The 250,279-nt window shown below is 25.7% G+C and overlaps 11 protein-coding genes across 18 annotated transcripts; 5 read left to right on the top strand and 6 right to left on the bottom strand.

Moving 5' to 3' along the window:
• Positions 1-58,223: 58,223 nt before the first annotated feature.
• On the top strand, positions 58,224-126,011 carry LOC127279662 (solute carrier organic anion transporter family member 74D). Of its 2 annotated transcripts, none has more exons than XM_051302171.1 (12): positions 58,224-59,126; positions 104,368-104,777; positions 105,246-105,580; positions 107,464-107,660; positions 108,212-108,352; positions 109,001-109,123; positions 116,278-116,442; positions 117,192-117,387; positions 118,854-119,004; positions 121,126-121,366; positions 121,579-121,707; positions 124,716-126,011. In XM_051302171.1, the coding sequence occupies exons 2-12, from the start codon at positions 104,448-104,450 to the stop codon at positions 124,877-124,879; spliced, it is 2,172 nt and encodes a 723-aa protein (XP_051158128.1). In that variant the 5' UTR covers positions 58,224-59,126; positions 104,368-104,447; the 3' UTR covers positions 124,880-126,011. The 2 variants fall into 2 exon arrangements, with proteins under 2 accessions (XP_051158128.1, XP_051158129.1); XM_051302172.1 differs by lacking the exon at positions 58,224-59,126 and adding an exon at positions 97,089-97,214.
• Positions 126,012-132,093: 6,082 nt separating this feature from the next.
• On the bottom strand, positions 132,094-135,264 carry LOC127279632 (uncharacterized). Of its 4 annotated transcripts, none has more exons than XM_051302096.1 (7): positions 135,099-135,264; positions 134,835-134,969; positions 134,267-134,756; positions 134,057-134,196; positions 133,700-133,985; positions 132,981-133,623; positions 132,094-132,776 (listed from the first exon to the last, which is right to left on the bottom strand). In XM_051302096.1, exons 4-7 carry the CDS (start codon positions 134,105-134,107, stop codon positions 132,530-132,532), a joined length of 1,227 nt encoding a protein of 408 aa, XP_051158053.1. In that variant the 5' UTR covers positions 134,108-134,196; positions 134,267-134,756; positions 134,835-134,969; positions 135,099-135,264; the 3' UTR covers positions 132,094-132,529. The 4 variants fall into 4 exon arrangements, with proteins under 4 accessions (XP_051158053.1, XP_051158054.1, XP_051158055.1 ...); XM_051302097.1 differs by having other exon boundaries at positions 134,057-134,186; XM_051302098.1 differs by having other exon boundaries at positions 134,835-135,033; positions 135,132-135,242.
• Positions 135,265-143,757: 8,493 nt separating this feature from the next.
• On the bottom strand, positions 143,758-167,237 carry LOC127279630 (calaxin). Its single transcript, XM_051302094.1, has 5 exons — positions 166,907-167,237; positions 165,028-165,130; positions 164,638-164,891; positions 146,073-146,333; positions 143,758-144,241 (listed from the first exon to the last, which is right to left on the bottom strand). The coding sequence occupies exons 1-4, from the start codon at positions 167,221-167,223 to the stop codon at positions 146,111-146,113; spliced, it is 897 nt and encodes a 298-aa protein (XP_051158051.1). The 5' UTR covers positions 167,224-167,237; the 3' UTR covers positions 143,758-144,241; positions 146,073-146,110.
• Positions 147,359-148,441, top strand: LOC127279631 (uncharacterized). The gene is made up of 2 exons (XM_051302095.1): positions 147,359-147,961; positions 148,033-148,441. The coding sequence occupies exons 1-2, from the start codon at positions 147,520-147,522 to the stop codon at positions 148,197-148,199; spliced, it is 609 nt and encodes a 202-aa protein (XP_051158052.1). The 5' UTR covers positions 147,359-147,519; the 3' UTR covers positions 148,200-148,441.
• Positions 167,238-176,540: 9,303 nt separating the features above from the next.
• On the bottom strand, positions 176,541-181,903 carry LOC127279629 (uncharacterized). 2 transcript variants are annotated; one of them, XM_051302092.1, is made up of 3 exons: positions 181,713-181,903; positions 177,563-177,947; positions 176,541-176,760 (listed from the first exon to the last, which is right to left on the bottom strand). In XM_051302092.1, exons 1-3 carry the CDS (start codon positions 181,789-181,791, stop codon positions 176,742-176,744), a joined length of 483 nt encoding a protein of 160 aa, XP_051158049.1. In that variant the 5' UTR covers positions 181,792-181,903; the 3' UTR covers positions 176,541-176,741. The 2 variants fall into 2 exon arrangements, with proteins under 2 accessions (XP_051158049.1, XP_051158050.1); XM_051302093.1 differs by having other exon boundaries at positions 177,563-177,944.
• A 5,000-nt stretch (positions 181,904-186,903) lies between these two features.
• On the bottom strand, positions 186,904-190,281 carry LOC127279628 (N66 matrix protein-like). Its single transcript, XM_051302091.1, has 3 exons — positions 190,114-190,281; positions 188,326-188,979; positions 186,904-187,085 (listed from the first exon to the last, which is right to left on the bottom strand). Exons 1-3 carry the CDS (start codon positions 190,181-190,183, stop codon positions 187,036-187,038), a joined length of 774 nt encoding a protein of 257 aa, XP_051158048.1. The 5' UTR covers positions 190,184-190,281; the 3' UTR covers positions 186,904-187,035.
• Positions 190,282-197,168: 6,887 nt separating this feature from the next.
• On the top strand, positions 197,169-200,341 carry LOC127279626 (N66 matrix protein-like). The gene is made up of 3 exons (XM_051302086.1): positions 197,169-197,336; positions 198,472-199,197; positions 200,165-200,341. Exons 1-3 carry the CDS (start codon positions 197,267-197,269, stop codon positions 200,200-200,202), a joined length of 834 nt encoding a protein of 277 aa, XP_051158043.1. The 5' UTR covers positions 197,169-197,266; the 3' UTR covers positions 200,203-200,341.
• A 4,806-nt stretch (positions 200,342-205,147) lies between these two features.
• LOC127279627 (N66 matrix protein-like) lies at positions 205,148-218,648 on the bottom strand. Of its 3 annotated transcripts, none has more exons than XM_051302089.1 (3): positions 218,481-218,648; positions 216,645-217,352; positions 205,148-205,323 (listed from the first exon to the last, which is right to left on the bottom strand). In XM_051302089.1, exons 1-3 carry the CDS (start codon positions 218,548-218,550, stop codon positions 205,274-205,276), a joined length of 828 nt encoding a protein of 275 aa, XP_051158046.1. In that variant the 5' UTR covers positions 218,551-218,648; the 3' UTR covers positions 205,148-205,273. The 3 variants fall into 3 exon arrangements, with proteins under 3 accessions (XP_051158046.1, XP_051158047.1, XP_051158044.1); XM_051302090.1 differs by lacking the exons at positions 216,645-217,352; positions 218,481-218,648 and adding exons at positions 206,562-207,101; positions 208,227-208,394; XM_051302087.1 differs by lacking the exon at positions 205,148-205,323 and adding an exon at positions 216,009-216,184.
• On the top strand, positions 208,875-212,233 carry LOC127279625 (N66 matrix protein-like). The gene is made up of 3 exons (XM_051302085.1): positions 208,875-209,042; positions 210,085-210,810; positions 212,052-212,233. Exons 1-3 carry the CDS (start codon positions 208,973-208,975, stop codon positions 212,099-212,101), a joined length of 846 nt encoding a protein of 281 aa, XP_051158042.1. The 5' UTR covers positions 208,875-208,972; the 3' UTR covers positions 212,102-212,233.
• Positions 218,649-225,777: 7,129 nt separating the features above from the next.
• LOC127279678 (WD repeat-containing protein 75) lies at positions 225,778-243,412 on the top strand. The gene is made up of 15 exons (XM_051302192.1): positions 225,778-225,958; positions 226,747-226,948; positions 228,386-228,570; positions 228,657-228,776; positions 230,688-230,863; positions 232,415-232,573; positions 232,660-232,853; positions 233,453-233,637; positions 233,712-233,875; positions 234,270-234,456; positions 234,601-234,779; positions 235,044-235,216; positions 235,503-235,688; positions 242,830-242,942; positions 243,063-243,412. The coding sequence occupies exons 1-15, from the start codon at positions 225,840-225,842 to the stop codon at positions 243,265-243,267; spliced, it is 2,547 nt and encodes an 848-aa protein (XP_051158149.1). The 5' UTR covers positions 225,778-225,839; the 3' UTR covers positions 243,268-243,412.
• LOC127279679 (uncharacterized) lies at positions 235,696-241,656 on the bottom strand. The gene is made up of 3 exons (XM_051302193.1): positions 240,601-241,656; positions 239,969-240,019; positions 235,696-236,361 (listed from the first exon to the last, which is right to left on the bottom strand). The coding sequence occupies exons 1-3, from the start codon at positions 240,694-240,696 to the stop codon at positions 236,257-236,259; spliced, it is 252 nt and encodes an 83-aa protein (XP_051158150.1). The 5' UTR covers positions 240,697-241,656; the 3' UTR covers positions 235,696-236,256.
• Positions 243,413-250,279: the final 6,867 nt, after the last annotated feature.

Genomic DNA, 250,279 nt, shown 5'->3' with positions numbered 1-250,279 from the left:
CAATGATTTCTTTGCAAAAATTAATTGTTTTGTAGAAATTTATCTCGGCTTTTTTTTATAAAAATAGAGAAAAAAAATTAAGTTTCTTAAACGCAAGGGAACTGAAAAGCTGAATGACGGCCCTGTAGTTGAGTGTCGTTTCTGCTCGCGCGAAACTTGCGCATGCTCAATAAAATTTCGGGGGCCGGAGTTGAGAGAGCTGGAGTTGAGAAACAAATGAAAAACATTAATTACTTTGTTAATTAAGGACTAAATAAAAAATCCTTTAGGGATTTTATACAATTTTATTACTTTTATCGATACTATAGGTTGAAATTCAAAATTATTTTGAAAAACGATTGTTTTAAACAGGTTCGGAGTTGAGACATAATAAAAATACGCAAATTGTATTGTTTAATAATATAAATTTAAAAGTTAATTAGTTAATTAGTACCGTTGATTTTTATTCAATTGGGATTTTTACACATATTTATCAAAAAATTGCTTTAGTTACAATGAAAATAACAAGCAAAACCTCGAAAAACTAGTCAAATTCTCAACTCCGGATCCAGAAAAAAATTTACGAAGAAACATTATAAATAAACATTTTTTTATTTAAATGGACGAAAAATTAAAAACCCTTTTAGGGAATAACAGTTTTTCAGCCATACTTTAAAATGACTATAATGACAAATTTTATTTTTTTAATTTTAATGTCAAAAATCTTATTCAAAAATAGCAAAATCCATGTGTGGAACGAGCAAAAGTATATTTTTAGCATATTTCAGATGACAAAATAAATTTTGGGAAGTAAAATATCATTATATTGATAATGAGTTTATTAAAGATCATTAAAATGAAGAAATTAAAAAAAAAATAAACCAATTCTAGATAATATTTATTAACTAATTAATCAAAGAATCAAAAGTGACCTGTTTCTGGAGAATCACCCATATAAGTCCGATTTTATTTATATTTTTGAAGAAATATTTTACAGCCTCATAGCTTTCAGAAAATATTGATTTATTACTGGTTTTTTAGTTGTTGTCCTTCTAGGATTTTTAGAAAAAGTAATAAACTAATGAAATATGCATTGACGATTTCATTAATTATTATAAATATTGAGAAAGAAACAAAAAGTCTTTCAGTGTAATGTTCTGGGAGAATCGCAGCCTTCCATTATTTTTCCAATTGTATATGGATTGTGAAAATTTTTAATTTGGAAAAAAATTAATGATATTTTATTATTTTTCATCAACAATTTTTTCGCCCCATATAAAATATCTTCTACACTTAAATATTTATTCTTAAAAAATTTTTAAGCCTTACTATTTTTTATTTAGAAAATAATTTCCAGAGCCACAGTTCTTATACTTTAAACCTTGAACTAAATCCTATATTTAATTATCAAAGCACAAAATGGTTTTTGGAATTACAAAAAGGGTTAAAGCCAAATGGCCATTAAAATGACCATCATTATATTCATCTTTACAAGTTTAACGTCCCAAAGATAAACAAAGGAATATATGCATAATGTTCCAATTCACTTGATGAGATTAAAATTTGCATTCTTCAATTGGGATGTGTATTAAATAAACAAGATAAAAGTAAAGCGTCATAAAGTTCACTTATATAGGACAATTTCAAGGTTGAGTACTGAACAGAGTGTTGGGAAAAGGAATGCATCTGTGTTTATTGTTTACATGCGAATGTTCGTATATATATACATATAGTTGTACGTTCAAATTGAACGTGCTGCTGCACATGCAAATTATAGCACAACGTGATAGAGTATTATATGTTTACTTTTTAGCTGGATCTCTTTATAACTAAAAGTGATTCATCGACCTTATTTCTCTGCGTTAAATTTATATGCACTTTAGGAAATTTTAAAAACTAGGTCGTTCAACTTCCCAGAGATAAGGTATATATATTGTGCCAAATTTATTTTATTTACATTATCCAGAAATTTATAAATGAAAGAAATTAATGACTTCAGTTGCAATAAATTTATTCTTAAATGTAGATGAAATAGAAATTGTAATAGATATAAATTAACCATTATAAGAAATTAAAAAAATTATGTAATGACAACTGTCGTATAAATAGCTAAATAGTATATTAACTGGCCCAAATAGCACGGAAAATTGCAGCAAGTTTGCAGTGCAAGGTTTGAAAGTTTGTAAGGTAAGTTTGCAGCAAACTTGTGGCAAATATTGAATTGTCCTCCCTTGGCAAGTTTGCAGCAAAAACTTTCTGCAAACATGCTAAGCAAAATTGTCGAAAAGTTTCAAGAACAATTTGTAGCAAAATTGAGCGGAAAATTTTTAGAAATTTTAAAATGCAATTATTAGTAAAATAAATATTTAATATTTTTATTGAAAATTATTTTTTCAATTTCTTTTGAATTTAAATAATTAAATCACATAATGGCGAAACAATTTTTTAAAAGAAAATTTTTTAAATTTACTTTCAGTGACGTTATATATATTTGGAAACATTTGTTATGGAACATTTTTAAAATGGAATAAAATTTATTAGCCACGATGTTAGTAACTTGTTTTGGTATTTCTCCTTTTCTATTCTGTGATTTAATTATTTAAGAGAGACAGATTTCAATTACCTAGTAAAAAAAAGTTACTGTCAATCAATGAAATTCTACTGAATAAACAATAAATTTTTACTGGCCATTAGTCATATTTCACTGATCAAAATAAAGAAAACTCTTCCACCAGAATGATTGAGAATTGCCTGTCAATCCTTATTATTATATACACTGTAAACTTGATGGTATCATTTTGGAATGCAACGTTTTGATTCGATGTAAGGTATCAAATTGATCCAAATATGTGAATTATTTTCAAGAAATGATCCAGAATATGGGATCATATTAAATTTTGATACCTGAATTGGTATCAAAGTATAACTGTCATGGCTGGCATGCTCTTATTGACAAGTTTATTAATTAATTTATTCACTGCACTGAATATTCAGATATTAAAAATACTTTTATTATGAATTTTAAGAAAGAGAGAAGCGAAAACTTATAAATTGCGAGCAATTAAATACACTGTAAACTTGATGGTATCATTTTAGAATGCAACGTTTTGATTCGATATAAGGTATCAAATTGATCCAAATATTTTAATCATTTTCAAGAAATGATCCAGAATATGGGATCATTTTTTGATACCTGAATTGGTATCAAAGTATAACTGTCATGGCTGGCATGCTCTTATTGACAAGTTTATTAATTAATTTATTCACTGCACTGAATATTAAGATATTAAAAATACTTTTATTATGAATTTTAAGAAAGAGAGAAGCGAAAACTTATAAATTGCGAGCAATTAAATAAGAAAAAATTTATTTCGAAATAAAATGAAATACACTAACCTTTATTTATGTTTATCACATAAGATTTAAGTTAAGTTCACAATCATAACACTTGAAAATTTTTAATTATTTTTGTGGTTCAAATAATTATCAATAATTTATTTATTATAAATGAACAAAATTTAAGCAATGCACGCTTGATAAATATTTCTAATGCGTTGTCAATTAATGCAAATAATAATTTCCTATTACACAATATCATAATCGACATATATGACATTTGTAAACAAACAGGGTTGGGAAACAAGAGCCCAAAATATATTCGTCCAAAGCGAATTTCAATCCTACCCAACTCTGCTTTGGACGAACATATTTTGGGCTCTTGTTTCCCAACCCTGTTTGTTTACAAATGTCATATATGTCGATTATGATATTGTGTAATAGGAAATTATTAATTGCATTAATTGACAACGCATTGGAAATATTTATCAAGCGTGCATTACTTAAATTTTGTTCATTTATAATAAATAAATTATTGATAATTATTTGAACCATAAAAATAATTAAAAATTTTCAAGTGTTGTGATTGTGAACTTAACTTAAATCTTATGTGATAAACATAAATAAAGGTTAGTGTATTTCATTTTATTTCGAAATAAATTTTTTCTTATTTAATTGCTCGCAATTTATAAGTTTTCGCTTCTCTCTTTCTTAAAATTCATAATAAAAGTATTTTTAATATCTGAATATTCAGTGCAGTGAATAAATTAATTAATAAACTTGTCAATAAGAGCATGCCAGCCATGACAGTTATACTTTGATACCAATTGAGTCGCCGGAAAGTAAAACAACATATAAACTTCTGACTCCCATTGAATTAACATGGCCGTCAGAATTTTATGTGTGGTTTTACTTTCCGGCGACTCAATTCAGGTATCAAAAATTGATTCCATATTCTGGATCATTTCTTGAAAATGATCCAAATATTTGGATCAATTTGATACCTTATATCGAATCAAAACGTTGCATGAGTTGATCTTAATTCTTGTATCAATTTGATACACACAAAAAACTGTGATACTATTTTTGAGTTCTCCACATAATTTTAGCTCAATATATGTCAAGTACACTCGTGGCCAGATATGCCTACACTTTTTTGTCCTTTTCTAACTCATGTGTTACCATGACAACACGTGCGTAAAGGACAGAAAATAGTATAGGCATATACGGCCAAAATTGTACTTATTTTGCGAGAAAACCTATATGTAAAACATTTGCATGTAAAATCGCAGAATCACATAACCTTAAAATGATTATAAGATTGCTTCCATTCTATATTGAGGTCGGATGGATAAAAACATATATATGTCATTATCGCGGGATGTGGACTTTTTACTGTGTTGCGCACAAAACGCCCACAGTCTGCAAGGGGCAAAGACGTCGAAATTGGCCTTGGCTGCTGCGTTGTTTACTTAGTTCTCAGACTCTTCTATCGATTGTTCATTATTCTTCTTTGACAAATGCTATTTTCTCTCAAAAGGTATCAATTTTTTTTGTTCCAAAATAAATGGAAAATTTTTCAAATTTATAAAATAAAAGGAAACTTTTTATCTAAAAATTTGATTAATTTCTGTAAAAAAATATAACTAATAATCAAATGATAAGTTATAAGAGATTTTTTTTTTTTTTAAATTCAAGATTGGAAAATCTTGACATTCCAGAAAAACAATCGGTCGCAGTTTACTTTCATTTGCACGCGACGTAGTTTATAATGTGAACTTTATAAATATTTAAGCAGAATTCAGTCAACCATAACAAATACGGTATATATTTATATATAGTTAAAATTGAATTAGATATATTAGATGAACATCATAAAAAAAGTATATAAAAGTTGTTTCTGGTCCTAAATTTGATGATAGATATAATAATAATTAATTAAATTCAGAATTAGATATTCTTCGAATAGTCTAAGTCAATATATCAAGTAAGGATAAGTTATTTTTATATATATCGTCTGTTAAAGTTGGCCTAATCAGATATTCATGATTAGTAAATTTAAATCGACAATAATAAAGACTTGGAAATTAGAATAAATCTATTGCGTTGCTGTCGCAAGATCTAATCCAAACCACTGATAGGATTTCGCGGTCTGAACCGGTCCAAACTATCAAAGAATGTTGATATAATGCATATATTGTGTAGGGTAAAGTATGTAATTTCAACAGACTTTATTTTTAAAAATTCAACGTTCCAATACAAAAAAAAAAATCTAATCTTAAAATGATTTCCATAACGATACTCATTTTGAGCTACAGAAAATATAAATATTTCTGGAAGATGATTTTCAATAGTTTTGAAAATTAAACATCAAAATTTTTTAGATTATGAATTTCGTGAAAAAACAAGGTAGGAAATACGTAGACGTCACGTGAGTGTGTCAGATGCTGCAGAAAGTAGCGCCAATGCGAGTTAGTAGCCGTTGAGTGAACTAGGAAAAACCATGTTTACTATTTGCTGCTTATAATTTTTGATTTTTTTTATGTTTTATACTATAAATGAATAGGAGAGCGATGTTCCTTAAAAATTATGAAATTTAACGTTGTCAACGTATTATTTTCAAATAAAAAGAAAAGAATGTCAAAATGTAAAAACAGCAATATGTAAAAGTATGTAAAACGAAAAGAGAGAAAGGTATTACAATAACAACAGCATATTACGAGCTATGTTCCAAACACACACGATAATGTATCCAAACAGGAAATCATCAAACGACGTGTAAAGTTTGCTGGTCATTCCCTCTCGTCTGTGCAAATCATTTTTATCTCTATTCTTCATGTACGTGCAAGGTTCAGGGTCTCCTGTTGATCTCTAAAAGTCATATATTTTTCAAGGAACTTCTTTTTCTCTTCTACAATTAGTTATTTCTTTAATATTCATTTATTATACTATTCTTTATAGGACGCATGATTATGTTCTAAAAATTATTAGTTAGAATTTTCATTTTTTGAAATTTTATTTGTCATAATTATTTTTGAGCCGAATTTTTATTTTCTCGAATTTTCATTTAACATAATAGGCATTTTAAAGAATTTTTATTGGGTAAAATTTCATTGCATAGAATTTTCATTTTATTCTTTCAGATGAATTTTCATTTGTTCGAATTTTTATTTGATATAATTTTCATATAATATCGTTTTTTCATACTACATAATTTTTACTTAACCGAAAAATCATTTAAGAGAATTTCTAATTGATAGAATTTTTATTTGTCCGAAATTGCAAATGGCAGAACAAACAATCGATTTTGGCGCGATTTTTAAAATCAACCAATCACAATTTTATGGATAATTTTTCGTTGGTTAATTTTAAAAATCGTGCCGAAATCTTTCTGTCGATTGTTTGTTCGGCCATTTTCAATTTGGGACAAATGAAAATTCTATCAATTAGAAATTCTGTTAAATGATTTTTCGGTTAAGTATAAAAATTCTGTAGTATGAAAAAACGATATTATATAGAAATTATATCAAATAAAAATTCGAACAAATAAAAATTCTGTGAAGTTAATTTTCGGTTATATAAAAATTGTATAATATAGAAAATCGTTTTGATGAAAATTCTGTAAAATACTAATTCGAACAAATAAAAATTCGGCACAAAAATAATTATGACAAATGAAATTCCATAAAATGAAAATTCTAACTAATGATTTTTAGAACATAATTATGCGTCCCTTTTTTATTAGGTATACTAAATAAAATTTAGTTTTTAACTTAAGTACTAAATAGTTAAAAATAATCTAATATTTTATTAAATGAGTTCAAATCAATTGTTTCAAAAATTTTCGCCATATTGGATCCGTTATTTTCAATTAAAAAAAAAAACTGACATCAAATTCGTAAACAGACACAAAAAACCCTCGTGTAATGAATTTTAAGTAAATCCGATGCTGATAATAAAAAAAAACTTTTTCCAATTTCATTATGATCTTGATATCAGAATTTTAGTGTGACACAGAACTTTTATAAACATTCTTGCTTATAGTTTTGATATTAATTGTAAAGTTTAAATAATGCATTTTAATGAAATTGTTGATATCCTTGAAGAACATTCTTCTTTCCATTGACGTTACGTATATATACGCGTGAGTAAATACTATAATAAATAAACGGAATATTTTTGTTTTACGATGAACGACCGCCCTCGTTTCATAATAATAAGTCCTATAGCAAAAGAAATGAGGGTAATGCACATGATAAACAATTTCTGTAGTATATTAGTTTACTAGTTTTACAATTGACTACGTGACTTTTTGCACTTCGTATAGCTTTATTTATTAAATAATATAATTTCTCACAATAAATGTGAAAGAAAGGGACACTTCCTATGAATATATTGCTCATGAAATGCTATTAAAATTGTGATACACATATTCTGTATTTTCTGAAATGTGTTTGTTAATACAAACTAATGACTATACCATATTTTGCCAACAGTCAACAAAAAATTTATTTTACGAGTATACTAAAAATTGAAAACATTTTACCTGTACTGAAAAAATTTTGGTGCCCTAAACGAAAAACGAGTTAAAATATTTTCATTAATATTATCTATTTGGATGAGATATTGATATGACTTTTCTTTTATAATTATTATTTAAATAAATATTGTAAATTTGAAATTTCTATTTTAAAAAAGTGTAAATGTTGCTACTGAATAGATTATAATTAATTAAAATATTTTTATCCATTTTTGCTTGCAGTATTTTTATCCCACTTTTGCAGCAAGCTTTTTGCAAGTTTGCTGCAAGCTTGCTTAACTACCTTGCCGAAAGAAGACATTTTGTTACTTGCACCAAACTTGCTACATGTTTGCACTACATCCCAGGCAGAAATCGACGACCGGCATGGTATCGGGCCGGTACCGGCGTGATACCGGCATTTTCGCCGGCCCGGAGCCGGTCTAGTCAACGATGATGACCCGGGAAATATACGCCCCGGTGCCGGTAAATCACCGGCCCGGTTCTTGTTTTTAGTGTTTTCATGCCGGTTTACTGCCGGCACACCACCGGCGAGATACCTGGCCAGTAGAAATTTAGTCACCGGCATTTCCACCGGCCCGGAGCCGGTCCAGTCAACAATGATAACCCGGGAAATATACGCCCCGGTACCGGCCCGGTTCTTGTTTTCAGTGTTTTCATGCTTATGAGAAGTAAATGCAAAGAGCGCTTATAAAGTTTGAAACCAGGACCATTTGCAAAAAGTTCTAAATTAATAGAAAACAACTTATCTAAAAGTCAATTTCAATTATATGTAATGGCAAAGTTAATAATTATTTAGTACTATACATACATTTATAACAATATACGTTGGGACAGAGGCAAAAGATAAACCGCTGGCACGGTACCGGCCCGGTACCGTCCCGGTACTGGTTTTAAAGAAAAAACTTTCAGAAACGCAGTAGCATGAAATGAATTTAATATGTTATTAAATTATCAAAATTCTATAAGATTAAATCGGAAAAGACTTGATGTGATGCCGGCAAAACACCATTGCCGGTGAAAAAACGGTATTGAAAAGTGGTACCGGGCCGGTTCTGGGCCGGTACAAATTGTGATGTCGGCAAAACACCATTGACGGTGAAAAAACGGCATTGAAAAGTGGTACCGGTCCGGTACTAATTGTGATGCCGGCAAAACTCCATTGCCTGTGAAAAACAGTATTAAAAAGTGGTACCGGGACGGTGCTGGGCCGGTACTAATTTTTAAGCCGACAGAACTTCATTGCCGGTATAAAAACGGTATTACATAGTAGTACCGGGCCGGTACTTACTTTGATGTTGTCATAACTCCGTTTCCGGTATAAAAACGGTATTGACATGTGGTACCGGGCCTGTGCTGGGCCGGTTACTTTTTATCAACTGGACCGGTACCACGGTGCCTGTACCGGTTATAGTCCGATTTTACAACCGGGCCGGTGTAATGCCGGTTGTCATTGAACATCCGGCCCGGTACCACGGTGCCAGTACCGGTTTTTATCCGACTATACCACCGGGCCGGTGTCATACCGGTCGTAAGCATCGGCACACCACCGACTTTTCTGCCTGTGATGTTAGCTCCAAAAGGTTTATAACTTTGTTTATAAAAGTAGTTTAGTTTCATTAATTCTGATCTTATTTTAAGAATATTATATTCTAACTTTAAGAATAAAATGCATGGGAAATATACTTAAATAGGCGCCAAGAAAATATTCTTAAATTTAGAATATAATTTTTTCAGTGGTGTGTGTGGTTTATATATATACGTAAACGTTTATTGCAAAGGTATCGCGTATTAATGGAACGAGAATGTGCGCCAAATTTGTTCCTTGAAGCTGACTAATCTTCAGTTTGAACTCTGTTCTCGAAACGTAAGCGAGACGATTATATTTAGTTCTCTTTTTCGAGTTCATAGCATAACATATATTTATTTTTAACACAATTTTCTATATTTATTTCCATATAAAAATCAAATAAACAATTTTAGAGTAAAAAATTGTAAAATTTTTATTTTGTTCCTCTGTCTGATCACATATATAAAAAGTCAAAACCTGAGTTTTTACTTTACAAAGAAAAGCCTCATTAGATGACTAAAATCTAGCTGTATTTTTTTCAATTTTATTATAAAATCCAAAAATCTATCGGCTATGTTTCTATTTTCTTATCTTTCTCATGGGAGAAAAAATTTATTCTTATAATAATTAAAAAAATTACCGACAATTTTAGTCATCGTGATGCACAAACAGAATATCCGCTTTTTCATGGAAATGATCAATAATAATAAAAAAAAATTCATATAATTATAAAAATAGATGACCTCAGTAAATATGTGTAAAAATAGGAAAAATACAGTTGTCCTGGATAAAGGTCAGTGGCCGACCTAGCCCCTAGCAGGCCGACCAGGCTTGACACCCACCAGTATTGATTTTGTTAACCTTCTACGATTTTACCCTCTTTTACCCCTTCGGCTCCAAGTAATTCCGCTTTTTCTTTCTCGCTATATCGAAAAACAAAAAATATTTCATAAACGCATTTTTCCATTATTCCATTCCTGAATTTTTTGCATTCTCATTTTATTGTATTCATCACAATAATAATTATAAATAGAGACTAAAGATTTAAGCTTGAGCAATTTTTGCAAAATCATTACAAAGCATAATTTTGGTTTCGATTTTTTAAAAAATTCGGTTGCTATCGCGTTTATTAATTAAAAAAAATTATAATACATTTTTTTTTAAATAAATCAATTATATCTGAAGAAAGGGACCTTAAAAGCAAATTAATTATAAGTTATGTTTACGACAATTTTACTTAAACTAAAAGTTTATTTTTGTAAAAGTGAAATCAATTTTTATTGAATATTTTGGATGTAATGAAGGTCTAAATATTATTAGTTTGCATTACGAGTTGAATGTTTTTGTGTATTTTCACTTTAAAATTTCAAAACATAACTTATAATTTTTTGCTTCTAACGTCCCATTCTTCAAATCACGTGACAAATATTTAATATAATATTAGTTTAAATGATCTAAAATTAAAAATTTTAAACATCGTTTACACAAAATTTTAGAATTTCTCAAAAAAATCTCAAGCTTCTTTGATTCTTTTATTATTTGATAAAATTACAATATAAGTCAAATAAGAATAATTTTTTTTTATCGAAACAAAAGTTTTCTTTCTAAATTTAAAAACCATTTAAATTCATGTCAAAACTTTAAAAAATCGCTAAGTAACATTTAAAATTCAGATTGTCTATTTTTAGATATTATAAGGAAAAAAAATCGAGAATGAATATGTTTAAAAAAAAAACACCAAATAAACGTATAGGTATATATTAGTTTGATGTTTTTTAAAACTATCATCAATCAAAAATGAAAATAAATTTCCAACTGACACACTAAATGGCACTTTTAATACATTAATTTTCTTTTTACTGAAACAAAATAAAAATTCGCCTACAGTAATTTTTCAAGAATTCAATCTATATTGAAGAGTTTAAAAATATAAACTTGCATTTCATGGAAAATTTATACATTCATTGTGGTGCATTTTCTAGGATAGGTCTACTACTACCGTATAAGTAATCAGATTTCCGTGATAAAAATTGAAGTGTTTCCAATAACCTCGATCTATCTCTCTTTCACACATATCTCATTACATTTATGCATCTTCTTTTATAGGTTGTGAAAAGAATGCTAATTTGGTATCTGTGCCACTATCTAAAGTGAATTCCAATTATTTTCTCGACTCATTTGTCATTCAGATAGGATGTTTTTATTTTATTTTGGCGACAATCCATCGTTTGGCAAATGAACTTTTAATACAAACTTCACTTTCCTCATTGGGGCAGAATTTCTCAAACGCATTACCTATAAAATTAACAAAGTTTAATTATTTATTAATTTAAGTTATTAATTAAATTAAATGGTTTTTTTTATTTCTACTGTGATCAAAATAAGTTTCTAAAAATATTTAAATAAAAAAAATTGGTTTTTAAAGTTATAAACAATTGAAATTCTTAGCTGTCTTAAATGAAATTAAAAAAAAAATAAATTTTCTAGATCCAGATGACAAATTTAAAAACAAAAAATAGGTTTTTATCATCTTCGAACGTAGTATTTAAAAATACATTTTTGTTTTAAAAAAATTTTTATTTTAAACAGTTTTTTTAAGTGATTAGTTTATAAAATGTAAATACAAAACAGTATTTTGTTCATGTCCTACGTAAAATGTAGGAATTGTTTTATATTCCTTATATTTTTCTAAGTATAAAACCGCGTTGAGAAAATAAATAATAATCTTTAAAAAAAACTATATAAAATAACAATTTAAAAAAAAAATGATTGTTAAATGACACAGTCCAAGACGAGAGAAAGCTACTTTTTTGTTTTTAAACTTCTCGTGAAATTTTTTTTTTGTTTTAAAAATTTTAATTGTTTATAACTTTAACAAACAATTTTTTTTAATTTAATAATTACAAAAACTTATTTTAACTACAATAGAAGTAAAAAAAAATGATTTGTTAAATTTGTTACTCGGGGGTTTTTGGGGTCGCTGCTTCCGAATTTGCTGTCAGATTTACAAAATTCAAAATGGTGGATCCAATATGGCGACCAAAAATTTTGAAAATTGACCATATTCGCTTGAAACTCGTTACTCGGGGGTTTTTGGGGTCGCTGATTCCGAATTTGATGTCAGAACTACAAAATTTCAAAATTCAAAATGGATACAATAATAATCACACCCATACTATGCTATTTTGAATTTTCAAAATCTGACTTGAATATCGTAAACAGCGACGTTCAAAACCCCTGAGTAACAGATTTTAAGTAATTTTAATTAATTTTTAAATTTTTAGAAAATTATCTGCCACATTGGTAACGCCATTTTGAATTTTTGAAATCTGACTATAGATTCGTAATCAGCGACCCCAAAAACCCCCAAGTAACAATTTTTAAGTATTTTTAAATCATTTTTGCCATTTTTTTTAAAAATTGTCCGCCATATTGGCTCCGACATTTTGAATTTTTGAAATCTGATTTTAGATTCGTAATCAGCGACCCCAAAAACCCCCGAGTAACAATTTTTAAGTATTTTTAAATCATTTTTGCCATTTTTTGAAAAATCGTCCGCCATATTGGCTCCGCCATTTTGAATTTTTAAAATCTAACTTTGGAATCGTAATCAGCGACTTTAAATACCATAGTATACACGTTTGCACAAATTTTGGTCATTCAAACATTTACTGGCATTTTGGGCCCACTAATGAGGTTTTGGCCTCGACTACGAAGAGGTTAATTTTGAAAATTAGTTAGTTTTTGAAAATTTTAGATCATTCATTAGAGAAATTCTATAATTATTATTTTTTTGTACATTTAAAAAAATCGATAGGATCAAACATAAATTATAGAAAAATTAGTTTCTTGAAAATTTATAAATATTGTTTTTTCTTTACTCTTTTATATATAGTTTAAATTTCAGTTTGTGAATATAAATGAATGTGTTAAAATGTAAAACGAAATTATAAAAAAATTATCAAGAAGATGAATATTCACGAGATTTTCAGACAAGGGTTAACAAGATCGAGGCGGAGCATCCTTTTAAAATTTATATTTTGACTGCCTATTATATCATCCTGATTGCTTTTTTTTTGCTTTCGTATAAATATATCTGATTATTTTTAATTTATAATATAAAAAATCCACACTAGTTTTTTTTGGGCGCATGAATATCTCATAAAAATCATTAGCTAGAATTTTCATTTGTATGAATTTCATTTGATAGAATTTCTATTTTCTATTTAGACGAATTTTTATTTTTCGAATTATCATTTAAGTTACTTTCTGTGTAAAGGAAATTTTATTTAACATAGTTCTTAGGTACCGAATTTTTATTTAATATAATTTTTATTTTAACAAATTTTTTTTTATCTAACTTCTTATTTTATAGAATTATAATTTAAACCAATTTTAATTTATCAAAATTCTCATTCAACATAACTTTAGTGATTCGAATTGTATAATGTAATAATTTTTAAACTATCGAATCTCCATGTATCAGAATTTTTATTTAAACGAATTGTTATTTGATAAAATTCTTAAAACAGCGAATTTCCATTTGATAGAAATTACAAATGGCCGAAAAAGCTAGCGTCAGAAAGATTTCGGCGCTAATTTTAAAATAGACCAATCAGAAATTATTAAGAAAATTGTGATTGGTTTATTTTAAAAACTGCGCTGAAATCTTTCTGACTTTTGTTTGTTCGGACATTTGTAACTTCTATCAATTTGAAATTTGCTGTTTTAGGAATTCTATCAAATAACAATTTGTGTAAATAAAAATTCTGACACGTGGAGATTCGATAGTTTAAAAATTCTTACATTACACAATTCGAATCACTAAAATTCTGCTGAATGAGAATTTTGATAAATTAAAATTGGTTTAAATTGTAATTCTATAAAATAAAAAGTTGGATAACAAAAAATTTGTTAAAATAAAAATTATATTAAATAAATATTCGGTACCTAAAAACTATATTAAATAAAATTTCGTTTACAAAGAAAGTAACTCAAATGCTAATTCGAAAAATGAAAATTCGTTTAAATAGAAATTCTATTCAAATGAAATTCATACAAATGAAAATTCTAGCTAATTATGTTTATGAGATATTTCTTGCGCCCCGTTTTGTTTTTTAAATAAAGAAATAATTTTCATTATAAACATTTTGTACTTTCTTAAAAATTATATCTTTATAATTAAAAAATGTAACATTATATTTTTGAAAAAAAGAAATTGCATTTCTGCAATGTGCATTGATATAACGCGCATGAATCGATTAAAATCATCCATTTTCAATTTGACAGGAACTCGTTAACCTCGAACTCAATGAAAGATAACTAAGTATAAACATTTATAAGGCATAAATACATAAAATATCAAAGTATCGACCAACAGATCGATGACTCGGTGTTAAAACGTGTTTGTTTAATGTTTTCTATATTCAATGTAATAATATCTTGTATTCTTTATATAAATAGGTGTTGAAAAAAAATTGTGATTTGCATAATCAGAACATTTATTATCTATTAAAATTATTCACTTGGAGTATTATCCTCTAATAAATTGCAGAAAAGTGTAATTAAAAATATTATTTTATTATCATGTTCAACAAAAATTTTTATAAGTCTATTATTAGTATTAGTTTCATTAGAATTTTTACAGTTTTCCCTGACACCGCTTATTATTTGAATTTTTGCTGTCTATAAATGCAATAAAAAAAAATTTTTGATAGATGTTTTTTGAAGATTTTTTCATGTTCTTTCCAATGGTGAATTTTGTTTTTTAAACCTTTTTCGAATTTTGACTTTGATTTTCTATAATTAAACATAAATTTGTTATTTTCACTACAATCGGTCCGTTTTTTTTAAATAAATAAACGAAATCTGAGGTTTCCGATACCGAACCCTGCTCTAGTGAAAATTCAGTAACTTTATAGTAACTTTGAATTTTAACAATAAAGTTACTTAATTTTTACTAGAGCAAGGTGCAGTAGTTGACCAAGAACTATGTCACAGGATATAAAATATACAGAAGTTTACAATCTATACAATTTTTTTCATGGCTATTTAACCCTCGGGGACAAGAGGCCAATAAACATAACCAATCAACCTAACCATATTTATTGTCAATAGGCATGAAGAATAGATTCTTAATCGGGAACCAGAAAAAAAGGTAGGTAAAAAGTTGTAAAGATAGAGGATAAAAGTCGTTAGGATACAGGGTAAAGGATAAATTTGTGATGGATAAAAATGTTACTAAAATATTACTAGAAAAATGGATGTCATATTTGAGTAAACTGTCTAATTTTAATAAAAATATTAGTAATTTTACACTTAACTTATTAAATCCACAAATTTTATATAAATAAGTAATTGCACGTGGAAATATTTTTCCTATAATTATTGTCTATTAATAAAAATATCTTTGACTAATACAACTGACAGCTGACGACAGTGCGTAAATAATCAGAACTGGGAAATTACAACTCAACGTCTGTATTGTTGCGCGAAAGCAGAGTTGGGTAGTAACTGAATTTTTTGTGCATATTAGGCTGTGTCAGTTCATCGAGATATTGTATGACGTCAGAGGCCTGGAGGGACAACAAACAGACGACACAATGTTATTCTTACGGGGAAGATTTGTTTCCACTTTCATCAATTTTATTCATACTTTAAACACGGAAAACGCTTGTTGACATATAATAAAATTAAAATGTGTGTTGATAATTAATTTTGTTATATATTTGATTCAATTGCATTGATAGATTCTCTGAATTCGTGATAAAATATAAATTTTGAGGTTATAAGTGTTTGTTTACTAATCACATTTTACATTTTAGCAACATTATTAAACAATATATAGTGTGCATGTTATTAAAAAGATATAAAACATATATTTTAAGTGGGAATTACCGCAGCAGTAAAAGATTTCAAGTTAGTAAACAAACACCACTAACCTAAAAATTTATATTTTATCACGAATTCAGAGAATCTATCAATGCAATTGAAGCAAATATATAACAAAATTAATTATCAACACACATTTTAATTTTATTAGATGTCAACAAGCGTTTTCCATGTTCAAAGTATGAATAAAATTGATGAAAGTGGAAACTAATTTTCTTCCCCATAAGAATAACATTGTGTCGTCTGTTTGTTGTCCCTCCAGGCTTCTAACGTCACACCTAGAATCGACTCTGACGTCACAAGTGATAGAGCCTAATATGGACAAAAAATTCAGTTACTACCCAACTCTGCTTTCGTACAACAATACAGACGTTGAGTTGTAATTTCCCAGTTCTGATTATTTACGTACTGTCGTCAGCTGTTAGTTGTATTAGTCAAAGACATTTTTATTAATAGACAATAATTATAGGCAAAATATTTCCATATGCAATTACTTATTTATATAAAATTTGTGGATTTAATAAGTTAAGTGTAAAATTACTAATATTTTTATTAAAATTAAACAGTTTACTCAAATATGACATCCATTTTTCTAGTAATATTTTAGTAACATTTTTATCCATCACAAATTTATCCTTTACCCTGTATCCTAACGACTTTTATCCTCTATCTTTACAACTTTTTACCCACCTTTTTTTCTGTGAAACTGAATCGCAATCGTAAGAATGAGTTGGGAAAGGACAGAATATGTACGTCCTTCTCTTTCTCGTTCTTCCGATTGCGTTTCCGTTTACGTTCCGAATTAAAAATTTATTCTGCTTAGACCTAATAAGGGTACAATCACTTCCCAGCTACCTAAGTTGGGTCGTCATGGTAACGTATAAGAGTGAGAGATATAAGAACATTCTTTATTTCTCTCACTCTTATACGTTACCATGACGACCCTACTTAAATAGTTGAGCTATGGCAGTACAATGACTGTTTAGTAAAAATATACTACGTTTGATTTAAACATAATATGGTTTATCTAAAAATATCATTTTCTCAATGTAGGTATAATTACTATTATTATAAAATAATGGTTTACATATATGATAATGGTATATATGTATGTATATCATGAAAAGGAGAATGGATCTTAGCTTTGACGTTTCAAATGATTTTAAAAGGTCAGGGACGCGCGAACAAAGCCCTCCTGATCCAGTGAACATTCAATTATACGTTTTGCACGTCATTAATAATATATTGCTTAACAAATATAATTATATTTATCTAGTTTATATTTATGTAGTATAAATAATTGTTTCTAAAATAATATAAACTTATACCAATTTTGATATGAGCATAGAAAAAATTTCTAATTTAGTATTTTTAATTAAAAAGCAATTTTTTAAAAATCGGAAAAATTTTTATTTTCAATTATAAGAAAAATAAAGAGAAAATAAATTTGTCTCTGATTTCATAAATAAGTTTACCGAAATACTCAATTTTATAAGCTCAATATAGGATATGACTATATGGGAAACCCACGTATTTATAACTAAGAGAAATTTTCAACAGTGTTCCACATTACATTAATATTATTGCCGCGATTCGGTCAATGCACTTTTATGGTCGTCTTTCGTAATTTTTGCATCTTTTTTTTTTCCTTTTCTAATTGTAAGTGAGAACAGTTTTTGCTCATCTGCATTTCATTTAGTTTGGAGAAAGTTGAGAAATTAATTTTTTTTTAATATAAGATTTATTTCTTTTTAACGAAATATTTTATCATGCAGAGGATAAAAATTCATGATTTCAGATATTTAAATTTTCATATATAAATAGAAAAAAACATGATTTAAACAATATTTTGTATGTTTATTTCTCTTTATTTTTTTAAAAAAAGTTCCTGTCTATATTTTTATATAAAAAAGGCTTTTTTTAGAAAGATATAAACTTTGTTTTAAAAAATTTTTAGTTTGAAAAAACATTTTTTCTAATTAAAAAGATTTTGTAAGTTATATAAAGTTTTGTACTCATAAAAATTGGTTCCGCTTTTGATTCCCTATGTCTGACCAAATTACAATTATTCTACTTGCAGGGAATATTACAAATTCTATATACTTCTACTTAAGGCCAATTGAACCTTTATCTCGTCACAAGTCACATGGTTTTACATTGAAACATTGTCCGTCGTCTAGTTTTAATAATACTGAATATTTTTTACTGTAATTTTGTGGAGATATTTAGAATAATATATACCACAAGAAGTAGGGTGCAGGATTTTTTTAATTACCGATTGCAAAATGGGAAATAGGCAAATAGGAAAGTAATATAATAACAGTCTGTAGGAGGTTCATTACTTCCAGTCGCCGTCAGATGGCAGCAGCATACAGGGAACAAAAAGTCATTATATTACTTACAAATACTGATTATTAATATACGTAGAATAGAAAATTAATTAATCTTCATCTTTATTTACATTAGTTTCTTTATATCTGCTTAAATTTAATCCAATAATTGAAAAAAGTAATTTTTTGGTTCTGTAAAGTTTATAAAAGTTGAATGAACGATCAATATACAATCTATATTACATATATGATTGCATAATTGCAAATGTTATTAACTAAACAACAAAATCGGTAATTACTAATTTTACTTTTAAATTTATACAAAGGTAGGCAAAAAATTATATTTGTACGGAAGAAAACGATAATGTGAAATTAGTTAAAAATAAAAAAATTATTTTACTAATATTACTATTTATAACTTTAAAGAAAATTGTTTAATTTTAAAAGATGATTTTTGCACTCATAATAAACGTCAATTTTTAAAAATTATTAATTTCCATTTACTATTATTTAAAAATATTTATAATGCATAAAAAAAAGTTAAGAAATAATGCATCTCACTAAATCAGTGTTACAATAAAAAGCGATAATATGACATACATATAAGAAGATTAATACGATGTTCGTTCCGTTAAAAGTTATCAGTACATTAACGTAATTGCAGTTATTCAAAAATAAAAAAAAAGCATTGAATGAGAAGAGGAAACGATTTGTCATCGTGATTAATTTTATTTTGTTATCTGGGCGATCATTTCGTTTACATCGACCACCATGGGAGCACTTGAGTACAAAATTGCATCGACATTTAAGCAGAATTTTTTTTTTTTGCTTTTTTAATTTCTTCATTTTTTATATATATTAAATAAACTTATATTATTTAATGGAGTTTAATTTTTTCTTCCTCTCCTCACGAGGAAGCTTTGTATTCGTAACGATTTTCGTTTTTTTAAAAATGGGTTATATAGGCTTATTTTTATCTAGAATGCATATATTTGAAGTTTTAAACAAATGGCCGGATGTATGTGTGTGTGTGTGTGTGTGTATGTCATAAAATCTTGTGAGCAAATTATCTCTAATACATTTCGATGGATTATCCTGAAATTTTATAGGCTTATTACAGTCATTAATACCTAAAATCAGACACAAGGATTTCTAAAAATATCCAAATAATTTTTCTTTTAATCTTGAATATAAGTGTATCATGATGAGGAAGCTAAATGGTCATGAATTGAACACCTTGTTTATTAATATTTTTCGTTTATTTTAAAGCATTCTGAAAATTAAAATTCAGTGCTAATTTATAGATAAATATATAGAAAATTATATTTTACACACAGAAAGAAAATTATATCTAAATTTGACATTTGAGGGTATCGAATGGTCATTGAAATTCTTTGGCAAGGAGAGACCGTTAATAATCACCCTATAAAAACGGCACTGGACGTAAAAATGTTAAACATTGATATTAAAATACTTTTTTCTCGAAACACGGACACTTTTTACAAAATCGGCCAAATTACCAAGGACTTTAATCTTATAAATTTCCTAAATCCGAAAGATTGTGCAAATTCATACAAAAACGCGATAGTAAGACGAAAAGTAGAAAAAAATATAATGACAGGTTCATTACGTCCTGCCGCCGTCAGATGGCAGAAGCATGGAGGGAGCACAAAGTCGCAGCTATTACTTTCCTACTTTTTGTTTTGCAATCGCGTTTTGTATGGATTTCAACAATCTTTCGGATTTAGGAAATTTATAAGATAAAGATCCATTTTGTAAAAAGTTTTATAGGGTAGGTTCTCAAGTGACACTTAGAAGAAGGTTTATCTGTAAGTCAAGGGATAAAATAAATAAAAATGAAGGTGTAAAATATGGAAATAATAAATGAAGATCAACAGGACGGAATACTTTTATGCAATACTTATAAGTTTGCCTCTGTGGAATGAGGAAGTCTTGTTCAATAAGGCGTCACAGAAAGAATACTAAAGTCTGGGTCACTAGATGTCTCCTACGTTTGTACTTTATATTTCTGGCCTGATGTTATGCTTCGTGCAATGTAATTTCTACGTGCAATAATCTTCATCATTACTTAATAATAAGAAGTAATTTTTATATTTTTTAAAAATTTTATTCGTATTAATATTTTTATTCTCTAAAATTTTAAATTATAATGTTCAATTTTTGGTATAGAAGATTTATTCATTGCGAGAACTATATTTTTGGATCAAACATATTATGCTTAATTCAAACTTATTTTATCATTGCTAAGTCAAACATATTTAAATTTTCAAACATATTGAAATGCTATTTTTGTTAAATATTATTTTTCACTAAATTTAGGTAAAAAATTATTTTTTTAAAAGCCATTAATAGTGATATTATAATAATTGAATGATAATATGATGTTTAGATGATATAACACAAAGACAAAATAAAGGCCCTCTATTTGGATATATTATGGATCTATTTGAGTATATTATATATTATGATTGAAATGAATTTTTGACCTAGACATTGAATCGTGTTAATCAGGTGATTTTCAATGTTAAAAGATCCGCCCTTGACCTTCGCAGTGAGTCTGATTTGTCTCGTTAAATTGATTCTCTTTCAATCTGTTTGCTAACGTCCTCTCCCAGACTTAAAGCCTGCCGACTTGGTTTGACCTATAAATGTCCCTCCAAATAACTCGACGTTTCACTTGACATTGACCGCCAATAGCCTGTGTAGATATTAAATTATTTAAGTATGAACATACAAGTTGACGTGCTCTTTTTGTTTGCACGTCTGTTCACTCGCACAATCTCCATTACATCAAAGTGTTATGCGAAGGCGCTGTTTTTGCTAAATGAAATATTATATATACATACTATATACATAAACTCGATAAATGTAAAGATTTAGAGAAAGTTTATTTATTAAATGTATGATTTCAAATTTTAATAATTTTCAATAATTAAGAGATTATTAATAATTTTAATAATTAATTTCAATAATTAATAATACTTTTAACACCAGTGTTGAGGGCGCCAATGTCTGTATAATTTAGCATTGGTTAAAATAATATGTAACAGAAACAACACTTCTTTTTTTCTGTTTAATTTTATTGTTAATTTTTGTTTATGTAATATGCAAAAAATCGACATACAATTTTTTAAATTTGTTTTTATTCTATACATTTGCCATTTGTCATAATTCTCGTCAACTACCGCACCCTTCTCTAGTGAAAATTTAGTAACTTTTAATTTTAACAATAAAGTTACTAAATTTTTACTAGAGCAGGGTGCGGTAGTTGACAAGAATTATGATAAATGGCGAGTGGAAACAATGGAAACCAATTAATGTTTGATGTAAATTTAAGGGTTAGTTTAGAATGGGCGTATGTAAATTCCCACTGAAATTACAGTAGAACGTCCGAAATATGGCATATCTTTTGATTTTTGACAACTGTTTCACTCTGCTTTTTTCTATTCTAATGGTACATTTACACTTGCTTTCAAATTTTTCTCTTTTTCTCTTTTTCTAAAATGCGCAAATTTTATTGGTTGTCCACAATCTGACTAATTGTGGACAACCAATTAGATTTCTGCATTTTGGAAAATACAAAGAAAAGAATATTTTTGACAGAAGGTGTAAATGTACCATAATTGTTCGCTATGTATCGAAAAAAGCTACCATTCCCTGCAAACTGTCACAATTCAGATATTCCACTTTATAGTAAATTTTAATTTTAACAATAAAATCACTAAATTTTCAGTAGAGCAGGGTACGATAGTTGACGAGAATAATGACAAATGTCGAGTAGGGATTTTGTCGAGTGAGAACAATGGGAACCAATCGGTAACGTATTAAGGTGGTTTCACAACAACTTGCTTAATATTTTTTTTGCATTTGTTTTGCTTTATTAACTCAAAACGGTGCGAGCGCAACATTTTTCAGTTGTCAAACATAAATAAATTACTAATTACACTAAAACGTCAATCGAGAACAGACGAATGTGCAGTGCTGTTCTCGATTGACGCGATTTTTATCGCTCGAAAATAAAAACACTCAGGGCCGTATGAAGTGCCTTATGCAACAATGTGAATTTTATCTAGGGGATTTTCACTAGTGGGGCACTGAATCCACCTTAAATTTAAAAATCACAAGTACGACTTTGGCGTCAGTCATAACCTAAATTCTACCCGCTTCCCCACTTCCCCTTAAGTGTTCCCTTGCTCTGTTTTCGACTGACGTGTTCTCGATTGACGTTTTAGTGTAATTCAAGACTACTTAATTGCTAATTCCACAGTTTTCTTGTGTGTATCAAATTGATACAAGAATTAAGATCAACTCATGCAACGTTTTGATTCGATATAAGGTATCAAATTGATCAAAATATTTGGATCATTTTCAAGAAATGATCCAGAATATGGGATCATTTTTTGATACTTGAATTGGTATCAAAGTATAACTGTCATGGCTGGCATGCTCTTATTGACAAGTTTATTAATTAATTTATTCACTGCACTGAATATTCAGATATTAAAAATACTTTTATTATGAATTTTAAGAAAGAGAGAAGCGAAAACTTATAAATTGCGAGCAATTAAATAAGAAAAAATTTATTTCGAAATAAAATGAAATACACTAACCTTTATTTATGTTTATCACATAAGATTTGAGTTAAGTTCACAATCACAACACTTGAAAATTTTTAATTATTTTTGTGGTTCAAATAATTATCAATAATTTATTTATTATAAATGAACAAAATTTAAGTAATGCACGCTTGATAAATATTTCTAATACGTTGTCAATTAATGCAATTAATAATTTCCTATTACACAATATCATAATCGACATATATGACATTTGTAAACAAACAGGGTTGGGAAACAAGAGCCCAAAATATGTTCGTCCAAAGCAGAGTTCGGTAGGATTGAAATTCGCTTTGGACGAATATATTTTGGGCTCTTGTTTCCCAACCCTGTTTGTTTACAAATGTCATATATGTCGATTATGATATTGTGTAATAGGAAATTATTAATTGCATTAATTGACAAAGTATTAGAAATATTTATCAAGCGTGCATTTCTTAAATTTTGTTCATTTATAATAAATAAATTATTGATAATTATTTGAACCATAAAAATAATTAAAAATTTTCAAGTGTTGTGATTGTGAACTTAACTTAAATCTTATGTGATAAATATAAATAAAGGTTAGTGTATTTCATTTTATTTCGAAATAAATTTTTTCTTATTTAATTGCTCGCAATTTATAAGTTTTCGCTTCTCTCTTTCTTAAAATTCATAATAAAAGTATTTTTAATATCTGAATATTCAGTGCAGTGAATAAATTAATTAATAAACTTGTCAATAAGAGCATGCCAGCCATGACAGTTATACTTTGATACCAATTCAAGTATCAAAAAATGATCCCATATTCTGGATCATTTCTTGAAAATGATCCAAATATTTGGATCAATTTTGATATCTTATATCTAATCAAAACGTTGCATCCAAAAATGATACCATCAAGTTTACAGTGTCATTAAATTTAATTAATAATAAAAACGAATTAATTAGCAATTAATTAATTAGTAATTTATTTACTTTTGGGAACTGGAAACTATTCCGTGCGCACCGTTTTGACTTATAACAAAGCAAGTCAAATGCAAAGTAAAAGCTTAAGCAAGTTGTTGTGGAACCACCTTAAGAGTGAGAGAAATAAAATATGTTCTTATTTCTCTCACTCTTATACGTTACCATGACGACTCTATTTAGATTTCTGAGCTTTGACCATACCCTTATTGTCAATAAGATTTTGACATGATTCTTAACGTAAAAAATTAAATTTAATATATATTTAACTGCATATCAAGAATGTACTAACTTTGAATCAAACAAAACTGATGTTTAAATTAAAAATATTTTATCAGCAAAAATTTATTATTGAATTAAACTTAAATATGTTTGACTGTATAGCAAAGACAATGATTTTGTATTAAACATATAATGAACTAAAAATATATTTTTCTCTCAGTCCAGTGAAAAGACATAAGTTATACATTATATTATTGTATAAATGTCGACGATGTAAATTCTGTATCAAAAGTATGTATAGGCACACATTTTGCATATATATCGATTCCCCCAAAGTTCGCAGCTGACAAACCCAATGAGAGAGCGAGAGGCATCGACGGAGAATGCGTGCAACGTTTAATATCGATCGTTATATAGTTGCCCGCCTCGCAAATTTCATCCTCGAGCAAGAATTTTCGAATATTCTTTACCCACTGCATCCGCACACTCTTCATTCCACAAAATTATTCCACCTACTACAATCAGATCCCAACTTCGATAAAAAAATCCAAGCGAAAAGAATCTGGGTATTGAGTAACATGTATATTATAAGCTTTCACATTTAGTTAACATTCTAGCTCCCCTTAAGTTAGAGGAGGTCAGGGATCAAAAAAAGATTTTAGTGTAGAAGATTTACGTATATTAATACGTACTTTCATTAGTGATATACATAACATTTTTAAATTATAACAATAACCGTTTTTCGATGCATAATTATTTTTTTTTATTTGATTAAACAGACTAAAAAGGAATTACAAAAAAGGAAATACAAAATTAAAACTTATAAATAAGACTGCGCAATTTAGATTTAAAAACCGTTTCAGAGGGTTCAAAAAAGTCTATGCTGCTAGATATAGTATTGCCCTCACGAGTAATAATAATTGAATTTTCATCATAATTACCCACTTGGAAAGATTCCCCGGAAAGTGCCCCCTGGAGGTTCTATCAGAATTCCGCCGGAACTTCTAACGTAATTCCGCCGGAATTCCATCGAGTTCCAAAGAATTTCCGATGGGATTCCGACGGAATTAGGACTCTAAAAATTTTGAAAAAATTAATCGGAATTCCGTCGGAATCCCATCGGAAATTCTTTGGAACTCCGATGGAATTCCGACGGAATTCTGATAGAACCTTCAGGGGGCACTTTCCGGGGAATCTTTCCAAGTGGGTAGTTCTACTAACTGGTACATAAAATCAAAATCCCGTGTAGAAGTTTTACCATGGCTCGGATCGGGGCCTGATCGGATTTTAATGCAACACCGGGCCTGATGTGGCTCTGATTAGGAAATCCACATTTTCTCGTGACCCTGATCTGTCCCTGATCGGGGCCAGATTATTATTCCCTCCTAGGGCCCTGGTAGGGATATTTCTACACGGGATATTTTGATATAGTTTGTTATTATATATACAAATAATTTTGATACGTAGTAAAATATAGCTGTTTCAAAATTTATACTATTTTCTTATGTCTATATTTTAAGAAATATAATCACACATCTACATATATATATATATAACAGTAAAAAAAAAGTATCACGCACTATTTAGGAAACAAACAATTTTTTTTAGTGATATAATAATCAGTTGAACTTGAAATGTTACTCAATATAGAAAATGTTGTAATCAAGCATGTGCCATCAAAGTCACAAGTTTATGAAATTCGACATAATTCATTTAATTAATATTTTTCTAAATCTGTTGACTAAACGTTTACGATATTTAGGTAAGTAATTCTCTCGTGTTCAAATTTATTCAAAGCCTAAATTCTTTATAGTCAATAATAAACCGTGGCTTTAAACCTATTTTTAATCCAATATTATTCACACTTTTAGAATAATAAACACTTTTCACTGAAATCACGTATTTTTTTTTTAATAAATTATTTTTTCCCATATTTAGGTAAATCCAATAGTATGTGGAATTAGAGGAACAAGATGCAAATTAACGTTAACCAGTTTTTTTCCCATAGAAGAATAATATATTTTCTCTAAATTTGAATTAGTGAGAATTTTTTCATTAATTTAAATTAGTGGAAATTTTTTAGTAAAGTTATGACTATTTGATTTAGTAATTTAGTTTCTGGATAAAAATAAATTGAACGTAAAAAATTGGGTTATTATTATTTTTTATTCTATATATTTTTTGATATTTTAATATAACGATTATTGTAATTAACTATTTAATACCATAAAGTATACATAAATAAAGCCTAAGGATCTTTTGCTGATGTAAACCAGGTTACCGGTTTTTTTTCCTATTTTTGTTTAGCTCTTGAATTTAATCCGTTGAAAAGGGTGATTACATTGGGTTCAGTCTAGACGGATGACGTCACAAGGCAAGGTCGACTTATAGTTCTATCTCACTTTTCTTCTCTCTAATATGTTTAGTTTCTCCTGCTTGCACAAATGGATCCCCCATATATTCTTTCTAAACAACCAGACACCCTCTTTCTCGCATCCCAAACTCACTCTATTTCTCGCACCCTTTCAGTTTTGTAACAAACTGCGAATTGTATAGATTGAATATGGCTGAAGTTGCATATTTCATTTCTTCAATATTATTCAGTTAAATTAAAAATATACACAAAAATGTTTCTTTGAATTAAAAAAGTATTTCTTTTGATATATATATGGTCAATGAAAAGTTTTCTTTAATTTTAAGAAAATTATTATTTGATTTAAAAAAATTTGTTTAATTTAAAGAAACGGGACGTTTCACATCATATGTTAAAGTATTACTAAAGTAATGCTAAATTATTACAAAATGAAAATATATGGAGAGTTTATAAAAATTCAAAATGGCGGATCGAATATGGCAGAAAAATTGATTGCATTCGCTGGAAAACTTGTTACTCGGGGGTTTTTGGGATCGCTAAATAGGAATCCGACGTAATTTTTACAAAATTCAAAGAAAAACAGAGCCAATAAAGCCGACAATTTTTAAAATACAATGATTTTTTAAAAAATTGTCAGCTATATTGGATCTGCCATTTTGAATTTTGAAAAACTGAAGTCGGATTCGTATTCAGCGGTCCCAAAAACCCTTTAGTAACAAGTTTCAAACGAATTCAATCAATTTTTTAATTTTTTTCCGCCATATTTGATTCGCTATTTTGAATTTTTGAAAACTGTCGATATATTTTCATTTTGTAATACTTTAGCACTACTATTTAGAGATAATTTGAACATTTTTTACTACTTTTATAATGTTTTAATTATAAATTTTTAATTTTTCACCATATAATGTGTCATATTTTGGCCGCCATTTTGAATTTTTTTAAAATGTCATGTTTTGAATAAAAAAAAGTAAGTACTTCAAAAGACGAATATTTTGAGACCTGAAACTTTAAAATCGACCACATACAATTATGTACAGAGCATTGATCCGCTTTACGTGGAGCATCCCAAATCCATTTTCAATTTCAAACAAAGTTTTATTTAGAATAAAAAAATTTTCTTTAAATCAAATAAATTTTTTTTTTAAATTGAAAAAAACATTTCTTTGACTCTATATCAAAGAAATACTTCGTTGATTCAAAGAAACATTTTTTTCTGGATGTACCCTCACAGCACCAGATATCCTAGGATATTCCAAAATCATCCCTTGGATATCCTAGGGATACCCCAGGGATATCCTAAGGATACTTTAAGGATATCCAAAGTAGCGGCGGTTAGGATATCCTAGGGATATCTAAGGATGTCCCTAGGACGTCCTAGGGATATCCTAATCATTTCTTCGGATATTATTAGGATATCCTGTGGATATCCTTAGAACGTCCCAAGGATATCCTATGGATATCATTAGAACGTCCCAAGGATATCTTCAAGATGTCCTAAGGATATCCCAAGGATATCCCTGGAATAATTAGGGATGTCCTTAGGACGTCCTAAGGATATCCACAGTATGTCTATATTATCTTAAGGGTTAGAATATCCTTGAGTCGTTCTAAAAATATCCCTAAGGTATCAATAAAACGATCCTAACATACAAATTAATTAAATAAAAATGGAAAACATATTTTTTGTATGTATTTATAATGTATTTCCAAGATATCTAAAATGATTTACCTTGTCTACAAGAATTCTTTTTTCTACTTTTTCTTTAAAAAATCTCCTGAAACCAACTCAAGCGCTAACTATGAAACACTTGCTCAACTGTACTCCCTCCTGCTCAGTGACGTCACCGGGAGGGAATGTAACTTTCCCTCCCGCTCGTCGGAAAAGACATACTTTTCTCCCGCTACACAGGTAAGAAATGGTGTACTTTTGGTGCGTGTGTTAGAACGAAAATTTTTCATTCGGTCAGTCCCATAAAAAACGAATTTAAAGTGTCGAAAATCGCATTTTTGGCTTAAATATATGCTCTAATTATCAACTTTAAGGCCCAGATTTGAAAGATGATTGACAATCACGAGAAACCTATTTGTATCAAAAAATCGCTATCACAAATAGTCAAAATTTGAATCATAATGATATCCTAGGGAGATCTTAGCGATATTTCTAGAATATTTTAACGATATACCAAGTTTATCCCAAGAATATCCCCACGATATCACTAGGATATCCCTGGAATATCCCAGGGATATCCCTAGAATATCCTCAGGATATCCCCAGGATATACCAGAATATCTTCAGTATATCCCCAGGATATCCCAAAAATATCCTACGTAACGGCGGTTTGGATGTTCTGAGGATATCCTCAGGATATCCTAGGATATCCTACATTAGTTTAGGATATCCTGATGATATCCTCAGGATATCCTTTTATTGTGAGGGTAACCTGTATGTTTTTTATGACTTATTAAAAGTTTGAATAACCAATTAGGAAAAGATAGAATTTTTAGAAATTCGAATAATTAATAGTTCGAATTATTAGACAATTGAATTATCAAAAGACCGAAATGCATTTAATGAAAAATAATAATATATAAACTAAAGAAAGAGGTTTTTGTTACTCACTAAATAGTTTTTTAATCTCTCTTGAGAACTTTTTTTTTTCATTGAAAGGAGAAAGTTTATGTCACACGTTTCTGGGACTCCCTGCAGTTTAGTGAACTTTTTTTAAGAATAAAGTTTTGGAGAAAGCTATATATATTTCGATGTGTGTTAATGAATATATAGGTATATTTATAGGGAAAAACAATCTCATAAATTCATTAAATGAAAAAGCAATAAAAATAATGTAATTTATTTGCAATGAGTTTTTTTTCGTCACGCAATTGTTTCAATATATAAATTTATATATCCTGTATTTTGAAGAATTTAGATCAAAATCTTTATGTCAATTTCAAATTCTGAATAAAATTTGAAACGAGATGTAAATAAAATAGCTTTGACGATTATTCAATGCATCATCTGAATTTCAGGTTCTACGACACTGTGTGTGATGATCAGTTCATCATCAATAATTCAATAAATCGCCCAAGGAACTTAAAATTATTGAAAAAAGTTACTTTACAAATCGCAGACAAAGTTACCTAAGAACTTATTGACATGCAACTGAAATTTCATTTCAGCTCGTTTCATCTCTTAATGCCTCTTTATATTTCATCTATATATATAATTTCTATTTTTTTTTATTATTATTTTTTACAATCAATTATTGCATGGAATAAAAATTGTGAATATAAAATTTTTTTTCTTGTTACTAGGGAAATAAATATATAATATATATTTTTTTTTATCAGATTCAAATATTTGTGGTTTGATAACGATATAAAAAAAAAACTTTGTTAATAATAAAAAAAAAAAATTATTCCTGAAAATAATAAAATTATGATAAATTAAATAAATTATTGAAACCACTTATACAGTTGTTAATTTAAATTATTTTCATCTTTGGGCGGTTAAACTTTATTTGTACAATTGGTGCAAATGTACACATATAACGTTAGTAAGCGCTCTATAAAAAATTAAATTCAACAAAAAATAAGATAACTTCTTAATTAGAAAAACTGATAGCTTCTTTTTATTGTACTACATAAAAAAATTGATTGATTATAGTTAATTAAATTTTTTAATACATAATTAAAAAAAAAATTTTAATTGTATATTTATTTTTAAGTGTAAATTAATCCATCATTCTTCAAATTATATATAATAAATGATGTAATAATCGTAATACTAAAAATATTCGTAAAATAATAAGATTTTATGAACTTCAAATATGACATATAAAATTTACATCCGGGGTTTTGACAATGGAATAAAATTTATTTCTAAAAAGCTGATAGATTAAATCTTTATCTTTCACATATAAAATTAATAATTATATATAGTTACTAAATATTGAAAAAGAAAATTATAAGACAAGAAGAAATTAAAAATTTAAATCTCTTAAATTAATACAATTTTAATTAACATTAAAATATTTTTTTTTTAGTAAATTTTTTTGTAGTTACTTTTTTCCTCATACAATTTTTCAACCAAAAGTTAGTATACGCGTTAGTCGTATTCAAGACGATGTGATTTATCTATTGTGAATGCAGCCTAAGAAAATATAAATTTTATATCATTTTTTATCATTTTTCTCATGATTATTTAAAAAAAACTATTTATTGTTTACTATTTGTTTACTCAACGGAATTTTCAAAGTATCGAATTTTTATTTGACAGAATTTTCATTTTACAAAATTTCTCTTTAGCCAACTGTTTCTTGAAAAGAATTTAAATTTAAGGGTATGTGGGAAAGTCCCACGTGACATAGTATGGGAAAATGTGTTTTGGTAGTATACGTCTTACTCTAAAATAAAAAAAGATTTTTGTCTACAATTTTGAGGGATGCAAAAATTAACAACTGCCTAAAAAAGACTTTATAGAACAGTTTTCTGCCTAAAAAAGTCTTTATAGGTCAGTTTTCAGCCTAAAAAAATCTTTTTTAGGCAGTTGGCTCAAACTGCCTTAAAAAGTGCTACTTTATCTGCCCAAAAAAAGGCACAAAAAAGACACTTTTTCATGTCAATGGCGAAAAAAATAATAATTGCCGCAATTAAAGAGGTTTTAGTTTCAATTAAAACAATTACTTATGACAAATAATTGAATATTTGATTCAAGAAAATTTTTAGTTGTTTCAAGAAAAATATTTTTTTAATGCAAATAAATATATTTATTTGAATCAAAAAACATGCAGTATTGAATGAAATAATTTTCATAATTGATTCAAATAATTATTTATTAGCTTTGAATATTCCATTTATTTGATTTGAATATTTTGTATTTGATTCAAATAACTATTTATTTGATACGATAAAATAAAACACTTAGGTGTGTATTTGGTTCAAATACATATTTATTGGATAATAGACAAGTAAACGATGTATTTGGATCAAATACTTTTTATTTGATCCAAATAAATTTTTTTTTTCAGTGTAATAAATTATCAACTTGGCGAGCATTTAGAAATCAAAAAATTCGCTAAAATTTAAAATTCTTGAATTCTGTCATTTTTTAAATTATTTTTTGAAAAAAGTAGCATTTAGTGGCTTTTCGACAAAATTAGTGGTAAAAAAAGTATCCTATGTCTATAATTTAGTTATATTTTTATTTTTCTGCACTTAAGAATAAATTTATTTCAAATTTAGTGATTAATTTTTTTTTCCTTCCGTGTTGAATGTGAAAATTTCGAAGAAAACCAAAATGGAGTGTAGAGTTTTTTTTTCGCTCATCTAGCATTTTCGACAATAAGAGAAGATGAATCGGAGCTAATTTACGAATTTAAAAATAAGCATATATAGCTTAGAGGCTTTATGCTTCACGCTAGAATCACATAATATGAAAAAAGTCTTGTGTTGAAAAGACGTGGCGTATCTCTTATCGTTTTGCAATCTTGCGTGCGGTTTCGAGTAAACTACCTATATAGATATACAAAATAAATGTGCCCGGAGTTCTGTAATCAGTGGAGGAGTTTAATCTTTCGTGTTAGTAAATTAAAAAGGAGTCTAAAAATTTCCAGTAAATTGAGCCACTTCATGTCTTCTTTTTTTTTTCTTTCTTTCTTTTCAAGTTCATGTTTCTCCGAAAATTATCTGATGCACCGAAATTATGAAGTAGAAGAAGATGTGAGTAAAAGGAAAAAGAAAATTTCAGGTGATTTACAAAGATTCAAAAGATAAATTCATATTATAAAAATGTTCAAAAGTTATTTCATCAAAAAAAGTATAGTATAATTTTTTTTTATTAAAAATGAAAAAAGTAAATATGTATAATAAATAAAAATTAGAAAAGTGGAAATTTTAAAATTATAATTTTATATCCTAATGGCGAGAAAATTTACTCTTGATTATTTAATTTAAAGTCCGTAAACGATAGTTATTTTATAAATTTTAAATGGAGAACTAATCGATTTTTACGTGCGGTCAATAACATTTTCGTTCAGTAAATGCAAAATACGGAAATTGAAATCGTTGAATTCGAGTTGTACGATCATTTAAATAATCGGTGATTGACTATTCACTTCGTTTCATTTAAAATACACAATATCAATCAAACCTTTGACCTGAGACTAGTTTATTGCACTCTTCAAACTATGATTTCATCAGACAGATTAATTTACTTTCAAGAAGGAAACATCTTTAAAAAAGACCAAAAGAGACAAACATGTATATTAAATTTTTTTTTCTCAAAAATTTCTTTTACTTCTTTTTTTTTTTTTTTTGCTACTTTGACGTTTGTCTATATATAGTATAACAATTCATTAATTTGAATTAGAATTGATTTCTTTAAAATTTATCTGAATAAAGGCAAATCATTCTTAATTGGTTATAATGAAACTTTATTGTTTACTCGTAAAGAGATAATATAACTTTTTCTTCAAAAACTATATATAGCTACAAGTATTTTTTTTCTATCGGTAGCTTTTAAGATTTTTAATTAAATTTTTTTTACATTTATAGTACACTGTAAAAACATTTTATTATATACTCCTACTCAGTATGATGAACACTAAAAAAAAACTTAAAAAAGAACTGTTGTTAAATAATCCATTTTAAAACATTAATTTTGTTAAAAATTGATGACAAAAGCTATTTTTAAACGGTTTTTTTGAAATTAACTCGTCTATTAAGCACATCACACTAAAAATCTTCAAAATGTGAATTCAAGTACATAAAATTTTCTGTAAAAAAAAAATAAACTGTTCTACGATTTATCGTTTCATAAATATGACACTGCAAAATTTATATTATTTACTCTAGAATTCAAATTTAGGAGTCCGTAATTATTATCCCACGTAAAAAAGTTCCCGGGAATCCACACCCTGGAAATTCCAATCGGAAATTCCTTTGGAAATTCCTGTTGGAATTTCTCGTTGGAAATTCTCGTTGGAAGTTCTTGTTTGGAAGTTCTAGCTGTCAAATTTCTATTTGGATCAATTATTTAATTATTTATCATCTATTTAATCTAATTTAGTTAAATAAATATGAACGAAAAAAATTATGTTTAATATATACAAATATAATTATGTGAAAATTAGTTTTCAAACAAATTTCGTGAAATAATTTTTAGGTTAAGTTTGTTGTGGTTTTGAGTTTATTTGGTTAAATTAAAATGTACTAAAAGAGAAATATGCTTTAATAAAAAATTCAATTAAACAACAATTCTGTTATAAATGAAAATTCTGTCTAATGAAAATTTCGTTAAATGTAAATTTCATGAAAAAGAAAATTTTGTTTTGATGCAAGTTTTGTTAAATAGCAATTCGAGTAAAAAAAATTTTTATTTTACTAATTAAGCGTAAATTTTGTTAAAAGGGAATTTTGTCAAATGGAAAATTGATTAAATAAATGTTTAATATTAATTAGAATTCTTCGCAAAATTAATTATTTCAACAATTTTTATTCAATTTTTCAAAAATTCAATTACTTGTGATATTTAATTAAAAATTGTCGAAAAATAATTTACTGCTTAGAAATTTGTCATTAATTTTCAGCAGTTCAAATTACAACAGTTTTTATTAAAAATTTCCAAAAATTCAATTATTTCTAAAAAATTTAACTGCAAGTATTGAAAATTTTGAATGATTTATAAAATTCTTACGTACTTAATTAATTTTTTTAAAATAATATTTTAATTAAATTCCTTGAAAATTTATTGAGAGAAAATAAAAAAAACCACCTTTTATTATCAACAACTAATATAATTATGTACAAGGAAATAATATTAAATAAAATAATTATTATAAAAATATATTCGTCTTTATTATTTTTAAAATTTGCAATATTATTAATAATTAATATTATTATTTTAATTAATTCAACTTTTAAAACTGTAAATTTTAAACTAAAATTATAAAATTGTCTTACTTTTCCAGGTTTTATTTCACTGGAAAAATATTCTCTGACAATTCCAAGTTTTCCTTGACCTTAGCAACTCTGGATTTTATTTTGCTTCATGTAACTATTAAAATTTACTGGAATTTTTATTTGAATCATGAAAATTCATTTTTGTTCAATTTCTTCACATTATTTCAATTTTGTATAATTGAATTTACTTTTGACGAAAATTTTACTTATGCAAAATATTATTGTATATTAATAATATTAAACATTTATTTAATCAATTTTCCATTTGACAAAATTCCATTTTAACAAAATTTACGCTTAATTAGTAAAATAAAAATTTTTTTTACTCGAATTGCTATTTAACAAAACTTGCATCAAACCAAATTTTCTTCTTCATGAAATTTCCATTTAACGAAATTTTCATTAGACAGAATTTTCATTTATAACAGAATTGTTGTTTAACTGAATTTTTATTAAAGCATATTTCTCTTTTAGTACATTTTAATTTAACCAAATAAACTCAAAACCACAACAAACTTAACCTAAAAATTATTTCACGAAATTTTCTTGAAAACTAACTTTCACATAGTTATATTTGTATATTAAACATAATTTTTTTTGTTCATATTTTTATTTAACTAAATTAGATTAAATAGATGATAAATGATTAAATAATTGATCCAAATAGAAATTTGACAGCTAGAACTTCCAACAAGAATTTCTAACAAGAATTTCCAACGAGAAATTTCAACAGGAATTTCCAAAGGAATTTCCGATTGGAATTTCCAGGGAGTGTATTCCCGGGAACTTTTTCACGTGGGATATATTTGAGTTAATTAAATAGTATTTGTTTCAAATACAGAAATTATTGTTTCAAATATAATTTATTTACTAAAAATAAAAATTATTTGGTGTAAGTAAATATTTACTTGATAATTGTCAAGTAATCGAGTATTTTGAATCAAATAAATTTTTTTTTCAGTGTAGTTTATTAAAAATTTATAGAAAAAAAACCGTTTTTTTTATTAATAACTTTACTTCCTTTAAAATAAGCGTCTGAGAATGTTAATAGTTTGTTTTGTAAATGTAAACGTTTCGTATCAAATAAAAGACATATTACAATTCTGTAATCTGATCCAAACATATTGTCTCGAAACAGTTCCAATATTATAAAGCAGACCCTGGGTCATAAGCGTGAAATGCATTTGCATTAATATATTATCTAGGTCACAGTGTCTCGTTCTTCAATATGAATTTACCAGAACAGAAAGATGCGTTTTTGATTACAAGAATTATCATCAATTTTCATTAGTTCAATGCACTTGAAAATTTTTTGTTATTATAAATATTCATATAATTTTCATTTTTCGTTTATTATTCTGCATAATTTTTATATTATAGCAGGACTTTAATGAAGTTATTAATTTTTATTTATTTTTCCATCTTTTTTCTAAAAAAAAAAAAAAAAAAAAAAACTCTACTGTCTCCGCGGGCATTGACATTTATTGATTTGAGTCTCAATAATTTTTAGTTAGAAATAAATTCGATTTTTAAATCCACCAGGACATTGGAGTATTATAAGTAACAGATGAATTTGAATTGACAAAATTTCTCTTTGCTTCTTCTTAACCCAAATCTTTGTGGGGTCTTTTTCAGATTTTTTTTTTTTTAGAATTTAGTCCTGCAACTGTACTTCATTGCAGTATATATATATACACACAGAAGATGGATATGTAAATATAAAACGTTTCTTGAATTTCTGAGTCCTTATCTAAAAACGAAACAAGGCGATTTCATCCCAAAAAAAAGAGAGAGAAAAAACCAAAACTTAGAAATGTTTGAGATGCAGAAAAGGCTTGAGGCAATACAGTAAAAAACGTAAATTTAGATATATAGTGGTTTTTGCATAAATTTAGAAATCGTATAAATTTACAATTTTGTAGTCCTTAAAATCAAGGACTTTTTTCGCATATAAGGAATCTAATGTTTGCTCTTCTCACGGCTCAAAAATGTATTCATTTCACATTTAATTTACATAAAAAATGCAGAATACAGTTTTTGCAATAAAAGAAATGACCAATTTCTTTTAATTACTAAACTAGTTGATGATTGTTAGTTTATATATAAATAACGGCAAAAATATTTATTGTCTCTGCAAAAGGAAGTTCTAGAACGAATTTCAAGTCATTTGTTTATAAATTATGTATTTAACTTTAAAAAGTCAAACTTCAAAAAGACTCAAACTTTAAAAATATATTTCTCTACTATATTTAATCTTAAATAAATTATAATCTATCAAAAATATTAAAAATCATTCTAAACAAAAGCGAATAATTTTTTTTATGATGATGATGTTATGATTTTATGTTTTTTTAAGTTTTTTAATTGCTAAAAATGTGAGTTTTTCGCACTTACTATACTTTAAACCCATATATTTAAAGAGAAATATTAGAAATTTTAACATAATTCTTTTTATTTTGTACTCCAAATGTAGCTTACATATTCATTTTTGAAGGTATCGAATTTTTTAAAATTGGTGCGTAACGAACTAAGTCAAAACATAGTGGTTTGACCCTTATAGTATAAAAATAATTAAATTTAAAAAAAAGGACACATGATTATGTTCTAAAAATCATTGGTTAGAATTTTCATTTTATGGAATTTCATTTGTCATAATTATTTTTGAGCTGAATTTTTATTTGTTTGAATTAGTATTTTGCATAATTTTCATCAAACCGATTTTCTATATTACAGAATTTTTATTTGCTCAAATTTTCATTTAACATAATAGGCACACGGAAAAAAAAGAATTGTTCTGTGGACTTTTATTTTCACAGAAAAAAAGGTGGGTAAAAAGTTGTAAAGATAGAGGATAAAAGTCGTTAGGATACAGGATAAAGGATAAATTTGTGATGGATAAAAATGTAACTAAAATATTACTAGAAAAATGGATGTCATATTTGAGTAAATTGTCTAATTTTAATAAAAATATTAGTAATTTTACACTTAACTTATTAAATCCACAAATTTTATATAAATAAATAATTGCACGTGGAAATATTTTGCCTATAATTATTGTCTATTAATAAAAATATCTTTGACTAATACAACTGACAGCTTACGACAAAACATAAATAATCAGAACTGGGAAATTACAACTCAACGTCTGTATTGTTGCACAAAAGCAGAGTTGGGTAGTAAACTGAATTTTTTGTGCATATTAGGCTGTGTCAGTTCATCGAGATATTTCGAGTTCAAGATATGACGTCAGAGTTCTGGAGGGACAACAAACAGACGACACAATGTTATTCTTACGGGGAAGAAAATTTGTTTCCACTTTCATCAATTTTATTCATACTTTGAACATGGAAAACGCTTGTTGACATCTTATAAAATTAAAATGTGTGTTGATAATTAATTTTGTTATATATTTGATTCAATTGCATTGATAGATTCTCTGAATTCGTGATAAAATATAAATTTTGAGGTTAGGGGTGTTTGTTTACTAACTAAAAATCTTTTACATGCATACTGGATATTGTTTAATAATGTTAAAATGTAAAATGTGATTAGAAAACAAACTTTTCTAACCTTAATAATTATATTTTATCACGAATTCAGAGAATCTATCAATGCAATTGAATCAAATTTATAACTATATCAACAAACATTTTAATTTTATAAGATGTCAACAAGCGTTTTCCATGTTCAAAGTATGAATAAAATTGATGAAAGTGGAAACAAATTTTCTTCCCCGTAAGAATAACATTGTGTCGTCTGTTTGTTGTCCCTCCAGAACTCTGACGTCATATCTTGAACTCGAAATATCTCGATGAACTGACACAGCCTAATATGCACAAAAAATTCAGTTGCTACCCAACTCTGCTTTTGTGCAACAATACAGACGTTGAGTTGTAATTTCCCAGTTCTGATTATTTACGTTTTGTCGTAAGCTGTCAGTTGTATTAGTCAAAGATATTTTTATTAATAGACAATAATTATAGGCAAAATATTTCCACATGCAATTACTTATTTATATATAATTTGTGGATTTAATAAGTTAAGTGTAAAATTACTAATATTTTTATTAAAATTAGACAGTTTACTCAAATATGACATCCATTTTTCTAGTAATATTTTAGTAACATTTTTATCCATCACAAATTTATCCTTTACCCTGTATCCTAACGACTTTTATCCTCTATCTTTACAACTTTTTACCCACCTTTTTTTCTGTGAAAATAAAAGTCCACACAACAATTCCGGATTGTAAATATATTGAACCATCAGTTCTACTTGTTTTTGGGTTAAAAAAATGTTAAAATGGGATGGATATTAAAACTATTCGGATTGTTCGGTGAACAAACAGAATTGTTTGATGAACAAAAAAAATTGTTATGGAGCAGTTGAAATAACAAAACTAAATTGTTAAATCAGCAATACAATTTGTTGTTTTAACAAAGCTTTGATCCGTCTAATACAATTTGTTCAGTTTCTTCGCCTTCTAAAATAATCGATATCAGATTTTCGTAGGTCATATCACCAGTTTCATTTGCATTAAAATCTGTGGAAGCTTTTGAATCAAATTCTTTGACCTGAAACCAAAAAATTATTTTGAGTTGAAATTTATTGTTAAATAATATTTAATATACATTTTGTATTTTTTAAGGTGAGGTTATGTTCAATAGTAACTGAGTATAACTTACCGATAAACATTTAAATTGTATCTTCATCCATTCACTATACTTGCAATAGATTTCTCACTTTAACCGGATTCATTACTATTTAACAACACTTTATTATTTTAAAAAAAAACTAATAATAAAAGCAAAAGTGGCAGATGTGCCAGAAGCAAACGACGCGACGATCTGAACGCCAGTTTGCGAGAATTCAAGATGACCACGTGACATGGAACAATAAACCTGTCAGCTGAACAAATCCGGATTGTTCCATCAGCAATCGAGAGAGAGTTTGCTTCTACAACTGTACGGAATTGCAAACTGAACAAAACTGACAACAAAAAATTTCCTATTGTTGTTAAAACAACATACATTTACATTGACAACAATCCGAATTGTAATATTAACATTTCGAATTGTAATATCAACAATTCTACTGACAACAATCCAATCTATCAATTAAACATTTTGTTGAACGATTTTTCGGTTAAGTAAAAATTCTGTAGTATAAAAAATCGGTGATATGGAAATTATATAAAATAATTCGAGCAAATAAAAGTTCTGACAAATAAAAATTCGAAGAAATAAAAATTCTGTGAAGTGAATTTTCGATTATATGAAAATTCTGTAATATATAGAAAATCATTTTGATAAAAATTCTGCAAAATACTAATTTGAACAAATAGAAATTTGGCTCAAAAATAATTATGACAAATTAAATTCCATAAAATGAAAATTCTAACTAATGATTTTTATAACATAATCATGCGTCCCAAAAATATAGTATAAATAAAAATGTATTTTTAAAAAGTTTTTGTCATCTAATTTTCAAAGCTACGTAATTATTATTTTTTTTTTTTGCAATAGAATTGAAGTAGAAATTCATTTTTGGTTTAACTTATTCTTATTCGGTTGAGAAGATGAAATGTGCAATTTAATGTTGATGCAAGTGTTTATTGAGAGAACAATATTAATTATTAATTAAAGCGAAAAAATAGCTCGGGTCAAGTCAAGAGTCAAAGCAACAGATCAAATTATGAATGATAACATGCATCTGTTATGCAAGCGAATTTTATTAAAAGTAATTGAATGTAAACACGCAGAAAAGTATACGGCGACGAATGCAATAAATCCAAATGAGCAGAAGCAAACAGCGCACAGAGGATAAACTGCCCAATGTGGGCCAGACGGCAATAATAATTGTTCAGCACTTCCTGGTATTCAGCGTGCATTTCATTTCAGTTATTTCTATATTTAGTGCAGTCAATGAATATAGGTATATTTTCACTTTTTATTTTAATTAATAATTCTATAATTTAATAACAATTAATTTTTCAAATTAATTTTTAAAATTAAATGAACCACTTTTTAATAGATTGGAAAATGAAAATTTAATTTATTAATTGTCCTACAATAGAAGAAACTTATTTATCAATTTATATGTTATTTACCTAATATATCTTTTCAAGAAAATCTAATTTACGTTTTTATTATGTTCATGAGAAATGGAGGAATAATTTAAATCCAATTAACCTTATTTTACAATTTGTTTCCAATGTTATATAGAAAAAAAAAATGATAAAACTCAAATTTAAGAAATAATTTAAAAATTAATCTTAAATTTTCTTTTATCGCGGCAGAAAATGTTTGTTGATTAATCTTTGTTTGTTTAGTATGTATTTCAGTAAAATGATGATCACATATTTTAAAAGATATTAACATATATTGTAATTAATTGTCACTTTTCAAACTATTAAAACGAAAATAAAAAATATATTAAATATATTTAGAATTTCTATTTAATTTGTAATCTTCAATTATTTGGAACAAAATTTAAAAAGCAAATTAATTTTAATTAAAACATTTTCCTTCTTTTGTAAATGTTCCGTTCATCTAAATAAATATCACATATTGAAATATATAACGGTATGATTTTCTTTAATTAGTTCTATAATATATGTATATAAAAGGAAAATTTTAAATAAATCTTTTTTTTTTATTTGATAAGTAATATATTTTATAGTATATAGAATTTTTCATGTAAAAAAAAGAAAATATTAAAGTTCATTATACATTATAAATTTATTATTATTTTATTAACCTTTCAAATTTCTAATAAAATATACTCCCAACAAGTCTGTAAATTTAGTTCTTTTTTTTAAATATAAATATCAATTAAAGACGTATATAAATATAAATAATCTGATAAAATTACCTTTTTATTTCATCAAATGTCATTCTCTAAATTTTATCTTTTGCGTCATTAAAATTACATCATTTTTTATTAATTGACGAGCAAAAACAAACTTATTGTTTCTGATAAATTTAATTAGATGGATATGATGCATATGTCGTTGGCAAAAGAAAACTAACAATTTAAGATTTGTTTTTGGTAAATATAATAATACGTTTCTCGATGTAACTATCTTTTTTCAGTATAACTATTTCACGGTATTACAATTCGCATATTTTTAAATATTTAAAATTATTTTTTTGAATTAGATAACTATGGTATAACATACAGTCACCAGAGTGCGGAATGTAAATTATGTGCAATTTACCGTAGAACGTCCAAAATGTGACACGTGTTTTCCAGTGAACTTTTTAAAGGTGTTTAACCTCACTAGTTTTTGATATATCTATACAGAAAAAAATAGATGCGATATTTTAATGGAGAAGTTAAATTAGATTTTAAATATTTCTGAAAAATACAATATTTATAAAGAATAAATTATAATTAGGGACCATACTTAAATTATGTAACGCTTTATTGTGGAGGAGGTGGTCAAGCTATTTGTTACACACAGCAAAAAAATAGCGCTAGTGTGGCCCCTTATAATATATAATACTTAAAATTAATTATAATTAATTCTTTATACCATTGTATTTTTCAAAAATATTTAAAATCTAATTTTCAATTTGTCCGTTAAAAAAATCGCATCCATTTTTTTCTGTATATCGAAAGCACTAGTGAGGTGTGTAAACGCCTTTAAAAAGTTCACTGGAAAAAACGTGTCACATTTTGGACGTTCTACAGTAAATTGCACATAATTTACATTCCGCACTCTGGTGACTGTATGTTAAGGCCAACGCAGAATAGGTTCGCGAATGAGATGCATGAGATAGAAAAGGATGTAAATATATCTCTGTCCTTTTTCAACTCATATTTTACGTTCGCGAACATCTTTGATGAAGCTATTCTGCTTTGGCCTTAACCATAGTTATCTGTCGTCTGCAGTTGAATATCTATTATTTCAATTGCATAATTATTTTGTGATTAATTGTGGTTTCAATAATTATTTGGATTTAAAAAAATAATGTTACCCATTCAAAAATATGCGAATTGTAAACTCACCTTTAATATTCTATTAGGCTCTGTCATTTGTGACGTCAGAGTCGATATTCTAGGTGTGACGTCAGAGGCCTGGAGAGACAACAAACAGACGAAACAATGTTATTCTTACGGGGAAGAAAATTAGTTTCCACTTTCATCAATTTTATTCATACTTTAAACATGGAAAACGCTTGTTAACATATAATAAAATTAAAATGTGTGCTGATAATTAATTTTGTTATATATTTGATTCAATTGCATTCTCTCTACATTTGAATTAGTAAAATTTTTTACTAATTTTTAGTAAAAGTTACTAATAATTAGTAAAATTTTACTAATTCAGAAGCAAAAAGTGAGTCACTAATTCAAATTAGTAAACTTTTTTACTAATTCAGATTTAGAGAGTTGATAGATTCTCTGAATTCGTGATAAAATATAAATTTTGAGGTTAGGAGTGTTTGTTTACTAACTTGAAATCTTTTACGCGCACTTAAAATATATATTTTATATCTTTTATAATAACATGCATACTGGATATTGTTTAATAATTTTGTTAAAATGTAAAATGTGATTAGTAAACAAACACCCATAACCTCAAAATTTATATTTTATCACGAATTCAGAGAATCTATCAATGCAATTGAATCAAATATATAACAAAATTAATTATCAACACAAATTTTATTATATGTCAACAAGTGTTTTCCATGTTTAAAGTATGAATAAAATTGATGAAATTGGAAACTAATTTTCTTACCCATAAGAATAACATTGTGTCGTCTGTTTGTTGTCCCTCCAGGCCTCTGACGTCATATCTTGAACTCGAAATATCTCGATGAACCCTAATAACACAAGATATCTTGGGATATATTAATAATATCCCGCAGATATCCTAGGGATGTCCTATGAATATCAAAAGGATCTCTTAAGGATATCCAAAAAATCGGCGGTTTGGATATCCTTTGGATATCTGAGGATATCTCATGGATCTCCGAGGATATCCACAGGATATCTTCTGGATATCTCTATAGACTTTCATAAATGTCCTCCAGATATCCCATAGATATCGTCAGGATATCCCACAGATATTTTCAGGATATTCTCAGGATACTGTTTTTAAAGTCATTATGAGACTACGAGTGAGAATATTCTGTGAATTAAATTTTATATAAATAAAATAAAATGCTACTTGTTTTTCGAGAAAGTTGTTTAATTTGAAAAATTATTAACTAATTTTTTTCTCATTCGTGATTCATTCCTTTATTCATATGCGTTTCAAATCTTCATTTAAAATAAATTAGAAGCTCATAAGATTTTTGTTTTTATTATATTATTATTCATTATATTAGCTTAACAATTTTAACCTTTAAAAATATATGATGAGATTGAAATATCCCGTGAATATCCTAAGAATATCCCATGGACATCCTGAATATATCCCATGGATATCCTGCGATATAATATCCAATAGATATTTTGTGGATGTCTTAGGGATATCCTGTGGATGTCCTGTTGATGTCCCACAGACCGGCGGTTTGGATATCCTATGGATATCCCAAGATATCCTGGGGACCATTCTAGGATATCGACCATTGATATGGATATCCTTTGGATATCCTAAGGATAAGTATTCAAAAATATAGTAAAATCAAAAAAAAAATTCATAAAAAATGTAATTTTTCTATTTAACTATAAACCGCCAACTAAGAGTTGATTGATAAATTTTTTTTCAATATTTAAAAAATAAAGTTGCAATCAAAAAAAGAATATCAATTTTTTAATACAAGTAATTTTAAAAATATAATAAATATTTTAAATTAATTTTTGATATGGTTAAAATTAGACCCCCTATCTCTATATTCAAAAAACGAAAGATGAAAAAAATTGCAAAGGTGGGCCCTCAATCTCATATAATGAAACTTCTTATTTAATACTTTCAAACGCGTTAATATAACTGATGGTGGAGATCTATCTCTATTATCGGCATTCTTACTCGATGGAAAGTTATTGTGTTCAACTCGTTGGGCTCATACCTTTCATAAAAGGCGTACTCATAGTATAACAGTACACTTAGCGACAATACCTTATATCGACACGTTTATTTCTGCACATAAAACGTGCGAATATTATCCTTAGATCTTCCAACAGGAATTACATACACTTTGAATGTTAAACGAGTAGTTAATAGATTCTAAGAAATAATAGATTGACTCTCGTTTATTGACAATTTTTTTTTCTTTTTTTTACAATACCAAAAGTTGAAAATTACTAAAATAAGTAAACCGTTATTTGAAAAAAAAAGAAAATTATTAATATATATATAAAAGTTATAATTTCTTTTCACGTGTTCAAAATTATTTTACGTCTTTGAATATAAGAGAATTTGAATAAATTTATAAAATTAGGCCAGTGATCTATTTCATTATTATATCAAATATTTGGAAAATTTATATAAGTTAATAGTAAACACACATGTTTATATCTTATTTAAAAGTATATGTATTATTTGAGACGTGTGAATATCCCTTGTAGGAAATAAAAACTGGTCCTAGCATGGTCCTATCTATTCTGCCCTATTATTAACTAGGTCCAAGTTTGGCATTCTAGCTTGGTCCTACAATGGTTTGTGATGCGATTTTAGCCTGGTCCTAACTTGGGTGCCTAGTTACAACCAGTTTTAATAATAAATAATAAATAATTTAAAAAATTAATTTTAACCACTAACTCTTTAATTTACTGTATTATTTACATTGACATAATAATTTTTAATCATTTATAGATTGAAAAAAATATTTCGTTCATTTGAACGTTCAAAACTTTTGGCTCATGAAAATTCTTCATTTTTTACACGCATAAAGGTATATGTAACCACTTGAAGATTTTGTAAATAAATATTCTGTCAATTAAAATGAGTGTTTAATTTAGCGTGAAATACATCATAGATATCAAAAAAGAAAAAAAAATGTCCTTTACGATTTTTTCATTATTATGTATGTTATATATATCGGACTGTTCGGTTCCAAAAAATTGCCGTTCCAAATGCCTGCTATTATGTTTTCTTTTCATTTTATGTATGTATATATATGCCTTGTGTGTCATCTGCTCCCCATCGCCAAGTTTATCTCTCTTGTGAACGGCACCGCCCTCAGGTAGTCCCTGCAACTGAGAGTCCAAAGGATGAACGTGATTCATTTTTTCCATCCACATTCTACTGACCCATACATATATGAAGAAATTCCAGTTTTAGTCTTGACTTTAGCTGTAAAGCTGTCTTCAGTAAAAATAATTTACACGAGAGTGCTTCTAAATATCACGAATAATAAAATTCTGTCATGTGCGCTATATATATATATATAATCTAAAAATTGAAACTTACTACTCGATATAAATTCCTCTTAAAATACGAAGCAATATAAAAGTATGATTAAAAAAAATGATTTTTGATAAAATTCATTTTTTTTAACAATAAAAAATTAATAATAATATGCATCAAGCTTGGAATCTTAATAAAAAAGCTAAAATTTTAATGTACCGTCAATACAGGGGAAATTATGGAACGAAAAACGCTATTTTTAGTTTTTTCTTTACCAAGAATCCAAATTGTTGAAAAAAAATTAATTTTTTGCAACACTAACCTCTAAAGTTAAATTTTACACACCGAAAATTGTGTGTAAAGAAGCTCTTTTTCAAACGGTGTGTAAAGTGATTCACTTTACGCACTGAAATTTACTTTTTCGCACCGAAATTTCTCTCACATAATATAAGGATTGTTTTAGATCATACAAAACCACAAAATTAAAAAACGAACTTTACTATTAAATTTATACACTCCTGCTTAATGATATTTTTCCTGATCTTCAATTGATTTTTTTAATTCTATACAATCGAAATTATTCTAATAGAGAGTTGGAATTCTTCATAATAGGTCCTCCAAGTTTCATTCAGATAAAAAATTTTTTTGTCGGATCTATTTAAACTTAAATATTGTTCCATAATTGCCTCGCATTTGAGGTAATTATAGAACACTGAAAAAAATGTTGCCGAGAAATTCAACTACCATTGGGTAGTTGACTAGAAAGTAGTTAAAATAACTACTTTTTTAGTTAATCTAATCATATTCATGTAGTTAATGTAACTATTTTTAAGAAGTTAATAAGTAATAGTTGATTTTACGTAAATATGTAGTTAAAGTACAACTACAGGTAGGTAGTAAAATTAACTTTCTTAAGGTAGTAAAAACAAGTGGAATTGTAGTCAACTCAAAATTTGAAGAGTAGTAAATCCAACTACTATTCACCAGTTATACGAAATGTAGTAAAAGGAATTATTTTCTTTAATTAATATAACTGCTTTTTGAGTAGTCAATTTTTTATTATAATTTCTATGATTTTATAGGCTTCAATAAAATTCTTGTTGTAGAATTAACAAGTCGTCTGTAATTAAAACTACAACTTTAAGTAGTAGATTTTTACTATTTTAATTAATTCGATAAACTTAAAGAAGATTTTTGATGTAGAATTTACAAATCGTTTCCAGTTAAAACTACTATTTTAAGTAGTAGATTTTACTACTCAAAGTGGTACAATAGGCTTTAAGAACATTTTTGTTGTAGAATTAACAAATCCTTTGTGATTAAAACTAGTACTTTAAGTAGTAATTTTTTTACTATTTTAATTAATTCAATAAGCTTGAAAAACGTTTTTGATGTAAAACTTACAAATCGTTTCCAATTAAAACTACTAATTTCAGTAGTAGCTTTTACTACTTAAAGTGGTTCAATAGGCTTTAAGAACATTTATGTCGTAGAATTAAAAAATCCTTTGCAATTAAAACTATCACTTTAAGTAGTGATTGGTAAATCTTAGGTCGTGTATTTTTTAGCGTTTATCAATTTTCCAAATGGAAATTGCATTTTTGATTGTAATTTCTGAGAAAGTACTGTTACAGTTTTTGTGAAAAAAGTGCTCATATTTAATTTATTGACATGAAATTTTTTTTATTATTTTAACTCAAAAAAAGTTTTAGCTGGTGTATTTCTTGCCAATAATCAATTATCCATAAAGGAAAAAGCATTTTATTTTATTTTCAAGAAAAGGCTGTTGGAAATTTTCAAAAATTTTAGTTTCAATGTAGATGGCCCTGCCTCACTTGGACCTGGCCTTAATATAGTTGGAAAGAAAATTTGATATAATATTTACGAAATCTGAAATCTTTTTATTGAAACACAAAAATGTCAAATTTTAATAAGCTCTTTATCAATTTTTCTAAACAAATATTTCAAATTTCGTAATTAGAATTGTATAAAATGATATAATTATTTCAGATTTTGATATATTTGATATGAAAATTGAAAAAGAAATATCAAAGTTAACGAGATTCGACGAAATTTGCCGAAGTTGAACGTTCGGAATTGTCCGATCCTCACCGAGTGGTAACGAAGACTGACTAAGCTCTTTAGACAAGCCCCTTTTTACCATTATCTTGATACAGACCTGAATTTCTTTTATATAATTAATTTGGAAGATTTTACAATAAATCAGTAAAAAAAATTGTTCTTCAAAAAATAATAAAATATTTAATTATTTCCCAATAAATAATGATTTTTATTTATATTTTTAAACATGTTTTGATATAATTTCACCTTTCTCATAAGCGGTGAAAAATATGTCTGGTTAGTATATAAGAATGGTCACATCAGTTTTTCACATGAGCGTAAATTTGTATATGAAGCGTTATTCTGCGAATGTTATACGTATTATCTTTAGTATAGGTTAGGAATAAAAATAAGCCAATCGATGTAAAACATTGCGGTGTATGTGTGTGTGTGCATTTAAAAGTTCATATCCTCGTCTATCCTCGAGATGAGAAAGAGATAAAACTTTGGCGTAGAATCTATTGGTGTTTCTGTCGTCATCTGTCACGACTGAACCACTTCGAATTTTTAGTATAGTTTTAACAAATTTTGAAATAATCTTTCCAAATTTTCATATAAATTTAGTAAATAACGAAGTGCGCGTCGGTTTAACTTACTTCTGGTTTTTCGTATAAATTTATCAATTTACGAAATAATAATTCCAATTTCTGGAATATATTTACTAAAAAGACTATTGGTAAAAATATACCGATTTTCGTTATCAAACCCAAATGTGCCGCGTTTGAAAATGAGAATACTAAAATTTCCTATCAGATTTATCAAATATTGCTACTAAATTTCTTTCCGTGTAGTTTGCAGAATGTCGTAGCGAGCGTGCGTGGTTAGTCGGTTAAGGTATCGGATTGCGAGCGTTAGGGTCGAGGGTTCAATTCCCGTCGGTTAGAAATTTTCTCTGTTAGTTACATAATCGTTAGGGCATAAAATAAGCGACAGTATAGGAGAGAGGATGAAAAAGTCAATTCTACTGATAATAAACAATTATAAATAAAAAATAATTTTATTTTCCTATTTTAAGTAGTAAAATCTACAACTTAAAGTAGTAGTTTTAATTAAAAAAGATTTATTAATTCTACAAAAAATGTTCTTAAAGCCTATTGAACCACTTTAAGTAGTAAAATCTACTACTTACATCTTGAGTTGTTTTAACATTTTTAAATTGAGTTAATACAATCACCAAATGTAATTTTACCAATTACATTTTTAATTGATTTAACTATTTTTATGTAGTTAATAGAACCGTTTAAATTCAGTTAAGGACCTACTGTACTACTCAGAGTAGTTAAAAAGTAGTAAAACCTACTAGTTATTTTTTCAATGAACAAATAGTTATTTTAATTGTTAAAGAAAGTATAAAAAAAAAATTCTTTGTCTGTATATATTAAGAAAACTTATTACTTCACAGTAAAATAATAAAAGAAAAATAAGAAAAAATATTATTTAATAACTTTTATTGCGAATTTGAAGAAATACATAGATCTTCTCACTTTCTTAAAGTTTGACAATTTTTATCTCGTTGGCTTTTGCAATAAAAATAATAACATATGAGTTCTTTTGTAGGCAAAATATTAAACTATTATTTAAAACAAGAACCAAATTAAAAAAATTTATCTACAAAAATTTTACATAAAAAAAAAATTGCTTATTTCATATCTACCTCTGATGTTCCATTATTACCCTTGTCGACGCGGTAGCGTTAAATTTTTAACAATTAGTGCTAATATATTTTTTATATATAAAATAACTTAGAAAAAAATAAATTGTACTACACAATATGCTGAATTGGATATATCTGTATCAAGTCACAGCTGTTCATTTAAAATTCTAATTACATACCTATTAATATTTTGCTTTTAAAAAATATCATTATATATTTCTTGTGACTCATTCAGACTTGATGAGAAATATTTTCCCGTGATTTGGATTAAGACTTTATTATTGTATATAGATATACAATTGCAATAAAAATATGTTATATTAAATCTTATAAAATTTAAGGTGGGTTTTAATTTTGGACATTTATGACTTGATATACTATATATTTTATGAATCAACGATTTTGATAAAAGAATTTTAATTCTATTATTTTTGTATCTAAAAGTTTAAAAAGAAAAAAAAATGTTAAAAAAATTAATTAAAAATGTTTTAAAAAAACATAAATTTTAGGAATTTTAGGATTTGATTTTAATACCATAAAAATCAAATTTTTGGGTATTGTCACTATATGATTTTCGTAATCAGCGCATCAAAATACATAAAACTACGTAGTTTAATAAAAAGAAACCAAAAATATTTATTATAAAAAAAATTCAAAAATTTTAAAAAATTCCGAAAATATTGAAAAAATTGTTTGCCTACGATCGGACTAGGCTTAAAATTTTCGTAAAAAGAAGTAGTTCTTTTTTAATTTAGAAAAAATAGATCAGTACTTTAATTAAAAAAATGACTTTTTATCTTTAAAACTTAAAAATTTGATAGTAATATCATTTGAAAAAAATTTTCGATTATTTTTTGAAAAGTACGTTTAAAAACACACATTTTGAAACAAAAAACTTTAAAAATTGATGCATTTTTAAGGAAGTTATGAGCATTGAGAAATTAAAATTCATTAAAATTTTTAAATTTTGAAAAATTCATATCTCGAGAAAACGGCTTATGCTAAAAAAATTTGAAAATATCATAAAAGCTAGTCTCAATTACTACTAAAAGAAAAGAAAGTTTCAAAAAAATCGGAGATGCAATTGCAGATAGACTTCGAATTTGGCGTGGAATACAACTTAGACTAAAAAAATCGGACCAGAATTATTTAAAAATTTCTTTTTCTCTAAATTTAAATTATTAATGAGAATTCATCCACTAATTTACATTAGTAGAAATTTTCACTAATTTTTTTAGTTAAATATATTACTATTTGTTTACTAAAATGTTTAGTACACTGCAAAAAGAAGTATCTTATTTTAAGAAGTTTTGGTTGCCTTTTTAAGATGTTTTTTATAACTTGCTTCTAAGTTATCTAAAACAACTTAAAATGCATTAGTTTCTTAAGATATAAGATGGATAGGAAGATACTTTTGGTAACTTGCTTCCAATGTATCTTATAATAAGATACTTCTTTTTGCAGTGTAAAAATGATAAAAAATTAGTAAAAATTTTCAATCATTTAAATGAATGAATGAATGCTCACTAATTTATTCAAATTTTTGAGAATTAAGTTAAGGCTTATTGTTTGTCTTCAGAATTGAACGTTAAACCTTTTTCAATATTTAAGAATAAAAAAATGTTCTTAGTCGAAATAAAATAATAAAAAAAAATAATAGAGAAAATTTTAATAGAAATTAATTTTTGTTATATACAAATGTATATGGTTTCTTATTTCCGCCAATGGTTAGGCAGTCTATTAAAACGTATTATGCTTATCAAATCAATTATTGATTTACTTATTTATAGAAAAAAGGGAATAACTAAATTCCCTTGTGAAACATATATATTTTTGTTTTAATTTTATTTTTTCCATAGAATGTTTTAAAAATCTCCAAACTTATTACATAGCAAGACGTCGAAAAAATAATTTTTTAAATAATTAAAAATTTTTGTTTTTAATTGCTATCTCAGAAAATATAAAATTCATACTATTACAATATAATAAATAATAATAATAATAATAATAATAATAATAACAATAATAATAATAATAATAATAATAATAATAAATTTAAAAAAGGCGTCATAAATGTGAAATAAATGTTTTCAAACAGACGATTTTTTTTTCATATAAATATTTTAATTTAGTATATTTCAATAACATCGTCTCAGAATGTGTTGTCCTAGGTCTACCGTTCTCAGGTAACGGTGGTGCTTTAAACGCGTTTTTCTAGAAATGAGTTTTTTTTTTGTGCGCAGCTGTGCCTTACACAATCAATTTTTGATTGATTTTAAAATATATCCTGCTAGAAATTTTTCTTTTGCATACGTCGTGAATTATAATTTCTGTCTAATTTTTCAAAGTTATAATAATAAATTTCTCAAGTTTTTAAAGAATAATATGTTTATTGATTTATTTCTTTTTTTTTTTTTTTACAAAAAAAGTTATGTTAAACAATTATTTCTTAGAGAAATATATTGAACCAAACATACACATTTTTTTTTGTATAAACCCTACTTTTTGTTTATTTTATTTATTTATATTATTATATTATTTTTATTTTATAATTATAATAATAATCATTATTATTATTAGGTATAACAAAATTTATTTAAAAAAAAACGAAAATTTCTTAATATTGGTTAATAAATGATAAAAGTAGTTTTATGAATGTAAATGGTAAGTGATACAGGTATATTTTTGTTAATTTAATGTTTTTAGTTATCACTGACAGTTGATTAGATTATGATACAATATATATATATATGTGTATACTAAAAAAGCTATTAGTATAAAATTTCTAAATTTGGTATTAAAACAAACATTTCTTTCATATGTCATTAGTTTACCATTATAATAGCAACTATGTATAATTTACCTAACATAGTACTGTTGTATTTTATATATGAATAGCTCTTACAATGTAAAATTCACACTGAGTTTTCTTGTTAATAGGTTCCTTTTTTAAACCCCGAACGAAATTTTCCACCTGGACAATATACAGCTGGAACCCACCTGGATTTTGTAGGAAAATCAAGTTGTGCTCAATTTACATTCACTAAACTTTTTTAGATAGTATTTATTCCCAAGTAGCAAGTAATTTTAACCTAATAGCACAGTAATATTAAAATGTCCACCTCAAGCTAATATAATTACTAGTAATATTAAGAAAATATTACATAAAAATCTTAAAGTAATAATTCATTGTTTGTAATATTGTCGTAATATTACAATGTATTATTGGTGAAATATTACGATGTAATATTGGGAAAAATTTGTTTTAAGAAAAAATAACGCTATATATACTTGGAATCGAACTTCCAATCTAATGCACACGAATCAAAAGTCTTGACCAACAAATTAATATATGACTTGTAGTACAGTCAGGTCTCACAAAGTGATATATTCTATATATCTTTTTCTAAATCCTGTAGCACATACTTACCTACTTTGTGAATTTTTCGTTTCACTAAAAAAATTTTGTATAACAGTTTTTATTTCAATGGGTAAAATTATCTTAATTTTTGATTTTGAATAGGTTCATATATTAATAACATGTCTAGTGATTCAGACAATTCAGCTTAAAGTTGGATTTATTTTTAAATTGTTTTAATTAATTATTAATAAAGTAACTAATTTCTGGGAGTCGATTATGTAATTTGATTAGACTTTGACGTCGCATTCAAATTTATTTTTTGATTGCAATACGTCAAATTGCTATCAAAAAATAAATTTGAATGCGACGTTAAATTGAAATAAAAAATTAAATTTTATTTTAACGTCAAAGTTAAATAAAACAATGAATTTGTTGAATTAAATTTGACATTGACGTTAAAATGAATTTGATTTTGACGTCAAATCAAATTACATAATCGACACCCTGATTAAATAAATTAGATTGAATAAATTAATTTAATCTAATTATATTCGTTAAAAATTTTTTTAAATATTTAATTTTTAATGATAGAATGTCCAACAGCCTTCCGGCAGGATGAAAAAGACTCACGTGAGTCCCTCCGAAATCGCTTTATAAAATTAACATGGATTCAGATAATCCAAATGTAAAATATATCGTTGGAAAGATAAAAACACAAGCTTTTAGCGCATGTAAACATAAAGTTTGTAAATTAAAATCCCTAGGCTAGGGAATTCAAAGAAAAAGGACGTTTTTATAGGGTTTTTTTGACGAATCCAAAAAAATATTTAAACTGAATTTTTTTAAAAATAAACTATCACATTTTATTCTTTGAAGGCTTCAGAAGAAAATGAGAGTAGTTAGACCGAAAAATATTGGTTTTTGTAGATTTTACAGTGAATTTACGAAAAACTGTTTTTTTGGCTTGTTGCAAACATGCAAAGTTTGAAGGCTTCGAAACATGGTTTAATATTATTTTTTTTAAAAGTCTAACGCATGAATTTTTTCGTTTTTACGTCTACTTTAATAAGAAAGGGTGACAGAAAAAAATTTTGAGTTCCCTTTTTACCACCCTCATATATATAGGGCCATCCAAAAAAGCCTTCCGGTAGGACGGGCGCTTGGACGTTCTATCATTAACATTTAAAAAATGTTACAATTTTCAAAAATTATAATAAAAAAAAAAACCAAAAAATTGTTTTAAAAATCATTATATGATGTTTAACTTTTATTTCACCCGCTTTTCAATGTATTGCAATTTAAAATTTCCCAATCAAAAATTTCAGTATTATACCAAAGTTGACTACTGGCGCAGTACTGGTATTTTCATTGTATCAGTACTGGTGCAGTACCACCCTCCCAGTACTGGCAAATCAGTACTGAGCCGATATTGAGCCAGTACTGGCTCAAATAGATTTTCTTTTTGATTTATACTAGTTTACAAAAAGTACTAGAGTGAACCCGATGAATCTTTTTGATTAAATATTTTGTTCATAAAAATTTTTCAACTTGATTTTATTTTTCAAAATTAAAATGTACATTATTTTGCTTTTCTGTGGGTAAAATTATTTAAACAAAAAGTTTCCTGAGACCAAGTCTAAAACATTTTGCAAACTAAAAATAAATAAATTTGTTTATAAAAAATTAAAATTTTTTAAAAAAATTTATACCCAAAAAGCACGTAATATATCCTCAATATCAAGGTAATATTACACGTGAGATTCGTAATATAACGCTGTAATATTGCAGTAATCTTACAGTGATCTTGAAATGTCCGCCTCAAGGTAATATTACCGGGAATATTACTGTAATATTAACGGTAATATTGTAGTAATATTACAGACTGATTTGAGTTATTCATAAAGCATAAAAACGTAAATATATTATAAGTCAATTTGGCTTGTTGGTAAAACTCTGGACTCGTGTGCTTTGAGTTCGGGGTTCGATTCCCTGGATGGGTAGATTTTTTTCGTAAAGGAATGTTCCCATAATATTACTGTAATATTCTCTTGTAATATTACCTTAATATTACGGTATAATATTACTGCAATATTACTGTAATATTACCTTAATATTAGCGCGTAATATTACAGTAACATTACCGGTAATATTACCTTGAGGCGGACATTTTAAGATCACTGTAAGATTACTGTAATATTACAACGTTATATTACGAATCTTACATGTAATATTACCTTGATATTGAGGTTATATTACGTGCTTCTTGGGTAATATAAATTTAATTTAAAAAATTAAATACAATCGCAAGTAAAATTGCACAAATGTTATATTATCAATAATATAAAATATAATATAATTAACCTTTCTTAATAGAAATTATAAAAAATAGTTAAACCTACAAACTTATATATTTCAATGGTCAATATAAAATTATTGTAATTTTTCTCTGGATGTTATTTTTCAGTTTTTTTCCAAAAGTGAATTATAAACAAAATTTTAATGTTAATTTAAAAATAATTTAGATAATTTTTTTAATAATTACCTAATTTCAGGAATTTAGTATTCATTATTTATTAAATCATTATATTTGTGATGAGTTAATTTGTAAACTAATTTTGTTTTATGTAAATTGAATTGAATTCAATGTTAATTTATTTATATTTGATATAATAATTAATAAATTAAAGTGAATAATAAAATAATTAAATAGTTAATTGCATGACTATATACATTATAATTATTTTATAAACATTTTTTTATTTTTACTGAACTGTTTTTATATATTATAAAAAACTTTGGTTTTATAATAAACATATTTTTATATTTATTTTTTGATTTTTTAAAATAATAATTTACAATATATATTATAAGAAGGAATGAAAATTCTTTGTGTTTTCGATTTTATATAATAAAATATTAATTAGTTAGTTGACTAATTTAATTAATATTTAATTTGTGTTGGGTTACTAAAAATTTTAGACACTTTTTCCTAAGTATACCAAAAAAGTATTACCTGGAGTGAAATTTATCTCTGTTACAGTTGAAGCTTTCTTTTCGTATACAAGAAATTACAAAACTGCCAGTACTCGGCCAGTACTGAACCAGCAGTGGTTACCAGTACTGGTGCCAACTCTGGCAGCCAATACTGGTAAAATGTTATTATCCCAAAGTTACGCCAACTGTGGCGCCAATACTGGGTGCCAGTACTGCGCCAGTACTGCGCCATTAGTAAATTTTTGATTGGGTTGTTTCTTTATGGTCAAAAGATATTTTATTTATAGTACACTCATACGGTATGCACCATTTTTAAATATTCTAAAACGTTTGGGTTCTAGAACATAAAATCAAATTTTCGACTAATGTGTGGAAGTTTAACAGTTCGATTCCTACTGGCGATATTTTTTTTTTTTTTTTTAAATAACAAGAAGTCTCTTAGTATGACAAAGTAATATTGTACGTGTCATAATACTTCAATACTACAGTAATATTACTTCAATATTACATGTAATATTATGAGGCATAAATTTTAATATTACTGTCATATTACAACGTCCTTAAATATAAAATACCAAGTAATAATTTACTTCTGGAGTTGATTTTTAACATTGGCAATTCAATTTCCAACTTCTGTAAACTTAAACTTGGAAAATATTTTTCAGTGTACAATATTTGAAGTTAATTAAGTGAGCAGAGTTATGTAATACCAAAAAAGAGGTAACAATTAACTTCAAAAGTGAGATTTTTGGTGTTAACTGACAACTCCGAATTGGTATGACAATTTGACACCTTATAATTAACTTCTCAAGAAAATGACTTCAACCCCAAAAGGGTGTGACAATTTAACTCCTCATAATTAACTCCCCAAGGGAGTGACAATAAAAGGGTAACAATTTGACTCCTCATAATTAACTCCTGAAGGGTGTGATAATAAAAGAGTGACAATTTGACTCCTTATATTTAATTCCTCAAGGGTGTGACAATAAAAGAGTGACTATATGATTCCTTATAACTATAACTTCTTAAGGGAGTGATTTTAACTCCGAAAGGGTGTAAAAATTTGACTCTATATAATTAATTCCTCAAAAGAGTGACTTCAACTCAAAATGGGTTTGACTCATTATTAACTCCTCAAGAGAGTGACTTTAACTCCAAATAGATGTGACAATTTGACTCCTTTCAATTAACTCCTCAAGGGAGTAATAATAAAAGAGTGACAATTTGACTCCGTATAATAAATTTCTCAAGGGAGTGACTTTAACTTCGAAAGAGTTTAATAAAAGAGAACAATTTGACTCCTTATGATTAACTCTTGAAGGGTGTAATTTTAACTCTAAAAGGGTGTAACAATAAAAGAGTGACAATTTGACCCCTTATGATTAACTCCTTATGAGAGTAACTTTCACTTTGAAAGGGTATAACAATAAAAGAGTGACAATTTGACTCCTTATATTTAACTCCTTAAGGGTGTGACAATAAAAGAGTGACTATTTGATTCCTTATAACTATAACTTCTTAAGGGAGTGATTTTAACTCCGAAAAGGTGTGACAATTTGACTCCTTTCAATTAACTCCTCAAAGGAGTAATAATAAAAGAGTGACAATTTGACTCCTTATGAGAGTAACTTTAACTCCGAAAGGGTGTAACATTTAGAAAAAATTTTTTTTGTAAAAATTTAATAAAAAAATTTATATGTTTTATATATAAAAAAATGTATTTTTGAGGATTTATTTTTTAGGTATCTCCTGAAGTTACATGATATTGCATCAGACAAGCATCCAATGGATTCTGGAGCAGTCAGTCAGTGAAACAGGAACAAAGAACCAAATAATAATAATAATTAATATTTCCAGGATTTCCCCCGGTTTTTGAGCCGTAATATTTAGATTAAAAGAATAATAATAATAATATTAATATTAATAAATAAATAAAAAGAAGAAAAAAAACAGAAAGTGGAAGAAGAAAAGGTAGAAATAAAAAAAGGAAAAGGAAACAGGAATATAAGAATAAGAAAAAGGGCACACAGAGAGAAATGAAAATAAGTCTGTGGTAGCATTATAACAGAGACGGAGTTTGAGTTTCGGTTTCGTTTGACTTGCGCTCCAAGCTCGATGTGAGTTGTTTCTCTGTCCTTTCTCAGTTGCGCGCGAACCGCGGAGCCGCGTGCATTTCCATTGTTGGTGCATTATTGGTGCGTCAAGTCACTTATTGCCTTACGCTTGTTTGTTATCACACTCAATCACACTTTAAATTTTTTTTTTTATTTTTCCCACTAACATCAAACAATTTTTTCTTGTTTCTTCACGCAAAACAAAAAAAAAAAATTTGTCCAATTTTCCACAAAAAATAGGTATCAATTAAAAAAACTCGTTTTTAATAAATATTACCAAAAAAAAGAAAAGGAATTTCTAAATAATATTTTAGGGGCAAAAAAGGCGGGAAATTTGAGAAAATTAAATTATTTGAAGCATTAAAAGTTATTAAAAAAAAAGAAAAAAAAGAGTACAAATGTGGCATCGAGGGTTATCATTGAAAATACGTGCGCTATCAGTGGTGCCGGAGCTGATATCATAATCATTGATGCGGTGGTCCGCGCGGTGCATTCAGTGATACATGCTGTTGGTGAACAAGAGTTTAGGAAAGGCTGCGACGGAGATTGCGGGCAGTGAAGATAGAGAGAGAAGGAGAAGGAGGAGGACTAGAAGTAGAAGGAGGAGGAGAAGGAGGAAGCTCGCGTAGCATCAAAGTGCGGTGGCACACACACACACATACATACGTACATATATACACGCCGGTTACTATTTTTGAGAGCGCGAAATATTTTGGCTTTAAGCTATTCACAAGTGAGCCTACATCAACTATACATGACGCACGGAATCTCCGGAAGAACTTGAGTGACAGGTAGGAGTCATTTTGTGCTACCCACCCTCTGGTCCAGTGATCTAGTTTCTTGTTTATACTATTTTTAGCAAATAATTTCACTTTCATATTTATATGAATTTCAAAAATTTACATTAAAAACAAAATTTACTCAAGTGCATCTGAAGAAAAGTATTTCATATATTCAAAATTTTCATTTCATTCGAACAATTTATTTTAAAAAAAATTTTTTTTTTTATTACTGGAAGTTCAAACAGCTGTTTATTTAGTTTGCGTGAATTTTTTTTTAACAGAATGTGTTTTTAATTTAAATAAATTAGTGAAAATTATATTTGTAAGTTTACACACGTTTGCACCCAGAGAAATGTTTTATTTGAACCAAATATAATATATTTGAGTTAAATAAACGTATATTTGTCTCACAGCCTAGTAGTCTATTTATTTGGAGTAAATAAATTTTTTTATTTAAGTCAAATAAAAAATTAATTTAAATCAAATAAATATTTATTTAAATCAAATAAACATTTACTTGAATCAAATAAAATATTAGGCTGTGTGACAAATATATCATTTTTCTGGGTGTGTCAAAAATTAAAATAGGTACGAAAGAAAACAAATGACTAAGAATATCCTAAACCTAGAAAAAAATTTTGTTGATTTAAAGAAATCTGTTTCTTTGATTCAAATAAATTTTTTTTGTATCAAAAAAATTTGTGCTTTGAAACATTGAAATTTTTGACATATACACTCAGAGAAATGGTATATTTGTCTGCGAGCCTACTAACTCATTTATTTGTTGCAAATATATTTCATTTCATTGAAATAAAAAATTTATTTAAGCCAAAGAAAAATTTATTTCTGACAAATAAAATTTTTATTTACGCCAAATAAATAAGTTAGTAGGCTCTGAGACAAATATACGTTTATTTAACTCAAATATATTTTATTTGGTTCAAATAAATTATTTCTCTGGGTGTAAGGATCAAAGAAATAATTCATTAGATTTAAATAAATTTTTTTTTGTATCAAAAAAATTTGTGCTTTGAAACATTGAAATTTTTCACATTATAAGGATCAAAGAAATAATTCATTAATTTAAAACTGAAAATTTCTTCGAGACAAGGATAATAATTCTTTTTTTGATTGAAAGAAATTTGTGCTTTAAAACAAAGAAAATGATTTCTTTAAATCAACAAAAACTTTTTTTTTTTTTGGTGCATACACACGCAAAAAAAAATGTTCTCAGTAAAAGAGGATTCCTCTTTTTATGTAGGCAACTTTTCCTCTTATATATATGGGAACTAAAACCTAATTGAGAGGATTTTCCTCTCTTACCATCTGAGAGGAGTAATTTTAAATAAGGAGACAATAAATATAAAATATAATCAGTGAAACACCCGAATTGTGACGCTTTGCAGAGAATGGTAGCTTTTTTTTGAATACATGGTGGGGAACTAGAATAGAGAAAAGCAGAGTAAAGGAGGTGTCAAAAATATAATGATATGTCATATTTCGGACGTTCTACTGAAATTCCAATGGAAATTTACATGCACCTATTCTAAACTAACCTTAAATTTTAAATCAAAAAGTAATTTTCATTCCAAATAATAATAATAATAAAAAAAAATAAATAATAAAAATTAAAAATAATAAAAAAAATTTACACGGAAAAAATAAAATGAATAATTTTTTAATTGATGTTTTGCATTTAATTTAGGTATAGATATTGAATATGTATAAATAAATGAATAATTATCGAGGGGGAATTTACTCAGGTAGTCAAGTGTACACTCTTCCTGTAATACTTGTGTAATAACGTGTAGTACCGTGTAATAATGCGTTATTACGGTGCTGTAATAACGCAAAAAAATCTGTAATATCTCTGTAATAATGTGTAATACTCTGTAATAACGTGTAATAACTTAGTAATAAGGGTAATATGAGGTGTAATACCGGTAGTCAAGTGTACACGTTTTTAACTAGTAAATTCCCCCTCGATTATTATAAAAATATTTATTTGGATAATATTTATGTTTTAATTGTTTAATAAATAGTAGTTTAGGCAAAAACGATTGGAGAATTTTTTTATTCTACTCTTTATAACAATTTTTTGTTCAAAAATTTGAAAAGTCTCACAGTGAAGGCTAAAAGCTCATACAAATGCTTTATGTTTTTTCTTTCGTATATAAATTCGTATCATATATATATGAATAAAATCAATAATAAAATATTGATGGAAATAAATATTTATTGATTTTTGTTCAAATAAATCCGAAAGAAAAGACTCCTTAGGGTTTACAAAGTATAAGGCTGCTTGATTATGAATCGATTCTTTTTAAGAATCGTTCTTCTTTCTTTAGGGGTGAATTTTTTTTTCTTTTCTTGCAGAGAATATTTTTTTTGTTTTGTTTTCAACTTTAATTCATGAATTTATTTATTGGAATTATTTATATATATATATATATATATATATATATATATATATATATATATATATATATATATTATAATAATGATGGTTTTTGGCAAACAGAAAATTAATTCTATAGTCTATTTATTGTGTCAATATATATCAATGATGTTCCACACTAAAAAGTGAAATAATTCACTTGAAATTGAAATATAATTTCACTTGTGTGGAGTGAAAGTTCACTTTACTTGAAGTACAATTCCCGTTTGAAAAGTAAAATTTTAATCATCCAAATTAAATTTTAACATTACTTTAAAAAATTAGTGTTTAAAAGTTGTTATAGAAAAAACAAAATGCTAAAATTGAAATTATTATTGTGATGAACAATTATTGATAATAATAATTATTAAACTTATATTAATTAATATAATTTATTGTTATTAATTTAAAAAAATTAAACTTTTTGTAATGTTAAATATATATTTAATATTTTATTATTATTTTTTTATTTTTAATATACAAAAAAATATATATAATTGTTATTAAAAAATGTATAATAGTTAATATAATATAATAGTATATATTAGTTTGATTAAAGAAAATATTGCCCATTAATATATATATATACTCATTTTTCTGATGTGGACAAGTCAAGAAACATTGACATTGAAAGATAAGTGATATGACAAATTGATAACATTTATTTTGTCATTTAAAATATGAGCAAATGATAAGTGAAAAATTATTATTATTAAAAAAAGTCGTGCCAAAACGAAGTATAAGCGCAGGAAAATTGGAAAATGATGAATCACGGTTTTCATAAGCATTTTAATTGATGGTAACATAATGTAAATGAAAAGCATATATACACTGTAAAAAGAAGTGCGTCTTTAAACACATTTTTTTTTTGAATCAAAAATGTCTAAAAATAATAGAATTTCTTTTTTTTTATTTATTCTAGTTGTTTTATAATTTTTATAATATGTACCAATAATCACAGTTTTCTTGTGTGTATCAAATTGATACAAGAATTAAGATCAACTCATGCAACGTTTTGAATCAAAATAAGGTATCAAAATTGATTTTTTGATACCTGAATTGGTATCAAAGTATAACTGTCATGGCTGGCATGCTCTTATTGACAAGTTTATTAATTTATTTATTCACTGCACTGAATATTCAGATATTAAAAATACTTTTATTATGAATTTTAAGAAAGAGAGAAGCGAAAACTTATAAATTGCGAGCAATTAAATAAGAAAAAATTTATTTCGAAATAAAATCAAATACACTAACCTTTATTTATGTTTATCACATAAAATTTAATTTAAGTTCACAATCACAACACTTGAAAATTTTTAATTATTTTTATGGTTCAAATAATTATCAATAATTTATTTATTATAAATGAACAAAATTTAAGCAATACACTCTTGATAAATATTTCTAATGCGTTGTCAATTAATGCAATTAATAATTTCCTATTACACAATATCATAATCGACATATATATGACATTTGTAAACAAACAGGGTTGGGAAACAAGAGCCCAAAATATGTTCGTCCAAAGCAGAGTTCGGTAGGATTCTGTTTCACGTTTAAGGTTAACGCACATGTAATTTTGAAATAGGGAAAAACTGAATAATTATTTTTTAATAGTTTTGTTAAAAATAATTTGAACTGTAAAAATAATGAAAAAAATTCAAATGTTGCGATCTTTTTTCAGACAAATGAAAATTCTATTAATTAGAAATTCTGATAAGAGTGTCGAACGTTGTCTTGATCAAAAACATGAAAAACTATAGTCTGTTTCACATTCACCTCTTAATTGCAATGTTTTAACTAATGAAATTTAATGTTTAATGTTAATTTAAATTTAATGTTTCAATCAATGAAACTAAACTATACTTTTATAAACAGGTTGAGAACCTTTTCGTGATAACTGAGCGCTCATAGCGAAATATTTGGATCAATTTGATACCTTATATCGAATCAAAACGTTGCATTCCAAAATGATACCATCAAATTTACAGTGAAATTATTTGCGCGATTTTTAAAATCAACTAATCATAATTTTATTGATAATTTTTGATTGGTTGATTTTAAAAATCGCGCCGAAATCTTTCTGCCGATTGTTGGTTCGGCCATTTACAAATTTCGGACAAATGAAAATTCTATTAATTAGAAATTCTGTTAAATGATTTTTCGGTTAAGTAAAAATTCTATAGTATGAAAAATCAGTTATATGAAAATTATATCAAATAATAATTCGAACAAATGAAAATTCATCTGAAAGAATAAAATGAAAATTCTATGCGATGAAATTCTACCCAATGAAAATACTTTAAAATGAAAATTCGAGCAAATAAAAATTCTGACAAATAAAAATTCAGCTCATAAATAATTATGACAAATAAAATTCCATAAAATAAAAATTCTAACTAATGATTTTTTGGAACATATTCTTACGTCCCATTTTTTCAATATGTCAAAAGATGCATTAAAATAGAATTCTTTTGAAGCTGCGGTCAATGACTTCTAGAATACAGTAACTGAATTTGAATCAATTTTTGCGAATTTATTTTTTTTCGTCTATTTTTTTTTTTTTTTTTTTTTTTTGCAAAACCTGTCAGTGATAGCTGAATGTGGAATATGAAAAGAATATGCAAATCATATATAATTTGTTCTAACGTTTCAAAGAAATATATTAGCATATAATATATAAAGAGTATATAAAAATGTTATGCCGATTGATCTGATGCTTTTTTTGCAAATTGTATATATCTATAACGTATACGTTATACATTTAAAAATCTTTAATCATTTTTTATATTCCCTATCTTTCTTTTTTTGCATTTAGTGTTTTTGAGGTTGTATTTTTTTAAAGGAACGTGACTGGCATTTCCGGAGGACCTCAGAACCATACGTCATTCGTCAAACGTCGCGATTTATCTTGCACAGTCGAATCATTTTGGCGAATGGTAAATGGACCGTCATCTCTTATAGATTATACTTTCCTGTTACCTTTTTTTTTACTCCTTTCACCGAGTTCAATAAACTGGATACAGCACACACACTCACACACACACACACATACTCTAATCTGATTAACCCATTAGTGATATTTTACGAAAATTCAGTGCAAAATTTGACAAGACGAGACAAACATTAAAATGAAAACTGTAGCAATTTTTTTCAACACATATATGAATAATGTCTAAAATTAATTTGTTAGAATTTTTATTTCATAGAATTTCATTAGATATAATTTTCTTTTAGTCGAATTTTGGGTATAGAAGTACCAGTTGTGGACACCTTAAGCGGTTTGTCGTCTTTTATTGAATAATAAATAGAGTAAGTGTCCCAAGAATTGTGATGTACAACCCAAAAGTCAATTCTCGTCAACTACCGCACCTTGCTTTAGTAAATATTTAGTAACTTTATAGTAACTTTTAATTTTAACAAGAAAATTACAAAATTTTTACTACTCTTTAAATCTGAATTAGTAAAAATGTTTACTAATTTGAATTAGTGACTCATTTTTTGCTTCTGAATTAGTAAAATTTTACTAATTATTAGTAACTTTTGCTAACAATTAGTAAAATTTTACTAATTCAGAAGCAAAAAGTGAGTCACTAATTTAAATTAGTAAACATTTTTGCTTCCTCTGGAGGAAGCTATGTAGTCCTTCAAATTATGAAATTATTAGAAATGCACCAAACAAATTTTTTTCTATTTATAAATGTCATATATAAGTCCCTGATCAATTGTCCGGATGTATGTGTGTGTGTGTGTGTGCGTGTGTGTGTGTGGATCCATTTTCTTGTGAACACGATAACTTTAATACGTTTTAACGGATTTGGCTAAAATTTGGTACGTATATTTGTTACATCAATATCTCAAAATGGACACAATGATTTTAGAAAATACCCACAAAAAAAAATTTTTTGGCATTTTTTCAAAAAAATCGATTTTAATCGAAAAAATTTATTGAAAGCAAAATTAAAGGCAATACATAGTAAAATCGTATTCCTCATATCAAGACGAATCGATTGGTATATATAAAGTTTATATTTCATTGAAATTTAAAGAATAAATTAAAAAATTCAAAATTCAAAAATTCATATTTTAGTTAAAAAAGTTTTTTTGAACACGATATCGTTAATACGTTTTAACGGATTTGGCTAAAATTCGGTATGTACATTTGTCACATTAATATCTCAAAATGAACACAACAATTTTAGAAAGTACCCCCTAAAAAAAATTTTTTTTTACTTTTTTTCAAAAAATCGATTTTAATAAAAAAAAAAGAAAAGATATATTTTTTGAAATCATTTATCATATTTTAAAAATAATATGTATATAAATTATTAATTTATTGCTTCCTCCAAGAGGAAGCAAATCTTTTGCTTTGCGCAATGAGGAAGCAAAATGTTCATGAAATGAACATAAACTTCTTTTATAAAAAGGGACCCCCATCTTGTTTTACTAATTCAGATTTAAAGAGTTGATAGATTCTCTGAATTCGTGGTAAAATATAAATTTTGAGGTTATAGGTGTTTGTTTACTAATCACTTTTTACATTTTAACAACATTATTAAACAATATCCAGTATGCATGTTATTAAAAAAGATATAAACTATATATTTTAAGTGGGAATTACCGTAGCAGTAAAAGATTTCAAGTTAGTAAACAAACACCCCTAACCTCAAAATTTATATTTTATCACGAATTCAGAGAATCTATAAATGCAATTGAATCAAATATATAACAAAATTAATTATCAACACAAATTTTAATTTTATTATATGTCAACAAGCGTTTTCCATGTTTAAAGTATGAATAAAATTGATGAAAGTGGAAACTAATTTTCTTCCCCATAAGAATAACATTGTGTCGTCTGTTTGTTGTCCCTCTGACGTCACACCTAGAATCGACTTTGACGTCACAAGTGACAGAGCCTAATATAATTATAGTAAATTTAGGAAATTTAATAATACCAACATTAATCTGAAAGTGACCACAAACGGTACTTCTACCCTATATTTATTCGAATTATATTTTGATAGAATTATTCGGAATTTTCACTAAACAAAATTTTTTGTCTTACAGAATTTTTATAATACCGAAAATTTGTTTCACAGAATTTCCATTTTTTGAATTTTTATTTAATATAATAGCAATTTTAATGTATTTTTATATGAGGTAGAATTTGAATGCATAGAATTTTCCTTTATTATTTGAATAATTAAAATTTTTATTTTATATTTGGCTAGTTTTAAATAAATAAATCAATGAAAATTTGAAATTCGGACTCCTGGGGTGAAATAATGGGAAAAAATCGTAATCCGAAATTTTGTTGTAAAATGATCACTTCCTCTACGCAGGAAGTAATAAATAAAATACTTTAAAAAAAAACATTAAAAATTGATGAAAATTAAAAGGCTCTTTGGCATAAATTGAAAAAAAAAATTTCTTATGACATCGACTTGGTTAATGAATATCAAAGTGAAAGGTGTCTATATATAGTATATACTGTGAAGTATATTAAATTTCCAAATTTTGCGCTTGCTCTTTTGCACACACATACACATATACTAAACAATAAATATTCATTTTTATTGCTTTTGCAAAAAGACAAAACTCATATAATGAGACTCAAGAATATCTTTAACGTAAAATATATTCAAAATTTCAGTGTGTATGTGCTTTCTATACGACCTACTTAAGTGACGAAAAAAGATCTCAAAAAAAAGAAAAAAAAAAGAGAGAGAGAGAGAGAGAGAGAGAGAGAGAGAGAGAGAGAGAGAGAGAGAGAGAGAGAGAGAATCACGTAAAAAGAGCAATGAGGAAGAAAGCTGTAAAAATTCTTGAGGTTTGTAACTCCTGCAACTCGCAAAAATATTCCGTTAAATGCTAATGAAAACATTCCCTCTATATATGATTATTAAAAGTTACTTAATATATGTTACTTATTCACATTTTTTATTATCTTTACACAAAAATTCTAAGAATGAAAGTAGAATGCATAGTGAAAATAATTTTTCGCAAACAATAGTCTTTTTTTGAGACACATATATGAAAAGTTTTTCAAAATTAATTTGTTCGAATTTTTATTTGGCGGAATTTTTATTTACACGAATTTTAATTTAACATAATAGGCATTTTACAGGATTTTTATTGGGTAGAATTTCATTGCATAGAATTTTCTTTCAGATGAATTTTCATTTCTTCGAATTACACAGGCCTACAAATTTTAGACCCAGAAACCGGAATAGTCATTTCCGATGTAATTTATCACGCTAAATCCAAAAATGACAAGCAAATTGCTCTATCACGTCTGCATTTTGAGATATTCTAACCTAAAAGTGTAAAAAATGCCGTTTTTGGCAATATTTGATACTCTATAAAATCGACAAAATTTTTGTTTAATCATTCGTCCAAATTTCAAAAGAAAGTATTATATTTCCCCTTTCAAAATTTTCTTGGCTCGATCTGATCCAATTTTTTTTCTCTGAGATACAACCATTTGCGTTTTACATTGCATGAACTAAAATCCCTTTAAAAAAGAAAAATAAATTGCGAAGTACTCATGGCACTGAAAATTGTTACTTAGGGGGTTTTAAAATCGCTAATTACGAATGTGATATCAGATTCAAAAATCTGACATTTAATTCGTAATCAGCGACCCTAAAAACCCCCAAGTAATGAATGACAAGCGAATTCGGTAAATTTTTTAAAAAGTGTCCGTCATATGGGATTCGACATTTTGAAATTCAAAAATCTGACGTCAGATTCGTAATTAGCGACCTCAAAAATACCCGAGAAATAAGTTTCAGTGATATGAGTACTTTGCAATTTATTTTTCTTTTTGAAAGGGATTTTAGTTCATGTATAATGTAAAACTTAAATGGTTGTATCTCAGAGAAAAAAAATTTTTTATGGGTTTGAGGAATTCTGTTAAATGATTTTTCGGTTAAGTTAAAAATTCAGTAGTATGAAAAATCGGTTATACGGAAATTATATCAAATAATAATTCGAACAAATGAAAATTAATCTGAAAGAAAATTCTATGCAACGAAATTCTACCCAATAAAAATCCTGTAAAATGCCTATTATGTTAAATTAAAATTCGAGCAAATAAAAATTCGAGCCCATTATTTTTTAACATAAAACCAAAAAAATTTATTTTTAAATATATATTTTGTTTTATATGGATAAATTTTAACGATAAAATCGGCAAACCAAACGCACTAATATCACTGCTTTGGAAGCAAATAAAGTAAGCATTATGATTGAGGTTCTGAATATCTATAGCATGTAATTTTACATCCCTATATATGTTCATAAGGCGAATATAGGTTTTTCAAGAAAAAAAAAAAAAAAAAAAAAAAAAATGCAATGCTCTTTCGTGAGGGCCGGAAGAGGAAAGTATAATATATATATAATACAGTATGCACACGTAACAATAATTACAAGGAATAAAGAACAAACTCTAATTACAAATCTACAGTAAGAAATGTAATAATATAGAATTTTAAATATATTGGTACATTCATGAAAATGAGACATTGTAGATACTGCATAAAATCGGTTAGCGCGAAATTTATTACCATTTATATCACTGCGTGCGGTTTACACTTACTTCCGAACATTGCGGTTTCATTTTTTTTTTCCTTTCTTTTTCTTTTTACTTACAGTGATTTTACACAGCCTCATCTTGAATTAACTCATGCGAGACATTAAATGCAATTTCTGTACTCACTTTTCCTTTTGCGGCCTTCCTCAAGGCCAAAAAAATTGTGGCGCCTCTAATTCCATTCGCAGACATGAAAACATATCAGAGCCATTTCTGCGATTTAGATGATCGTATAATTTTTAATTAAGAACATTAATAATAATAATAATAATAATAACAATAATAATAATAATAATATTAATAATAACAATAATATTAATAGTAATAATAATAATAATAATAATAATAATAATAATAATAATAAGACGTTAAATATAGAGAAAAGTTTCAATAGCCGGAAAAATTATTGCCAATTTTTTTTGTTTATTTAATATTTTTATTCAAATATTTATTAATTTATAACTATATATATATTTTTCACGAGAAAGTATATTTAGATATAACAGTGAATCAAATATGGAGAATTTAATTAAATATGACGTTAGTTTTTTCTAATGGTCTTTTTGGAAAGTCATTTACTAATTATTATTATAGTCATTAAAGTATATAGTGATCAACGATAGAAAGTATAGTAAAGTGATTAAGTGCAATCAAAATTATTTGCTGAAAGGATAAAACATCGTTAAGTTTTTTTTAATGATTTTTTCAGAATGAATTTTTTAAGAACCTTAAATATATATATATAAGAAAATGAAATTAATTCGTTATAAAAGAAAAAAAAATTGGGTTAAAATGATGTTGTCAGAAGTAAGGTGTAGTAAATTTACAACCTCTAGTGAGAGTGAGTAAAGTTTTTTTTTGGTTAATGAGAATCCATAAAACGATTCTGATTTTATGCATACAGTATATATGTATATAATAAAGAGTTGTTTTTTGCAATTTTTTTTTTAATCATAATTTGAAATTTCTTTATAATTCAATTTCTTGTGCGGATTGAAATTACTTAAAATTATATTGAAGTTTGTAAATACACGAAGAGAAATTTCTAGGAATATTTACCGTGCTACCACCTAAAAGTGAGTGCAAAGTACATTCTGGCAGTTTTTACTGTGCTGCCTCCTACAATCTGTAATGCAAAATTGTAGGGTCAGCACAGTAAAAATTGCCAGAATGTACTTTGCACTTACTTTCAGGTGGCAGCACGGTAAATATTCGTAGAAATTTCTCTCCGTGATATTTACTAAAATTTGAAATAATACATATTAAAGATTGAAATATATTTTTAGAAAAAAAGTTATTAAAATTACTAAAAGTTATATTAAAGTTCTAAATATTTATGTACTGAGACTTGAAATAAATTTATTAAAGATAAATCAGAAAAAGATAATAATTAATCAGACAAATATTTTTAAATGGTTTTTGAAATTTTTTGTAATATTACTGTAATATTAAGTGCTACTTGGGTAAACTTAAAAATATTTACTAAAATTTCTACTAATTGAAATTTCTTAAATGTTTTATTTTTATTATATTACGCACTTTGCATATATCCTGGGATAAAAATACAGTAAATTTATAATATACAGAGAATAAACTTGAAATTAAAATAATCTCCGAACGATATACGAAAAATATTCTAGTAGGTTAAGAATTACTTGCATTTTATCAGAAAAAAATTAAATACCCGGCATTAATTACACAGGCCTACAAAATTTTGGATTTTGTCAGACCCAGAAACTGGAATAGTCATTTTCGATGTAATTTGTCACGCTGAATCCAAAAATGACAAGGAAATTACTCTATCACGTCAGCATTTTGAGATATTCTAACCTAAAAGCGTGAAAAATGAAGTTTTTGGTAATATTTGACACTCTATAAAATCGACAAAAAATTTTTTTAATCATTGGTCCAAATTTCAAAAGAAAGTATTATATTTCTCCTTTCAAAATTTTCTAGGTTCGATCTGATCCAATTTTTTTCTCTGAGATACAACCATTTAAGTTTTACATTACATGAACTAAAATCCCTTTCAAAAAGAAAAATAAATTGCAAAGTACTCATATCACTGAAACTTATTTCACGGGTATTTTTGAGGTCGCTAATTACGAATCTGAAGTCAGATTTTTGAATTTCAAAATGTCGAATCCCATATGGCGGACACTTTTTAAAAAATTTACCGAATTCGCTTGTCATTAATTACTTGGGGGTTTTTAGGGTCGCTGATTACGAATTAAATGTCAGATTTTTGAATCTGATATCACATTCGTAATTAGCGATTTTAAAACCCCCTGAGTAACAATTTTCAGTGCCATGAGTACTTCGCAATTTATTTTTCTTTTTTAAAGGGATTTTAGTTCATGCAATGTAAAACGCAAATGGTTGTATCTCAGAGAAAAAAAATTGGATCAGATCGAGCCAAGAAAATTTTGAAAGGGGAAATATAATACTTTCTTTTGAAATTTGGACGAATGATTAAACAAAAATTTTGTCGATTTTATAGAGTATCAAATATTGCCAAAAACGGCATTTTTTACACTTTTAGGTTAGAATATCTCAAAATGCAGACGTGATAGAGCAATTTGCTTGTCATTTTTGGATTTAGCGTGATAAATTACATCGGAAATGACTATTCCGGTTTCTGGGTCTAAAATTTGTAGGCCTGTGTTAGCTTTTCACCCTGTATAAAATTTCCACTTAAATGCGTCTTTGTTAAAACTAATATTTCAGAGTCAAAGAAAGCTGCATTGTTTGATTTTCAATAAAAATTGTAAATGTTAAATTTATCATCAATCATTAAAAAAAGACCAATGTCTCCGGCCATATTGGTTAGTGACGTCACGACCACCGTTTCCAAAATAATAATAAAAAAAAAAAAAAAAAAAAAAAAAAAAAATGAGTGGAACATCCGAATTGTGTCACTTTACAGGGAATGGTAGTTTTTTTTCAATACATGGCAGGGAAACATTATACAGGAAAGCAGGGTGAAGCAGGTGTCGAAAATAAAAAGATATCTAAACTTAACCCTTAAGTTTAAAAAAACTTAATTTTCATTCAAACAAATAATAACAAATTAATGATAATAATAATAATAATAATAATAATAATAATAAATAATAAAAATTAAAAATAGTAAAAATAAATAAAATGTAATAAAAAAAAGGTTTACAATGAAAAAAATATAAAGTAACTTCTATTATACGTGCAAAATAAAACCTCAACTGACCAAAATCAGGGAATTTTTTTTTTAAAAAAGTGTTGAAAAGTCACGTGACTTTTTATTCAAGGGAACTAACATAATTAAATATGAAATTTTAATTTATTTAACTAAAATTTCCTTGAGATTTATTTAATAGATCTTCGCTAAAACAATATAAATTCTAAATATTATATTTGATGGTCCCGTTCAATTGGTTATTATCTACTTGTCACTTGTATATATATATATGTTCTCAAATAGTTTTGATAAGGATATAATTTATGTGAAAGACAAAATTGTTAATTAAGGTCTAGGGCAGTATATACCATTGAGATCAGAAGTAAAAAAGATCGAGTTGAGACGGAGAATCAAGTTCATTGCAAAGTAGCAAAATAATCGAATAAAACGAAAGAAGTTGGTTGGGGAGAGGGCAGAGGGGAAGGGGAGAGATGAAATACTGGGATTAACTCTAAGAGGTAGTAATAACTTATGGGATGGCGATCTTGCCCTCGACTCCAAGTGCGTATACAAGGTGACGTTTTTCCCCAAGCTCAGGATCGTATCTAATACTTAAAAAAAAAATTTTAAAGCAGTCCAATGATATTATTTATCAACTTATAATAATTTTTTTGAATCAACATTTTAAATTGTTCTCAAAATTATAATTCTTAAAAATATTGAGGATTTTATAATTTAGGAAAATTATTTTTAATTTACATTTATATATACATAATATAGCCGCAAGTCCCCAGGATTGCCGTTGGGTTCAAGGCTATGTTTGACAGACATAACCTCAAATTTTGGCGGGAAATCCCCCCTAACGAAGAAATGAACATAACTTCAAACGCTTCTAACTTAGCTCAAAATTTGTCGGGAAATACCTCCCTCCACAAAAAAAACGAACATAACCTTAAAATTTATATGAATTTTGAGGTTATGTTCGTTTGTTTGTGGAGGGAGGTATTTCCCGACAAATTATGAGCTAAGTTTGAAGCGTTTGAAGTTATAGATATAATATATAAGAAGCATAAAACAATGGGACATTAGATAAATGGAAAACAATTATCGATTTACATACAGGCAGATTTAGAAATTGGAACATTTTGTTAAATGTTGATTGATGCTCATTATTATAGTAAATAAAGATAACAGATTATGGTGTAAAACAAGTACCTATTTTCAAACTAATAAGCATATTTAAAACGTAAGTCATTGTATAATAGAAATGAGATTCATTAACAATAATAAGTATTTAATTACACAGCTAAAAAAAATTGTGCCTAGATTTATATCATGATTTTTCTTTTAATTATTCACCCAAATGATGGAAAAATATTAATATTCTGTTAAAAGTTTGCTTTTGTAGTTATAATAATTAGATTTTTTTTTAACTTTTACAGTAAGAATAATTCGTTTTAAAGGCATATTGCTGATGAATTTCGTTAGAGTGAATTTATTAAAGTGCAAATTTTAAAAGTTGAACTAAAAAATAAAAAGTTTCATAAAGTATACAAGAAGGAAATAGTTTTATTTTTTAGAAGAAAATGCTTTTTTAAAATATCGTATAAGCGTTCTTCTCGTTACAAAAACAAAATTTTTAATGAAAATGAAATATAATTTTTTTTTATCTATACCGATAAACGTATTACCTTAAATTTTAGGTACGATTTTTATGTTTAATTGTGTTAATTTTCAAATTGATGCCATAAAAAGGGGTCATTTTTAGTTTACAGTAAATATTATGAAATAATAATTCTATCCGGTCATCATCCTTTGAGTACCTTTACATAATAGTTATCTCTGATGGTTCATCTGCAGTAAACCTATTTTACAATGGCCTCAATATATTGCTTGTATAGAAAATGAGGACATGTGTCTCTTATCAAAAATTACCTGATAACTTGATTACACCACCAATAAATAATGAATGTCTCCATTAATCAATAGAATAATTATATCAACTATACAAGTTTCATAATACACATATTATATTAATTCATATTACAATAATAATTTATAATTCTTCTGCACTTACAATATATGATTATATAATGATATGACGTATAATTATTAAAAATGTATTTAAATTTTTAAAGTTGAATGTTTATTATAATATTGGAAAATTTTTCAGTTTTTTAAAGAGTTTCTTTTTTTTTGATAATTAGTAACTTTTCAATGTTACTATCTGATGTTTGAAAGATTGTTTTTCTTTGTTATTTAACATTCTCGCGAGAAGTTTGCATAACCATGATCGCCTTCGGACATCGCAGGATATACACACATATAAGATTACAGTGCACCTGACCCTGAATAAGAAATTAGGACAATAAAAAAGTGGCACAAAAGAGGTGTCCTCGGTCCATAAAGGGTTGAATAAACAAAAATTTACGTCTAAATATGAATAGACCCTATAAAAAAAAAAAAAAAAAAAAAAAAAAACTATAGAACTAAAATTTCCAAAGGAAAAAAAAATCTATTCTTTCAGTTATAATTAAAGAACGACAATTTTAAAGAATTATTTTATTTGATTATATGAATCTTGATTGAATTTTTAATGTTTTGTAATATTAGATACCAGTGAAATTTTTTATTTAAATCAAATATAATATTTTTATTAATTCGATAGTAAAACATTTTTTTTCTACTATTTTACTATACTCTACTATTACTATTTTTTACTAATTCAGATTTAGAGAATACAAATAATATTTTTTTGTTGGAAATATTTTTTTTTTTTTTGAATAAAAATATTATATTTGAAAGAACTAAAAAATCTGAAATAAATATATATTTTTCTCTCTGTTTATTAATAGTAAAATAAAAAAACTTAAATTATAAGAGATAAAGGGAATGATTTTTAATTATTCCAGCCCTGAAATTTATTCCAAGTCTATATATTCTGGAAACCCGTTTCTATTCTCTGTTCTGGTGGTTTCCCTTTCTATATAAGAACCGACTTTTAATAGTTTGCAATCTAAATTTTTCATTTTCTTCTATACAACAAAAAAGGCGTTATTTAATTCACTGGAATCACATCAAAAAAACAAAATTTTTGAACAATAGTAAATTTTCAAAATTTAGTAAATTATAATTATTCTTTTTTTCTAAAAAAAAAAAACATGTATTATATAATACAAAAAAAAATAATTATGTAATTTTGTATCAACTAGTTTGTTATTTTGTCATTAATTTTTATTTTTAATTTAATATTTAATTTTTAATATATTTCAAAAATCAATCGGATATTTTTTTAACCTACATTGATCCTATTTAACATAGACCAATGTTTGGTCATATTTTGAACCTAATTTGATCTAAATTGAATCTACATTAAACCAAATTTAAATCTACATTGAACCTAATATTTTAAATCTACTTTAACCATTTGTTTTGGCAAAAATGACTTTCACATTTTGCTTTAATGTTCAATGTTTAAAGTTGGTAAACAATTTTCAAGAATATAATGCAAATGATTAATTAATTAGCTGTTATAAACAGTAAAAAATTAATGACACATTCAGAGCATTTGTAAATGTATCATTTGGTTATCATATATATATATATATATATATATATATATATATATATATATATATATATATTCAGACGTGTATATTTTTAAACTATTCAAAAAACAAGTTCTTTAATTTTTCTAATCTACCAAGACAATTTATACAAAACTTTGCGATTTACAACTGAAAATTAAATGTTTTTATTTGAACCCGCATTCTCTGCACTTTTTTTTTTTAATTACCCTGCTGATAAAAAGGTGTCTCGCTACTTTATATACATAAATACATATCTACATATCTATGAAATAGGGGTTGAGCTCAATGTATATAAAAATTGAGCAATAAATCATACATTATAAAAAAAAAAAAAGTTTGTATATAAATCTTAAAAAAATAAACAAATTCAGGCGAAAATACTTTATATTTTGATTCGAATTGCGCCGTAATTAGTGCATTTACCCTATAGTACATTATTTTATTTGTATAATATTGCGCATCTTGGATAAAAAGGCAGCAAATTTAATATACACAGAATAAACTAGAATTTAAAATAATCTCCAACCGATGCAGGAAAAATAATTTTTTAGATTATAAGAATTATGTCAAAATCTTAAAATAATTAGTGGAACATCTGAATTGTGACACTTTGCAAGGGAATGGTAGCTTTTTTTTTGATACAAGGCAGGGAACCAGAATAGAGAAAAGCAGGGTGAAGTAGGTGTCAAAAATAAAGACATGGCATATTTCGGACGCTCTACTGAAATTTCGTTGGCGATGCTCCCATTCTAAACTAACTCAAAAATTTGGGCTCTTACAAAAAAAAAAATTCCTTTACCATTTTTTTTTCTGTAAAGAACGAAAAAAACATATTTATCCAAATTTAAAAATTCATAGCTATAAATTTCACGTGGAATCGTCCATATATATTTATTTATATTTATGTGATATTATAGAAAAATTAAAGCGTGTTTTATAATCTCTTTCTCGCACAGTTGTCATATCTTTTGGTGTCGCGGTATATTATAATGTTGATAAACTAGTGGCACACGTTCTATAATAATAAGTAAATAAGACTCATGACATGATATTACTAATGAGTGTCGATGGTGTTTCGCAATTAATGCCATAAGATAAATTTACTCGCCTATTATATATATATATATATATATATATATATATATATATATATATATATATATATATATTCAGAATATTATGTATTTTGTTCGACGTTTTGTACGACTGTTAAGAATGCATTACATTTAGTCAAGTCAAGTGAAACGTTTAATTATTTTTCTTCTGACTTTATCGTACCGTTATCATGACCTTTCTTTGACTCTCCGACTGGAAAGTGCAAATGCGATGATTTTTAAACAATTCTTTTTTTTCTCCTTTCTCATAATAATAATTGCCCTTTAACAATAATAATTATATTTAAAATTTCAAGACAATATTAGATATATATTATATCTTTTAATTTAATTGTTGATAAATTATAGAAACAATTAATTACCATCAACCGGGGCAATTATACCCATAAAAAATGTGCCTGAAGTTCTCAACGTTCAAATGAAAGAAATAATTTTTTTGGTCTATAAATTTTTTTAAAATACTAAAGCATATCTTTCTTCAATTTTTAAAACTGAATTTTGAAACAATATTTTTAATTTAATCTAATAAAATTTTAATTTCAAATTTTATCTTTCAAACAAGAAACATTTTAAAAATAAAAAATTGTAATTTTCAAAAAAAAAATTTGATCGGCGAAGGTTCAATATTATATTTTAACAATTTGTTTATCACAAAGATAGCCCAGTATTTAACCTAATAATACTTTTCAAAAAAATTTGACTGTAAAGTTAATTTCTTAAAAAATTTTGATTTTATAAATTATTTCAAATATAATATATTATTCAATTATAGAAATATATATGAATATATTATTCAAACGTTTTGAAATTTGTTTAAACCAATTTCCAGCTTCCCTATATAAATGTTTTGTTGTTTCAAGTAAAATTAAAAAAAAAATTAATAGATGTTTTGAAATTTTAATTGACTTAAAAAAATTTTTAGTTGAATTTAAAAAACTAAAATTCTATTAAGATAACTAAAAACGTTGTTGGAGAACAATAAAAAATTTTTTTTGTTCACACCAAAACCAGGAAGAAAAAAATAAAAATATTTAAAACTTAAAAAAAAACTTTCTTTTTTTTAAAATTAATTTCCAATTACTTTCTTATTTAGTTAACTGAAATTGCACTGTTCATTTTTCTTTTAGGTTTTATTGAATCATGTTGTGAATAAAACATGTCAAAGAATATAGAAATTTTTTATTGATCGCAATAATTGACAATGTTAACTAGACTTTATAAGGAACATATAAAGTTAATTGAATACCTTTCTATATACTTTCTCCTCGAGGTTTGTTAGGAAAAGTCATTAAATCAGTTTATTATTTCACTGAAAAAAAAATATATATTTTGCTTTGTCTATAAAACATATACAATTTTTTTTTAAAAATTATTTTTTACTATCTGTAAAATATTATAATTCAACAATTTGCTTAGCTATAAAAATTTTGTTATTGTATAACTAAACTTATGTTTTACTTCAATTTTTTTACTGCTTACCTTTATAATTAAGTTATAATAGATGCAGTTTAACTAACAAAAAAAGTTTATTCAACTAGAAATAAATAATAAACTTGTTTATACAACATAAAACTTGTATTGCGTATATAAATACCTCAAGAGAATTTAAAAATAATTTTTTTAACTTTTATTTATCCACTATAAATATATAATTTGTAAACGGTAAAAAAAAATTGCCTACATATGCTAACTAATGTTTTCTATAATAATGTTTCTTTGAATCAAAGAAGTATTTTTTTGATATAGGGTCAAAGAAATGGTTTCTTTTATTTAAAAAAAAACAATTTATTTGATTTAAAGAAAATTTGTTTAATTTAAAGAAAACTTTTTTATTCTAAATAAAACTTTTTTTTGAAATTGAAAAAGTATTTCTTTCAAATAAACAAATTTTTTTTAAATTAAAGAAAACTTTTTTTTTGATCCTAATTTCTATATCAAAGAAATAACTCTTTGATTCAAAGAAACATTTTTTTTTGGGTTTATCAAAATTTGTAACCACATCCAAATTATTTGCTATGACAACAAAATAATTTGCTGTGACAGACAATATCCGTTAAAATTTTTTTAAAATTAACTCTTACGAATGAACTTTCTTTGCCTTCACCATCTTTGATTCAAAAAGTGGTATTAAAAAAACGATTTTTTTGTTTCAAAGAAATCTTTTTTCTGGGTGTAGATGTTATAAATTATTATAATCATGTAAATCTTTTCGTTCTTTTTATACAAAGGAATAAAAGTTCATAAGTTCACAAACTGGGGCGTTTCATCGACGCGTATATATATATATATATATATATATATATATATATATATATATATATATATATATATATGTCATTGCACCAAAGTGCAGAACACATACATGTAGGACTCACTATTTTTTTAATCTTTTTTTTTTCTTCAATGTAGAAATCAATTTTGATAAGAAAAATGCGCCTCTTTGTATCGTTGAGTTTTTATAAGTTTTTGCTGTTTTTTTTTTTTTTTTTTTTGTTATCAATATAATAATAATAGCGTAGGGGTATGAAGTGCAGATTGCAGTCGCAAGCTTCGGTTCTTTCACCGATAAGTAATTATTATTTTCAGCGCCATTTAGTCGCAGAGTAGATTATTTATAAAGCGCTTTCGTAATGTTTTCTGTTTAACAAAAATGGAGATATTGTGATGTTATATAGCAAAATTACATTTCGATTGAATCCAATTATAATTTGACATTATTTTTTTTTTCAGCGATAATTCCAAATTTATTATTGTTACATTCTAGTTGTCTTATAATGTCAATTATAACAATCGTTTGTTATTCTCGTTATTGTTGCATAATGCTTCCTCTAAATTTTTTTTTTTTTTTTTTTAACATTTTCTTCACTTATTTGCATGAGTAGAGACAGGAACTTTATATCTAATTTAACGATATTCACTATTATCAGAATAAATAATTATCTTTTATTTTATTTCTTTTTTGTTTTTTCTTAAATAGTGAACAATTCTAATTTGTTCACTAACTTTTAAGAAAAAACACAAAATGTTTATTAATTATTATTTAACAACAAATTTTAACTTAAAAAATAGTTTTTTTTTAATTCTACAACTAGATTTTTCAAATTTGGATGAAATCCGAGGGGGAATTTACTAGTTAAAAACGTGTACACTTGACTACCGGTATTACACCTCATATTACCGTTATTACTAAGTATTACACGTTATTACAGAGTATTACACATTATTACAGTTTTTTGCGTTATTGCAGCACTGTAATAACGCATTATTACACGGTATTACACGTTATTACACAAGTATTACAAGAAGAGTGTACACTTGACTACCTGAATAAATTCCCTCTCGATGAAATCAATTTTAAATAGATTTTTATAGTTCTTGTTAAAAACTACTTTTTAGTTTGATGTTATATGGATTGAACCTCCTTAAAACTTGCAATATATTCTTTACATGTGAAGTTTTCTATCCTAGAATAAAAATTTCAATTCTTAACTTTTTCTAATAAAAAGGAAAATTGTGCTATGTGACACTGAAAAAAAAAGTTTGTACTCATTACCTCAAAGCCTTAACCTATAACATAAGTGGATTCTTGTTAAAGAAAATTAATACGTCCTTGGTAAAAAAAAAGAAAAAAAAACAAATTACTCTGTACAAATTGTGAGATAACGTTGACAGTTTTACTGAAACGGTCGTTGTCGTTAGTTAATTCAGGTTAGAATAAAATTATCTCACACACAATATTGATTTTGTCAGAATTATGACATAAAAAAATTCCGACCATACTGAAATTGAGGGGAAACATTTTTTAAATTAAAAATTAATTTCAAAAATTTTTAAAAATCAAATTTTGATATATACAAGTCGGTTATATATTTGTATATACCTCTTTATTTTCTTCTAATACATCTGAAATGATTTTAGGGAATTGGATAATTTTTTCTTGAAAATAATTTGTTTGAAAAAAAAAAAAAAAAAATGAATTGAGGTCCCTTTTTTTCCTAAAGGAGAAATCGAATAAATTGAAAGACATTTTTTTATAATTTTTTATTGAATTTCAATGAATGAAAAGAAGCAAATGATTGACATGGGAGTACAACTGCACTGGGTTGAAACACACTTGTGTTCCCGTTTCTCCTTTCAACGGCTGGTCTCCTCAATCTCGCGCGGTTGTATAACAGTCAAGAAAGTACTCTGACAACCCACTAGCACTTGCACATTCAACTCATCCACATATATGCATCTGCAATGAGTAAATTAACTATACCCGTATAACTTCACTTTTCATTTTATTCGCAATGTTCTATAAAATACATCATTTAATTCATATTATTTCATTTCAAAAAAAAAAAAAAACACTTTTACTATTTTTCTTTTGTTGCATGTATAACATTTAAAAAAATATAAAAATGACAATTTATCATTTTTATTGCAAATTGAGGTGGGGGGAGGGGGGAGAAAACAAATTTACAACACAAACGTAATATGTTAATTTAGAAAAAGAAAAAATTATAATAAATTGTACATTTAATATTTTACAATGACATTCACTACCTTAGAATATATTGAGCAAAACATATATGTATATTTCTACTTATAATATTAACTGGGTGCAAGTAGATTTGAAATTATTCAGAAAACTCGCAATATATAAAATTATTATAAAGGTCGCTCGCACTAATTGAACTAATAAAAGTTTATATTAAAAATTTATTGAAATTTGGTTACAGATAAAAAAAAAATTAAATTTTAGAATGTACTCGAATGTTATCGCAAAACGTTATAAATAAAATCTCGTTAGAAATACAAATTTAAACAGTGAAAATTGACTTTCAATAACATCTGTTTTTGTATAGATATAAGATAGTCATAAAATAGGTGATTTTTTTTAGTTAGAAAATAATATTTTTAATTTTACTTTATGTTTTTTTTTTCTTTTTCGATGAATTCTCTCGAATGAGACATAAGTTTGAAACTGAAGTGCAACTCTATCGATTTTCACGACCTTTCCACTATAAGTGCGTTGACTGGGGTCACGAGCACTTCAAACTAAAATCAGGTCAATATTCTGAATTTAGAACACATCCAGAGGAGCATAATATTCTAAAACCTCGAAATTGCTTTAACGTTAATTAACAAATTTTAGATATTTAAAGTTTTTTAAATTCTTTTTTTATCTAAACATTTTTTTATTGAATTATTTTGCTTTAGACTATATTTTTTTATACATTAATTTAGTGAAAAATAATATTTAAAAAAAATAGCGTTTTGATATATGTTCTAAAAAAGAAATTTTAACTATCGAACGTAGACGTACAATTGGGGTACACAGAAAATTAAAAGGCATTAAAATAAGCTGCAACGCTTATTATTTTAATCCAATTTTTCTTATTTTAATCCATTTTGGTATTAAAATAAGCAAAATTAGATTAAAATAATAAGCGTTGCAGCTTATTTTAATACCTTATAATTTTCTGTGTAGAAAACTAACTCAAATGATTTATTTTTATTATATATATTATATTTATTATTATATTTAATAACAAATAATTCTCTCTAAATCTGAATTAGTAAAAATGTTTACTAATTTGAATTAGTGACTCACTTTTTGATTCTCAATTAGTAAAATTTTACTAATTATTAGTAACTTTTACTAACAATTAGTAAAATTTAACTAATTCTAAAGCAAAAAGCGAGTCACTAATTTAAATTAATAAACATTTTTACTAATTCAGATTTAGAGAGTTCATTTTATTCATCAATCGCTTACAGTAATTAAACGTTGTTTTATAAAAATATATATATATATATATACACTTTAAATTCGTAATGAAACACACCAAAGAATCCAAGAGACCAAAATTTTAAAAAATTCAATAACACAGCCCCACAAAAAAAAAGTGTCGTGCGCGGCAGACCAGACTAGTCATTTCCCATGTATTTTGACGCGCTGAACACGAATCCGAAGTCCGTTTTGCTCCATCACGTCAGGATTTTTTTCTAACCTCCAAAAACCTGTCGGATTTTGAGAGGTAGGCTATTTTGTTTAAAAATTGATGGATTTACTTCAAAATTGGTATCTAGGGGTTTTTTGGGTCGCTGATGACGAATTTGAAGTTAGATTTTCAAAATTTAAAATGGCGGCTCCAATATGGCGGACGAATTTTGTAAAAATTGATGGATATTTACTTCAAACTTGGTATCTAGGGGTTTTTTGGGTCGCTGATTACGAATCTGAAGTTAGATTTTCAAAACTAGTTTTCTTTTCAAATTGGTGCCTCCAGGTACAATATCCCTTTTCAGCATCCAACAGTAGTCGGCCATCATATTTACATCCCATCTTCCTTGATAACGACGCTCAAATTCTTTCAGATCTTGATGGAATCGTTCTCCTTGTTCTTCACTGTAATCTCCTAAATTTTCAGGGAATTGATCCCGATGCGAGTCTAAGTAATGCAACTTTATGCTCATTAAGCATCCTAACTTACCAAAGTTTTTAATCATATCACTAACTATTTGCTTCCAATTTTCACTCACTTGTGATTACCCAGAAAATTTTCGACAACTGCTTTAAAACTAAGCCATGCGGCTTTCTCCTTTTTATTCATCTTAGTGATAAATTGCTCATCTTTTAACAATTTGCGAATACGTGGTCCGTCGAAAACTCCTTCTTTTTGTTTCGCATCAGAGATTTCTGGAAACTTTAGTTCCAGGTATTTAAAACAGTTTCCTTTTTTATCTAAGGCTTTGACAAACTGTTTAATTGCTCCTAGTTTCGTATGTAAGGGCGGAATTATCACCTTTGAAGGGTCGATATCGTCCGCCATATTGGAGCCGCCATTTTAAATTTTGAAAATCTAACTTCAGATTCGTAATCAGCGACCCAAAAAACCCCTAGATACCAAGTTTGAAGTAAATACATCAATTTTTACAAAATTCGTCCGCCATATTGGAGCCGCCATTTTAAATTTTGAAAATTTAACTTCAAATTCGTCATCAGCGACCCAAAAAACCCCTAGATACCAATTTTGAAGTAAATCCATCAATTTTTAAAAAAAATAGCCTATCTCTCAAAATCCGACAGGTTTTTGGAGGTTAGAAAAAAATCCTGACGTGATGGAGCAAAACGGACTTCGGATTCGTATTCAGCGCGTCAAAATACATGGGAAATGACTAGTCTTGTCTGCCGCGCACGACACTTTTTTTTGTGGGGCTGTGTAATCTTTCAAAAATTCGAAAGTCTTTTTGGATCCGTCAGTTTGGATTTTGAAAATCTAATTCAAATTCATAATCAGCGACTCCAAAAACCCTCAGACACTAAAATTAAAGTTAATCCATCCACATTTATAAAATTTTGTATGTCACACAAAATCCGTCATATTTTTTGAGATTAGGAAAAAAATTCTGACGTGATGGAGCAAAACTTCAGATTCGTATCCACCCCCACTTGGAAAGCTTCCCCGGAAAGTGCCCCCTGGAGTTTCTATCAGAATTCCGCCGGAACTTCCAACGTATTTCCGTCGGAATTCCATCTGAGTTCCAAAGAATTTTCGATGGGATTCCGACGGAATTCCGACGGAATTAGGACTCTAAAACTTTTGAAAAAAATTAATCGGAATTCCGTCAGAATCCTATCGGAAATTCTTTGGAACTCCGATGGAATTCCGACGGAATTACGTTCGATGTTCCGGCGGAATTCTGATAGAACCTCCAGGGGGCACTTTCCAGGGAATCTTTCCAAGTGGGGGCCACAACGAAAATGAGCTCTGCGGAGAATCATCTATATTATAAATATAGTTTTAAATCGATTAAGTTTATTCAATAAATCTATTTTTAGTTTCAATAATATTAAATTACAATTTTATTCGAATATTTTACAGAAATAAAAAATGTTATAACGATCTTATAACGATATAGTGCTAAATGATACATTTATGCATTATGTAATTTTTTAATATATTGATTTACTCTTACTTCCATAAAATTTATTTTTATTCTCAGTATAATTATATTATAATATTCTACTAATTTATTTTACTGAAATGCAATATATTAATATCTTGTAATTTTCTTTATATGTTGTAAAAAGTTATTCTCAATTTTGTGCAATGAATAATTGCTAATCAAAATCGCGTTATAGGTCGTGTATATAAATTATCTTATTCATAATTATAAATATATATTATACGATATGTAAAAGTGCATCAAAACCTATTATTATTTATGAAGTACAAACGATTGTAATATATCTTTAAATAATATCCTGAAAATTTTGCGAAACTTTTTATATATATATAATATATATTTATGACTATAGCAGTTATAGCAAGAGTTGATGTAACTGAAAATAACCATATTGCACTAAATTCATGCGTATTATTTTTCTATGTTTAAGAGTTTACATTCTTTTACGTAAAAAAGAAACTTTAGACATTTTGTAAGTTTTGAAGAATAAGCGCAGACAATTCAAATATATATATATATATAATAGTTTTTTTTCTTTTTGAATATTATTGTAGTTTTCCAAGAATTTTTGGTGTGCATATTGAGATGAGGCCAAAAAACTCGCGAGAGGTAAATGACTTCTACACGTGGCAGAAGCAGAAAATAAAATTATCAATTCTCAAATAGCATACCTAGTTGAAATATTTATTATTATTATTTTTTTTTTATTAATTTTATACTATTTATTTAATTTTTATCAACTTTTTAATTATATTTAAGGCGTAGAAGAATTAAAATCAATTTAAGAAAGTCAAAATCCCAATTTAGTGTACGAAAATGAAATTTTGAAAAATAACTGAAATTTACTTGAAACTTCTTCTTGGAAGATGGGGGCCGCTGAATTATGATCTGAATTTAATTTTCTAAAAATTCAAAATGGCGTTTCCAACATGGCGAACAATTTTTTTAAATTTACAAAATTTTTTACACTTAGATTATTTTTTAAATTAATTAAATTCGCTTGAGGTTTTTACATGTAAATTAAATGTACGTTAAATATTGGGAGGAAAGGTTGAATGTACATTTTAATTAAATGTTTAGCGCTAAATTCAACTGAACATTTAAAATAAATGCTCGTTAAATGTTTGTCAAAAATATTTGTGAAAAATAGAATGATTCCACATGTTTTGTGTGCGGGAACCGATTAAGGAGGAATGGTACTCGTTAACATAACCTCAAAACTGAAAAATTGTTTTTTAAGGCCAGGTCCAAGTCGTGTCAGCTGTTCCATTGAAACTTCAAAGGAGCAGCTGACTCGACTTGAACCTGCCCTTAACAATTTAACGTAAACAAAATTATGATTATAAGTAATTGCAACTAATTTTAGAAGATCTAGTTATGCATTTTGCAGAAAAATGATGTTGGTTCAAAATCTCTTTCTAAATAAATATTTTTTTAAACATTTTAATGTTTTTTTCTTTCAGCTCAGACATTAAAATGATAAAAAAATAATTATTTAAAAAAAAATTTCGAATCAACATCGTTATTATGCAAAATGCATAACAACTCTCTAAATTTGAATCAGCGATAATTATACCACTGCGATACCAATCAGCGGATATACGCTGAAAAATCAGTGAAATTCCACTAATTCATCAGTGTATATAAGCTGATTAGAATCAGTGGTATACTTATAGCTGAGAATCAGCGAGATTCCGCTGATTCAAATTTAGAGAGAAGATTTTCTAAAATTAGTTACAATTATTTTAATCATAATTTTGTTTGCGTTTTAATTTTTCAGTTTTTAGGATATGTTAACCGTGTACCATTCCTCTTGAATACTTTTTTTCTGCCGAACATTTATAATTGTAACAATAATATTCCGTAGTTTGTATTTAAAATTTTAATAAATGTTCAGTAAAGTTTCGGTGCAGTATGCAGGTATTTTTTACGCAAAAAATATTTCTTAGTCTTATCAAAAAGAGTTGTGTCTTAAAAAACATATATATAAATTTTCAACGTTTAAATATAAATATAACTTTGTCTTGGAAAAAAAAAGTTGATCCACTTATTCCTAAACTGACATGTATGCTGTAGAAAATATTAAATATTTATAAATACGTCGACAGAGAGAATATAATGCATTTATCAATTTTCCTTTTCAGTTTAGTTCAGATATCATCCTTGCATGATTCGTTCGTGGTCTGTATGATCAATAACCATAATGTTTTTGTGTAGGTGATTGCGTGCAAAAGATATAAGCGCATATTGTATATATATATAGAGGTCCGAGAGCCGAATCACAGTTTACTGAGTGCTTGACGTCAGTCGTCAAACATTTACCGAGACAATTTACAAAGAACCGCAGCGTCTATATCATTTTTTTTATTATAATATACCTATATGTTTCTTCTTGTCTGACAAAATTTGGAAATTTTAATAACTTTTTATTCTATAGTGGATTTTAGATGATCGTTATAATAAATTTATTTTTGTGTATTAGTAAATTTGAGTTAAATAAATGTATATTTTTCTCACAGCCTACTAACCTATTTATTAGGCATAAATAAAATTTTTTATTTAAATCAAATAAAAATTTATTTGAATTAGTTAAGTAAACTGATTATTTGAATCAAATATAGATATTTTTTTTTGTTATTTAAATTAAAAAATTCTAGCTTGAAAAAAATTTTTGTGAAAAATTTTTAATTTTTATCTATTATATTGATTAAAAATTTTTGAAAACAATAATGATAATAATAAAATTTATCTTTTAATAATCTATTTTAACAATGTTGATTGTTAAAAGAGTAGTAAAACTGGTATATCATAATAAATGCCGAGTTGACTGTTCGAGGCGTTTGATTGAAGATAATGTCAAGTAATATTTCAAATGAAAGTGGGTTATTAATTTATGATAAATGTTTTGTTACAACCTCTTTTCCTAATACAGGTGTTTTAAACACCTTTATGAAACAAATTATTTACTATTAAATATCGTTGACAATTATATCAAAAAGTTAAATTTTTTGAATTTTATTATTTTACTTTATATATTGAAAGTATTCATTTATTTAAACAATACATATACTATTGTTCAAAATAAATAAATTATTTTATAATAATTATAATCATTGTATTTTTTAATAATGCAAAAATCTTATCTACATTGCCTTATTGATTTTAGCCTGATTATAAAGGGAGTCACAACCTTTATTTTGACCCACTTAAATTTAAATTTTTAAACTAGGTTATATTTTTTTTCTTGCATCATTTGGGTCCTAAAAACATATAAGGTAGTCAAAAAAAGAAAATTTTATTTTTTGACCATCATGTATGTTTTTAGGACCCAAATGATGCAAGAAAAAAATAGCTTTCTACGATCATGAAAATGTAAAGGATTCAAAATGAAGGTAGTGACTCCCCTTAAAATCGATTAAAACCGGGGCCCGACCAGATCCTGTTTTGGCCCCCCAGTCGAGTTCCCTGTTTCAACCAGGCTTAATTTTTTTAAATCTAGTAGTACGTGATTGATAGTGCTTTTGTGAAAATATGAAAAAATGGTTATTTCTTTGTTCAACGCGGTCAAAATTGCATATTTAAATGTATTTGGCAATTGTGAATAATATTTTTAAAAAAAGTGTGTGCAAATAATTTTTGAATATTGAAATATGTATGTTGCGAAAACTTCTTTTCAGAATATTTATGCGTATAATTCTACAAAGAATATGCGTTTTTCGAAGGAATATATATATATTTACAGAATATTGTGTTGCATACGATTGTTCCATTTGAAGATAATAATACCATTGTTTCATATATGATTGATAATTTATGAAATGAAGTTATAACTTGACCAACGTTGTCGTAGGTCAATTTAATGTTATAATATTTCTGAGAATAAATGAGGTGTTAAACATTTGGATCAGTGAAACATTTACGGGACGCATGATTATGTTCTAAAAATCATTAGTAATAATTTACATTTTATCGAATTTTATTTGTCCTAATCAGTTTTGAGCCGAATTTTAATTTGTTCGAAATAGCATTTGGCATAATTTTCATCAATCCAATTTTCTATATGGCAGAATTTTTATATAACGGAAAATTCAACTCACAGAATTTTTATTTCTTCGAATTTTTATTTGTCAGAATTTTTATTTGCTCGAATTTTCATTTAACATAATCGGCATTTTAAAGAATTTTTATTGGGTAGAATTTCATTGAATAGAATTTTCATTTGTTCGAATTATTATTTGATATAATTTCCATATAATCGATTTTTTATACTATAGAATTTTTACTTAACCGACAAATCATTTAATAGAATTTCTAATTGATAGAATTTTCATTTGTCCGAATTTTCAAATGGCCGAACAAACAATCGACAGAAAGATTTCAGCGCGATTTTTAAAATCAACCAATCACAATTTTATGAATAATTTTTGATTGGTTGATTTTAAAAATAGCGCTGAAATCTTTCTGTCGATTGTTTGTTCGGCCATTTGAAAATTCGGATAAATGAAAATTCTATCAATTAGAAATTCTATTAAATGATTTGTCGGTAAAGTAAAAATTCCGTAGTATGAAAAATCGATTATATGGAAATTATATCAAATAATAATTCGAACAAATGAAAATTCATCTAAATGAAAATTCTATTCAATGAAATTCTACCCAATAAAAATTCTTTAAAATGCCAATTATGTTAAATGAAAATTCGAGCAAATAAAAATTCGAAGAAATAAAAATTCTGTGAGTTGAATTTTCCGTTATATAAAAATTCTGCCATATAGAAAATTGGATTGATGAAAATTATGCCAAATGCTATTTCGAAAAAATTAAAATTCAGCTCAAAATTGATTAGGACAAATAAAATTCGGCGATAAAATGTAAATTATTACTAATGATTTTTAGAACATTTTTTATAAAAACAGAACTTTACACCTACGTATTTTTGCTCCACTAATTTAAAAACAAAGCCAGAATTGATCCAGCGCCCTCTGAATTTTTTTCAAATCGAAAAAACCATCCTTAATCGGACAACTTGGAACTTAGGAGGTAACAAAATTAAATTGCTTTCTCAAAAGTTTGATTCCGTCCGATTAAGGGTGGTTTTTTCGATTTTAATAAAATTCAGAGGGTGCTGGATTAGTTCTGACTTTATTTTTTAGTTAGTGGAGCAAAAATGGATAGGTGTAAGTTTCTTCAACCAGTTATTTCATTTTATTACCTCCTAAGTTCCAATTTGTCCGATTAAGGGTGGTTTTTTCGATTTGAAAAAAATTCAGAGGGCGCTGGATCAATTCTGGCTTTGTTTTTAAATTAGTGGAGCAAAAATACGTAGGTGTAAGGTTCATCAACCGCATTCATTTAATTCTTTAGCCTCCTAAGTTTGAATTTGTCCGATTAAGGGTGCTTTTTTCGATTTAAAAAAAAATTCAGAGGATGCTGGATCAGTTTTGGTCTAAATCCCAGGATTGGATTATTATTCTACTCTTTATGTTCGTGTGAAAGTTTTTTAAGGTTATGTCAAAATCTCGACTTGATGGGGGTAAAATGAACAACGGATTCGGTTCCGGTGATCTCAAAAACTTATAATAAACATGGTCTGTTCCCCAGAAATATTTTTCTTTGGCTATGCAATAAAAGCTAGAAATTACGGCATGTAAATTGGTCATTAATTTTTTTCTTTTTTTGCTATGTAAAATACATTATTCTTTTACTGCCGAAGACGTTTCGAGGTCTGATATCCCAGTAAGAAGTGAGGAATTCAAAAGAATTGAAAATTTTTAACTTTTTTTTGAAAAGGATAAATTATCAATTATGTTTTTAATTCTGTTTGTGTACAATTCCTATGTATTCCTTGTTGAGACTATGATTGCTTGAAACTCAATTCCTATCAATTCCGTTTTAATATTTCTCTAATTTTTTAATTCTTTTGAATTCCGTAATATTCTGCAGTAAGTACGTTTAAAATCAAATATCTACAGTTCAATTGATACGGCTGCGCGGAACAGTTGTTTGGCTCCAACATTGAAAATCGAAAGTTCAAATCTTCGGACCGTCAAATATTTTTATGTACAAAATTTTAAAACTGAATTAAAAAGAATTCAACTGGCATTATTTTCGAGTACCCAAGATGGATATATAAAAGAATTGGACGGAAACGGAATTCAAAAGAATTAAAAATTTTTAATTCCTTTCAATTTCTCACTTTTTACTGGGATCGAACAGAATGTAAAAATAAAATTAAAACTCAATCTGAGTCTCATTTAAAATAGTTGCACTACCTTTTCACTAATTCGAAATTAGATGAGGGAGGTATTTTTGAACTTTCTATTTTTGCATTGAAAGAGCGTAAAATGTTGAGAGAATCACCTTTAGTATGCCAAAATAGAATTACTATATTGCCCATTACGTTTATATATGTATATACCAATTGATGTGCATTATTTTAACGACCCTTAAAGTGACTCGTCTAATCATACGAAATGTTTATGCACTGCAAAAAAAAGGAAGAAATATATAAGTTAAAAGAAGAATTCTTTTTTCGAATATACTGTGCAATCAGGACTTTTTTATGCCTGGTTGAGACCTGATAATATTCTAGAGAGATAGAAAGTTGTACTGTATTATTTGCCAAAAAAAAGGATACAGTCGATAGACGGACATGATTGTCTATAATTTGCGGTGGGGTTTGTTCGCCATTGCAATCTATTATTACATCGTCGAGAATGAATACATGTGGGTATGTATGTGTGTGTGTTGAATCTTTACTGGCCATGTGATTTAATAAAATACTCATAATATCTACCAGAATCTCTCTCTATACTAAGTAGAGCTTTTTTATCGTAAAAAAAAGTTTTGATGACAACTTGAAAATATTTTATGGACACTTATTTTTATTTTTATTAAATTTGGTATATTGAATTTTTTTTGCACAGTATTAAAAATTAAAATTAAAAAAAATAATCAAAAGATCTAATAATTTATACAATTTAGTATATAATTTTTATCTTTGAACATATAGTATAAAAAGTATAACTTTTATCAAAAATACACTGTAAAAAATCTTTTTGGAGATTGTACATTCACAATTTGTATTTGTGTTAAAATTTGTTATGTTACTACATTAAAAAAAGCACTTTTACCATTTTCTGTAAATTTATACTGCTTTCAAAGTGGGTAATAGGTGAAACATAATTAGTTGTTGCATCCGTCACAAGTGCTTTTTTTAATGTAGTAACATAACCTTATTGAATATAGTAATTTTACAAATTTTAACACAAATACAAATTGTGAATGTACAATCTCCAAAAAGATTTTTTTACACTGTAACTTAAAAATCTTGTTTATAAATGCTAAATTTTAGGTTAGAATTTTACTTTGAGAAAAGCAATACAATTTAATTGTAACTATACTACACAAATACTAAAATAAATAATTAGTAAAATACTTACGAATCACAGTTTTAGTGTTTCTGACAACTATTTTACAATAGTAAAAACAGTTTTATTCAATATCACAAAATGTAACACAAAATTAGGAAACAGACGCTTTGGTAAAAGGCCTAATCAGAATAGCTTCGAGAAAGACGTTCGCGAACGTGAAACATGAGTTAGAAAAGGACAGAGATATATTTGTATCTTTTTCTATCTCATGCATCTCGTTCTCGAACGACTTTCGCGAATCTATTGTGCGTTGGCCTAGACGAAAATAAATTTTTTCTGTCAATATAGCTTCTGCGCATGTGTCGTATTCACTGATTTAATTCATTGAAAAAGATGGACAAGAAACTATTGAATTGATTAGTGAAAAGCTTTTAAGTCACTGATTCATCAGTGAAATATCTCAGTTCTGTTTCATTTAGTGGTATTTTCATTTCATTTTTGAGTATTTAAAATTTTTTTTGTTTAATAAAAATGATTATTATTGAACCCACAATCAATCATACAAAATAATTATGCAATTGAAATAACTATGGTATTTAGAAATAATAGACATTAAACTGCAGACAACATAGATAACTAGTCAGTCACCAGTGTTGAGAATGTAAATTACTATTTTGCAATTGACAGTTAAACGTCCAAAATGTGACACATTTTTCATGTGAGCTTCTTAAAGGTCTTTACACACCTCACTAGTTTTCGGTGTACACTCTTGGTTGTACATGCCTAAACTTTTCTGTCTTTTTTTAATACACACATGTTGTCATTGCAACATGTGCGTTAGAAAAGGATAAAAAAAATGTGTAGGCATATACGGCCAATAGTGTACCAATACCGTGCGTTGGCTTTAAGACCCATTTTTCACCACTATTCACATTGGTCAATACTTTTTCCCAAACGAGGAAGGTTTCCATTGTTCCCACTCGCCATTTGTCATAATTCTCGTCAACTACCGCAACCTGCTGTAGTGAAAATTTAATGACTTTATAATTAAAATTAAAAGTTACTATAAAGTTACTAAATTTTCATTAGAGCAGAGTGCGGCAGTTGATGAGAATTATGACAAATGGCGTGTGTGGACTGGTTGGTTTCAATTGTCCCTACTCGCCATTTGTCATAAATCTCTTCAACTACCGCACCCTGCTCTAGTGAAAATTTAGTAACTTTATAGTAACTTTTAATTTTAACAATAAATTTTAACAATAAATTGTTCCCACTCACCATTTGTCATAATTCTCGTCAACTACCGCACCCTGCTCTAGTAAAAATTTAGCAACTTTATAGTAACTTTTAATTTTAACAAGAAAGTCACTAACAATAAGATTTTACTAGAGCAGGGTGCGGTAGTTGACGAGAATTATGACAAATGGAGAGTGGGGACAATGGAAACCTTCCCGGCAGAAAATGCTATAATTTACCTAATTGGTCAAAAATGAGCGCCCTTTTTAAAAATAATGCTTTGTGAAACAACAATTTTTAAAGTGTTTTATATAATTAATATTTTATAAAACATTTTTTAATACTCCATTAAATTTTTTTTAAATCCACATAAAAATCATGATTCAAAACTTGCGACTATTCGAATATACATATATATATATATTACACGACTTAGCGTATATTCATACATATGAACAAGTTAAATTTAGCAAAGAGGGGATTTGATATATCTGGTCGCAAAATGTTCTGTAAATAAAATTCTACTTTTACATATATACATATAGGGAAAACGGGACTTTTAATTAAATTCAATTTTCCGCATCTATTGTTGATAATTAAATTTAAATCCATATATATATATAATACAAATCAATTAGTAGTTCTCTTACGTAATACATCTGTTGAAGTGCCCTTGTAATTTTTTTCTGCAATGTGAGAAGTTGTTTTCATTTTTTTCACATTAATGCATATCCGAACGTTCAATATGGGAGATTTCGAATCAAGTGATCAAGGTGAAAAAAAATTTTTCTCCAAACTTGTGTTTAGAATTTTCATTGAGCTGAATTTTTATTTATTCGAATTATTATTTTACTGAATTTTCATTAAACCGATTTTCTATTGGGATCCGAAATCTTGTGTAACTACTCAACCCTGAACCCACTTGCGGCAACCATCTTGCTGTTTTGTCTCTTTCTTTATACATATGTTAGACAGAGACAAAATAAAAAATGGCGTATCGCAGCTCTGCGATTCCCAATATAAAAGAATTTTTAAATCAGAAATTTACTTCACAGAATTTTTATTTTATCGAATTATCCATAAAATTGTTACTTTTTTGTTATAACAGTTTTTAAATGAAAAAAATTTTTTTAGCAATTATAATTATCACTACAAATTATATCTTAATTTTAAGAAAATATTTTTTTTCTCCTTGATCACTTCATCTGAAATACCCCATATGTTTATATATACACGATTGATTGAATATATTAGTAGCTTTGAGCAGGGTAAACGTATCTTAATCAATTTTTAAAAATATATAATTTATTTATATTATTGATTGACGTTACATTGACTACTTGGGAATTGATGTGGGCGATTAGTTTCCTCTCCATGAGTAGCACGCGATTCTAATTACCTTTGTGGGCCGTGAAATCCTCATTTTAGCAGGAAATTGCTTGTTCTATTCTACGAAGAAACTGATGAGTGCACTAATTAATAACCGTGTCCCACATTGAACTAAATTTACTATATATATTAATAGAACGAAATTTTTCATCACGCCATTTTTTAAAAATTATTTTTATTATTATTTAAAAAGTGACTTACTAACGATTTTTACATAATTTTTCGAATATTTAATAAAAAAAGAAAAAAGAAAAAAGAAATTAAAAGAAAAATATATGTTTATTATTAGAGCAGAAGAATCGATTGCTCTAATTTGCCTGTGTCTCGGAATATTACAATATAAACTCTGCAGATCATTTTTATCTTTTTCTTGAATAAAAAATTTTAAACTTTAAAATTTTTTACTTTTTTTTAATATATTAATTTAATATTTCTATCTTAATTAAAACTATTATAATTAATGATTACATAAATTATATTAATTATCATGAATTATATTTATACAATTATCCCTCATAACAAAAGGATATTCATAGGATATCCATATCCTAGAATGGTCCCTAGGATATCTTGGGATATCCACAGGATATCCCAAGACCGCTGGTCTGTGGGACATCAACAGGACATCCACAGGATATCCTTAAGACATCCACAAAATATCTATTGGATATTATATCGCAGGATATCCATGGGATATCCTCAGAACGTCCGTGGGATATTCTTAGGATATTCACGGGATGATATACTTTAAAAACAGTATCCTGAGAATATCTTCTTGACATCCAGAAGATATACTGAGAATATCCTGAAAATATCTGTGGGATATCCTGACGATATCTATGGGATATCCTGATGATATCTGTGGGATATCCTGACGATATCTATGGGATCTCTGGAGGACATTTGAGGGCCTGGAAAGCACAACCGACGAAGCGCTCGGACTCAGGCAGTGAGTAGTGGGGATATTGCCAGTTAGGACACAGGCAGCCAGTGAGAGCCAATCAGAGAGTCAGCAGATCAAAATATGGCAATATCCCCACTACTCACTGCCTGAGTCCGAGCGCTTCGTCGGTTGTGCTTTCCAGGCCCTCATTTATGAAAGTCTATAGAGATATCCAGAAGATATCCTCAGACATCCATGGGATATCCAAAGGATATCCAAATCGCCGATTTTTTGGATATTATTAAGAGATCCTTTTGATATCCATAGGACATCCCTAGGATATCTGCGGGATATTATCAATATATCCCAAGATATCTTGTGTTATTAGGGATATTATTTTAATATTAAAATTATTTGAAAAATTGATTTTAATAAAGAAAAATGTATTTATAATTACTTTCCGTGTAAATAATATTTATTTTTCTCTCACTCAGTAATAATTTGCAATTTTTCAACAAAACTGTATAATTAATAAACTTTCCTTTAATCATAAATTGTGTTATAAAATATTTATTTAAATAAACTAGTTATTAATTAGATATATATCGTTGCCAATTACTTATAGGTAAACCTTCGAAGAAAATATAAATATCAATGAGCTTTAAAGTGTCAGTGATTTGTGTCTCTATTAATTGGATATTTGCATTTAACAGCAACACCCAAGAATAAATATTTCATATATATATATATATACATCAAATAACATTAACTTATATATTCAGTGAAAATTCTTAGAATATTGAAAATCTTGCATAGATTCAATCTGACCGACGAGGTCACCATATAGCAAAAGAATTCTTTTCTTCTGATCTTCTAAAGGATATGTTGCGCATAAATCATACACGTGTTCTTCGAGTTTCTCGATTTTATAATGTACCTCATAGTAATTGTTTAAAATTTTTTTTTTTTTTTTTTTTTATTTATTTATAGAAAGATTACAAATATACTTAGGTATAATCTTCTGTTGACGTTGTAATCTTTATTAATTAGTGTCACACTAGAAATATGTTCTGTTAATTATTTTATTGATGTGTATAGTGTGTAAATATTTTTTTTTTTATGAGACACCTCTTTGATTAAAGCAATTAAATTATATTAGTACAAATAAATTAAATCATTTTTTTTATCACAAGTCCAAAATTTATAAGTTTGAATTTTAAAAGTGAAAATAAACTCGAAACTATGATTTAGATACCAGTTACTGTTCAGTTTTCAGTGAGCGCGAGTTCTGAATGCTGGATAATATTTAAAAAAAAAAAAATTGTGAATGGAATATAAAAATGAGCCCTTTTTAAGGACATGTAAATATTACAATTATTATTAATATGATTAAGATTATTATTATTATTATTATTATTATTATTATTATTATTATTATTTAATTATCAATAATTTTACGCGAGTTTTATGGTCTCAAAAATTTTTAGAATATTGAACGGTACGCGGGAACTCATTGTACTCTCTAAATCTGAATTAGTAAAAATGTTTACTAATTTGAATTAGTGACTCACTACTTGCTTTAGAATTAGTTAAATTTTACTAATTTTTAGTAAAAGTTACTAATAATTAGTAAAATTTTACTAATTCAGAAGCAAAAAGTGAGTCACTAATTTAAATTAGTAAACATTTTTACTAATTCAGATTTAGAGAGTATATATGTATATAGAAAGTTAAAAATACAAAAAGAATTGAGTGTTTTTTTTTGAAAAAAAAAATTATAATTTTGCATTCAAGAATAAAATTGAATTTATTCTTAAATAGATGTCAAGCAGAGATTTGCACGCGATTTAATGAAAATTAAATTAAATATAAAACAACCAATATCCATTAGAATGCAATAATCCGGTTTCCTTTTCTTTTGCATGTATAATTTTGTAACTTAGTGATGACATAAGATAGCTGAATGTCTATACATATATACACTAATCCATTTATTAATTTGAAATAATTAGCGCTTAGTCTAATTATAATTTAATTAATTAATAAACTATTAATTAAAAATTATCTATAATAATAGATCATCTACTATCGTGGTTTATAATTAAAATGTTTTAGATATGACTTAAATACAACGAAAACCTATTATTTATTATAATGCTATTATTATATTATTGGCATAAGCATTACAATACCGCGACATCGACCTGCAGGGCCGACGACACGACCTACGTTTGCTGTGTTGCATAATAGACGATTTCATAGCCATTCTACTGCACCTTCACTATATATATATACACAAAATATTTCTAATAATAAATAATAATAACAATTTTCACCCTTTTATGATTTTTTCATTTTTTTTCTATTTGTATTTAATGAAAAACATTTATTTATGGTCCCATAATTATCATCATTATAATTTTTGCTTCCTCATAGAGAAAGCTTTGTACTTGTGACGATTTAACCGATTTTAATAAAATTTGATACAGTTATTATACTCATTGATACCAAGATATAGAGGGATTTTAAGAAATACCGAAAAGAATTTTTTTAGTTCATTTTTTCTTCAAAAAATACGATTTTTGTCATCAAATTTTTTTCCTATTTAAAATGCATCTTAATAAATAAAAAATCGAAACAATCGATATATATATATGTACATTTCATTTAAAATTGCAGAATTAATTCCCAATTTTTGGAATTTAAAAAAAAAATTTAAATTCATGATTTTTATACTTGAAAATTTTAACTTTTTTCACAATTTTTTATTATTAGTAACTAAAAAACTAATTTTTTTCCAGATATGAAAAAAATCGTGTATTACAAATAGGTATTAGATTCGTGTTCAACGTAAATTAAGAATTAATTTTTTGAAAGAAATGTAATGCCGTATAATTTTCTGCAAATATGTTTTTGTTTCTAAAATGAAATATAGAGGGATGAATTTACCTTGTGTTTTTGAGAAAATAATTTATTCGTTTGTAATTTAAGACCTTATATCTATATTTTTTTTAACTTTTATTTTCTTTAAGAAAATTTGATAAAAATCTTCTTTGTTCTCTCTTTTATCTAGATCACCCTTATTTTTTACTTCCTGACTTTTTACCCTTTACTTGAGGTCATTGACACAAAATTTCAGAAAAGCATATTTCATGTCAGAGGGGTAGTAATGTATTCATCAAGGATACTTAGGTTTTTAGGCCGAGCATTGATTAATTTTAATATCGCTCCCCCACGATGTAATCTGAATGAATTTTCTCACGTGTATATGTATATGTATATATATATATATATATATATATATAACCTATCATATAAAACTTTTTTATACTTTGCCTATTTTTTAACGATTTTTTGCTAAACAAAAAAATAAAATATATTCTTGCATTTTTATTGTATTTAATCATTTTTACAAATTAAATAAATGACAAATGATTATGTCTGATTAAAATATGACTAAAGGCACTCTCACACCTTTTTGGCTGCCTGCAGGTTACCATGACAACGCATGTGAGTGAGTGCGACAGAAAATTTAAAAATTTGAATATTCAAATTTTCTGTCTCACTCACACTCGTGCGTTGCCATGGTAACCTGCAGGCAGGCAGGCAGCCAAAAAGGTGTGAGAGTGCCTTAATAGACATAGCCGAATTCACCGCAGGGCCCCCGATTTTCAAGGGCTCGAAACCATTGCTTGCGTAATGGTGGTTTACGCATCTATGTGATTTCACCTTTACTCACACAACACACAAGAAGTACGTTACCCACCCCTGCCTATCTACACTATTTTTTTCTTGAGTTATGACACTATATTGATGACCATAAAGTATTTAATTTAATAGTTCGTAATACTCTTGAAATAAATATATATATTTATTTATTTATTAACGTTTTGAAATGTATATTGTGTTAAATTTTATTATACCTAAATATACTTTTTTGTCCTTTTTTAACACACGTGTTGTCATGGCACCATATGCATTAGAAAAGGACATAAAACTGTAGGCATATCTGTCCACAAGTGTCCATTTGTCATAATTCTCGTCAACTACCGCACCTTGCTCTAGTAAAACTTCAGTGATTTTATTGTTAAAATTAAAAGTTACTAAATTTTAACTAGATCAGGGTACGGTAGTTGACGAGAATTATGACAAATGGCAAGTGGAAATTTTAGCGATTAGGGACAATGGAAACCAACCAAAGCTACAGTCCCATGTCGACGTAAAAGCGTCAGATGAAAGTTTAAACTATTGGGAAAAAAGAGACAAAAAGATTGTCCCCACTCACCATTTGTCATAATTTTCGTCAACTACCGCATCCTGCTCTAGTAAAATCTTAGTGACTTTCTTGTTAAAATTAAAAGTTACTATAAAGTGACTAAATTTTTACTAGAGCAGGGTGCGGTAGTTGACGAGAATTATGACAAATGGTGAGTGGGGATTTTGGCGAATGGGGACAATGAAAACCCCTCAGACGTCTTACGCCGACATGGGACGGCAGCTAATTAAAATTTATTAAGGCTGTTCTACAATATTACATCAGTAATATTTGGTAGGTTTCCATTGTCCCTACTCGCTATTTGTTATAATTCTCGTCAACTACCGTACCCTACTCTAGTAAAAATTTAGTGGCTTTATTATTAAAATTTAAAGTTACTATAAAGTTACTAAATTTATACTAGAGCAGAGTGCTGTAATTGACGAGAATTATGACAAATGGCGAGTGGGGACAATGGAAACCTACCATTTCATACTATTACGTAATTTTATTTTTTGGGAAATTTTCAAAATTACTGTTATAAAGAAAGTATTGTAGAACAACTTAGATTATTTCTATTTCTCTGCAATTTTATAGGAATAAATTTATTTCAAGTTTAGTCCTTAATTATTGTTTTTTCGTGTTGTGTAGCTTTTTTCGAAGTTGTAGGGTAACTTGTTACACGATGGCAATGAGTTATTACTAGACAAAATAGTCTAACTAACCAAGTAACCACGAGACCTCAAATAGGATAGTGAAAGGCCGACCTAGACCAAGTCTCGACCACAATCAAGACAAACTTAACTGTATATATATATATATGTTTACATATGTTGTGCTGAGATATTATTCATCTATATATATATATACATACAAATGTGTCTTTATATACAAACTTATATTGCCTATGTGTGTGGTACATCTTCTCTCCATTAGACTGTGTAAATGCTCTTGATCTCAGATGTTTACAGACATAAATAGCTCCTCATTACTGTTTAAAGTCAGATGATACATGTGTTTTCATCTCACTTTCATTGAGGCGTATTTAATCCCATTAGGGAAATCATTCTATTAATTTCATTATAGTTATTAAATAATTTTCGAAATATTAAATTTTTGTCCGTACGAAAAAAATAATACAGAATTTGATTTATTTTCTCTCTCTCTCTCAATATCACAAATAAAAATTTGTTTGACAATAATAAGAAGAGCAAAAAATAATTATTTGTAAATAATATTCATTTTGACAAAGTATGAAAATAAAATATGTTTATAGAAAATTCATATTTTCAAATAGGAAAATAATTGTTAATTTTTTTGAAGAAATCTCATTAAAAACAAAAAAAAAGTAATGATTTTTACATAAACTAAAAATTTTATCGCAAAAATTGTCATTTGTTTTCAATTTCATTTTAACGTTAATTTATTCGCTATTGCCCTCTTTAAGTTGAAGCGAAAGCTAATTCTTATTTTTATATATATATATACGAGAAGATCGTCTTCTTCGTGCATCCTACACTCTGTACCGTCATTTAATACTTGTAAGTCGTTCAACAGGTTTCTCCAGTTTCTCAAAAATAAGCATTACATCCAAGAAAGTAAAAATTTTTTTTAATAGGTCAAAAGTCTTTTATATATTTATTATTTAGAAAGAAATCTTACAAACAATAATATATTCGTTTATCATTAAAAATATGTGCAAAATTTTTATATATGCACTTACTATATCATTTTTATATTAATATATAAAATATATAAGTAAATAAAATCCCTCTTTTAAATTATTGAAGTGTAAAATTTGAGTTTTAATTTTGAAAATATAGTAACGGGTACAGTGACCAACATCCTGGGCATACTTTCAACTTTAAATGACATTTTATCGGAATTTATTAAAGATTTAGTTATAAAATAAATTTCAAATAAAAGATTTGGATTAAAATTTATAGTACATAAGTTTAAAATTTTAAAAAAACACTTTGATAAGAGTTTAGAATATTAATTTTAAAATGTATGGTATGAACACAGTGAACGACACCCTTTAAAAAAATAAAAAATATTTAAACTATCCAGTGGGCAAAAAACCACGTTCGTTCTAAAAACGTTTTTAGAACGTTTCATGTCCGCCAAATAATGTTCTGGAACATTTTAAGAACATGGATGTTGAAATAATGTTCCAGAACATTATTTGGCGGACATGAATCGTTCTAAAAACGTCCTTAAAACGTTTTTAGAACGAACATGGTTTTTTGCCCACTGTGTACTATTTAAATAACATGATATTTATTAATATTATCACAAATTTTATTATTCAGATTTAATGTACAAAAAAAGTTGCTTTTAAAATATAATTATTTAACAATTTCTTTATATTTATAAAATTTGCAATGAATAAAGCAAATTTTTTGAGGTTAGTTTTCTAGAAAGTAAAATATTGAGGAAAATATAAACATATAAAATTTTGTGTCAACTGTATCAGTTTCTAAATATCGTATATTAATTAATTTACTAGTGATATTTAATTCAATATTATTATTTTTATAGTTATTATCGTATTTAATAGCAGGTGCCGTCCACTATCAGGGTGTTGGCCACTATGTACCTTTTAGCCTACTTCTAACTGTAGTATTGGGAACGGTGGTCTAGTAACAATCTAGTAACTTTGACCCATTCTCTCCCTCCATTTTGTTTTTCTACTCTTTCTAACCTATTAATTGAAGAGAGACAAAGAAAGAAAATGGAGGGAGAGAATGGGTCCCCACCAGATGGCGTATTGCAGTTTAGCCGATCCCAATAGTCTATAATATTCGGAATTTTTTAATAATCAAAAACATTTTATTTCTATATAGTTAATAATTTATTGCGCTGAAGTATATAACTTTAAAAATAATAGAGACATAGGTATTTGTTTTATAATTATTATACATATAATAAAAGTGGAAAAAAATTTCGTTATATTTTAGCAATTTTTTAATATTTAATTTTTAGATATAATGTAATAAAATTATAAAAAATGATATTCACATTTTATAAAAAAAATATATATTCTTTTGTTTCAACTATAAAATTTCTTATTTTATACTCTATGGCAATAATCTAATTATTGTACTTTCATTTGACTCCATTAAGTTAATTTTTTTTGTACCGAGTCAGAATCACTTTCATTGTTAGTGAAAATAGTTGCAAACCTCATGCACTGCAACGTTAGTAGAACGAGGAAAGTCGGATGCCAATGAAAGTGAGAGGACCTCTTATTCTACTTCTCATTCTCTTTTATATAATAATCATAATGCTGAAAATAATAACATATTTTTATTAAGAAATTATTAATTCCTTTTTTTCTTGTTTATTTTCTATTCTAATTAGAGTCGCTCAATGCATAAAAACTTAAAAATCAAAGTCAAACTGTTTCAGTTTTTTGTCTCGCATTTGAAAAAAAACAGACTTAAAAATCATACAAAATTTTTCTCTTATTCCTTATTATGACTCCTATAACAGAAATTCACTTGAATTTTTGATTTTTGTCAATTTGGTTAATAATGGCAAGCTGTCCTCATTTACCCTGAGTTTTCAAATTTTTGGGGTAAATGAGGACAGCTTGTCATTATTAACCAAATTAACAAAAATCAAAAATTCAAGTGAATTTCTGTTATGGGAGTCATAAGGAATAAGAAAAAAATTTTGTATGATTTTTAAGTCCGTTTTTTTCAAATGCGAGACAAAATACTGAAATAAAAAAAAAATAAAAAAATTTCAATTGGTTCAACTATTATATATCTACTACAATTTTTTTTTCAAGTTTTTTCATCCCTTAATACAGTAATATACTTAAGAAAACTTTTTTCTTAAAACTTTCTTAGAAACTATGCTGTCCCCATTTACCCCAAATTTTATGTTTTCTAAATTTTGGGGTAAATGGGGACAGTCAGTTTCATGCGTTTAAAGCTTATCTAAATTTTTTTCTTCTGCATAAAATTAATCCCGGGAACGTAAATAACAACTTAAAAAAAATAAACCCGCAAATATTACCTTTTATAAAGGAAGAAACTTACGTAATTTGTGAAAAATAGCGTTTTTCTCCCCATTTACCCCAACTGACCCTATACCGGATAATAAAAATCTTTTTGTTACATAATTTCTTATAAAATTATCTTTTTTTAAAATTTATTTAATGTAATATTAATATTAATTTAATTTAAATTTTTAATAAAATAATTTATATTAATAAATTTCTATAACAATCGATTATGTTTTTGTTGTAGATTAATTGGACAAGTTTTATCAATTACACGAGAGATTAGTACAAGTTGGTGTATAAATCTGTAAGGATATATCAATAAACATGGTGATGGCTGTTGACGATTCGCAAATGTTATCAAATGGTACAACAGACGCCATGACGATCATCCCTCCCAATGGAAAGTTACCAAATGATAATGGCGTGATTTGTATTAATCACAATGGTAACAGTAAAATTTCCAATGGCAAATCACATGATCTAGGGGTTGTGGAAAATGGCAAAACAATCATTCCAATGAATGAGAAACCAGCAAGTTTTCCCGCTGATTTTATTGATGACGAAGTATCATGTGGTTGGGGTCTTTTGCGACCTCAATGGCTGCAAGCTTTTGCCACTAAACAAGCCTTTTTAGCCATTTTCTGTCTTACTTGGGTAAGTTTTTAATTGGCTAATAATTTTTTTTTTTAAAGGAGTATTTTAATGTGGCGTGTACAGCCACAGCTCAGCTATCTACGTAGGGTCGTTATGGTAACGTATAAGAGTGAGAGAGATAAGAACATTCTTTATTTCTCTCACTCTTATACGTTACCATGACGACCCTACTTAGATAGCTGAGTCGGTAAAATAAATATCTGCGCAAAATTATCATCTTAGAGAAGATGACGTCAAATTAAAATACTATAATTTCCTTATTTATTTTCTTGATGTAATTTTTTCTAATTCTTATAATTATTTATTTACGAGATAATTATTTACAACACAATTAACACGTAATATTACGGATTTTCCATGTAATATTACTATTTGCTTTTCTATATTAAAAAGCTCATTTACAATGTTAAATAAATAATTTAAACAATTAAATTTTACATTAATTGAAATAACGGAACTTTTTAACAGGTGTTACAAGGAATGTTCTATACGTACTTTGTTTCTGTGATTACAACAATTGAAAAACTCTTTCAAATTCAATCGAAAACAACGGGAATAATAATGTCGGCTACGGAAATTGGACAAATCGGATCGTCCTTGCTTTTGACGTATTACGGAGGTCAGGGTCATCGACCGAAATGGATAGCTTGGGGTATGACCCTCATTGCTGCGAGTGCTTTAACCTGTTCGATGCCACACTTTATTTTTGGCGAACAAATTTTGCACGTTCACCTTTCGACTGATTCTGATACGTCTCTTAATCTCTGCAAATTTAACGAGAATTTCGACAACAAAACAGTGTCGTGAGTCATTTTTTAAATTATAATTATTTTTTCTTTGGTTTCCTTTTCGACGACAAACAAAAAGGCTTACAATGAATAATAACGATTGTATATGGACGATTCTCCAAAAAGAGTGAAGGGAATTATGTTCTAAAAATTATTAGTTAGAATTGCCATTTTATGGAATTTCATTTGTCATAATTATTTTTGAGCCGAAATTTTATTTGTTCGAATTAGTATTTTGCAAGAATTTTCATCAAAACGATTTTCTATATTACAGAATTTTTATATAACCGAAAATTCACATCACAGAATTTATATTTGCTCAAATTTTCATTTAACATAATAGGCATTTTAAATAATTTTTATTGGGTGAAATTTCATTGCATAGAATTTTCTTTGAATTTTCATTTGTTCGAATTATTATTTGTTATAATTACCATGTAACCGATTTTTCATACTACAGAATTTTTAATTAACCGAAAAATTATTTAACAGAATTTCTAATTGGGTTCTAGTCTTCTTGGATAGAATTTTCATTTGTCCGAAATTGCAAATAGCCGAACGAACAATCGATAGAAAGATTTCGGCGGGATTTTTAAAATCAACAAATCACAATTTTATGGATAATTTTTGATTGGTTGATTTTAAAAATCCCGCCGAAATCTATCTGTCGATTGTTTGTTCGGTCATTTGCAATTTCGGACAAAAGAAAATTCTGTTAATTAGAAATTCTGTTGAATAATTTTTCGGTTAAGTAAAAATTCTCTAGTATGAAAAATCGGTTATATGGAAATTATAACAAAATTAATAATTTGAACAAATGAAAATTCATTTGAAGGAAAATTCTATGCAATGAAATTCTACCCAATAAAAATTCTTTAAAATGCCTATTATGTTAAATGAAAATTCAAGCAAATAAAAATTCGAACAAATAAAAATTCTGTAAAGTGAATTTTCGGTTATATAAAAATTCTTTAATATAGAAAATCGATTTGATGAAAATTTTTGCAAAATACTAATTCTAACAAATAAAAATTCGGTACAAAAATAATTATGACAAATGAAATTTAATAAAATAACAAAGAGAATGCTGTTTGAATCGTTAAAATCTGTTAAATAATTTTTCTGAAATTAATTTTTTTAAAAAAAGTGTAAAAAAATTTTTTGATTGTTAATAGCAATAACAAAAAAATTTTTTCTGAAAGAAAGTTGACCACAATGAACTTGCAATTTTTTGGTAGTCTGAATTACAATTTTCATGCATAAATTAATTATACTGGTATATTATCATTTGAAACAATGAAAAAATATTTCACTCACATATTGAATTGGAGTCTGAAAATCAACTAAAAAAAAAAAAAATAATTTAAAAACCAGTATTAGATATAATTATTGTGTAAAAAAATATATTTCAGTTTTTTAAAAACTATTGGAAATAGCAATTTTTTTAAAACAAAATTAATTTTTAAATACCACATTCCGAAACAAAAAAAAACTGTTTTTTGTTTCTAAATTTGTCAACTGGATGACGAGAAATTTTTTTTCTATTTAAGACACAGCTATAACTTTCAATTATTTATTACTTTAACAAAAAATTACTTTTTCGTCTAATATTTTAAGAAACTTATTTTGATTACAGTAAAAGTAAAATATTACCATTTTTCTTTTTACATCGAACAGCATTTAAATAAAAAAACACATGAATTACTTTAACGCAAATAATTAAGGTCAAGATCGAAATAATTCCCGTATTTATTTATTTAATACTTTATCCTCGTCCTTGGATTGCTATTGTCATTATTATTATTATTATTATTATTATATTTCGCAGCCTTTTATTTAGAAACAAAATATTAAGTTTTCAATAAGTAAATTTGCAAAAATTATTTATTTTTTTTTAGATATACAGATACCGACGAGTATTGCGAGGGTGAATTTCTCACTGAAAAACGAATCCAGAATAAAATTACAACTGTGGTTTTGGCAATATTTTTTGTATCCTTGTTAGGTGTTGGAATGGGCCAAACTGCTGTTAATACTCTGGGTATACCTTACATTGATGACAACGTTGCCAGTCGAGAAAGTCCTCTTTATTTTGGTAATAAACGTATTATTATTACAGTCTTTAAAAAAAAAATAATTATAACTACCATCAACAGGGGCTATTATACTCAAAAAAAATAACGCTACTTTTTGAATCAGTGCTTCATAAAAATTTAGAATTTAAATTTAAAAAAATTTCAACTCTTGTGTTGTTGTGGACATACGTTTGAAAAATTTTTTTTTATCAGAATTATAGAAATTTAAAGTGGTGAGATTATAATAGTCCCGCGGTTGAGGCTGTTATACTCATCAAAGTTTGTTTATTTCTACAATATTCTTAACATTTTTTTATACACCTTTAGCTATATGAAATTTTTCTGCAGATAGTCGCTAGATGACGATAAAAAAAATTTTAATAACAATTGTTTAATTTTGAAAGTTAAACATTGAAATTTTACTAAAATCAAAACAATTTTAATATTTTATTGATTAAAAACTAGCGATGAGTATAATAGCCCCTGGTTGAGTAGAATAGCCCCGATTGACGATATAAGTAAATACAACTTTCAAAAGGATTATTTTATTTAAAGTTTTATTTATTATTAGCGATTACAATTGGTGTAAGGATTCTGGGGCCCACATTTGGTTTCATTTTGGGTTCAATGTGTACCAGAATTTACACGGATTTGTCCGTTGATCCTCCAATGACTCCCACTGATCCGAGATGGGTGGGTGCATGGTGGCTCGGTAAGTTTCATTGTTATTAATATATATATTATTGTTATTGTTATGTAGAGTCAAAGAAACATTTATTTGAATTAAATAACAAATTTCTTTAAAATGAAGATAATTTTTTTTTGAATCAAAGATAATTTGTTTGAAACAAATAAATTTTCTTTGAATCAAAGAAAAATTTGTCAAAGAAATTGATTTCTTTGAATCAAAAAAAATGTTTTTTCTCGGTGTGATTCAAAATACTTCAAAATTTCTTTTCTTTTAAAGGCGATGAAAAATTTTTTTAATTTAAAAATTTTTATCTTTTAATCAAAAAGTGAGTTTAAAGAAACGATTTCTTTGTTTTAAAGAAATTTTTTTTCTATAGGGTGTATTAATTTTGAAGATTAGATTAATTTTAACTTCAAAAATTGATAAATCTATTTTCCTTCATTTAATGAATTTTTAATAAAATTATAATATTAAAAGTAATATAGAAAAACAAACAAACATCGGGGTTTTCCGCTTTACGTATAGAATGCCCCTATTAGATTAATAACATTCCTTTTGAAAGAAAAAAGATATATGAAAACTTTACTCTTTAAATTTTATACAATGCAAATAAAATATTTGTTACTTAAAAATTTGGTGTTAATTGCATTTTCATTAAAACATTTACAGGTTCGTTACTTATAGCTGGTATGATGATACTTGCCAGTATTATAATGTTTGCCTTTCCCACAAGATTACCCTCGAGCAAACCACAACCGAAAAAAACGGACACTACAAAACCAAGTCTTAAAGGTAAAGAAAAAAAATTAGGAAATATTTATAATATAAATATGACATATTTTATCAAACGCCTTTTTATTCGAATTTCTATATTAAATACACAAAATAATCATACTTTTATAATTTCATTTTTATTAACATCAATATTATAAAATATTATTGGTATTATTAAATTTTTTTTACGCAATATGTATTAATTAGCCCGTTGAATAATAAAGATAGTCAATTTTTTTTAATACATAATAATTCTTATAAAATATTTTTCTAAACACAATTATCGTAATTGTGACATATATATTTAATAAGCTATAAAGCTTTATTACAATTTTGAAATTATAATATAATATATATACATGTGAGAAAAAAACTTTATTTGTTTTATAAAACTATATTTAATTTCATAATTTTGTCAATATACTTTTTTATAATTTATTTGTTCTGCTCGTAAATAAAACGAGAAACAATTGAAAAGTAAATTATTACTCAGTTATATAGTAAATATGAATAATAAAAGTTTTATCGTTTAATTACAAGTTAAATAACTTCAGTTAAATTATTTACTATACATTCTAAAGAACACGTGCTATCATAAATATTAGACAAATATATGTTTTAACTTAATACATTTTTTTACAGTGAAAAAAAAATTTGACTCAAAATATCGGTTACTTGGATATATTACTAAATAAATATTTATTTAAACTAAATAATTTTTATTTGAATCAAATAAATTGTGTTTAAATCAATAATTTATTCTGTATTTAAAATAAATACCTTGACACAAATAATAATTATTTGATACAAATAAATTTTTATTTAATAATAAAGTAACTGATTATTTAAATTAAATAATTTTTTTTTCAATGTAGACACCGATAATGTTTTGAATTAAAAATATTTTTACTTTAATTTTTTCAAATATTTACACAGTTTTCTTGTGTGTATCAAATTGATACAAGAATTAAGATCAACTCATGCAACGTTTTGATTCGATATAAGGTATCAAAATTGATCCAAATATTTGGATCATTTTCAAGAAATGATCCAGAGTATGGGATCATTTTTTGATACCTGAATTGGTATCAAAGTATAACTGTCATGGCTGGCATGCTCTTATTGACAAGTTTATTAATTAATTTATTCACTGCACTGAACATTCAGATATTAAAAATACTTTTATTATATGAATTTTAAGAAAGAGAGAAGCGAAAAATTATAAATTGCGAGCAATTAAATAAGAAAAAATTTATTTCGAAATAAAATTAAATACACTAACTTTTATTTATGTTTATCACATAAGGTTTAAGTTAAGTTCACAATCACAATACTTGAAAATTTTTAATTATTTTTATGGTTCGAATAATTGAAGAGCTCCACGGAATAACGATCCATGGCACAATTGAAAAGTTTGGTTATGAGCTTTCAAAAAACGTAAATTTTCATAAAATTGGTAATAAGTATATGTAAACTGTTATTTATTACACGCTTAGTAACTATTACTAATTCTATTAGTAATAATAATTAGCTTACAGTTGTTATCAATTTAATGAAAATTTATGTTTTTTGAAAGCCCATAACCAAACTTTTCAATTGTGCCATATATCGTTATTCCGTGGAGCTCTTCAATTATCAATAATTTATTTATTATAAATGAACAAAATTTAAGCAATACACGCTTGATAAATATTTCTAATGCGTTGTCAATTAATGCAATTAATAATTTCCTATTACACAACATCATAATCGACATATATGACATTTGTAAACAAACAGGGTTGGAAAACAAGAGCCCAAAATATATTTGTCCAAAGCGAATTTCAATCCTACCCAACTCTGCTTTGGACGAACTTTGGTAGGATTGAAATTCGCTTTGGACAAATATATTTTGGGCTCTTGTTTTCCAACCCTGTTTGTTTACAAATGTCATATATGTCGATTATGATATTGTGTAATAGGAAATTATTAATTGTCAACGCATTAGAAATATTTATCAAGCGTGCATTGCTTAAATTTTGTTCATTTATAATAAATAAATTATTGATAATTATTTAAACCATAAAAATAATTAAAAATTTTCAAGTGTTGTGATTGTGAAATTAACTTAAATCTTATGTGATAAATATAAATAAAGGTTAGTATATTTCATTTTATTTCGAAATAAATTTTTTCTTATTTAATTGCTCGCAATTTATAAGTTTTCGCTTCTCTCTTTCTTAAAATTCATAATAAAAGTATTTTTAATATCTGAATATTCAGTGCAGTGAATAAATTAATTAATAAACTTGTCAATAAGAGCATGCCAGCCATGACAGTTATACTTTGATACCAATTCAGCTATCAAAAAATGATCCCATATTCTGGATCATTTCTTGAAAATGATTCAAATATTTGGATCAATTTGATACCTTATATCGAATCAAAACGTTGCATTCCAAAATGATACCATTACGTTTACAGTGTACTTGATCCAAATAAATTGTAGGCGTATAAATAATGAATTTTCAAATGGAAAAAAAAGAATTAAACAAACCTTTTTTTGAAAATTATTCTCTCTAAATCTGAATTAGTAGTTTTCTACTAATGAAAGAGTGCGTATTCATTTACCAATTGAATTAGTAACAGTTTTGACTAATTTTTAGTAAAAAAACTACTAATTGCTAGTAGAAAACTACTAATTTATGGAGTAAATCGTGTTTTTTACTAGTTCAAATTAGTAAGCCGATTTACTTAATGAATTAGTAGTTTTCTACTAGCAATTAGTATTTTTTTTACTAAAAATTAGTCAAAACTATTACTAATTCAATTGGTAAACAAATACGCACTCTTTCATTAGTAGAAAACTACCAATTCAGATTTAGAGAGTAGTTTAGTTGACTCAACTAATAATTATATCTAATACAAATATTATATTTAAAAAGTTTTTTCTCAGTATATTATTTATCGATAAATTATATTTAAAAAAAAGCAGTTGCCATATATGTATTTCAATGTGGATATGAGATCACAAAAAGGCAAATGATGTTAAATCATTTTGGGACTATTCTATACAGGTGTAAAAATATAACTATATAAACGAATGAGTAGGAAGAACGTCGTATATGTATATAAACGAGAGAATGTGTATATATCGATGATAATAATACTGACCGACTATGTGCGTGAGGTAGGGCAAGTTCATGGTCATATTATGTGTTGAACTGAAGTTACTCATGTGTGCGAGGGAGACCTATCTCAGCTGTTCTGTTGGAAGTCTCAACACAACATTTATACAGGGTGTATCTCTAACGGACTCAGCCGCACTCGAATGACTTTTACTACTTAACTCACTTTCGTTTATCGCGTAATCGTTTAGATAACTTCTAACAGTTGTAAATTAACTGAATTTCAAATTTAAATAAAAACAATTTTTCATCAGTGAGAAAAATTTACAATTATTCATTGTTAATTATTTATTTACTAATGCATTTTATTTTTTTTTTTTTTTTAATTATTATTATTCATTTTCGTTTACTTTTTTTACAACAAATAAGACAGTTAAGAAAATTACACGAATCTCTCTCTTTTTATCAAAATACAATTATCTAAACCATTTAAAATAGAAATTTGGTGAAGAAAATGCAAAATTAAAAAAAAATTCATAACATTTTTGTTTTGATTTCTATCGATAAATGCATGGCAAATTTTTACTGAAAATGATATTAGAAATCTTAATACAGTGGAACCTCGATTATCCGAACTAATCTAGGCAAGGCCGGGTTCGGATAATCGAAAATTCGGATAATAGAGATTTTAATTTTTTTTTATAATTAAAGTAAAAAAATGTACAGTTGAACTATTTATTTAACTTATTACATATGTTTTTAAATATACATAAGTACACGGAAAAAAAGAAAAAGTAATTTTTACTACTTTCATAGTAAAATGGGATCTGTCCGAAGTTTCTGCGCATCTATGGCAACTTTTACTCCAAAAATAGTAAAATTTGCTCCAGAAATAGTAAAATTTACTCCAGAAATAGTAAAAATTATTACAAAAATAGTAAATTTTACTATTTTTTGAGTAAAAGTTGCCAGAGATGCGCAGAAACTTCGGACAGGTCCAATTTTACTATGAAAGTAGTAAAAATTACTTTTTCTTTTTTTCCGTGTATATAAATATATGTAAATATATATTAATTAATAATATGTATATTAAAAACTCAGAAAATTCGGAAATTTTTAAGATTTTTTTGGCATAAATTTGCCAAAATGTCCCGCGAAAATATGAATGATAAAATAAATAGAGAAAATAAAATTTAAAATTCGGGAGACCAAAAAATAGTTCGGATAATAGAAGTTCGGATAAAATGTTTTTCGGTTCGGATAATAGAGGGTCCGGATAATAGATGTTCGGATAATCGAGGTTCCACTGTATAACAATATATCGATTTGAACATATCTGTAAAAAAAGATTTTAATTTGACTATTTCAATGTAAATTTGCCCTACTGTGTCATAGTTTTTTTTCCTCGCATACACTATATGTAATTTTATAGACTAGTGTAAAGTTACATTTTTTGGTATAGATGATAATTTTTTTGAATTTTTTTAATGTACATATATAGTAAAGATGTTAATTGGTTTTTGGTTAAATCCACATTTTATTTTTAAAATTCATAATTATATGAACTTTCGCCCGTCAACGTCGGGCCACATCAGATTTAAATACTGGAATTAAATTTACATTTTTAAATATTGTTATAAAAATAAAAATTAAATTAGATTGACAAACATAACCTCAAACTCAAAATAATATTTTTGATATAATTATTAATTTTGTTTATTTTAAATTATTAAATGAGGATGGAAATCCATATTGGTGAGTTTGAGATTATGTTTGTCAATGTAATTTAATTTTTATTTTTATAACAATATTTAAAAATGTAAATTTAATTCCAGTATTTAAATCTGATGAGGCCCGACGTTGACGTGCAAAAGTGCGCTAAAAATCCCAATTCGGAAACGGCCTTAGCCATTTGTCGTAATTCTGAGTCAACTACCGCACCCTGCTCATGTTTTAGTAAAAATTTAGTGACTTTAGAGCAGAGATGGGTAAAAATGCTTTTCTGGAGGTTTTCTACGTATAATACATAAATGACGTATTATACGTATACTGTAGAAAACCAGGTTTTAGACATTGTAGCTGCATCAATGGCAACATAACCTCTTTTTGTTATTTACTTTCTGGTTTATTGTTGGTAAATAAGTATTAATTAATAAATAAACTATTTAAATATTGGTCAATTGAGAACTTTCAGTTGAGTCAAATAATATTATCTTATTTGCAATAATTTTGTAAAAAATTTTAACATTTTAAATGTGCTTTCGTTCCTAATTTAGAAGAGAAATACTAATATAATTTAAATTTTATCATAGCATCGATAATTAATGTTTGCCAATGTCAGAACTTTTGAAAATTGGAAATTCGAAAGAAGCAGATTTAAGGCGCTTGTATACCTCACCGATCCCGAGTATTCTATCGTCGTGCAGCATTGAAGTAAAAGAGACAAAAGACCATTGTGTCTCTTTTACTCTAAGGCTTCAGTCCCATGGCAGCGTCTTGCGTTGCGTTTTGTCACTAGACCCTGAGTGTAAACATAGCAAACATATATCTGCATCTCTTTTACACTCATGGTCTAGTGACAAAACGCAACGCAAAACGCTGCCATGGGACTGCAGCCTAATGGTACACGACGGAAGTATACTCGGGATCGATGAGGTATACAAGCGCCTTTAGGGTTATGTTTCTCAAAATTAGCCTTATGTATAATACACATGTAAAAAAACTCACGTATAATACGTGTATATTATACGTAAAATACCTTGTATTATACTCGAGGTTTTCTATATACCCATCTCTGCTTTATAGTAACTTTTAATTTTAACTAGAATGTTACTAAATTTTTACTAGAGCAGGGTGCGGTAGTTAATCCAGAATTATGACAAATGGCTAATAAGAACTTTGGCCATTGTGGACATTGTCATCTTTCCGTACATTATTGTAAGGGTTAAATCACATAGAGGCGTAAAGCGTGAAATTTTGTAACTAGATAATTTCGTTTTATGTTATTGAAAACTATTAATCAGTGAGTTATTTAACTTTCTATATGGAGGAATGTAACATAAACCTGTATATATCACTCTCATAATAATTTATATCTACAATAAATTATAGAGTATTTCGAAGCGAAATCGATGAAATTGAAAACTTGAAAGAAAAGAATATTTTTATTATTTATTAACCAAAAATATTATATGATTATATAATGTTTTTTTAATATATATACTTCGTAAAGTATAAGAAAGTTATTATTATTCTAAGAGTATGTGGGCAAAGAACGTTATTTTGTGGTTTGAAACTTTCTCTGAAATAAAAAATGATTTCGGGTTAAAATTTTGGAGAAATGATTTTGTTTGTTACAAGGAATCTCGCTGTTCTACTCATTTACCATAACTTAACGCAAAAATAATAAAAATAAAGCAATAAATAGTAAAATAATGTATTATATCATAGTTCATTCAGAGGCCGCACTTGCTCGAATTGGCGCTGTTTACTGAAGCACTGACACACTCAAGCAACGTCTGTGTATGCGCCGCCATGTTTCTTTTCATTTTCGTTTAAAAATTACACTTTTTAAACTTCATTTTTTTATAATTTAATGCAAAATTATGTATTTTTCGGAGAACAGCGAGATTCCTTGTACCCTAATCTATCATCCCTTAAAATTATAGATAAAATTTTTTTTTCATTTTAGAGTAAGATGTATACTACCAAAAAACATTTTCCCATACTTGGTCACGTGGGAGGTTCCCACATACCCTTAAACAAAATTGTGTTTTAGAAAAATATTTAATAACTTTATTATAATAAAAAAATAATTGATTTCAACGTTTGATAAAATTTAAATATCATTGTAAAAATAATAAAGTTAAGCAAATACCCCACACAGCACCCAAAATTCCCTGAAACTTGACAGAGCTTCACACGGCGAGGTGAGGAAACTTCAGTGGCAAGGTTAATACAAGTTTGTGTCGATGTTTAAGTTTCAAGTTTCAGGGAATTTTAGGTGCTGTGTGGGACAGTTTATAGGGGGAAATACTAAAAGTAAATGTTAATTTTTTTTTCTAGACTTCCCTAAAGCGATGAAGAGGTTGCTGGGAAATGACATCTTAATTTTTAGAACAGCTAGTAGTGTGCTTCATATTTTGCCAATTGCAGGACTTTATACTTTCCTGCCGAAATACCTTGAAAGCCAGTTTCGTTTACCAGCTTATCATGCCAATATGGTTTCCGGTAATTATGAAAAACGAAATTTTATTTCTATGAAATATTGAGAGGCATGAATAATTTCCCACATTAGACCTGTCGGAATTTTTGTGCTGCCTATAATATTAAAAATTATCGAATTTTCATTTAGCAAAATTTTACGTCGAATTTACATTTGATAAAACTTTTACATATACTTTTACATTTCAGTGGGAATTTTAAAATCCACCTCCATGAAGTTGGCGTCGACGCTCAGTGCCGAAAATTGTTTTTTACAGAATCAAAAATGTCAAATTATTTTTTTTTAAAAAGATTTTCAATCCAAATAATGCCTTGAGAAATAATTTTCAAGGTATTATGTAGACCCAAAACCGTTTTAAAAATGATTTAATATTTTTGGTCCCGTGAAAAATAAATTTCGACGCTGAGCGTCGACGCCAACTTCATGGAGGTTAAAATCCACCAATCACAAATTTCTTAATATTTTTTGATAGGTTGATTTTAAAACTCCCGCTGAAATGTTTGCCCGGGTGTATGATCTGATATGTGAAAGTTCTATCAAATGAAAATTCGAAGTTGTAACAATTCTATCATGTGACAATTTCGGACAAATGAAAGTTCGGTCAAACGGAGTTTCGGTAAAATAGAAATTCTTTTCGGTAGGAATAATCACGTTATAAAATTCTGCTAAATAGAAATTTGATAATTTTTAATTAGTTTTTATACGTAATAATTTTACAACGTTTAAAGTTTTTTTTTTTGAAACCTATTAACAGGTATTGGAGGAATTCTAGTGATGGGTTTGGGTATCACAATTAGTGGAATCTTCATTTTAAGGTTTAAGCCAAGTGCACGATTTGTTGCTGGCTGGATTGCCTTTACAGCCATTGCCTATGCAATTGGAATGGGCATTCTTATGTTTGTTGGATGTACAATGGATGATTTTGCAGGTCTTCAGAAAAATACATATGGGTAAGTGGCTCATGAAATACACGGAGAAAAATTGAAAAACGAATAAAGTAACTTTTACTACTTTAAAAGTAAAATTGGGCCTGTCCGAAGTTTCTGCGCATCTCTGGCAACTTTTACTCGAAAAATAGTAAAATTGACTATTTCTGTAGTAAATTTTACTGTTTCCGTAGTAATTTTTACTATTTCTGAAGTAAATTTTACTATTTTTGGAGTAAAAGTTGCCAGAGATGCGCAGAAACTTCGGACAGGTCCAATTTTACTTTTAAAGTAGTAAAAGTTACTTTTTCTTTTTTTCCGTGTACAATATATTAAAAAACATTTTAAAAAAATGTATTTTAATTTATTCTAATTTCTATAATGAAACAAAAATAAATCAGTTTTGAATTTTGATAACAATATATATTTACCCAGATAGCACGTAAGCTTGCAGCAAACTTGCGGCAAGCTTACTGCAAGCTTTACATGTCCCATCTGACCCAAGCATGCATGGTAAGCTTACCGAAAGATTGCAGTGTAAAGTTACTGCAAGATTGCACAATAACATTATCGCAAGATTGATCAGTAAGCTTGCACGGTAAGCTTGTAGTAAGGTTGCTAAATAACCTTGCTTTGAACCTAAAAAATTTTTTTTTTAATGTTTCGTCAAATTTATATAATTTTATAAAGGTACCCAAGAAGTACGTAATATATCCTCAATATCAAGGTAATATTACACGTGAGATTCGTAATATAACGCTGTAATATTACAGTAATCTTACAGTGATCTTAAAATGTCCGCCTCAAGGTAATATTACCGGGAATATTACTGTAATATTAACGGTAATATTACAGTAATATTACAGACTGATTTGAGTTATTCATAAAGCATAAAAAACGTAAATATATTATAAGTCAAATTGGCTTGTTGGTAAAACTCTGGACTCGTGTGCTTTGAGTTCGGGGTTCGATTCCCTGGATGGGTAGATTTTTTTCGTAAAGAAATGTTCCCATAATATTACTGTAATATTCTCTTGTAATATTACCTTAATATTACGGTATAATATTACTGCAACATTACTGTAATATTACCTTAATATTAGCGCGTAATATTACAGTAACATTACCGGTAATATTACCTTGAGGCGGACATTTTAAGATCACTGTAAGATTACTGTAATATTACAACGTTATATTACGAATCTTACATGTAATATTACCTTGATATTGAGGTTATATTACGTGCTTCTTGGGTACCTTTATAAAGTACGACAAAAGGTACTTAAGATCCAAAAAATTGTAGGTTATGTTTGTGATTTAATTTAATGGATTTAATTTTTAAAAAAAACTTTTTATTCGCATGTAAAATTATCACTAAACATAACCTAAATTTTTTGGGAGCTAAGGTACCTATTTTGTCGCGGAGAGTCACATATAAAAGCGAATTATTATTATTATATTATTTATAAATTTTTGCGTTATTTCTTCAGATTATCCAAATTTGTACCAACCTGTGAATCAACTTGTGACTGTAATCAAAATAAATTTAGCCCCCTCTGTGGGGCAGATGGACAAACCTACTTTTCTCCTTGTCATGCAGGCTGTTCAAATTATACCACATTAGATGGAAAACTGACTTCGGTAATTATCATTATGTACTTACAGAGTGATTGCAAGTTAGGGAAAAACTGCGGAAATCAGGGAATATTCTAAAAAAAATTTCAAAAGTCAAGAAATTTTTATTCAAAGAAACCGAAAATTAAATATCAAAATTTTACTTTAAATAATCGCAGGAAACTAACTAAACTTTATATTATCTATACTTAGTAAAGAATGCATTTTTCATATTTATGAAATTTTTATTTAAAAAACAATAAAAAAAAATTCAAAAATTTGTTAGTCAGAGAAAAAGAAAAATCAGTTATGGAAAAGTGAGGGAATTTTGAAAATAAAATTCTGCGGCCACTCTGACTTATTAATAATTACATAATCATTATTATAATTATTATATTAAATATATTATTTATTTTAATTTAACAGAATTCTTATTCAATCGAATTTTATGTGATTCAAATTTTGAAATGACAGAAGTTCCAATTTACCGAATTTTCATTTGTCCGAAATTGTAAATGGCTGAATAAACAATTTTAAAAATTGCGCCGAAATCTTTCTGTCATTTATTTGTTCGGACAAATGAAAATTCGTCGTCTTAACAATTCGAACAAATTAAAATTCGATGAATTGGAATTACTGTCATTTAAAAATTTGAATTACATAAAATTCGATTAAATAAGCATTCTGTTAACTTAAAATTATTTAAAATTTTAAAAAATCATGTAAAAAAAATAACTGTGCGATTCCAGGTGAGATTTTGACTTTTTCGGAGTAGGTTAACCGATTGCAATGAAACTTTGGAATTTTGTTATATATAGTAAGACTAATCTTTAACGTAAATTTCAGCTTAAAATATTTGTTAGTTTACGAGATTTGCAATAATAACAAAAAAATTTAAACTGCTATATCTTCCGTTCTAATAATCGGATTGAGGTCTACTTTTTTTTAAAATGTCAAGGAAAATGAGAGGAATAAATCTCTTTTAGAATAATTTTTTATAATTTTACAACTAAAAAAATTATTAAATAATAATTGAATAAATTTCACGCGACAATCTAAAATTCAATCACTTAAACGCTAAAATGATCTTACCTGTGTTTTCTTTAATGTTCCAAAGGAATCCAATTGTAAATGCAAGTTTAACTTATTTAATTTTAATAATTTACGAGTATAAACAATTGCGATTTCTGCTATTTGACGTGCAGACGACATTGCGCACGCAGCATTCTCACGTAGCCAATTTAGTCTACGAATCACGTCAGCTGGTTACAGGAGAATGCTGCGTGCGCAATGTCGTCTGCACGTCAACTAGCAGAAATCGCAATTGTTTATACTCGTAAATTATTAAAATTAAATAAGTTAAACTTGCATTTACAATTGGATTCCTTTGGAACATTAAAGAAAACACAGGTAAGATCATTTTAGCGTTTAAGTGATTGAATTTTAGATTGTCCCGTGAAATTTATTCAATTATTATTTAATAATCTTTTTGGTTGTAAAATTATAAAAAATTGTTCTGTAAGAGATTTATTCCTCTCATTTTTCTTGACATTTTAAAAAAAAGTAGACCTCAATCCGATTATTAGAATGGAAGATATAGCAGTTTAAAATTTTTTGTTATTATTGCAAATCTCGTAAACTGACAAATATTTTAAGCTGAAATTTACGTTAAAGATTAGTCTTACTATATAAAATAAAATTCCAAAGTTTCATTGCAATCGGTTAACCTACTCCGAAAAAGTCTAAATCTCACCTGGAATCGCACTAAAATGAAAATCTGTGAAATTTTAATTCGAAAATTGAAAATTCGTCTAAAAAATAATTATTTCTAATAAAATACTTAAAAATAAAAATTTTATTTAATGATTTTTATAGGAAATTCATGCACCTTAAATTTTAATAATTTCAAATTTTTTTAAATGAACAAAATTAAAAATTGAATTTTTCTTACATAAACGGTAATTATTTTTTTTTTACTGAGAATATTTTTTGAAAAGCAGAAAACATTGATTCGATTATTATTATTATTATTTCTGCTGTAAATAGATATTTAAAAAAAATATATATATTTGTGTTGCTTGTTTTTTTTTCTACAAAGGAAACGATTATTTCTACTTGCACCGTCATTTTCAATGGAAGTTTTTGTAGTTTACAGATTGTCAATGTATTGGTACAAATGTAACTGGATCAGAAACCTTGAATACTGCGACAAGTGGATATTGTCAACTTGAGTGCAACAATTTTTGGGTGTATATGATTTTATTTTCACTGTCGGTTTTTATTCATTCGACCAGTGAAGTTGGATCCATGATGCTCATTCTTAGATGTGTTGATCCCAAGGATAAAGCAATGGCACTTGGATTCATTCAATTTGCCATTGGCTTGTTTGGTAAGAATAATTTTTTTTTTTTAATATAATATCGATTGACTTAAAAATAAATTTTTTTTTCGCTATTTAACATTCTGAACAGTGAAAAAGTAATTTAAAAAAAAAAATTTCTTTTAAGGGGTTCATAAAATTTATAGATTAATATTTATTGGAATAGTTATAAAGTATTTTGTTTTAATAACTAAAAATGATATTTTTAATTAATTTTTTAGGTAATATTCCCTGTCCTATTGTTTACGGAGCTGTTGTCGATTCAGCCTGTCTGGTTTGGGAGTACGCTTGTGGAGAACGCGGTGCTTGTTGGCTGTATGATACAAATGACTTTAGAATGTTCTTCCATGGTACGTGACTTGATTGTAAAAATTATCAAAAATTCTTTAGGTCCTTAATATCCTTCGATTGATCATTTACCTTGCCAAATTTTTTGCCTCTGATTTACATTAATTTCATTATTCGTAGAATAACAAGTTTTATCATAAAAAATATTATCACGTTTATAATTATTAACATTTTGAATTTAATAATAATAATATTAATAATATTTATTATTATTATTATTATTACTATTATTTGTATTATTATTAAAAAAAAAATTTTTTAACTAATTTGTTTAAAACAAAAAAAAAATTGGAAAAATGTGGACAACAATTCTATGTAATTATTTTAGCATATAACTAAAAATATTGTTTTTACTTTGAAAGAATAATTTGTAAATATTGCTTATGTTTAATTTATAATTTATTTTATTAATTATTTTGGAAATAAAATTGTACTGTAATTTTTTCAAAATATAATTGAGAAAATATTTCAATTTCAATTAATTTAAATTAATTAAAAAATAATAATCTTAATTAAATTGTAGATATTCAAAATATAGAAATAAAAATTTAATGTTTATATAAATTACTTAACAATTTATATAAAATAACAATGCAATAGACTTTTCACAGTATTTTTATGAAACTAAACAAAATAATTATAAAATTATAAATATTTTATATTTGTAAATTATAAATAAATTAATTAATAAATAATAATAAAAATAATGAAAAGACTCAAAAATAACATGAATAATAAAATAATTATAAAAAATTTGAAATAGATTTGAAAACAATATTAAAAATTATTAAATGGGAATGTAAAAGTAACCACTCAAAATGCACTCGAATAATATAATTTTTTTTTTATATTTTAAATTATTTATAATATGTTAACGGGATGAACCATATTTATTTTGATCCTTTTAAATTTTAATAATCGCGCACGATGTTATATATATATTAGGGTGGTCCTAAAAAAAATTTTTTCGAATTTTTACCATTCCCGCCACACATTTTGTTATAAATGGAAAAAAAAGAGATACGTATTTTTTTGTTTCGATTTTAATAAAAATTTAATGGTGCCTCAAAGGACTTGAAGTTTTACGTGCATTTTGCATGGGGAAAAAAACACTTTTTCGTAAATTTACTGTCAAATTGTCAAAAATCAATATTTTTTCACCGGACTACTAGACTTTTCTTCAGAAATGTTCGAAGAATAACACACAACAAATGATTTAAAAAATTTGTAATGTTAACTATTTTTTAAACGACCTCAAAGTGCCCTAAAAAGGCAAAAAAAGGTAATATATTAAAAAATTGCTTATTATTTTCTATCTGTTTATATCTTTAGCAAAATTTGTTATTCTTTAAATAAAACTAGTATTTCTATTTGTATTTGCATTACATTATACTTGTTTAAATTAAATCATAATTTTTTTCTTTAACTATTCTCAAATTCAACCAGAAAAATAGTATTTTTTCCTAATTTTTTTTTAACTTTTATTTCTTTTTTTAATTAAGAAATGCAACAGTTTTTAAACAAAAAAATATTTATTTAAATAAATTAATTTTATTACTTGATTAATTAATTCTTTGTTCATAAGAAATTTAAGCAAGATTTTTTAAAAAATTTAAAAAAAAAATGTAAAAATTAATGTATATTTTAAGAAAAGTTATCAAGTAGCAAAAATAATTTATTTAAACATTTGGTAATTTTTTGTTCACTAATTGTTGTATCTTTCAATTAAAAAGCAATAAAAGTTGATAAATTAGGGGAAAAAAAGTATTTCTAGAAAATAATTTGAGAATAGTTAAATAGCAACAATTAAAAATTGTTTAAATAATTTAAAAAATTTATGCACTGACAAACAAAAATACTAGTTTTAATTAAGGAATAACTAAATCTGCTAAATAAATAAACAGGAAGAAAATAATAAGCAATTTTTAATATATTACATTGTTTCACTTTTTAGGGCACTTTGAGATCGTTTAAAAAATAGTTAACATTAAAAACTTTTTAAATCATTTGTTGTGTGTTATTCTTCGAACATTTCTGAAGAAAAGTAGAGTAGTCCGGTCAAAAAATATTGATTTTTGACAATTTGACAGTAAATTTACGAAAAAGTGTTTTTTCCCCATGCAAAATGCACGTAAAATTTCAAGTGCTCTGAGGCACCATTTAATTTTTATTAAAATTTAATCAAAAAAATACATAAATCTTTTTTTTCCATTTATAACAAAATGTGGGGCGGGAATGGTCAAAATTCGAAAAAAAAATTTTTAGGACCACCCTAATATATATATATTTTTTTTTATTACATCATTTGGGTCTTAAAAACATAAAAGGTGGTTAAAAAAGAAAATTTTAATTTTTAACCATTTTAGAAATTGTATTTAAAAAAAAAAAAATTCAAAATTCATACGAGATATTCAAAAGAATTCTTAAAAAAGCGTGTAAAAAAAATTGTCGATGAAAAATAGTGAAAATTGTAAATGTAGTAAAATATTTAAAAGGAAAGATTAATAATGAAATTTTAATTTATTTTTTCCTTTCTTTTTGTTAAAAATTAAAATTTTTAAAAATCCATGCAAGAGATTCTAAAAAATCATTAAAAAAAAAGTTTGTGAAAAAATTAACAATCAAAAATAGCGAAAATTGTGAAAGTATAGCTTAATTTGAGAAATCTTAATTTTTTCCAAATTACTATATAGGTACTCTACAATGGTCAAAAATTAAGATTTTTTTTCACCACCTTTTATGTTTTTAGAACCTAAATGATGCAATAAAAAAAAAATATCGTGCAATGATTAAAATTTAAAAGGGTCAAAATAAAGGTGGCCTCCTCTATAATTGTTGTATATTTTTTTCTATTTTCGTAAAATAATAATAATAATAATAAAAAGAAAAAAAATATTATTTTTAAATACATTTAAATTTATATACTTTTCTTTTCTTTTTTTTCTTGTAAATGGTTTATTGACAGTAAAATTCTTAAATAAATATTATAAAAAATTGCCCAATGTTTCAGGTACCACTGGTGGTTTAATGCTATTAGGCTTTTTTGTGGATTTAGTGGTTTGGTACAAAGCAAGAAAAATAAGTTTCAGTGAAGAACCAGACGTCACAGTTGCAACGACAGAAGAAATGGCAAACCTGAAGGCAAGAGATGGCGGAGAAAGTGACTATCTATAAAATCGATATTGATTTTTATTATTATTATTTTTTTTTTTGTGAAGACAAAATACTAGTCCAAAAATAGAAAGGTATCCCCCGCTTCTTTCATTATTTGTGTTGGACCATCTGTATATCTCTGAAACTATCACAAGATTAATTTGATTGTGTCATATGAACTGATTATGGCTCAATCACTTTTAATTCAATTTACCTGTCAGTCTTAAAAAAAAAAACAAAGCGTTGGGATCACATTAAAGTACTCGTTATATTTTTACTGATATACTTTTATTATAATTATGAAAATACGCTTAGAACGAAGTATAGAAACGAATGTGAAATGCCATAAGATGTAGATTAATATAGTTTATAAAAAAAAAAATTTTTTTTCAAAATTTCAATTTTAAGGGAAGTTAATTTAAATTTTCTGATTCACTAATAATACTTTTAAAAAAAAAATTAATTCCAACACAGTGGTCTTTTAGTCAAAAAACAAGAAGATTAATGCTCGTGACCATTTTTTATCTTATCTGATAAATTATATATTATTTGTATATATATTTATTCTGAAATTGCAGAATATATATATACACAATTGGGAGGAAGCAAAGACTTGATAGGAAATGTGATTGCTGTATGTATTTTTTAATTATAGAGAAAGGCAATTTGCATATGAAAATATAACTTGTCGATTTTATTGTAATATAAGAAAAAATTTTTTTGTATGTACGAAATATTGAGCGCCGTGCATTAAGATTTTAAAAACAAAGTGAATCAAACAATATTGTAAATATAATTTTTAAACAAAAAAATTGACTAAATGAACAACTTCATTCATATATTATAATAATATAAAGAATTTTCTGTTTTGACAAGAGAGAAAAAAAAACAAATCATTCCTTAATTGAAAAAGAAAAATTAAAAAAAAAAAAAAAAAAGTTGTACATAGAAAAATATCTTCAAAGGACGTAGCTCTCTTTGGGAGCGCCAGTCAAGGAATAGATTTTTATATATATTTCAGTGAAGAATATATTTAAGTCTATTCTTCAAATTTATTGTGATCGAAATAATTACTCTGTTTAGAATCTAATTTTTAATTATATTTAATGGTTATTGTTTTCTGGTCTTAGCTTGCGACATTTTTTTTTTTTTTTTCACTATAAGACTAGTTATAAAATGACTCCTTGTTTAGTAAGTTTTTAATAAGCTCGCAAGTACTTTTTAATTTTTTGTATTATGTAATTAATTATTGTAAACAAATTAGAAAGTACCGGCCGTGATTACAATTTTAATTTTAGATTACGAGCCAATGGTGGTAAATTAAGAGGACGCTTAAAAACCCATCGACAGATTTACTTTTCTTTTTTTGTATTATTTAAATTAATCTGAATTTTTAGTTGCTTTAATTTTATAATGAATTTTTTAATTGAAAGTCTGTAAATAAAAATAGTGATAACATTTAATTATGAATAATTAAAATTGAAAGATACAAGGGAAAACAAAGATTTACTTGAAACAGCGAAACGTTTGTTTTTCCTTGTTTCAGTTAATTCTTTCGCTATTCTAGTGAAAACTTTTGCTGTTTCAGGTAAATTTTTTTTTTTCCTCATATTTCAAAATTTTGAGAATTCAGTGAAATAATAAAGCGACCTCTTAATATACCAGAAATTCAATTAAATTATAATTTGCTATCGATATAGTAATAAAAAACTACCTCTTATCGTTCATCGTCAGATTAATTTGATTGAAATTTTTAAAACAATTACAAAAGTTGATCATTGTAAATTATAATAAAACTAAAATTATTTTTGTCTAAAATTATAAAATACAGAAATATATTTTAAATCATACATTATTCGACCAACAAAAAAAAAGGAATCTTTTTTTTCTTTTTAAAATATAAATTGAATATTTCTTTGATTTGAATATAGTTAAATGTATATATATTTTTTTTCTATTCTATCTCTGATTATAAAATATTTGATCTGTATAATTTTTCTTTTTTTTTTTTTTGAAAGAAAATTGGATAAAAAAATTTATGCAACATGACGATGGAGGATATTTTTAACGTTTGAACGTGTCGTAAATTAACATACTCGTTATTTTGATTCTTGAAAGCATGCGTATATATGTATATTAAAAATAGTAGTTTATTCAGTAGACAACGTCTTTGGAAAAATCGAATGTGAAATATAAGTTAATTGTGTGGAGAGAAAAAAAATTTCAATTTATTATTGTATGTTATGCTTATATAATTGTATATATATGCTTTTTATTATGAGATTATTAATAAGAAATATCGTCAAGAAGAAAGTGCTCATTCACATAATATACAAGAAAATGTCGTTAATAATTTTCTCTTAATCATAAATTATATTTTTTTATTGAAAAAAAAAACAAAGTACCTAAAAAAAAAGTATACTTGCACACTCAATAAACACAATTTGAAAAAATTTAATTGATTTTAAATTCTGTTTTTTAACAAATTTTAAAAATAATTGACTACTTTGTATACCAAGAAATATATTTTCTATTGTATTTATTTTCGTTAGCTATTTTCAAATTTCTCACTTTATAATGCGTAAATACTGTCTATTTTTGTAAATTTAGAAAAATTGACATTTTTTTAAAATTGAATAATGTGAAAAATTATATTTTATTTTTTTTTTTAATTGTAATTATTTGGATTCTAAAGAAAATTTTTTTTTCCATCTATCGGTAAAAATAAGTACATAAAAGAAGTAAAAAAAAATTAAAATTACTATTTATATTTAAATTTTGTAAACGAAGAAGTTTGTAAAAATAATTTTTATTTGCTATTCATCTTATTCAATCATAAAAAAAAAATTTACAAAAAGTGAGACAATTTTTATGAAGCGAACTTATCTCTCAAATTAAATCTCTTTATAAAAGATAAAAAATATACATATAGATTTGTATAAGTCAATATATTAAGATAAAAATTTAGACATTAATTTAACAAATAATGTCGTTAAAGAATATAATTAATAACCTATAATTTTAATATAAATCTTTGAATGTGATTTCTGGCTTTTAACTCATATAAAATTATCAAAATTTTTATTTATAAAGATCCATATAGTATATATATATATATGATGTATTCTACGCCAAAGTGTAAGTCCATCTGCAATTGCATCTCCGATTTTTTTCAGATTTTTTTTTCTTTTAGTAAATTTATGGAATTTTGAAAATTGGAGAATTTTCATGACTATTAATTTTTGAATGCTTATAACTTCCTTAAAAATGCTTCAATTTTAAAAGTCTTTTTTTCAAAATGTGTGTTTTTAAACGTACTTTTCAAAAAAAATCGAATTTTTTTTTTAAACGATATTACTATCAAATTTTTGAGTTTTAATGATGAAAAGTCGTTTTTCTCATTTGATGTACTCATCGATTTTTTCAAAATTTTTTCAAAAAAATTACTTCTTTTTACGAAACTTTTAAGCCTAGCCCGATAATGGGCAAACAATTTTTACAATAATTTGCGGAATTTTTAAAAATATTTTGTGTTTTTTTTATACTACGTACTTTTATGTATTTTGATGCCCTGATTACGAAAATCATAGTGACAATATTCAAAAATTTGATTTTTATGGTGAAAACCTTAAAAAAGTCCTAAAATTTATGATTTTTTTCGTTTATTGGGTAAAATATGCAAAATTAAAAAAAATGCATAAGATAAAAAAATTTTTTAATATTTTAATAAGAATTAAAGAGGTATTTTAATAAGATCTATAACTTTTGTTTGAAAGTTTTTTTTTTAATTTTGCATGTTTTACCCAATAAACGAAAAAAACCATAAATTTTGGGACTTTTTTATGGTTTTCACAATAAAAATCAAATTTTGATTTTTGAGTAGTATAAAAAAACCGAAAATATTTTGAAAAAATTCAAAACTTAAAAATTTTTGAAAAATTCCGAAAATATTGTAAAAATTGTTTGCCCATTATCGGGCTAGGCTTAAAAGATTCGTAAAAAAAAGTAGTTTTTTTGAAAAAATTTTGAAAAAATCGATCAGTACATCAAATGAGAAAAACGACTTTTTATCATTAAAACTCAAAAATTTGATAGTAATATAATTTAAAAGAAAATTCTGATTTTTTTTTGAAAAGTACGTTTAAAAACACATATTTTGAAAAAAAAGTCTTTTAAAATTGATGCATTTTTAAGGAAGTTATGAGCATTCAAAAATTAAAAGTCATGAAAATTCTCTAATTTTCAAAATTCTATAACTCGAAAACGGTTGCTAAAAAATTTTGAAAAAATTCATGGAAGCTAGTCTCAATTAGTACTAAAAAAATTTCAAAAAAATCGGAGATTCAATTGCAGATAGACTTACACTTTGTCGTGGAATAAATCATATATATATCTAAAATACTACATCTATATTTTTTTTATTAAACAAATTTATCATTAAGAAAAAAATTGCGAAAAAGTAATATAAATTTTTCATTAATAATTATAGATATTAAGGAAACATAAATTGCTAGTCTGTAATAAACGAAAAAATTTATTATTGTACATCTACAATATATGATTTTTAAATACACTCTAATTTTCTTTTTAATTTTTCTAACTCGATGGTACAAAATATAATTGATTTTTTTTTTATTTTCAATAATTCAATATTTTCTAAGAAATCCGATCAAAAGATAATAAAGAAAATAAATATATAAATATATCCAATAAATACTACTGACGATAGTTATAAATCATATAAATAATATAATATAAAATAAATAATTATAATTGACAAAGAATATAAGAGATAGAAAAATTATAAAAAAATCATATACATTTATCAATGTGAATAAAAATTGAGGTGCGTAACGGTGAATTATTTTTAAATATAGAGATTTAAGTTTATAATATTATATTGATATAATGTCAATACAAATTGTATAAATGTAATGTAAACGAGTGATTTAATTTTTAGTTTTCTATTATATAATAATAGTTCATAGATTGTAAATGTTAATCGACTAATTTCGTGAACTTGATTCTTGATGAAGAAAGTAAAAAAATAATTATTTTAAACAAAATTTTATTGTTTTGTAAAAGAATAATTATTTTCTGACAATATTATATTTAATTCATTTTTTCACAAAAAAAAAAATTCCAAAATGTTAATTCATATGGAAAGTTTTCTTATAGTTTACCTTGACACATATTTTATTTTTATAACAAAAAAAAAAATGTAGAGTTCACTCAGGTGAACGAAAATATGTTACAAATGGAGACAATTTCCACTCTAATGTTATATTATATAATACGTATAGAAATACTATTTATTAAATTGGATATTTTTCCTCCAATTCATTTTACATATTTACTGTTAAATATTTTTAATAAACAAAAAATAATTTCTTACAAATCAATCATATTTTTCAGTAATAAATATGCAATCGTTGATAATTCGTGCCTCATATAATACATACACAATTGACATTTACATATATATGTTTATATTTTATAAGTAAAATATAAATGTAAAATTAGTTATACACTTTAATTATTATATATATATGTATATATAATAATATCATATGTACAGTCATGGAAGAAAATATTTTTATTCAATAGTTCTCATAATAGAAAAAAAGAATTATATTTATAAAATCTATAATAGATTAAAAATAATTTAGATTATGTATTATATTTACTTGAATCAAGAATTGAGTTCACGTTGATCTATTCGTTACAGAAAGATTGACACTATACTTTATGTAAATCTTATATATCCATTAGCTCTCGGGTTATCGAAAAACGAATTCATTTCCACTTTTGCATTTTTTCACTCTATATAAATATTTATATTATACGTACATTAAGAAAAAAAAACAATTTTCAAATTGCATTTATTTTTAACTATAAAGAATAAAGACTGTATTCAATATGATACTGCCACTATTTTAACTGCCTTTTTTTTCTCTTCATTAGAATTATCGCAAAATATCAGCCATTTTATAAAGTCTTCATTATATATATATATTATAAACAAAATGTTGAAAAATGTGATTAAAGATTTTTGGATTGTATATTCGATAATCCGAGTGTTAAGACTGATTCATCTATGCAACGAGCAAAAGTTGGTTATGTCGTCATTATTGATTGTAATTATATATATGATTGATGAAGGACAGGCTTGCTTTTAATAAAAGGCATGTGCCATAATTATATGTGTTTCTGATTTAATTCCTAATAGATGTACACTGCCGCTCAATAATATTTGCCCACCTTACAGCATATCAGGGCTATACAAAAAGTTTTGTATCTTTAATTCTAATAAAGATATAATCTTCGTCCGAGGGGGGAATTTATTCTGGTAGTCAAGTGTACACTTGCCTAGTAATACTCGGTAATACCTGTAATATCTGTAATGTCTTGTAATAATATATGTGTGTCTAATTCTTTATAAAAATCACGAAGTAATATAAGGAGACCCCACTGTTCAGGAAAGCTGAAGCCGTTTTCCCCGTTTCTCTCTTACAATTAACAGAGGTGTCGAACCCTACCGGGAAAATTTGATACCTCCGAAATTTCGTCTGCTAAAAGTGACATGAGCGATGTAAACATGGAGAATCTCCATGGATATAAACATGATATAATTATTTATGTTGTGTAAAAACACAGTAACGAAGTAAAATTAGTAACTGCAAGTGAATATAAATTATTAAACTGTTTAAATTTTATTTTAATTATGGTTGTGATAAAAATATACTTTAATAAGATTTATATTTAAAATGAAACTCATTATTATTATTTGGATTTCTTTGAAAATAGTTTTGTAAATAGATTTATATTTTGTATTGCCTTTAACACAATTTGTTTTACAATCTTTAATGGAACCACTAATCATATTTCCTTACTTTTCTTTAAATTATTTACAAAAACCAGAAAAAACAAAGCGATATAAAAACAATCAGTTTATGCAGGTTATGTCACAACAGCCATTTTGCTAAAGTTCTATGTGTTAGTAACTGTATGTAAACATTTTGTGTCAGTGTGGGTAACTAGTTCCCAAATTTTCCGATAGGTTCGACACCTCCGTTAATTGTAAGAGAAACGGGGAAATCAGCTTCAATTTTTCGTGGGCTTAAGGCCAGGTCCAAGTCGTGTCAGCCTGTTCCATTGAAACTTCAAAGGAACAGCTGACTCGACTTGGACCTGGCCTTAATATAGCAGTGGGGTCTCCTTAAACTACTTCGTGATAAAAATAAATATGTGACGCGATCTGAAGAAAGGGACCTTAGAAGCAAATGAATTATTGGTTATGTTTACAATAGTTTTACTTGAACTAAAAGTTTATTTTTGTTTTTGTAAAACTGAAATCAGTTTTTATTGAATATTTTGGATGCAATGAAGACCTAAATATCATTAGTTTGCATTACGAGTTGAACGTCTTTGTGTATTTTCACTTTAAAATTTCTAAACGTAACCTATAATTTTTTGCTTCTAAGCTCCTTTTCTTCAGATCGCGTCACATATATAAAAAATATACCTACATATAATATTTTAATGAAATTAATAGCAGAAATTTAAATCATCTTTATTTTGAAGTAATCAATTATTTTTTTAATACACATATTAATTTTTCAAATATTTTCTTTGATGATATATATCTCTTTAACTTTGCGATGGAGTCATCTAATGATTAAATAGTTCATATTTCATGGCAGTTCCAAAAATTTTTTCGCTAAACTTTTCTAAAAATTGATAAAAATTTGGATAATTATTTTTCGACTGTTCTTCATGAAATAAATTTTCATTTTCTTTCTTAGACTTTGTTTCATTTTTTCCTCTATCTTGATCCAATTCATTTGAAATATTTATTATATTTTCCTCTTTATTATCAGTTCTAACATCTTGCATGAAAAGAGGTTCTCCTATTGTTCTGAAATATTAGTTAAATGCGTTTTTAAAAAAAGATAATAATTCATAATACATTTTTTTAATATTCGCATAGAATTTTTTTTTCAAATAAATTAAAAATTAATTTATATATTTAAAATTAAATTTTGATGATGAATTATAAAAAAAAAATTGTTTTTCAATTGTGAAAAAAGGTTTTTATTTCGTTTAAAATATGAGAACAAACCTGAAAATTTTTTCAACCATTTTAGAATCAGTCTCACTGGGTGAAATAAAAATTGTAGTCATTGCAAGTTCAGGTTTTAATGATGAAAATTTGTCAATTGAATTTTCAGATTTAAAAATATTTCCAAGAGACTGATGAAAGTGGTGCATCATCTTTTTTGGATTATTAAACAATAAAATAGGATTTCTACTATCAAAACTGATTAAATCATCTTTAGGTTGATTTTTAATTTTACTTTCATCAAAGTCAACATCTTTTTGTTTGTTACTAGTGTTTTTAATATTTTCAATTGAACTGTGTTTTTGTTTATTTAACAAAAATCCACTTTTTAAAAAAGGAACTTTAAAAATATCATTCCCTGTTGAATGAATTGGTGAAAATAATTTTGCCGTTTTTGGTAAAAATTCCTGTTGAAATACTGATTTATCATTTAATTTTTCGGATAATTCATCCAAAATTATAAGATCACTTATATCAATTTCGCTATTGCTTTTTGATGTTTTTTTCATATCAGAAACTTTTTCAACTTTAGAATTTTTTTCAGAATTTTTATCCATTAATTTTTCTAAACGATTTTCAGTTTCTCTAGATTGTTCATCAAAAATTTTCTCATCTACTGCTCTTGTTCCTTCAGTTATTTTATCTATACATACATATTTAAAAATAGAAGAAACGAGTTTTTGTGAATATAGAATGAATTATTTTAAAAATATTCTTACCTGTTTTCGAAAGATTTTTAGGCAATTCAAACAACGTTGAATAATTTTCAATTGGATTTATAATCGAAGATTGATATTTATTTTGATTTTCAATTAAATTTGATTCTTCATTATAATGTTTAGAAAAATGTCCCAATTTTGTCGAATGTTTTTGTTCTTGTGATGGAGAATTTGACCAAAAGTGTTGATCAATTTTTTCAATAGAATGTGGTAAGGTAGATAGGGTTTTTGTTAATTTTATTGGCGTCACGTCAAAATGAATGTGATTAAGAGATCTTGCAAAAATCTAAAAGTAGAAATAATTATTAATTTTACACATAAAATAATTAATTTTTTTTTATGTTTATTTTTACTTACATGTGTTAAACATATGGAAACAATAAAATACGACAAAATTCCACAGTCCATTATATATAATAAAATCGAAAGTTGAAGAATTCAATAAATTAAAAACTAATTCTTTTTCTATTCAAATGATTGTCGACCTCTGAAATTGACTATTAAGAACGTTATGGAAACTAAGGTAATCACATAATTATTTTGTTTTAAAATTTTTATCGAACTCACTTAATCTTCATAGGTGCTTGTACAACTTGTATATTATACCATGTTTTGCCAAATATGAATTTTGAACAATTACAATGGGAAATTTCATTTTTTAATACAACAGAAATAGAAATAAGGAATTTAGAAATTTTAATTTATTTTTAGAAATATATTGCTTTATTTACAAAAATATTTAACATATGTGTGTAGTCTAAGAATATTTTTTTAAAATTAAAAATCACTTCTATAGATTTACGAAAATTAGAAAATTATCTCAACAAAAAAAATTCATTTGAACTTTATTTTTCAATCGTAATCTTCGCTAAAAAGACTTTACTATAATTTAATTTATGTTAATTTTTTAATAATAATTATTTAATAAATTTTAAATTAGTTAAAACAAAACTTATTTGGAAGTAATTTTTTTATAATTTTCATTGAAACCTAAATCCTGAGATGATGTAGGTCCATTCGGAAGATTTGGTGGTATTGGGACATTTCCAAGCAGATACTGAAAAAATATTGATAATTATATTATTATTTTCATATTATTATATTATATTTTAAAATTTAAAAAAAGATAACTCACTGTTGGTGTATCCTTATTGGGAAAAATTTTATCATCTTCATTAAAATTATCAATAGTTTTTTGAGAATTTTTCAGGAAATTATGTTTTTCATCACTTAAAATTGGATTCAGATGATTACTCATTCCAAATTTATCCTTATATATGTAAAGATTTGTCAAAATTGAATAATTGTTTATAACATTTAAAAATATTATATTTCTAGAAAAAAAAATTAAAAAACAAAAAGATATGAAAAATATAAATAAAATTATTTGTCAAATTACAATTTTCAGAAGAATACAGTAAATTATCAAAACCTCTCGGATGTTGAACATGTTGTCTTGAATATTTATTAAAGATCGTCTGCGAAAAAATCTTGTATCTACTTACATTTATACTATAATTATGATAACATAATATACCAGTTATAACAGACCAGTTTCATGTGTAAATTCAAAGAAATTAATTTTCTTTGTTAATAAAAATTAAAAAACAAAACAAAAGTTTCCTATTATATATTAATAAATATTTCTAATATATTTACTTTTAAAATCTAATTGTGATTTTTTAAAAAAGGTTAAAAAATTAATTTAATAATTAATTTAAGTTTAATGATTAATTTATCTTTTTTATTGTGTTTATTTTATCATTTAAATGTTTATAATTAATTTTATAAACTCAATTTTATTTTTCTTGGTGCTAATTAGAATTCATTTATTCAAATGGCTGTTGAAACTTTGTTTCTAGTTAATCATTGATAATGGTAATACGCATATATATGTACATGTACGTAATCTATGACGCGATATAAAGTTAAAGAAATAATCACAATTCAATTCTACTACCTTACATTTGAAATTTTCAGCAAATTTTCCAATCTCTGTGTGTTAATAAATTATTCTTGTGATATTATTTACAAAATTTTACCTCTATTACATATTATTATTATTATATGCTCACACAGCACATAATATTTCCTAAATATTTCTGAAATATTTCATTGAAATTTTGAAATATCCCAGACAGCACGTAAACTTGCAGCAACCTTGCGGCAAGCTTCAAATGTCCTACCTAACCCAAGCTTGCATGGTAAGCTTACCGAAAGATTGCAGTGTAAGGTTACTGCAAGATTGCATGATAAGATTATCGCGAGCTTGCATAGTATGCTTGCACGGTAAGCTTGTGGCAAGGTTGGTGCAAGGTTGCTAATAACCTTGCCCAATCAGCACAGAAATTTGCATTAAAAATTAGCACTATGCGCACTTGCAATCACAAGCACTTACGGCTGCGCAGTAAATTTTTTTGACCTCCCAGAAAGTGGTGCTCAATGTATGTACAAAAATAAATTTCCTCCCCCCCCAAAAATTTTTTTTGTTATATTCCGCAAGCTTGCACCAAGCTTGCCATAAGGTTGCCGAACAAACTTGCATGGCAAGCTTGCTGCAAGTTTGCTGCAACCTTCTGTGCTGATTGGCAAGGTTATTTAGCAACCTTGCACCAACCTTGGGACAAGCTTACCGTGCAAGCTTACTGAGCAATCTTGCGATAATCTTACTGTGCAATCTTGCAGTAACCTTACACTGCAATCTTTCGGCAAGCTTACCATGCAAGCTTGAGTTAGGTGGGACATTTGAAGCTTGCTGCTAGCTTGCCGCAAGGTTGCTGCAAGCTTACGTGCTATCTGGGATTACAATACGAAGTCCTTGAAATATTGCTGAAATTAGGGAACTTTTCGACTTTAAGAAATATTGCTGTGTAATTTTGCTGAAATATTTATTATTAAAATATTATAGAAAAATTCCAACATAAATGATGCGCACTGGTCGATCTCAGTTTCTATGGCCTCTACAGCTGCGCAGTAGTTTTTAATTTTCTACGATCCAAAGGTGTTGAACATGTTAGAAAATAATGATTGATTTCATATTTTAAAAAAGTTTCTAACTTTCTTTGAAATATTTCCTGAATATTGCAGAGTCTTCATGTGTAATATATTGCAGGAGTCTTAAAGTGTAAATATTTCAGCGAAATTGCACGGCAATATTTCTTATAAGCGGACATTTTCCTGTTTTCATCAACATTTCATGAACTTTGCATTGAAATATTTCAAATCTTTCAATGAAATATTCATGAAATGTTTAGGAAATATAATGTGCTGTGTGAATGAGAAAAATGACTATGAGAAATTATATATAAATAGTGACTTCATAACGTCATAGAAAATTAAGTAAAATTGAGACAATTTTTAAAAAATTATATAATTTCCTATAAATTTATGCATATGCGATTGTCGTGAAGAAAATGTTTATTCAACAATATCAGTAGAAACAAGATTTGAAAAGCATGGAATCAATTTAGTTGCTTTTACCTAAAATCATTGAACAATTTATTAATACAATAAAATGTATCTATAACTAATATATAATTTATACTTACAAGATCGGACACTGTTGTACTGAAGAGAGAACTGTCATTGAGAAGAATTTTATGAATGCATGTTAATAACTATAAAAATAAAATAATACAAATTTTGATTATTATATATCAAACTAAAGGTATATCATTTGTCTATATTAATTTTAAACGATGCTGAAGTACACATCGTTTATATATGTTAAACGATTTTTAAAGAAATATTTTTCAGGTAAAAATTTATAAAATTTTTCATTCTAAAAATTTTTTTTAAATTTTGCCTGAAAAATATTTCTTGTAGTTTTTATTAATCAGCAAAATTTATAAAAAAAAATATTTTTTTAAATAAATTATTTTATAACTAGCAAAAAACATCACAAATTCAATTATATAAAAATTATTTTTCAATTAAAATTTTTATGAAATTTAACAATTGTTTATAATTTAAAAAAAATATATCACAATAAAATTGAATTATTTTTTAAAAATTTCAATTCAAAATAAACTAAAATTCAATTATTACCCGAAATTTTAATTCAAAATCAATTAAAAATCCAATAATTATCCAAAATTTTCAATTTAAAATTTAATTATTTACCAAGTTTTCAATTTAAAATTAAATAAAATTCAATTATCTTCTAAAATTTCTATTCAAAATTAATTATCCAAATTTTCAATCAAAAATGAACTTAAATTAAATTATTATCCAAAATTTCAATTAAAATTCAATTATTTCCCAAAATTTTCAATTCAAAATGAACTGAAATTCAATTATTTTCCAAATTTAAAATCAAATAAAATTTCATTATTCTCAAAAATTTGAATTCAAAATTAATTGAATTTTTAATAATTTGAATTTAAAAGCATATAAAATTTTATTATTTCTAAAATTTTCCATCGAAAATTTTTTTTTTGAAATTTAATAATTTCAATTATATCTCTAAGGAAATTCAATTATTTTTAACTATTTTAATAATATTCTTTGAAAATTCAACTATCTGAAACCATTTTTCAATTAAAACTGATTTTCAAATTATTGTATTTTGTCCGCATTTTCTAATAAATTTTTAGTGAAATCATCTAAAATTTTAATTAAAAATCACTTAAAGTTTCAATTAATTTCAAAAATCTCAATTTTAAACCTTTGAAAATTCAATTAAATTTAAAAAATGTTTTCCAAAAATTGTTTGATAAATTATTTTTAGTTCTGTAAAATTTAATAATTGTTTGAAAATTAACAATATCTTTTGAAATTTAATTATTTCTAAAAATTTTAACTTTAACCCTTCGAAAACGATTATTATTAAAAAAAAATTTTTATTTAAAAATCTGTAAAATATTTTTGTTAAAATAAGAAACAAATCCAATTTTTTTTGGAATATAAATCGACTAAAACGACTTTTTGTATCTTTAAATTGATTCGAGGCCTGTGTTTTTATAATTAATATTTAATAGGTATTCGTTGGCCCCTGGTACCTTAAAAATTAATTTTCAAAAATAAATTTTTTTCAAATTACTATCTTGTACGAAATTTCCTGGCGCATCTTTTTTCTCATCATTTTTTTGTATTTGTATACAATTTTTGAATCAATATACAACTTTAAAAAAAATTTCGTTGGTAAACGTTGTGTACTTCAGCTTCGTGAATTGAATTTTCGAATTTGGAATTTTAAAGAAACTTATTCCGAAATTTGGAAACACAATTATACAACTTTGGCAAAAATGAGAAAAAAAATTGTCAAAATTTGACACGTCATAAAATTACTATTCAAAAAAACACGTGAAATCAGAAAAGGCCAACTTCAAGTTATAGGACAGAAGGACAGACCAAGCATTTTATTATTATATAATTTTCTGTGTTAAATAAAAATTAATTTCTAATCGTTGATCACAAACGTTGCGTATTTAAGAATCGTAATTTTAAATTAGTTTTACTTACAGGTATTCGTGTGCAAGAACAACAACCGCTCTGAAATAATAATATTAAATTATAATTATAATAAAAAATAATAATATATTTTATTATAAAATATAAATTGCATTTATTTACTTCTGGAGTTCCAGGAATAGGTGTCGGAAAAGCCCCCTAAAATTTTTTTTTGTATATTATATAAGTTATTATAATTGTATATTTTATGAGACATATTAATATAATATTAGTAATGTATATAATATATATTAATATATCATTAGAAAAAGATGAACTTACCCATCCCGTACTTGCTCCAGTTGGCGGAAAAAGCACCTATTTATAAAATATTTTTTATACAGGTATATAAATAGTGAAATACAAATTTAATTTTTTTTAAATTTATGATCTTTATAAGATATCACGTCAATCGGGGCTATTTTATTCACGCAGGGGCTATTATACTCAGTATCAGTTTTTAATTAATGAAATATTTATATTAAATTGTTATAAAATTTGTTTTAGATTTTCAATTTTTTATCCTAATCTAGATTATCTGTAGAAAAATTTCATATAGCTAAAGCTGTATAAAAAAAAAATGTTGAGGATTTTTTAGAAATAAACTTTGATGAGTATAATAGCCCCAATCGCGGGGCTATTATACTCTCAACATTTTAAGTGTCCATAATTCTAGTAAAAAAAATTTTTTTGTCATCTATAACTTATACAGAATATTTTCAGACGGATATCCACAACATAACACAAGAGTTGAAATTCTTTTTATTTAAATTCTGAACTTTGGTGAAGCATTGAATAAAAATGTAGCGTTTTCTTTAGTATAATTGCCCCGGTTGACGGTAATTTAAAAAAAATTTTATGTTTTACTATATTTAAAAAATTAAAATTTATTAAATCATTTTTGAAACCAGCACGGAAAAATTTTTAGTTATTACTTACAAAAGGTGGAAATGGAGGCAGCGGATAAATAGGAAGTGGTGCTGAAACCTATTTCATAAATTAACAATTAAATTTATACAATATTTTAATTTATAAAATATATGGTATATAATTATTAAAAAAATAACTTACAATCTTCAAAGGTGTGTCAAGATCCTATATTAAAAAAAAAATTATAATGTAAAAATTTAATATTTAAAAAAATTTGTATAACCATAATATTAAAAGTTCACAATAATTTTATGATTAAATATAATTTTATGTATATTTGTATGTTTTTTAAATTTTCTATTTACTTACATTGATTGGAAGTAGGTTTGCGAAATTAAAAATTGATTCCTATTAAAAAAGAATTATTATGAAAAGAATTAAATAATTTTTTTTTAAGTTAAATTTTAAAATAATTTAATTTTAACCCCATTATGGCTCATGCCCAAGAAAAACAAGAACATGCGAAAAAGTAATTATTGGTCATAGAATATTATGAAGATTATTTTCATTTAGTTATATAACAATTTGTGGAAATAAATTTTTTCGTCACTTTTAATGTCACAAAAACTTTTAATTTGTTTAATAGTGCTCCATATAGAAAATAATGACCTTCTTTGATGTTTTCTTTTTTTTGAGATGGGAGTTATAATGGGTTGAGTAAGAATTTCTGAAACGTGCCACCTAAAACTGAAAAAATTTATTTTTTACTGAAATGTTATTTTTCTTAAAGTATTTTATATGAACAATCACCCCCTAAAACGATTTTGCAAAAAAAAAAAATTTTTGTTGTTATTAACAATTTAATATTTTTGACCTTTTTTTAAAAAAAATTAATTTCAAAGAAATTTATTAATCGATTTTGGTGATCTAAACGGCATTCTTTTTGTTTTGAACCATAGTTTTATTGATATTTTTTTGGTGCAAAAATTTTGATTTTTATTGCAAAAAAAAATTGTTTATTTATAAACGCATGGCGCATCTTATACGTAGTGGCAGGCGCCGCGCTACGTTCCGCTAGAGCTCTAATGTAGGTATTCTATTCTACAAAGTCTGTGGAAAAATTAATTTTATTATTAAATTATAATTTTCAAATTTGAGTTTACATATTATTATTATTATTGGGTAAGACTCCGTCAGAAATATCACGATTTGCAAGGGGTCTTTGGATTCGTCTGTAATTTCTTTGAAATTAATTTTTTTAAAAAAAGGGTCAGAAATATTAAATTGTTAATAAAAACAAAAAAAAATTTTTTTTTGCAAAATCGTTTTGGCGCGGTATCAGTTCTACCAAATTTAGTTCTATACGGGGCAACTCGATACGTTAAACTTAGCACATTTCAACTCTACACAGTGAGATTAAATTTTTTTAATGTTTATTTCGATACAGTTTAAATGGATATGGCTAAATTGTGCACCGTTCAACTCTACACAAGTGAATTTCAAAAATAATAAAACGTTCAACTCTATACAGTTTAATTGTACACAGATGCTTTTGATAGATAAAAATTTTTTATATTTGTTTAATTGAATACGGTTCAGTTCTGCGCAAACATTTTTTAAAATGATGAGTGTTTAGTTGTGCACAGTTTAATTAAATACTGCTAATTTGTGCACAGTTCAATTCTACACGAGTTAATTTTAAAAATATTAAAACGTTCAACTCTATACAGTTTAATTTTAAACAGATAATTTCGATACATAAACAATTTTTATATTTGTTCAATTGAATACGGTTCAGTTCTACACAAGCATTTTTTTAAATTATGAGTGTTTAGTTGTGCACAGTTTAATTAAATACTGCTAATTTGTGCACAGTTCAACTCTACATAAGTTAAATTTAAAAATAATAAAATGTTCAACTCTATACAGTTTAATTTTACACAGATGATTTCGATACAAACAAATTTTTTATATTTGCTTAATTGAATACGGTTCAGTTCTACACAAGCATTTTTTAAAATAATGAGTGTTCAGTTGTGCACAGTTTATTTAAATACGGTTAATTTTTGCACAGTTCAACTCTAGACAAGTTAATTTTAAAAATAATAATACGTTCAACTCTATACAGTTTAATTTTAAACAGATAATTTCGATACATAAACAATTTTTATATTTGTTCAATTGAATACGGTTCAGTTCTATACAAGCATTTAAAAAAAATAAAACGTTAAATTCTGCACAGTTCAATTCAACACGAGTTAATTAAAAATAATAATACGTTCAACTCTATACAGTATATTTTTAAACTGATTATTTCGATACATAAAAAATTTTTATATTTGTTTAATTGAATGCGGTTCAGTTCTACACAAGCATTTAAAAAAAATAAAACGTTTAACTCTGCACAGTTCAATTCAACACGAGTTAATTAAAAATAATAATTAACTCGTGTTGAATTGAACTGTGCAGAGTTAAACGTTTTATTTTTTTTTTAATGCTTGTGTAGAACTGAACCGTATTCAATTGAACAAATATAAAAATTGTTTATGTATCGAAATTATCTGTTTAAAATTAAACTGTATAGAGTTGAACGTATTATTATTTTTAAAATTAACTCGTGCAGAATTGAACTGTGCACAAATTAGCAGTATTTAATTAAACTGTGCACAACTAAACACTCATCATTTTAAAAAATGTTTGCGCAGAACTGAACCGTATTCAATTAAACAAATATAAAAAATTTTTATCTATCAAAAGCATCTGTGTACAATTAAACTGTATAGAGTTGAACGTTTTATTATTTTTGAAATTCACTTGTGTAGAGTTGAACGGTGCACAATTTAGCCATATCCATTTAAACTGTATCGAAATAAACATTAAAAAAATTTAATCTCACTGTGTAGAGTTGAAATGTGCTAAGTTTAACGTATCGAGTTGCCCCGTATAGAACTAAATTTGGTAGAACTGATACCGCGCCAATCGTTTTAGGGAGTGATTGTGCATATAAAATACTTTAAGAAAAATAACATTTCAACAAAAAATAAATTTTTTCTGTTTTAGGTGGCACGTTTCAGAAATTCTTACTCGGTTAATAAAGATTTTTTTGCAGTAATATAATAGTACTTACATTCCCCTGAGATGATTCAAAAAAATATAATACTAACACACAAATAATTCTCATTTTTCATTAAATATTCTCAAGTTGTCGCAAGAATCAAGAAATTTATACTAATGAAAAAATATTTTCTCACTCAAGTTGCATGACAATTTTTTTTAACTTTTATGAGATTTTTTTGAACGGTTCTTATATGATATTGCACATGATTATATTTACGGTAATTTGATAATAAGTACAGTAATAAAACGATTAAATATGATAGAATATGCTGTAAAACTTTCTAGGATATTTTTATATAATATATAAAATATTATTAATAAATTTATTATCAAAGTAGAACTAATGACTTTTTTCAATAGAGACAATATATAGATCTAAGCTATCTAAACTGATAATAAAAAAAAACATTTTTTATTTAATTATTAAGACAAAAAAATTATTAAAGTATATAAATTATACCCAAAAATTTCCCACAAAAAATATATCTTTGTTAAAAATTATCGTATCACAATTTTTTTAAATAAAATTTTTTGCAATGCCTAAAATTCTCTAGGAATGGGCAAAAAATCTACTGACTATGAGTAGCACTGTAGGTATAAAATAAATATTCTTTTTTAAATATTCTTGCATCTTTAAAACAGCTTTTTATTAAAAGACTCTAAATTTGCTTCATTATATAATTATATTTTTCTATAATTTGTTATAATTCATTTTGGCATTATAATTATAATTAATTAGTTTTATTATGTATTTGCCAATAAAAATATTTAATTGGTCTCTGGGATATTTAATACCATATCAGGAGTATATGGCATAGGTGAATTTGTAGTGGTTGTTGTTGTTGTTATAAAATTTTGATTTTGTTGTTTTGATATAATAGCCTCAATCATTTTTGGTTCTAAATAATTCGATTCATAAAGACTTTGAGTTTCCATTAAATTATTGAGTTCACTTTCAAAGTATTTTTTTCTTAATGAAAGTAATCTGGTTGACGTAATAGAAGCATATTTTAAAATTAGTCGTAATAATCTCTCGTTCTGAGGAATTGAGTCTGGATCATATTTATTTAATAAAGTTCCATTGACATTTAATTGTGCTTGAACCTGAAAGCATACAATTATAATATATCTTAGGTACTTTGAAATTATTATATCGGATTAACATTATATATTTCACTTAAATTAGTTGAGGTATATTTTTAGAAAAATCTTATGTAAAAATTATTTTTGATATCCGTGCAATTTATTTTAGATAATTATTTACTAAAATGTTATATATCTATCTCGGAATTTAGATTTTAAAGATGAATTGTACAAAAAAAAGTTGCAAAAAATTAAATACGGACAAGTAAATAAGTTTTCTTGATTCAATACTATTTTTTTTTCCAAAAAAAGATGGGATTTTTTCGGTTTTTTGGAAAGGAGTTATAAGTGTTCAAAATGAGCGAAAATTTTTAAAACTTGAGCATTAAAGGTAAATTTTTTCATATTTCTATAAAATAAAATTAAAAAGTCAGAAAATCATATAAAAGTACATTAAGGGTATGTGGGCAAAGGACGTTTTTTTGTGGTTTGAAACTTTCTCTAAAATAAAAAATGATTTCGGGTTAAAATTTTGAAGAAATGATTTTGTTTGTTACAAGGAATCTCGCTGTTCTACTCATTTACCATAACTTAATGCAAAAATAATAAAAATAAAGCAATAAATAGTAAAATAATGTATTATATTGTAGTTCATTCATCGGCCACTTGCTCAAATTGGCGCTGTTTACTGGAGCACTGACACACTCAAGCAACGTCTGTGTATGCGCCGCCATGTTTCTTTTCATTTTCGTTTAAAAATCACACTTTTTAAACTTCTTTTTTTAATAATTTAACACAAAATTATGTATTTTTCGGAGTACAGCGAGATTCCTTGTACCCTAATCTATCATCCCTCAAAATTGGAGACAAAAATCTTTTTTCATTTTAGAATAAGATGTATACTACCAAAACACATTTTCCCATACTAGGTCACGTGGGACGTTTCCACATACCCTTAAAAGAAATCTTTTTAGAAATTTTTTTTGGAAAAATTTTATTAAAATCTGTTAAATTTTGTTTTCTCAGTTAAAATCTAATTTTCACCTAATATTTTCGTCTTTTTTTTAATAAAATAATCAATTAATATCATTAAATTAAACCATCTTCAACAATAATCAATTAAGAAATTTTATTCCATGGTAAATATATAAAATTTTATTAAATAATTGTCAAAAATGAGTTGAAAGGTTGTCAAAAATTATTACGAATTATAAGATTTTTTAAACATAGGCACCAAACCTTAGGCGTAATAATATAATAAATTATAATGGACTGATCCGTCACTTTAATTTTTAATATGAAATTATATTATTATTAAATGATATATTTAAATTTTTTTAATATTTAATTAATTTAGAGTCGTTACCAAAAGCATAAAACTGGACACAAATGTTAAAATAAGAAAATAATTTTTTCCGAACATGTTGCAAGAGAGTTTAAATTTGAACTAAACTTGTTTTTAAAAGTATATGATTACACTACTTGCTAATTGTAAATATGATTGCTATTATAAATTTTTTAAATAATTAACAAATTTTCAACGTCAAGTACTGCAGTGATCATAAATTAAATAATCCTATCGAAAAATTACCGTTTTCTTTCATTTGAAACGAATCAAAATTAATTTCGCTCTTAAAATATTATCGAACAATTTCACAATTTATTTAAAAACAATTAAAAGTATGATTTATATTTCTTTCGTTAAATTGGTTTTTTTTTCATTTCATGCTATAAAGGATAAAATTTTTTATCTTTAATCATTTTAGATTAATCGTAAAAAGATGTTCGCAAATGATTTTTAATTATTTACTTTTTTTATAGTATTAAATAATTAAAATAATTAAAAAATTACCTAATATTGCAAATTCCTATTTTGATAGAAGTAAAAATTCAAGGTCGTAGTGTTATTAAAAAAGCAACAATACTTTCAGATGTTGGCAAACATTGACCAAAAGCTTCAAGTAATAATGGTTCTTCATTGACTGTTGCTTCATAATCTTCAAACGATATTTTTCCATCATGATCCACGTCTAATTTCTTTAAAGCTAATTCTGATAGATCTCTCACTCCTTCATCTGGATCTTCTTCTCCTGGTTGTTTAATTAAACAATTCCTGTATTTTTTTAACATGTCTTATATTTATTTACTAGCGCCTCGACTACGTTGCTTCCATGCTCACATTCTTAATTTCAAAATATTGAATTTAAGTTGATTTTCAAATTTTTTAATTAATGAAAATAATAATTTACCCTCTAATATAATTTTCAATTTGAATATAATAAATTTTAAATAATCAATTCAATTTTTATGCAATTAATTTGTAATTATATTTTCTATTCATGAAAAATTGTTTAATATTTTTATATTTTCAAAAAAAAAATGGATCTCCAACTTCAATTAAATCAATTTTTAAATTGAATAATAATTCACGTTAAAAATTGTTGAATCATAAAATTAATTTATTTTATTTTTTTCATTTTCAATTTATAAAATAAACAGTGGTTCATTTTTTCTTTTTTTTTACAAAAAACTGACTATTGATTCATTTTGAAATTTTGTGAGCTATTTATTCAATTGTTAAATCAAACTTAATGATTAATATTCATAATTCTTCGCACGCAAAATTAACGAAAAAATTATATTTCAATTCATTTATATTTTAAAAATTTTATTTAATGAAATTACTATTTTGAAAAATTAAAGAATTTAAATTTTTAGAGTTATTTTGTAATTCATTTGTCATAGGAAGAGTAATAATAATTTTGATATTATCTTTTTAATGAAAAATGAAGAAAAACGCAATATATTAACTTATATTGAAATGAGTAATTTTTCATTTCAATCTGTTGATTTAAAACTGAGACGCTTGCTTTTCATCGAACGGTCAATACGTCGGACAGACAAAATGTCGAATGGACAAAATGTCAAAAAGCCAATACATCGAACAGACAAAATTTCGAAAAGCCATAACCTCGAACAGCCAAGACGTCGAACGGTCAAAATGTCGAAAAACCAAGACGTCGAACAGTCAATACATCGAACAGACAAAATATCGATAAGCCAAAATATCGAAAAACCAATACCCCAGTAAAAAAAAACGAATTAGGAGTAAGCGAAAAGAATTGGTGGTAACTTAAGGAAGTTCTCCCCCTCCAACGTCAGTCAAATCAATGCCCATTTAAGTTTTCATTTGTATCACGTAGTACTAGCTCAACGCTTGGCAACGTTGGATTATATTTCCCCCGTTCCGTTTCGTGTCGTCTGCTATTGTTTGATTTATTTTCGTTAAATGCGCTATCATGTCGGAAAATTTAGAAGAGACTGCAAAAAAAGGAGTAAAACGTTATTATTGGAAGGGAAAGATAGTAACCCAAAAAGTTTATGAAAATCGTTGTAGATTGCAAATTGCGGGAAAAAACCTTCGGAGTGTATATGGCACTAAAAATCTTCGAGCTAACCTCACAAATGATTCGCACTGTGAATTAGTGAATTATAAACCTGCTGAAGGCAGACGAATAGTTCATTTAAAAACAATGGCAGAACAACTCTATTGCAAAAAGTGTAAATCTGTTTTGTCATTAACAAACGTTGTTGATGAAAAACGATATGGTTTGGCGTCTGTTCTCAGTGTAAAATGTGACAAGTGCTTATTTTACACGCAAGTTTCAACAGATAAACAACATGTTGTATCCGGTCAAAATAAGCGCAAACACTTTGATGTTAACACAAAAGTTGTTGTTGGTTAGTATAATCAATTATATTATCACTCTTTGCAATAAAATAAATCAAATAATATAAACATTTATTTCTAGGTACATTGAATGCAGGAATGGGAAACACTCATTTAAATAAAGTTCTGTCATCTGTAAACATTCCAGAATTCAGGTGGAATACTTTCAAGACACACGAGAAAGAAGTGGGGATCGAAGTTGAAAAAATGGCATACGATAGTTGTTTAAAAGCTGCCAATGCCCAATGAAGAAAGGTAACAAACCATTGAAAATTATGAAGAAGTGAAACGATTGTTGTAAGTTTGATTAATATTGCCAACAGCAAAAAGTACGCAATAAGAATCGTTGACTTTGTAGAAAGAAAAAACATTTTACCAAATGTTAGTTGTGAATTATCTAACACAACATATTTAAATTTATTTCATTATTGTTTTTTATGTGTATTATTTAGAAGCAAAATATTTATTGCGTTTATATAAAATAATATAAAGTCATACTATGAATAAAAAATTACTATGATTTAAAATATATGATTTCAAAACAAATATTTCACGATTTTCTTGCCCAACCAAAATTCGTATGTATTTAAATTAAATTCAAAAAAATTTAATTTTCAATTTTAATCCATTAAAATTAATTAAATTAATTTCCTTTTTAATTTTAATTAAATCAATTTCATTTTTAATTTTAGAAAAGTTAAAAATTAAAATAAAAAATAAATTTAAATTATTTAAATTAAAATTAATAACTAATTTTTTCTTATTTTACAAAAATTTTAATTCTTTTTTACATTTTCATAAAATGTATATAAAAATTACAAAATTATTAAATTAATTTTGTGCGTATCATTTTTCAAAGTTTTCAATTATAAATTTATTAATTATTTAATATTTATTAATTATTAATAGAATTATTATTTTAAAAATCTTAATTTTTTATAAGCAAATTCAAATTATTATTCATTATTATGAATCTTTGAAGAATATACTATTATATGTATATACTACTTATATTACTTTCAAATTTCGCGCTTTTTCTATACCTAACCTACAAGACGCAACGTTGCCAAGCGTTGTGCTAAGTAATTTCTGATTGTCAAAATACGGTGTTTTTTAGACAAAATAATTAATTGTGAGTCTCCTAAGCCAGGTCTGATCAATTTTATTAAAAGTAAGTGAAAATTGGCTATTAAACTTTATGTATATAAAGTTCCAGTAATATCTTTTCCTCAGATTTTTCACAATTTGAGATTTCAGACCAAAAAATTCAATTTCCCATAAGAACCCGTGTTAAATGTGAAAAGAGAAAATTATTTATATCTTTTGTCAAAATCCACCTAGACCTCTAAAAATTTAACTACATCTTCTTTAAACCATTATCTATCAGTTTATCAAGTTTGATAATTAACTCTTCGTCATTTCTGTTTGCGAGAGAACTTCCTTAAGCTGAATGCGGTTTGGCGAAAAAACCGAATTGGAACGTTACGGTGAATTATTTTTTTCTTACCGTGAATTCTTTTCTCTTAAACATTTGAATTGACGTTTGTTTATTCGAGTTTGCATTATAAATGAATAAGAATAAATGTTTCGAAGTCTAAAAAAGCCGATTTGGAATAAGGAATATATAATTTTTTAAAAAGAAATAAAAGTGAAATGTGATTGATTTACCGACAATTTTACCATGTGAGTACTACTCATATGGTAAATTTATCATATGAACACTACTCACTTGATAAAATCGTCGGTGAATCTGTCACACTTCGCTTTCATTTATTTTTTTTAAATTATATATTTCTTATTCCAAATCGGCTTTTTTAGACTTCGAAGCATTTATTTTATTCATTTATAATGCAAATACTCGAATAAACAAACGTCAATTCAAATGTTTAAGAAAAAAGAATAGCGCCGTGAAGCTAGCGACCCGGCAGCGGTCCGCTGCTGCTCGCAGCAGTCCGTTCTGTATTAATCGTTTCAAATCACCCTACTACCTACAATATTTCAAACAAATGTTATTTGTTTGAAATCACACAAATTTTACGTTAAAATTTCTACATTTTTAAAAAAATTGTTTATCCATTAACAAGCTTATTATAAACAAATTCTTAAAACCTTTGCGTCATACTCGATTTCTCAAAGAACGACTTATATTAATCTCGTTTTAAAATTTACCAATTGATCGGATTCGCTTAAAACTCGGGGGTTTTCAGCGTCGCTGATTACGAATATGAAATCACTTTTTTAAAATTCAAAATGGCGGATCCAATATGGCGGTCGACAGCATTAAAAATTGATCGGATTCGCTTGAAACTAGTTACTCGGGGGTTTTCAGGGTCGCTGATTACGAAAATGACATCAGTTTCTCAAAATTCAAAATGGCGGATCCAATATGGCGGACGACAACATTAAAAATTGATCGGATTCGCTTGAAACTAGTTACTCGGGGGTTTTCAGGGTCGCTGATTACGAAAATGCCATCAGTTTCTCAAAATTCAAAATGGCGGATCCAATATGGCGGACGACAACATTAAAAATTGATCGGATTCGCTTGAAACTAGTTACTCGGGGGTTTTCAGGGTCGCTGATTACGAAAATGACATCAGTTTCTCAAAATTCAAAATGGTGGATCTAATATGGCGGACAACGACATTAAAAATTGATCGGATTCGCTTGAAACTAGTTACTCGGGTGTTTTCAGGGACGCTGATTACGAAAATGACATCAAATTCAACAATTTTAACATATCTACCGAATAAGAAAAATTGACTGCTGATTTTCGCGTCAATATGCTGGCTGTTAATTTTAAATTAAAAATAGTTTGTAATGCAGAAATAACCAGAAAAATATGTTCTTAAAACATTTCTCAAATGTTGGAATTTTTAAAAAATTTGTAATGTTTATAATACACTATTTTTAATTTTTTACATAGCCATCTCATAGAAAAAACGGACTGCTGTTTTTCGGGTCAGACTGCTGGCGGTTAAATTTAATTAAAAAAAAGTTTCTACTACAGAAATAAACACAAAAATATGTTCTCAAAACATCCCCCAAACGTTAAAATTAATAAAAAATATGCAATAGTTTATTATAAACAATTTTAAGATAGCTATTTAATCGAAAAAACAGACTGCTGATTTTCGGGTCACAAAAATATGTTCTTAAAACATCCCCTAAACGTTAGAGTTTTTAAAAAGTTTGCAATTGTTTAAAATACACCATTTTTAATTTTTTACATAGCCATCTCATAGGAAAAACGGACCAAAATGTTAAATAATTTCATATAATTGTTATAAACAAGTTTAAGATAGCTATCTAGATAGGAAACATTGACTGGTGAATTTCATGTCAGTCTGATGACTATTCCTTGCAACTACATAAATCATAAAAACTACTAATTAAAATATATTGTATTCATTTTTTATATACAAATGGAATTCTGGTATACATATGGAAAAAATTCTGCTGGATTGCTATTATTTCTTCTTATTTTTTATTTAAACAAAAAATGTGTTTAACTTAAAAAAATGATTATCAAACATATGTGAATGATATAAATAAAAATAAATTTTTATTATTTTTTACATGGTTATTTATTTTTTTTGTTTTTTTTTATAGCATCGCCTGAATACATGACGCATATTCGAATGTGTTTATAAAAAAATTTGGAGGTTCTCTACTGATGTTTATTTTGGATATATTAACTTTTTCTAACACAATTTCTTGGTCACTATTGGTTGTTGTAAATCCGTTGTTGTTGTCGTTTTTTGAATTCCTTGTATCCAATATTGTATTCATTATCCATGAACGGATTTGATTCATGTCCTCTTCTTGAAATTTTACATTTTCTCCGGAATGAATTATGTGTCCCCATGTACTTAAATGTCCGCCACAATTATTTGAACTTCCTTTTACTGTTCCCTGCCTTGGAATGTCATCTGGTGCATATAATTTCCATTCAGGCCAATTTAAATTTATTTTTTTATTCATTAATTTTTTCATCAATGAGCATATTCGTTCAATCCAGTAGTTGTTAGGTATGCCATGTAAGCTATCGAAATAAACAATAGTATTTTGGAATTCTATTAATAATAGTGTCCAGTGACCAGCTCCATACTGTTTATTATCGTGTATTGTTAATAGCCATGCATCGTAGCGATTTACACGTTTCTTTTGACACCATTTGACTAGTATAGAATCATTTTCTGCTGGATTTGTTATAATTTTTACCAAGTCTGTTGGAAAATTCAAAATTTTTGTTTGGTACTTATGGGCCAAGATTGATAGATAGGCATCAATTACAAAATTGTCCATACACTGATGAGGTAAAAGGCTCTCAAGACTTATACTGTCAAGTATAATGCCATTTATTGTTATTTCCTTTTTTTTAAATACTCATTAAATTCAGTACCGGTCCACGGTTTTGCACTATTTTGGACAGACTTTTTTTCGGACGATGTTGAAGGAGCTATATTGTTGACAGAGTCAATAATTATTTTTGAATGTATTGCACTTATATTTTCTTGAAAATTGATATCAACATTTTGGTCTATCTTTCTTTTTCGTTTATTAATTTGTCGTGTAGTTACCAATCCATAGATTATCTCCTTATATCGTCCATTTATGCTTAACTCATGCCTTTGGATGAATCTTGGAATGAGATTTCTTAACTTCTTTCCGAATTCAATATTTTTAACAAAACCCATCCAATTTTCAACTGCATTATTAGTGTCGCGTTTAATTCCGAATATATGAATAACCAATCCTGATATTAATGGGTAGATAGGAAGTATTTCATTCTGCAAATAAATTACAAATTGAGGACAGTAAAGTGTATTTTTTTCTGATTCAGGGTTTGTTCGTTCCTCTATTAATTTTAGTGCATTATTTATACTTTTCTGAAAGTATATATAAAAAGGCGACTTTTCACGTTGAGTCCTAATGAATACTTTATCTTCAGCTTCTAAATCATCACTCAATTCAGTAACTTTATTTGTCCTTTCTTCTAGTTCACCTGTGCGCGTCATTTTTTCAATATATGATAACGCATCATCGTAATCATCAGTTTTCTTTTTTGAAGAAAAAACTATGACTGCACAGAAAACAATAGTAGAAGCAGTATGTACATCTACTGAGTGAATTAACGCCGTTAGGACAAATCCTTGATAGCGTCTGACAACTTCATCGGAAGTGAATTTTCTAATTCTTTTTCTACCTGAATTTATGAGGTGTGACGAACAAACTTGAAGTACAGTGAGATTTAATAAAAAATCTACTGTACCAGTAGCATTATTAATTTTTGACCAGACAAAATTCAAATATTCAAGAATTGACATACTATTAAATGCTCTCAACGTAGATTGCATTAGCGCTAAACTGCAGTCTGTTTCGATTTTATGAATAAAAGGCTTAAAATCTCCCTTTTTAAAATGTTTTGTAGCATCTACAAATGTTCTAAGACAGCAGAGAATAAAATTGACAGAATGGCAGGTTGTTATAAATTCCAATAAAGGAAACGCAGGCTTGAGATCTGTCATTGCTGGTAGTATAAGTGCATAATAGTAGGGACGTTTTTCATCACCAGGAGGATCTGAAATAATCGTGCCAGTGGAATCAAAATTAGCAAATATCAATCTTTTACGACTCTCTGAAACTACATAAGAGACTTGTTGCTCAGTAAAAAGTACTACTGCGAAAGGATGAATCATGTGAGTTTGAATTAACCCTTGAATATATTTTCCTTTATATTTTTCATCGCTTAAATATTTTTCCATTAATTTAAAAAGGTAAGTATGGAAATCTTTATCAAGATCGTTTTTTTTCTTTGTTTCACTAGATATTTTTCGTAGTACAACGTCACTAGGAGCATTATTTCTGTTCCCTTCTCTTAATATATCTTCAGAAACTTTTGCTAACATATTGAACTTTATTGTACTAGGAGGATTATGCTCAAGCATTTTTGAAATATTATTTCTATTTTCCCCTCGAATAAAACGTCGCCGTACTTCATTATGATGATTATAAAAATCTTTTCTTTGTACGTGAACAGTGAACTGTTTTTCTTCGTTTATAGGAAATATACTAAATTCAAATGATGCGCAACCGGTATGTGTGCAATGGGCAATTGCATGCCAAATTCTAGTTTCATTTCCGATCAACTTATTACACTTATTATATTTAAAAGCAATGACGCAGAATTCATTTTTTAATTCAAAATATTTGTGCAATTCGTCTGTCCACCCTTTCAACAACCTTTGTTGCGAATCATTTTTTTTAAATTTTTCCCAAAATTCAAATGGAACTTCCAGAAAGAAATATCCATTTTCATCATCAATTTTATCTAAATCAGTTAAACTGTCATCTACATTTACACCGTTATGTGAAATTTCTCCTATTCTATAAATGTTAATATTAATTATACTATCTTTTGATTCTTTATTATCAAATCGAAATTTATACTTGGCGCAATTGGGCATTATACAATGAGCAGTTGCAGTCCAAATTCCATTATTTCTCTGTCCTTGTAAAAATGTATTCTTTTCAAATGCTAACTTGCAATATAGATTTACCTCCCGAAATCGATCTTTAAATTCCGCCGTCCACCCAGCACATAATCTTCTCTGAGAATCATATTTTTTAAATAACCTCCATGTTTCTAATGGAATTTTTAGGTTATATTGAACCTGTTCATGTACGTCAGTTTCGAAACAAACTTTTCGTTTCTTAATTAAATTTGAGATTCGGGATTCAGATGCTGCTATTAAATGTTCGTGAATTAAAACATCCTTTGAAATTACATCTACTACTGTTTCTGAAGTTTTTGCAGCTTCTGTATTGATGCTAAAAAAATATTTTCCACAACCAAGTTGTTTACAATGAGCCACATCGTGCCAAATACTTTTGTGCTCTCCCTTACCTCTGTTGCATTTATTGTATTCAAATGCAAGGTTATAATTGCGAACATGTCTAAACTGATCCATAAAAACTTTCGTCCATCCTTTTGAAAGGCCTTTTTGATTTTCAGATCTAAAATTATTTACAAAGTCACCTGGTAGACAAAACTGAAAACTTTCACTTGCCGAATTGATACGTGAATCTTTAAAATCACCTGGAGAAATATTTTCTTCTAAACTCAACTCCATTCTTTCAAATAACCATTTAAGAATTATTTTAATAAAAATATTATTTTGAACACAAAACGTATTTAAACCTGCATAAATGACGTAACAGACTTGAACTGTACCGTTGAATAACAGAAGGTATATTTAATGTTTATTTTCTTCAAACTACGCGTAATAAGCTTTTTATTCATCGAATAACTTCAGAATTAATTTGTACACAAAACGTGTTTAAACCTTAATAAATTGCTTCACAGACTTGAAGTTAACACTTGATTAACAGAAAGTAAATTTAATGTTTAATTTTCTTCAAATTACACGTGATTTGCTTTTATTTATCGAATAACTTAGGTGTTCTATTTTACACAAAACGTGTTTCAACCTGCACAAATGACATCACACTAATGAAGTATACACTTCAAAAACAGAAAGTAGATTAAATGTTTATTTTCTTCAACCTACGCGTTATAATCTTTTCATTCATCAAATAACTTCAGAATTTATTTCTACACAAAACGTGTTTTAACCTGCACAAATGACATCACGCTATTGAAGTATACACTTCAATAACAGAAAGTAGATTTAATGTTTATTTTCTTCAACCTACGCGTTATAATCTTTTCATTCATCAAATAACTTCAGAATTTATTTCTACACAAAACTTGTTTAAACCTGCATAAATTGCTTCACAGACTTGAGGTAAACACTTGAATAACATAAAGTAAATTTAATGTTTATTTTCTTCAAATTACACGTGATTTGCTTTTATTTATCGAATAACTTAGGTGTTCTATTTTACACAAAACGTGTTTCAACCTGCACAAATGACATCACACTATTGAAGTATACACTTCAATAACAGAAAGTAGATTTAATGTTTATTTTCTTCAACCTACGCGTTATAATCTTTTCATTCATCAAATAACTTCAGAATTTATTTCTACACAAAACTTGTTTAAACCTGCATAAATTGCTTCACAGACTTGAGGTAAACACTTGAATAACATAAAGTAAATTTAATGTTTATTTTCTTCAAATTACACGTGATTTGCTTTTATTTATCGAATAACTTAGGTGTTCTATTTTACACAAAACGTGTTTCAACCTGCACAAATGACATCACACTATTGAAGTATACACTTCAATAACAGAAAGTAGATTTAATGTTTATTTTCTTCAACCTACGCGTTATAATCTTTTCATTCATCAAATAACTTCAGAATTTATTTCTACACAAAACTTGTTTAAACCTCCATAAATTGCTTCACAGACTTGAAGTAAACACTTGAATAACAAAAAGTAAATTTATTGTTTATTTTCTTCAAGTTACACGTGATTTGCTTTTATTTATCATTAATTTCAGTATTCATTTGTACACAAATCGGGTTTAAACCTGCATAAATGAAGTCAGTTTTAAAGTGACCACTTGAATATTGAAAACTACGTTTAAAATTTATTTTCTTCTTACTACGCCTAATAAACTACTTATGAATTGAATAACCTTCGTATCCATTCGAACCTAAAACGTGTTTAAACCTGCATAAATTACGTCATAGTTTTAAAGTGATCACTTGAATATTGAAAACTACGTTTAAAATTTATTTTCTCCTTACTACGCCTAATAAACTACTTATGAATTGAATAGCCTTTGTATTCATACAAACACAAAACGTGTTTAAACCTGCATAAATTACTTCACAGATTTAATGTGACCACTTGAATATCCGAAACTAGATTGAAAATTTATTTTCTTCTAACTACTCGTAACCAGTTATTTATTTGTATAATTTGAACGTAAAACGTGTTTAAACCTATGTAAGTATTGTCGGAGTTCTAATGTGTCCACTTCAATATAAGAAACCAGTGACTAACTTCATTATCTTGCAATTTTGTTCAGCGATATCTCTGTTTTTAATTCTTTCTTACAGTATTAGCTGAAGATTCAAATAACTTTTCCTTTAACTGACTCATAAAACTTGTTCTAACGTTTTTAAACGTTCCTCAGTGTCCATTTCATTTCAAAATTTATCTTTGTGTACGTAATGTCATATTTGCAAAACTGCTTCTGTCTAAGTGTCATCTGGAGTTTAAAATAATCTTCGAGTTTAAGAAACTGGAGTAGGTTTTTTTAGTGACATTCTACTTGGCATTTCTCATCTAGCTTCTATTTGTCAACGATAATTACTTTTATTAATACAATTGTTAAATGATCATTTGAAAAAATGGAGTTGAGTTTTGAGGAAAATGTTTCTCTAGGTGATGTTAACGATTTATGTATCAATTCGGCAAGTGAAAACTTTCAGTTTTCTCTACCAGGCGATTTTTTAAATAATTTTAAATCTAATAATCAACGCCTTTCTAATGGGTGGACTTCTGTTTTTAAAGAATGTTTCAAAAAAGTAAAACCAAATTGCGATATTTCTTTCGAGCGCAATAAGTGTTTAAAGGGTTGTTGTCCAGATAAAAAGATATGGATTGCTGATGCGTATTGTAAACATCCTAATTGTGGAAAATACAAATTTTGTATAAAGTCAAATGATGGTCTTGACGGCAATGAAATATATGTTTCAGCTGAAAAATTTGAATTTTGTGGTCACCAATTATCACATTGTTCATTTCAGAACACAGAATTTAACAGTTGTGCAGGTAAATTCCAGTCTGATAGTATTGATAATAATCTGAACTTTAAAATATCTCATGATTTTATAAAAAAATATAAGAAAACCGAAACTCAGCAGCGACTATGCAAAGGTTGGACGAACGACTTTAAACAAAAATTACCTAACAACATTTTCTGTGATATATCATTTGAAGATAATAAATTTTTGAAAGGACAGAAGAATAGAATTTGGTATGCTACAGCCCATTGCAAAACACAGGGATGTTTACGATATGAGTTTAGCTTATTTCCTTATAATATAGAAGACTCAAATCTAAATATACATGTTAAAGTGAGTGGAGAAAGAAAATGTGAAGACGAAATTATTAATAACAATTCTCAGGTAGAAACTAAAATAGATGTAGGATTCTTTAACACTATTACGGATTTAAGGATAAAATTTGCTAAAAAATATTCAGGAAAACATATTAAAGGATATATTCAATCCAATTCTTTATTCCCTTTCTACGTGACAATGTTTTCTCATGATTCGTTAGAATATTTGCGTGATTTAAAAAAAAAAAAAAGAAATTTTTTGTTACTTTAGTTCTGAGATAACTATTCTTCCACCGCCTCCGGGAAATTAAAGTAAACCCGTTTATACTTCATTGTTAGTACGAGGTACTGATTCAATGCTTGTTCCCGTTTTTGAGTATTTAACATCTATTTCTGAAAATCCATTTTTTCAACTCATTCTTTCAACCTTTCGAAACGCACTAACCAAATACATTCAACGAAAGAATAAACGTGTAATTGATAAAATTGAAATTGATTTTGACCAAAATGTAATGGAGTGCGTTATTCATGTTTTCAATAAGATGACATTAATGGAGTACTTAGAATTAATGTGGGTAAAAATACACACAAAAAATGTTAATAACCTCATCACATTTGATGATGTAACTATTGTCCATATTTGTTCATCTCGTTTGATGTATGTTGCTCAAAACAATATATCAAGAGAAAATAACAAAAATCTGAATTTCGAAAATCGTGCACTTACAGAATTAATTTTGTCTCAAGATTTGACAATTGCAGCATCCTTATTTCGTCAGATTGTAATTCTGTTTTGTAGCGAAACAACAAAAAAACAAGAATTCTCGTTAGCACTGAGTTATTTTCAAAAATTATTAAATAGTACGGAAATATTACCTCTACCTGATACTCCAGTGTTAAATTTGCAGAGTCTGTCCTTAGATGAGGTTGAAAAATCAAAATTTTTCCAGTATTTTAAACACATTTTTGATACCACTGTAGGAAAAATAAACAAAAAAAACCCAAAAATATTGAAAACCCATATTTTAATACAAAATTTGTTCAATATTTGCTGTATAATATTCTTCCTTTTTATCCATTGATGTCTGGTATTCTTTTGAAAACTTTCAATATAAAGTTTGAAAACAACAACTCTTTAAAAAGTTCTGCAATTGTTGAAAAACAAAATCATAGTGTCGATCCAAAAGGCTTGCTCGAAAATTTAGCTGAAAATCATATGAAGGCAATTCATACTTGCATGATCGTTGAAGAAAATGAAGTAAAAAAGAGGCCAACTAAACGACTCAGAACTAAAAATGTAGAAAGTAATAGTGAAGATGAGGTAGAAGAAGAAACATTTATCTGCTTAGAAAATAGAAAAGTTGATCTTTCTACTGAAGTTTGGATGGATAAGAAAAGAACAAGACATTGCAATGTTTATTTCAAATGTTCTAAATATGTTCCCAAATTAGATTCTACTCCTCCTCATACAATTCGATTCTTAAAAACAAATCTATCTAGGCCACCAAGTCCTGAGTTAGCTCAAATTGTTAAACCATGGGTTGGAAGTATCTTTCCAAGTAATTTTGAGCTGACAGAAGTGATTGTGTCAGGATTGAAAGTTGATAGTACAAGTTTTAGAACTCTTTTACATGATGAATACCTTGATGACATAATTATGGATGCATTTATTTCAATTCAAGCAGCAAAAAATGCAGACATAAGTTTGCTAAATTTTTCTATACATCATGTAAAAAATCTAATAGACTCTACACGATTAAATACTACAGTTTTCAATTGGTGTCAAAATATTCGAGCCAAAAATTATGATGCTTGGTTACTTCCAATACACGATACGGAAGTTCACAATACAGGACATTGGACTTTATTATTAATTGTGTTCAGTCATAAGAGTCTTGTGTACATTGACAGTCTGCTGCAGGATCCACCTTTGCACTGGATCAGAAATATCTGCTCATTTATGGAATTAATAATTCCCAATCAGAGCTCTTCAAAATTAAAATGGTCTGAGTGGTCATTGTTTATTCCAAAAGATGTTCCGAGGCAAAGTGGCAATAACTGTGGACCACATGCATTAACTTGGAGTTACCTACTCTACAGTGGAGAAAATGTGACATTCGATGAATCAGACATGAAAGAAATAAGGCCGTGGATAATGTCAACAATTTTAAACTCACAGATTCCAGACTGTCGAAATTTATCACAAAGACGAATCACCAAACAAGACTTCAATTTAAAAAAAAATTTGCGGCACCAAAAAGATATTAAATTAAAGATTATTAAAAAACCCCCACTGGGCTTTAGTGCGACACTACAATTTTGCTCATCCGTAAAAGCCATTCTATCGGCACAAAAAATTTAATTTAATTTTGCTGTTAATTAAATATTTTGGATTATTATGAAAAAAACTAATTTCAACTTGTTTAAAAAAATTTATTATAGTTATTTTCGATTGCTGACTCTAGGGATGGTTCAATAAAATATTTTTTTTTTATTACTATATCTAAAAATTTTGTTTTGTTTAAATTATTGGTCAGGAACTTACCTGAAAATCAGCAGTCATTTCGAAATGTTTTATGCTTATTTCTAATTGTTCATAAAAAATTATTAATTTTTAATTCAACATGTTGACAATAAGAACCAACCAGTTTTATTTTAGTTTTTTTATATATCCCTTTTTTTAGTCTGTAGACTATTAATTTAAACAAAAAAGTTTTTCTGTGAATAAAAGTAAACAAAAATTAAGTTGGATGGTTGGTTGGTTGGGTGGTTAGTTGGTTCTTATAGTCAACATGTTGAATTAAAAATTTATAATTTTTTATTAACAATTAGAAATAAGCATAAGATATTCCGAAATAACAGCTGATTTTCAGGTGAATCTTAAGACCAATATTTTATAGAACCATCCCTAGAGTCAGCAATCTAAAATAACTATAATACATATTTTTAAACAAGTAGAAATTAGTGAGTTTCAAATTGTGGTTCTCAGTTATTGCCACTTTGCCTCGGAACATCTTTTGGAATAAACAATAACTATTTTTAATTTTGAGAAACTGATGTCATCTTCGTAATCAGCGACCCTGAAAACCTCTGAGTAACTAGGTTCAAGCGAATCCGATCAATTTTTAATGTTGTCGTCCGCCATATTGGATCCGCCATTTTAAATTTTGAGAAACTGATGTCATTTTCGTAATCAGCGACCCTGAAAACCCCCGAGTAACTAGTTTCAAGCGAATCCGATGAATTTTTAATGTTGTCGTCCGCCATATTGGATCCGCCATTTTGAATTTTGAGAAACTGATGGCATTTTCGTAATCAGCGACCCTGAAAACCCCCGAGTAACTAGTTTCAAGCGAATCCGATGAATTTTTAATGTTGTCGTCCGCCATATTGGATCCGCCATTTTGAATTTTGAGAAACTGATGGCATTTTCGTAATCAGCGACCCTGAAAACCCCCGAGTAACTAGTTTCAAGCGTATCCGATCAATTTTTAATACTGTCGACCGCCATATTGGATCGACCATTTTGAATTTTAAAAAAGTGATTTCATATTCGTAATCAGCGACGCTGAAAACCCCCGAGTTTTAAGCGAATCCGATCAATTGGTAAATTTTAAAACGAGATTAATATAAGTCGTTCTTTGAGAAACCGAGTATGACGCAAAGGTTTTAAGAATTTGTTTATAATAAGCTTGTTAATAGATAAACAATTTTTTAAAAAATGTAGAAATTTTAACGTAAAATTTGTGTGATTTCAAAGAAATAACATTTGTTTGAAATATTGTAGATAGTAGGGTGATTTGAAACGATTAATATAGAACGGACTGCTGCGAGCAGCAGCGGACCGCTGCCGGGTCGCTAGCTTCACGGCGCTAAAAAGAATTCACGGTAAGAAAAAATAATTCACCGTAACGTACCAATTCAGCTTAAGTTACCACCAATTCTTATCGCTTACTCCCAATTCTTTTTTTTTTACTGGGACGTCGAACGGACAAAATGTCGAAAAATTTTATTGACTCAAGTATAATTATAGTTAAGTCAATAAAATTTTTCGACATTTTGTCCGTTTGACGTATTGGCTGTTCGATGTTTTGGCTTTTCGATATTTTGTCTGTTCGATGTATTGACTGTTCGACGTCTTGGCTTTTCGAGGTTATGGCTTTTCAAAATTTTGTCTGTTCGATGTATTGGCTTTTCGACATTTTGTCAGTTCGACGTATTGGCTTTTCGACATTTTGCCTGTTCGACGTATTGGCTTTTCGACATTTTGTCCATACGACAACTTGCCATTCGACATTTTGTCTGTTCGACGTATTGACCATTCGATGAAAAGCAAGCATCTCTTTAAAACCATCAATTACTCTAAATAATTTTGACGTGTTCAGAAACAAATAAGCTAATAAATTTAAATAATAGCGCTCATTTTCATTTATGAAAGAAGCGACCTGCAGCTCCACCTACACATTTCTAATCTTAATATACGTTTCGCCTTTCTATTAAGATTTCACATTCTCAATGCTCATTCCTTATTTCGATATTTTTCGAGTTCCTTACTTCGAGATTTATCGAGTTCAGTGCACCACTTTTTTTTAAAGAAAGGATATGAGAGAGTCCACGCCATTTCAACACATCGACTTTGACATTTTTAATTTGGTTATGGATGTTCTACAATAGGTGCAAAAGGCAAGTGCAAGTAGAATTCCAAATGCAAATCCCATGAGTGCAAGAGAGATAGACAGACTACCTATCTCTTTCGCACTCATAAAGGCCTGAGCAGAATAGAAACGTAATCGGAATCGTAACCGGAATCATGAGTTAGAGAAGGACAAACAATATGTCTATCCATCTCTAACTCATTCTCCGGTTACGTTTGCGATTACGATTCCGATTACGTTTCTATTCTGCTCAGGCCTTTACATTGGCACTTAGTGGTTTCAGTTTAGGTGCAAAAGCCAAGTACAAGTGCAAGTCTAAGTGGCAATCTCATGAGTGCGAAGGGGATAGGTAGTCTATCTGTATCTCTCTTGCACACATGGGATTTACATTTGGACTTGCACTTGTACTTGGCTTTTGCACCTATTCTGGAACAGCCTTAACCTATGACTCGCCATTTGTCATAATTCTCGTTAACTACCGCACGCTGCTCTTATAAAAATTTAGTGACTTTATTGTTAAAATTAAAAGTTACTAAATTTTCACTAGAGCAGGGTGCGGTAGTTCAGGAGAATTATGACTAATGGTGAGTAGGGACAATGGAAACTAATCGAGTCATTCTGCTTAAGGCCAACGCACAATAGATTCGTGAACAAAATGCATGCGATAGAAAAGGATTCGAATATATCTCTGTCCTTTTCTAACTCATGTTTCACATTCGCGTCCGTCTTTCGCAAACCTATTGGGATTGGCGATCTAGTGACTTTTACCTACTTCGTCAGACATTTTGGTTTTTATTTCTCTTTCTATCGTGTTAATTAAAGAAAGACGAAAAGGAAAATAGTTGTCCGAAGTAGGTAAACACCAGGTGGCGTATTAAAGTTTAATTAATCCCAATTCTATTTAGGCCTTAGAAGTTTTTTTTTATACTCAACGGGGCGTAGAGGGGAATACAATTATCGGTTATCTCTCTCGGCTCGCGACTTTCAATGGCAGACGTCATTCCAGATATATATAGAGTTCAGTGGTTTACGCTTTCCGCCAACATGGGAGATGAGACTTGTGTCATTTTCTATGTGGAGTACTTTCACTAGTGGAACAGGTTTTGTAGCCAATGTAGAGTCAGCTTAAGAATAAAGTCTCATGGCAGCGTTTTGCGTTGCGATGCTACGGGACTTCCCCCTTATAAGAGACTTAGAACAGTGTCGAATTTATCAAATATGGCACCCTAGGCAATACTGGTGGAATTCCCATGAAAGGAAACGGTTTTTTGAAAATTTCACAACGAATAAAATTTTAAATGAATAAAGTATATAAGGTAGACAGTTAAAACAGAAACCATTGAAAAGCTTAATAAATTATGCGCCTAATGATTTATTTATTTATTCATTTGTCATAATTATAATCAACTACCACACCCTGCTCCAGTAAAAAAGTAATTTTATTGTTAAAATTCAAAGTTACTATAAAGTTACTAAATTTTCACTAGAACTGGGTGCACGGTAACCTTACTGAGCAATCTTGCGGTAACCTTACACTGCAATCTTTCGGTAAACTTACCATGCAAGCTTTTGATCAGGTGGGACATTTGAAGCTTGCAGTAAGCTTGCGGAAAGTTTTCGGTTCAAGTTTGGCAAGTTTGGCAAGCTTGCCACAAGGTTGCTGCAAGCTTAAGTGCTATCTGGGGTACGAAAAGATAAAAAAAAATTTAGTAAAATCAAAAATGTCAATGATATGTTGAAGTGGCCTTGGATTCTTCTATATCAAATTTAAATTTTAGTTAAAATTATTAATTACTTTTTTTTTAATTTTCATAACATTAATAAATGAATAAGTTACAATTACAAAATTTTTATATATATATTTTATGTGTTAAGTATTTTTTGAGATTCAAAATTTTTAAAAAATAAAAAACTAGAAAATAAAATACAAATTAAAAATGTAATTCAAGAAATTAGAAAAAAATAATCTAAATTGACAAACTTACTTAAAAAGTTGAAATATTTCATCTTTTGTGATATAGCCATCACTATTCAAATCATAGACTTTGAAACAAAAAGCCATTTTTTCTCTTTGTGTTCCACGTAAAAGTAAATCCAAGCCCAAAATCCAGGGTTGGAGTTTAATTACACCTTCACTTTCTTTGTCCCAGCAAACAAACATTCGTTCAATTAAAGTGTCTTCTGTTATAATATTAAAAGTATTGTGAAGTAATTCACGAAATATTGTCCTATCAATGCCCTGTGAAAACAAATTTAAAATATATTTTGTTTTATTTACATTCACAATATTAGGTTATAGCGTATAAAAAAAAAATTATTTAATTAACTTCCATTATTATTGAATTAAAAATTTTTGTAGAAATTATTTAAATTACCTCAGTAATCTGTGATGATGAAGAATGTCCAGTGACTTCACCAGGTTGTTTAGGAATATGAGTCAGTGTACCATAAATTTTGCAAAGTGACTCCAATTCAACTCTAAAAATTTGAAAAAATCTATACTATAATAATATTTAAATATTTTTTTTATAAAAAAATACTATTTTCAAATTATTTTTTAGATATTTATAAATTCTGCACTGAATAGTGAAGAAAAAAACTTTTTCTCAATAAAAAGTAAAAAAAAAAAAATTCACTGTTGCGAAGTATTTATACTATGTAACTTTTTTTTTAAAGTTTGAAATGGAAAAAAAAGTTTAACCCACAATCTTCAAGATAATTTAAGTTACTTTCAATTTCTCACATAATTACGCAGATGTCATGAAAACTTCAACTTTGTCGGTTAGCGTGATTCAAGTTTTATAAGCGTTTGCAGTTTTTATAATGTCCGTTAAAATTCAACTGCACTATGACGAAGATACTTGAAACTTGAATTTAAAAATTATAATTTTGACACATATGAATTAAATTAAAAGTATGTATTTTAATTAAAGTATATTTTCTCACAAAAGTTATAGCGTTACATTTCATATTGTTCTTTTAAAAAATTTGAATATAATTAGCCCAATAATTTGAATGAAAATATATATTGTAATTAAAAGAAAGACAAATTTTTATTATTGTCTCATTGAAATTTTTCATTTAAATGATTTTACAAAGAAATACATTTGTAACATATGTAATATGTAATTGTAAACGAAAATAGGATGGAATACTTAAAAACGATATAGAGTTGAGAAAAGTAATAAAACGAAATGAAAATTGAAAACAAAGTTGCACTAACACGCAATGATGATAGTATACATTACTTTTATGGAAAGCGCTGTAAAAATTTCAAATTATAATATGTACTGAATCTTTATTTATTTCTATAGTTTTATATATAGGTATATATATTTATTTTCCCTCTGCAAATATTTTCTATTTGCATACGTGAACAAAAAATTGAAAACAAGCAAAACTCATTGATTTCGATTAAAAAGTGTAAGTGAAGTTGTATAGTAACAATATTTTTCTAATATTAAACAAAATAAGTTTTTTTTGAATAATTTATTTATTTCACTGAAATATTAATTCAAATAATAAGAAAATGTAAAATTCATTATATTTTATAAAAACTTAAATTTTTTATAGTTACAATTTTACATTTAATTTACAATTATATAGACGGAGCGAATAAGAAGTTGCGATAGCCGTGGTTGTTGAAGTGCTTTTATATTAGGTAATGCATCGGGGGTTCGATCCCAATTATTTGTGTTCAATTTTTTACGTGCATGATATTTTTCTACATGAGTCAAATCAATATATAAAATATGAATTTAAATAAAGAAAAACGTTTACTTAAGTTAAATAATTTTTTATTTAAGTAAAATTAAGATATATTTGTATTAAAAAAATCTTTTCTTTGATACAAATAAATTTTGTCTTGTGAGTAAAGTATTATTTGACTCAATTAACAAAAATTAACTCAATTAACACTTTTTTAGTGCAAATTAATTCAATTACTAATATTGAATAATCAAATACTTGGTTCAAAAAATTTTTTTAGTTATTTCAAAACAAATATTTTATTAATGCAAATAAATATTTATTTGAATGAAAAATCATACATTATTGAATGAAATAATTTTCATTCTTTAAATCATTATTACTATGTTTATTTTTTTTAAGTAATTTAAATTTGATACAAATTATTATTATTTTATTTGATACGATAAAATATTTCGGACCAGTAAATATTTATTTGGTTCAAATTTTTATTTAATGATACAAATAATTTTTAATACGACAAATAAAGTATTTATTGCTTCCTACTTGGAAAATTTAGTTTTTTTCTTCAATAATTCGATGATCCTGGCATAATAAGCTGCACTTTTCATTTTAGGATCAATTCTTGTTCTTCTTTTTCTTTTATTTACAAGTTCTTGTTTTTGATCCACTGAAGTCGATTGTTGTCTTCTTGAGGAGACAGAAGTCTTACGACCACGCGCCAGAAACAGTGAGACGCTTTTCATGACCATGGCTCCTGCGGAACCGCTGATGGGCAGGCGTCCTGCGGCGCCGTCGCCGTTTAAACATTCCCCACCAGAACGAGATGCAGACGTCGGTTTCGCACTTTGCTCCTTTGACATTTCTTTTCTTTTTTTTTTTTTTTTTTTTTTTGAAAAAAAATTATTTCTCTATTAAGAAATCTATTTATGCACTTATAAATTTAAATTGATAAAAAATCATCTTCCTTTTTTTAAAACAGAAAAAAAAAATTTCTTTAATTTTAAGAAAAATACTGAATAATATACATATTGAAAAAATATTAATGACTAAAATTGAAATAAATTTATTCTTAAGTGCAGTGAAATAGAAATAAATACAAATTAGAAATTTTAATCAGAAATATGCTGCAATAAATTGGGCATAATTTTATTATCTGGGAAATTTTCAAAATTACCGATGTAAAGAAAATATTGTAGAACAGCGTTAACAAATTTTAGTTACTACCCTAGTGATACCTAGGGAATTTCAAGTTCTTTGACTTCTGATGTTTGTCAGTTTTCCGCGTTTAGTTTATAAACAACTGTTCACGTGCAAGTCTAATAGTTTATTATTATTTTATAATTATTATTATTATTATATATTATAATTATATGAATTTATATTAAAAACTATTTGTTAAAATAGAATTTAAAATAGGGTTTCAGATTTATGTTGGTATTATTAAATTTCCTAAAATTACTATTAGATTATAGGGACATTTATAGAATTCTAACATAAGTTGTCAATACTGTATTCACTTGCTTTTGAGAGAATTTCAGATGGATTAATTAAAAACCACATGCAACTGTCAATGGTGCAAAACAAAACGTTTTTCAAAGATTTCTAATAAACATCGTGACAACATCACTTGTAAGCAAATAATTATTGTTTCAAATTAAAAGCGATATTTTGATTTTTTCTTTTGTATGCATAAATGAAAGATAAATATCTATGTAAAAACGTTCATTTCAAGAAAATAACCTCTCAAACATTAAAAAAAAAAAAAGCCAATGGGCAAAAGTGGTACGGCAAAAGTATAAAAACACCACACTGACAATGAGAAAAATGCCGTTGTAACTTTACAACGTCTAACGTGATTCGAAAAATGGACCACGTCAGACGTTGTAAAGTTACCAACGGTTTGTAAAAAAACGGTATGTTTTGTAGAGTTACCAACGTTTTGTAAAATTGCAAAGAGACAAATATGAGAATGCGATTTTCAAATAAGAGGTTAGATTTTTTTTATTTATTTTTTTATATTCTTAATAATAAAACTCAGATGTTGAAAGAAATAATTTTTTATTAAAAGTATAATTTTTAATTATAATTAAAAAGCAACGAATATATTAATTAAAAAAAAGGAATTAGCTTTATGATCACAATCACAAAGATGACTTTATTTTTTTGTCATGAATTTTACTGGACTCGAACAGAGCTTTATAAATTCTTGTATGAACGCACATATTCATACAAGCCTTCTTGTTTATTAACTAAAGATTAGCTTATTTACAATGAGTTTGCATTTTTACAAACGATTGTCAATTTACGATCGTTTGTAAATTTACAACGTCCAACATGACTCGAAAAATGGACAACGTCTAACATTGTAAAGCTACAAAACAGTCTGTTTCTGTTCAAAGTATATTGCAACTTTACAATGTCAGACGTCGCTGTATTCCTAACCTCTGATTTTCTTACTATGTCTATAACGTTGTTACTTTACCAAACAAGTTGTAAAATCAGATGTTCATTATATGAACATTTTGCTTCCTCTTTACGATCAGCAAAAAAATTTGCTTCCTCGTGGAGAAAGCAAAATTTTATAGCCAAAATGTGAATTTTTGATTTTTTAACTTTCATTAATTCTTTAAATTTACCTTAAATGTATACTTTATATATATCGATCGATTCGTCTTGACGTAAGGAAAACGATTTTATTATATATAACCTTAAATTTTTCTATTTAAAAATTTTTTCGATTAAAAAAAAATTTTTGGAAAAAAGACGATAAAATTTTTTTTGGGGTATTTTTTAAAATCCTTTGGTCAGATTTGAGATATTAATATGATAAATGAGCCTACCAAATTTTATCTAAATCGATTAAAACCTGTTAAAGTTATCTTCTAAACAAAAAAGGGATCCACACACACACACACACACACATATATATACATACATCCGGACAATTGATCAGTATCTCATATAACATGTTTCTATAAAGAAAAAAATTTGTTTCCGCCACTTTGAAAAGTTTTATAAATGAAAGGACTACAAAGCTTCCTCCACGAGGAAGCAAAAAATCATTTGTGACTTTACAAACGGTTCGTAACACAGCGCTGACATTTTTCTCAATGCATTTTTGGCCACTTTATTTTATAGGTTTAAATTGACATGAACTGATTTTGATAATTCGTAGCTTTTGCGTAATATTTTTAAAATTTTATTTAAAAAATATGATCACATTATATTTGTTTTAATTCTATAACATTTTTTTTTTGTTTTTTAATATATATTTCTATAAAATAATTTTAAAAATTATAAATTTTATTTATCATAGTTAATAATGTATCAATTGTGATAATTCTTGATAAAAAAAAATTAACTTTGATTTTAAAAAAATAAAAATTTTTTGTATTTTTATACAAAATTTGATCTATATGTATAAATTAAAAACGTGATTGATGAATAAAATATGAATTATTTGTTATTAAATATAATAAATTCCAATGATTTATACAAATTTTTCAAGCAATGGTCAAAACTGGAGCAAAGATATTAATTAAAAAGCAACGTATTTATTAATTAATAAATGGCAAATGAAATGAATTTTTATTTTTACTTTTTTCTGCTTTTCTAAGATAATATTATTAACAAATTATTAAATAACAGAATATAAATGAAGAAGTTAATTGTCATAAATTATTTTTTTTTCTCATAAAAAAATCGCAAAGTAAATTGTATAAAAATTTGAAAATAAATACTAAAACTTATTGAGGAGTAATTAAAAATGATTGAACTCAAAAGTAATGAATATGAAGTAGTACCTATATCAATTACAATGATTCATTTGATGCCAAAAATGTTGAGTGTGATGCATGTGACCTTGTTCTAGAAATTTAACTGCTTTTGCATGTCGTTCAACTTTCGCATTGGCATAAACCAGTTTTCGATAATTTAACAACTAATATAATTATTAATATTCGTACTATCATTAGGTTCGATATTATTTATGTGGTAATAATCATGTTAATAATAAGAATTTTTTATGACAGTTTTTTTTAATTTATTTGTTTGTTTGTTATTTATTTATTTCTTTTTTTAAAATTTGTCTTTAACGAAACGTCGTTTATTTGACACTCAAAAAAAATAAATAAATAAAAAAAACTGCCCTAAGAAATTTTTACTATTAATTAGATAATATAATATTAATTAAAACAGTTAAAATAAATTAATATTAATAATTATTAAAATTAATATATTTTTTTAAAATTAATATATTGTTTATTGTAAAATATTTTTGTTTTTACATTATTTACAATTATAGATGCTCCAATTTTATCTAATAGTTGTCTATATGTTACTTAAAAAAACATGAAAAAATTGGTTTCTTATCATATAGAAGCCATTTTCTATTCTTCTCGAATAACAATTTCCGATTATCTCACCACATTCCTAAATATACATATGTGTTTAAATTTAAAGATTTTTATGCATATATGTAGAAAAACTTGCATGATAAAGTCCAATAAACCAACGAGATTCTATAACTTTTCTCATTAAATAATACATAATAGTTTATATTTATATATGTTTGCTTGGAGACACCATAAGATAAATTAGAAAATCGCGTTTTATGTTTGAAATCAATAAAAAGGTGCCTGAATTGGTATCTAATATATTTGTTTTAAAATTGAGGAAATAATTTATATAAAAAAAAAATCTAACAAAAATACAAAATGAAAAAAATATAAATTAATATTTTACACATTATTAATATAATAGTAAAATAATTAATGAAAATGAAAAAAATTTTAAAAAAACTTCTTTTTTTAAATAAAAAAAAAAACTTGATTTACTGTGAATCGAATAGACTCTGAAGATAATTGTGTTGCTCTTTTTCAGGCGCTTTTTATAGCTAAACATATTAAAAATCATAATTTTATACACTTTAACAAAAGGACGCATGAATATGTTCTAAAAATCATTAGTTAGATTTTTAATTTTATGGAATTTCATTTATCTTAATTATTTTTGAGCCTAATTGATAGAATTTTTATTTGTCCGAAATAGCAAGTCACCGAACAAACAATCAACAGAAAGATTTCGGCGCGATTTTTAAATTAACCAATCAAAATTTATCCAAAAAATTGTGATTGGTTGGTTTTAAAAATCGCGCCAAAATCTTTCTCTTGATTGTTTGTTCGGTCATTTGCAATTTCGGACAAATGAAAATTCCATCAATTAGAAATTTTGTTAACTAATTTTTCAGTTAAATAAAAATTTTGTAGTATGAAAAATCGGTTATATAGAAATTATATCAAATAATAATTCGAACAAATGAATATTCATCTGAAAGAATAAAATGAAATTCTACCCAATAAAAATTGTTTAAAATGCCTATTATGTTAAATGAAAATTCGAGCAAATAAAAATTCTATCAAATAAAAATTCGAACAAATAAAAATTCTGTGAAGTGAATTTTCGGTTATATAAAAATTCTGTAATATATAGAAAATCGTTTTGATGAAAATTCTACAAAATACTAATTCGAAGAAATAAAAATTTGGCTCAAAAATAATTATGACAAATGAAATTCCATAAAATGAAAATTCTAACTAATGATTTTTAGAACATATTCATGCGTCCCAAGAAAAAAATTTTTTTTAAATTATTTACCAAAATGTAAAAAAAAACCAGATTTTATCTTCAGTACTCTTTATAATTATAAAAAAATATTATATTTGTTTTAGAAATCAAACAATAATTAGGACAACATCTTCATTAAAAAAAAAAAAAAAGAAATAAATAATAATAATTCTCATGCGTTTACCAACACAAAGCATGAAAATCCTAAAAGTTATCCATTTTCATGTATGATAGCAATCAAAGCTTCCTCCTTAATTTAACATGAAATTCTCACGCTCTAGTTTAACTTATTACTAACATCCAATTGCTAATCTTTCCTTATATATAGAGTTTCTTTAATCTAAAATCTTATTCGTTTTCGCACGTTTTACAAGCAAATTCAAGTTAAAAGAAAATTGAACTTTAGTAATAAAAAAAATTATCGATTTCTATATATATAACAATTTTAGTATTATCATTGTGTTAAAAAGTAAAATAATAAAATTAATTTATATAAAATACAAATATTTTAGATATAAATTTCTATAAATAATAAAGAAAAATAACAGGAGTAGATTTTTATAAGTAAAATTTTTAGAAACTATATAATTGCATATAAAAGGTCTCTAATGTATATTGTGCTGTAAGAAATCAATGATGATAATTTGTCAAACTTTTACCCTATTATTGGAAATTTCTATTGAATACATAATGACTGCAATTAAAATGAAATAAAACTTACCCCCAAGTGATTTTGTCTTTCCCTTTCACGTCGTGACAAACGCTCGTGGAAATGCAGGACAACGTCGTCAATGGCGATTTAGCTTGATATCGATCAAACTTTTTCAATTTTTCATTTTATGCTTTAGGTTTATATATATATATTACGATTTTTATTATTTTTAATAACAATTTCAATTGTATAATATATTTTATTATATTTATTATTACAAAATGATAAATCAATATTATAATACTAAATTATTAAGATTTAACACGGTGCGCCAGAAGGTGGTTTAAATAAAAATGAATTGGCACTTTAAAATTCTTTTTAATTATGACTCTTAGATGAATAACAAACATTTCTCAATAGTTTTAAAATCAGTTTACGTGGCCGATTTAAATAAAATTGAGTTTTTATATAAAAACAGTGTTTTATGGGGAATCAGAATTTATTTAATCTAATAAATACTGTAATAAATGATAAAATAATTACTTATTTTCAGTTTTACATATAAATAATTATATTGCTGTAGTGTTTGTGTCCGATTTTAAAAAATTAAATTATAATGTTAAAAGAACGATTTTAAGAGTGACAAAATTTAATTAAGAGAGTCGAATGATCTCTGAAATTTTTTGGCAAGAAGAGACCTTTAATTATCGCTCTATAAAAACGGCACTAAACGTGAAAATGATAAACATTGATTTTAAAATACTTTCTTCTCGAAAGACGGACACTTTTTACAAAAGCAGCTAGAGATCCTTATCTTATATAAATTTCCTAAATCCGAAAGATTATACGAATCCATACAAAAACACGATTGCAAAACGAAAAGTAATATAATGAGGGGGTTCATTACCTCCTGCCGCCGTCAGATGGCAGCAGCATGCAGGGCGCACAAAGTCGCAACTGTTATTAGATTACTTTTCTACTTTTTGTTTTGCAACCATGTTTTTCTATGGATTCGTACAGTCTTTTGGATTTAGGAAATTTATAAGATGAGGATTTTGGCTGATTTTGTTAAAAGTGTTCGTGTTTCGAGAAAAAAGTATTTTAAAATCAATACTATTTCACGTTCAGAGCGATAATTAAAGCTCTCTTCTTGCCAAAGAATTTTAGATACCGTTCGACACTCTTAATGCATAAATATAAAAACGAAACAAGAAAATAACTTCATTGTTAATAAATTTATATGAACCCAAATCTATAACATCTATTATCTGTACGCATATAAGTATACATTAAATAAATTCTGCTACCTCATAAAATACTATTTTTAAATATTTAAAACTCAATTTGTTTTAAATAGGGCACGTAAGCTGATTTTAAAACCTATTGAGAAAAGTTTTTTATTCATCTTAGAACCATAATCAAAAAGAATTTTTAAGTGCCAATTCATTTTTAATTATACCTCCTTCTGGCGCATCGTGTTAATATTACTAAAAACCATACATGGGGGATTTCACGTAAAGTGATCAAATAGGAAAAAATGGTGTTTTTCTTATAATTATTTTTTTTTCTTAAATATCAAAATAAAATTTTTTTATCAATATTGGTCAATTAAAAAATTTGAGCCCAAAATTTTCTACCAGATATTTATTCAGACAAAATGAAAGTTCTGCAAAATAAAAATTCTGTTAAATATAAGTTCGAACAAATACTGATTTCTAACATTGAATTATAGTGAATATTTATTGAAATATATGTAGATAACAAAAAAGGTTCATTTTGTATTTTTTTTTTTTTTTGGTATTTGAATTATTTGAATTTATAATTTTCTAAGATCATAAATTTTCAACCGTATAAAAACTAAGTAGAACTATTTATCTATTTATACAAATATTTTTTTTGAATTGGAAATTTATTTAAATATTTTTATAATACACGTTTTATTGTTTAAATATTTATGCAGACAAACGAGCATCTATAGCTAATTGAATCGAAAAATCATAACAATATATATACAAACTATATTTGTATTTTCATTGTAACAGAATTCTAAATTTAATTGAATTTTATGTGACTTACGAATTTTTAAATTCACAGAATTTTAATTTATCCGAATTTTCATTTGTCCGAAACTTCAAATAACAGAAGAAATAATCGACAAAAAAATTGTGGCGCAAGTTTTTGAAATTGACCAATCACGAATTTTCTTGATAATTTCTAATTGGTCAGTTTTAAAAAATTACGCCAAAATCTTTCTGTCAATTGTTTGTTCGGTCATATACAATTTCGGACAAATGAAAATTCGGCTTTTTAAAAATTCTGTCAATTAAAAATTCGGACAAAATTAAAATTTAGTAAATTGGTATTTCTGTCATTTGAAAATTAGAATCAAATAAAATTCGCTTAAATTTAAATTCTTTGAAATAAAAAGTCATAAATTGAATGACTATAAAATAAAAAATCTATACCAAACAAAAATTCGGCAGCTAAAAATTGTAAGTAAAAATTCGTATAAAAAGAAATTTTGTCAAATGCTAATTAGAAAAAAGAAAATTCGTCTAAAAAGTACTTAATTTTATATAAAAATTCTATTATTATTATTATTATTATTATTATTATTATTATTTAAACTATTTATTTTCGTTTTAAGGTTTAATAGATAACTTTATTTCTAGTTTGTTTATGCAAACTTGAATATGCTTTTAAATATATTTTTTTTGTATAAATTGTATTACACATGTGTTTAATCAGCTATGATGCATAAAAAAGTATGCAAAAAGTAAAAAAAAACCGTTGTTGTTTGTTCATGTTTTTATATAAAACGTAATTTCTATTCATAATTACTCGAATAATTGTTATTTAAAAATATATTTATAAAAAAATTAATTAAATATAATATACCTTTATTGCCATTTATTTTTCAATGTTATAAGTGAATTACATTTTGCCTGAGAGTAAAAAATTATATATATATATATATATATATATATATATATATATTAATAAAAACACAGGAATTAAATTTAAAAAATAGTTTTCCTTTTTTTGAATTATTTGCATAATATATCATTTTTTATAATTATAGGTATATATGTATATTAAAGAATTATTCTTAATTATTAATTAATTATTTTTAATTTAAATTAATATTAAATTGTTTAAAAAACAAATTATTTCAATTTCATTTCTAAACCCGTTATAAATCAACTGTCATTAAAAAAAAAAAGGAAAAAAAAATGACTGATAATGATCTATCGACGTATGTTATTAAATACGTTCGAGTATCCTGTTTTAAAAAACAATTACTTCCTTTGATTTTGCAATTGTAATTCGTATATAAACAAAAATATTAATCAATAGTAACCGCAGTTTATTAAATCAATGTATAGCAAGAAATCAGGAAATAAAAATCATATTTTTTTAAAAGGCAATTTATAACTTAATTCTTACAATTAGTATTCTAATTGACTTAAATGATTCATGGTTATTACTTTTTTTTTTATAACATGCAGATTAGTTTACGTCAAAATTTTTTAAATTTAAATTCAAAATGCCTAGAAACAGTTTCATTAATATTATCACTATAAAACAATTTTATTAAATTTAAATCAATATATAAAGCAAATAAAAACTGCAGTGACGTTAAAGAATATCAGTTTATTCAAAGAAATAGAGGATCAAACAAATACCCCCCCCCCCACCCCAAGAAATTAGAATAATTATAATGTTTTTACAAACGCAAACATATTTTTTACAATTTAATATTGTATAAGAACCTTGAAAGCTGTTCTTCTGATATAATATATTTATTAAATTAATTGCACGAAAAAAAACTATTTACATATATACTGCTACTTTTATTTTCATTAATTATAATAATAATAAATAATTTTTATTCATAAATTATGAGCCATTTTCATTTTTATATTTTACTACATTTTACATTAATTCTCTCTTTCTCTCACGTACACAAGCATACACATATATGAATACAGTTATTATTATATATATAAATATAATTCTTTAAATTATAAATGTTGTATAGTCTATTTTGTTTTAAAAACACAATTTCTGATGAACACATTATAAAAATTGAACAGCTTCTCATCGACCGTAACTGGATCTGTAAAAAATAAAAAAAAAAGTGTTACTTATTCTATTGTAAGATTTTTTGCTAGAGAAAAAAAATAGTTTGTTTTTTTTCTCAAACTAGTTTGGACAAATTGCTTCGCATTGCATAACCTTAAATTCCTAAACAAAATTGTCTTTTACTTTAATTTAATAATTTTTTTTTACTTTTTAATTTTTTAATAATTTAATTTATTGAAACTGGAAAAATTATTTTTTAAAAATATTTATTGTTCAATATTATTATTATTATTATTATTATTATTATTTAACAAATTTTTAACAAAAATTCTTCTCTAAATTAATTATTTTTAATTATTTCAATGAAAAATTTTTCACGAATTCAATTATCTTAAACTATTTTTCAATTAAAAATTTTATGAAATTCAATAGTCAATTAAAAAAAAAAGAATTAGCAAATAATGTACCAAAAATTTCAATTCAAAATCACTTAAAATTCAATTACTTTTAAAAAATTTCAATTTAAAACCTTCTAAAATTTAATTATTTCTAAATATAATTTTCCATCTAAAATTTTCTGAAAAATAATTTCAACTATATAACTCTTTTAATTAATTAATTAAATTTTATAATTTTATATTAATACTATGAAAGATACAAATATAAAATTCACAAAAATTCAATACGCTATGTAGATAATTGTTATTTTTTTTTTTTAAAAAAATCTGCATTTGATTAAATTATTGAATTAAAATATAACTTATACATTGAAATTTGTATAAAAAAATTTTTTTAAAATAAATAAAAATTTATTTTATTGAAAAAAAAAAATTTACCCAGCATTAGCATTTGCATTTGCATACGATCCATATGGATTACTTCCGGCATTTGCTGAACTTTGGGCATTTGAATTTCCACCATAACCTCCTTGTCCGTATCCTCCCTGTCCATAACCTCCGTGTCCATGACCTCCTTGTCCATAACCACCTTGTCCATAACCACCTTGTCCGTGACTACCATGTCCATGACCGTGACCACCACCTCCGTATCCACCATGACCACCGCCTAATAATCCTTGAAAATGATGATGTCCGTGACCAGAACTTCCTCCATAACCATATCCTCCTCCATATCCTCCATATCCACCACCACCACCACCGCCACCATGATGATGATGGTGATGAGGATCAGCTGCTCGTTTTATTCTTGTCAACATATCTGCTTAAAATTGATTATATCATTAATTTCATACTCAAAAATGAATAATAATAATAATAATAATATACGCTGGGCGATTCTCCAAAAAGAGGAAATTTTCACGTTTAGGGCACACATTAATTTCCCATAAAAATCAGAAATTAGAATTTTTATTTTAAAGTATTTTTATAAGGCTGAAGTCCACAACGTTTTCAAAAACGAAAAATTAAAATAGAATTATTTTTTCATGTCAATTTATATCTGTAATTTTGATTTGCACAAACTTTCAAGAAATTAATAATTTTATAAAAACCAGTTACCCACGAATAACTTTAATTTTAACCCAAATCAATAGGGTAACGGCACCAGTGAAAGAACATTTAAGGAAATGCATACTTTTATCATTTATTATTTTTGAATGCAGTTATTGAAAATTTTTTTACCAATTTTTTTTCGATAGCTAATTAAGTGTAGAATGCGAAGGTCATATTTAATTTTCATAAATATAAGTTGTTAATTAAAATTTTAATTAATAAGTAAAACATACCTATATTTCACCAGTGAAAGAACAAATTGTCTAATGAAAGAATTTTCTGCATCCAGTGAAAGAACAATGTGAAATATATATTTAAAATATATTTAAAAAATATATTAAAACAAAGATAAAGTAATAAAATGTTTGTAATATACTAAAATAAAGGTAAATTAATGATAATTATGAATATTTTTTAACTAAGTTTGCAGAATCTTATTTTTAATTGAAAATGCATTTATAACCTACAATCAATCATCTAGTTGCAATTTATTTTGACAATATTATTGTAACCTAACAGTGTTAACCTATTTGATTTTGTCATTTTTTTGTTTGACTTCAGACTATTCGTTGAAGGTGTTCCTTCATTGGATTGCATTGGAACCAGTGAAAAAACATTTCTGTTCTTTCACTAGTAAATAAAAAAAAAACCCCAATGACGGAATTTGCTTTTCTTATGGCAAATTAATATTTTATTAGCTTTTAAATGAAAAGAAGTATTTCTAATACACAAGATAAATTTAGTTTAAAGAAGACCGACGATTTAAGGCAGTTTAAATTAGTTAAATGTGAAAAAAGAAATAACGTGTCAGAGAAGAGTTCTTATTGTTGAAGATAAATTTGCAACACAACATTTTTAAAAATTTTTTTTTATAAAATTTACGTGTTAACTCTCTAGGTATCTTAGATACTAAAGACGTAAATTAAATAAGGAACATAAAAAATATATAATTTATAATACCAAATTGCTTATTACACTAATTAGAATGGAAAACATGAAATTTGTTCTTTCACTGGTGTCAGTTCCTTCACTGGTGCCGTTACCCTAGATATTGTCTAATTATTTTTTCGTTTTCGTTTATAAAAACGTTGCGGACTTCAGCATCATGTATTTTTAATAGAAATAATTATTTTATAGACAAATTATCATTTTTCTAATTAGCATTTGAAACAGGGACTTGCCCGAATCATTCGTGTTGTTTCCGTTTCTGTTCTGTACACAACACATTTACACATCGACTAATGTGTTGATAAGACACATTTCTACATTGATTATCGTTTCGTGTTAGGACACGACACATTTTCTCATCGAATAATGTTTCGTGTCCGGATCCGATACTTTTGAAATAAAGAAATGTTTTCGTGTCCGAACACGGCACATTTTCTTGTCGAGTAACGTTTCGTGTCAGAACACGACACATTATCACATCGAATATCATTTCGTATCAGAACACGATACATTTTCTCATCAATGTTTCATGTCTAGTCACTGAAACATTTAATTATTTAATTTAATTAATTTAAATAATTTATTATTAATTTAATTAAATTTTTCATCTTTGTGATGGGAGAGGAGAGGAGAAAGGAGAGTTGCTAGTTTTTGGGATCACTGAATCCAAATCTAATTTCAAAAATGAAAAAAATCAAAACGGCGGATCGGACACGAAAACATTTCATTATTTTAAAAGTATCGTGTCTAGACACGAAAACATTTAATTTTTTCAAAAGTGTCTGGTTAGAACACGAAAACATTTAATTAATTTAAAAGTGTCTGGTCAGGACACGAAAACATTATAAATTATTAAATGTGTTTGTGATTGACCACGACACAACACAAAATTGATTTGGCGTTTTGTTTCGTTTCCGTGTCAGTCTCTGATTTGAAAAAATTTCTTTTTATACGAATTTTTATTTAAAACAAAATTTTTAGCTACCGATTTTTTGTTTGGCAGAATTTTTTATTTTAGTCATTTTCATGACATGTCTTTTTAATAAAAATAATTTTAATTTAATAAAATTTTTATTTCAAAGAATTTTATGCTATTCGAATTTTTAAATAACATAAATTCCATTTGAACGAATTTTAATTTGTCCGAATTTTTATAATTAATAGAATTTTTAAGACGCCGAATTTTCATTTGTTCGGAATTACAAATGACCGAACAAACAATCGACAGAAAGATTATTCGCGGCTCAATTTTAAATTGTATTCACAGAAAATTAAAAGGCATTAAAATAAGCTGCAACGCTTTTTATTTTAATCCAATTTTTAAATGACAGAAATTCTATTGAATGAGAATTCTGTTTAATTAAAATAGGATTTAATAAAATTAAAAAAATTTGTTGTATAAAAATTCGTATAAAAAATAATTGAATTAATAATATATTATAAATTATTTCTCATATTAGGTTTCAAAATTTGAATTAGCACAAATTTTAACTAATTTGAATTAGTGATTGACTTTTTTTGCTATGATAATTACTTTAATTTTACTAATTTTACTATTATTTTTAATTCATTAATTTAAATAAATTACTAAACAAATATTTTTTTTTCGCTAACTCATTAGTAAATTTTAATTAATTCATAGCAAAAAGTAAATTACTAATTCGAATTAAAAAATATAATAAATTTTGAATATTATTTCGTTACAAAAACTTTTTTAGAGTGATATATGCAAGGTACAGTGGGACCTCGATTATCCAAACTAACCTATATAGGCAGGAGCGGGTTCGCATAATAGAAATTTCAAATGTTTTTATATGTAAAACAATGTCACAGTTAAACTATAAATAATAAAAAAATAAAATATTAATATTATAATATATTTAAATATTTATTAAATATATATTAAATAATAATTAAGATATAAATACATTAATAAAAAGAAAAACGATTTTTTAAAGATTACTTTGAAATAAATTTTATTATTTTGCTTTGGAAAATTGAATCTATTCGTTTTTTTAGCGAAATTTAAATGATGAAATTTTAAAAATGAAAAAATATATAAAAATAAATTTTAAGATTCGGAAAGACAAAAAAAAAGTTCGGATAACAGAAGTTCGAATAAAATGTTTTACGGTTCGGATAACAGGGGGTTCGGATAATCGAGCTTCAACTGTACTCTCTAAATTTGAATCAGCGATAAGTATACCACTGGTACCAATCAGCGGATATACGCTGAAAAATCAGTGAAATTTCACTAATTCATCAGTGCATATAAGCTGATTGGAATCAGTGGTATACTTATAGCTGAGAATCAGCGAGATTCCGCTGATTCAAATTTAGAGAGTATAAATAATTTTACAAATTGTTATTTTTTAATGCTTAAAAAACACAAAAAAATTACTATAGAGTGAGAAAATGTTTGATTCTAATAATGATATCTTCAAATTTTGGCGTTAACTAACTAATAATGTTTGAATTATAATAAATAATAATAATGAAAATAATAATAATAATAATAAATCGTTACCATCATTTTCAAATTGTGCTGGAAAAGCAAATGTCGTTGACACAATGGCAAGAAGAAGTACCATCAGATATTTGGCCATATTTTTCAAATAGTATCAACTGTCACAATAATTAATAAATTATTTAAAAACAAGACTTGTGAAAAACACAGTTTCTAAATGAGAAATGATGCTGTAGATTCGAGACATATGAATTTATATACACACAAATAGGAGGCCATCTATTTTTATGACTAGTTTTGCGCAGGTGTCGGCGATTGTGTGGTGGGGTTTTGGGACTCTTTAATCATTTGCAAAGCTACAATAAACTCATCTTTTTTTTTTTTTTTTTTTTACCACTGAGATATGTTTATTATATTGAAAGGGTCATTCGCATGACCATGAGACATAAATTTCCGAATCTCTTCACGCTAAATTAAACCCGGGATTGATGTGACAAAGAAATTTTTTTTCAAAGAACATGACTTAAGGGAATTTTTTTTGAATTATTTTTTTTTTCTTTATTATTTTCTTTGTTTTTCAATAAAATATTATTTTTCTCTCTATATATATATATTGTAAAATATTTAAATTTATCAGTTTACGGGATAACAAAATTTTCCCTTTCTTACAAAGTTTGATGAATAGAGAAAAATGAAAATTGTAAAATATAACGAGAAACGGGACCTATCTCCGAAATAACATTAGGCTTAGTTTTCCATGTACAGTGCACGGTAAACTAAGCCTAATGTTATTTCGGGAATAGGTCCCTTTTCTTGTGCTATATATTTTTGTGTATGTTAAACATATTAATCGTTTTGTTACCATTTACATGAAAATTGTTCATTCAATAATAATAATACAGAATTCATTAAGTAATAAATTAATAATGTTAATATATTATTTTTAAACTATTGATTATTCGCGCAAAAATTTAATCATATATATATTCGCACGTTCTGTGGAGATCCCCAGAGCTATTAAATGAGTCATCAAAGAGAAATCATTAATCTCGAACTGATGCTAATGTTATAAAAAATATGAATTGTGAAAAACATTAGATAAAATATGACTTGTAAATTAGTCTCTCGCAGTTAAACGATACCATTCAAAGAATTTCTTAATTTGTTAAGTCATCGTCATGAAGAACTTCCTTCCACTATTTATTCGACGCAATTTTCCATAACAAAACATGAATTTTTTTTTTTTTTTATTATTAGAGGATGAAAAATTGGATAATTGATAATTGCAGTGTTGATCAAACAATTCTACCGTGAAAAATATTATTTACATTTAAACCTAAATTCAAAACAAACTCGATTTTAGACAAATGATGATAATAATATTTTACACGCATAAGAATTTTTGTATAAAAAATGCATTTTTTAAAAACACATGGTTTGTATTTTGTATTTATTAAACTGAATTAATTTTTTTAACATGCATATGTACTTATTTACAATGTTAAAAAACTCTTTATTAAAAATATTTTTTATATGAAGCAAATATATATATGCATAACCAGTATTGAGATTTAATATAAATTCTCATTGAATCCAATATACATCTACATTAAATTTAATGTAAATGTATATTAAAATTTTTAAAAATGTATATTAAATTTCAATACTGGTTATGCATAATATTTGCTTTATAATATATTAAATTTAATACAGATTTTTCTAACAGTATGTTTTTCTAACGTGTTGACTTTAATTGAAACTTGATTATAATTTTTTTATCACGAATCTTCAGACACATTTTATTTTTTAAATACCTAAATGCTAAAAAAAAAATTGTTTCTAAATTTTTATCATCAAAAATGGACTATATAGATGTGCAGAAAAAAGCTTATTTTTAAAAAATAAATAAAATGTAAACAAAATTTTTATTTCAAAAATTGTTAACTAGAATATTGTGAATATTTGCAAAATTAGCAAAATTATTATATCTATTATCACTTGTATCGACTTATGCGTCACGAATTTTACGTAAAAATGAGGGGAATTCCTTTTCAAAAAATTTTCAAAGTTCAACGAAGCGAAACAGACAAAAGGCAAACGAACATGTAAGATGATTTATAAATTCTTAATAAAAAAGTGTTAAAAAAAATAATGCTTGTTTATGTTCAAATGAATCGTAAACATTATGTTTATATTTCTTATTAAAACATCTTATAATTAATTTAATAAAATTTATATTTTTTTTAAATATAAAATTAAAAAATGTTTCATTAAATACAAAAAAAATTTTTTTTTTTTAATTAACGGAGAAAACGGATCTTTTTATAATAATAATATTTACACTCTACTAGGGTCAGTTGGGGTAAATGGGGACAAAATCGCTATTTTTCACAAATTACATAAGTTTCTTCCTTTAAGGGTATGTGGGCAAAGGACGTTTTTTGTGGTTTGAAACTTTCTCTGAAATAAAAAATGATTTCGGGTTAAAATTTTGAAGAAATTATTTTGTTTGGTACAAGGAATCTCGCTGTTCTACTCATTTGCCATAACTTAACCCAAAAATAATAAAAATAAAGCAAAAAATAGTAAAATAATGTATTATATCATAGTTCATTCAGCAGCCACTCGCTCGAATTGGCGATGTTTACTGGAGCACTGACACACTCAAGCAACGTCTGTGTATGCGCCGCCATGTTTCTTTTCATTTTCGTTTAAAAATCACACGTTTTAAACTTCATTTTTTAATAATTTAACACAAAATTATGTATTTTTTTCCTTGTACCCTAATCTATCATCCCTCAAAATTGTAGACAAAAATCTTTTTTCATTTTAGAGTAAGATGTATATTACCAAAACACATATTCCCATACTAGGTCACGTGGGACGTTCCCAAATACCCTTAAAAGGTAATACTTGCGTGTTTATTTTTTTTAAGTTGTAATTTACATTTCCAGGATTAATTTTATGGATCAGAAAAAAATTTAGATAAGCTTTAAACGCATGAAACTTACTGTCCCCATTTACCCCAAAATTTAGAAAATTTCATAAAATTTGGGGTAAATGGGGACAGCATAGTTTCTAAGAAAGTTTGCAGAAAAAAGATTTCTTAAGTATATTACTGTATTAAGGGATGAAAAAACTTGAAAAAAAATTTGTAGTAGATGTATAATAGTTGCACCAATTGAAATTTTTATTTTTTTTTTATTTCAGTATTTTGTCTCGCATTTGAAAAAAAAATCATAGCAAATTTTTTTTTTTTATTCCTTATGACTCCCATAACAGAAATTCACTTGAATTTTTCATTTTTCTTAATTTGGGTAATAATGACAAGCTGTCCCCATTTACCCAAAAAATTTGAAAACTCAGGGTAAATGGGGGGACAGCTTGCCATTATTAACCAAATTGACAAAAATCAAAAATTCAAGTGAATTTCTATTATAGGACTCATAAGGAATAAGAAAAAAATTTTGTATGATTTTTAAGTCTGTTTTCATTGAAATGTGAAGCAAAATACTGAAACTGTTTGACTATGATTTTCAAGTTTTTATGCATTGAGCGATAACTTTTTTTATCTTGCTGCCAATTGTCAAGATAAAAGCTTGGCAATGCTCAAAACCTCTTTCAAGTGATCTGAGGTTAAAATTTTGACGTTGAACTTAATTTTAAAACTGTAAATTAAGCTCCAAAACCTCTTGTCCCCATTTACCCCAACTGACCCTATATTTTTTCCTTTGTCAATGGTACACTTTTTTCATTCTTTGTTTTACACTCTATAAGAAATTTAAATTAATTATTTCGATAGTTAATTGTGTAATATGCAAAAACAACAGAGAAAAATGAATATCGATAAATAAATTTGACATTTAAAAATGTGTAATTTGTGTTTATTTGTGGTTATTTTCACGTAAAAGAACATAGCAATTTGTCAATACCAATTTCACTTGAAATAAAATATATTTAAGATGTTTAATAAAATTATGTTTTGAAAAAGTTTTTTAAGAGTTTTAATTATAGGGTTTCTTACTTATAAAAATTTAAAATTTATAAAAATGATTGTTTACTATTTTAATATTTTTAATTTCTTCTAGAGAGATACAAAATTTACAGTATTTAAAATTTTTATGTAATTTATAAAAAATTGTTAAAATCAATTATTTCTATTTTTTTTGGATAAGTTGAAATAAGTTTTATTAAATTAAAATAATAATTTATTCCTAATTTTATTTTTAAATTTGTTAAAGTTTTACAAGGTTAGCTCACCGAATAATTTTATTACTCCTTGAAAAACAATTCATACAATTATTAAAAATGATTAAAATTTAATATAACATAACTCAAATATTTTTAAATAGTTTAATTATTTTTCTCTTCGAAATTTTTTTTTTACGAATTATTAATATTAAGATAGCTGACTAATTTTTAAAACTTCTCAATTACTAAAAATTTAAAATTCATATGAATTAATAAAAATGTACTAATTTATTTATTATAATATATAAATTAAATATGTTTAATCGTTTAAATTAATTTTTTCTGCAATTAAACATTTCTTTTCAAAAAATTGATTAAAACCGATAAAAGATTGTACCTTCCTGGAGGGTAAAACTGATTATTTTCATTCAGTCACTTCGAAGGTAGTAATTTACAAACAATAGAGGATTGTCCTATAGTTAACACTGAAATTTTGACAAGTTTTACACTCCTCAAGATAAGTTTAATTATTCTGTTTTCTCTGATATATCTGACAATAATGAATTGAAGAAAAAACACATTTTTGCATTTATTTATGCTAGATAAATAGAAAAAATAAAGTTATTTATAAAATGACACAGTACTATTACTAAGTCTTTATAATTGCCTAATTAATGGAACAACATTATTATTAAATTATTACTTCTCTTCCTGATAGTAACAATTAAATGATAATTATCGAACGACTGCACATCATCTATAATGTAACATATTATTTGAATCTAAGAAAATAAAAAAGAATCAAATCCATCAATTTACTATAATTAAAATGTTAAATTAATTATAAAAGAGACCGATGCGTTATGGAACACTGTCAATTTTTGTTGATTATCTTCGTCATATTTACATTTATTAAAAATGTATCTTGAAATAAATTTATTCTTATATGCAGTGAAATAGAAATATATTTAAATTAGACACAATAATCAGAAATGTTGCGATAATGTATTTAATATTCTTTAAAACTTAATATCAAAAATTTCTATTTAAAAAAAAAAACTTTAATTTTTTTACAAAAAATAATTTATTTTGTAATAGTCAGAGTTGAGTACAATAAATAATCACAGGTGTAAATTTATTAATTATTACAGTCGCCTTAGTCATTATTATCTTAAAAATCAGTCAATGAAAATCAACTCAACGTTAAGGATGAAGCCGATGCAGAGGCGGAAGATTCGTGTCCTGTTGAGAAAGAAAATTAGATATTTGTTAAAAAATTTTCCAAAAAAGAAGTTTTTAATTTTACTATTTAACTTTTTTTTACTAGTAAGCAAGTCAATTATTATTATTAGTGGACGCATGAATATTCCCTTCATTCAACTTGTCGAGTTAAAAATTAACGAATTTACATTTAGTAGAATTTTAAAAAAGTAGATTTTATAATGAGACCAAATTTAATATCGAAAAATTTCTATTTAGCAAAATTCTGATTTTGTAGAATTTCTATTCAACTGAACTGTGATAAAGCAGATTTTCTAATATATTGAATTTTCAAATAATATAATTGAGGATTCCGATTCTATAAGGAGACTTACGCTTGAGGCAGCCGCCTTGCAACCAGTCAGGTGGTTCAAAAATGGAAAAAAATTTGAATTTTGAATTTTATTTTTCTCCATTTTTGAACCACCTGACTGATCGCAAGGCGGCTGCTTCAAGCGTAAATCTCCTTATAGAATCGAGGTCCTCAATTTCTATTTAACAAAATTTTTATTTAGAAAAATTTTCATAAAAAATAATTTTTATTTATCAGGATTGTTCTTTTGTCGAATTTCTGTTTTTCCTAATATTCACTTAATTACTCAATAGAATTGTCATTTAACAATAATTCTACTTAGCTAAATTTTAAGACAGAGAGTTTCTATTTCACCGATATATTATTTGACCAAAGTTTCACTTATCCGAATTTTCATTAGATAGAAATGTTAAAACTTTGAATTTCCATTTGATGGAACTTTCATATATCAGATCATACACTTAGCAGAAACATTTCAGCGGAAGTTTTAAAATCAACCAATCACAATTTTCGAGATAGTTTTTGATTGATTGATTTTAAAATTCCCGCTGAAATGTCTATGCCTAGTGGATGATCTGATATATGAAAGTTCGATCAAATGGAAATTCAACGTTTTAATATTTCTATCTAATGCAAATTCGGATAAGTAAAACTTCGATCAAATAAAGTATCGGTGAAATAGAAATTCTCTAACTTAAAAATTTAGCTAAGTAGAACTTCTTTATCACAGTCCAGTTAAATAGAAATTCTACAAAATCAGAATTTTGTTAAATAGTAATTTTTCAATATTAAAATTGGGCATATTATAAAATCTACTATTTTAAAATTCTACTAAATATACTTCGATAATTATTAAGAGTATAAATAAAAGTATCTAATTATGTAATAATTTTTTTTACTGTAGTTTACCTTGATCAGCTTTGAAATTCGATTCCGAACTACCATTCCACGAAGAAGAAGCTTGTGCATTACTATAGGCATTTACAACAAAATGTCCACTATTGTTTCCTAATTCTGTACACTTTCCATTTCCTCTACAATTTACATTATCTCCAGTGTTTCCATTATATCCATTAATAGCAAAAGCATTGGTATTTGAAACAATATTTCCTCCATATTGATAATTATGTCCACCAATGTTACTATTTCCTACATTGTTACTAGCTCCTCCATTGTTTACATACTTTATATTGTTTTCATTTCCTACATTGTTTCCACTTCCTCCGTTATTGCTCCATCCACCATAATTTCCATATCCTCCATTGCTTCCTTGGTTTCCATTGTTGAAATAATTTCCATTAGTTTTAAGATTTGAAACAATATGTCCTCCAATTTGGGTTTTATGTCCTCCAATATTTCCATTATCCACATTGTTACTACTTCCTCCATTATTTTCATATATTACATTGTTTTCATTTGCTACGTTGTTGCCACTTCCTCCATTATTTAAATTTTCTAAACAGTTTATATTTCCTCTGCAGTTTACATTTCCTGTATGGTTTTCACATCCTCCAGTGCTTTCATCTTGTGTATTGTCTTTATTTCCTTTAGTATCTCCACACACTAAAAAAAAAAGTAGAAATTTTACCCCAAATTCGGTATAAGAATTAACTGCAACAAATTTTTCACGAAAATAACAACAAAAAACTTTTTTTTTAACATAACACATCAACTTGTGTTTATTTATTTCTCCAAATGAAAATTGCATTCTTTTTTGTTATTTCCGAGAAAATATTTTAAAAGTTTTCATACAAAAATATGCTAATATTTAATTTATCATGAATCATGAAAAAAGCCAACAAAACAATTACCGATAAAAAATAATGAAGAATCATCAGTAAAATTTAATCTAATCAAAATTATAATCTTGTTTAGGGGTAAACAATTTATTTTTTTTTTGACATTTTTTCAGAACCTAAAATCACATTTGAGTATGAAAAATAAAAAAAAGTAATTTTTAATAATTTTACAAATTTTTTTTATTTTTCAAAATTTTTATTGATTGCTTAAAATCATGAAAAAAGACTATATAAAAAATCGGCAATGAAAAATACGAGAAATTGTGAGAGAAGTTTAAATTTTAAATTTTCAAGAATTTTTAGTTTTATTTGAAAAAATAGTCCCCTTAACGTAATAAAATAATATATCTATCATTCATAATAAATAAACGAATTAAAGTGTCCAGTTAGTATTTACAAATTTTATCTGATTAAATCAAGAACAATATAAGTTTATTTATATAAATTAAGATTTTCTGTTTACAAACATTAAGTAAAATTATTTTTCTAGCATTATTTAGGGTCTAAAATTATTTCAAATTGTTCAAATTTAATAAGAAATTTGAGAATGTATATTTTTTAAAAATAAATTTAAAAATTGAAAATGTTAAAAATTTATACGATTGATTCTTTAGAACGATAAAAAAGTATACAAAAAAATTGTAGAAGAAGTTGAATTTAAAAAGTATTTCAGTAAAATTTAAGTCAATAAAAATTTAAGATATTTAGAAGTGTCAATTTTTTTTCCACTATTTGAAACCTAAAACTATATTCTATAATAAAAAAAAATTTATTTAAAAAAAAAATGAAATTCATTAAAATCCATACTATATTTCGATTCGAATAAAATTGCAAAGAAGATAATAATAGAAAAGAAATTTTTGATTATAAATATTTATGTTTTAGAAAAAAATTGTACCTGGAAGAGCAAAAGAGTGATCAACAAGTAAGAGAATAAATACAAGCATTAAACACTTAATAGATGCCATGATTAACACTTAAAAATTTTTGATAATCGAGTTACTGTTTTACTTTAATAGAAGTATTTTACTTTTTCGAAGATGCCAAAGACACTGAAGATGTAAGTTCAGTCAAGACCTTTATATATTCACTAGACAAAGACTGCGCGCGCAAAGCGCCCGCCTTTTTCGTTGGTGTTTAGTACTTAGTCAAAAAGAAAGCTAAACTATCCTTCCCCCAAACCACCGAAACTTTCCTAAAGATTTCCTAAAAATTTATTTGAAATGTTTAGAATATTTAATTGCAATGTTTAGTGAAAATTCTGCAAAGATTTAAATGTCCCACTTGAATAAATGTTTAGCGCGAGACTTTCCTGAATATTTATATGTAATCGGGACATGTATATCTTTACACAATTTTCACTAAACTTTGCAATTAAACAATTCAATCATTTCAAATAAATCTTTAGAAAATTTACAATAATTTTAGATCTCAAATAATGCATCTCAAAAATATTGACACTTAAATTAAATTAATTTTTTTCTAAAACCAAATTATTATTTTTTTATAATTATATAAAAATATATATTATAAATATAATTAATAATACAACCAATGACTGTATTAGAAAAATTTGGATGTAAAGCAATTCCAATTATCCTGCCTTCAGCTTGTTCAAATTCTCTGACAAAATCTCCGGTTTGAGCACTGTAAGCTCTAATTGTTTGTTTCCATATAATAAATAGAATTCTGTAAAAATAATTATGTGAATATAAAAATTATTTATTTAATTGTCGAAGCAGTCTTCAATTTATCCAGGGCCGATAAAAATTTTGATTTAAAATTAAAATAAAAAAATTCCGATTTTGTTTAGTTACGTAACGTTCATTTTTTTTAATTAGTTCGTTTTTTAAAAAAATTCTAAAATTCTTTTTTTTTTAAATTATTGATTTTTTTTATTCTGTAATGAAGTTTGAAGTATAAAATTTTTTTTTAGAATAACTTATACCGTGGATGTCCCAGTTACCGTCCACCTAAGACCTAGTTTCCGTCCAGTTTAATTTTCAAAATAACATTTATAAAAAAATTATTTTCTTTTATTTGTTTACTTAAACTAATAAGTCGATTGTGTGCCAAAAGGAATAAATTATTGTTAAAAAATAATTTAAATTACTATACGACATATTTGTAAAATGGACGGAAACTGGGACATGGACGGTAACTGGTACATCCACGGTATAAAAATTTTAAACAAAAATTATCAGAAAATAAATATTTTTGATTTCTAAACGTGAAATAAATTTTTAATAATTTATAGTAAAATTGAGTTGCTCGCTCGCTCTCGAAAGGGACTCTCGGACGTGAAAACATCATCTTCCCATTACTTTTCAATAATATTATTTGTTATTTTCATAATATTATTAATTAAATTGTTTAAAATTATGAACAATTAATAAAAAATTAAAATAAATATACTGTACAAGTTATTTAACTAATAAGTAAAATAATATTGTTTCAGAAATATTGTTTCTAAAGTATTCGTTTATTTTTTTTGCAGATAACATATTTTTAAACAATATTAATTTTTAATTTTTTAATATATAACAATATTTTAATTTTGTAGTTCCATTTTTATTTAGTAACCTATTTCATATCACAATGAAAAGTTATAATATATCACTTTTATTGTATTTTTAAATTTGATGTTAAGATTGGTATTCGTAAATATAAGTAAATATTTACAGTTAAAATTTTTCTTGAAAATGTATTTTCAGTGCTGCGAGAGAAATATTATTCAAAAAATTTTATTTAATCAAAGTTATAAAATAATTATATACATGTATATACGAGTTTTTAAAAAAGAGAATAAATAAAATATATTTCTTTTAATGATATTGATTATTATTTTGTATTTTTATAATAATTATTACTATTTTTTATTTTATTTTGATTTTCTGCGTACACCTTCTCAAAGTTTTTACGCTCTTTATCCCCCATCTTTAATAATTATTACTAATAAATTTGTTATTTAATTGTAATAAAATTTAAAATTATTTAATAATATAATATATTTAATAAAAATTTAGATACAATATATACATATTTAAAAATTTTTTTAATTATTTTTAATAATGTTGTTAATTAATTTTTTATTAATTGTTCATAATTTTAAACAATTTAATTAATAATATAATGAAAATAACTAATAATATTATTGAAAAGTAATGGGAAGATGATGTTTTCACGCCCTGAGAGCGTAATAAGACTCTATACTGTAAGTGGCGATGTGATATGCGGCTGCACGCGTTTCTTTAAAACTTCAATATTTTTTAAACTATTTAATAAATCGTTTTGTAAATTTACAAAAAACTTTATTACACATTGATAAACAAATGTCTCACTGGAAGTTCTTGAAACTCGGAACTTTCCCACAGACTTTTTGTCGACAAAGGTAAGAAAACATGATTATCAATATGCCCTTAAATAACAATTAAAAATTATTAAACAAATGATGATTTCGAACATTCTTATTATGTTATCCTTTTCTCTATACTTCAATGTGTTAGGATATCAATTCTAAAGTAATTTTATTAATAATTGTCGAAGATATGACAATTTATGTTTTAAAATTGAATGAAATTTAAGAATTAAAATTTGTCAGTTTTTTGTTATTATTAACTAAAATATTCGATCTACAAAAAAATTTAAAAGATAAAAAAGATGCGCTTTAATATTTTATACAAGGTAGTAATTTTTAAAAATAAAAATTTTGAAATTTTTTTTTTCCTATTTTTATGCCTACAACTGCTATGAAATTGTGCCTTCCGAACGAAGAGCGAGTTCTTCTTCCGAGCAGCTCAATTTTGCAAATAATCAATCCATAAGTTTTTAAATTTAACTGATTATAATAGTTTTAACATAAAGATTTAAAGAATCTTTGAATTATAACGTAATTTAAATTTAAATGATCCTTTCATTTAAGGTATTAGTCGCGCGCCGGCTCTAACCAAAAGTTTGTCTTGAGTCTGACTCAGTCTGTGCTTAGCAAGAGGTATAGTTCTGAGTCAAACTTTTTGAATGGTACAGGTAAGTTTCACTCAGAGCGCCGCGTTCTCGCACGTGTAGAACTAAAGTTTTGATCGCGGCAACGTCGCAATCTGAATGTACCAGTGCTACTGAATGTTGGAGTCACAAAAAGTGTTTAGCTTCTTTAAAAGCTATTTTTGAATTATTTATGATTAATAATTATGTATATAAATGCTTAAACTTTTTAAAAGTATGAGACTTACTAAGAATAATTAATAATTAAAGATGTGAATATTATTAAAAAAAATTCAAGTATGCTTCTTTGAAAACTAATTTTTAATTATTTATAATTAATATTTACATCAATAATGTATTATAAATTGGTTTATAAAGTAAAAAATAAATATTTCATCAAAAAATGTTTTTATTTCTTAACTGTTGAAATATAACCAACCAATTTAACGTTTCTCATTCTTATTTTTCTTAAAATATATGATTTAATTTAAAAAATTGAGAATTATTTAATACTAATCTATGTTGTGAAATTTTAAATATATTATTTTTTTATTCTACTCTATGAGATATTCCTACTCTCTAACTGTGTACTTTGCATGATTTTGAATTTTGTATGCATTCGCGCGCTACAGCGTTGCCAAGTGTACTGCTTTGCAGCAGTGGAACTACATATAATTTAAAATTTTGTTAACTTTCTCCTAATATATTAATAGTTTGGTACGGTCAAAAAATTTAAGTTTTTTTGTATGCATTCGTTTCATGAGAATGTATTATGTGGTAGTTTTATTTTAAAATCTGACGACTGGTTTTTATTTCAATAATTATAAAGCAAATTTCTTACATGCATTAGGTGCTCCGTCCATGTAAAAAGTATCAACTTTGAAATGATATTTTAAAGCTTAGGAACGGTCAAAATCGATGGGAATGGTCTTATTTTGTAGATAATTATGTCAGAAACACTCATGCAAAATTTAAAAAATATCTGACGAAAATGATTTTACGCGACTAATACCTTAAATCAAGACGATTTATATAATTGAAGCACTGGTTTTATCTATTTCCTTACTGCTAAATAAAGCAATAGTTATTATAATATAATCATAATTCCAAAAATTCAGTGTAATTATAATTAAAATAAGTTCTTAAATTGAAAACATGCAATTCTAATTTCTTAAATTTTCACATTAAAAATATGTGATTTATAACAAAATAACAAAAGTAGTTTTTCTATATAAGTAAACATTATTTTAAAGATTTTTAAAAGTACCAAACTATTACAATATTTCGGAAAAAAATGTTTACAAAAATATTTCATTAGCAAAATTTATAGGTTAGAAAAAATTAAATTTGCAAAATTAATTAATTAATATTATATATTTCTGAATTCTTTAATTTCTTCTTTATCGACATTATAGAATCCGGAGTATGTATGACAAATTGCCAGTTTTCAGGAGACATACTCTGCTTAAAAAAAGTATTGAATTTTATCAAATTTATAATTATACAAATAATAAAATTTATATTAAAATCCAATATTGAAAATTGTATCATTTTCTGTCAAAAATAGAAATTTCTTTAAATCTTGTAACTTTTTCTGGAAGCACTAAAAAATTTGAAGTTTTTGCAGATAATTTTATACAGGGTGTTTAAAAAAAATAAAAACGGTCAAATATGTATCTCGAAATGTATATATTTTCGAATAAAAATGATTAAAACAAAAATTGTTCCGAATGAAATTAAATGAATGTGTAATTTGGTTAATGTGAATAATAATTATTAATTATATAATATATATTTTTATATAATTATAAAAAAATAATAATTTGGTTTTAGAAAAAAATTAATTTAATTTAAGTGTCAATATTTTTTCTGGAATTATTTGAGATCTAAAATTATTGTAAATTATCAAAATTAAAAAAAAAATTTTTTTTGATAATTTTAAATTAAAAAAATTTTGTTAAAAAATTTTAAAACAATTGCCGATAAAAAATAATAAAAATAATTGTGGTAGAAGTTGAATTTTTAAGGAATAAATGATAAAATTTAAACCAAACATAATTGGTTTTGTTTAGGGATAACAATTTTTTTAGAACCTGAAATCATATTTCACTATGAAAAATGAAAAAAAATAATTTTTAACAATTTTACAAGTTTTTTTTTATTTTTCAGAAATTTTTATTTTTTGAAAAAATTGAAGTTTTTAAAAATCCATTGCGACAGAAGTTTAAATTTTGAGTTTCCCATATTATATTACAGTTTTAAATACTCAATATTGTCAAAAAAAAAAAAATTGACAATCTTAAAAAAATGGGTCACTTAGAAAGTAGAATTAGAATCTTCATTAAATTCCCATTCAATATTCTTTCTTATACTTTCCAATGTTAATTTAAAAATAATTATTTTTCAATTTATTTTGAGAATAAATTTTCATAAAACTTCCATAATAATGGCTGGAGAATTAATTTATTGATTTAGTAGTAATTAGTTGTCACGAAATTAGTTTTCACGTAATGGTAATGTTAATGGTCAGCAATTCATATTTAAACATAGTTTAGGGGAGAGTGGGGAAAAACAAAGTACCTTTTTGGAATTCTCGGTTTACAAAGAATCTATCAAATAAATTAGTTCAAATGTCGTTGAAAGTACTTCCTTGAACATTAGGGAATAAGAAAATAAAGTCGATTGCATGAAAAAATTTTTTTTTATCAATTTAAACCAGCTTTTTCAAAAAAATGCAAAGTACCTAGTTTTGCCCCGATGGTGGGGCAAAACCGGGTACCATAAAGAAAATATATAAATCATGGAATATTCTTTAACTGTTTGTTCAATTATTATTATATATCACTGACATTATAGAAAATAATTATTATTCAATAAATTTAATTTAAATATCTTATATTAATAATGAATAACAGCAGTTAAATCTTTTAAAACGAATTTTTTCATATTTTTATTAATTTTTTATCGTTTATTTATCGATATGGTAAATAAATGATATATCGAAAGTTAAACATCGATTTCGAAACATACATGTGATTATTTTGAGATAAAATTTAAATATGTATAGTGTAATGCATTTAAATATATCCGATTTTGCCCCACAGTTTGGTACCCGGTTTTGCCCCGCACTGCATTTTTTAACAAAATGTAAAATTCTCAGCTTAATGTTAATAATTTAACAATTACTTTTAATGAAAATTACTCGTAAATAAATGCTGAAAAAGATGTAATGCTTGCCGAAACGAATATATCGACACAAAAAGTTTTATAAGTGATTTACTTTCGATAAAAAAATCGATTTTCTTTTGACCTAAAATTTAAAAGTCGCATAAAATATAATAAATAAATTTTTATATACTGGTTATGTAATTAAAATGATGTTAGTTATAATATAAAAGATATATGTAATAGGTGACACAAATGAAAATACTTATCATGGAAAACTGGGGGTACCCCATTTGACCCGCCTACCCCGTTTTGCCCCACACACCCCTACTGGTGTCGGTCGTTCTGGAATTTAATGTAATAACACAATTTATTTCAGAAAAAGAAAATTTTGTAGTGTTGTCTGTCGTTCTGGAACTTAACGTAATGAAACCTCCACATCACCGATACTTTGCTAAAAATTTTCTAAAGATTTATTTGAAATGTTTGAATTATTTAATTGCAAAGTTTAGTGAAAATTGTGTAAAGATATACATGTCCCGATTACATATAAATATTCAGGAAAGTTTCGCGCTAAACATTTATTCAAGTGGGACATTTACATCTTTGCAGAATTTTCACTAAACATTGCAATTAAATATTCTAAACATTTCAAATAAATTTTTAGGAAATCTTTAGGAAAGTTTCGGTGGTTTGGGGGAAGGATAGTTTAGCTTTCTTTTTGACTAAGTACTAAACACCAACGAAAAAGGCGGGCGCTTTGCGCGCGCAGTCTTTATCTAGTGAATATATAAGGGTCTTGACTGAACTTACATCTTCAGTGTCTTTGGCATCTTCGAAAAAGTAAAATATTCTTGTTAAAGTAAAACAGTAACTCGATTATCAAAAATTTTTAAGTGTTAATCATGGCATCTATTAAGTGTTTAATGCTTGTATTTATTCTCTTACTTGTTGATCACTCTTTTGCTCTTCCAGGTACAATTTTTTTCTAAAACATAAATATTTATAATCAAAAATTTCTTTTCTATTATTATCTTCTTTGCAATTTTATTCGAATCGGAATATAGTATGGATTTTAATGAATTTCATTTTTTTTTTAAATAAATTTTTTTTTATTATAGAATATAGTTTTAGGTTTCAAATAGTGGAAAAAAAATTGACACTTCTAAATATCTTAACTTTTTATTGACTTAAATTTTACTGAAATACTTTTAAAATTCAACTTCTTCTACAATTTTTTTTTGTTCAATTTTTTATCGTTCTAAACAATCAATCGTATAAATTTTTAACATTTTCAATTTTTAATTTATTTTTTAAAAATATACATTCTCAAATTTCTCTTTAAATTTTAACAATTTAAAATAATTTTAGACCCAAAATAATGCTAGAAAAATAATTTTAGTTAATGTTTGTAAATAGAAAATCTTAATTTAAAAAAATAAACTTATATTGTTCTTGATCTAATCAGATAAAATTTGTAAATACTAATGGGACACTTTAATTCGTTAATTTATTAAGAATGATAGATATATTATTTTATTACGTTAAGGGGACTATTTTTTCAAATAAAATTAAAAATTCTTGAAAATTTATAATTTAAACTTCTCTCACAATTTCTCTTATTTTTCATTGCCGATTTTTTATATAATCTTTTTTCATGATTTTAAGCAATCAATAAAAATTTTGAAAAATAAAAAAAATTTGTAAAATTATTAAAAATTACTTTTTTTTTATTTTTCATACTCAAAAATGTGATTTTAGGTTCTGAAAAAATGTCAAAAAAAATAAATTGTTTACCCCTAAACAAGATTATAATTTTGATTAGTTTAAATTTTACTGATGATTCTTTATTATTTTTTATCGATAATTTTTTTGTAGGCTTTTTTCATGATTCATGATAAATTAAATATTAGCATATTTTTTTACAAAAACTTTTAAAATATTTTCTCGGAAATAACAAAAAAGAATGCAATTTTCATTTGGAGAAATAAATAAACACAAATTGATGTGTTATGTTAAAAAAAAAGTTTTTTGTTGTTATTTTCGTGAAAAATTTGTTGCAGTTAATTCTTATACCGAATTTGGGGTAAATTTTCTACTTTTTTTTTAGTGCGTGGAGATACTGAAGGAAATAAAGACAATAAACAAGATGAAAGCACTGGAGGATGTGGAAACCATACAGAAAATGTAAACAATGGAGGAAATGTAAACTGCAGAGGAAATATAAACTGTTTAGAAAATTTAAATAATGAAACAAGTATCAACAACGTAGCAAATGGAATCAATGTAATATATGAAACTAATGGAGGAAGTAGTATCAATGTGGATAATGGAAATATTGGAGGAAATGAAACCCAATTTAGACAACAAATTGTTTCAAATTTTAAAACTTATAGATATCATTTAAACAATGGAAACCAAGGAAGAAATCGAGGATATGGAAATTATGGTGGATGGAGCAATAACGGAGGAAGTGGAAACAATGTAGGAAATAAAAACAATATAAAGTATGTAAACAATGGAGGAGCTAGTAACAATGTAGGAAACAGTAACATTGGTGGACATAATTATCAACATAGAGGAAATATTGTTTCAAATACCAATGCTTTTGCTATTGATGGATATAATAGAAATAGTGGATATAATGGATACAATTATAGATATGAAAATAATGGAGAATTTGGAAACTTTGGAGGAAATGTAAATTGTAGAGGAAATGGAAACTGTACAGAATTACGAAACAATAGTGGAAATTTTGTTTCAAATGCCAATAGAAATGCACAAGCTACTTCCTGGTGGAATGGTAGTTCGGAATGGAATTTCAAAGCTGATCAAGGTAAACTACAGTAAAAAAAATTATTACATAATTAGATACTTTTATTTATACTCTTAATAATTATCGAAGTATATTTAGTAGAATTTTAAAACAGTAGATTTTATAATATGCTTAATTTTAATATTGAAAAATTACTACTTAACAAAATTCTGATTTTGTAGAATTTCTATTTAACTGGACTGTGATAAAGAAGTTCTACTTAGCTAAATTTTTAAGGCAGACAATTTCTATTTCATCGATACTTTATTTGACCGAAGATAAGTGAAACTTCGGTCAAATAATATATCGGTGAAATAGAAATTCTCTGCCTTAAAAATTTAGCTAAGTAGAATTATTGTTAAATGACAATTCTATTGAGTAATTAAGTGAATATTAGGAAGAACAGAAATTCGACAAAAGAACAATTCTGATAAATAAAAATTATTTTTTATGAAAATTTTTCTAAATAAAAATTTTGTTAAATAGAAATTGAGGACCCCGATTCTATAAGGAGACTTACGCTTGAAGCAGCCGCCTTTCGACCAGTCAGGTGGTTGAAAAATGGAGAAAAAAAAAATTCAAATTTTTTTTCATTTTTAAACCACCTGACTGGTTACAAGGCGGCTACCTCAAGAGTAAGTTTTCTTATAAAATCGGGGTCCTCAATTATATTATTTGAAAATTCGATATATTAGAAAATCTGGTTTATCACAGTTCAGTTGAATAAAAATTCTACAAAATCAGAATTTTGCTAAATAGAAATTTTTCGATATTAAATTTGGTCTCATTATAAAATCTACTTTTTTAAAATTCTACTAAATGTAAATTCGTTAATTTTTAACTCGACAAGTTCAATGAAGGGAATATTCATGCGTCCCCTAATAATAATAATTGACTTGCTTACTTGTAAAAAAAAGTTAAATAGAAAAATTAAAAACTTATTTTTTGGAAAATTTTTTAACAAATATCTAATTTTCTTTTTCAACAGGACACGAATCTTCCGCCTCTGCATCGGCTTCATCCTGAACGTTGAGTTGATTTTCATTGACTGATTTTTAAGATAATATTGACTAAGGCGACTGTAATAATTAATAAATTTACACCTGTGATTATTTATTGTACTCAACTCTGACTATTACAAAATAAATTATTTTTTGTAAAAAAATTAAAGTTTTTTTTTTTAAATAGAAATTTTTGATATTAAGTTTTAAAGAATATTAAACACATTATCGCAACATTTCTGATTATTGTCTCTAATTTAAATATATTTCTATTTCACTGCATATAAGAATAAATTTATTTCAAGTGCAGTCATAAATTGTTGCCATGACAACACATGTGTTAGAAAAGCACAAAGAAATGTAGGTGCATATTTGTCCACGAGTGTACGATACACTTTTAATAAATGTCAAAATGGCGAAGATAATCAACAAAAATTGAGAGTTTTCAATAACGCCTCGGTCTCTTCTATAATTAATTTAACATTTTAATTATAGTAAATTGATGGATTTTATTCTTGTTTATTTTTTTAGATTCAAATAATATGTTACATTATAGATGATGTGCAGTCGTTCGATAATTATCATTTAATTGTTACTATCAGGAAGAGAAGTAATAATTTAATAATAATGTTGTTCCATTAATTAGGCAATTATAAAGACTTAGTAATAGTACTGTGTCATTTTATAAATAACTTTATTTTTTCTATTTATCTAGCATAAATAAAAGCAAAAATGTGTTTTTTCTTCAATTCATTATTGTCAGATATATCGGAGAAAACAGAATAATTAAACTTATCTTGAGGAGTGTAAAACTTGTCAAAATTTCAGTGTTAACTATAGGACAATCCTCTATTGTTTGTAAATTACTACCTTCGTAGTGTCTGAATGAAAATAATCAGTTTTACCCTCCAGTAAGGTACAATCTTTTATCGGTTTTAATCAATTTTTTGAAAAGAAATGTTTAATTGCAGAAAAAATTATTTTAAACGATTAAAAATATTTAATTTATACAGGGTGTCCCATTTTAATCTATCAAGCGAAATAACTTTTAATCAGTTGTGCGATTCCAAGTGAGATTTTGACTTTTTCGGAGTAGGTTAACCGATTGCAATGAAACTTTGGAATTTTGTTATATATAGTAAGACTAATCTTTAACGTAAATTTCAGCCTAAAATATTTGTTAGTTTACGAGATTTGCAATAATAACAAAAAATTAAAAAATTGCTATATCTTCCGTTCTAATAAACGGATTGAGGTCTACTTTTTTTTAAAATGTCAAGGAAAATGAGAGGAATAAATCTCTTTCAGAACAATTTTTTATAATTTTACAACTAAAAAAATTATTAAATAATCTTCTATTATATTAAGTTAACAAATTTCCAAAAGCGACACTGACACCGTCCTTGGAAAATCTATTTTCACTTATTTTCAAATAAATCAAAATACTTTGTCATATGCTTTTAGAAAATCTTACATACTTTTTTTTGTAACATGTTTTTTCAATTTTAACCCGAAAAAGGATTATTTTGCATTTTCATCCCAAAAAGGGTTATTTTGCAATTTTATGCAATTTTTTACGAATTTTTGGATATATACCTTTAAAATCTCTTTATAAAGGTTTACTCTGGATAATAAAAATAAAAACCGATATTTTAAAAGGTTTTTCGATTTATTATGAACATTTTTCTTAAAAAATTTGCAAAATCTCCATGTGTTTGTGGGGCAATTTACAGCAATATAATATAATATAAGAAAAAAAAATATTATAATATAATATAATATATTATAATACAATATAATTAATATTGTTGTTATAATTATAATAAATTAAAACATTTAATATTTAACAATTGTCATATCATCCTTCAATGATATACTGATCAAAATTAAGATAAATTTTATACAATATTAATAATAAATATATTAATTTAAAACATAAATTATATATATATATATATATAATAAAAAACTACAATGAGTAAACAACAATAAGTACAACTATAACCGAGCGAGCGAGGAATACATCGCTAGTAATTGAATAAATTTCATGCGACAATCTAAAATTCAATCACTTAAACGCTAAAATGATCTTACCAGTGTTTTCTTTAATGTTCCAAAGGAATCCAATTGTAAATGCAAGTTTAACTTATTTAATTTTAATAATTTACGAGTATAAACAATTGCTATTTCTGATAGTTGACGAGCAGACGACATTGCGCACGCAGCATTTTCACGTAGCCAATTTAGTCCACGAATCACGTCAGCTGGTTACAGGAGAATGCTGCGTGCGCAATGTCGTCTGCACATCAACTAACAGAAATCTCAATTGTTTATACTCGTAAATTATTAAATTTAACCAAGTTAAACTTGCATTTACAATTGGATTCCTTTGGAACATTAAAGAAAACACAGGTAAGATCATTTTAGCGTTTAAGTGATTGAATTTTAGATTGTCGCGTGAAATTTATTCAATTATTATTTAATAATTTTTTTAGTTGTAAAATTATAAAAAAATGTTCTGAAAGAGATTTATTCCTCTCATTTTCCTTGACATTTTAAAAAAAAGTAGACCTCAATCCGATTATTAGAACGGAAGATATAGCAGTTTAAAATTTTTTGTTATTATTGCAAATCTCGTAAACTAACAAATATTTTAGGCTGAAATTTACGTTAAAGATTAGTCTTACTATATATAACAAAATTCCAAAGTTTCATTGCAATCGGTTAACCTACTCCGAAAAAGTCAAAATCTCACTTGGAATCGCACAACTGATTTTACAAAAAAATGTTTTGGACAAAAATTATTGTGCTCAGAGGGGGACATCCAGTGGTAAACTTGAATTTGACCTAAATGACCTAATTTAGGTCATTTCTAGGTCAACTCATTTTTTTTAAATGGAACCACCTACTTTTTATGCCGGAAATCGATAAAGGAGGAAATTCCACGTCGAAATCGTTGATGCACTTTTTTTCGATAGATCGACCTATTTAGGACAAATAGGACATTTAATTATTATTGTATTTGGGGAAATAACTTTAAACTAATTAATTTTACAAAGACATGTTTCAGTCAAAAATTGTTGTGCTTAAAGGGGAATATTCAGTGATGACCCTAAATTTGTCCTAAATGACCTAAATTAGGTCATTTCAATTTTAACTCATTTTTTTTAATGGAACCGTCTACTTTTCATGTTACAAATCGGAAGAGCAGGAAAATCCACGTTGAAATCGTCTAAGTATTTTTTTCGACGGGTCGACCTATCCAGGTCTTATTTCGCCTGATAGATTAAAATGGGACACCCTGTATATTATAATAAATAAATTAGTACATTTTTATTAATTCATATGGATTTTAAATTTTCAGTAATTGAGAAGTTTTAAAAATTAGTCAGCTATCTTAATGATAAGAATTCGTCAAAAAAAAAAATTTCGAAGAGAAAAATAATTAAACTATTTAAAAATATTTGAGTCATGTTATATTAAATTTTAATCATTTTTAATAATTGTATGAATTATTTTTCAAGGAGTAATAAAATCATTCGGTGAGCTAACCTTGTAAAACTTTAACAAATTTAAAAATAACATTAGGAATAAATTATTTTAATTTAATACAACTTATTTCAACTTATCCAAAAAAATAGAAATAATTGATTTTAACAACTTTTTATAAATTACATAAAAATTTTAAATACTGTAAATTTTGTATCTCTATAGAAGAAATTAAAAATATTAAAAAAGTAAACAATCAGTTTTATAAATTTTAAATTTTTATAAGTAAGAAACCCTATAATTAAAATTCTTGAAAAACTTTTTCAAAACATAATTTTATTAAACATCTTAAATATATTTTATTTCAAGTGAAATTGGTATTGACAAATTGCCATGTTCTTTTACGTGAAAATAACCAATAATAAACACAAATTACAAATTTTTAAATGTCAAATTTATTTATCGATATTCATTTTTCTCTGTTGTTTTTGCATATTACACTATTAACTATCGAAATAATTAATTTAAATTTCTTATAGAGTGTAAAACAAAGAATGAAAAAAGTGTACCATTGACAAAGGAAAAAATATAGAGTCAGTTGGGGTAAATGGGGACAAAAGGTTTTGGAGTTTAATTTACACTTTTAAAATGAAGTTCAACGTCAATATTTTAACCTCAGATCACCTGCAAGAGGTTTTGAGTATTGCCAAGCTTTTATCTTGACAATTGGCAGCAAGATAAAAAAAGTTATCGCTCAATGCAGAAAAACTTGAAAATCAAAATCAAACTGTTTCAGTATTTTCCCTCCACTTCAAAGAAAACAGACTTAAAAATCGTACAAAATTTTTTTCTTATTCCTTATGAGTCCTATAATAGAAATTCACTTGAATTTTTGATTTTTGTCAATTTGGTTAATAATGGCAAGCTGTCCCCATTTACCCTGAGTTTTCAAATTTTTGGGGTAAATGGGGACAGCTTGTCATTATTAACCAAATTAAGAAAAATGAAAAATTCAAGTGAGTTTCTGTTATGGGAGTCATAAGGAATAAGAAAAAAAATTGGTATGATTTTAAGTCTTTTTTTTCAAATGCGAGACAAAATACTGAAAAAAAAAAAATAAAAAAAATTTCAAGTGGTTCAACTATTATATATCTACTACAAATGTTTTTTCAAGTTTTTTCATCCCTTAATACAGTAATACACTTAAGGAAACTTTTTTCTAAAAAAATGTCATATTGACATTTATTAAAAGTGTATTGTACATTCGTGGACAAATATGCGCTTACATTTTTTGTCCTTTTCTAACACATGTGTTGTCATGGCAACAATTTATGACTGCACTTGAAATAAATTTATTCTTATATGCAGTGAAATAGAAATATATTTAAATTGGACACAATAATCAGAAATGTTGCGATAATGTGTTTAATATTCTTTAAAACTTAATATTGAAAATTTCTATTTAAAAAAAAAACTTTAACTTTTTTACAAAAAATAATTTATTTTTTAATAGTCAGAGTTGAGTACAATAAATAATCACAGGTGTAAATTTATTAATTATTACAGTCGCCTTAGTCATTATTATCTTAAAAATCAGTCAATGAAAATCAACTCAACGTTGAGGATGAAGCCGATGCAGAGGCGGAAGATTCGTGTCCTGTTGAGAAAGAAAATTAGATATTTGTTAAAAAATTTTCCAAAAAAGAAGTTTTTACTTTTACTATTTAACTTTTTGTTACTAGTAAGCAAGTCAATTATTATTATTAGGGGACGCATGAATATTCCCTTCATTCAACTTGTCGAGTTAAAAATTAACGAATTTACATTTAGTAGAATTTAAAAAAAATAGATTTTATAATGAGACCAATTTTAATATCGAAAAATTTCTATTTAGCAAAATTCTGATTTTGTAGAATTTTTATTCAACTGAACTGTGATAAAGCAGATTTTCTAATATATCGAATTTTCAAATAATATAATTGAGGACCCCGATTTTCTAAGGAAACTTACTCTTGAGGTAGCCGCCTTGCAACCAGTCAGGTGGTTCAAAAATGGAAAAAAATTTGAATTTTATTTTTCTCCATTTTTGAACCACCTGACTGGTCGAAAGGCGGCTGCTTCAAGCGTAAGTCTCCTTATAGAATCGGGGTCCTCAATTTCTATTTAACAAAATTTTTATTTAGAAAAATTTTCATAAAAAATAATTTTTATTTATTAGAATTGTTCTTTTGTCGAATTTCTGTTCTTCCTAATATTCACTTAATTACTGAATAGAATTGTCATTTAACAATAATTCTACTTAGCTAAATTTTTAAGGCAGAGAATTTCTATTTCACCGATACTTTATTTGACCAAAGTTTCACTTATCCGACTTTTCATTAGATAGAAATGTTAAAACTTTGAATTTCCATTTGATGGAACTTTCATATATCAGATCATACACTTAGCAGAAACATTTCAGCGGAAGTTTTAAAATCAACCAATCACAATTTTCTAGATAGTTTTTGATTGATTGATTTTAAAACTCCCGCTGAAATGTTTATGCCAAATGGATGATCTGATATATGACAGTTCGATTAAATGGAAATTCGACGTTTTAATATTTCTGTCTAATGCAAATTCGGATAAGTGAAACTTCGATCAAATAAAGTATCGGTAAAATAGAAATTCTCTGCCTTACAAATTTAGCTAAGTACATAGAACTTCTTTATCACAGTCCAGTTAAATAGAAATTCTACAAAATCAGAATTTTGTTAAATAGTAATTTTTCAATATTAAAATTAAGCATATTATAAAATCTACTGTTTTAAAATTCTACTAAATATACTTCGATAATTATTAAGAGTATAAATAAAAGTATCTAATTATGTAATAATTTTTTTTACTGTATTTTACCTTGATCAGCTTTGAAATTCGATTCCGAACTACCATTCCACCAAGAAGAAGCTTGTGCATTACTATTGGTATTTGAAACAATATTTCCTCCAAATTGATAATTATGTCCACCAATGTTACTATTTTCTACATTGTTACTAGATCCTCCATTGTTTACATACTTTATATTGTTTTTATTTCCTACATTGTTTCCACTTCCTCCGTTATTGCTCCATCCACCATAATTTCCATATCCTCCATTGCTTCCTTGGTTTCCATTGTTGAAATAATTTCCATTAGTTTTAAGATTTGAAACAATATGTCCTCCAAATTGGGTTTTATGTCCTCCAATATTTCCATTATCCACATTGTTACTACTTCCTCCATCATTTTCATATATTACATTATTTTCATTTGCTACGTTGTTGCCACTTGCTCCATTATTTAAATTTTCTAAACAGTTTATATTTCCTCTGCAGTTTACATTTCCTGTATGGTTTTCACAACCTCCAGTGCTTTCATCTTGTGTATTGTCTTTATTTCCTTCAGTATCTCCACACACTAGAAAAAAGTAGAATTTTTACCCCAAATTCGGTATAAGAATTAACTGCAACAAATTTTTCACGAAAATAACAACAAAAACCTTTTTTTTAACATAACACATCAATTTGTGTTTATTTATTTCTCCAAATGAAAATTGCATTCTTTTTTGTTATTTCCGAGAAAATATTTTAAAAGTTTTCGTAAAAAAATATGCTAATATTTAATTTATCATGAATCATGAAAAAAGCCTACAAAAAAATTATCGATAAAAAATAATAAAGAATCATCAGTAAAATTTAAACTAATCAAAATTATAATCTTGTTTAGGGATAAACAATTTATTTTTTTTTTGACATTTTTTCAGAACCTGAAATCACATTTGAGTATGAAAAATAAAAAAAAGTAATTTTTAATAATTTTACAAATTTTTTTTATTTTTCAAAATTTTTATTGATTGCTTAAAATCATGAAAAAAGACTATATAAAAAATCTGCAATGAAAAATACGAGAAATTGTGAGAGAAGTTTAAATTTTCAAGAATTTTTAGTTTTATTTGAAAAAATAGTCCCCTTAACGTAATAAAATAATATACCTATCATTCTTAATAAATAAACGAATTAAAGTGTCCCATTAGTATTTACAAATTTTATCTGATTAAATCAAGAACAATATAAGTTTATTTATATAAATTAAGATTTTCTGTTTACAAACATTAACTAAAATTATTTTTCTAGCATTATTTAGGGTCTAAAATTATTTCAAATTGTTCAAATTTAAAAAGAAATTTAAGAATGTATATTTATTAAAAATAAATTTAAAAATTGAAAATATTAAAAATTTATACGATTGTTTGTTTAGAACGATAAAAAAGTATACAAAAAAATTGTAGAAGAAGTTGAAATTAAAAAGTATTTCAGTAAAATTTAAATCAATAAAAATTTAAAATATTTAGAAGTGTCAATTTTTTTCCACATATATTTGAAACTTAAAACTATATTCTATAATAAAAAAAATTTATTTTTAAAAAAATTGAAATTCATTAAAATCCATACTATATTCCGATTCAAATAAAATTGCAAAGAAGATAATAATAGAAAAGAAATTTTTGATTATAAATATTTATATTTTAGAAAAGAATTGTACCTGGACGAGCAAAAGCGTGATCAACAAGTAATAGAATAAATACAAGCAATAAACACTTAATAGATGCCATGATTAACACTTAAAAATTTTTGATAACCGAGTTGCTGTTTTACTTTAATAAAAATATTTTACTTTTTCGAAGATGCCAAAGACACTGAAGATGTAAGTTCAGTCAAGACCTTTATATATTCACTGGACAAAGGCTGCGCGCGCAAAGCGCCCGCCTTTTTCGTTGGTGTTTAGTACTTAGTCAAAAAGAAAGCTAAACTATCCTTCCCCCAAACCACCGAAACTTTCCTAAAGATTTCCTAAAAATTTATTTGAAATGTTTAGAATATTTAATTGCAATGTTTAGTGAAAATTCTGCAAAGATTTAAATGTCCCACTTGTATAAATGTTTAGCGCGAAACTTTCCTGAATATTTATGTAATCGGGACAGTTATATCTTTACACAATATTCACTAAACTTTGCAATTAAATAATTCAAACATTTCAAATAAATTTTTAGGAAATCTTTAGGAAAGTTTCGGTGGTTTGGGGGAAGGATAGTTTAGCTTTCTTTTTGACTAAGTACTAAACACCAACGAAAAAGGCGGGCGCTTTGCGCGCGCAGCCTTTGTCCAGTGAATATATAAAGGTCTTGACTGAACTTACATCTTCAGTGTCTTTGGCATCTTCGAAAAAGTAAAATATTTTTATTAAAGTAAAACAGCAACTCGGTTATCAAAAATTTTTAAGTGTTAATCATGGCATCTATTAAGTGTTTATTGCTTGTATTTATTCTATTACTTGTTGATCACGCTTTTGCTCGTCCAGGTACAATTCTTTTCTAAAATATAAATATTTATAATCAAAAATTTCTTTTCTATTATTATCTTCTTTGCAATTTTATTTGAATCGGAATATAGTATGGATTTTAATGAATTTCAATTTTTTTAAAAATAAATTTTTTTTATTATAGAATATAGTTTTAAGTTTCAAATATATGTGGAAAAAAATTGACACTTCTAAATATTTTAAATTTTTATTGATTTAAATTTTACTGAAATACTTTTTAATTTCAACTTCTTCTACAATTTTTTTGTATACTTTTTTATCGTTCTAAACAATCAATCGTATAAATTTTTAATATTTTCAATTTTTTAATTTATTTTTAATAAATATACATTCTTAAATTTCTTTTTAAATTTGAACAATTTGAAATAATTTTAGACCCTAAATAATGCTAGAAAAATAATTTTAGTTAATGTTTGTAAACAGAAAATCTTAATTTATATAAATAAACTTATATTGTTCTTGATTTAATCAGATAAAATTTGTAAATACTAATGGGACACTTTAATTCGTTTATTTATTAAGAATGATAGATATATTATTTTATTACGTTAAGGGGACTATTTTTTCAAATAAAACTAAAAATTCTTGAAAATTTAAATTTTAAACTTCTCTCACAATTTATCGTATTTTTCATTGCCGATTTTTTATATAGTCTTTTTTCATGATTTTAATCAATCAATAAAAATTTTGAAAAATAAAAAAAATTTGTAAAATTATTAAAAATTACTTTTTTTTATTTTTCATACTCAAATGTGATTTCAGGTTCTGAAAAAATGTCAAAAAAAAAAAAATTGTTTACCCCTAAACAAGATTATAATTTTGATTAGTTTAAATTTTACTGATGATTCTTTATTATTTTTTATCGAAAATTTTTTTGTAGCCTTTTTCATGATTCATGATAAATTAAATATTAGCATATTTTATTACAAAAACTTTTAAAAATATTTTCTCGGAAATAATAAAAAAGAATGAAATTTTCATTTGGAGAAATAAATAAACACAAAATTCTACTTTTTTTTAGTGTGTGGAGATACTGAAGGAAATAAAGACAATACACAAGATAAAAGCACTGCAGGATGTGAAAACCATACAGAAAATGTAAACAATGGAGAAAATGTAAACTGCAAAGGAAATATAAATTGTTTAGAAAATTTAAATAATGGAGCAAGTGGCAACAACGTAGCAAATGGAAACAATGTAATATATAAAAATAATGGTGGAAGTAGTAACAATGTGGATAATGGAAATATTGGAGGACATAAAACCCAAATTGGAGGACATATTGTTTCAAATCTTAAAACTAATGGAAATTATTTCAACAATGGAAACCAAGGAAGCAATGGAGGATATGGAAATTATGGTGGATGGAGCAATAACGGAGGAAGTGGAAACAATGTAGGAAATAAAAACAATATAAAGTATGTAAACAATGGAGGAGCTAGTAACAATGTAGGAAATAGTAACATTGGTGGACATAATTATCAATTTGGAGGAAATATTGTTTCAAATACCAATGCTTTTGCTATTAATGGATATAATGGAAATAGTGGATATAATGGATACAATGATAGACATGAAAATAATGGAGGATTTGGCAACATTGGAGGAAATGTAAATTGTAGAGGAAATGGAAAATGTACAGAATTAGGAAACAATAGTGGACATTTTGTTGTAAATGCCTATAGTAATGCACAAGCTTCTTCTTCGTGGAATGGTAGTTCGGAATCGAATTTCAAAGCTGGTCAAGGTAAACTACAGTAAAAAAAAATTATTACATAATTAGATACTTTTATTTATACTCTTAATAATTATCGAAGTATATTTAGTAGAATTTTAAAACAGTAGATTTTATAATATGCCCAATTTTAATATTGAAAAATTACTATTTAATAAAATTCTGATTTTGTAGAATTTCTATTTAACTGGACTGTGATAAAGAAGTTCTACTTAGCTAAATTTTTAAGGCAGAGAATTTCTATTTCACCGATACTTTATTTGATCGAAGTTTCACTTATCCGAATTTGCATTAGATAGAAATATTAAAACGTCGAATTTCCATTTGATCGAACTTTCATATATCAGATCATCCATTTGGCATAAACATTTCAGCGGGAATTTTAAAATCAATCAATCAAAAACTATCTAGAAAATTGTGATTGGTTGATTTTAAAACTTCCGCTGAAATGTTTCTGCTAAGTGTATGATCTGATATATGAAAGATCGATCAAATGGAAATTCAAAGTTTTAACATTTCTATCTAATGAAAATTCGGATAAGTGAAACTTTGGTCAAATTATATATCGGTGAAATAGAAACTCTCTGTCTTAAAATTTAGCTAAGTAGAATTATTGTTAAATGACAATTCTATTGAGTAATTAAGTGAATATTAGGTAAAACAGAAATTCGACAAAAGAACAATTCTGATAAATAAAAATTATTTTTTATGAAAATTTTTCTAAATAAAAATTTTGTTAAATAGAAATTGGGGACCCCGATTCTATAAGAAGACTTACGCTTGAAGCATCCGCCTTGCGATCAGTCAGGTGGTTCAAAAATGGAGAAAAATAAAATTCAAAATTCAAATTTTTTTCCATTTTTGAACCACGTGACTGGTTGCAAGGCGGTTGCTTCAATCGTAAGTCTCCTTATAGAATCGGGGTCCTCAATTATATTATTTGAAAATTCGATATATTAGAAAATCTGCTTTATCACAGTTCAGTTGAATAGAAATTCTACAAAATCAGAATTTTGCTAAATAGAAATTTTTCGATATTAAATTTGGTCTCATTATAAAATCTACTTTTTTAAAATTCTACTAAATGTAAATTCGTTAATTTTTAACTCGACAAGTTCAATGAAGGGAATATTTATGCGTCCCCTAATAATAATAATTGACTTGCTTACTTGTAAAAAAAAGTTAAATAGTAAAATTAAAAACTTCTTTTTTGGAAAATTTTTTAACAAATATCTAATTTTCTTTCTCAACAGGACATGTATCTTCCGCCTCTGCATCGGCTTCATCCTCAACGTTGAGTTGATTTTCATTGACTGATTTTTAAGATAATAATGACTAAGGCGACTGTAATAATTAATAAATTTACACCTGTGATTATTTATTGTACTCAACTCTGACTATTAGAAAATAAAATATTTTTTGTAAAAAAATTAAAGTTTTTTTTTTAAATAGAAATTTTCGATATTAAGTTTTAAAGAATATTAAACAAATTATCACAACATTTCTGATTATTGTGTCTAATTTAAATATATTTCTATTTCACTGCATATAAGAATAAATTTATTTCAAGATACACTTTTAATAAATGTAAAAATGACGAAGATAATCAACAAAAATTAACAGTGTTCCATAACGCCTCGGTCTCTTCTATAATTAATTTAACATTTTAATTATAGTAAATTGATGGATTTGATTCTTTTTTATTTTCTTAGATTCAAATAATATGTTACATTATAGATGATGTGCAGTCGTTCGATAATTATCATTTAATTGTTACTATCAGGAAGAGAAGTAATAATTTAATAATAATGTTGTTCCATTAATTAGGCAATTATAAAGACTTATTAATAATAGTACTGTGTCATTTTATAAATAACTTTATTTTTTCTATTTATCTAGCATAAATAAAAGCAAAAATGTGTTTTTTCTTCAATTCATTATTGTCAGATATATCGGAGAAAACAGAATAATTAAACTTATCTTGAGGAGTGTAAAACTTGTCAAAATTTCAGTGTTAACTATAGGACAATCCTCTATTGTTTGTAAATTACTACCTTCGTAGTGTCTGAATGAAAATAATCAGTTTTACCCTCCAGTAAGGTACAATCTTTTATCGGTTTTAATCAATTTTTTGAAAAGAAATGTTTAATTGCAGAAAAAATTAATTTAAACGATTAAAAATATTTAATTTATATATTATAATAAATAAATTAGTACATTTTTATTAATTCATATGGATTTTAAATTTTCAGTAATTGAGAAGTTTTAAAAATTAGTCAGCTATCTTAATGATAATAATTCATAAAAAAAAAAATTTCGCAGAGAAAAATAATTAAACTATTTAAAAATATTTGAGTCATGTTATAGGGTCATTCCATTTTATTTCACCTATAATCGTTGCAGCCTATTTTTAGAAAAATTTGATATTTCGTATTAATGACTTTGAATATCCGTACAATTCATTTTTGACAATTATTTTATGAAATTTTTTTTTTATTTACGTTGAAATTCAGTTTTTAAGTTGAGTTGCACGGAAAATAGGTTAGTTTGACAACTTTGGAAATTTTATAAAAAAGAACAGAAATAATTTAGTTATTAAATTTTTTTTCATTGTTATTTGATGAAAATAGTCTAATTTACCAATGTACTTTCCAAGTTCTTTCACATGATATGTTGGCTTTTTATTTTTATAATATAGAAATATGTGAAATTTTACCTTGAATGTTGAACTTTTCAGGATTTTATCTGATTTTGAACACTTATATCTTCGCAGGCGATTAATGAAAAAATCCCATTTTGGTTTTAAAATTTAAGTTAAATCTTCTTTATTCATCTTATCAAAATTTGGTGATGGAGAACGAGCTATTTTTTATTTTTATTCACTTTAAAAAATTCCCCGCAAAATACGAATTTGAAGGTTAAAAAACAAGTATTTTTATAAATAAAATTCATACAAATTAATCTATATTGAGAAAACCAACTTCAGTTTTATAAAATTACTTGTTTTTTAACCTTTAAATTCGTATTTTAAGGTGGATTTTTTAAAGTGAATAAAAATAAAAAGTAGCTCGTTCTCCATCACCAAATTTTGATAAGATGAATAAAGAAGATTTAACTTAAATTTTAAAACCAAAATGGGATTTTTTCATTAATCGCCTGCGAAGATATAAGTGTTCAAAATTTGATAAAATCCTGAAAAGTTCAACATTCAAGGTAAAATTTCACATATTTCTATATTATAAAAATAAAAAGCCAACATATCATGTGAAAGAACTTGGAAAGTACTTATTGTTAGGTAGGAATGAATTTTATAATATTTATAAACTTTCTTGGAAAATATAAATAAAATGTGACAAATTTTGACATTTTACAGGTAAGTTTGAATATTAATTTTCACGTAGTATTTTTGCTTTTTTACACAATTATCAAATAACATTGGTAAATTAGACTATTTTCATCAAATATCAATGAAAAAAAATTTACTAACTGAATTATTTCTGTTCTTTTTTATAAAATTTCCAAAGCTGTCAAACTAACCTATTTTCCGTTCAATTCAACTTAAAAACTAAATTTCAACGTAAATAAAAAAAATTTCATAAAATAATTGTCAAAAATGAATTGAACGGATATTAAAAGTCATTAATACAAAATACCAAATTTTTCTAAAAATAGGCTGCAACGACTATAGGTGAAATAAAATGGAATGGCCCTATATTAAATTTTAATCATTTTTAATAATTGTATGAATTGTTTTTCAAGGAGTAATAAAATCATTCAGTGAGCTAACCTTGTAAAACTTTAACAAATTTAAAAATAAAATTAGGAATAAATTATTTTAATTTAATAAAACTTATTTCAACTTATCCAAAAAAAAATAGAAAAAATTGATTTTAACAATTTTTTATAAATTACATAAAAATTTTAAATACTGTAAATTTTGTATCTCTATAGAAGAAATTAAAAATATTAAAAATGTAAACAATCATTTTTATAAATTTTAAATTTTTATAAGTAAGAAACCCTATAATTAAAACTTAAAAAACTTTTTCAAAACATAATTTTATTAAACATCTTAAATATATTTTATTTCAAGTGAAATTGGTATTGACAAATTGCCATGTTCTTTTACGTGAAAATAACCACAAATAAACACAAATTACACATTTTTAAATGTCAAATTTATTTATCGATATTCATTTTTCTCTGTTGTTTTTGCATATTACACAATTAACTATCGAAATAATTAATTTAAATTTCTTATAGAGTATAAAACAAAGAATGAAAAAAGTGTACCATTGAGAAAGGAAAATATATAGAGTCAGTTGGGGTAAATGGAGACAAGAGGTTTTGGAGCTTAATTTACAGTTTTAAAATGAAGTTCAACGTCAATATTTTAACCTCAGATCACCTGCAAGAGGTTTTGAGTATTGCCAAGCTTTTATCTTGACAATTGGCAGCAAGATAAAAAAAGTTATCGCTCAATGCAGAAAAACTTGAAAATCAAAATCAAACTGTTTCAGTATTTTCCCTCCACTTCAAAGAAAACAGACTTAAAAATCGTACAAAATTTTTTTCTTATTCCTTATGAGTCCTATAATAGAAATTCACTTGAATTATTGATTTGTGTCAATTTGGTTAATAATGGCAAGCTGTCCCCCCATTTACCCTGAGTTTTCAAATTTTTTGGGTAAATGGGGACAGCTTGTCATTATTAACCAAATTAAGAAAAATGAAAAATTCAAGTGAGTTTCTGTTATGGGAGTCATAAAGAATAAGAAAAAATTTGGTATGATTTTTAAGTCTGTTTCTTTTAAAATGCGAGACAAAATACTGAAATAAGAAAAAAATAAAAAAAATTTCAAGTGGTTCAACTATTATATATCTACTACAAATGTTTTTTCAAGTTTTTTCATCCCTTAATACAGTAATACACTTAAGAAAACTTTTTTCTAAAAAAATGTCATATTGACATTTATTAAAAGTGTATTGTACATTCGTGGACAAATATGCGCTTACATTTTTTGTCCTTTTCTAACACATGTGTTGTCATGGCAACAATTTATGACTGCACTTGAAATAAATTTATTCTTATATGCAGTGAAATAGAAATATATTTAAATTGGACACAATAATCAGAAATGTTGCGATAATGTGTTTAATATTCTTTAAAACTTAATATTCAAAATTTCTATTTAAAAAAAAACTTTAACTTTTTTACAAAAAATAATTTATTTTTTAATAGTCAGAGTTGAGTACAATAAATAATCACAGGTGTAAATTTATTAATTATTACAGTCGCCTTAGTCATTATTATCTTAAAAATCAGTCAATGAAAATCAACTCAACGTTGAGGATGAAGCCGATGCAGAGGCGGAAGATTCGTGTCCTGTTGAGAAAGAAAATTAGATATTTGTTAAAAAAAATTCCAAAAAAGAAGTTTTTAATTTTACTATTTAACTTTTTTTTACAAGTAAGCAAGTCAATTATTATTATTAGGGGACGCATGAATATTCCCTTCATTCAACTTGTCGAGTTAAAAATTAACGAATTTACATTTAGTAGAATTTTAAAAAAGTAGATTTTATATTATTCGGTCAAATAAAGTATCGGTGAAATAGAAATTCTCTGCCTTAAAAGTTTAGCTAAGTAGAACTTCTTTATCACAGTCCAGTTAAATAGAAATTCTACAAAATCAGAATTTTATTAAATAGTAATTTTTCAATATTAAAATTGGGCATATTATAAAATCTACTGTTTTAAAATTCTACTAAATATACTTCGATAATTATTAAGAGTATAAATAAAAGTATCTAATTATGTAATAATTTTTTTTTACTGTAGTTTACCTTGACCAGCTTTGAAATTCGATTCCGAACTACCATTCCACGAAGAAGAAGCTTGTGCATTACTATAGGCATTTACAACAAAATGTCCACTATTGTTTCCTAATTCTGTACATTTTCCATTTCCTCTACAATTTACATTTCCTCCAATGTTGCCAAATCCTCCATTATTTTCATGTCTATCATTGTATCCATTATATCCACTATTTCCATTATATCCATTAATAGCAAAAGCATTGGTATTTGAAACAATATTTCCTCCAAATTGATAATTATGTCCACCAATGTTACTATTTCCTACATTGTTACTAGCTCCTCCATTGTTTACATACTTTATATTGTTTTCATTTCCTACATTGTTTCCACTTCCTCCGTTATTGGTCCATCCACCATAATTTCCATATCCTCCATTGCTTCCTTGGTTTCCGTTGTTGAAATAATTTCCATTAGTTTTAAGATTTGAAACAATATGTCCTCCAATTTGGGTTTTATGTCCTCCAATATTTCCATTATCCACATTGTTACTACTTCCACCATTATTTTTATATATTACATTGTTTCCATTTGCTACGTTGTTGCCACTTGCTCCATTATTTAAATTTTCTAAACAATTTATATTTCCTCTGCAGTTTACATTTCCTGTATGGTTTTCACAACCTCCAGTGCTTTCATCTTGTGTATTGTCTTTATTTCCTTCAGTATCTCCACACACTAGAAAAAAGTAGAATTTTTACCCCAAATTCGGTATAAGAATTAACTGCAACAAATTTTTCACGAAAATAACAACAAAAACCTTTTTTTTTAACATAACACATCAATTTGTGTTTATTTATTTCTCCAAATGAAAATTGCATTCTTTTTTGTTATTTCCGAGAAAATATTTTAAAAGTTTTCGTAAAAAAATATGCTAATATTTAATTTATCATGAATCATGAAAAAAGCCTACAAAAAAATTATCGATAAAAAATAATAAAGAATCATCAGTAAAATTTAAACTAATCAAAATTATAATCTTGTTTAGGGATAAACAATTTATTTTTTTTTTGACATTTTTTCAGAACCTGAAATCACATTTGAGTATGAAAAATAAAAAAAAGTAATTTTTAATAATTTTACAAATTTTTTTTATTTTTCAAAATTTTTATTGATTGCTTAAAATCATGAAAAAAGACTATATAAAAAATCTGCAATGAAAAATACGAGAAATTGTGAGAGAAGTTTAAATTTTCAAGAATTTTTAGTTTTATTTGAAAAAATAGTCCCCTTAACGTAATAAAATAATATACCTATCATTCTTAATAAATAAACGAATTAAAGTGTCCCATTAGTATTTACAAATTTTATCTGATTAAATCAAGAACAATATAAGTTTATTTATATAAATTAAGATTTTCTGTTTACAAACATTAACTAAAATTATTTTTCTAGCATTATTTAGGGTCTAAAATTATTTCAAATTGTTCAAATTTAATAAGAAATTTGAGAATGTATATTTTTTAAAAATAAATTTAAAAATTGAAAATGTTAAAAATTTATTCGATTGATTGTTTAGAACGATAAAAAAGTATACAAAAAAAATTGTGGAAGAAGTTGAATTTAAAAAGTATTTCAGTAAAATTTAAACCAACAAAAGTTTAAGATATTTAGAAGTGTCAATTTTTTTTCCACATATATTTGAAACCTAAAACTATATTCTATAATAAAAAAAATTTATTTTTAAAAAAATTGAAATTCATTAAAATCCATACTATATTCCGATTCAAATAAAATTGCAAAGAAGATAATAATAGAAAAGAAATTTTTGATTATAAATATTTATGTTTTAGAAAAAAATTGTACCTGGAAGAGCAAAAGCGTGATCAACAAGTAATAGAATAAATACAAGCATTAAACACTTAATAGATGCCATGATTAACACTTAAAAATTTTTGATAATCGAGTTACTGTTTTACTTTAATAGAAGTATTTTACTTTTTCGAAGATGCCAAAGACACTGAAGATGTAAGTTCAGTCAAGAAATTTATATATTCAGTAGACAAAGACTGCGCGCGCAAAGCGCCCGCCTTTTTCGTTGGTGTTTAGTACTTAGTCAAAAAGAAAGCTAAACTATCCTTACCCCAAACCACCGAAACTTTCCTAAAGATTTTCTAAAAATTTATTTGAAATGTTTAGAATATTTAATTGCAATGTTTAGTGAAAATTCTGCAAAGATTTAAATGTCCCACTTGTATAAATGTTTAGCGCGAAACTTTCCTGAATATTTATGTAATCGGGACATTTATATCTTTGCACAATTTTCACTAAACTTTGCAATTAAATAATTCAAACATTTCAAATCATTCTTTAGAAAATTGTTAGGAAAGTATCGGTGATGTTGGGGTTTCATTACATTAAGTTCCAGAACGACCGACACCAGTAGGGGACGAGTGGGGCAAAATGGATAGGCGGGTCAAACGGGGTACCCCCAGTTTTCCATGATAGGTATTTCCATTTTAATATATAATATATTTAATTATATTATTATATATTATTATATTTAATTATATTATTATATATTATTATATATAATTATATATAATTATATTTAATATATTTAATAATATAAGACTTAACAAAATAAGTCTTGTACTGTAATTTTACAATAAAATTATTTTAAATTTAAAAATTAGAAAATTTCATTTAAATTAAAAATGAAATCGTAAAATTACCAAAAAATATATTTATTTTTTTTATAATAACGCTGTGAATATTTAAAAATCATTATTCGGTTAAATTTTTTGAATAGAATTGTTATTGGTGCTTATTAATGTGTATATTTCGTATAATCAACTTCATTTTATTAATATTTAACGAAATTTTCAGATAACCGCGCCAGCTAACCCCGAATGTACTTTCTAAAATTAATTTTTTAAAGAGATATCACAAAAAAATGAAGAGGTTAAAAAATTACTTTGGAGTGATAAAATCAGTTATTTTAATCTATACTCCACAATAATTAATGAATATTAATGAAATTTTGTACAAACCCAGATAGCACAACTTTTTGCAGAAATTTTGCAGCAAATTTGCAATGCCAAATTATAAGTTTTCAATGTAAATTTGCTGCAAAACTGTGGCAAATAGCTATATATGTCCACGCTTTGCGAAGTTCGCATTACAAGTTTGCAGAAAAATTTCTCAGAAAAATTGCAGGAAAATTTTATGACAAATTTTAAGAAAACTTGCGGACCATAGAAAAGGGAGCGTTCAAAAATTACGTAACATTTTTTGGGGGAGGGGGGGGGTCAAGCACTTTGTTATTGACAGCAGAAAAAATGGCGCTAATGTATGCAATAACGTGTTACATGGGGAGGGGGGGGTCAAAATTAAAAAAAAACGTTACGTAATTTGTGAACGCTCCCAAACTACTGCGCATGACATGAATTTGAGCAAATTATCAGCAAATTTTCTTCAAGTTTGCCATAAAAATTTTCTGCAAATTGTATGTAAAATTTTTCTGCAAACTTGCAATGCAAACTTCGCAAAGCGTGGACATATAGCTATTTGCCACAGTTTTGCAGCAAATTTACATTGCAAACTAACAAATTTGGCATTGTAAACTTGCTGAAGAATTGCTGCAAATTGTTGTGCTATCTGGGAACTTACGTAGTTCATCAAGTACTTTAAGCAGAATAAAGAGAAAAATTAATGTAACTTTAACACTTTTGAATAAACTCAAATGCGCCAAGCAACCCCTGCGCCAAACAGCCCCGGTCTCCCCTACCCACATAGCACGACTTCTTGCTGTGAGGTTACTGTAAGAATATCTGTAGGGTTTGTATAAGGTTACCGTGTAAGCCTGCAGTAAACTTGAGGTCATCTTAAAACTTTCGCCTTACAGTAAGCTTACACAGTAAAGCTAAGGTAAGCTTACACAGTAAGGTCGTGGTAAGTTTACATGGTAAGGTTGTGGTAAGCTTACATGGTAAGGTTGTTGTAAGCTTCCCGTAAGGTTACTGTTAATATAAAGTAATATGAAAATATATTAAAAATAATTATATTATAATATATATTATATTATAAATTTTTTTGTATGAAAAATGATATATTTGGTAAAGTACTTTATGAACCCCAATTGGGTTTGCCAAATAAAAGTTACTGCGCAGCCGTATGTGCCATAGAAAACTACTGCGCATAAATATTAATAAATTTTATTTATTAACAACATTATATGTTTACAGTAACCTTACATCAACCTTACAGTAACCTTAAAGGAAGCTTACAACTATCTTACCGTGTAAGCTTACCACAACTTTACCATGTAAACTTACCACGACCTTACTGTGTAAGCTTACCTTAGCTTTACTGTGTAAGCTTACTGTAAGGCGGAAGTTTTAAGATGACCTCAAGGTTACTGCAGGCTTACACGGTAACCTTACAAACCCTACAGATATCCTTACAGTAACCTCCCAGCAAGAAGTCGTGCTATGTGGGTATATATAAAAATTTATTTATTATATTTTATGCGACTTTTAAATTTTTGGTCAAAAGAAAATCGATTTTTTATCGAAAGTAAATCACTTATAAAACTTTTTGTGTCGATATATTCGTTTCGGCAAGTATTACATCTTTTGCAGCATTTATTTACGAGTAATTTTCATTACCCACCAAAATTTCCTGAAACTTGACAGAGCCTCACACGGCAAGGTTAGAAAACTTCAGTGGCAAGGTTCATACAAGTTTGTGTCGATGTTTAAATGTCCGCATGAAATGAATATTTACACGAAACTTTGAGGAAAGATTACACTATAAATATTTACGTGCAATGTTCAGTCAATATTGTGTCAATATTCACCTATACTTCTTATATCCCTGTTGAAAATTCCGACCTCGTTTACGACGTCGTATTCTAAGTAGTTTGTGACGTAGTAAACGACGTAGTAAACGACGTAGAAAACGACATAGTAAACGACGTCGTAAATGAAAGCGGAATTTGGGATAGTAAATGACGTCGATTACTACGTCGTTTACTACGTCGTTTACGATGTCGTTTACTACGTCGTTTACGATGTCGTTTACTACGTCGTTTACGATGTCGTTTACTACGTCGTTTACGATGTCGTTTACTACGTCGTTTACGGTGTCGTTTACTACGTCGTTTACGATGTTGCAAAAATTATTTTAATATTATTTATTTAGTAATTTAGTAAGTCCAATATCCAATATTAAAAATTTGAATAATAATTTAAAAAATCAATAAGTTAAAAAAAAATTTATTTTTATTATTTTTTAATAGTTATTATTATTATTATTTTATTTTTAATATTTAAATTAAAATAAAAAAATGGTCATCAAAATATTAGTGAAACCATTTCTTCCAAAAAAGAATTTGTCTCAAATCCAATAAATAGGTAGGAGAGACATCGGGCAGAAAAAAATTTCGACAAGAAAAAAATTTTCGATCACTGCTTATATACCAATCTAATGGCACCTCAACTGCGAGAAACAGTTATGATGTTCGCCCTCCCTGTGGCGTTGAGCGAACTTAAGTCCAGAGCTGAGCCATCAGCGCAGCGCGGAAACATTTGAAAAATTTGATTTTATTAGATATTTTATTTTATTTTAAATATGACAAATAATTAACTTAATAAATAACTAATGTCATGAATAATTATTAATAACATAATGTCATACTTAATAATTCGTTAATTAATTATTTTTAACGAAAATTTGACAAAAAAAAAAATTGTTGGCCAAAAAAAATATTACCATTAAAAAATAATTTTTTGTTAAATTTTTGTAGTAAAAAAAATTTTTTCAAGACAATTATTTGTGACCTAAAAAAATATCACGATGAGAATATAATTAACAAAAAAAAATTACTCGTAGCACAGAAAAAATTTCACCATGAGAAAATAATTTTTTTAAAATTTTATTTGTAAAAAATTTATTGGTAGCTCAAAAAAAATATCACGATGAGAAAATAATTTTTTGTCAAATTTTCTCTGTAAATAAATTAATTAACTAAATAACGTACCGTAAAACAGGGTTATTTCGCTCATTGCGGGTAAATTCGCTCACCCACTTTTATGCTTTATTTCAGCATTAAAATAAAGTTTAATACCTTTATTACCAGGTTAAAATGTTAAATTTGTTAATAGAAATACTAAATTTTAGTTTAAATCAAATTTAAAGCAAAAAAATGGGTGAGCGACTTTACCCGCATTGAGCGAAATAACCCTGTTTTACGGTAATTATTAGTTACTTCATTTTTTTACTACGAAAATGTAACAAAAAAATATTTGTAGCACAAAAATAATATTAAGATGAGAAATTTAATCAGTTTTAAATTTTCTCTGTAAAAAAATCTTTTGTGGCCTAAAAAAATTATCACGATAAGGAAATAACTTTTTTGTCATATTTTCTCTCCAAAACAATTAATTCACTAAATACCGTAATAAATCGTTTATTATTTTTACTACGAAAATTTACCAAAAATTTATTCGTAGCACAAAAGAATATCACAATAAGAAAATAATAATTTTTTTCAAATTTTCTTTGAAAAAAAAATTCGTGTTTTTAAAAAAAATTACGATGAAAAATAATTTTGTTGTAAAAATTTCTCTGTAAAAAAATTTAACAAAAAAATTATACGTAGCACAAAAAAATATTACGATGAGAAATTTACTTATTTTTAAATTTTCTCAGTAAGAAAATTATTTGTGGCCCAAATAAAATATCAAGATGAAAAAATAATTTTTTTTGTCAAAATTTCTCTGTAAAAAAAATTAATTAAATAGTGAGCTTAATAATTAGTTAATTAATTTTTTTACTACGAAAATTTAACCTGGTAATAAAGGTATTAAACTTTATTTTAATGCTGAAATAAAGCATAAAAGTGGGTGAGCGAATTTACCCGCAATGAGCGAAATAACCCTGTTTTACGGTACGTTATTTAGTTAATTAATTTATTTACAGAGAAAATTTGACAAAAAATTATTTTCTCATCGTGATATTTTTTTTGAGCTACCAATAAATTTTTTACAAATAAAATTTTAAAAAAATTATTTTCTCATGGTGAAATTTTTTCTGTGCTACGAGTAATTTTTTTTTGTTAATTATATTCTCATCGTGATATTTTTTTAGGTCACAAATAATTGTCTTGAAAAAATTTTTTTTACTACAAAAATTTAACAAAAAATTATTTTTTAATGGTAATATTTTTTTTGGCCAACAATTTTTTTTTTTGTCAAATTTTCGTTAAAAATAATTAATTAACGAATTATTAAGTATGACATTATGTTATTAATAATTATTCATGACATTAGTTATTTATTAAGTTAATTATTTGTCATATTTAAAATAAAATAAAATATCTAATAAAATCAAATTTTTCAAATGTTTCCGCGCTGCGCTGATGGCTCAGCTCTGGACTTAAGTTCGCTCAACGCCACAGGGAGGGCGAACATCATAACTGTTTCTCGCAGTTGAGGTGCCATTAGATTGGTATATAAGCAGTGATCGAAAATTTTTTTCTTGTCGAAATTTTTTTCTGCCCGATGTCTCTCCTACCTATTTATTGGATTTGAGACAAATTCTTTTTTGGAAGAAATGGTTTCACTAATATTTTGATGACCATTTTTTTATTTTAATTTAAATATTAAAAATAAAATAATAATAATAATAACTATTAAAAAATAATAAAAATAAATTTTTTTTTAACTTATTGATTTTTTAAATTATTATTCAAATTTTTAATATTGGATATTGGACTTACTAAATTACTAAATAAATAATATTAAAATAATTTTTGCAACATCGTAAACGACGTAGTAAACGACACCGTAAACGACGTAGTAAACGACATCGTAAACGACGTAGTAAACGACATCGTAAACGACGTAGTAAACGACGTCATTTACTATCCCAATTTCCGCTTTCATTTACGACGTCGTTTACTATGTCGTTTTCTACGTCGTTTACTACGTCACAAACTACTTAGAATACGACGTCGTAAACGAGGTCGGAATTTTCAACAGGGATTAGTAAATGAAACTTTTATAACTAGGCGAAAATGTAATTTCAATACTGACCCATTTTTTTAAGGTTGTCAATTTTTTTTTTTTTGACAATATTGAGTATTTAAAACTGTAATATAATTTTTAAAAAATTCAATTTTTTCAAAAAATAAAAATTTCTGAAAAATAAAAAAAAACTTGTAAAATTGTTAAAAATTATTTTTTTTCATTTTTCATAGTGAAATACCTATGATTTCCGGTTCTAAAAAAATTTTAAAAAAAATTGTTATTCCTAAACAAAACCAATTATGTTTGGTTTAAATTTTATTATTTATTCCTTATAAAAATTCAACTTCTATCACAGTTTTTATTATTTTTTATCGGCAATTGTTTTAAAATTTTTTAACAAAATTTTTTTAACCTTTAAACTGATACGTGCCGAAAAATCACACTAACTGATTTCACCGGTCTGTCAGACCGCTATTCCTTTTTTATGTTATTTTATTGATTTTAAATTTTGTAAAGTCAATTGTTGTATATGTATATTTTTTATTTTTTATGATTAAAAAGTCAATTTCTATATTGTTTCGTTTTAATTTTTTTATTTTTACATAATTTAGAACGCTGTTCTTATTGTACTTTAAAAAAAAGTTATAAGCGATGAAAGTTTTAATAGCGGTCTGTCAGACCGCTAAATCAGTTTAAAGGTTAATTTAATTTTAAAATTATCAAAAAAAATTTTTTTTTTAATTTTGATAATTTACAATAATTTTAGATCTCAAATAATGCCAGAAAAAATATTGACACTTAAATTAAATTAATTTTTTTCTAAAATCAAATCATTATTTTTTTATAATTATATAAAAATATATATTATACATATAATTAATAATTATGAGCTTCCAGAAAAAGTTACAAGATTCGAAAGAAATTTCTATTTTTGATAGAAAATGATACAATTTTCAATATTGGATTTTAATATAAATTTTATTATTTGTATAATTATAAATTTGATAAAATTCAATACTTTTTTTAAGCAGAGTATGTCTCCTGAAAACTGGCAATTTGTCATACATACTCCGGATTCTATAATGTCGATAAAGAAGAAATTATCTTTATTGGTAATGTTACGTTGTATTTGCATCAGTATCAGTGTGTATGTGTGTATCTTGACAACCACGTGAAAATATTAACCTACAAAATGGGCCTAAAAGAAAAACGTGAAAAATTAAAGAATTCAGAAACTGATGATTTAATATTAAAAAAGAAAGGAGGAGGAAGTATAATAGACCATAGACCACTATTTTCCAATGATGGAGAGTAAGTCAATTTTAAATTTTGCGAATTTAATTTTTTCTAACCTATAAATTTTGCTAATGTAATATTTTTGTAAACATTTTTTTCCCAAATATTGTAATAGTTTGGTACTTTTAAAAATCTTTTAAATAATGTTTACTTATATAGAAAAACTACTCTTGTTATTTTGTTATAAATCACATATTTTTAATGTGAAAATTTAAGAAATTAGAATTGCATGTTTTCAATTTAAGAACTAATTTTTATTATAATTACACTGAATCTTTGGAATTATGATTATATTATAATAACTATTGCTTTATTTAGCAGTAAGGAAATAGATAAAACCAGTGCTGCAATTATATAAATCGTCTTGATTTAAATCAAAGGATCATTTAAATTTAAATTACGTTATAATTCAAAGATTCTTTAAATCTTTATGTTAAAACTATTATAATCAGTTAAATTTAAAAACTTATCGATTGATTATTTGCAAAATTTTACTATAAATTATTAAAAATTTATTTCACGTTTTAAAAAAATCAAAAATATTTATTTTCGGATAATTTTTGTTCAAAATTTTTATATAAGTTATTCTAAAAAAAAATTTTATACTTCAAACTTTATTACAGAATAAAAAAAATCAATAATTTAAAAAAAAAAAGAATTTTAGAATTTTTTTAAAAAACGAACTAATTAAAAAAAATGTTTATTTTATTTTTAAATCAAAATTTTTATCGGCCTTGGATAAATTGAAGTCTGCTTCGACAATTAAATAAATAATTTTTATATTCACATAATTATTTTTACAGAATTCTATTTATTATATGGAAACAAACAATTAGAGCTTACAGTGCTCAAACCGGAGATTTTGTCAGAGAATTTGAACAAGCTGAAGGCAGGATAATTGGAATTGCTTTACATCCAAATTTTTCTAATACAGTCATTGGTTGTATTAATACAGGACAATTAATTTTCTGGGATTGTCACAGTGGTCTTATCACTTCAAATTTGGTAGGAATAAATTTTTACATTATTAAAAAAAAAAAAAATTCTCGATTTAAATTAAACCAGGGTGTTTAATGGTCAGAGAAGTCAGGGAATTTCTTTAATTTTCTGAAATATTTTATGAATAAATTAAAGTAACTATAAGTTTCAAAAAAAATTTTACTTTTCCCCAAAGTAAATGCAAATTAAAAAGTTTGCCATCATACTCAATTATTAAGCATGTGATATGTTTTATATTCATTAAGTAAATAATTATTTACTATTATTTATTGAATCTAATAAATGATTTTTTAAACTTGGATAACAATTAATTAATTTTTTTCAGTTAAATATTTGGTTTTTTAATATAAATAAAAATTATTTGAATACAATTTCATTTTATCAGTTCAACTTGAAATAAAGTAAATTATTCACTAATACGAATAATTTATTACGTAATGCTAATACCCACATTTAACTTATAAACATTTTTACGGCGTCGAAACTTAAATTATCGAATTTCTATTTAGCAAAATTGTATAAAATGGATTTTATATTATGCAAAATTTTCAATTTACATTTAACTAAAATACGATTTAAAAGAATTTCTATTTAGCAGAACTCTTATAAAGCATTTTTTCTAATACTTTTGAAAATTTTTTAATTAATATAATTTCATTTTAACAAAAATGTCTATAAAAAAATTGAGAAAAAAAGAACTAAGTAGAATTTTTCATAAATGAGAATTCTGTTAAATAAGAATTAGTTCGAATTAAAATTTTCTTTAATAAAAACTTTGTTTATTTAAAAATTTTGTTAAATAGAAATTCTGTTAATTGTGGATTTATTCAATGACAATTCTGTTAAGTAAATATTTTGATAAATCGAAATTTACTAAAATAACAATTCTGTTAAAATAAATTTTCCTTGTGCAATTGTTCTTGACATAAATTCGGTTAAATCGAAATTTTATTAATTTGAAATTCGATGTACTAGAATATCTGCTTTATATAATTTTACTAAATAAAAATTTGATAAATTAAGATTCGACGCCGTAAATATTCTTTTAAATTAAATGTTGAGAAAATTTATACGTCCCCAATTAGTTTATTTATTTCACTTAAATATTTTATTTTTTATGAAACATTATTTATTTGATTTAAATACATACGAAATTAGTAGATAATAGACAGGTAAATGATTTAATTGTATCAAAATAAATTTTATTTGATCAAAATAAAATTTTTTTAGTGTAATTTAGGTCAGAGAAAAGTTGGAATTTTTTTCCTAGCAGTTGTTAGACACCCTGGAAACACTAATTCACTGTTTTTAACTCTTCCTATAATTGAGAAAAAAATTTATTTACAATATAATAAAAAAAGATGAATATAACATTTTTATTTTCATTAAAATAAAATAAATTTAAATTATTAAAATATTTTTATCTAATTTTTGACTTATTAGAAACTGGAGTTAAATTCTTCATCAGAATTGAAAATAAAGTATTTTCATATTTTAAAATACAAAAATGAGAAAGGAAAACCAGTTCAACATGTTCTTATAAGTTACACGCTTAACAATCCAGATCTTATTTGTTTATCTGTCTATAATTTAAAAGGCAAAACATGCATCATGTCCAAAACATTAACGTGAGTTTTTGTTATTATAAGTTTTTTTTTCGTATTCTATTATCATTATTGAAATTTTAATTATTAAATTATATTAAATATTTAAGGCAAGAAAGCAATGTTTATTACATTGACATTATTGGAAATTATGGAGACAATTTAATTGCTGTTGGACAACAAAATACAGTTTTTATTTTAGATCCTGCTCACAATTTATCTTTAAAAGTGTAAGTTTTTATATTATTTTTTATGATTAAAAAAAAAAATGTTTTATTTATCATTATACAGGTCTCAGATTATACGACTTTTTCTGACTGTTTTTTTCGAAAATACCACTTTTTTCGACTTATTTAAATAAGGTGCGACTTTTTAGACTTTTTTTTAATAATTTTTTTTTACAAAATTTTTAAACAAAATACGTCTTTTTTTAGTATACAATGCAGATCTTCTTTAGATCTTTTTTATTTCAATTTTTTAACAAATTTTTAACTAAAATTTTTTTCTAAATTAATTATTTTTAATTATTTGAATGAAATTCTTTACAAATTCAATTATCTTAAATTATTTTTTCATTAAAATTTTTATAAAATTCAACAATTATTTATAATTTAAAAAACAGAATCAAATAAAATTACCAAAAATTTCAATTTAAAACCTTTTAAAATTTTCCATATAAAACTTTTTGAAATTTAATAATTCCAATTATAACTTTTTCGAAATTCAATGATTTTTAATATAATATTCTTTGAACATTCAATTATTTGAAAGCATTTTTCAATTAAAAAATTTTGAAGTTCAATTTTTGCCTTTAATTTTTAATAAATTTATCAGCAACAGAAATCACCAAAAAATTTCAATAAAAAATCATTTGAATTGAATTATTTTCAAAAATTTCAATTTAAAACCTTCTAAATTTTAATTATTTCTAAAAATGTCAACTATAAATCTTCCAAAATTTAATGATTTTAAATGATTTAGTTCGATTCTGAAATAGAAATAAATTTTCTTGATAATAATGCTATAGAATTATTCTTATTAAGGAATTAATAAAATGGATTTAATATCTAATAACGTTAGTTATTTAAAGTCAAATATTTATATTAACTAATTAAATTTAATGAAAATAAAAAAATCGACTTTTTGAACTTTTTTTGGATTGTAAATCGACTAAAACAACTTTTTTTATATGCCTTAAAGTCAATCCGAGGCCTGATTATATTTATTCTAAAATCAATGCGTCCTGTTTTTAGAAAAATCTTATAATTCGTAATAATCATTTTTGTTATCCGTACAGTTTGTTTTTGAAAATTATTTAATGATATTTTATACATTTACTTTGGAATTCAAAAAATCAGTTGCACTGAAAAAAAGTTAATTCGACATATGTAAAAATTAATTATAAAAGCACAAAAATAATATAGACATTTTAATAATTGACATTTTTTGATAATTGTTGAAAATAATCTATTTTACATTATTGTATAAAAAGACCTAAATATTAAGTGAAAATTAATTTTTAAACTTTTGTCTCTAAAATTTCAAAATTTAACACATTCCAATTAAATTTTTCAATTACAAAAAAAAAATTTTCTATAAAACTAGAAAATAAATTTTTATTAAATATAGATTAATATAAAATACCTTTAATGTACTTTCATATGATATGCTGTCTTTTTAATTTTATTTTATAGAAATATAAAAAATTTTAGTCTTTCATGTTGAGGATTTGAGAATTTTTGCTGTTTTCGAACTCCTTTCCAGAATAATGAAAACATTTAAACTTTGTTTTAATATTTAAATTAAATCTTCATTTTTTTTGTCCTATCAAATTTTGGCGTTGGGGAACGATCTGCTTTTTATGTTTATTGCATTTTTAAAATCTGATTAAAAAAAAAAAAATTTTAACTTAAAACACAAGAAGTTTTTTAAAACTGAATTAAATTTTACAACGGTCAAAATTAACCTTTTTTCCGTTCAACTCATCTTTAAATTCAAATTCCAAGGTAAATATATAAAATATTAAATAATTTAAAAAAATGAATTGTATGGACAACAAAAATGTTCTTTTTAATAAATTTTGGCTACAACAAATATATTAATTCGTATAATGAAATTTTTGTTTTATTCTTTTTGAACAGTACTAAAATAAATAGAATAATTACCTGCATTGCTGGACATCCAGATGATCAATGCGTTGCAGTTGGAGATTCAAGTGGTCGAGTTGTTTTAATGAAAAATTTATATCAAAAGCCAACTGAATCCTCCTATCATTGGCACACTCTGCCAGTTATTATAATAGCTTTCAGTAAATCAGGTAAATACATTTTTTAAAAAAGCTATTGCATTATTAATATAATATAATATAATATAATATAATATAATATAATATAATATAATATAATATAATATAATATAATATAATATAATATAATACAATAATACCTGGAAAAGTCAGGGAATTTTATAAATCTGGGAAAATCCTGCAAAAGTCATGGAATTCTCCTTCAAATTCTAAAAAACAACAAATTTTTAATATTTATTGTCCAAGACAAAAGTTAAAAGTTTGTTGATTGGCTTAATATTTGCAAGCAACAAATCACTAAATTATTAACTAATTTAAAGAAAAAAAAAAAATTAGAAAGTATCTAAATTTTAATTTTCAAACAGGGGTTTTGGAATAATTTTTCATACGTACTTTTCAATACAAAAAAAAATTGCAAACCTCCTTCTTTTAAAAATAAAGTCTTATTTTTCAGTTTTATCTCAATTGAGAATTTTGTTTGTTTCTTTTTATTTTCATTGTAAAGCCAAGAATTTTTGCGATGAAATGATATAAGAAATTTTAAATAATTTAAAAATCCATTTTTTTATATCGACAAATTTAAACAAATTGCATTTCTCATATAATCACTGAAGTTAATTTTAATGAAGAAAAATTGTAATAAATTATTTATAAAAAAATGAATTTTGTATTTTAGCCATTTTTTTTTAAATTAAAGTCTATCATAATTGGAGAATTTTAAGGTTTTGGTAATTTTTTCTAGCAAAAAGAATTAAAATTATAAATCATCTTGATTAAGGCCAGATGTTTTTAAATTAAAATTTCCCTGATGATTAAATTTTTTCGAAAATCTCTTGTTATTCCACTTTTATATTTTAATAAACAGCTTATTAGAAAAAAATCTCTGTTTTTTAGTAAAAATTTAAAAAAGAATATTAAAAAATTTACTCAAATTAGTGAAACTGTAAAATAAGAATTAATTTTGATTAAAAATAGTGAAATTTGTAATAATTTTGTGGTGACTACAATTTTTTTTTAAAGAATTAATATTTTAGTATTATTTATAAATTTTAATTGTTTTTAATTAGTTACAAACTTTTTGTTCTTTCTTTATTTATTATTTTCTCCATTGTGTACTTTTACAAAATTTTACAATTTTCTTTTTCGCAAAGTTAAAAAAATAAAACTAATTGCGAATAAAAGGTAAATGAGTGAAAATAATTGTTTTATTACTTATTTAGTAAAATTTAACTAATTCTTTTGTGACTTCACAAAAAGTCTCTCATTGAAAGTTGTTAAAATTTTAATTAATTCAAATTTAGAGAACAAAAATATTATTTTAGAAACAAAATCCTTTTATTCGATAGCTGAATGAAAAATATTAAGTAATGATTACTTGAAATAAACAATATACTATTTTATATTCGGAAAAATCTTAAAAAAAGTCAGGGAACTCAAAGGTAACAAAAGCATGTCAACCCTATTATTAATTAAAATTTTATAAAAATATTGATTTTGTTTACTTCAAGTGTGAAGAATTTTCTGTTTTATAATTTCATTTTATGTTTATAATTTTTTTAACAGGTGGTCACATGTATACAGGAGGTGGAGAATGTGTTTTGGTAAAATGGACACTTTCAAATACACAAAATAAAGCTTTTTTGCCTAGATTACCAGCGCCAATAAAACATATTACAATTGCTCCGGAAAATATTTACATAGCTATTTCTACTTTAGACAATGGTAAATATATATTTTTTTTTCTTTAATTTTTCATGATTATTTAATAATATTATTAAAAATTACTAATTCATTAAATAATCCATTAGGAATTTCGGTTGTTAATCCACAATTAAAACTTACATCTGTAATACAAAAGTTTACCTGGGGTGTTATGAGTTCATCTAAAAATTTATTTACCGCTGGTCTTATTGTTGATCCTCGTACTGGAAGTCTTGTTTTAAATAGTCGCACTGGTTTCGTTCAATTTTATGATATTCATACAAAAAATCTTTTGTATAACGTAAGTTTTATATTAACAATAATAAATTTCATTAAAATTTTCAATTTTTTACGATAATTTTGAAAATTTTAATTTTTTAACTATTTTCTTTTTTTGTAGAAAATATTTTACTTTAATAAATAAATTCATTGATTTATATAAATTATATATACTCAATATAAATTTATAGAAATTATCGTGATTTTTCGTTTTTGAATAAATTGAAATTTTTTTTTTCATAAATTTGCAAATTCAAATTAGTTGATAGTTTCTCTTTTGGAAAAAATTTACATTCAGAAACGAATAAAATAATAATTTATATGAAATATATATTTTACTAGAAATTTTTATAATGACAATTTTTTATTCTTTAAGAAATTCATATTTTCTTTTCCTGTATTAACTTTATTATTATTAATATTAATAAAAGTCAATAATTTGAAACGATTTTAATGATTTTTAATGAAATGATGTATTCTTTATTAGAAAAATAACTTTTTCCTTATGAAGAAACAAAAATTATTATGATATGAATATAATCATCTAGTTATGAAAATCGTGTTAAATTTTATTTTCAAATTTTTAATGGACAATAGAAAATTTAATTTTAATAATTATAGGTTAATATAACGTCACAAAATTTATTATCCCAAGAAAGAAGTGCAGTGATTGTAAACACTGAAGTAACAAAAATTGCCTTAAATTATGACGGAACATGGATGGCAACAGTAGAACAACGTGAGGATGATGTTTCTTATACGGAAGTTAGGCTGAAATTTTGGAACTTTGATGCAAAAAATCAAGTGTAATTATTTCTTTTTTTTTATAGAAATAATCTTCGCTTATTTTATTTTTTTATCTGTTATTATTTTTTTATAGTTTTGTACTAAATACATCGGTAGAATTTCCACATGAGAATGGAGTTAATGCACTGAAATTTCAACCAAATACCTCGTTAAATGGATATGATCATTTTGTTGTGACTTCTGGAAAAGATAACAAATTTAAATTATGGAATCTTGTTGATCCAGAATCTACATACAGTAAGTTAAAAAAAAATAAGTCATAATTTTTTTTACTAAATGAGTCCGACCAATATATTATTTAATTTATTTAATGGAAATATTAAGTTGCAAATTTTGCAAAAATACAAAAATTGCGTGCGTTGAATTTAATATTTCTTTGTATATTTAAATTAAAAATGAAAAAATTGTCAAGAAATTTTAAAAGTTCTTTTCATTTACTTCCTTATTTCGTAAGTGGAAATTTATTTTAAGTACATCATTTTTTTAAACAAATAATTAATGAAAATTTAAAAATTATTTGACAAACGAACTTTAAACATTAAACAAAATAATTTAAAAATAATTTTTAAAAGTTCATAAAATATATTCGATATAAGTAAAATAAAAATAATTATTAATGTATTTATTTCAGAACAAACGAAATTCTGGCAATTTTATAGCGTTGGATTTTATCGTCAACTACCATCGACTGATGCTGCTTTTTCCATCGATGGATCAATATTGGGTGTTGGTTTTGGTTCGAGTTTGACATTATGGGCTCCCGAGTCTATGAAATTAAAAGCTACTCTTTCTCATATTCTTTATCCACAAACAATAACGTAAGAATTGAAAAAAAATTTCTATTTTCAATTTTTTTTTGTCTAAATTTTTAATTGCATAAATAATTATTATTTGAATGAGGATTTAATTAAACAAGATGATTACAGTATAATGATAATTTTATTAATTATTGTAAATTACAGACATGTTGAATTTGGTAAACAAGAATTGTGCCATTTAATTGTGACTGGATCAGCGGAACATATTGCTGTTTGGGATATTTTAACGCTTCGCGTTAAGTGGAGCGTTCCTTTAAAATTATCTACAATAACTGCAGATCCTTATACTACTTATTTTGCTGCTTTTACAAAAGAAAATACATGTGAGTATTTAAAAATTATAATTTAATAATTAACTACAAAAAAAAATACAATTCGATTATTTTACTAATAAATTATATTTCAAATTAACTGATCTAAATAATGAGTTACAAAAAAATATAACACTTTTAAAATTCACATATAAAATATTCAAATTTGAAAATTATTTTCTGAAAATAATTTTTGTAACTTAATAAATAGTTAATTTTAATAATTGATTTTTATAAATTTCATTTAATATTTTCCATTGACTTTTCTTTTTTTAGTATTTGTATTCACACCAGAAAATCCAAATTACATTTATAAAAAATTGAATGTAATTGAAAATGACAGTTCAATATTAGGAACAACTTTTATTCCCCTCAGTCGTGAAAGGAAGACATCGAAATTGAATCAGTGGCAGAGAAAATCGCAATTGTTTTTCTTGGATTCTAATCAAGTATATTTTTCATATTTTATTCTAAATTAAAATTTAATTTATTTTTCTAATAAATAAATTATTATTTAAAATTGTTATTATTATTTTAATAAATAATAATTTATTTATTAAATTGTAAATGTAATTAAAATTTTATTTAATTCCTTAAATTTTATAATAAGTTTTTTTTTTTTTTTTAATAGACTAAAATATTAAAATTTATAAACTAAACAGTTTTGTTATTCATTATTTGGTAACATTAAAAAAAAAAAAAAAAGTTTTCTAACAACTAACAATCTCTTTACAGGAACTTTTAACTTTAGAATCGCAATCGGAATCTGAAGTTTCTTTAGAAACTTTAACTTTAAATAAAAATCTACCAGCAACGGCGTTTGCTCGAATTTTGGCAGCAGAAAATCCATCGAGTAGAGAAAAAACTTTTTCATTTGTTCATGAAAATCCTGGTTACTCGGAAAGAACTTTTGGTGAAGAAGTAAGTTTACAAAAAAAATTTTTTAAGTATTCACATTAAGTATAATATTTTAAAGTAGGTATTAATTTTTTTTTTTTTTTAATGATAATACTGTCTTTCGGTATTTTACATTGAACTACAATATCTAGGGATTTAATCTATTCAGGATCATTTTTAATTGTATATGTCAAAATACTTTAAAATGGATTTAATTTTCTCTCTCTCGCAAAATAATTTCATTTTACCGAATGATAAATTCATTTTTATCAAATCTCTTAAATTTCGTTTTTAATTTTCCATCTTTAAACTAATATTCTACTTATTAAATAAATACTATATCAGTTTTGATTCTAAATGCAAGAAATTGAGTTGATTTTTAAAGAAATATTAGTCTTGTTTGAAGTTTTGAAATTTTTCCCAAAAAGTAACGAGTTAAATTTCTTTTTCAAAATGTACGATGAAAAGTATTTTTGTACAGTGTTGATTGTTGTTGTTGTTGTTGTTGTTGTTGTTGTTGTTGTTGTTGTTGTTGACGTAGCGTGAAATAAGGATTAATGTGTTGATTTGGTAAATGATAATACTTTGTTTGTCAGTGCTTTCTTGCTAAACGATAATTTCTGCATCGGCGAACCAAGTCAAATTTTCTGTAACGGAGACAGTGCCATTGAGGAATTTGCCTCATGTTCTCGAGTGCCTGCAACATAAATGCAAATTGAATTTAAATCGGTCATTGACACTTGCATTTAAACTTTTTATTTTAAATGATATCTTCAATATATTATTTAATACAATTATTAAGAAGGATGTTGACCGTAACATAACGGTGTGTATGATTATTCCATAAAATTTATTAATGCGAATTTTTATTTTAAAATAGATATTTTATTAGAAATAATTATTTTTTGTATGAATTTACAATTTTCGAATTAAAATTTAACAGATTTTCTTTTTATACGAATTTTTTTCATAACAAAATTTTTAGCTACTGAATTTTTGTTTATCATAATTTTTTATTTTACAGTCATTTTCAATCGATTTTATGTGATTCGAATTTTTAAATGACAGAAATTCCAATTCACCGAATTTTAATTTGTCTGAATTTTTATTTGTATCTAAAAATTTTTAATTGATAGAATTTTTAAGACGCCGAATTTTCATTTGTCAGAAATTACTAATGAGAAAACAAATAATTGACTGAAAGATTTCGGCGCAATTTTTAAAAATTGACCTATCACGGTTTTCTTGATAATTTCTAATTGGTTAATTTTAAAAAATTGTCGACGAAATCTTTCTGTCAATTATTTGTTCTATCATTTGTAATTTAGGACAAATGAAAATTCGGCGTCTTAAAAATTCTATCAATTAAAAATTTGTACAAATAAAAATTCGGACAATTTAAAATTCTGTGAATTAGAATTTCAGTTATTAAAAATTCTGTTTAATTCGCTTAAATAAACATTTTTTTATATAAAAAGTCATGTAAAAAAATGACTGTAAAATAAAAATTCTGCCAAACAAAAATTTAGTAGCTTACAATTTTGTTATGTAAAAATTCGTATAAAAAAAAAAATTCTGTCACATGCTAATTAGAAAAATGAAAATTCGTCTAAAAAATAATTCTTTCTAATAAAATTCTTAAATTGAAAATTTTATTTAATGATTTTTATGGGATAATCATGCGCTCCAACATAATTTAGGTAGGTTGTCACTTTTTTTAAAAAATATTTTCTAATCCATTTTTCCTAAAAAAAAGTCTGTTCTATTAAAATTGTTTTTCTGAAAAAAAATTTTCTAATTTTTTATTTCTAAAATACAGTTTTTTAATTTTAAAAAATTATAAATTTTTAAATATTTTATAATATATGCTCGATTTTTAAAAGATAATTTTGACTGATTTTGACTACCTAATTCTAGATTGAATACGAAAAAAATTGATAAGACATCTTCAAAGTTGTTTGCGAATGACCAAAAACGATTTAAAATAATTTCAAATTGAACTTTCTTAAAAATTTTAATTCATTGGTAGAAATTCAAATTTATTGGAAAACAAAATTTTAGAAATTGAACTTTATTAGAAAATGAATTTTTGTGAATTTGAACTTTGTTAGAAACAAAAATTAAAAAAAAAAAAATTAGAAAATATTTTTTTAAAAAAAGTGTATCTCAATACCTTAAATTAAAAAATAATTTTTAACGTAAATGCAAAAATTAAAATTAATTTCTATTAATTTTGGAAGAACTAGTTATACACATTTAAAAAATTAAAAGGATATTGAGTTAAAATCTTTCGTCAAGAAATAATTTTTTTACATTTTGATTTTTTTTACCTCACAGGCAAAAATCGCCGCAATTTTATCCAATTTTTATGAATAATAGTTTAATTTACTCATTAAATAATTTTCTTCAATTGTATTATTTTTTTATTTTTTTTCGAATTTTTCAATGTTAGAAAATTATTTAATAAAATAAATTAGGTAAATATAAATAATTAATTAATTAAGTTATTGTTTATAAAAATTGGATAAAAATTTCGATTTTTCTCAAAGAGTTAAAAGAAAAAAAATCAAAATGTAAAAAAAAAAAATGTAATCCAAACTTCAATTCTTTCCACTGAATAATTAATAGTTATACGTTGAAAAAAATAATTGAAGGGTAGAATGACAAAAGGGGTCAAGCGCCAATTTATCGAAAATGAGGTTTTTGCATAAAAAAATCAAGAAAATTCATTTACACATTTCTGTAGAAGGATTTTCTTTTTTATTGCGTATTTAAATCAGTTTTTAATAAAAATTAAATTAATAAAATAGCCTCAAATTTACTTTATTGCAACCTGATTGAAAAACAAAAGAAAGTGGTGTTCAATTTTGATGAAAAATATTATTTTTTTAGGTTTTATTTTAACATTTTTTTTTAATTTTATTTTAATTTTATTTTAATTAATAAAATTAATAATAAAAATAATGTATTTTCAATCTTAAACAATTTTAAAATCATTTTGTTATTAATTTTTAAATATTTTTATGATTATACTAAGTGAACAATTGAATTTAAAGATGAAAGTATTGCTCAATTCCAAAGCAAGCAATTAATTCGTAATTTTCTTGAAAACAAACAATTTTTTAAAGGAATTTTTTTTTCTATTCATTTCGTCGATTCCATAGAAAGAAACTAATTTTTCAGTTTTTCTTTAAACTGTATATTTTTTTTATAATTAATGCTTAAAGAAAATGTGCGCAGTTGATATAACCTCAAGGAACCACAGTTTTTTTTAATTTTATCGTTAATATGTAGGTTTATTTCAACAAATTGTTGTTTATTTATTAAAACATACTAATATATCGAAATGGTTTTCTCAGTTTTTTTTTAAATGACCTGCAAAATTTTTAAAAATGTTTTTTTTACTTCCTGTAAAAACAGTGAATTGGCGCTTGACCCCTTTTGTCATTCTACCCTTCAATTATTTGACGCAAAATTTGGACTCAACATGATTTTTTCTGAAGAGTGTGTATAACTATATCTTTTGCAAAATTTTTTTTAATTAAAATACTATTTTAATTTGAAAATTTCTAAAACTAATAACCATTCAATATTAAATTTCTGAAAAATAGTTTCTTTTTTTTTTTTTTTGTTTTGTATCAATGACATAAAATCATTAATATATAAGAAGCGTTGATATAAAAAGTCAATGTTCACATAAAATTTAAATCTTGAACTTTCATTTCATTCATTCTTGACTGCTAAAATTCATGCAAGAGTTAAGTGATCAATGACAATTTCTGCACAAGAGTTCATTGACATTATTCAATGTAAGATGGATATGAAAATATGCAAATTTACCATTTTACAGAGAAATTTAAATTATTTTCATGCACTGATGATGTTTATTATTATTATTATTTCTATTATTAATATTATTATTATTATTATTATTATTATTTATATAAATTTGTTTAGAAGTGAGCTTTGCTTTGCTCTATTCATTAAAATATGAGCATCATAAGAGAATTTAACACAATGCTTTCAAGACTAGGCGTAGTTCCGCTGTAGAAACGAATAACACTGGAGCTTGCTTTGGTAGTAGAAATAATATTATAAAACGAATGACCCAGTTTGTCGAAGTTAGGTCCGCGTTTCATACTGTGGCTAAGATGTATCATCGTAGATATATATATATATATATATACGTGTTTCCTTATGATGATGATAATAATATTGTTGTTATACGACATGCGGATATTACTTCAGTCATTCAAGACTTTAACGAATTTAATAGAAATTTCTTTATTATGACAAAGACTTACTTCAATTAATTTTTGTGTTGTCCAAAGCCTTTTTTCTTGATTAATATCTACCTATTAATATTTTAATTTTTCTTTTAAATTTTTCTATATTATATATATAGATAATAATTATCAATAGATGAAACATCTATTGATTTGTAATAAAAATATAATTTTTATTTTTTCATAAAAGAATTTTCCAAAAATAATTTATTTTAAATTATATTTCAAATTTTTCAAATTTTCGTTTTTCTGACAAGTTGATTCATATAATTTGGGAACTAATTTGAGAAATGAGATTTAATAAGATTAGAAATATTTTGTTAATAAAGGAATATTTAAAAAAAAAACGCAAAATGTTAGGCAAATCATTTTTTTTTATTGTGTAACTAATTTGAAAAATGAAATGATTTAATAAAATTTGTTAATTATTTTGTAAATAAAAAAATATTTTTTGAAAAAAAAGTAGTTAAATTTTGATTGTAGTTGAATTAATCGAACACTAAATATAATGCGTTAAAAAAAATTCTTTTTGGAAAAATTTGTATTCTTTTATAATTTCATGGATTTAGAGAAAAATAAATTTTTTGGAAAAAATTATTTTTAAAAAAGACAAAAATTTTCACTCAGGTTACAAATATTTAAAAACTTACCGCATCTGAGTCACCTGAGGGGAATCCCTCAGTTGCATAGGCAAGGAAGCTGAGAATTATGAAACACACTGCAACTCTCAAACTGAATAATCTCATTTTAAGAAACTGGTTTTTTCTAAATTAAACTAGAAATTTTTCTTCTTTTTTAGAATTTTCTTTTTCTTTTTATTTTTTTTTTAGTGTTATAGATATTGAAGTAAAAGTATTTAACCAAAAGGGAAAATGAGACTTTTTTTAAAAATTACCCTTTAGTTTTAAGAATTTTCTACTATCGTATTATTTAATGAATAAATTATTATTTGGAGGATTTGATCTTACACTCATAAATAAATGCTTCAACGTTTGTTGAAGGACTGCATTTGAGGAGTCACGCTATGAACTAATATACTGAATAACGACCACGCTCCCACCCCCGTATTTCCCTTGAATTCCTTTCAGGATATTAAAATGTTCTTTATTGTAATTATTTATACAAAACATCTGGTTATAAACAAAAAATTTTTGATTTTTAACTAAATTTCCTTTTTTTTCTTTACTTGCTAATAATTTAATAATTGAAATTATATAATAATAAAATGCTTGGTCTGTCCTTCTGTCTTAACTTGAAGTTGGCCTTTTCTGATTTCACGTGTATTTTTGAATAGTAATCTTATGACGTGTCAAATTTTGACAATTCTTTTTCTCATTTTTGCCAAAGTGTTTCCAAATTTCGGAATAAGTTTCTTTAAAATTCCAAATTCAAAAATTCAATTCATGAAGCTGAAGTACACAACGTTTACCAACAAAATTTTTTTTAAACTTGTATATTGATTCAAAAATTGTATACAAATACCAAAAATTTATTATGAGAAAAAAGATGCGCCAGGAAATTTCGTACAAGATAGTAATTTGAAAAAAATTTATTTTTAAAAATTAATTTTTAAGGTACCAGGGGCCAACGAATACCTATTAAATATTAATTATAAAAACACAGGCCTCGAATCAACTTAAAGACACAAAAAGTCGTTTTAGTCGATTTATATTCCAAAAAAAAGTGGATTTGTTTTTTATTTTAACAAAAATATTTTACAGTTTTTTAAATAAAAATTTTTTTTTAATAATAATCCTTTTCGAAGGGTTAAAGTTGAAATTTTTAGAAATAATTAAATTTCAAAAGATATTGTTAATTTTCAAACAATTATTAAATTTTAGAAAACTAAAAATAATTTATCAAACAATTTTTGGAAAGTATTTTTTAAATTTAATTGAATTTTTAAAGATTTAAAATTGAGATTTTTGAAATTAATTGAAACTTTAAGTGTTTTGTAGTTAAAATTTTAGATGATTTCACTAAAAATTTATTTGAAGATGCGGACAAAATACAATAATTTGAAAATCATTTTTAATTAAAAAATAGTTTCAGATAGTTGAAATTTCAAAGAATATTATTAAAATATTTAAAAATAATTGAATTTCCTTAGAGTTATAATTGAAATTATTAAATTTCAAAAAAAAAAATTTTCGATGGAAAATTTTAGAAATAATTAAATTTTAGATGCTTTTAAATTCAAATTATTGAAAATTCAATTAATTTTGAATTCAAATTTTTGAGAATAATTAAATTTTATTTGATTTTAAATTTGGAAAATAATTGAATTTTAGTTCATTTTGAATTGAAAATTTTGAGAAATAATTGAATTTGAATTGAAGTTTTGGATAATAATTTAATTTAAGTTCATTTTGGATTGAAAATTTGGATAATTAATTTTGAATAGAAATTTTAGAAAATAATTGAATTTTATTTCATTTTAAATTGAAAACTTGGTAAATAATTAAATTTTAAATTGAAAATTTTGGATAATTATTGGATTTTTAATTGATTTTGAATTAAAATTTCGGGTAATAATTGAATTTTAGTTTATTTTGAATTGAAATTTTAAAAAAATAATTCAATTTTATTGTGATATTTTTTTTTTTAATTATAAACAATTGGTAAATTTCATAAAATTTTTTATTGAAAAATAATTTTGATATAATTGAATTTGTGATGTATTTCATTAAAATTATTAAAAATAATGAATTTAGTGAAGAATCATTTTAGTTCAAAATTTGTTAAATAATTGAATTGAAGAAGATCTGAAGAAGATCTACATTTTATACTAAAAAAAAAGCTTAAAAATGTAACAAAGAAAAAGGTTTTCTTATTTTGAATTTAAAAAAGGAGTTTAATAAACAATTTTTGATTTTCAGTTCTTTGGGGACGTTCCTTGTCATACTTTACCACCACTAAGGATGACATATGAAACTTTTTTCCTTCGGGCTGCTCAAGTTGCAATTAAATCAGAAGATGAAAATTTATCTTGGTAAATAAAAATTTGAATATTATTTTTATTATAATTAATAAATGTAATTATATTATTTTATTTTATAAATAGTAAAAAAAATATATAAAATATATAAATAAATATGAAATTATTTTACAGTCAAAATGAAATGGACGATGTTAAAGAAAATGAAGCTGATGATACCGATGAAGAAGAAGAGCCGTTATTAATAAATAAAACAGAATCTTTAAAGTTTTGCAAAGAAGAAACAAATGAAAAGATGATTGTCGAGGAGAATTTACATTTAATTAGTCAAGATTGGTCTGTTTTATCTCATATAGTTCCCAGTCGAGAAGATAGTTAATAAAATTATCAATGTGAATTTTTATAATTGAAATTTAACATTATTAAATTTTATTACGCCCAATAAGGTGTATAACTGACAGGAATTTCTATCAATGAAATATTTATTAATAATGTATTATAATAAATATTAATTTTTTTTTACACATTTTTTTGTCAACTCTCTCATCCAATTAAATCAATTTTTTTAAAATTCGATTAAATAAAAATTTTCAACTTTTGGTTTTTTCAATAAAATAAACATTCAAAAACATTGAAATATTCAATTGAATAAACATTAGAATTTTTTGATTTTTCAATGAAATAAGTATTTGAAATTTTGAAAATTTAATTAAATAAACATTCGAACATTTCGTGGCACATGAATAAGCTCTAAAATAAATTTGTTTGAATTTTCATTTCACAGAATTTTATTTCCTAGAATTTGAATTTTCACTTGACAAAATATCATTTCCTAAAATTTACTTTTTTTGACAAATTTTTACAGCCCAACCTCTTTATAAACTACCTCTTTACAAGCTTCAAGGTCAGTTGAGTTCTCGACAAGTTCCCCACTCTGAGCCGGCAAAAATACAATCAACATCCTCTTTATAAGTTCACGACAATTTTTGACGTTCGCGCAATGGGAAAGTGTATACAAATTTATTTTGATCATTCTGACCGTTTTTTTTTTAGTTGCCAAAATGATGCTACACACATTTCAGGCTAAAAATAGTTTAAGTATTTTATTTCAAAGTGTCATTTGAGCAGAAAAAGTCGGATTTAAATTGAAATTTTTTTTTTTCTTTAATTTCCTTTTATTAAAATGAAATGCAAACTTGTGAATATTACACAGAAGTTGAATGTGACAAATTTATGTTATTATTACACGTACTAATAATAATTGAAATTGATGTACTTTGCATTTCTCTTATAAATATATAAACCTTTTTCTTGTTCAGAATATAATGATTAATGTAAAATTTTATTTTAATTTACTAGATGAGAATTCATAGGCCAAACTTCATTTTTAATAAATAATTATTTATTACATTATATATTGTAATTTTGATAATAATCAACTCTATAATCATCCATTTACCCCTCAAAATGCATTTTTCCTTCATATTTAGTCGATTTATCAAGTCTTTTTTGAAGAAACTAAAAGATAACTGAAAGTTAACCGAATATAACTTAACCCAGCTCACGGTGCGCCAGAAGGTGGTTTAAATAAAAATGAATTGGCACTTAAAAATTCTTTTTGATTATGATTCTTAGATGAATAACAAACATTTCTCAATAGTTTTTAAAATCAGTTTACGTGCCCGATTTAAATAAAATTGAGTTTTTATATAAAAACAGTGTTTTATGGGAAATCAGAATTTATTTAATCTAATAAATACTGTAATAAATGATAAAATAATTACTTATTTTCAATTTTACATATAAATAATTATATTGCTGTAGTGTTTGTGTCCAATTTTAAAAAATTAAATTATAATGCTAAAAGAACGTTTTTAAAAGTGACAAAATTTATTTAAGAGAGTCGAATGGTCTCTGAAATTTTTTGGCAAGAAGAGACCTTTAATTATCGCTCTATAAAAACGGCACTAAACGTGAAAATGATAAACATTGATTTTAAAATACTTTCTTCTCGAAAGACGGACACTTTTTACAAAAGCAGCTAGAGATCCTTATCTTATATAAATTTCCTAAATCCGAAAGATTATGCGAATCCATACAAAAACACGATTGCAAAACGAAAAGTAATATAATGACAGGTTCATTACCTCCTGCCGCCGTCAGATGGCAGCAGCATGCAGGGCGCACAAAGTCGCAGCTGTTATTAGATTACTTTTCTACTTTTTGTTTTGCAACCATGTTTTTCTATGGATTCGTATAGTCTTTTGGATTTAGGAAATTTATAAGATGAGGATTTTGGCTGATTTTGTTAAAAGTGTTCGTGTTTCGAGAAAAAAGTATTTTAAAATAAATACTATTTCACGTTCAGAGCAATAATTAAAGCTCTTTTCTTGCCAAAGAATTTCAGATACCGTTCGACACTCTTAATGCATAAATATAAAAACGAAACAAGAAAATAAATTCATTGTTAATTTTATATGAACCCAAATCGGAAACATCTATTATCTATACGCATATAAGTATACATTAAATAAATTCTGGTTCCTCATAAAATACTATTTTTAAATATTTAAAACTCAATTTGTTTTAAATTGGGCACGTAAGCTGATTTTAAAACTATTTCGATAAATCAAAATCGCCAGGGTAGCGTTTTACCAAGCCCCCTCCCCCCGAGCAGGTCACGTGGTTTTTGGATGGCCCCCAAGCACTGCAGTTAAAGGTAGATTCTTTTCTTTTAGAAATTGTTTTAATTTGGGTACAAATTCTTCTTTAAACCATTCTTGAAATATCGCGGTGGACATCCACGCACTGCTGTGGTCGAGTGTATATTTTCCAATCATGACGATGGTCAGTTTGAACGAGCCATCAGCATTGAAACAAGCAGCAATCGTAAAACGCTCTTTTCTCTTTCTCCATCCTGGTGTCGGCAAATTGTTTTTCTCCACTTATTGTAAGTGCTCAAATTCCTTTACGTTTTTTCCACTTTTCTAGCCATCCATTACTAGCTGCAAAATTAGGATTTCCACCAATTTCTTTATTTATATTTAATGCTTTCATTTGAATCATAGGGCCAGATATAGGAATTTCCTTGGAACGCATTTGCAAGAACCACGTATATAATTCTTCATCTATCACATCATTTTGTACTGATCTCAGTTTTTTGAAATTATAAGAAGTTCTGCTCTCAGAAGCCTTATGTATACTTTCCTTATTTTTGTACCAAGACTGTAAAACTGTATTATGTAAATTATATTTTTCACACACTGCTTGTAGAGATTTATTCTCAGCTTCTTGTATTATTTTCCATTTTTCAGTTACAGTAAAACTTCTTCTTTTAGAATTGTTCTCCATTCTGGCAACATTATTGTTAACATTGTTTCTCTTAGATTTTACCATCAATTGCATAGTTGCAACACTTGCCTCTACTCGTTGTTTTTTAATGCTCTTTTTTTCCATTCTACAAACCAATTAAAATCTATTAAAATCTAGCAAAATCGGATTCTCTAAATAAAAATTTCGTCTAATAGTGGTTGCGACCAAATTTTTTAAAAAATCTAGTTTTAATATATGTGACGCTCGATGATTCCCTGAGTTCATTAACCATAATATTATTGTAAAAATTTTATTCCCTTTAAAAATATTAAATATTAAAAGTAGGAGGTTCACAATGTGATTTTGTAACCTTAAATTTTTCAATTTTTTTAAAAACGCTATTATTAAAAAACTATTAAAAATTAGATGTTGGAACTCACCGAAAACATAAATCACTTTATTCTGCACAGAGGAACGAAAGAATTATTGCAAAAATTTATTATTTTTGGATGATATACGATTTTAAAAAAAATTTTATTTAAATATTCTCAAGATTTTTATTTACTTATAACTTTTTGTCGGTATTCCGAAAAAATTGAGGTTTTGCACAAAGATTTTTTATAATATTCATTACCTTCTATTAAAATCTTACGAAGGTGTTTTGCTTCGTTTTGGAGATATTAATTTTCAAAATTTTTTATTTAAAAAGGTTAATTAAAAGACTTGAAGTTAACTGACCAATTTCAAATCGCTACATTTTAATATATTTTTATAAAAAATGGAGCAGTTTTAATAGTCAATAAAATCATATTAATATTATAAAAATAATTTATTAATTAATAAAAATTAATAATCTTATTAATTATAATACAATTAACGTTTCAATAAAAATCAGTTCTTGAAAGAAAGGAAAGAAATACTATAGTAAATACTTGACACTTGTGTGATATGAGTGAAGAAACTTATTTATAAAGTCTAAATGTTTGGTATATGATGTATTCAACGCCAAAGTTTAAGGCCAGGTCCAAATCGTGTCAGCTGTTCCGTTGAAACTTCAAAGGAACAGCTGACTCAACTTGGACCTGGCCTTAAGTCCATCTGCAATTACATCTCCGATTTTTTTTTCTTTTAGTACTAATTGAGACTGGCTTCCATGAATTTTTTCAAATTTTTTTAGCAAGCCGTTTTCGAGTTATAGAATTTTGAAAATTGGAGAATTTTCATGACTTTTAATTTTTAAATGCTCATAACTTCCTTAAGGCCAGGTCCAAGTGAGGCAGCGCCATCTACATTAAAACAATAATTTTGGAAAATTTTCAACAGCCTTTTCTCGAAAACAAGAAGGTAAAATGCGTTTTTCTTTATGGATAATTGATTATTAGCAAGAAAATACACTACCTAAAACTTTTTTTGGGTTAAAATGATGAAAAAACTTTTATGTCGATAAATTAAATATGAGCAGTTTTTTCACAAAAACTGTAACAGTACTTTCTCGGAATTAACAATCAAGAATACAATTTCCATTTGGAAAATTAATAAACGTTAAACAATACACCAGCTAAGATTCACCAATCACAAAAATAACAACAAAAAATTTTATTACATATTTAACATATGGACACTGTTTTACTGATTATGACAGCCCTTTGGTAGATTATGTATTTCAGGTGGTTATCAACAGCGCCAATCTCCTCCTTTGGGCAAAATCGCGAAACGTCTGGTGACATATATAACCTGCCCAACGGCTGTCATAATTAGTAAAATATGTTATGTTAAAAAACTTTTTATTGTTATTTTCGTGATTAGTAAATCTTAGCTGGTGTATTTTTTAGCGTTTATTAACTTTCCAAATGGAAATTGCATTTTTGATTGTAATTTCTGAGAAAGTACTGTTACAGTTTTTGTGAAAAAAGTGCTCATATTTAATTTATTGACATGAAATTTTTTTCTTTATTTTAACTCAAAAAAAGTTTTAGCTGGTGTATTTCTTGCCAATAATCAATTATCCATAAAGGAAAAAGCATTTTATCTTCTTGTTTTCAAGAAAAGGCTGTTGGAAATTTTCAAAAATTTTAGTTTCAATGTAGATGGCGCTGCCTCACTTGAACCTGGCCTTAAAAATGCATCAATTTTAAAAGTCTTTTTTTTCAAAATGAGTGTTTTTAAACGTACTTTTGCAAAAAAAAATCGAAAGTTTTTTTTAAACGATATTACTATCAAATTTTTTTAGTTTTAATGATAAAAAGTCATTTTTCTCATTTGACGTACTGATCGATTTTTTTCAAAATTTTTTCCAAAAAAACTACTTCTTTTTACGAAACTTTTAAGCCTAGCCCGATAATAGGCAAACGATTTTTTCAATATTTTCGGAATTTTTAAAAAATTTTTGAATTTTTGAAAAATATTTTTTTGGTTTTTTTTATACTACGTACTTTTATGTATTTTGATGCGCTGTTTACGAAAATCATAGTGACAATACCCAAAAATTTGATTTTTATGATGAAAACTATAAAAAAGTCCCAAAATTTATGGTTTTTTTTGTTTATTTGGTAAAATATGCAAAATTAAAAAAATGCATATAACTTTTGTTTGAACATTTTTTTTTAATTTTGCATATTTTACCCAATAAACGAAACAAACCATAAATTTTGGGACCTTTTTATAGTTTTCACCATAAAAATCAAATTTTTGGGTATTGTCAACTATTATTTTCGTAATCAGCGCATCAAAATATATAAAAGTACGTAGTACAAAAAAAAAACCAAAAATATTTTTAAAAAATTCCGAAAATATTGTAAAAATTGTTTGCCCATTATCGGGCTTGGCTTACAAAGCTGAAGTACGCAACGTTTATGATAAACGATTTTTAAAGAAACAATTTTTTAAAATGAAAAATTCTATAATTTTTTTGCCTAAAAAATATTTCTTGTAGTTTTCATTAATCAATAAATTATAAAAAAATATTTTTTAGGCAAAAAATTATAGAATTTTTTATTGTAAAAAATTATTTTTTTAAAAATCGTTTATCATAAACGTTGCGCACTTCAGCTTCGTCTTGGCTTAAAATTTTCGTAAAAAGTAGTTTTTTTGAAAAAATTTTGAAAAAAATTGATCAGCACGTCAAATGAGAAAAATGACTTTTTATTATTAAAATTAAAAAATTTGATAGTAATATCGTTTAAAAAAAATTTTCGATTTTTTTTGCAAAAGTACGTTTAAAAACACACATTTTGAAAAAAAAGACTTTTAAAATTGATGCATTTTTAAGGAAGTTATGAGCATTCAAAAATTAAAAGTCATGAAAATTCTCCAATTTTCAAAATTCCATAACTCGAAAACGGCTTGCTAAAAAAATTTGAAAAAAATTCAAGGAAGCTAGTCTCAATTAGTACTAGAAGAAAAAAAATCGGAGATGCAATTGCAGATTGACGTACACTTTGGCGTGGAATACATCATATATAAAATGGTCAAAATACCTGTGTGAAATGTGATTGTCCGTTTTTAAAGTAATATTAGCCAAAAACTACATGACACCAGCTTGCAGTGGAATGACATTTTGAACGATTTTGAACAATAACAAACAATAACAACCATGATTCTTTACGTCAGCTGATTATATTTGCAGTGTCGGTAAATTATCATCTCCCATTTTAGCGCGCGTATTTAAAATTTATATTTTTTAAAGTTATGTTAAAATCTCGGTTAAAATAATCATTTTATTATTTAAATTAAATTTTATTTTAATGAAAATACATATCGGGAAACGAAAATTACTAAAATTGAAGAATTTTAAAAATATATGTTTTAAATAAATAGGAAAGTTTTTTTTGTAAATTACAAGCACAACTTCTAAGTCAAAGTCAACTTACTCAGTCACTTTAACCAAAAACATTTAAAAATACCTAAACTAATTTTTTTCGTTTTATATCTTGCATTAGAATGTTGTTTTTCACACAATTACGCATTGCACTGAAAATATATGTGACCTGGACAGTTAAAAGGGACCTTTTGTCCGAAAAAATTAATTTTTTATTGATTGGTGATTCTGATAGAAAAAAGTTTTCTCTATCAGAATCACC

The sequence above is a fragment of the Leptopilina boulardi genome, unplaced genomic scaffold (assembly GCF_019393585.1).
Source record: "Leptopilina boulardi isolate dan_hultmark-lab unplaced genomic scaffold, ZJU_Lbou_2.1 LbouV2_221, whole genome shotgun sequence".
NCBI classification, from domain to species: Eukaryota; Metazoa; Arthropoda; class Insecta; order Hymenoptera; family Figitidae; genus Leptopilina; species Leptopilina boulardi.
Note: the sequence above shows the minus strand (reverse complement) of the source record. Positions and strands in the feature narration are given on the sequence as shown.

What these genes read in the sequence shown, in the direction of transcription:
- LOC127279628 (XM_051302091.1), bottom strand. Translation starts at nt 190,183, where the DNA reads ATGGCATCTATTAAGTGTTTAATGCTTGTATTTATTCTCTTACTTGTT. An exon ending in TCACTCTTTTGCTCTTCCAG is followed by an intron (nt 188,980 to 190,113) that starts GTACAATTTTTT and finishes TTTTTTTTTTAG; the next exon opens with TGTGTGGAGATACTAAAGGA. An exon ending in GAATTTCAAAGCTGATCAAG is followed by an intron (nt 187,086 to 188,325) that starts GTAAACTACAGT and finishes CTTTCTCAACAG; the next exon opens with GACACGAATCTTCCGCCTCT.
- LOC127279627 (XM_051302089.1), bottom strand. Translation starts at nt 218,550, where the DNA reads ATGGCATCTATTAAGTGTTTAATGCTTGTATTTATTCTATTACTTGTT. An exon ending in TCACGCTTTTGCTCTTCCAG is followed by an intron (nt 217,353 to 218,480) that starts GTACAATTTTTT and finishes ACTTTTTTCTAG; the next exon opens with TGTGTGGAGATACTGAAGGA. An exon ending in GAATTTCAAAGCTGGTCAAG is followed by an intron (nt 205,324 to 216,644) that starts GTAAACTACAGT and finishes CTTTCTCAACAG; the next exon opens with GACACGAATCTTCCGCCTCT.
- LOC127279631 (XM_051302095.1), top strand. Translation starts at nt 147,520, where the DNA reads ATGTCGGAAAATTTAGAAGAGACTGCAAAAAAAGGAGTAAAACGTTAT. An exon ending in TAACACAAAAGTTGTTGTTG is followed by an intron (nt 147,962 to 148,032) that starts GTTAGTATAATC and finishes ATTTATTTCTAG; the next exon opens with GTACATTGAATGCAGGAATG.
- LOC127279630 (XM_051302094.1), bottom strand. Translation starts at nt 167,223, where the DNA reads ATGTCAAAGGAGCAAAGTGCGAAACCGACGTCTGCATCTCGTTCTGGT. An exon ending in AAAAAAACTAAATTTTCCAA is followed by an intron (nt 165,131 to 166,906) that starts GTAGGAAGCAAT and finishes TCAAATTTTTAG; the next exon opens with AGTTGAATTGGAGTCACTTT. An exon ending in GAAATATTTCAACTTTTTAA is followed by an intron (nt 146,334 to 164,637) that starts GTAAGTTTGTCA and finishes AAAAAAATACAG; the next exon opens with GAATTGTTTAATTAAACAAC.
- LOC127279662 (XM_051302171.1), top strand. Translation starts at nt 104,448, where the DNA reads ATGGTGATGGCTGTTGACGATTCGCAAATGTTATCAAATGGTACAACA. An exon ending in CCATTTTCTGTCTTACTTGG is followed by an intron (nt 104,778 to 105,245) that starts GTAAGTTTTTAA and finishes ACTTTTTAACAG; the next exon opens with GTGTTACAAGGAATGTTCTA. An exon ending in TAGATGGAAAACTGACTTCG is followed by an intron (nt 119,005 to 121,125) that starts GTAATTATCATT and finishes AAGTTTTTGTAG; the next exon opens with TTTACAGATTGTCAATGTAT.
- LOC127279629 (XM_051302092.1), bottom strand. Translation starts at nt 181,791, where the DNA reads ATGGCCAAATATCTGATGGTACTTCTTCTTGCCATTGTGTCAACGACA. An exon ending in AGCACAATTTGAAAATGATG is followed by an intron (nt 177,948 to 181,712) that starts GTAACGATTTAT and finishes ATCAATTTTAAG; the next exon opens with CAGATATGTTGACAAGAATA.
- LOC127279678 (XM_051302192.1), top strand. Translation starts at nt 225,840, where the DNA reads ATGGGCCTAAAAGAAAAACGTGAAAAATTAAAGAATTCAGAAACTGAT. An exon ending in CACAATTTATCTTTAAAAGT is followed by an intron (nt 228,777 to 230,687) that starts GTAAGTTTTTAT and finishes CTTTTTGAACAG; the next exon opens with TACTAAAATAAATAGAATAA. An exon ending in TTTTACAAAAGAAAATACAT is followed by an intron (nt 234,780 to 235,043) that starts GTGAGTATTTAA and finishes TTCTTTTTTTAG; the next exon opens with TATTTGTATTCACACCAGAA.
- LOC127279632 (XM_051302096.1), bottom strand. Translation starts at nt 134,107, where the DNA reads ATGGACTGTGGAATTTTGTCGTATTTTATTGTTTCCATATGTTTAACA. An exon ending in TTTCCATATGTTTAACACAT is followed by an intron (nt 133,986 to 134,056) that starts GTAAGTAAAAAT and finishes TTCTACTTTTAG; the next exon opens with ATTTTTGCAAGATCTCTTAA. An exon ending in TAAAAATCTTTCGAAAACAG is followed by an intron (nt 133,624 to 133,699) that starts GTAAGAATATTT and finishes ATGTATGTATAG; the next exon opens with ATAAAATAACTGAAGGAACA.
- LOC127279625 (XM_051302085.1), top strand. Translation starts at nt 208,973, where the DNA reads ATGGCATCTATTAAGTGTTTATTGCTTGTATTTATTCTATTACTTGTT. An exon ending in TCACGCTTTTGCTCGTCCAG is followed by an intron (nt 209,043 to 210,084) that starts GTACAATTCTTT and finishes ACTTTTTTTTAG; the next exon opens with TGTGTGGAGATACTGAAGGA. An exon ending in GAATTTCAAAGCTGGTCAAG is followed by an intron (nt 210,811 to 212,051) that starts GTAAACTACAGT and finishes CTTTCTCAACAG; the next exon opens with GACATGTATCTTCCGCCTCT.
- LOC127279679 (XM_051302193.1), bottom strand. Translation starts at nt 240,696, where the DNA reads ATGAGATTATTCAGTTTGAGAGTTGCAGTGTGTTTCATAATTCTCAGC. An exon ending in CCTCAGGTGACTCAGATGCG is followed by an intron (nt 240,020 to 240,600) that starts GTAAGTTTTTAA and finishes AAATATTAATAG; the next exon opens with GTAGATATTAATCAAGAAAA. An exon ending in CAACACAAAAATTAATTGAA is followed by an intron (nt 236,362 to 239,968) that starts GTAAGTCTTTGT and finishes TTTATGTTGCAG; the next exon opens with GCACTCGAGAACATGAGGCA.
- LOC127279626 (XM_051302086.1), top strand. Translation starts at nt 197,267, where the DNA reads ATGGCATCTATTAAGTGTTTAATGCTTGTATTTATTCTCTTACTTGTT. An exon ending in TCACTCTTTTGCTCTTCCAG is followed by an intron (nt 197,337 to 198,471) that starts GTACAATTTTTT and finishes CTTTTTTTTTAG; the next exon opens with TGCGTGGAGATACTGAAGGA. An exon ending in GAATTTCAAAGCTGATCAAG is followed by an intron (nt 199,198 to 200,164) that starts GTAAACTACAGT and finishes CTTTTTCAACAG; the next exon opens with GACACGAATCTTCCGCCTCT.